The 210351-nt window shown below is 43.4% G+C and overlaps 4 protein-coding genes and 3 pseudogenes across 13 annotated transcripts; 2 read left to right on the top strand and 5 right to left on the bottom strand.

Moving 5' to 3' along the window:
* Positions 1-6264: 6264 nt before the first annotated feature.
* KANTR (KANTR integral membrane protein) lies at positions 6265-24839 on the bottom strand. 2 transcript variants are annotated; one of them, XM_084789476.1, is made up of 4 exons: positions 24699-24839; positions 24491-24570; positions 13403-13512; positions 6265-10618 (listed from the first exon to the last, which is right to left on the bottom strand). In XM_084789476.1, exon 4 carries the CDS (start codon positions 9808-9810, stop codon positions 9580-9582), a length of 231 nt encoding a protein of 76 aa, XP_084645602.1. In that variant the 5' UTR covers positions 9811-10618; positions 13403-13512; positions 24491-24570; positions 24699-24839; the 3' UTR covers positions 6265-9579. The 2 variants fall into 2 exon arrangements, 1 of the variants encoding a protein (XP_084645602.1); XR_014780646.1 differs by having other exon boundaries at positions 9809-10618; positions 24744-24839.
* A 6222-nt stretch (positions 24840-31061) lies between these two features.
* TSPYL2 (TSPY like 2) lies at positions 31062-36580 on the bottom strand. The gene is made up of 7 exons (XM_084790588.1): positions 35651-36580; positions 34440-34517; positions 34223-34334; positions 34005-34138; positions 33808-33884; positions 33013-33701; positions 31062-31776 (listed from the first exon to the last, which is right to left on the bottom strand). Exons 1-7 carry the CDS (start codon positions 36437-36439, stop codon positions 31640-31642), a joined length of 2016 nt encoding a protein of 671 aa, XP_084646714.1. The 5' UTR covers positions 36440-36580; the 3' UTR covers positions 31062-31639.
* A 130-nt stretch (positions 36581-36710) lies between these two features.
* Positions 36711-200452, top strand: CLDN34 (claudin 34). The gene is made up of 12 exons (XM_084790601.1): positions 36711-36845; positions 37339-37469; positions 49454-49523; positions 64007-64183; positions 68352-68505; positions 69701-69821; positions 72976-73061; positions 82718-82932; positions 86157-86293; positions 96820-97018; positions 149934-150272; positions 199670-200452. The coding sequence occupies exons 11-12, from the start codon at positions 150220-150222 to the stop codon at positions 200316-200318; spliced, it is 702 nt and encodes a 233-aa protein (XP_084646727.1). The 5' UTR covers positions 36711-36845; positions 37339-37469; positions 49454-49523; positions 64007-64183; positions 68352-68505; positions 69701-69821; positions 72976-73061; positions 82718-82932; positions 86157-86293; positions 96820-97018; positions 149934-150219; the 3' UTR covers positions 200319-200452.
* Positions 37661-62376, bottom strand: GPR173 (G protein-coupled receptor 173). 6 transcript variants are annotated; one of them, XM_084790590.1, is made up of 5 exons: positions 62239-62376; positions 61464-61553; positions 61179-61326; positions 43791-43875; positions 37661-41780 (listed from the first exon to the last, which is right to left on the bottom strand). In XM_084790590.1, exon 5 carries the CDS (start codon positions 41681-41683, stop codon positions 40562-40564), a length of 1122 nt encoding a protein of 373 aa, XP_084646716.1. In that variant the 5' UTR covers positions 41684-41780; positions 43791-43875; positions 61179-61326; positions 61464-61553; positions 62239-62376; the 3' UTR covers positions 37661-40561. The 6 variants fall into 6 exon arrangements, with proteins under 6 accessions (XP_084646716.1, XP_084646717.1, XP_084646718.1 ...); XM_084790591.1 differs by lacking the exon at positions 43791-43875; XM_084790592.1 differs by lacking the exons at positions 61179-61326; positions 61464-61553 and having other exon boundaries at positions 62239-62374.
* On the bottom strand, positions 154344-155326 carry LOC311601807 (ATP synthase F(0) complex subunit C2, mitochondrial-like; annotated as a pseudogene). The gene has a single exon. The product of its transcript is annotated as an ATP synthase F(0) complex subunit C2, mitochondrial-like (transcript).
* Positions 186495-186736, bottom strand: LOC311601919 (cysteine-rich protein 2-like; annotated as a pseudogene). The gene has a single exon. The product of its transcript is annotated as a cysteine-rich protein 2-like (transcript).
* A 2735-nt stretch (positions 200453-203187) lies between the features above and the next one.
* On the top strand, positions 203188-206108 carry LOC311601255 (ras-related protein Rab-7a-like; annotated as a pseudogene). The gene is made up of 2 exons: positions 203188-203259; positions 205489-206108. The product of its transcript is annotated as a ras-related protein Rab-7a-like (transcript).
* The last annotated feature ends 4243 nt before the right edge of the window (positions 206109-210351 follow it).

Here is a 210351-nt window from a genome sequence, read left to right as displayed (position 1 = left end):
GCAGAGGCAGGCAGGTAGCCTGGTCTACAAAGTGAGTCCAGGACAGCCAAGGCTACAGAGAAAAATCCTGTCTCAAAAACAAAACAAAAAGCTGGAGAGATGAGTTAATGGTTGGGAGCACTTGCTGCCCTTGCACAGGACCTGGGTTCAGTTCCCAATGCCCACGTAGTGGCTCAGCCGTTAAGACTGCTGGCTGTTCTGCCAGAAGATCCATGTTCAATCCTCAATATCCATATAGTGGCTCACAACTGTCTGCAATTCCAGCCCCAAAGAATCAAATACCCTCTTCCAACCTCTGCAGGAAACAGGCATACACATGATGTACAAACATGTTGGCAAAGCACCCATACCAATAAATTTAAATGTTCTAGTTATTCACTTTACATCCTTGTCAAAGCCCACTCCCACCTTTCTTCCCAATCCCACTCTCTTCTCCCTACCTCCCGTTCCCTACTCCTCAGAAAAGGGGAGCCTCCCCCAACCCACCCCTGGCACGTGAAGTCACATCAGGACTGAGCACACCCTCTTCCAGTGAGGCCCAACAAGGCAACCCAGCTAGGAGAAAGTGATCCAAAAGCAGGCAGCAGTCCATGTCAAGGATAGCCCCTGCTCTAATTGCTAGGGGATCCTCATGAAAACCAAACTATACTTCAGTTACATATGAGCAGGGGACCTAGGTCCAGTCCATGCCTGCTCTTTTGTGCTTCAGTCTCTCTGAGTCCCCATGGGCCCAGGTTAATTGACTCTGTTGGTCTTCTTGTGGAGCTTCTGTCCCCCTCTGGATTCTTCTACCCAAGATTCTTTTTCTTCCACAAGACTCCACAAGCTCTGCCTAATATTTGTCTGTGGGTCTCTGCATCCGTTTCCATCCACTCCTGGGTGAAGCCTCTCAGAGCACAGCTATGCTAGCCTCCTGTCTACAAGCAGAGCAGGATATCATTAATAGTGTCAGGGGTTGGCTCTCTCCCATGGGGTAGGTCTCAAGTTGGGCCAGGCATTGGTTGGCCATTTCCTCAATCTCTGCTCCATCTTTGTCCCTGCACACCTTGTTGGCAGGGTACATTTTGGGTCGAAAGATTTTTGGGTGGGTTGGTGCCCCACTTCCTCCACTGGAAGTCCTGTTTGGGTGTAGGATGTGGCCACTTCAGTCTCCGCATCCCTGGCTTCTAGGAATCTTGGCCATATCCTCCCAGGAGCCCAACCTGTCGTGGGTCTCCAGCTTGTCTCAGAGACAGCCCACCATTGGTTTCCCTTTTCTCTCTTCCAGCCCTCTAACCTCCCACCCCTGCTTCCCCCCACCTGATCCCCCCACCTCCAGTCCCCTTCCCACCCCCTCTCCCACCCAGTTCTCTCTCTTCATCCATTTCTGATATCTATTTCCCCTTCTGAGGTAAATCTGTTGTTTTCCTTTTTTCTACAGTTTGGCCTTGTTTTTTCTCGATGTTCGATTCTTTTTCCATCTCAGGAAATGAGCTAAATGACCCTCCAGACCACCTCCAGCACTCCCATTATATTTCTTCGGATCTCTCATTTGGGATTTGAGAAGACCTCTACTAAGGGTTGCATACCTGACTGAAAATTTTGGAAGACTCAGAAGTGGCAAGGACCCTCTGGCACTCCAAGGGCCTCTTCTGAATGAGGGGACCCTCACCTCCTATGATTAGCACAGTAGGAACCCCAGTCAGGGGGCTGGAGAGATGGCTCAGAGGTTAAGAGCACTGGCTGCTCTTCTAAAGGTCCTGAGTTCAATTCCTAGTGACCACATGGTGGCTCACAACCATCTATAGTGAGATCTGGTGCCATCTTCTGGCCTGTAGGTGTTAAATGGAGGTATACATAATAAATAAATAAATCTTTAAAAAAAAAGAACCCTAGTCAGCCCTCACCTTTACTGGGAGAGTAGAGAATCAGGCTGTGATGAACAGGACACTTTGCTATCACATAGCTGGATGAAGCTTTAACCCTCAAGATCCATGGCAGAGACAGGCCACAGCCCTTAAACCAAGAGACACTAGAAGTCAGACCCCAAGAAACCAATTGTCTTCCTGGGAAGGAAGGGTGGGAGAGGGCGGATTCCCCACTGGATGTACCTGGGAAAGACCCATGGGGAAAGTTGCTCCTCTAAGCTTTCTCTCCCCACACTGGTCTCTTGGCCCTTGAACTGTGAAGAGCTAAGTGTAGGCACCTGGGGATAAGCTATCTGGGGGAAGAGAAGACTTGCCTTTCTGTTTCTTAAGATGTTCTAGCATGTAGGCAAAACCCAAAGCAGTACTGAAGTTTTCCAATGTACAGGAAAGAAAGTGATACCAAGCTAGCTTTGAGTTTGAGGTAGAAAGTGCCTGAGATTCAAATGGAGGAGGTTAGAAGTGAGCTAGGAGGGCAAGTTCTGTCTCTTTGTAGGAAAGATTCATTGGATGCTGGCACTTGTGAGGAGCTCTAGCTGTTTGTGCAGAAGCCACATGGCTGCTGCTGGGGTGGCAGGACAAATGCCTCCACCACGCATGTGCTTTATGCTCTGCCATATCCCTGTTGTAGTGCAAAGCTCTCTGCTGGCCTTGCAAATGACACTGGGCTCTGAAGGTCCTAAAGTTGGTGGGTGAGTGGGGAAGAAAACAGCAAGAGTGGCCAGGCAATGGTGACACACACTTTTAATCCCAGTACTTGGGCGGCAGAGGCCCTCCTGGTCTACAGAGTTTCAGGACAGCCAACACTCAAGAAACTCTTGTCTCAAAAAACCAAAAGAAATCAATCAAACAAACAAACACAAAAAACCCTTTACCCATTGAGCCATTTCGCTGGCCTCTAGGTTTTTTTTTTTTGTTGTTGTTTAGTTTTTTTTTGTTTTTCAAGAAAGGGTTTTTCTGTTTAGCCTTGGTTGTTCTGGACTCGCTTTGTAGATCATGCTTTCCTTGAACTCACAGAGATCTGCCTGCCTCTGCCTTCCTGAGTGCTGAGATTAAAGGCGTGCACCACCGTACCCGGCTTACCACAGTTTCTTTTTCTTTCTCTCTTTTTAAAAAGTGATTTATTTACTATTATATATACAGTGCTCTGCCTGCATGTACACCTGCAGGCCAGAGGAGGGCATCAGATCACATTATTGATGGCTGTGAGCCACCATGGGCTTGCTGGGAATTGAACTTATGACCTCTGGAAGTGTTCTTAACCTCTGAGCCATCTCTCCAGGCCACCATAGTGTCTTTATCCACTTATCTACTAAAGAATACTTTTTTGTTTGTGTGTTTGGTTTTGTTGTTGTGGTTGTTGTTTTTCGAGACAGGGTTTCTCTGTGTTATCTTGGCTTTCCTAGACTCACTTTATAGACCAGGCTGGCCTTGAACTCACAGCGATACACTTGCCTCTGCCTCTCAAGTGCTGGGATTAAAGGTGTGCCCCACCATGCCTGGCTTCATATTGGATTTTATATTTTCATTATCAAATATATTTTATGTATCTATATACCACTAAATACAAAAAATTCATAAGGGTTAGAACTAGAAAAAGTTTTATATTCACTTTCATAACTCATATCCATTATCTGAATTCCGTCTTTCCTTATTTCCTAATCTATAGCATTTTTGTTCTCTTTCCTACTTGTTTTTAATATACTTTTAGAAAGATCTTATTTTTATTTATCTGTTTGAAATGGGACTTGCTATGAAGACTAGGCTTGCCTGGAACTCAGAGATCTGCCCGTGTGCCTCCCTAGTACTGGAATTAAAGTATTCCCTGGTGACTTCTAAAAATAATTATGAGTACCTGTACGCATCTGGGTGTGGCTTTGTGAAGGAATGTGCATGTACCTGGAGGCCAGGAGAGGAGGCCAGATCTCCTGGAGCTGGAGTTACAGGCAGTTTCTGAGCCACCTGAGATAAAGTTGCTTATCACCAAACCTGAGGACTGGAATTCAATTCCAGAGACACATGATTTAAAAAAAACAAAAAACTTTACTTATTTAATCACTGTACAGCCTAACCCCAGCCCCCTCCCCCAATCCCCAGTCCCTCCTCTCCTTCTCAGAGAAGGGGAGGCCCCTAAGGGGTACCAACCCACCCTGGCACCTCAAGTCACAGCAGGACTAAGCCCATCTTCTTCCACTTGAGGACAGACAAGGCAGCCCAGCTAGGGGAAAGGGATCCATCCAGTGGCAGGCAGCAGAGTTAGAGATAGCCCCTACTCCCATTGTTAGGGGACTTACATGACCAAGTAGCACATCTGCTACGTATGCATAGGGGGTCTAGGTCTGGCCAGGTTAGTTTACTCTGTAGGTCTTCTTGTGGTGTCCTTGACCCATCTGGCCCACTCTATCTTCAACTCTCACAAAATTCCCAGAGCTCAGCCTGGGAATGGCTATGGGTCTCTGCATCTGTTTTCATCAGCTGCTGGATGAAGCTTCTCAGAAGGCAGTTAAGGCGAGGCACCTTCTGCAAGCATAGCAGATTATCATTAATAGTGTCAGGGATTGGCTCTCTCTCATGGGATGGGTCTCAATTGGGCCAGTCATTGGTTTGCACAATCTCCGCTCCATCTCTATGCCTACACTTCTGTTAGGTAAGAGAAATTTTGAGTCGAAGGTTTTATGGGTGGGTTGGTGTTGCCCTCCCTCTACTTACTTCAGGCTCCATGTTCCCCGCTGTTGGGGAACTCAGCTTGGGTCACCCCAATAGACTTCCAGGGGCCTCCCCTGTCCTGGAGATGTTCCCCCACAGATTTCCTTTCTCTTTCCAGTTCTTCTCCCTTCCACCCCCACACTGCCCACCCACCACCCCAGCCCTTCCCACACCTGATTGCCCCCCCCATTACTCTTCTCACCCCATCTTCCACACAGCTCCCTCTTTCCATCTACTTCAGATGTCTATTTTATTTCCTCTTCTTCATCCTGGTACCTCCCTATACCAGGTCTCTGGCAAATGCCAGAGATGGCCCCCATCTCCAATTTCCATTTTTTAACCTGGCCCTTTCTCTCCAGCTCTCCCTACTCTTAGTGCCCACCTCTGCTCCCCTTCTCATCCCCTCTTCTACTCAGCTCCCTCCCCACCACCAACCCCCAATGTCTATTTTATTATCCCTTCTGAGTGAGAGTCAAGCATCTTCCCTTGGGCCCTCTTTGTAACTTAGTTTCTTTGAGTCTGTGGATCCTGTCCTTTAATGGCTAATATCCATGATCCTTTTTTTTTTTGAAACAGTGTTTTTCTGTGTAGCCCTGGCTGTCCTGGAACTTGCTCTGTAGACCAAGCTGACCTCGAGATTCCCCCTACCTCTGCCTCCTCAGCGCTGGGATTAAAGGCATGCACCACCACTGCCTGGAATTCACATTGTGCAAGTTTTCCTCTGACCTCCATCATGTACACACCCACACACATACACACATGAGATGTACAACTGTAATAATTAAATACCTTAATTATTTTTAAACAGGGTGTGTGGCTGGAGAGATGACTAAGCAATTAAAAGCAGGAGCTTTTCATAGACATTTACTTGCCAAATCTGTGTATTGCTAAATAACATTTTGTTTCTGTCTTGAAAACACAGGGAACATGCACACACCTAGTTGGTTATGGAAGGGCACTGTTGGTGTGATGAAGTGAAGGTTTCCAAGGGAGGAAAGGCAATAAGGCTCTGATTCAAGTTTGTCTCCCTAAAAACATACAAGAGCTACTTCTAGGGAAATTCAGAGTCCAGGGAAATCCATTCATGGCTGAGCCAAGCTGAGATTGGTACTAGTGAGTACCATGGGACAAAGGCCTGTCTACACTTACTCCAGGCAGCTGCAGCACTGGAGGGAGGGGTTGAGCAAGCGCTGCAGCCACACATGGTCAAAACTATGGAATGCCTTGGGAATTCTGACTGCTACTTTGACAACAGGGGGATGGGAATCCTTTCAATCTGAAAATTGCCTTCTGTAGTGTTTACCTGTAGAATGGTACTGACTATGCACTGGACAATGGACACCTTCCTCTCCTCTCTAGGATCACAGATAAAGTCTAATAATAGTGACCTGCTTGAATTGAGAACCAAGAAACAGTTCCTCACCAGGCAAGAAAGGGGAAAACTGGGGCCTTTGTTTGCACAAAGTAACAGGAGGTCATGGCTTTATAAACTTGAGAGCTGGTTAAAAGGGAACGCCTTTAATCCCAGCACTTGAGAGGCAGAGGCAAGCAGATCTTTGTAGTCCAGGGCTCTATTACACAGAGAAACACTGTCCGGAAAAAATTTTTCATATTGAAAAATTAAGTCAGTCAGTCATTTACTTTATTCCACAAATATTTTATTGAATGTTCACTGAATATTATTACACACTGTCCTTGACACTGGGGTTACAGCAGTAAACAACACAGAAATCTCTGCTTTGAGAAGCTTACAGTCTATTTGGTAGAGAAAACACTAACCACAATAAATAAATATATATCAAGTAGTGATCAGTGCTTTGTAGATGACATAACATAAAATAGGATAAGACACAACATGGAAAGGAATGGGGCCATTTTATATATGCTAGTTAGAAAATACTTCCTTAGAGAGTTAACACATTTGAACACAATGGAAATACCTGGGCAAGCCATCAAATTATTTGGGAAGAAGGATATTCCCTGTAGTGAAAACAGCAAGTACAATGGCCCTGAGGGTGGGAGGTCCCTAGCATGCGTGAGGAATAGGAAGAAGGCCAGTATAGCTAGTGAAGAGTGGGACTGCCAGCACTGAGATCACAGAGGTGAAGGGAGCTAGATTTTGTAGGAACATCTGGGCCATGGAGATGATGCTGGCTTTTGTACAGAGAGAACTGGAGGTCATGGATGAATTTTGAGCAGAATAGGGGCATGGTCTGATTTGGATTCCACAAATAATTTCTAAAAAGAATTTTTAATTCTTGTAGAGTTACTAAGAATTCATAACAGGTGCTACAATACTAGGAAAAGAAAACAAATTCCCAGAACACTAAATTTTAGGAAAACAAGAAAGGTACACAATAAAGATGATATAATCCGTGTGCTGTGTAGTTCAGATGTGAATGATATTTACAATGTCACACACAACAAAGCAAGTACTGATTTAACAAAGAATATACTCAAAGGAGTCGTAGGTGTAATCAAAAAGGCAAGCAAGCAACAAAAGACTTAATGCCGGGTGTGGTGGTGCACACTTTTAATCCCAGTACTCAGGAAGCAGAGGCAGGTGGATTAACATGAGTTCGAGGCCAGCTTGGTCTACAAAGTGAGTCCAGGACAGCCAGGACTACACAGAGAAACCCTGTCTCATAAACAAAACAAAACAAAACAAAAAACAAAAGACTTAGGGATAGCTAGAAAGATTAGAATGTAAATGAACCTTTTACAAAGGAAAACACAAAGTAAAAAACTCAATGGAAAAAGTAGAAGGCAGATTAAACATAGCTGAACAGAGAATAAACTAAAACATATACTCAGTGAAATTTCCGCAAATGAAGTACAACAAGATAGAAAATATGAGAGACTTGTTATGAATTATGAAAAACAGAATTAGGAGGTTCAAAATATGAGGAATTGGATTTTGAGAAGAAAAAAAAAACTAGAGAGAATCTAATAGTTGAGAATTCTCCAGATATTATATAAAAAAAAAAACCCATGCATCTACTAAGCCATGAAACACATTTCAAAAGTAGAATAAATAAAACAGAAACAAGTCTAAACATGCAGAATGAAACACAGAACTCCCCGTGCACCCCACTGAAAAACAAATGAAACCAAATTATAGTTAGACTGATGATGCACTCTTTAAAGGCAGTATTTTAAAGATTGAGCGAACTCTTCTAAGGATACAGGTAAAGCCTTTAACACACAACAAAGACTCAGAGAGTTTAATACCAGGAAATCGGAACTAAAAGAACAAACAAACACTATATTCATAATGAGAGAAAATAATGCCATAAGGGGGTTTGAGATGCAAGAATGTTTGTATGTCAGTCTGAACAGATGCTGCTGTATACATTAAACAATACTGATAATATATAGCTGTGAGATTATAAAACAAACAAACAAAAACCAAAAGTCAAGGAATGAATTTACATACTTGAAGATAAAATCAAGTGGTTAGGAGAGGACAACCTAAAATTGAGTTTTAAGCTTCCCACACTGCTCAAGAGATAATGAAAATTTTGTTTAAGCTTTGTAAGTTAAACATACATGGTAGACGTTCAAGGATAACGAAAGAATAGAAAAATAAATCCTAACAAGAAGAAAAAACTTAAAACTAAAAAAGCAGGTAAAAAAAGAAAGAAAATTAAACATACAAGAAATAGTGGAAAACCAAAATAAGAAAGTGTTGGTAGAGACCATCCCAAACATCCTTCAGTGAATGTAAACTAAACTCACAAAATTTTAAAGGCAGAGGTCATTAGGTAAGTTGTTTTGTTTGTTTTTCCCGAGACAGGGTCTCACTGTATAGCCCTGGCTAGCCTGGAACTCATTCTGTACTTAAATGCAGAGATCCACCTGCTTTGGCCTCCCATGTGCTGGGATTAAAGGTGTATGCCACCATGCTTGGCGTAAGATTAGATTTTTATTTATTTATTTTGTTTTTGTTTTTCGAGACGGGGTATCTCTGTGTTGCCTTGGCTGTCCTGGACTCACTTTGTAGACTAGGCTGGCCTCAAACTCACAGTGATCCACTTGTCTCTGCCTCCCGAGTGCTGGGATTAAAGGCATGTGCCACCATGCCTTAGATTTTTAAAAAATGTCCAGCCACGTGCTGTTTTCAAGAAATATAATTAAAACACAAAGGTGTAAAAAAATTCTTAAAAGTAAAAAGATAGAAAATTATATGTCACACAAACCCTAACAAGAAGAAAAGAGTGTGCCATTACATTAATATAGGATAATCTAGCATAATTCCCCTATTATCAGGAATAGAGAAGGATATTACACAGTTACCAGAATATAACAATTCTTAATTTATGTTAAAAAAGGAAACTATAAGAAGAAAACAGATAACTCCAGTGTCAGAGTTAACTTTAAAATTTTTGGTAGATCATAACAAAAGCAATCAGTTTAGATAAATATAATTTGAATAAGATAGTTGCTAGTAGACACATGTAGACCTCTAATATTTAGAGGACATACATTCTTATAGAGCACATAGAAAACACTAATAATTATCAATCATGTACTAAGCAATAGAACAATATCAATACATTTCAGTTATCGCATAGACCACATCATCTGAACATAATAGGATAGATTTCAATAAAAGAACAAATTAAAAATCCCCCAAACATTTGGGAACTTAAATGTTCATGAGTCAAGGAAGCAATGATAATAGATATACTGAAGTGCTTGGAACTGAACAATGAAATTACTACCATATGTGATGATGTAGGAAAGCAGTATCAGCAGGAAATTTACAGCTTTTAAATATGTAAATTAGAAAACAAGTAGGACCGCCTGAGAGCTAGGCTCACTGACTCATGCCTGTACTTGGGAGGCTAAGGGAGAAGATCATCATGAATTTGAAATTAGCCTGGGCTATATAGACATCAAAGCCAAGCAAACAGAAAAAGAAAACAAGAGATTGAAAATGAATGAGCTCAACATACAGTTTAAAAAATTAGAAAAAGAACAACAGGATAAATCCAAAAAACGTGGAAGGAAGGAGGTCAAAAAAGATAAGAGCAGAAATTAAAGAAATCGAGAACAAAGATACAATAGAGAGAAGCAACAAAGCCAAAAGTTGGTTCTTTGTAAAAACTAATAAAATAGACAACCCCCTGGTGAGATTGATTAAGAAAAAAAGGGAGAAGGCACAAATTACCAGTATTAGCAATGAAAAAGGAGACATGGCTACAGCTTGTATGTAACACACAATTTCAAAATGGAACTTTATGCCAGTGAGTTTGAAAACACAGACAAAATGGACCAATTCCTAAGAAACTATATCCAAAATTTACTCAAGAGGACAAGCAAATTCTCACTAGTACTACAACTACTGAAGGGACTGAAGCAGTATTTAAAACTCTTCTCATCAAAAGGATAAAGAAAAAGCAAAACAAAACAAAAATAGCACACGGAATTTTCCAGTTAGGATGTGGGTTAGAGACAGATGAAGAGCCACTGATCTCTGCAGCCCTAGAGCTGTCCAAGTAGGACTCAAGGCAGTGAAAACCCTGTGATGACCACCTCTTTCTAGTGGAGCCTTCTCTGGAGGGATCCCTAGGGGGTGGCCCTAAGTGAAGTGGGCCTGCCAAACCTCTCAGTAGTCCCTGCACCAATGAATAACATTTGGCACTCAGGCACTAGGCGCCTGGTCTGTGGGAAAGGTGCTAAGGAAGGCCAGTGAGGTGCTCTGCCATCTGGACAACCTCTTCAGCAGCCAGCTTCTGTGGTCTTCCGCTCATCGAGGACAAAGGGCCTAGAGAGCAGTCGGAGGAGTCTGTGTTCCAGTTGCCAAGAAACACCATGCACAGGCCAGGTTGTAACTGGTTGGGATGGGGCTGGTTGCCGGGAAGCCAAGCAGCGGCTTCTGGAGGGTGTAGCTCCAGGCAGAAACCCTGAAACTCTGTCTTCATGAATATCAGATACTTCTGATGAGCCCTTTTAATGATGTCCAAGCTAGCTGCAGGGTGATGGTTCTAATAATGGTGGATGTTCTGCAAATGAGAGCTTCATCATTATTTTGAAATAGTAAAAAAGAGATGAAATGGATTTGAAATCTACTCACATTATCATAGAAATTCCAACCAGATATTTGTCAGAGAAACAAAAGAAAAACTTGTATTATTTTAGCTGTTAAACATCTTTGAATATTTTAAGGACTGGTTTTTAGTGTTTTATCACCTACTCATATTACGAAAGTTTTTTGTTGGTGGTGACTGTTAATAATTTGATAGACACGTTGCTAGAAAGTCTTGGTTAGAACTTGTATATACCCATTGCAAATATAAAATGTTACATAAACAAGTATGCTGTGAAAGCACCATTTCAAATTTCTCATTTAAAAAATTGAAAATGAGAACTGGAGACATGGCTTATAGCTGTTAAGAACACTTGCTGCTTTTGCAGAGGACCTGGGTTCTGTTCCCAGTACCTTCATGACAGCTATCATCCATCTGTAACTCCAGTTCCAGTGGATCCAACACCCAATTCTAGCCTCTGTTGCCATTACATGCATATAGTACACACACACACACACACACACACACACACACACACACACACACACACACACACTATTACACATATACATGCATAAACATATATATACATATGTATATATATATATATATATGTATATATGTGGGGTTTTTTTTTTCGAGACAGGATTTCTCTGTGTAGCCTTGGCTGTCCTGGACTCACTCTGTAGACCAGGCTGGCCTCGAACTCACAGAGATCCACCTGCCTCTGCCTCCCGAGTGCTGGGATTAAAGGCATGTGCCACCACTGCCTGGCGAAAACTGTCTTCTTATAGAAAAAAATATACATCAGTATGGGTAAGAAGAATATATGTACTTGTATAGCATATGTTATTAAGCAGAGACTGCACATAAGGGCAAATACATTAAAAGGAAGGCTGGGGGCTGGAGAGATGGCTCAGCAGTTGAGACTGCTGACTGCTCTCACAGAGGATCATAGTTTAATTCCTAGCACCCACAGTGTGGCTCAAAGTATAACTCCAGCTGTGATGCTTCTGATCCCTGTGGGCGCCTGCACAAATGGTACACATACATCTCAGGTACAAATCCATACTCATACAATTAAATACATGTTTTTTTAAAAAAAATTGATACATTATTATAACCTTAGGAAGGAAAATCTAAATCTCAATTTTGGTATTTTGTTTATCGACGTATTACTGACAGGAAGAGTTTTATTTATTTACTCTACTTGTGTCAAATCCATCTGTACTGCCTTTGTATTTGTGTTTGCTTCAATTTCTATGACAATACCTTTGCCTGTTCAATATTTAGACTTTTTTAAAAGGTAAAATGAATTTCTTGATTTAATAGATTTTGGGTTACACAGTTTCTCCTCCTCCTTCTCCTCCTCCTCCTTCTTCTTCCTTCTCCTCCTCCCCCTCACCTCCTTTTGCATTTTCTGAGACAGAGTCTCTCTGTGTAGCCCTGGCTGTCCTGGACTCACTTTGTAGACCAGGCTGGCCTCGAACTCCCAGCGATCCGCCACCACGCCCGGCTGTCTTTCTTCCTCTTTAAGGGATTAAAGGTCCCCATCAGTTTCTCAAAGAACACAAAATATTTGTTTTTCCCTTAAGGAAACTATTGAATAATAAATTAAACTGTGAAACAGAAGGCAACATTTAAAGAAGTTGTATGTTTCAGAGCAAATCTAAGCTGCTGTGGTTGCCTATGTACAGTGAATTAAATATAATTTAGTGCTAGCCTTGAGAATACTTGTTGCTTGAGAGAAAGGTATGACGTTTTAGTTAAATAATCTTCATAGTTTGCATTTTTCCTAGTACTAGCTAAAACTTTTGGTCACTTAAATCTTTTCATTTCTATTGGCTGAAAGTTGACAGTTTAGAAACTTAAGATTTGCTTTGTTTTCCCCATTAGATAGTATACTACCACACCATTGTTCGCTCCAGCAATGTGTATGTGGAAGGTAATTTTAAAATTATTGTCTCTGCATGTGTAAGTCAGAGGACAGTTTTCTTGAGTCATTTTCTCCTTCTACCTTTATGTAGGTTCTAGGAGTCAAACAAACTCAGTCATCTCGGGCAATTGCCTTTACCAACAATTTACCCTTGCTGGGCCTTAATTTTTTTTTTTTAAATAAAAGGTAATTTCAAAGATCTCTATGTGGATGCTTTTGCAGTGCTTCGGAGAGAACCTGGAGCGTATACCTGCCAGGCAAGTGCTCACTAAACTGCATCCTTAGTCTCGAAAGTATCATTAATGCTAGAAACCTCATACTTGAAAGAAGCCTCAATGATCAGTGGCTTAATGATGAAAGTTCAAAGCAAACATGGAAAGCATAGAAATGGATTTGTGTTTGTTTTGTGTGAGTTGTTTGCTGTCAATTATGTTTTCATTTAGTGTGCAGTTCTTTCATAGTTCACTACCAGCTTACACTGTTAAGTGCATTGCTTATATTATCTATTATATTAATTACAGAAATTGTATTTTGTCTTTTAAATTTTTATTTTAAAGTTTTCTTTTAAGTACGTACTATATATTAAGCATATCCAGGAGTAGTAGATCTGGGAGAAGGGGGGAGGGGCGGGGAGCGGGAAGAGTGGAGAGAGGGGAGACTGTGGTCAGGATGGATTATGTGGAAGGATTAAAAAAAAACATATCCCCATCTCTTTTTCATTTTGATTTGTTTAAAAGTTCTTAGGCCTTGGAATAACTCTTGACTAAATGATATTTTTTTTAACAAAATAAAAATGAAAATGAGTCAAAAAGATTAATACTTGCCTTTCCTAGGAAACCATAAGGCCAGAAGATGTATGGATGTTGACAACTTCAAAATCCTAAAAGACAAATACGGTCAACTGGGAATTCTATATCCAGCATTACTCACTGTCCTGTGAAAACGAGAAAGAGTTTAAGATAAACAAAACAATAAAACTTGCTGCTACCAGAGTTGCAAGAAATACTAATTCATGTTGTAAAGTATTAAATATTAATTTGAAGATTACACAGCTTTTTTGAAGGAAGGTGTTCTTGTTTGTGTTTTATTCCGTTTAAAAATAATTGCATAATAAAACCGTTGACAGATTTTGACAGTACTAAAACAGACATGAGAGAGATCACACTTCTGGTGGGAAAAAGTCCCTGTTTCCTTCACCTCCTTCCTTGGCAGCATCTTGCTATGCAGTACAGGCTCTTCTTAGGCTTGCCAACCTCCTGCCTCACCACCTCAGCAAAGTGGGGTTTGTTTGTTTGTTTGGCTTTTCAAGACAGAGTTTCTTTGTGTAGCTCTGCATGTAAGGAGATGATCTTATTTATTGTATGAGTGCTCTGCCTGTGGGTACACCTGCACACCTGAAGAGAGCATTAGATCACATTACAGATGGTTGTCAGCTACCATGTGGTTGCTGGGAATTGAACTCAGGACCTCTGGAAGAGCAGACAGTGCTCTTAACTGCTGAGCCATCTCTCTAGCCCACAGCAAAGTTTTGATACACACTCAAAGTAGTCGGTTCAAGTTGCAATTTTAATTGTTAAAACCTAGAGTAATCGCTGAAAAATTAATTAAAAACATAGTCACAAAGAAATAAAAGGTTATAGGGCACAGGATATATTTAACACAAAAGAGAAACTGGCTGGGCATGGTGGCACACACCTTTAAGCCCAGTGCTCAGGAGGCAGAGGCAGAGGTAGGCATCCTCTGTGTGTTCGAGGCCAGCTAAGTGAGTCCAGGACAGCTAGGATTTCTGCACAGAAAAAAAAAGTCCTATCTCAAAAAATCCAAAAAACAAAAGAAAGAGAGAGAGGGAGGGAAGGAGGAAGGGAGGAAGAGAGGGACAGAGGGAAGGAGAGGGAGAGAGAGGGGGGGGAAGGGCAAAACAAATAGCTTCACTCAAGATGGCACCAGAGGCTGTGAGCCAAAACAAACCCTTCCTTAGGTTACTTTATTGTAGCAAGGAGGAAAGTAACTATCAGACAGTTCAAGGGTATACGGTTCATCCTGGTAGGGAAAGGCATGACAGTGTGGTTGTTTATATAATAGTCACAATTAGGAAGTAGAGAGTAGTGAATGCTTCTGCTAACTTTACAGTCTCTCATCTAGTCCTGGACCCCAGTGCATGGGATGGCACTGCCCATATGCCAGATGGGTCCTCCCACCTCTATTCACCCACTCTAGATGATCCCTCATGGGCATGTGCTTGTCTCCTAGGTGATTCTAGATCCTGTCAGGGTGACAATGAGATTAACCATCACACAATTCTTCATGAATCCTTTGTAAAAAGAAAGGAGGAGGAAACAAATGGAAAAAATACAACATACTACTAGTTAACCAAGTGCAGTGGCATATTAAAAATATCTTTAAAATAAATTTAAAAGTTATACTTATGGGCTGGAGAGATGGCTCAGAGGTTAAGAGCACTTGCCTTAAATAGCTAAAATAAGCTTCCCCCCCCCACCTGACACAGGGCTTTTCTGTGTAGCCTTGGCTGCCCTGGACTCACTTTATAGATCAGGCTGGCCTTGAATTCACTGAGATCTACCCGTCTCTACCTCCCAGAGTGCTGGGATTACAGCAGTGCACCACTGCACCCAGCCAAAATAAGCTTTTTAAAAACAAAATTAGAGGGATCCCACATTTTTTCTTTTGTATTTTTGAGACAGGGTTTCTCTGTGTAGCCTTGGCTGTCTTGGACTCACTTTGTTGACCAGGCAGATCCTCTGCCTCTCTGAGTGCTGGGATCAAAGGTGTGGGTCACTATGCCTGGCTGGACTCCTGCTTTTTTATTTTAAACTATGGTATATGAATATAGTAAGTAATAAAGACAATGCTTTGTATTGTGATAAGACATACAGCTGAACTGAATTTAGAGTCCAGACATTACCCTTTATATTCATGAAGTGTAGTCCATTGACTTGACAAAGTTGTTAAGATAATCTAATTGGGGGGAAATACTAAATACCAAAATACTGAATACTAAAATACTAAATGCTAAAAGGTGCTAAGACAACTAGATATCTATAGCCTAAGAAAGAATATGTACACCACCATTGTCTGAATGTGTCCTCCAGAAGCTCAAGCTAATAGTGTTTGGAAGTGTAAAGTACTCAGAGTGTGATGAGGCTTGACAGTGGGGCCCCATGGCAGATATGTGACTTTTTAAGAAGAGAAAGAGATCTCAGTTTTCATCATGCAATACTGTCTCCTCTGGCAGTAAGAAGGTGCTCACCAGATGTGGTCCCTTGATCTTGGACTTCCTGGCCTCAAGAACTGTGAACAACAAATTTCTTTTCTTTATAAATTACCATCATTTCAGGCATTCTGTTCTAGCAACACAAAATAGATTAAGACAGGGCCCTACTTCACACTGAACAAAAAAATTAAGAAATGGGCTATTAACCTAAATATGAAGAGCAAAAGCTATAGTTCCTAGAAGAAAACACAGAAATCCACCTTTATGATACTGAGTTAGACAATGGTTTCTTGGACAACACCCAAAGCCCACGTGATAAATGGAAAAATAGATTTATTGTACTTCATCAAAATGTAAAAGTTCTGTGCCACAGAGGACACAATGAAGCTGGGAGTGGTGGAGCACGCTTGTAACCCCAGCAGAGGCAGAGGCAGAGGCAGAGGCAGAGGCAGAGGCAGAGGCAGGTGGGTCTCTGTGAGTTCGAGGCCAGCCTGGTCTACAAAGCAAGTTCCAGGACAGCCAGGGCTACACAGAGATACCTATCTTTAAAAAATAAGGACACAATGAAGTAAACAAAAGGACAAACCATGGAATAGGACAAAGTATTTGCAATTCCTATTTTTGACAAGGGTCTTGTATTTGGATAACAAAGCAAACCCAAAAAACAAAACCTCTCACATTTTAAGACCATAGGATGGTAAATAATCCAATAAAAAATGGCTAAGGATTTCAACAGACATTTCTTTAATAATTACATATGAACAGAGAATAAATGCACAAAATGGTATTTTAAAACATTAACTATTAGGAAATGAAAATCAAAACCATAATGAGATATTATTCTGTATTTAATAGGATAGCTATAATAAAAAGCAGCAACAACAACAGCAAGAACAACAAAAAAAGGCAAAAAATGTGCTGGTGAAGATGTGGAGAAACTGGCACCCGTTTCCATTATTGGTGGGAATGCAAAATGGTGGAGCCACTTGTAAAAACAAATTTTCCTCAAAAAATTAAATACAGATGACATAAGACATGTTAATTTTATTCAGGAGAAAAGAAAACATAGTCACACAAACACTTCCATACAGATATTCAAGAAAATCTGCAGAATATAAAAACAATTGAAATGTGTATCAACTGACCAATGGATAAATAAAACACAGAATATCTGTACAGTAGGATATTATTTTGTAATAAAAAGAAATAACACATAGAACACAGATGAACTTGTAAAACATTATTCTTTTTTGTGTATGTACATATGTGTGCATGTGCACATGGAGGCCAAAGATCAGTCTTGTGCGCCATTCCTTAGGTGCTACTCAGCTTGTTTTTGAGATAGGGGTTTTCATTGGTCTCTAGTGACAAGTAAGCTAGGTTGGCGAAGAAGAGACTACTGAGTGTGAAAGATCTTTAGCAGGAGACAAGGATTAAAAAGGTTCAAAAACTGATTATGGTGATGGTTGCATATCATCATGAATATACTACAACCACTGAATACCCTTTAGAAGGGTAAATTTTATGGTATGTAAATTATGTCTCAATAAAATCGGAACAAAAAAAAGTAGGCAAGGTGAAGCTTAGTGGTAAAATGTGTGCTTAGCATGTGAGATGGTTCAATTTCCAGCACCAGAAATATGAGACCTCTTTTCTGAGATGGAAAGTAATAAAAGAACATTTGTGTGTTAATGATAACTTTTTTATTAAATAATTTCTTCAGATATGATAACTTTTATATAGAATAGAAAATCAGCGAAGTGATGTCCTCAGAACAATATGGGGCTTTTTTTTAGCGAGTGGTACACATCTTTAATCACAGCACTTGGGAGGTGGGAGGGAGGAGTCTCTGTGAGTTCCAGAACAGCCAGAGCTGCATAGCAAGACCCTGTTTTGGGAAAAAAAAAAACAGGGAGAGAATATGGGGCTTTTTAAACAATTGAAGTGGAAAGATTAGGTTTTAATGACAGCAAACAAACAAACAAAAAAAGATTAATTAATATTAGTAGAGAAGGCAAGGTCAATGAATTCCCATGCTATGCGGTAAGGTGGTGGGAGTCTGTGGGCCTCCCTTCCCTCTTCTTTGGGGAGAGGATCTTTTGCTAGCCCAGGCTTGCCTGGAATGGATGGTCTTCATGCCTCAACCTCAGTGATGGGCATTTGCTTCTGGGAACCTTTAACGTCTAGGTAAGCGAAAGGTCTGAGCACGAGGGGCAAGGCATGGAGATTTCGGAAGAGAGAAGGGACTAAATTGTCATTCTGCATGAGAGGAGAGTGGGGCACAGAACTGAGACTTGAGAAGCACCGTCTATGAGGATATTAAAACCACTGACAGGCTGGGCGGTGGTGGCGCACATCTTTAATCCCAGCCCTTGGGAGGAAGAGGCAGACGGCTCTCTGTGAGTTCAAGGCCAGCCTGGTCTACAAAGTGAGCCCAGGACAGCCAAGGCTACCCAGAGAAACCCTGTCTTGAAAAATCCAAACAAAACAAAAACAAACAAACAAACCAACAAACCACCTACATGTAGTTAGACTGGAAGGGTATTTTAGAAAGTGTGTGACAGTGACTAGCACCGTACAAGGCCCTGAAATTAGATAACCAGCATCAGGGAGGAAGGGGAAGTGACAGCTCATGTGGTCACAACTCTTCTAGGGATCACGAGTGGCAGGGGCAGCTACTTGTTACATATCTTCCCGACTAGCATAGAGGGGCAGTGAGTGGGTGGTTTAAGATTTGAAACAGAGGGTCTTAATATAAATCACTTATTAATTATACAGAAGAAGCAGCACAGGTTTGGGGCATTACTCATCATTCCTGGATTCCATCCTTAGCAACAAACACAAAAGCAACCACATAGAGCTTGGGGCCAGCAAGAGGCTTGCTGGGTAAATGTGCTTGCTGGCAAGCTTGATAACCTAAGTTTGGTCTCCAGAGCGCACATGGGGTAAGAAGAGAAAAAAAAATGCTGCCTAAAAGTTGTCCTTTGATCTCCACACATGTGCTGTGGTGTGTGAATAACCATACACACAATAAATGAATAGATAAATACATGCAAGACACTAATGTGTTGCCTAACAACAGAGATGCACTCTAAGAAACTCATTATGCAAACCAATGTCTATGATGTCACAGATGGTCAATCTTATGGGACTAGTGCTTTATTTTCAGTTTGTTGTTGAGCAAAGCATTGTGATGCAGTATATGAATGTAACTATGATGAAAACACCTGGCAGACATCACGGTGAACAAGCAGTCTGTTGGGAGCCGTTTTTTGGAGTGCTTAACAGAAGCAGGCCAGAGAACTTACAACCCTGGCTTGCAAACTCTCACACAGCCTTGAGGACTTGGCAGGGTACTTGTGTTGGTTAAGAAAGTTTATTATTAATTCCAGGTCAGGATGAGCAGCTTGATGTAACTCTTTCACCTAAAATGTGAAAGAAGTCTAAGCATATGGATACCTAAAGTAATTGGTAGCTTTTGTTCCTGTTCCAAGAATCCTCTGGTTCACACGTATGTATACTGTAAAAAAAAAGCTCTGAGAGAAATAAACTCAGGGCTACAGTATTTACTGTTAGTCCTCCCGAATACTTGTCTTTTTTTCTTATCTCTTTTGCTATATCTTTTCCTATATCTTTTTATTTTCTTAGACTCTCGTCCCATATCCAGGTACTGGTCAATATTGTCCAGAGTGGGCTCTGTCAGCAGTCAAAGCAAATAATAATAATAATAATAATAATAATAATAATAATAATAATAATAATAATAATAATGGGGCAAAAATGTTATTATATCTCTCCTAATACAACATAATGAACATGTAAAATATCTTCTAGAATTCATGCCCAAAATGCAGAACTTAAAACTAATATAATCATAATCACACTGGGCACTGGTGTTGTGGTGGCACACACCTTTAATCCCAGCACCCAGGGAGGCAGAGGCAGAACTCTGTGAGTTCGAGGCCAGCCTGGTCTACAAAGCGAGTCCAGGACAGCCAAGGCTACACAGAGAGACCCTGTCTCAAAAAACAAAACAAAATAAACAACCTCCCACCCCTCAAAACAAACAAAAAACCAAGCACAACTTAATATAATCACAAGAAAACTTAATTCTATAAAATAACTGGCGAAGATACTTTAAAAAAAAAATCAAAGTCAGCTGAGGGTGGTGGCACACGCCTTTCATCCCAGTACTCAGGAGGCAGAGGCAGGTGGATCTTCGGGAGTTTGAGACCAGCCTGATCTACAAAGTGAGTACAAGACAGCAAAGGCCACACAGAAAAACCCTGCCTTGAAAACCAAAATAAAATAAACAACCCCCACAAACCCTCAAAACAAACTAACACACAAAAAACAACCAACCAAAACTTAACATAATCACAACAAAACTTATACAAACCTGAATTCTATAAAATAACTGGCCAGGATACTTAAAAAAGTATCAAAGTCAGCTGAGAGTGGTGGTGCACGCCTTTAATCCCAGCACCTGGGAGGCAGAGGCAGGTGGATCTCTGTGAGTTTGAGGCCAGCCTGGTCTACAGAGTGAATTCCAGGACAGCCAGGGCTACACAGAGAAACCCTGTCTTGACAAACCAAAAACTAAACCAAAGCAAAACAAAACACAAGTCAGAGTAATGAAATAGAAGAAAGTCTAAAAGAACTGTTCCAGGTAAGGAAACAGGACTAAACGACAAGGTTTTCTCATTTTTGACAGTTAAACTATAGTGATAGAATTTCTCAACGTTTAGGTAATTTGACTGAAGTATATGTTGAAATTCTTTTAAAAAAATGCTTAAAGGTAGTAATCTGAAAGTTTAAAAATTCTAAGAACACAGGTTGGAGAGATGGCTTGGAGGTTAAAAATCACTTGTTGCTCTTTAACTCTAGTTTCAGGGACTACTATGCCATCTTCTGGCCTCTGTGGGCACTGCATGCACTTGCCAGCAAAACACATTAACCAAAAAAAAAAAAAAATCTTTTTTAAAAAATATGAAAATAGCCTGGTGGTGGCGGCGAATACCTGTAATTCTAACACTCAGGGAGGCAGAGGCAGGTGGATTTCTGAGTGAGGTCAGCCTGGTCTACAGAATAAGTTCCAGGACAGCCAATGCTACACAAAGAAACCTTATTTCAGAAAAACAAACAAAAATGAAAAACAGGGCTGAAGAGATGACTCAGAGGTTGAGAGCACTTGCTGCTCTTTCAGAGGACCTAGGTTCAATTTCCAGTACCTATATGGTGACTCACAAACATCCATAATTCCAGATCCAGGGGACCCGATGCTCTCTTGTGACCTCTTTCTGCACCAGGCATGCACATAACGCATGTACATACATAAGAGCAAAACACTCAAGCACATAAGAAAATGAATAGATCTTTAAAAAAAAAACTAAAAAATATCTGAAAATAGGGCTTGGATATAGTTTAGTGGTGGAGTGCTTACCTAGCACTCCTGGGCATTGAAAATAATCAGAAAACAAAAACCAGGGTTAAAGAGGACAGAAGGAACAGTCGTGGACAGGGCGATTAGAATCAAGGATACCTATCCCCACCCCTCCCTACGTAGCGTATAAGGAAGCTGCAAGGGTAGGCAAGAGTATGTAGAGGAAAAGCAGATCACTGTTCAAGTCAAAGACTCTTTGGGGGAGGTGGGTGGCATTTCTGACTGGCATGAGATAACTGGAGAGCATTGGTGACATTCAGTGGGCATCTACCAGAGATGCTGGGCAATCTGCAGTGCACAGGACCACACCACAGAACAAAGAGTTGTACCACATCCATATAACTTTAGACTGACCTACCAAACTATTACTTAGGGTTAAAGAAATCTGTTTATTAATTTACACTTTATACACTTGACCAATATTTATTTAAGTGTTTTAGGTACTACAGACCCATCAGGAAGGGGAAAAAAAACAAAAGTCTTTCCCCTTTTCTAGAGCTTACAATTGAGTGGAGAGTTAGACAATAAACTACAAACACATTAGAAGTAAATACACACACTGTATAATGATGTTTTATTCAGCAATGACCCGGCTAAATAATGTCATCCCATAAAACTGTATTGTTTGATGATGTCACAAAGGTCTTAGATTGAGTAAGCAAGCACCCTATGTTTTGTACAATGACAAAATTACCCAATGATACTTTTCTTGGAATAGAGTCCCATTGTTAAGCCACGCAGAACTGTACTGGGTAAGAAGGTGAATGCAATAGCAACAGTAAAGTTGAGTTAGTGTTTGGACCAGGATGAAATTGTTTTGTGTGGATGTGGAGGGGGGTGGCGGGACAGTTCCTAGAGACGGGGTCTCTCTGTGTAGCCCTGGCTGTCCTGAACTCACTTTGTAGACGAGGCTGGCCTCAAACTCACAGTGATCCACCTGCCTCTGCCTCCTGAGTGCTGGGATTAAAGGTGTGGGCCACCATGCCCAGCTCGGGATGAATTTTTAAGCAGGATCTGCACGGTTGACCTCAAAAAGAGAATGGCAACAAAATAGAAACTGGAAGTGAGGGCATGAGACCTGTGGATATTTGGGGAAGAATATTCTAAAGATAGGGAGAGGCCTAGGACAAAACAGCCAGGCAGAGGTGCATTCGAGTGACACTAGGAAGGGTATAGAGATGAGATGGCGTAAGGGAGCAGAGTGGTGGCAGGTAAGGCCAGAGAGGTGAGGAATCAAGGATAGTTATTTCGATTCACTTTTCTAGAAACCTAACAACCACATGTGAGAGACATTTATACATTCTTCTGTTTAGAACTTAATGAAGAATTACTTATCATTTATGGAAATGGAACAGTAGCCTACCTATGGTTTCTGAGTCACCGCCCAATACACATGTAGCTGTCACATGCATGTATTTATGTGTAAGATTATTACTTCATTATGTCTTCTAGTGAGGTCATATCAAAGCATTTCTGTATTGACATGCAGAGGTCTTTTTATGAAGTTTTCTTCGGCCAGGCATGGTGTGGCACACACTTTTAATCCCAGTACTTAGGAGACAGAGGCAGAGTTCAAGGGCAGCCCAGTTTACAAAGTGAATTCCAGGACAGCCAATGCTGTACTCAGAGAAACCCTGCCCCCAAAGCCAAAATCAAACCAGCCAACAAAAATAAATCTTTCTCCCTTAAATTACAATTCAAGCGTTACGTTAGCTGTGGGAAGACTGTGCTTACAGCTTCTACTTTCTGTGCTCTTCATTTAAACATAGTGAAAGAGGCAAAATACACATTCTAACATAGAGCGCTGGAGCTATGAGTGTCAGAACGATGAAGGTACAGCAAGAATATTCAGAAGCTAGGATGGGAATGGGGATGAAATTTGATGATTACTTGACAGTGACTTTCGAAAGGTCTGATCTAGAAGGACTCCGGATGAGGACAGAAAAGATGCCCAGGCCTACATGGGGGCATAATTAGAAGACCCTTAGACTACTGGTGGTGACCAACACTACATAATGGCTATTAAAGTGTTTTGTGGGCATGGGATGGTGGTGGTGGTGCTGGTGCTGGTGGTGGTGCTGGTGGTGTTGATGGTGGTGGTGGTGCTGATGCTGGTGGTAGTGGTGGTGCTGATGCTGGTGGTGGTGGTGGTGCTGATGCTGGTGGTGTTGATGGTGGTGGTGGTGCTGATGCTGGTGGTGGTGGTGGTGGTGGTGCTGGTGGTGCTGGTGGTGGTGGTGCTGGTGGTGCATGCCCTTAATTCCAGCACTCAGGGAGGCAAAGGCAGGTGAATCTCCGTGAGTTCGAGGTCAGCCTGGTCTACAAAGTGAGTCCAGGACAGCCAAAGTGATTACACTGAGAAACCCTGTCTGGGGGGCGGGGACCCACATTTTGTGTGTGGGAGGGAGTGGGGAGATAGAGATGAAGTTTACACAGTAGCCTAGGTTTACTTTGACCTCACTATGTAACTGAGACTGGCCTTGAATTTGTGGTAATACTCCTGCATGCTGTGAATACAGGCAGCTACCACCCCCAAAGCTGGCTAAAGCATAGTTTTTAAATATAATTTTCTCTTCATCCTTGGTGTCTCTACCTGTTTAATGGAGAAGGCTGAGGAGCAAACAGGGCTCTTCCCCCAATGAGACTTAGAAGCAGCCCAAGGCCAGGCTCCAGTTTTGTACCCTACCTTTGGGCTACTCTTATTATTATACATATTGCACCTCTAACCACATTACGAATAGGAAAGAGGTTCAATGTGGAAAGAGAGAGGGCAGAAGCATTCAAAAAGATCCAGTGGGGAGAGGGCCAGAGACAGACAAGAGTGAAAAAAAAGTCAGACTAAGAGAATCAATATTCTTTTCATTCATGATCATCACTATTTATTGAAAAAATTTCTAGGGGCCAAGCATGTGCATAGGCTCAGGTAGAGACAGAAGCCTCCCCCGCCCCTTTGACAGATGATGAAACTGAGACCCAGATGAATAAAGCGGATAGTTCAAAGTTTCATAGCTGGTTTCAAGTGGTCAGGTAAGGATTAGGCCTCCTGAGTCTGGGATGTCTTAGTACATCTCAGAGAGAGAGAGACAGACAGAAAATGTTGGGTAGAGGCAGATAGGGAGTCAAGACAGAACACAATCACGTGAGCAGCAGACCTGCAAGGAATCTTTTTCCCAGAGACTGGGATGGGGAGGCCCACAGAGGGTGGGCACGGGGGAGTAGGTTCAGTAGGGTACTCACCTGAGTGCTGTCTGGAGGGGATGCCGGAGCATTCGCCTTTCCTTTTTTGTTACGCAAAAGATCCTCCACCACCCACGGACCTAGAGTCGAAAGGCCACCCAGGTAAAAACGCGCCAGGTCCCTCCCCACACGCGCGTCCTGGGCCGTTCTCTCCCCTCCCGCCGCTGTCTTACATCCCACCCCATCTTTACTACTTCTCACGGGATACCTCTAGCCTTCGTAGGATCTACAGCTGTCACAGGAGAATGGATACCTGGCCCTCAGCAAAATCTCGCTGACACAAGGATGCTTCACGCAACGCTCGGCGGAGCGCTGGCAGGGTAGCGGTGCTCCATCACTACCTCGGCCTCCTCAGCTCCCATTGGAGGAGTGCCCTCCTGGCTTTCCTGGGATTGGTTGGAGGAGGAAGCGCTGATGAAAACTCCACCCTCTCGAGGGTGTGATTGGCTTACGATTGGCTTAGGAGCCAAGCCCTTCCGTTAACAATACTGGCCGGGAAAGGATCATTCCTCATGCCTTTTGCGGGTCCATTCGACTCGCCTTCCGGTGGTCGCTTGTGACACGCAGGAAACCCGAAACCAAGTTAAAGCACAAATCACTGAATACAGTTACGACTTTCCTGGCGCCTTCTTTCTTTCTGCAGCCACTTTGTCCATACACTAATTCACCAAGAGATACTACAACTCTGCTTCCAGTTTCCTATAGCTCCACACCCACTTGTAGGAGTGAGCCAGGTTTATTTATCTCTTTCCAGGTAAGCATTGCTCTTAATTCTATCCATAGAGAATAAGGTGGTTCTACTTCGTCGCTCTGGCTGACTCACTGTGTAAATCGTGGAGAGTAAGGTGATCTTACTTTGTAGCCCATGACACGATTTACCATGTAAACCAGGCCTGCTTCTGTCTCCTGAGTGCTGGGATTAAAGGTATGAGCCATTTATACTTGACAGATTTCATTTCACTTTTAATTAGGTGTATAAGTGGTCAATGCTGAAGTAGAAGAAGCTATGGCCTAAAGAGGCAAACTTGATGAGGCATTGGCGGTATAGTGATGAACATACTTGCCTTCCAAAGAGGCAAACTTGTTAGTTGAGGTGGCACACGCCTTTAATCCCAGAACTCAGGAGGCAGAGGCAGGTGGATCTCTGTGAGTTCGAGGCCAGCCTGGTCTACAAAGTGAGTCTAGGACAGCAGGGCTGTTACCCAGAGAAACCTCCTCACAAAAAACCTAGGGGAAAAAAAACACAACACAACAAAACAAAGCAAAAACCAAAGAGGCAAACTTTACTGGTCTGAAATAGTGCTGCAATAACCACCCCCCAAAAGGCAAAAACAAAACCAACCAAACAACCTCCCAGCCCTCTGTTTTCTAAAGGAAAGCTGTTTAAGAAGGAAGGAAAACCAGGAAGGCTCCTTCTATTAGCAAGATTTTTAAAAAAAGATTTATTTATGTATTTATTTATTACGCATACAGTGCTCTGGCTGCATGTACACCTGCATGACAGAAGAAGGCGCCAGATCTCATTATAGATGGTTGTGAGCCACCATATGGTTGTTGGAATTGAACTCAGGACCTCTGGAGGAGCAGTTAGTGCCTTTAACCTCTGAGCCATCTCTCCAGGCCCCATAAGCAAGTTTTAAAATTGGGTAGCAGGAATCCTCCGGGGAAATCTGGGGGTATGGCTTGGGGGTAGGGAGGAATGACTTGTACGAGAATGAATTTACATCTTTGTTTTCCCTCTTCGTTCAGCAACATTTAGCATGTTGTCAATAAAGAATGTAACTCACAGGGCTGGAAAGATGGCACAGGGGTTAAGAACACTACTCTTCCAGAGGTCCTGAATTCAATTCCCAGAACAACATGGTGGCTCTCAGCCATGTATAATGAGATCTGATGCCCTCTTCTGGCCTGCAAGTGTACATGAAGACAGAGCACTCATATACATAAAATAAATAAATTAATTAAAAGAACGTGACTCACCATGACACTAACAGTAAAATTGGTGGCTGTTCCCAGCAGCAATCAGAGATTTGTGCATCACATTATAAAGCTGCAGATCTCTTAAAAAAATCTTGATAATCAAAAGCCAGAGAGATAACTTAGTGGTTAAAAGTGCTCGCTGCTCTTTCAGAGGACCTGAGTTTGGTTGCCAGCATGAAGCTCAGTTGCCTGTAACTTCACTTCCAGGGCACAGGATATCTTATTCTGACCTTCACTGGCACCTGAGCACATGTGCCACATACTTTTGCAAAGCACACATGAGTGCATGTACAGGAGCACACACATACATACATACAGAGAAATAAAAATAAAATAAATATAAAATCATGATAATCATTGTAGTCAGTAAGTCCTAACATCTTATGATTTAATGGATTAATGAGCAATACATACATTACTTTAGCAATTTTCTGTGTTTTAATATTTCAATAGTTGGCTTTCTTTTCTAATTCTAGATTTTTTTCTGATTTTAATAGATATGTGTGTGTGTGTGTGTGTGTGTGTGTGTGTGTGTGTGTGAGAAAAGGCCTACATAGGTCTCAAAAGAGATCAATGATACAAAAGTTGAACTTGATCTCTTAGCTCCAACAGGACAGAGACTTATTTTCATTTTTTTCTTGCTGTATTTCTATTACTCAGTCTAGTATGAGGTACATAGCAGGTATTCAATGAATTTGGATTGAATGAATACTTGATAGAACAAATGCTGGCTTTTTTTTTTTTTTGTCACTCAAGGAGGGACATTCCTCAATCCAGTTTTGTCCCTGCCAATCTGATTCTGTCTACAAAAGTGAATGGCACTCTCGTGACACCAGGAGATCTTGGGAATCTCACACCCAGCAGCAGGACCCTTTGTTGCAGAGGGCTGTAAAACTGTGAAGTCTACAAAAAAAAAAAAAGTAGTTTCAACACGAGAACTGGCCCTGGGGAATCATGGGACCCGTAGTTATTCATTCTCCTTGTTTCTGTTTCCAGACGCACTTAATGATGCTCATGGTTTTCTGCTGCTTGCTGTATGCTACACTTTAGAGCTAGATTTGGCCTTAAAAATACTCTGACCTTCTTTTTGAAGATCCAGACTGAGAACAGAGGGCACTAGGAACAAGATGCCGCTCTGGGTGAAGAACTTCCTCTTGTTTCAAACTTCAGCTCGGGGCATGAACACTCTGGCCAAGCGTATTAGAATACCAGAATGTGTTCCTAAGAATGTCCCAGTAGACCAGGGTCCCTTTTAGATAGAGTGGATAAAGAAGAGCTTCAAATGCCAGAATGAAGAGGGGAGGATTTGATGCCTGGGGGGGGGGGAGGGGGAGGAGACGGAGAACATGATGAGGACTAGACTTTAGAGACTAGCTTCAAAGCTAGACTCTGTCCTGGGATCTTGGACAGGTTGCAAGCCCTGACCTAATTTCCCCAGAATAATTAGGTTACAATAGTAATTGGCAGGACTGAGAGCTGCTAGAGAGGATGGGGGAAATATATCAGTTAAGATAGATTGGGGCAACAGGAACCAGGCTTGCTCCCTGTTCGAGTGACTGGGCTATTTTTTTTTTTTTTTTTTTGCCAGACTGACTTCATTGCTGGTCCACTGCAGGGGCTTCACCCCTGAGATCTCCACTTCCCCCTTTCTCTTCATACACACATGCTCACGGGGACTGGCTTCACATAGTTCAGGGATACATGTCCTCATTCTCCACAAGATGGCCTCAGCTTAAGATGCTGTTCTGTAAACTCTAGTCTTGAGATATTGCATTAACTTGGATAAGACATTCCCCTCTCCTCCTCCTCCTCCTCCTCCTCCTCCTCCTCCTCCTCCTCTTCTTCTTCTTCTTCTTCTTCTTCTTCTTCTTCTTCTTCTTCTTCTTCTTTTTAAATAGCTTGTCTTTCCCTTTGAGGAATATAGAATATATAGAACGTTGCTCAGGCTCGTCTTGCATTCTAGGCTCAAGTTGCTGCCTCGGCCTTCTGAGTACTTACTGGTGAGCAGAACCATGCCTGGCTAAGACATTCCTCTCTTTTAACTCTCTATTTACCTAACTCTAACAAGGTGAGTCAAGATCAGAATCAGAGTCATGAAAATCTCTATCTTCTCTCCAAAACATTTATCAAGAACATGTAAAACAAACAAACAAACAAACAAACAAACAAACCATGAACAGGAGGCTGGAGAGATGACTCAGAGGGTAAGGGTACTAACTGTTCCTCCAGAGGTCCTGAGTTCAATTCCCTGCAACCACTTGGTTGCTCACAACCATCTATACTGGGATCTGATGCCTCCCTCTTCTGGCCTGCAGGGGTACATGCAGATAGAGCACTGTAAACATAATAATAAATAAATAAATCTTTAAAAAAATGAGCAAGCAGAGCCATTTCCAAGACCTAGCATTCAAACTATATCAAAGAAGAAAAGCAGAAAGGGAAGGGGCCATGTCAAGGATCCTACAGCAACCTGGCATCACCTCTACTTTATTCTCTCTCTTCCCATAGGTAAAGGCTATCCGTTCCAGTATCCTAAATGCTATTATGGATCAGGCAGATTTCTTGTGCATTAGAATTCCAATTAATTTATGTAACCACTTTCCTCTCAAGTAAGAGTCCCTTGTAATTCTTCATTTTTAAAGCATGGGCTGAGCCAGGCATGGTGGCGCATGTCTTTAGTCTCAGTACTCGGGAGGCAGAGGCAGGCAGATCTCTGTGAGTTCGAGGCTAGCCTGGTCTACAGAGTGAGTTCCAGAACAGCCAGGGTCTCGAGAAACAAAACAAAACAAGAAAAAGCACGGGCTGCACTTAGCTTCTCTTCAGAGTACAGCATGGAGGGAGAAATAGTAACTTTAGGGTGGAGAAACCTGGTAGAGACTACCTTGGCCAGGTGATCAAAGTTAACGTCTACAATGATGTCATACTGACAGCGTGTACCTTTGTTATGATGCAATGAAAATGGCATGTTATATTAGTGGTCTTCCTCCCTCAAATCCATTACGCCCTTTAATAAGTAGAAAACACCAGATAATTCTCAGTCAGAGGTCATGCTACAACATATTTCTCAAGTGTTGACAACTCTAGGGCATCAAAACTAAGGGAACTCTGAGATAGTGCTCAAATCTAAAACTGTTCTGAAACTTAAAAAAAAAAAAACTTAAAAAAGTTTCCAAGTTCCCAGGCCACTCTCACCTGAGGTATACATTAACCCTGTTCCCACACTGTTCTCCTTCAATGCTCCTGGCAGTCAGCAGAGGGCATTTTTCTACAACGCAGATTTGACCAAGCTGTCCTGCAAAATAAGGCTTTGGATGGAAAGTTTGGGAGCTATGTTGGGGGAAAAAAACCCCACTAGGCTATCTACTTAATCTTTGGGGCTTGAAGGCTGATTCAGTGGTTAAGAGTATGTACTGCTTTTCCAGAGGACCAAAGTTTGGTTCCTAGAGCAGCACTGGTAGGGGGGTGCAGGGGTTCTGATGCCTCTTTACCTTCTTAGACAATTGCACTACCCTATGCACACACACACACACAAACACACAGAATAATTAAAATTGGGGGCTGGAGCAACGCTCGGTGGTTAAAAGCACTTGACTGCTCTTGCAGAAGACCCAAGACCGAAGTTCGGTTTCCAGCATTCAAATAGCAGCTCCCACCCACCTGTAACTTCAATTCTGAGGATCTAGCGTCCTTTGCTGACCTGCAGGGTCACCAGGCACGCAACTGGTACGTATACAGATACATTCATGCAGGCAACATTCCCATACACATAAAAATAAATGTGTCTTAAATAATAAAATATTTAAAATGTAGTCATCACTATGATCGAGTGAATATGGTAAACATTTCTGGTGTCTGTGGGAATAAAGTTAACGTATCCTAAGTTTTGCCCTCGCCAGTCTTTCCAAGGTCTCCCAGATAAAGCTTGTTTTTCAGGTTCCCAGCTCTGAGCCTGCCTATCTCAGCACACAGCTACACAGTAATTTCTCTTCGCTTTCCCCTTATCTTCAATGCTAACTCCTTCACGTAGGCCATCTTTTCTCCTGCCTTTCCCATCGGGCCTAGGCCAGGAAGGAACCCTGCACCCCCTCCCTAAGACAGGAAAGCATTTCGGCGTGACTTGGTTGTGCTGTCTAGACTGTTGTCGTGACTTCTTTTTCTTCTTCTTCTTTTTTTTTTTTTTAAAACTACATGTGACCAAGAAAAATAGCTCCTCCACATTCAGCTCAAACTAGGCCCGAAAAATGGTTTGACGCACTGTAAATGATTAGATGAATCACCAAATAAATTGATGTTCTAAGCCGCAGGATCTCTCTGCGCATGCGCCACAGGCAAAGGCGTGGGAAGCTCTTCTCTACCTTGCTGGGTTGCTTAGGTATCCGAGAGTGGGAGCGGGGACGGCGGAGGGGGGGGGCACCCCCAACCTCGTCCGTTCATTGGCCAGAATGGCCCGCATTGGTCTGACGCAATACTTTTGCAGTCTCGCGGAGCTCTACTCCACCAGTGAAACCGTTCTGTACCACCATTGTAGCAGGGCGTTTCCTGCTGGCTAAGCGACGGCGCAGGGAGGCGGACAAAAGACTCGGGGAGGCACTTTGAATTTGCTCAGTTTTATTAGGCTCAAGGGTCACGGGGAGAGGGGCGGGGCTTCTGGGGAGCTGGACTACCACAAAGGCGAAGCTGCAAAGGCGAAGTTGCAAAGACACTGAGGCGGGCTAGCGGTCAGGGCTGGTGAAGGGAAAAAGGGGTTGGGGTAAAACTCTGGAGAAGGGGGTGGCGGCAGCAGAGTCTCGAGGCCACTGCGCAGTTGTAACGAAGGCCACAGTGGCCCTCCTCACTTAGTGATCAGGATGTCCACACAGCACGAAGAGAGGGGCTTGGGCCTATGCTCACGAGAAGGGGGCTAGAGGGGCCCTGACCAAGGCATCACAATAAATAAGATTAGCAGCACACAGAAGCCTGCGGAGGAGGAGGGCCGGAAAGGGAGGGTAATCCCTCCTCCAAATAAGAACTCTGCAATTACTAAACCATAAAAATAATCTTTAAACCCGTGAAATAAGCCGGTCTCCCCCCAGAAGTGCAATGTGGGGCCGCACAGCCCTAGCTGAAGAGAAGGGCAAATGGGATAGGGTCTACGGGTATAGAGAGAGAGCCCCCCGTGGGGTCAGATGTTTATCCGATTTTCCCTTTCTTTCCCAGGCTGGCCCAAGCTGGGGCCGGCAGCACCTCCTGGATATCAGAATCTTGTGAGTTCACTTCACTTTCTTCCACTTCATAGACTTCATAGCTGTCCTCGCTTAGCTCGCCACCTGTGAAGGGGAGGACATGGAGGAAGGTGGTTGGCTGTTTCTTGAAAAGTGAACAGGACAAATAGCTGTGGCTTTTTGAGGGCCTGGGACCACTTGCCAAGAGCCTGCTTGGGACAGGGAGGGAGAGAGGACAAAAGGGAGGGAGAGGGGAGTCACTGAGTGCCACTGAGGTTGTTTGTGCTCAAACCCAAGGTTAGAGGAGTTGGAGGGAGGCAGGAAGGCAGGAGGGCAGGAACGCAGAGCAGTTATCTTTATCCGGCCAAGTGATACATTCTGCTTTGTTCCCCCTGCTCCCAAGGTCCTCAATGTGCGTCTCTTCCTGAGGGAGCCCTTGGCCTTCTATTCATCAGTTACTTTTTGCCCCTAGTGCGACCCAAACTAACCCGAGCCTGTTTTTTTCATTCCAGTCCCCCACTCCCACTTCTGTGCTAGGCAGTTCTGCCTCGCACACATCCTTGGAGAAAACAGATGCCAACAGATGGGAGGCAAAGAGGACTGACCATTCCCATGGTTCCCCAGCCTACCCAAAAATACGTGTATGTGACTCCTCATTCACTGAACACTTTCACCCTTGGTGCCCTGCCCCTTTAAGATGGCCAGGAACCCTATGACCAAACCTTGAGAGACGGTTGTTTTCCCTTATACCTTCTGCCTTCCCCAGGGGCTGACCTCTCCTCTGTCTGCCCATAAGCAGGCTCAGATGAGCTCTTTCACCAGGCTTCTAGCCAGAACTAAACCTGGGAGTCACTTTAAATATTGCTTTATCCCTCGACTTCCATGTGCAATGTTTCCTAAGCACTTCCCCTAATGTATAAAATGTTGGATAAAGAACATGTTCCTGTGGTCAAGAAGTTTGGGAAATGTGGAGTTCTGCAAAGTGAAATGGGGTTTTTAAAGGCAGGATTCTCAGAACTTGTATTTACACATTATTGGCTTAACGGGTTTGCTCAGCAAACCCTCCCATGAGAAGCAGCTTTCAGAACTGGTGAAGGGGTCTGGAGGTAATCTTGGAAGTCTTGCCAAGCCTTCTAGGTCACTGATATATCCCATGGAGAAGGCTCCACATTGCTTTTTAGCAGAAGTACAACTTCCAATTTAAATGGTACCCTTTCCTAGCTCTCCCATGCCTGGAGGTGTAATCAACTGCTCTGTTCTTTGTTTACCTCATCACCAGCTGCCAAAAGAAGCCTGGGCATTCTGAAAGAGAAAAGGAAGGGGGAGGGGCCTATAGCTCACCTTCATCACTGGCCTCTTCCTCCTCCATAGATTCTTCAGAGATGATTTCTACCTCCTCCTCATAGTCATCCTGGTTGGTGCTGTCATCCAGAGTCTTGTGAAAGATTTCAATGCCATTCTTATAGTATTTAATGTCCCTGTCATCATCATCACTGCCTTCATTGTCACCCTCATTGCCATCATCATCACTACCCTCACTATCACCCTCATTGCCATCATTATCTTCATCATCACTGCCCTCATCTCCGTTGTCACTATCACTGCTGTCTTGGATATCATTACCCTGCTGGTTGTCACCTTCTAGGTTTTCGTTGTCACCATCAGCTTTTTCGTTGTTGGAATCCTCACTGTCATAGGTGTTTTGTTCTTCTGGGTTCTCACTGTTGTCATCTGGACTTATGGCAATGTACTCTGTGTTGTCAATGACCTTATTGCTGGGGCCCTCATTATGGTCAGGATTCTCGCTGTCACATAGGGTCTCATTGATGTCAGTTACCTCGTTATCACTGGTCTCGAAGTAGTCAGTGGTCTCCATGAAGTCAGAGATCTTGATGTCATGAACCATCTCATTGTCAGTGATCTCATCGGTTTCTGAGATTTCACTGAGAATGTCTTCAATGGCATAATGGTCATGAGCATCTCCCATGATCACCATTTCATAGTCATTCCTGGCTCTCCTGTGGGGAAATCTAAAGCCAAGCATAAGGTTAATGGGAGTAACTGCGAAGGCAGTCGGGTACTAGGACTTCTAAGAATGGGGCAAAGTCCCATTGCCACCTTTCCTTTCCTTCTCACCTCTTTCTGTTTGTCCTGTAGCCAGATCCTCTCATGTAGTAGCGCACTGGGTTAACCCACAGGTCATTCTTGATAATCTGTTGTGGGGGAGGGGGGGAAAGAGTCATGAGTATGAGCTCTAGAAGCTACTCACAATCTCAGGCACCCAGGGGCGAGTCCGGCAAGGCTTTTCCTCACAATGCCAGGAGGGGCCTCACCTCAGCAATTCTGTCAGCTTCTGGGAGGCTGTGGTTGGAAAACCAGTTGAAGAAGCTATCATGGTTCCGGCGATAGGCCTGGGGTTCCTGGCCCCGGTGCCAACGAATTGGAGTAGAATGAGACACCAACCGGCCTAGAAGAAGAGGAGGAAGAGATGCAAAGAGACTGGAAATGATTAACATGGAGGCTACAGACTTATTCTGGGACCGCCTCTTACCCGAGCGGTTGCGCTGGAACTCCTTGACGATCACCATGTTTGAAAAGTATGGATTTGTCTGGAAGTACAGCTTCATCTTGTAGCCCATGGAGATATGTCTGAGATCCTGTACCTGCTCAGGGTTGGGGGTAATAGTGGTATCTATCCCTTCTGTGGCCCTCCCCACACCCCCTCACCTCTAAGGACCAGATTCCTTGGCTTTCTTCCTTGGCCTGACCTGAAGATTGGTCAAGTAGCGGAAAATGTCTTCATCGCGTTGGTTGATCAAGATTGAAATTCTGGGGTGGTTGAGGAACTAATGAGTGGAGCAGTTTAGGTCAAGGATTAACTTTTCAATGCCACGGGCAGAGCAAAACAGGCCGAAACATGAAGATTCCTTCTATATTTGAGTGATGTATGTGGAGTAGGTGAGTGCTTATGCAATATTAAACCTCAGTGTTCCCATGGGACATATTTGCTGTGTGTCTAGATGCTAAGGGTCTATGACCATGTCCATGTGATCCTTGTCTCTTGGTGATAGGTGCTTATGTTCACAAAATCCAAAGTCCAAATAATGATGTATCTGGGTACCAAGGGTCTGTATTTACATGATGTTACATGTATAGGTGTTATTGGTTAGTGTCCATCTGATCTATGAATGTCTCTGGAGGTCTGTGTGCTTGGGCCCTGTTGTCTCATGTCTAGATAGAGAAGTTATGCATATGCATATGATACCCTGAGCTTGTTTGTTAAGGGCCTGTGATCATGTGACACTTTGTACCATGGGCCAAATATTTATATCTATATAAATTCTATTAATATGTTAAACATGTATTTCAAATATGTTACATAAACAAATATGTTCCCAGGGGATGAGGTCAGCAGTCAGCAGTTGTGGATTAGAGTCTTCCTGTTCTATCTTTTCCTTCATTTAACCATTTGATCTCCACATCCAAGTGGTCTTTCTCCTGATTCTTCAGGGGGTTCCATCCCATTTCTATCCTCTTCCCTCTAATACAGAGTACTGTAGTCAGATTTCTAGGTATGTAAGCAAAGACCCAGGCTTACAGAACCGTGTGTGGCTTCAGCACCCTTCCTGATGAGTGTATTTGCCCTCCCTCCTTACAGTCAGTTCATCACCTGTACCCCCCCCTTCTCCTTTCACTATCTGTGGTCTTGTTTATGGGTTGTGTGTCTTCTCTGTTACCCCTCCCTCTTTTACTGTCTGTGATCTATTTTTTTTTAATGTTATGGTGATACTTTTCCCCCATCTGTAGTCTAGTTTTTATGCTGTTTTGTCCCCTTGCCACCCCTCTTCCACTCAATCTAGAATCTTCTAATGGGGATTCATTCCCATCTCTGACCCTCCCCCACATCCCTTGTTTCTCTTCTGCACCCCTCCCCTTCAGTCATGGGCTTCTGGCCCATGCATACTGATGAGAAGGATACTGCTTTGACCCAGAAGCCTGGGATATGCTGGATGATGAGGTCTCTGCGCTCCAGAAAGGGCCTTCGCATCTGGATGAATTTGCGCTTGAGACGCAAGAAGGCCTTGCCTGCCTTGATGTTCACCGCCTCCAGGTCCATTTGAATGCTCTCCAGGGCCTGCAGTATGCTTTCCATCCTCTGGGCACTCCTCTCTCGGCTCTCCTTCACCTTCCTCTGCCTCCTCCTCCTCCTCCGACGTCGCCGCTGGCGCCTCCTCACACTTTCCTTTTCATCCTCATCCTCATCTTCCACTATGATGATAGCCTCTTCCTTCCTCTTTGGACCAACTAACACCTGGGTCCCCCACCCTCCTAAGCTACAGGTTTCTAGGACCTTCTCTCCAGCAAGGGTGCTGGGCTCTGCAACCTGAAAGTCAATTTCCAGGCTTCCCCCAGAGGTTTCTAAGGGGAGTGCTTCCATGATCCCTGTGGGAGGGGGCTCCTCGAATCCTGACTCCATTGCAGGATCCCAGCCAGGACTCTCAGTACCCAGGGTAAAATACGCGCGGATCCCTCCCTCCTCGAGAATCACATAGGGTAGTGGTGGGGGCAGCGTGGGGCCCACCCCCCTCATATCAGCCAGCACCTGTGCAGCCTCGGTTTCTTCCTGGGGTCTCGGACGCTGCTGGGGTGGAGGCAGGGGCAGTCGCAGGAGCGGCGGGGGTGGCGGGGGCGGCAGGTCTCGCAGACCGACTTCTGAGCTGTTCAGGCGGGGGGTCTTGGCCGGGGGGCCGTCGTCCGGGCGGTCCATGGTGACCGCACTCTAAGCTCAGGGGATTGCGCTGGCTCTCTGCTCTCGGACGAGGCAGTCGCCACCAGTCACACTTGAAGCGGAGCCACCACACCTCACGCGACCAGCTCTGCTCACCGCCTCGCTCTGACGTCCCCTCCCACAGCGCCTGCCCCACTCCCACAGCGCCGCTCGCCGAGGCCCCGCCCACTCCTTGGCAAGGCGTCTAGTCTGCCCACCATTGGCTGCAGGCCTTGAAGGTGGCGTTAGCTTTCCCTCAACTCCTGCCTTCTCTCACGCAATCGGCTTGCCAACACTACACATCATCATTTTCTAATTGGCTCCCTTCGCACCCACCAATCATCAGGCTGACTGCCCCAGTGATGAGAGGAAACCTTCAGGGCGATTGGCTGTGAGGAAAGCTAGGGTAAGAAACCCCTCACCCTCATTCTTGCAATGTTTTTTATCCAATGGGAAAAGTACCAGTGATTCTGAAGACCAAATGACTGGACCTGGGGAGGGTGGCTGGGAGTGCGCAAGCACCGGGGAGCGCGAGATGTGCTCAAATGAAATCCTCTCGCTATCGTTCTCCCCGCCCCCTCTCCCCTGAACAACTACGCACTTTTAAAATCTGTCCCTTCCCCCCACCAGTTTATGTCCCTGGGGGAGCGCTGTAGCCCCTCAGATGCAGGCTGCCTTGATGTGTTCGTAATTTAAGTAGCTGGGGGTCTTTGGTTTGGTGGTCAGGTTTTGACATGGCTTTTTCCATCGCTGCAAAATGGCTCCACAAACAATCACAGATGCAAAAAGTAACTTCGTCTGCATCATTAAAAAAAAAAAAAGATTGTGATTCGACTAATTTGCTAGATTTTTCTAGAGCTTTAAAACTATCTTTGTCTACACATTATTTCTCCTCCAAGCCTTTCCTAAGTGAATGCTGCTGTTAATGGCACCCTACGATTTTATTATTTTGTTTATGACCAGAGACGGCTGGTCTTTGATGAGGCATGATGATGGAGCTTTGGCTTTGGTTCTACAATTCACGTCGCAGGTGAGTTCCACTGTGACTCTAGTCAAATCACTGCCTCTTTCTGCGCTTTTTTCCTCTATATTAGACGTTCCTAAGGAGAGGAGATAATTATTGCCCATTGCAGCCTTGCTGTAGTAGCAGAGGGAGGGAACTGGGAATCTATCACCAGGAGAAATGGATAAAATGTGATATATGCTTTAGATGGACTACTAGAATGAGTTTGATCTATGTATAGCAACATGGCTGGATCTCTCAAAAACAGAATGTTGAGTGAAAAAAAGAAACAGAACAAGATTTATAGTACAATACTGTTTATGTAAATTAAAACACATCAATACCATATATTTTCCACAGATACACATAAGTAAATAAACACATGAACGGTGGTTTGGAAGGACACACATTAAGTACAGAAGAGTGGTGCTTATGCAGGGTAGGGAAGGATTGGGAATGGGTGATGAAGGGGACAAAACAAAATAATAAAAGGACCTTGCATGGACCAATGATGATACAGTGTGCCAAGAACTGAGGAATACGGTCAGCTCAATTCTGTGCACCTGAAGGAATAAGTAAATAAATAGTAAATTAATTGAGTGCCTAAGGAGTAGGCTACCCAGGTCTCAGGCTTTTTCTTCATGTCATCTTTTCTTCTGAATTTAGTCAAAGCTCAACAAAGTCCCAGCTGTATACAGTTGAACCTTAAGAAGACCTCCCAGTTCAGACTGAGAAGTTCCTCTAAAAGCCATTACACTGTAGGGTGTCATATCTTAACTCTATTGCCTCCATGTTTGACCTGTCCTCCATTCCCAGTTCCTATTTCCATGGTGGTCCAATTTCAGAAATACTTAGTTTGAATTTTGGGGTGGGGACTGAATCTTCAAACATTGGGAAGAGATGAGCTTCTAAAGTACCCTCTCCTCACCTGGTGCTCAGAAGCTGGGCCAAGGGAAGACAACCTTATGAGATGGGAGTTGGCCCTCTTGACACATACACACATACAAACGAAATTTCAGGTTCCATCTCCTAAGCACTCTATTTCCTGCTGCAGGCACATACTAAGTTTTGTCTCCTCTCCTGTGTGTGTGTGTGTGTGTGTGTGTGTGTGTGTGTGTGTGCGCGCGCGTACTCTACTTCCTCACATATGGGTATTTAGTTACGTAAATGTACCAGGCAAGTTTTCCTCAGGGGTTCCTACCCACACAAAGTCACACACACACAGAGACACACACACAGACACATACACACAATATCATTCAATCATGCCTCGCCACATGTGATCACACACAGATAGGACACACAGACGTAGACATGCGCATGTGCACGCACACAAATGCAGAGAGAGAGAGAGAGAGAGAGAGAGAGAGAGAGAGAGAGAGAAAGAAAAAAAAAACCCATCCAATATAACATTGTTCATTTCACTTTTTCCATTTACAAAATCCAATGATGATGAATCCAGGCAGTTAGAAAAAGGAAATGGAGGAAAACCCTCCTGAGTCTACCGAATTTGCCCTCCCACCTTGGTCTTTGCACCCTAGCCCTCAGAAAGGCATTCCTTCCCATCATTGTCACTGAGGGACTAGCCCCACCCCAAACACACATTCCCAGCCAGCTCCTCTGGCTGGCTTTTCCAGGGCCATTCCACAACCAGGGTCATCGATATCTCTTCTGCCTCGACTACCCCCTTCATTGCTTTTGGGCCAAGGCTTCCTCAGTTCAGGGGCTATCTTGGGGTGGAGTTTAGGATGAGGGTTTATAAGGAAGGAAAGGGGATGGAGAGATCACTGCCCCAAACCTAGGCAAAGAGTTGCAATTTGGCTCACCAGTCTACAGAACTGGACTTGAAGTAAGCCCAGAGTGGTCTCTGTCCATGGAAAAGAGGCTTGGGACCTCCACCTGTGAAATTTGGGTGTAGTCTGCCCCACTTTGGGCATAGGTAAAGATGAGGGAGAAAGAAACTTCTGGTAAGGATGCTTGGAAGGGCCAAAAAGAGGTCAAGCAGGAATGAACTCAATTCCATAGTGCCTTGAAGTTTGTATCACTATTGGTTACCAAGGCCCCCAAAGAAATTTCATTTTCAGAGGAGTAGTGTGAACCTAAGAGACAACTGTAGGGTTGAATTTAGCTCTGACTCCAGGGTCTGGACTCCAGCTACTTGGGGGAGTTCAACTATCTCCCTATACTTCCATGGATGACTTCCCCTGCCAGCATATACCTATGGTATCCCTAGTGGGGACTGAAGCAGATGTATAGTCCTAGGAAGAAAGGTTAGGGGAGCCAAGATGAAGCTTAAGTGAATGTAGCCAAGTTTGGTGTACCCTGGTTGAGGAGCACATCTCCCATTCTGTTCTTTATCTAGCCTGGGCACACCACAGAAGCCCTTCTTTGTATGCTCTTGGCTTCTCAAACAGAGCCTCAAGAAGCACCTGCGAAATTTGAGCACGCTTGGGAGGGACTGGAGACCACCAGGCTAGGGTTCAAGGTTTGCCAAAAACAACATTGCACACAACATAGCAATTTAAACATCCTCGCTCCCCAGGAATGCAGCACTCCATTTAGGCCCTCTTGCCTGAAGCCTTAAGTCAATATTTCTAAACATCCAGGTCTTGCTAAAGGATTTGGAAGGGGAGGGTAAATGGGAGCCCAGGGGGCAATAAGATCTCTGGAAATCTATTTTACAGGAGAAAGTTCCCATTTCTTGACAATGTCAAGGGTGGTGGGGGGGAGCACATTTAAGCAAGAAAGCCTGTTTCCTCAGCTGTTATGAAAACCCCTGCATTTTCACTTTGCTTTCTTTTACTGAATCATTATTTCAGGAAGATAGGAGAAGGGAGAGGGAAAGGAAGGTAGGGAGGGCATGGGAATAGGAGATTGTAGAAGTGGAGAAGGAGGCTGTGGGGTAAGCCCCACAGAACTAGAAATGCCTCTTTTTCCAGTTCCTCACCCAGTTTCCAACCCTAGGGAGGTGTTGGCAAAGTGCCTCAGTTATGGATGGTTTGAGAGCCTGGACTGGAGCTCAAAAAAGAAGGCTTCTGTATGGATCCCACCCTTCCCTTGCTGTTGGCCCCAGTATGGTGATCATGACTTTCCCCCTGCCTATCACCTACTGGCTTGCTTCACATGACACAGTAGGGTTCTCTGGGAGCTGGGGCACCTCCTGTGCCCCAGCAAGGGGCATGAGTCCTCAGGCACTTCTTGAGGTCCTTGTTAAGCAGGAAGCAGACGATTGGGTTGACGGCAGCCTGGGCGAAGCTCATCCAAACAGCAGTGGCCAGGTAGCGGTGGGGCACAGCGCAGGCTTTCACAAACACTCGCCAGTAGCAGGCCACGATGTATGGTGACCAGAGGAGCAGGAAGAGCAGTGTGATCGCGTAGAACATTCGGCCCAGCTGCTTTTCACCCTTGACCTCGTCCATGCCCAGTAGCCGCCGGCTAGCTGCGTGCCCATTCTGCCGGATACCCAGCAGAGTTGGTGGCATGGGCCCACGGCCAAAGCCAGCGATCCAGTTGGCAGCAGCCTGGCCGGTAGCCCCAGGGCCATGGAATGTCCAGTTTTGGCTGATGGCTGGCACCATCTGCACTGGCTTCATCTTGCGGTGACGATACTCGAAGAGTAACAGCTTGCCATAGACAGCATGTGTGGCTGCCATGAGCACAGCCAACATAAGCATAAAGCCCAGTGTGTCATTTGCTTTGAAGTAGCGATGCTCAAAGATGCACTGGTCCTCCTCTCGGATAAACTTGTAGGTGCCCACATCAAAGACAGGTGGGAAAGCCATGGCCACAGATAAGGTCCAGGCCATGCAGATGACAGCTGCGCATGTCCAGAGTGTCATGCGCTTGGCATAGAAGCGGTGGTGGGCGATGGCCATGTAGCGGGTGACGCTGATGCAGAACAGCATGAAGGCCGCATGGAAGCAAAAGAGCACAGCCATAAAGGCCACAATCTTACAGCTGAGTGCACTGAAGGTCCATGAGGAGCCATGGCGCACAGAAGCCAGTACAAAGGGGAAGCAGATGGCAGAGCGTATGCCATCAGCTAGGCACAGGTCCAGCAGAAAGTAGTAAGGAGCCTTGTGCAGGGCACGCTCCTTGAGCACCAGCAGGGACAAGATGGCATTGCCTGCCAGGCTTACACACATGATCAGTCCCAGCAGCACCAGCTTCACATAAGCCGATGCTGATGGCAGGGACAGTGCGCCGCTCACCTCCTCGGACTCTCCGGTGGTATTGGCCATACTGAGGGGCAAGGGCTACCCCCAACCCTAGGGGGTCAGCCAGTCCAGTATTTGATGGGCCCTGAGGGACTCCATCAGTTGTCTTGCTGAGCTAAACCTGCAAATGGGGACAATGGAGGGAGATACAGATAGAGAGACAGATGAGGGTGGGAGACAGAAAAAAAATGCAGAGACATAGTGGTAAATAATGAGATTGAAAAACGGCAAAAAGGATGTTAATGGATAGAAAACAACACCGAAATGGAAGGGATGGAACAGTATGAACAGGGAGTGAGAGACAGATGAGAAAGAAACAGAGAGGGCAGGTTAGTGTGTCTATGAACCCTTCCCACATTCCCCAGCTCCTGCTGCTCCTGTCTTTCTTGCCGGGAATAAGTGTTTTGTCTGCTAATGTCCTTAGATTTCTCTTTCTTCCTCCACTGGTGAGTCTGTAGGGTTGTAGATGTTGCTGGAACTCTTACTCCCTTTTACAAATCCTAAGGCTGTTTTCAAGTATTTCTTTTTGTTTTTTACTGCTACCTACAATTCAGCATGCATGCATGCGCGTGCACACACACACCTGCACACACACACACACACACACACACACCACTTCAACTAAAAGTTTTACACATTACTAATCCTAATTGTAATTTACTCATTCATTTCTATTTTATTTCATATTTTTTGTTAAACTATTGGCAGCCACTCATTAGATTTCCTTCTGTCCATTTCTCTCTCCCATTTCCTCTCTCACTCCCTTACTACTTTTCTTTTTTGCTGTACAGGGGATTGAATTTAGGGCCTCAGGCCTGGCAGGCAAGAGCTCTACCAAGAAGCCATATCTCTAAACTGTCTTTGAAATTTACTTTTAAAGCTTTTAATTTTGTAACAGGGTCTTGTGAAGTTGACCAGGCTGGCTATGAACATTTTCCGTAACTCAGGTAGGCCATGAACTTGGGGTCATTGTGCCTCAGACTCATGTGCTAGGATTACAGCTCTATATCTTTATTCATAGCCTGGAATGTACATAGCATGCTCTGTGAGCAGTGAGAAGACTAATGTTGTTAGTGGTGCATTTCAGAGACTCAGTATAGGCACACAGAAGTCCAAATGTTGTAAGGTTATGGATTATGATGAGGCCTCTGGCTTTTATTTTGTGTGAATGTGGTATTATGTATGAATATAAAAATGTAGGTGTGCTTGTTGTATTGGTTCACTGAAAATATTTCTTTAGTTTAGGTCATGTATTGTTTTAGGCACTGAGGATACAGTTGTGAGCCATACAGATAAAAGATTCCTACTCTATACCCTTGGGAGGCAGAGGCGGGGGTGGGGGAGATCCCTGAGTTCGAGGCCAGCCTGGTCTCCAGAGTAAGTTCCAGGACATCCAGGGCTATACAGATAAACCCTGTCTCAAAACAAAAACAAACAAACAAACAAACAAACAAACAACCCCAAAAAACCCAAACCCAAAACCCAAACTACCACCACCACCACCAAAAGATTCATACTGTTGTATAATTGACATTTTGGGTAATAAAAAGAGACATAGGTGAAATTAGGATATTAATTGATGACGCTATTCTAAAATAAAATTGTAAAGTAGGGGAGGAAGATTTAAAGTGCTAGAGGTGAAGAAGGTATTGCAGTCTTCGATGAGGTGGATAAGGAAGGCGGCACAAAGGAGGAGTCATTTAAGCCAACAGGTGAGGATGTAAGTCCTGTGGCTGTTGGGGAGAAGAAAACTCTAGGCAGAAAGAACAGTCAGTAAATAGGCCCCAAGATGGCAAACTGGCAAAGAGCAGGGAAGCCAGTGCAGGTGAAATACTGGACAAGGGGCAAGTGTTAGGAGGTCAGAGCAAGTTGGCAAGGGGGTATCATAGAGGCTATAGTGAGGACTTTGATTCAGAATTACTTGGGAGGTTTTGAACAGAGATAGGATGTGATTCCGGTTCAGGGTTGACTAAAATTCTAATCTAAAGGTAGACATAAAGGTGAGCACCGAGGCTCCATTAGTAACCCAGGCAAGAGGTGCTAGCATCTCCATGCCCCTTTTCCTTCTCATCAGAATCTCTCTTTTCTTTGAGCTGTATCATTTACTTTTCAAATTTAGAGTATTACTTGCCTCATCCTATTAGAACAGAAGCTCCACAAGGGCAGGGTAGGTCCCATCCCCTCTCAAAGATCAGTAACATGCACAAAGTAGGTTCCTGGTGAAAAGATGACAAGTTAGTTGGCTGAAGAACTCAACTGAATGGTGAATGCAGAGGGCTCCATGGAAGTGGTCACCCTGGATCTGGTAAAGGAATAGCCTGGGGAGCAGGAGAGTGCCTGTTGTGTGCAGGCAGGCGATGTGTGGACATGATGAGGCGGCAGCATTTCCTAGAGGGAATGGAGCTGGGCCAAGCCACAGGAAACTGACGCAGGAGCGGCTAAGGATTATAGTTGAGGCTGGGATGGACTTGGGGACAGGCTAGGGAGATGAGTCTTGAGGTGGATGCCTTCTTGCCAGCTCCCTCCCAGTAAAGTTGTCCCCATTTGCATTATTTTCTAGCTCCATACAGTTTGGCCTGTCACCTAGAAGTAGTAATTTTTTTTTTGACAGCACCAATAAATCTCATAGCCAATGGCCTACTTAAAAGAGAGGAGAGAAATGCATGCAGTCAGGTCTCTTTCAGTCCCTCAAGGTCTGATGTTTCTCACTCCTCCCAGACCTGCAGACAGCCCTCCACTGTGTATGTGCAAAGGCACACACACAATATGCCTTAGCCTTAAGGGGTGGCACACACACACAATATGCTTTAGCCTTAAGGGGCAGCAAGGGGTAAAGATTAGGTATAGAGGCAGAGTTATTGTAAGGGATAGTCACATACACAGGGAGTGACAAAGAAAGAGAGACACTTGTGTCACAGGCAGATGATGACAAAGGAAAAGGAAAGTCAGAAAAACAGAAAAAGAACAGGGGAAGACATAGAAATGGAGAAAGAGAAGGGAGGAAGAGTGACTTAAAAGAGACACATAGATAACAGCAAACAACAGCGAACGAGCAAGAGAGGAGACAGAAAGAAAGGGTAGGTAAGGAAAACCGCAGGAAAAGCAAGCAAGCAAGCAAGCAACAAAAACCATCTAGAACAACAGCTTCTTAAACCATGGGTTGTAACTTCCTACGGGGTTGCAGAACTGAATGTGGAGGTTTCTAGAATTTTACAAAATTTGTAGATGCATAGTGACCAAAGTATGATTTAAAAGCAAAAGGTTTGATGAATCCCACATGTTCCTGGCAGTAGTTACTTGTGTTGCGTATGTTGCTGAAGCCGTGGTTCTGAGCATACAGTCTGCACACTATGCACTGCACATGGCACCATACAACCCAATGACAACAAATGCTACCTGAAACACCTCAGCTAAGACTTGACACTACTGTATACTATGAATTGCAGTGTTTCTGATGAATATATACCTTTTCGTTTACTAAATGTAATGGTTTAAGTACAGAAAATAAAGCCTTTAAACACTTTCCTATTGCCATTTCAGGTGGATCTCTGTGAGTTTGAGGTTAGCCTGGTCTATGTAGAAAGTTCCAGGGCTGCCAGAGATTACAGAGAAACCCTGTCTCAAACTACCACCCTCCAAATTAAAAATAAAAAATTTGAATTGTTGATTTGAGTGTCATAAAAAACCCATTAGATGAATTTTGGGTTGGGAATAGGACAGAATTTCCAACAATTTTTGAAATGTCCTAACTATATTTCCACCATTTTGTAGACAGTTATGAAATCAAGACACAAGTCAACTCTTAAAACCATTGAAGATGCCTTATATGTTTCATATCAAATAATCAGAAAAGATTTAATTATTATGTAAAAAAGCACTTCCATCTCAGCATGCAAATGTACTTTTGTCTTTAAGAAATAGAAAAATTAGCCGGGCGAGGTGGCGCACGCCTTTAATCCCAGCACTCAGGAGGCAGAGGCAGGCGGATCGCTGTGAGTTCGAGGCCAGCCTGGTCTACAAAGCGAGTCCAGGACAGCCAAGGCTACACAGGGAAACCCTGTCTCAAAAAACAACCAAAAAATATATGTATGCTGATAATGGTTGCAGATAAACTCGTTAATAGTAAATGTTTTATTTATATACCTATCCCATATAATTATATCTGCATAAAAGAAGCTGCGTAGTTGTGGTGCACGCCTGTAATCCCAGCACTTGGGAGACAGAGGCAGGTGGATCTCTGTGAGTTCGAGGCCAGCCTGGTCTATAGAGTGAGTCTAGAAGAGCCAGGACTGTCACATGGAGAAACACTGTCTCAAAAAACCTAAAAAGAAAAAATTCTTAGGTGAAAGAGATCATAGGCAGAAAAAAAAATTAAGGAACCCTGATGTAGAAGGCTAGAGAGAGATGAGAGGGCAATGAGAAACAGGCGGACACAGAGACAGAGCACGTACAATATGTACAGAGGGGAACACACCAGCCCGAGAGGTAAATAATGTGGAGCTCAAGGTCTCAGCAAAAGCAAACATTAAAGTAAAAAACCAACTCCCCCGCAAAAAAAAAAAAAAATCCAGCAAGCAAACAAAGCCCTGGTGTTGCTTGGAAAGCTTGAAGATGTCGGGTGCTCTTAAGCACAGTCTGGCAACGCTGGCTGAGGCCCAGTTGAAGCAAAGGAAAAGAGTGCATGCTCAGAACGTACTTGTCTGTGTCAGGACAGCCTTGTGCACAGACCTGTACATTCACAGGCTTCTCCAAACACAGCAACAAAACACACACACACACACACACACACACACACACACAATGCAACAGAAAGATGGACGTAGTTTTTGTACACACACACACACACACACACACACACACACACACACACACACACAATGCAACAGAAAGATGGACGTAGTTTTTGTACCCAGGTAGGTTAGTACAGGGCTTTGTCCTTTACAAAGGCATTACTGCCCCCTAGGGGACATTTTGGAAATCTACAGGAACGGTGTGTGTGTGTGGGGGGGCAGTGGGCTGGAAGTGAGGTGGGGGTGTGTAGGCTGCCTCATGTTAAGAATGCAAGATGTCCTAATGTTTAGGGGTGCAAAGAGAGTATGGGGTAGACTGACATTTCTAATACATGTCCTGCAACTCCTAGGATTTTGAGGTAATTAGCTGAGTCTAGAATTTCTTTTATTAAGATAAATAAATTTTTTTCATTCTACTTTTAGCGTACCTGGAATTATCCAGGAATGTGTCTGCCATGTGAATCACAAGGAGACTGTATTTTCCTTTTCAATGCACGTCATTAGTTTGTACAATCTCAATATGAAGCTTCTGCCTATCATTTTCTTGTACTTTGTGAACCTGACTTTTCTTCTAAACTAAGCACTTATGAATCTTCAATTATTTTCTTGAATGCCCCGAAGACTGCCACACCCAAACATTTATATATCTAAATAAAATTATTATAAATTATTTCTTACTTGTATTATAGCTAATACAATATGCATATTGTATAGGTACAGTATGGACTTCTTTTAAAAGGACATGTACAGAAATATATTGTCTGTAAACTCCATTTCCAGATAGCAAAGGACAAATTTTATGTAACAAGTTTGTTACATAAAGGCACATTTAAGCAAGGGCCAAGAATTGGTCATCAATGTATACACACTGACACACTGTCTCACAAACACATAGGTAATGGCTCACAACTGCTTCCCCTTAGAGTTCTTCTAATATACACACCACACACACTCACATGCATGCCACACACATTCAAACACAAAGCAAACCCACTGTCATTTTACACATACACTCCTATATACCCACTGAACTGATATATCTGATTGCTTAAATACTCCCACATATTCAAAATATCACCACAGCATATCTACGTCACCACATATACAAACACTGTTACAAAACTAACATTCAGATTAAATATCACTCACACCATCAAATTCACAAACACTTGAAATGTGCTTACTCAGGTATGTATACACACACATAGAACCCCCTGAAGTACTTACAGATACATTTGCAGGCATGTTTATTAATATCCTCTACCACAAAATAACCAATGTACCTCCTCTCACATAGATTAAGTACACTTAACAATACAGATATGCACATCGTGGCTCATATATGCACCTCTCAATGTATAAATTCTCGCTGATTTATGGAAGTGTAATAGCTCTAACATGCCCATACTCTCACACACTTCAGCAAGTGCAATCAAACACAGAGACAAAAACTCACTTGCTTATGCAGACACTGAAATATAGACACTTGCACATGCACAAATGTGTATAAACATACCAATTTGCTCTCATACATATAACTGATATATACATATATTGTATATATTCAACAACAGGTATAATATAAATCTGCTCATGTGCTGAAACCAGCTAACCTGGCAGGTACTTATTTGCCCCACCAGGAAACTGGAGCAAGAACAGGTACAGGAGGCTATGGCAAGAAGTCTGCTGTGTTTCAATAGCTTCTTATTAAAACCATCCCAGACAGTTTGATTACTACCTTCCACTTATTTATCATAAGTGAGGCTTTTGGTTTGGTCTATATCTACATGTATGATATTTGTTTTTCTTTTTAATTTACTCTTGTAATACTTTTCTTCACCTACAAAACTAGAAAAATTGGGGGCTGGGGTGTGGCTCAGTGGTAGTGCACTTGTGTAGCATACAGAGGAGGGCGAGGGGAGAAGGAGGAAGGGAAGAGGAGGGAGGAGCGTTGCATGGTTATTGGTGTGGACTACAGTTTGCTTATCTCTTATCCAAAAGTGCATAGGACACTGGACTCTTTCAGATTCTCGAGTATTTGTGTAGATACATTGCATCATCTTGCGGAACAAGACCCACATCTAAAACATGCAGTTCATTTTTGTTTTGTTGTTATGTTATACACAACATATGTTATACACAACATAAAGGTAAATTTATGCACTATTTTACTGTGTCTAAATTTTGTCTGTGACCTGTCACAAGATAGTGGGTGGGAAACTTACCACTTGTGGCATCATGTTAGCATTAAAATTTTTTTCAGCTTGTGGAGCATTTCAGATATCAGGTTTGTGTATTGTATTCGGCGTTCCTATAGAGAATATACTCATTTAGTTAGTTTCCTTGACTGTTAGTTCTTTATAAAAAGAACTAACTCTTTATCATAGTGATTTCAAATATAAACAGGCAAGAGGGAACACTACAGTGAAACTGGGTGGACTCAGTGTCAAGCTACACCAATTAGGAACTCAGCCATCAGTTGTTTTCTGCCCACACCTCTACTCCTCCCAACCATCAGTCTTGTACACCACAATTATTATACTATTCCACCCATAAACATTTCACTCTCTGTTTTTAAAAGATGAGGGTTCCTCTTAAAACATAACAAAAACATTTATTATTATTTCTTAGTCTGTTTATTGATTTACTCACTATTGGCATCTGCTATATAAAATCAGCCAAATCTGATTCTTGGTGGTATGTCAGGACTATGGCCTTATAGTTTTAGGTAAAAACATTTGTTGATAAATTAATGAAGCCATACAATAGCTGTGCTGGTTAACTGGACACAGCTAGGGTCATTTGGGAAGAGGGAACCTCAACTGAGAAATTGTTTTCATAGATTGGTCTGTAGGCAAGTCTGTGGGGACATTTTTTTGATACATGGCTGATGTGGGTGGTGTCATCCCTTGGCCGGTGATTCTGGGTTGTATAAGAGAGCGGGCGCTGAACGAGCTATGAGGAGCAAGCCAGTAAGCAGTATTCCTCTGTGTTTCTGTTTCAGTTTCTGTCTGCAGGTTCCTGCCTTGAGTTCCTGCTCTGATATCCCTTCATGATGGACTGTAAGCTGTAAGGTGAAATAAACCCTTTCCTCCTCAAGTTGCTTTTAGCCATGGTCCTTATTACAGCAATAAAAGCAGAACCAAGATAATAGTTTAATTGAATTGATTCATCAAAGGTCAGCCTCGGAGTTTATGATTCTGTCTCAGTGTTCCTTTCTAAAAATTCACAAAGATCTGCTGACCCCTTCAATAAAAATACATAAGGGCTGGGCATGGAGCTTAGTGGTAGGTAGAACGCTGTCGTACCATGTATGAGGCCTGGGAGTCAGTGAGGGAGATAGGAAAGGAGGGGAGGAGGAGGAAAGAGGGGGGGGGGAGAAAGGGAGAGAGGTTTGGATTAAAAAAAAAATAAAGTCTAGGTAGCCGTGGATGAACTCATAATCACCATGCTCACTTCATAGGCCCAGGTGACCTTAAATTCCTAATAACCCTCCTGCCTCAGCATCTCAAGTACTGGGATTATAGGTATGGACCACTACGTCATCTAAGAATCAGATTTTTAAAAAAGCCATTGAGGCTGGAGAGATGGCTCATACTGTTAGCATTAAATGGGCTCTGTGAGTTAAAAAAGAAAAAAAGCACAGAGCTGGGGAGATGGCACAGAGATTATGAACACTTGTTGCTCTTGGAGAGGACCTGAGTTCAGTTTTTAGCACCCACATTATAGTTCACAACTATCTTAACTTCAGTTCCAGGAGATCTGACATTCTATTACCTGTGGGCACCAAATATGCACATAATGCACACACACACACACACACACACACACACACACACACACACACACACCACAAGCAACATAGACACATACAATAAAAAATCTAAAATAAAAAATTTAAAGCACTTGGAAGTACAAATTAAGGAACCAAGATATTTTATGAGGTAATCAAACTATTCATTTTTTGGACTATTCTTACTCAGAGTTCAGTCAGCTAGTGATAGGATTGCAAGGTTAACAGGAAAAGCTACACAAAATCTTACATGCTAGCATTCTGCAGGGAAATTGTCCATAATGTAGTTGGGATGGATGAGGTAAAGGGAATAGACAAAGGGACAGTTTCAATTAGTGCTAATAAGAATACAATGGTGACAGGTCAGAGGTGCCACTAACCTAAAAAACTGTTGAACTGAAAGGAGTTTCATTATATATTGATTTATAGATGTTGTCCATGTATGTTTAGTGTATAGTACTAATCAGACACTAGGAAGAGAAATGCAATTAGTAAAAAATAAGCTAATGTTAATATATTCATGGGGATATTTTTGAAGTATTATGGAAACTGCATAGGTCTAGGGATTGATGCTACTGCCTTCTTGTTTGTTTGTTTTGTTTAGAGACACGGTTCCATTATGTAGCCTTGCCTGGCTTGGAGCTCTATATGTAGACCAGATTAGATGCTACTGTTGTGATGATAAACTGGTTTTGGTAATACCAGTTTCACTTGTAAAACTCTATCAGTCTAATTTCTACAATACATGATGAACTAGCTAACTACCTAAGTGATGAATTTAAACTGTTGATGATGAATGATGAATAAATAGAATTCTTTCCATGTATCTTTTAGTTTTGTGGGAAGAATTGAAATCATACACATTTCATAAACATTTCTGTTTTAAATCTAAGTATGTGGGAATTTTGTAAAACAAAACAAAACAAAAAACATTCTGGGCGTGGTAAGATGGTTTAGAAGGCAAATGAACTTTCTATTAAGCCCAAAGACCTGAGTTTGGTTCCTGGGACTCACATGGTTGAGAGAATGTATTCCTGCAAGTTGTCCTGTGATTTCCCTATGTGCTTAGTGGCATGTGAACCACCCATGCCCCTGCCAAATAAATAAATAAGTAAATAAATAAATGTTAATTTTAAAAAGTATATGGGGCTAGAGAGATGGCTCAGAGGTTAAGTGCACTGGCTGCCCTTTCAAAGGTCCTGAGTTCAATTACCAGAAACCACATGGTGGCTCACAACCACCTATAATGAGATCTGATGCCCTCTTCTGGCCTTCAGGAAGAACACTGTAAACATAAGAAATAAATAATTAAAAAAAAAGTATTATGAGGGGCTGGAGAGATGGCTCAGAGGTTAAGAGCATAAAAACCAATAGCCATCTTTTTTTTCTCCATTTTTCTTTTTTTGTGAATCAGAGTGTTATGTAGCTCAGCTTGGTCTTGAACACTCTCTGTGAATGAGGATAATCTTGAACTTCTGAACCTCCTGTCTCCACTTTCTCAGTGCTGGGCTGTTAGGGATTGAACTTGGGACTTTGTGCATGGTGTGAGCACCCTGCCAGCTCAGCTACGTGCCCAGCATGGCATTGCCAACCCTCAAAATACTACCTATCAAAGCAGGCAGCACTGACATGGCTTATAGATTCAAAGTAAAACTCCAAGGTAGGAAAAGTATGGTTTCTGGAGTGATGTCTACTTGAGGTTACAATCTGAATGATAGAATATGTATAGAGCCAAGTCTGTGTTTACTTAGAAGAAATGTTTCATCATAATTGTGAGATAGTCAAGATGACAATTATTTGTTAGATTCAAAATTCACAAGCCCGTGTTACAAAAATTTTATGTGTGTGTTTGTGGGGGGCTACACATATGGAGGTTAGAGGGCAATCTCACGTGTCAGCCCTTGCTTTCCACTTTGAGACAGGGTCTTTATTGTTTGTTGCTGTCTAAGCCATGCTAGCTGGCCCCAAGACTTCGGTGGAGTTCTCCTGTCTCCACTTCTATCTTGTGTAGGTGCACTGGGATCACACACACACACACACACACACACACACACACACACACACACACACACTGCTGTGTCTAGCTTCAAGTAGGCTCTGGGTATCTGAACTTGGGTCTTCATGCTTGCATGGCAAGTGTTTTTTTTTTTTTTAATTAGGCTTTGCTGACCTGCAGAATCATACAGTTGTGTTTCATACATTCAAATGAATTATGAAGGAAATTAGGGCAAAATGTGCTTGAGCCACCTTCGTGGTTATTTTATACATGGCTTCCAATATTAAGAAGTGTCAGGCTATGATAGAAATTTATATGTGCCCAAACTATATGTTATTATTTGATCCTTTTTTGTTGTCACTGTGTGGAGTTTTCACCAAGAAAGAAAATTGCTGAATTGATTTACCTAATCCAGATAAAAATGAGAGAGAGAGAGAGAGAGACAGACAGAGAGAGAGAGAGAGAGAGAGAGAGAGAGAGAGAGAGAGAGAGGGAAGAATGAAATGATAATATAATAAGCCATAGTTGTCATGATCAAAGGCTCACAAAGAGTGGCCACTGATGCTGACCACTATGGATTCCCATCAGTGAGTTAAAAATGTTAAACTGTGAGCTGAGTATGGTGGCACATGCCTTTAATTGCAGCACTCAGATGGATGAGGCAGGTAGATCTCTATGATTTCGAGGCCAGCCTGGTCTACATAGCTGGCTCTAGGCTGGCCAATGCTAAATAGTTGAGATCCTGTCTCAAAAAAAAAAAATAAAAAAAATAAAAAAAAGCTATACTCTGAGCTGGGCGTGGTGCATGCCTGTAAACACATTTGGGAGGAAGAGACAAGTTTTTGCTTTGTTTTGTTTGTTTTTGAGGCAGGGTCTCACCATGTGGCTCTGGCTATACTGGCACTCACTATGTAAACCAGGCAGAGCTCAAATGCACAGCGATCCACCTGCCTCTACCTCCCAAGCACTGGCATTAAAGGTGTACCCTACCATGCCCTGCTAGGAAGCAGCAAATTTGAAGCCAGCCTGGGCTACATGGTGAGTTCTAGGCCAGCCAGACCCTGTTTCAGAAAAAGAAAGAGAGAAACAAAGAAAGGGAGAGAAGGAGGGAGCAAGAAAAGATGTTATGCTTTGAGACCACTCTAGTGTGTCATGAAAATAATCTACAAAAAGATTTTATTTGAAAGTTGTATACAAATTCAGTTCTTAATAAATCCCCTAAAACTCTTCCGTTTTTCATAATTGTATAATATGAAGAAAATGTAAGGAATTTCTTTTCATCAAGTTCCTGCACCTCTAATAGTCTTTAGTTTACTCTAGTGTGATTTACTTTCTCTGGATGTTGAGTTGTGTGAATGCCCTAAAACACTTACCTCTAGTCACATTGCATGTAAACACTAACACACACAGGTAAATATATGGATATGGGCACATGGACCTTCAAATTTGCACTCATATTCAGAGTTAAATCAGCTGATAAATACTCTCTCTCTCTCTCATACACACACACAGAGAAATGTGATGCAATTTGGTATCCATTTAACAGCAAATCACTCAAGAATATACAACAGACAGAATATACAACATATAGACATAGGCATAAGCGGAGACACGTCCACCATTCAAAAGCATTCAAAGGGCACCTGGAGATGCACATACACATAAGCCTAATTGCATGGACTTTCAGACACAGCCCTGCTTGGGCAGGCATGAGAATTACATTCAAGCCAGGTGTTGTAGTGCATGCCTGTAATCTAAGCACCCAGGAGGCAGAGGCAGGCGGAACGCTGTGCATTCAAGACCAGCCTGGTCTACAAAATGAGTCTAGGACAGCCAAGGCTACACAGAGAAACCTTGTCTTGAAAACAAACAAAACAAAACAAAAAAAGAATTGACATTTAGACAGGGGTCAAGTCTTGCTTATGTCCTACAGAGTTAGACCTTCTCTGACTCACACTGGATCTTACACTAAAACATTGCAGCTACTGCATTTAACTTTTATTTTAAAGAATATTTATTTATGTGTGTTCATATGTACTCCACACACATATGCCGAAGTCAAAAAACAACTTTCAGAGTTCAATCCTTTTTCTACCATGTGGGTACCAGGTATTGAACTCAGGTCATCTGCCTTGATGGCAGGGAGCTTTACCCACTGAGTCATCTCACTGGCCCCAAACCTACTGTTTTATGAAAAGATACTCTCACAAATCTGCCCTGGTACCCACTCATTTACACATAGCATTGACATACTTGCAGGCACATTACTTAGGCTCACAGCTGCACAGAGAGGCAATCAAGCAGATGAAACAATGCAGATGCATGCATTCCCAAACCCACATCACCACCAAGGCTTAGAAACATATAAACACAAATTTTCAGATGCACACACATTGATTCATACATACACATTCCACCCTCATTGAACAACACAGATGTACACATTCTAACACATGCCCACATGTATTAGACACAAACCCATGCTACACAAATGCTTCCACTGCATTGATCACATATAAATGAATATTAGCCTTGTGAAATTTACAGAGAGAATAGAGACTCACGTGCATACATGTACATACTGTCAACTATAAACCTAGTTGCATTGTCAGATAAAAATACACTGGCAGGGCTGGAGAGATGGCTCAGAGGTTAAGAGCATTGATTGCTCTTCCAGAGGTCTTGAGTTCAATTCCCAGGAACCACATGGTGGTTCACAACCGTCTACAAAGTGATCTGTTGCCTGCTTCTAGCCTGCAGACGTACACACAGGCATACCACTGAATAATAAATAAATAAATAAATAAATAAATCTTTTAAAAAAATACACTGGCATGTGTGTACACAGAATCATGTTCACATATATATATACCTGCATTCTCACAGATACATTATCACACATATAGGTGTGAGTGTACATATAGAGAAGTGTATACTAGCAAATATACACAAAGAACTCAATGTCCTTCCACTTACCTTGAGCACATTCTTTCTCACACATCTGTGTTTCTATAGGAACACTGAGATACTTTATAAACTGATTTTCACGCACAAACACATTCTTACATAGAAAGAGGCTAGGCTCATTTTCTTGGACATACACATGGGCACATATAATGAGGCAAATATGCATGTAGAAACCTGCTTGGCAGTTACAGATGAAGGCATACTGTTAGCCTTTAGGACAGGGATAATTGTAGCAGGTATATACAGATGATATAGACAAGTAATATACTATTGTTACCTGTAGTAAGTAATTCCTCACAGGAGGTCTAGGCACGGTTCCAAGCACTCTTAGTGGATTAACTCATCCTATCCTAACATTACAAGATAGGTAGTTTTATTTCTTCCATTTTATAGATGAGAGACTGGGGCTTTATTGAGGTTATGTGATTTACTCAAAACCACACAGCTAATACACAGTAAACCCAAAGGCTGTCTCTAGAGACCCAATTTATTCACATTTAGGAGTATATTTACCTTAAACATAAATTTAATATATATTGTTAATATATTTCAAGCACTTGCATATATGTGTATGTATATATGTATATATATTACACACACACACACACACACACACACACACACACACACACACACACACTTCAAGCATGTGTATACACGAGCCAGTTCATATTTACTAACACACTTAGGTAGAAATGGTCATTCATACTGAGTTATGGACAAGTTCACGTTACAGACATTTTTAGCAGACATATATATGCCCAAGAAAAAATATTCACATGTGGTCACAATCACAAACTTAACTCCTAAATAATCACACTATTGAATGCATAAAACATCAAGACACCGCACCTATAAATTAGCCATATAAATCCATGTTAGCTGTCTTCCAAACTGAAATACACAGAAACACACACTACCCAGATATACCTGCACACATGCTAGATTCACTCATCTCACATAAGCGTAACATTTTCTTTCTCCCACACCACACTTAGATTCTCTTCTCCCCATCCATCCAGAGAACTGTACATATCCTAGTTAGATATACCCACATTTTCACAAGCCCCAAACCCAGATATATACACATTCATTCTCCTCCTCACACACACCACTCAGATACACCCACTTTCACAATATACCCAACACCAATACACCCACACGTTCACACACATCCCATTTACATAATCCATTCTCATATATATGCACCTCAAATATACTTACACTTACAGTCACTCTATCCAATTAAAGTCACACTTACACAATCTCCAACTCAGCATGCCCACACTCTTACATACAGTACTTAGATACACTTAAACTTATCCCCACCCCACCTTGGAGCCCTCATACCTGTCTCATATGTACCGACAATCTATTACAAATGCATACTATCAAAACACACCCAAAGGGACACATGTACCCTCCAAAACCACTGCACTTAGACACACCATCTAGATATAGTCACAGTTTCCAAAGCCAAATATGTGCCCACAGAGACACAGGCAATCGTATATCACCCAGCCTCTAACCTAACACGATCCATAGAACTCACACTCAAACGCAAATTTTGTCCAGATGTACATTCATACTTACTGTTTGTTTCTTTGTCTTGACTCTGTCTGTCTGTCTGTCTGTCTTACACACATAATTTGCCATGTAAGTAATCCATGCTTTGACCTGCTCACTATTCAAACATGTCTACGTTCAAATCCATTCTATTCCAAACACACTCATGCGTGTTCTCTCTCTCTCTCTCTCTCTCTCTCTCTCTCTCTCTTTCTCTCTCTCTCTCTCTCTCTGTCTCTCTGTCTCTCATACACACACACACACACACACACACACACACACACACACACACACACACACCCTGGATGTACCTGGATGTGCCCATACACTTTCTATCGTATACCAGCAGGGTACCTCTACATCCCATAAACATGTATCATCCCAATACACAGACTCTCATGCTCACGAAGTCTACTGATGTAAACGGGATGGTGTGTATGGAGGAAGTGTTTAAGGCACATTTGTGTGGGAAGTACTGTGCAGAGTGTGGGTTAGGTGCGTCCATATGGTGTGGAGGAGATGAAAGCATGGGTGGATTTGGGGAGTGGATTTGTGTAGAGGTCTACACAGATTGTTTGTGTGACAGTTGAAAATATTTGGGTGGATGTGTATGTGTATCTTTGAGTTTAAAAGAATCCTTCCCTCTCTAATATACACAATTATCTCACAGGCACACACTATCCAGAAACACATATGATCTCTTACATCTACATATTCCACATACCTACTACATTTCTAAGTATACTTTTATTTATACATATTTATTAGCATCTAGATTTCTGCCTGGTGGCATAATTTGAGTTCTCTCTGTGAAATGTCCAAATGTACATTCACACTTTCTCAAATTATGTCTCTTTCTCGCTCACTTACACACACACACACACACACACACACACACACACACACACACACACACACTCCAACCAAAGCTCTTACTAACTCTAGCCACTATTATGATGCCATCCATAACTTTGATAGTGGTGAGAAAGGAAGGGAGATTTTTATGTTTCAAAGTTTGATCACCGCCCCCAGTGGTCATTAGTGAGCATGTGGAGAATACAGTGCAGAGTGTGGGTGCATCCATATGGTGTGGAGGAGATGAAAGCATGGGTGGATTTGGGTAGGAAGTTTGTGTAGAGATCAGTCTGCACAAGACCAAGGCCAAATCTCATATCAGACAGACAGATGCACAAATAAATACCTTTATTTATCCACACACAGGCACATTTCCATTGGACTTAGGCGCAAGTACATCCATTTACTCTTTAAAATAGGCTAAATTCACATGATTTACTCATGAATGACATGCATTCACTCACAAACACAAGTGTGGATACAGGTATGTAAAAGTATTTTACATATCTACAGAGATATGTAAAAATATATGTATCATATCTAAAGACATGATAAGGAAACAGGGGCAAAGAAGAGGGAGTTCCCAAACATGTGCATATACCCTCAAACATAACCACAGATGTATATTCACATACATAATACACACACATACATACATAATATCTGTATAGGTGTACTCACACGTATCCATACCCAGATATGTAAATGCCTATAAAATGAGATGCATACATATGCAGATATTCTAACATAGACTTGTATGCACAACTGGCCATGTACACACATAGCATATTCACACACTTATAAATTATATATATATTAATTCATATATATAGTTAAATATGGATACTCACAAAAGCACACTATCACAGTCAGATACACACACACACACACACACACTGTTATGTCCACATACTCATTCTAAAAAGCTACATAAATGAAAGAAGAGTAACTTACATGTACATTGGAATAGAACACAAGGTCATATTTCAACACATGCACATATAGAAGTACACTCATGTATTCTTGCACATGCACGTGTTGACCTGCATAAGAAAATTTGATCCACTTATCACATACATACCTGTGAAGATAGCTTAAGTAAAGCATAGGCACACACACAAATGCACTTTTGAACTGAGTGGCATGCATACAGTTTGATATACATCATTCTATAATGTATGCTTTAGACCAAAGATAAATACACACATGAAAATGCAAAAGAACTGTGCAAACTCGTACTTCACACGTTTGTGTCTTCAGATGGGCATACACACAGGCTTATTCAAAAATACACCCTTAATTGTGTTTGACAACATATGTACAGATATGTTCACTTGAATATATGCACGGTCAAATATTAAAAAATACTAGCATATATATGCAGTCACTCAAGGCATACTCAAATACAGTCATACTCAAAAATTCAAATAAAACACATATTGAGACACATGCACCCAAGTATTATGAAATGTGGTTACTCATGCATACCTTAATCAGATATGCACTTGCACCAAATTAGACATCATACAAATGTACCTATTCACCTATGCACACAGTCTTGTGGGTAAATTTAACACACACCACTGTAAACCCCAGTCATATTTAAAAAATGTAGTCCAATGTGCACACATAAAATATTTTTCACTCATATACTCTTCCCTTATCCCAGTGTGCCTATTCGTACTTACATTTCTTTAAATAGGTATGAACACACAGGCTTGTTTATGTGCACTCAAACATGCACATGCAGACATAGACATAATGAAAAATGTTAAAGAATCTAGGTGGCACTCAGAGGAAGGATAGCAGGCTACCAAGTGGAGACTTGATACCCTATGAGCATACAGGGGGAGGAGGTCCCCCTCAGTCACAGTCATAAGGGAGGGGAATAAGGGGAAAATGGGAGGGAGGGAGGAATGGGAGGATACAAGGGATGGGATAACTATTGAGATGTAATATGCATAAATTGATAAAATATATTTAAAAATAAATAAAAACAGAGATGAATTTCCCCCCAAAAAAGAATCTATACAAACTTTAACAGATAGGCCTATTCACACAAATATATAAGACACATCCATAACACATATAAGCATGTTCATACACACATTCTTTCTTATATTCATGGAATGCATGTTTCTGCTTTTATGTTCATACACATCATTTAGATGAGCCTACACTGAAAGGTATATGTGGGAAAATAAGAATATACATAATCAGATCCAACTAGGCATTCATTTAATTGGACATGTAGACTTAGACGCTTATATACATATAACCAGACATATGTGTTCAATGTCAAATTGATACTATACACACCTACGCCCACGCGCACGCGCGCGCGCGCGCACACACACACACACACACACACACACACACACACACACACACATTCAACAGGCCTAATATAGGCTCAGAGAAATACACTAATACTTGGGTCAGAATCAAACATGACCATTGCTCACCCAGACAGATATGCAAAACCATGCCTTCCAGGACAGACACAAACATCTCCAGACACCCACATAATCACATATGCCATCACATAGCCTGTTTACATACACACACACACAAACTCATAAATACCTACAGTGCAGTGATGAGACACGTACACACAAACTATACATGCAGTCATTTGTTTTCATGTATATGCTTAGTTTCAGGTCCAGATGCCCCTGGGCAACAACAAGCTAGGCCCTCTCCTTTCCACATCAACTGCTTCTTCAGGAAAGTCTATTCGTGTCTAAAGGTCCCATCCCTCCTTGTCCCTCAGAGGAAATCTGTTTTTAGTCTCTCCTCTCTGTTAGTTCCTCTGCTGACTTCCATCTCTTTGGTATTCTCCCACATTTCCATGCCTAGAAACCAGCTAGGAAACCCTACTCTCCCCAATCCAGGGTCTAGAGGGGGCAAACTCCACTACAGGTCTGACTACTGCATGGACCACACCCCAGCTCTACTCAAAGCCCTATAATCTCAAAAAGCTTCAGCCTTGTCTCCAGTCCCTGCCAACCACGGACCATAAGCCAAACTCTTGCTAATTTCCCCTCAACAGAGGGACACATACCAGGGCCAGGAATTCTGCAGGCTGTAAGCCAGGCCTCTGCTGGCTCACAGTCTGGTGTGTGTGTGTGTGTGTGTGTGTGTGTGTGTGTGTGTGTGTGTACAAACAGGAACAATTGCAGAGAAGGGACCCTGAGTATTAGTATGGGTGGCTACTCACAATTATCATTCTTTTAAAATGAGAAAGAAGAGCATAAAGCTGCTCTACTTCCTTCCACTTGCCGCCCTCCATCTTCCCATCTGCTGGCTTCCCTAGATCTCTGCTGAGACCCTGGAGAAAAGGTGCTAATCCTTCCCCCCTAATCAGTAGCAATACTAATCATGAACACCCAGCAGTAATATTGACCCTGACACTGCTCAGCGCCACCCTAGAAATGCACTTAATTATTTGCATGCACCAATTTATTAATCCCTGCACACATCCATGAAGAAAGGGTTACCAGTCTCTTTGACAAATGGGAAAACCAAGGTTCAACAAGTGACGTGACATGCCTCCACTAAAGTTGCGAGCTAGGAGTTAGGAGCCGTGTCCCTAGTAGAATCCATGTCCTCCATATACCAGGTTTTCCTGCACCTTCAGATACAGGGACCTCTGGCTACTGTGTCATAGATCTGGAGGTCCCAAACACAATATGGGTATCTGAAACAGAAACAGAGAGCCATGTGATAGAAGCCGGGGCCCACAGTGTGGGGACCACTATATTGTTCCTGTCCCCTGTATATTGTCAAGCTCTCTCAGAGCCCAGGGCCTGAATGTGCTCCCTACCCCCACCTTACCTTCCTCTATTCCTATAGCAGCTTCCTCCCACTAGCTGGGACACATCTTCCAGGGTGAGTGAGCAAAAGTATGTTTCCTGTAGGTAGAGACTGGGAAAAGAATAAAGGAAGGAATGAGGGGCGGTCTGCACTAGGAGCCGCCTCCTCACCTTATCTACCCATCTGCTTGCTGCCCGGGGTCCTCTGTCTCTTATCTCTTTTGCACACACACTGACACACACACACTGTACACACACACTGTACACACACACACACACACACACACACACACACGCATGCACGCAGAGAAGACAGAGAGACAGAGGCAGAGAGACAGACAGAGACAGAGAGAGAGAAAGAGCATAATTCTGCAAACAAGCCAAGGAACCTGGAGAAGGGTGAAGGAAGGAGGAGAGGAAGCTGCAGGCATTGTGAGAACAAGGCTCAATGTGCTCCCAGGTACCCCGTCCACAGCTAGCACACAAGGAATGGTCTTGTGTCTAAACGTGACCACAATCGTAGAAAACAGACCCTGTGAGGGGTTGAGGGTGGGGAAACAGGTGGTGGTTCCCTTTCTTATGGGACATTCGGGATTAAGGGAGCTGCGGGGTGCGGTGGGGAGGAGAAGTCTTGGGGTTTGTGTTTGCTCATCATAGTCAGGGATGAAGTAGAGAGACTAACACAGAGACGGGAAGCATGACAGTGATAGAGACTGAAATATGTGGGGAGACAGAAGAGAAGTCCCAGCTCCCCCTCCTCCCCCCGGCTCCTTCATGGAAGGATGCTGACTACTTACCTGGGTTCTCTTAGCAGAACTGTCTTGGAATTCAGGAAGGGGGCTCACTCTGTCTCATCCAGGATCGACCACAGCCCAGGCCACATTGTGGGACCCTCAGTGATCTGGCAGCCAGTGACACTCCTGCTTCTGTTGCCGTGGATACAGCCTGGTTGGTCTAAATCGCTGGCAGCAAGGGAAGCAGGTGCCAGAGGGGTGCACTTGGTAGAGCTGAAGATGTTGGGGAACACCAGGTGGGCAGCACACAGCTTTGGGGTGCCCAAGTAGTGGGCAGGTGGGGGTCCTGGTAGGTGCTTCTCCCACTACACACTCCCACCCCCATCTTCATGCCACCGCCAGTCTGGGAGGGGGCCACCGCTGGCTCCTCTACTGGTCTGCCTGCCTAACTGCCGCTTCCCCCACCCCCACCCCCCACCCAGTCTGCCTGCTGGCCGCAGCCTTTTGTCCTCAGAAGACACGGTCCCAGCGGGGCCTCTGCCAAGCTTCCAGCAGATGCTCAGGGGCCTGGACTCCTCCCCGGGAGCACACGAGCCATGGCCTGGGAGGGCCCCAGGTTAGGGGCACACTCTCATCCAGGCTAACTCCACTCTCCGGGCCTGGCGAGGATGGAGAAGAGGTGCAGGTCCACAGCCAGAGGCAGCAGCAGAGGTGGTGTTGGGGAGGGGATGGACGCCAGAAAGAGGGGGAGGGGTGGAGGGAGAGAGAGGCTGGCCTGATAGCCGTGTCCCAGGTTTTAGATCCGGGTTGAGAAGGGTGGCTCAGAGCATCCAAGGGGGGTCCTGATGCGAGACGAAGGTACGGTAAATCTGCTGGAAGGAGCTTCAGGGCCCAGGAATCACCCGGCTTCACACAAATCCAGGTTCCATGATGCGGGGAACACCTAACTTGGATAGGGTCTCAGTGAGGAGTCCTGGCCCCTTAGCTGGACCCTGTGTAGCCTGTTAGTCCTCCCCTCTCCTCCATTTGCACAGTCCCTGCCCGAGGGGCGGGTGGAGGAGGGAGGGAAGCAGGGAGAGCAAGGGAGGGAAGAAGGGAGGCTGAGCAGCCGGGAGACTCCCAGCCACCAGCAAGGTCCTCCCTGGGGCGGGGCGGCCGGGGTTGGGGGAGGGGGCTGGCGAGACCGGGAGAACTTGGCTGGCTGGCTGACTGAATGGGGATGCTTGGTGTGGTGGCTGTTCTTGCCAGGACAATAGGTGGCTGACAAAAATCAGGCTCAGGCCTTTCTGACTTGAGAGAGGCCTGTGTTGTGGAGGTGAGGAGAAGTAGCCAAGAGGTTGCTGAGAAAGGAACTTGCCTAGGCTACTCGTGCGGAGAGGGCAGGGCTGGGGGGTCTGGTTTTGGACAAAGGTTCGGTGGAAGTGTCTCAGGTTAGGCGTGGAAGGCTTGGAGGATAAAGGATAAGCTTATTTAGGGTGGGGTTTTATGGCTTGGTTCTGGAGCTGGCTTGGAGAGAGGGGGAGGAGTAAAACAGACACCCAGCTCAGACCCCCTGGCAGGACCTCTCCAATGCTACTTCTACTTTCTCTGGGCCAGGAGGCAGGCATGAACCGGTACTTCAGGCTGTGTTCCAGGACAGCAGAAAGCGAATGTCTGTTTACAGAAACGTGAAGACCAGGGAATACGTTTCTGGTTTGAATCCATTTAAACTGGGACTAAGTGATGTGGTCGTGGTTCCTCTCATTTACAGCCTTCAATAATTCCAATGGTCTTGATATAAAAATGTATCTTTTGTTTTCTTCCCTCATTTGTTGGTTCATTCGTTAAACAGCTCTATGGAGGTCCAGTGCTGGGCTCAGATGACTTGGGTAAATCAGACTTGCTGCCCTTAGGACACCCATGATCTGCTACCGACCTGTGGGCCTGCAGGTCATGCACCTACGTCTGGATCCCTTTGGGACCTGTGAAATGTACATCCCCAGGCCTGCTCTCTGGAAATATAAATCTGGTAGGTGGGAGAGGTGTGAAACATTTTTAGAAAAACTTTAGGTGGTTATTTTTATATCTCTAAATTTGCGCACTGTGCTTTGGAAAAGGGTACAATTCTATGGCCTGAACATAAGTTTACAGTGGAAATTAGACAATACTTTGGGCTGATCTAGAATGAAAATCTTCACCTGAAGTCTTCTGAGATGCTTCTGAGTCTGTGTGGAGGGAACATTATGTAGCTTTAAATATATGTATATATATATGTTAAAGGAAGAGGTGGGTCTTAAGTTAGAAAAAGATAATAAATTAGGCTTAAAGAAAGGAGGGACATGATAGAATTGATAGTACAGAGCAATGGAACAGAAAATCAAGCTAGAGAAGATCCACAAAGCTAAAGGTTCTTTGACAAATCCTTGAGACATCATGATTGAGAAAACAAGAAAGCATGTAAAAAGTATCAGGGGCAAAGGGGGCACTACACTACATCACATTCAGTTAGAGTCAGGGGCTCTTAGAGTTATAATTTTATGCTTGCAATTTTGAATTTTTTGATACAATGGAATAATTCTTGGAAGCTAAAATTTACCAAAAGTCACGGAGAATATAGATTATCTGGGCAATCTTGTAACTCTTAAACAGACTCAATTTGTAATTTGAAAACTTTATGCAGAGAGATCTCCAGGAGGCTAGGGAGATGGCGTCAGTGGATCATAACACTTGCACTGCAAGCACGAAACCCTGAGTTCAAATCTGTAGCAACCATGGAAAAGCATGGCCTGGCTGTGCCTGTGTATAACAACACCATTGGTGGGCAGAGGCAAGTGGAGCCAGAGAACTTGCTGGCCACCCATCCTAGCCAAACACAGTGAGCTTCCAGTTCAGTGAGAGACCCTTTCTCAACACATTTACATGGAGAGCAATAGAGGAAAACACCTGACGTTCTGCTCTGGCCTCTGTGTGCATGCATACTCATACACTCTTTCTCTCCAGAGACTGTCCAATAGTAAATTTTGCAAAATAGTCAGATAACCCAACCCCCCCACTAATTTTCTAATTTTACATAAATTCTTCAGGGGATTGAAGAAAACTTATGATTGTTCAACAGGTGCAAAAGCAAAGTACCCAAACAACCAACCAACTCATAGGGAACTTAAATTTTCTAAGAATTTGAAGAAACTTATTAAAATACCATAGTTTCAAACATCATACCTTAATGGGGAAACATCGGATGCTTGTTGTGCTGGTTACCTCTTGTCAATTTGAGAGACACCTAGAAAGAGAGAACTTCAATTAAGGAATCACCTCTAGCACATTGGCCCATGTGCACATCTGTTGGGGGCATTTTCTTGATTACTGATTGAATTGGGAGGGCCCAGACCACTGTGAGCAGTGCCATCCCTGGGCAGGTGGTGCCAGTTTGTGTTAGAAAGCCAGCTGAGCAAATCATGGGAAGCAGGCTAGTAAGTGGCATTCCTCTGTGGTGTCTGCTTCAGCTCCTGCTTCTCTGTTCCTATCCGGATATCCCTCAGTGATGGACCCGGAAGTGTAAGACAAAAAGAAACCGGTTCCTTTTCAAGTTGCTCTCAGCCACAGTTTATTACAGCAACAGCAAAGCAGACTAGGAGACTTTCTAAGATTGGGAACAAGACTAGGTTGCCCACTATAATAATTTTTTTTTCAATTATACCGAAGGTTTTGGCCAGTGCAAGAAAAGAAAAAAAGGCTCAAGATAGGGGCTGGAGAAACAGCGTAGTGGTTAAGAATGCTGACTGTTCTTCCAGACGACCTGGGTTTAATTTCCAACACCCACATGGCAGCTCACAAATGTCTGTGACTTCAGTTCCAGGGGACCCAACCCTTCACACAGACATACATGCAGGCAAAACACCAATGCACATAAAATAAAAGTTTAACAAATATTTTAAAAGGTTCATGATAAAAATTTCAGTATAGGGCATGGAATACCTCTCTATGAGCTTTTGGTCAAAAAAGCTCCAGGTGTCTCCTTGGCTACCCACCAAAACTATACAGTAAAGCTCTACCACACATTTTGATTGCAGGGCATAGAGAATTCAATTTCAAACTGAAAAGGACACTTCTTCCTCCTTTCTGGCTAGCTTTCATAGTGCCAGAAGGTGCTTGGCAGGTGCCTGAGGGAGAAAAACTATCAATGGTCTTACCAAGTGTGGCCCTTGCATGCTACAATTATGACCTGCCAGGCAAGAAGTATCCATTGGCGCAATAGTGGCACAACTGTTATGGGGTAACTAAGCACTTTCTGATTGGACCCGAGGCCTGCTCAATAGAAGAAATTTTCATTCCATGTGCTATAATTCTGGTCAGAAGCCCATGGCTGGGAAGATCATAGACCCTAGGGTAGAACTTGCTATTGTTATTTTGCTAAAGGGTCATGCTGCCAAATTACTTTCTAAATATGATTGTTTTCTATTGCACATGTATATAGAATTCTCCAAAGTAAAAAAATAAAATTAAAAATCAGTTATATACATAAACATATTTTTTTGGTATTTCGGTTATACAAAAATAAAGGTGTCTGATAAAGAAACAGAAAAAAGACATGAGAAAAGTAAGCATGCAAATATTTACAAATTTGACTGTGTATAGAAAATTAAAATGCATTTAAGGTTATTAGAATTAGAAAAATTATCAGGGTTACGAGACAGGGTTAATAGCAAATCTAGGCCTTCCTCCTCTCTAAATGCTCCCAATGATGAGTGAGGGAAATGAAGAAGACATTATTAAAAGTTCTTCTCTTCTTTGAGAATTTAATGTATACAATGAGATATGATCCTATTTCATATCCTTCTCACCTTTCCCCTCCGATTCTCCCTGCATCCCACCCAACACCTCTCCCTCATAAATTCATGTTGTAGTAGTCTAAATGAGAAGTGTTCCAAATAGGCTCAGGTATTTGAATATTGGGGTTCCCTGTTGGTGGTGCTGTTTGGGGAGATTTAGGTGGTGCAACCTTGCTGGAGAAAGTACATCACTCTAGGTGGACATTGAGACTAAAAGTCTCATGCCATTTTCTGCTCGTTATCTCTGCTTCATGCTTAGGATTCAAGGTGTGAGCCCTCAGCTTCCTGCCTTCTGCCACCCTGGCTGCTACTTGATGCCATACCTCTACCTCATCATTATGGACTCTTGTCCCTCTGGAACCAGAAGTGAAAATAAATTCTCTCTTCTTTAAGGTGCTTTGGTCACCGGGGTTTTATCACAATAATAGAAAAGTTGTGCACGTGCACACACACACACACACACACACACACACACACACACACACACACACACTACTGGTGTGCATGGGTGTGGAATAATCCACTGAAGCATGTTGAACATACTAATGGCCACAACTTCAAAGAAAGATTTCTGTCCCCCCCCCCCTGCTCCCCAAGGAACTAGGAAATACTAGTATCTTCCCAGTAAAGGCCTGGGGACTGGAGATATTCCCTCCTATGTATCCAGGAGTTTGGGCTGGCTTGATCTTGTGTTGATCTTGTGTAGTTGATCACAGCTGGTGTGAGTTCATGAATGCAATGGCCGTGTCATGTCCAGAAGACAGGGTTTTATAGCATTCTTCCTTCTTCTAGCTCTTACATTCTTTCTGTCTCCTCTTCTGTGGTGTTTCCCAGCAGGTATAGACTACAAATAGTTATGGGTGGGATTTTGTGTTCACTTCCCCTTCTCAGTGCTCAAATTTTGTTTAGTTTGAACTTGTATAGGTCTTGTGCATGCTGACACAGTCTCTGTGAGTTTATTTGTGTATCAGTTCTGTTGTGACTGTTTCCTAGGAATCATCATCTACCATACTTGACTCTCATAATATTTCCTTCTTTTCTTCCTTATAGATCACTGGTCCTTGAGAGGAGGGGTTTGATAAACATATCCCATTTACAGCCAAGTGCTCTAAAGCCTCTCTCTGCACATTGCCCCATTGTAGATCTCTTTGTTAATTACCATCTACTGCAAGAAGATTCTCCTATGGGGTTTGAGTGTGGTGGTTTGAATAGGTTTAGCTCCCATAGACTCATATGTTAGAATGCTTGGCCTATAAGGTGTGGCACTTTTAGGAGGTGTGGCCTTGTTGAAGTGGGTGTGGCCTTGTGGGAGGAAGTGTGTCATTGTGGGGTGGGCTTTGAGATTTCCTATATTCATGTTCCATCTAGTGTGGAATGAGAGCCTCTTCCTGGCTGCCTGCAGAAGCTAGTCTCCTGACTACCTTTGGATCAAGATGTAGAATTCTCAGCTCCTCCAGGACCATGTCTGCCCTGATGCTGCCATGCTTCCCACAATGAAGACAATGGACTAAACCTCTGAACTGTAAGCCAGCCCCAACTAAATGTTTTCATTTATAAGGGTTGCTTTTGTCATGGTGTCTCTTCACAGCAATGGAAACCCTAACTAAGACTAAGTTGAGTAATACTGTGCCCCATGACTATAGAAATACGTCAGTAAGGAGTCATTTGATTGCTATGTTCCTTTAGCAGAATGATAGTAGTAGGCTTTCTTCTATGCCTATGACCTATGTAGTCTCAAGTTGTTGGCTACTTCATCAGCGTCAAATAGGAGTTCCATCACGTGGAACCAATTTCTTATTTATTTATTTATAATTTATTTATTCAGTTTACATTCTGATCATAGCCCCCTGTCTCTTCCCCTCCTGGCCCTGTCCTCCCTCCCTCATCCTCCATCCCCCTTCGCTTATTCCTCAGAAAACGAGAGCACTCCCTACCAACCCACCCCGGCTTATCAAGTCGCATCAGGACTGAGCATGTAATCTTCCCCTGTGGCCTGGCAAGGCAACCCTGCCAGGGGTAAGTAGTCATAAAACATGCAACAGGGTCCATATCAGAGACAGCTCTTGATCCCCTAACTAGAGGGCCCACATGAAGCCTGAGCTGCCCATTGGCTAAATCTATGTAGAGGAACCTAGGTGCAGTTCATGCATGGTCTTTGGTAGGTCTTCAGACTCCACAAGCCCCTCTGGGCCCAGGTTAGTTGGCTCTGTTGGTCTTCTTGTGAGGCTCCTGTCACCTCCAAGTCCTTCTATCCTTTCCCCACTTTTCCACAAGACTCCCTATGTTTCACCCCATGTTTGGCTGTGGGTCAGACATGTGTCTCAGCTTCGGTTTCAATCAATTGCTGAGTGGAGCCTTTCAGAGGACAGCTACGCTAGGCTCCTGTCTGCGAGTGTGGCAGAGTATTGTTAATAGTGTCAGGGGTTGGTTTTCTTCCATGGGGTGAGTCTCAGGTTGGGCCAGGCATTGGTTGGATATTCTTGCAATTTCTGTTTTATCTTCATCCCTGCATTTTTGGGTCTAAGTTTTGGTGGGTGGGTTGGAGCTCCCCTCCCTCTGCTAGGAGTCCTGTCTAGTTAGAAGGTGTTCTTGTCAGTCTCTATGACTCTTGCTACTAGGAGTCTCAGCTAGAGTCAACCCCATATTCCTCAGAAGCCTACCCCACTAGCCTGTCACAGAGATGCCCTTCTTGCCTATGGTTTCTCTTCTCTCTGCAGGCCCTCTGTCTTCCAGCCCCTGCTCTCCCTTGGCCTCATCTCATGTAATTTGCAGGCAAATGGATGGAACTAGAAAAGATCATCCTGAGTGAAGTAACCCAGACCCAGAAAGACACACATGGTATGTACTCACTTATAAGTGGATGTTAGCCATAAAGTACAGGATAAACATACTACAATTCACAGACTCAAAGAAGATAAGTAACAATGAGGACCCAAGGGGGGATGCTTAAATCTCACTCAGAATCGGAAATAGAATAGACAGTGAAAGTGATTGAAGAGTGGGAACAAGGTAGGAGAGGGAATGCAGAGAGAAATGAGTGTGGAGACATGGAACCAATTGCAAAAAGTGGTTGGTTATTCTTATAACTTTTGTGCTACTATTGCACCAGTGTGTCTTGGGGCCAGGTCTCAGTTGTAGGTCATAGGGTTTTTGTTTTTTGTTTTTTTGTTTTTTGAGACAGGGGTTCTCTATGTTATCTTGGCCATCCTAGACTCAATTTGTAGACCAGGCTGTCCTCAAACTCACAGCAATCTGCCTGCCTCTGCCTCCTGAGTGCTGGGATAAAGGGCAGGTACCACCATGCCCGGCTCGGTCGTAGGGTTGATTATTTTTCTCTTCCAGTTGTACTTGAAGTACCTTCTAGCACTATGAATGCTAATCAGTAGAGGTGAAGCTTCTAGTTGGGCAGCAGCTCAATTTCTCCACATTAGATGGCATAGGTGTTGTTTTCAGCAATAAGGACTTTCCATCGGATTACGGAGGGTAACAAATAACCTTGGCAATAGACTGTGGTAATTGGGCAGGTGGTGCTGTCTATGGGACCCATTTGGCCAATGACTTAAGATGTAACTAGTTCTTGGCACTGGAGGTTTTATTTGGTGGCATAAGACATCTAGTTGGGGCATTGCTTCCTTCATTATATGGTGACTCCATTTAAATTCCTCCCATATATGTATATATTTTAGGACGTTTCTTCAGTAGTAGGTTTCCATATGGTTTTTCAAGTGGCCTCTAGTGTTAGTCAATTTTCATACTTCTTCCTTCACCCTGCACTCATCACCCTCTCCATTTAATCCTTCTATTCTACTTTCCCTTGTATCTCTTTATAACACTATGCTCTATTTTACATTTCCCTGGCAGATCCCTTACTTCCCTCCCGCCATGGTCACTTACTAGGAGCCTAACCTTTGTGGTTATTTGGACAGAAGCATACATACAGAAAGCTTAAAAATCTAACATTCACATGTAAGAGAAAATTTACAATAATTGTTTTGCTTGTTTGTTTTTGTTTTTGGTCTGGGTTAACTCAGTCAGGATGATTGTTTCTATCTCTATCCATTTACCTGCAAATTTCATAATTTCATTTTTCTTAATAGATGAATAGTATTCTGCTGTGTAAATGTACCACATTTTCATTTTCCATTCATCAGTTGATGTGTGTCTAGGTTGTTTCCAATTTCTGGCCATTATGAATAGAGTGGCAATGAACATGCATGAGCAATTATCTCTGTAGTAGGATGTAGAGTCCTTTGGGTATATGCCCAAGAGTGCTATAGCTGAGCTTGTGATAGATTGATTTTCAGCTTTTTGAGAAACCTTCACACTCATTTCCATAGTGGCTGTACCAGTTTGCACTCTCACCAGTAATGGATAAGTGCTCCCTTTTTCCTGTATTCAAACTAGCATGTGCTGTCATTTGTTTTATTGATCTTGGCCATTCTGACTAGGGTAAGATAAAATCTCAAAGTAGTTTTAATTTGCATTCCTCTGACAGCAAAGGATGTTGAACATTTCTTTAAGTGTTTCTCAGCCATTTGGGTTTCATCTTTTCGGAACTCTGTATTTAGTTCTTTATCCTATTTTTAAATTGGGTTATTTGTTTGCTTGTTCGGGTTTTATTTATATATTTATTTTAGCCCCTTGTTTACTTGAGATATTAACCTTATCCCAGATGTATAATTAGTAAAGATCTTTTCCTATTCTGTAGGCTGCCACGTTGGTGGAATGATAGTGTCCTTTGCTGTACAGAAGCTTTTTAGCTTCATGAGGTCTCATTTGTTAATTGTTGGGCTTAATGCCCGTGCTATCAATATCCTGTTCAGAAAGTCCTTTCCTGTGCCATTGAGTTCAAGCCTATTCCCTGTTCTCTTTTCTATCAGGTTCAGGGGATCTGATGTTGAGGTCCTTGGTCCATTTGGGGTTGAGTTTTATACAGAGTGATAAGTATGAATCTATTTGGATTCTTCTACATGTAGCCATCCAGCTTAACTAGCACTGTTTGTTGAAGATGCTGTCTTTTCTCCAGTGTATATTTTTGGCTTCTTTGTAAATAATCAAGTGTCTGTAGGTGTGTGGAATTATGTCTGGGTTTTCAATTTTATTCAGCTTATCAATGTGTCTTTTTTATGACATTAAAATGCTGTTTTTATTATTATAGCTCTATAGTTTGGAATCTGGGATGATGATACCTCCAGTATTTCTTTTATTATTCAGGACTATTTTATTTATTTAATTTTTTTTGCATTTCTGTAAGAAGTTGAAGATTGTTTTTTTCAATTTCTGTTAAGAAATATATTGAAATATTGAATCTATAGATTGGTTTTGGTTGGATGACCATTTACTCCTATTGCTCCATGAGCATAAGAGTATTTTGGTGTCGTCTTCAATTTCTTTCTTCAATGTCTTAAATTTTTTATTATATAAGTCTTTCATTTGCTTGATTAGAGTTACCCCAAGATATATTATTTTTTGAGGCTATTGTGTAAGGCAGTCTTTCTCTGATTTCTTTCTCAGTATGTGTTTAATTTGCATATAGAGAGGCTACTGGTTTTTATGTATTAATTTTGTATCCTGCTACTTTTCTGAAAGTGTTTATCAGCCAAAGAAGTTTCCTGGTGGGGTCTTTTGGGTTCATTATGTGTAAAATTATATCATCTGTGAATAGGAATACTTTAACTTCTTCTTTTCCAGTTTGTATCCCCTTGATTTCCTTCAGCTGTTCAATTGTTCTAGCTAGGGCTTCAACTACTATATCTAACAGGTATGGAGAGAGTGGACATCCTTGTTTTGTATATGATTTTGGCAGAAATGCCTTGAGCTCTCCATTTAGGATAATGCTGGCTGTATAGGCTTGTTGTAAATTGCCTTTACTGTGTTGAGGTATGTGCCTTGTATCCTTAGTCTCCACAAGATTTATCATAAAGGGATGTTAAATTTTGTCAAAGGTCTTTTCTCCATCCAATGAGATGATCATGTGGTTTTTGTCTTTCAGTCTGTTTGTGTGGTGAGTTACACTGATTGCTTTACGCATGTTGAGCCATTCTTGCATCTTTGGAATGAAGCCAACTTGAGATGGTGGTGGGTAATCTTTTTTTTCCTTTTATTGAAAATGGATTTTTTTCCACATAATATAAGCCAATTAAGATTTTTCCCTTCCCTCTACTCTTCCCAGTTCCTCCCTACCTTTGCGCCCATCTGGATCCACTCCCCTTTTATCTCTAATTAGCAAACAAACATGTTTCTAAGGTATAGTAATAATATAAAATAAAACAAAAAATAGCACATTGGAATTGAACAAAACATAGAAACAGAAGGAAAAGAGCCCTGGAGAAAGCACAAGATTCAGGGACCCACTCATTTGCACAATCAGGAATTTCATGAAAACACACAGAGGATCTGATACAGTCTTGTGTGCATGCTGTGTGTGCTGCCTCAGTCTTTGTGAGTTCACATGAGCTTTGACTATGTTGATTTAGAGGGCCTTGTTTTCTCGGTGTCCTCCATCCCCTCTGGCTTTTACACTCTTTCTGCCTCCTCTTCCACAGGGTTCTCTGAAGGGAGGAATTTGATGGTGACATCCCATTTAGGTCTGAGTGTTCCGAGGTCTCTCACTCTCTGCATTATGTCTGCCTGTGAGTCTTTGTGTTTGTTCTCATCTGCTGCAGGAGGAAGCTTCTCTGATGACAGCTGAGCAAGGCATTGATCTATGAGTATAGCAGAATGTCATTAGGAGTCATTTTATTGCTACTTTCCCTTAGTAGAACAGTAGCAGCTGATTATAATAACCCAGGTCCTTAGGCTATCTAGTCTTAGGTTCTTGATCACATAAGCAGTGTTGGGTATGGATTCTGTCTTGTGTAGTGAGCCTTAAGTCAAATCAGATTTGGTTGGTTATTCCCGCAAGCTTTGTGCCCATTACATTAGTATATATTGCAAGCATGATACCATTGTAGATCAAAGGGTTTGTGGCTGCAATGGCATTTTTGTTGCTCCTTTGGTAGTGTATAGAGTACTTTCCTATACACAAGACCCTAGAATGTAGGAGTGAAAGCTCTATATAGGCACCAGCTCAACTTTTCCATGTTCAATGAGTTGTGTGGGTGTTGTCTTTAGCAATGGGGCCTCGCTCTCAGTTTGTGGAGAGCAAACTACAGTCTTAGCATCAGCCTGGGTTGTTTAGGGATTCCCATAGGACCCCTTTGGCCAACAACTCAATTAGATATTACCTGATCCTGTCTTTGGAAGCTTCATTTGGTGACAAAAGATGGTCAGTTGGGGCCCTGTATATTCCTTTATCTGGTGATTTTACTTAGATCACTGTCATATATACATATTAGGAAGCTTCTACTGTATTAGGTTTCCATACTACCTCTCAAATGGCCCTTAATTTTAGCTGTCTCTCTTTTTCCTTCTTCATCCCACTCTCTCTTGCCCCTGACAACTTGATCCTCCCATTTCAACCCTCTCCATCCATCTATACATATCTATTCTGTTTCCATGTTATAGGGAGATCTATCTGCCCCCTCCCAGTCCCTGACTCTATCTGTATCTCAACTCTGTGAAATTAATGATGGATGAATAATATTCCGTTGTGTAAATGTACCATGTTTTCTTTATCTATTCATCTAGGTTGTTTCCAGTTATGAACAGAACATCAATGAACATGGTTTGAGCAAGTGTTTCTGTGGTAGGATGAAACATCCTTTGGGTATATGCCCAAGAGTGGTATAGTTGGATCTTAAAGTAGATAGATTCCTATCTTCCTAAGGAACTGCTGCACTGATCTCCATAGTGGCTGTACAAGTTTGCACTCCTACCGGCAATGGATGAGGATGGTAATGGTGTTCTGCTCAGAAAGTTTTCTCCTGTACCAAGGAGTTCAAGGATGTTCTCCTCTTCATCTTCTATCAGCTTCATCCTATTTGGCTTTATGTTGGGGTCTTTGACCCATTTGGAGTTGAATTTTGTGCAGAGTGTGAATCAATTTTGGATTTTTCTTCATGTAGCTATCTAGTTGGACCACCACCATTTATTGAAGATGCTGTCTTTTCTCCAGTGTGTATTTTGGCTTCATTGAATTCTAGGAAGTCTTTAATTTCTTTATTTCTGTCTTGACCCAGTAGTCATTCAACAGAGAGTTGTTCAGTTTCCATTAGTTCATAGGCTTTCTGCTGTTTTTGTTGTTGATGAAATCTAGCTTTAGTCCATGGTGGTCTGATAGGATACAGGGGTTATTTCAGCTTTCTTGTATGTGTTGAGACTTGCTTTGTGACTATGTGGTCAGTTTTGGAGAAAGTTCTGTGAAGTGCTGAGAAGAAGGTATATTCTTTTGTGTTTGGGCAAAATGTTCTATAAATATCTGTTAGGTCCATTTGAGTCATAACATCTGTTAGCTCCATTATTTAGTTGTTTAGTTTCTCAATGACTTGTCCATTGGTGAGAGTGGGGTGTTGAAGCCTCCCACTATTAGTGTGTAGGATCCCATGTGTGATTTAAGCTTTAGTAGTGTTTCTTTTAAGAATGTGTGTGTACTTGCATTTGGGACACAGATGGTAAGAATTGAGACATCATCTTGGTGGATTTTTCCTTTGATGAGTATGAAGTGTTCTTTCTCATCTCTTTTAATTAATTTTGGTTGAAACTCTATTTTGTTAGATAGTTGAACAGCCATAGCAGCTTGATGTAAATTTAATATTTTTCTTTGACTGATGTATCTATTTTATCTATTGTATCTTCAACTGCTGAGATTATTTCTTCCATCTCTTATATTCTGTTGGTGATGCATCAAAGGAAATGTTCAACCTAACAAATTTCTGACAAAACATTCAGGAAGCTGGTGCAGTGGTGCATGCCTGTCATCCCAGCACTTGAGGAAGCAGAGACTGGTGGATCTCTGTGAGTTTGAGGCCAGTCTGGTGTACGAACTGAGTCTAGTACAGTCAAGGCTACACAGAGAAATCTTGTCTTGAAAAAAACATCCAGGAAATATGGGACACTATGAAAAGACCAAACCTAAGAATAATAGGACTAGAGGAAGGAGAAGAAGCCCAGCTCAAAGGCCTAGAAAGTATTTTCAACAAAATCATCAAAGAAGATTTTCCTAAGTTAAAGGAGATGCCTATAAAGGTACAAGTTGTGTCTGAGGTTCCTGTTCACTTACTTAAAATTTTCATTTCAGAATTCCCTCAGTTTGTGTTTTCTTTATTGCTTCTATTTCCATTTTTAGGTCTTGAACAGATTTGTTTCCTTCAACTGTTTGTTTTTTCTTCACTTTCTTTTTTCTTTTTCTTTTTAATTTTCGAGACGGGGTTTCTCTGTATAGCCTTGGCTGTCCTGGACTCTGTAGACCAGGCTGGCCTCTAACTCACAGCAATCTGCCTGCCTCTGCCTCCCGAGTGCTGGGATTAAAAACGTGTACCACCATACCTGGCTGCTTTCTTCACTTTCTTTAAGGGATTTATTCATTTCCTTTTAAGGACATCAATTATCTTTATAAAGTTGGTTAGTTTTTTTTGTTTGGTTTTTTGAGACAGGGTTTCTCTGTGTAGCCTTGGTTGTCCTAGACTTGCTTTGTAGACCAGGCTGACCTTGAACTCACAGTGATCCTCCTGACTCTGCCTCCCAATTGCTGGGATTAAATGCGTGCGTCACCACTGCCCGCATAAAGTTGGTTTCAAGGTCTTTTTTATTGTGCTTCCGTTGTGTTGGAATATCGAGGGGTTGCTATAGTAGTTGCTGGGTTCCAGTGATGACGTATGGCCTTGGCTTTGGCTGTTGTTGATTATGTTCTTATACTGCCCTCTAGTCATCTGGGCTTGGGATGTTTTGTTTCTTGTTTTCTGCTTCCTCTCTGGTTTTCTGGTCTGTGTGGCCTGGGCTTCTCACAGTCTGTGTGATCTCTGGTAGATTCTCTGACCCAGTTGGAGGCGGGGGCAAGGCAACTAGGAGGGCACAGGACTGGGGATAAATTTGGGGGATGTCAAGATAGTGAGAGTGTGGGAGTTTGTCAGGAGGCCAGCCTACCTGGATTTCTGCCTGCCCCCCCCTTTTAGATTTAACACTTTTCCTGTCTTACCTATCCTTTTTGTCTACCTTGTCTTTAAGACATAAAATTCTCCCTTCTGTCTCTTGTAATCTGCTGCTGGGGCTTACCTTTGAAGTATTTGTTTGACGTCCTAAATTTATCATTTCAAGTTTTATTTCAGTTTGGGTTTCCTTTAGTGTTTTATGTATTTGTTAAATTCTACTTTGATATCTTGATATGTTTTTGTTACTTCATCCCACTGTTTTTGTTTTCCCTGTCTTCATTCAGGCATTTATTCACATTTTCTTCAAAGCCCTAGAACATATTCAAAATAGCTATTTTGAAGTCTTGGTCTTGTGTTTCAGCTAAATTACTGCTCTTAGGGCCTATTGTAATAGTGTTGTTGGCTTCTGAAGTAGGCGTATTGTCTTGGCTGTTTGTTTCTCTTTCGTACTGGATCTAGGTATCTGGAATTTATGATGCTTGAGAGTTCCTTAGTTAAATATTTAGTCTTGTCTTTGTCGGGAGGGTGTTCTGTTCTTTGTTGCTGTTGTCTACTTTGGAGCCTAGTATAGTAGCCGTGGGTTCCTGGTGGAGAATGTTTCTGTGGGTTGTCAGGTGACATAAAGAAATGAAGATAGGCTAGGAGGAATTGATGAGTAGGAGAGTGGGAAAGAGCTAGGGAGACCCCGGGTCCACACCAAGAGGCAGAGTCCCTAGATAATAAAGGTGAGTGAGTCCATGGTAGAATGTTTTCTGTGGGTTGGTAGGTGACCCAAAAGAATGGAGTTGAGCTAGAAGGGAAGGCTGAGAGGGTGGCAGGAAATAGCTAGGGAGACCCTAGGTTTGCACCAAGAGGTGGAGTCCCCAGGAATGGTGGTGAGGTAGTAAGAGTAAATCAGGAGAGACTAGAAGGAAAGAGCTCATCTTATTTTTTAAAAATGAAAACATTACTACATCATTTTCCCTTCCCTTTCCTCATTCCAGTCCCTTGTATGTCCCTTCTCCTTGCTTCTTTTAAAATTTATTACCTCTTTTTATTTAATACACACACACACACACACACACACACACACACACACACACACACTGCTGAGTAGTCTATTTAGTGTTACTTGTATGTAGTTTCAGGGCTGAGCACTTGGTATTGGATAACCAATTAGGGTGCTTATCCCTTGGGAAATCTAATTCTTCCTCTTTCAGAAGTCCTTAGTTGACTGGGTTTCTTTGTCTGGGGATGAGGCCCCCTTGAGATGTTCCCTTTCCATGTTAGCATGCCCATCAGTATTGCACTTTTTATGTTTTATTTATGCAGCCACATTGTTGAAGGTGGCACTTCCCTGTTATTTCTAGGACACAGTCTTTTAGCTGAGCTCCCAGTTCTCTGGCTCTTAACAACCTTTCCTCTCTCTCTTCCTCAATGTTCTCTTCATTTTAGATGTGAGAGTTGTGTTATAGATGTATCAACTAGGGCTGGGCCCCCTATGATCAGCTGTTCTCTGATCTTTTGACCAGCTGTGGCTTTCTGTAGTGCAAACAGAAGCTTCTTGGATGAGGGGTGGGGAGCAATACTTTCTGTGAGTATAAGAATAAATATTTAGAGTTCAGTTAAGAGTTGTGCTGGACAGTATACAGAATGAACAAGTTATATTTAAGAATATATATGTATATACATATATGCATGCAATAATAATTAGTGAAAAAGATGCCATGACATTGAGGGATAGTGAGGAGGGGTATATGGGAAGGTTTGGGTACAGGAAAGAAAAGGGAGAAATGTAAATAAATTATAATCTTAAAAAAATTATACTGGATTAGTAAAGTGGTGACAGAAGTTGTTTCTTCTTTCCCTTCCCCCCCCCCTCCTCCTCCTCCTCCTCCTCCTCCTCCTCTTCTTCTTCTTCTTCTTCTTCTTCTTCTTCTTCTTCTTTGTTTTTCAAGACAGGGTTTCCCTATGTAGCCTTGGCTGTCCTGGACTCACTTTGTAGACCAGGCTGGCCTTGAACTCACAGCAATCCACTTGCTTCTGTTCCCTCAGTGCTGGGTTTAAAGTCATGTACCACATGTACCACCACACTCGGCTAGAAGTTTATTTTTTAAGATTCATGGCCACGCTAGAGTCAGATAGTTGACCAGGTTTTTCAAACCAGGCATGATTTCCCTCCTGTTTAGCAGGCCTTAAGTCCAATTAGACAACTTTTGGTTACCGCTAAGGTATATGTGCCATTATTACACGTTTAAAGATATATTGTCATGATGGTCATTGTGGTTTATTGACATAACTGCTGGCTAGGACTGTTAATTTTTTTTCTCCTTTGGAAGTTTGCATATCCCCTTCTGGTCCTATGAAAGCTAGTTCTCAGTGAGGAGACTTTCAGATTAGGTCTTGCTTCAATCCTCTAAGTCCTGTGTTCAAAGTACACAGTGTTTTTGACAGTATGAACTTACCTTCAACTTCTGGGAGACAACCAAGGGCAATAACAATAGCTATATTGTTTGGGGAGTCTTTTGGACTCCCCTTGTTTGTTCTTCTACTCTTGCTCTCTCTTCTTTTGAGTTCACAAAATGATTAGGCTGTTCTACTTTTCTTTTTTCCACATACAGTTTATAAAACAAATCATTTGGTCATTTGCTACCAAATGATGAAAAGGCCACAGTGATCTTAATTTGGATTGCACTGAATCTAGAGGACAATGCTGTGTATCTCTACATTCATTTACAATTGCTTCACAGCCAGGCACAGTGGCACACGCATTTAATCCCAGCACTTGAGGAGACAGAAGCAGGTGGATCTCTATGAGTTTGAGGCCAGTCTTGAGATACCAGAAGAACTGAAATTAGATTTCAGGGTAACTGGGGCAAAGGTTAAAAAATAGGCCTACAGGAGATAATATGACCAGCTTCAAAGAGCAGCCCCACTAGAGATAGCATTGCCTAGTGACTAACCCGAAGGGTCCCACCGGAGATAGAGTTGGTAAGAGACCCAATTTAATGGCCATGTTCCTTCCTGCCCACTGGAGATAAGGTTAATAAGAAACCAGACACTTCCCTGGACAAGGTAGTGAACAAAGAGAACAAAAAAAGCTAAGCCACAGGCGGTCTTGGAGCCTTTTTCTGTAGCTTGTCACCTTTCTAGACATTAGAACTCTTTATGTTACTCAACCAATATAGATGCTTGCCAGGTTGGAACTCCCCTGCTTTGGGACACTGAGAAGGATAGGAACCTATAAATTTACCCTCCGGGCTTTTTCTGGGTACCACTGTGTTGGTGACCAGTCAGAGCCCGCCCGGAGTCAATTAAAGTATATTACATCGGTACCAAGTCCTGGTGGTCTTATTTGAGGGTCTCGTGATCTGGGTACAGCATTCTGGTCTACAAAGCAAGTCAGGATAGCCATGTCTGGGGGGGGGGTGCGCGGGGCAGAAGGAAAGAAAAGACAAAAGGTTGCTTCATACTGCCCCTAGAGGGATTGCAGTGTGGCTGCTGTGTCACATGTGCATCAGTAGATGGCAGAGAGGAGAGAGGCTGTATCTGCACTCAGTGTTCTGACCTGTGAACATCTGAATGATGAGTAGCCTAACACCATCTGAAACAAGCGAGCCTGAGAGGACCACTAGTCTGGCGTCGTGCAGGCTCTCAGGGCAGGGAGCAAGCTGGAGACTAGAAGAACCCCCATTTGTAACCATAAGTCCCAGGTGGGAGTAAGCCTGAGACTGATGATCTTGTCATGGGGCCACCGTAAGGAGTGAACTTGAGACAATCACCAGACCAGTGCCATGGAGTGCAGACAGAGAGCTAGCCTGAGATGACCACCAGTCTGCTTGGCACAGGCTGGGGTTTGGGGGGTGGCACAGACCATGCCTGATTTGACCCTTGCCTGGTGCCATAATGTCTGATTGGGGCATAGTTCTTCTGAGACAAACCCAGACACTCAAGAGACCTCAGGAACCACTAAGAGGAGCAAGTAAGTGGTGGGAAAATGGAAGAGAAAGGAAAACAGAAAGATGAGGGTACAGTGAATAGAGGTGGAACTGGAGACTCAAGGACAGTGAGGAACAGCCTGATGTGAGTAACCTGAGATGCCATGACGGGGTCCTGGCCTGTGCTGCCACTGGGGGACACATCTGGGTCTGTGGCCCTGCAGCAACAGGGATCTATTACTACTAGATATCTTTGGTCTGGGCTGCCTCCTGAGACCATGTTAATGCCTGAGGGCTGTGCAGAAGTAGCCCCACTCCTCACCTGGAAAGTGTCGGGGAGCCGGCCCTAGGGGTATGAGATCAGGAGAGCTGACACCATTCCTAGACAACTGCAGTACCCAAGAGAGCGGCACCACACATTGTGGGAGTTGCAGGTAGCCTGTCTGAGGGTATGAGCATGGGAAAGCTGGCCCTGCTACTTGTCTCCTGTTTGGTGGCACGGACAAGGGCGAGATACTGTCCTCTTCCTTTGCCCTTTGTCACTGGTGGCAGGTGGAAGACCTGGTCCTGGGGTCATGAGAGCAGGAGAGCTGTCCCTGCCCCTCACCAGCTGTAGAGCACAGGAGAGCTGGCCCTAAGGGCATGAGCATGGGAGAGCTGGCCCCACCACTTGTCTGCCATGCCTTGGCATGGTAAGGGAGATGCCTCCCCCCTCTCACTCCTTACTACCTATAGTGTGCATGCAAGAGAGCTGGCCCCGAGGTCATGAGAGAGAGAGAGAGAGAGAGAGAGAGAGAGAGAGAGAGAGAGAGAGAGAGAGAGAGAGAGAGAGAGAGAGAGAGTGCTGTTCCTGACCCTCACTAGCTGCAGCACTAAGGAGAGCAAGCCCTGCACCTCACCTGAGGAGCATAGCACAGCTTGCCCTGTGGATTTGTGGGTAACCTGGCCCAAGGATGTGAGTGCAAGAGAGCTGGCTCTCCCTCTTGCCTTCTGTGAGGTGGCGCTGATGAGGGAGAGATGCCCTCCTGCCCTCCCTCATCCCCCACTTACCTATAGCAGGTGGGAGAGCTGACCCTGGGATCATGAGAGGGGGAGAATTGGCCCTGTCTCTCACAGGCTGCAACACTTGGGAGAGCAGGCCCTGCACCTTGCTTGGATAGCAAGGAAGAGCTGGCCCTTGTTGCAGATGAGCCAGCCCAGAGAGTGGGAGAGCGGGAGATCCAGAGGGCAGACCAGCTTAGATACCTCTCAGATCCAAATCCAGGGCTTTGAATTGGCCCATCTCAATATCTATCCCATTTATGAACTGCTGTAGCATGCAAAGGAACTAGTCCTACAGATCTAAAACTACAAGATCTCCATGACACAGGGCAACAGAGAGTAGCAGAAGCCAGAGCCCTTGTACCAGACCAAGGAGTCATTGCAAATGTTGCAATGACTTGCAGGACACATTTGTAAGTAAGAAATGTAGACCAAAGGGTGTACTGCGGGACACATTGTGACACACTATAGCTTCCACAATGAGAAGCTTCTGTTTTTTCTCTGTTTCTCAGTTGGAAGGGTGGAGGGCAGGCACAAGGGGAGGGAGAAATGACTGGGATTGAGGTACGTGCTGCAAAAGTGACAAAGAACCAATAAAAAGTTGAAAGAAAAAGTACTTCAATTTCCTTTATCTAAGGTTTTCAAGAAATGAGTGTTATATATCTTTTTAAAGCTAAATTAGATGTCACTATATATTACATGGCTTTGACAGAATATGGCATTTAAAGATGTTTTTATTATTTTAAAGAATCTTTGAAAATAAGACAGGTTAACTCCTGGCAACATCCATTCTACCTTAAAGAAGACAATGAACATCAAAGAACCTCCTTATGAGATGGTTTCAAATGTAGTAAACAAGCCACTGGGAAAAATATCCTTGTTTGTACCACAGACAGAGTTCTGCTTAAAAATGGGCAAGCTTGGATGCAGGCAGAGTCGACAGCCAAACTCCGCCAAGACAGGGTAAGCAAATCCTCGATAGTTCCCACCTCACAAATATGTCTATCAGATATATTGGGCCAGAAGGCTGAAGAAGATGCTTCAACATTATAGAGAGTTTTGGGTGACTGTTCAGGCAGCAAACTGTCTCTGTCATCTTCTTATTTGGGAAGCTACTAACCTGCACTACCTGTATATTCAAGTAATCAACTTTATTCTTCTCAAGTCTCTGATGGGGTTGGAGATCAGATAGTTTAGTTTTACAATTAAGCTTAGTTGTTTAGGGGTTAAAATGTTTTTAGGTCTAGATAAATGTTTTAAGTTGATAATGATAAGATATGATAGATATTGATTTACATGCAGAATTTTAGACTCACCAAGTTAGGGAAGATATTTCCTTCAAGGCTGCCAAATACAAATAGCCAAAACAGTATGACTCTAACATATATATATATGTGTATATATGTATATATACACATACATATATAATTCCTGATTGTTTTGTTGTTCTTCTTGCTTATGTAGTTTATTATATTTTATTATATTATGTGTGTAATAATATAAATATATATATAAAAAGAAAAATAATTAAAAAGAAAATATTAATTTTATTTAAATTTTGTCTATGGCTGGGATAGAGAAATAGAACTGACTTTTCCCATATCACATACTGTATTAGTTATCAGCTCATTTAGTTTTCTATATTTTTTACAGAAACACATCTTCTTTGTAAATGAAAGCAGTTTCACTTTTTTTTTTTGCGAGAAGCCTATAAAATATTGAATAGAAGTGGCAAAAGCACACATCCTCACCTTGTCCTCAATCTGAAAATGCAAAGTATTTACTCTCATTTTTCATTAGTTTTTAAAAATCAGCATATGAAGTAGTGGGCTTTGATATGGCACTTTCATACATATTTTCCCCACTCCCTCTCCCCATCTATCTGTCCACATCATGCTGATTCCCTTACTACCCCATTAGCCCCTCTCTGCATTTATATCACACATGTTCTCTTACTCTCCTCCCCCCAACTCTCCTTTAAGACCTCTTTCCCCGGTTTCATGGTTCTTTTTCTAGTTTCATGACCTAATACTCATTTTTGCAAACTATGCTTCAGACAGGCAGTTGATATCTAGAATATATTAAAGAACTGGAAACATTAACCACCCCGAAACTCAAATAGTCTAGCCAATAAATGAGCTATTAATGAAACTGTTTTCAAAAGAAGAAACGCAAATGACTAACAAATATTAAAAAAAAAAAGTATTCACCATCTTCAGCCATCAGGGAAATGAAAATTAAAATTACTTTGAGATTTCATCTCAACCTAGTCAGAATGGCTAGCACTCAGTCTTTTTTTCTCCTTTTTTTTAATTGAAAAATAAAATCATTCATATTACATCTCAATTGCTATCTCATCCCGGGCATCCTCCCATTCCTCCCTCCCTCCCTCCTGCTTTCCCCCTACTCCCCTCCCCTATGACTGTGACTGAGGGGAACTTCCTCCCCCTGTATATGCTCATAGGGTATCAAGTCTCTTCTTGGTAGACTGCTATCCTTCCTCTGAGTGCCACCAGGCCTCCCCCTCCAGGGGATGTGGTCACACAGGAAGTAGAAGGAGGGACATTTAATTTGAAGTTTTTGCCTTTCCTTTCCTTTCCTTTCCTTTTCTTTCTTTCTTTAAAAAATTTATTTTATTTCTTGCATATGAGTGCTTTTTATCTGCAGAAAAGGGCATCAGATCACATTATAGATGGCTGTGAGCCACCATTTGGTTGCTGGAAATTGAACTCAGGACCTCTGGAAGAGCAGGCAGCGCTCTTAACCACTGAGCCATCTCTTCAGTCCCTCTTTCTTTCTTTTCTTGAGACAGCCTGGGGAAGGAGACCTCTTTTGTGGTGACATGACCTGAGTAAGAAGGTCAGCTGGGTACTTTGTCTGCCTCTCTGAGCTAGCAATCTTTTGTTCCAGCATTTTGCTCCTGAGTCTTCATTAATAATATTGAACATTTGAGATTTTGTTTAAAAAAAAACAGCATTAGATATTTTATAGATTACAATTATCAGCATAAAAATGTTCTTCTCTATTCCCAGTTTGTTGGCAATTTATACCATGTTGAATTTTATAATTTTTTTATTTTTATTTTTCTTGTGGCAGAGTTTCTCTGTATAGCCTTGGCTACCCTGGAACTTGCTTTGTAGGCCAGGCTGGCCTTAAACATACATCTATTAAAGGTATTGATTAAGATGCTCATTTTTTTTAAGTCTGAGAAGCATAGAGATTAATTTCAAAATGTTCAGTTCACATTCAAACTATGATATAAACCCCATGAGGCTATATAAATTTTACCTTTTTATTATCTATCTATCTACTATCTACTATCTATCTATCTATCTATCTATCTATCTATCTATCTATCTATCTATCTATCTACTTATCTATGTGTCAGGGTTTCTGTATGCAGCCATTGTTTGACTGAAATTCAGTAGATGGACTAAGCTGGCCTTGAACTCACAGAAGTCCACCTGCTTTTACCTCATGAGTATTGGGATTAAAGGCACCACTGCCTAGCCTTACTTTTTTATTTTGATTTTACCTTTTTGCTGCTAACAAACTACTAACATCTTATTTTGGATTATTATGTCAGTGTTCATAAATTGTATTGGTCTATAATTTTATTTTCTTAAAGTGTTATATATTGGGTGTGATAAGGTGATATTGATTCTCTGGGATACTTTGGGAAGGTTCATATACAGTTGGGATTATTTCTTTCATACATGTTCAGTAGTTTTTAAACAACTTGAATTCAGTCTCTTCAGTAAATATAGACAATTGATGTCTATTTCTTCCTGATTGAAGTTTATAAGTTATTACTTTTCAAGGATTCTTCCCATTTTCTCTAAGTATCATTTTCTGGATAATATTTTATATAATATCTTCTTATGATTAATAGCTGAAGAATCTATACTTTTGTGATTACTGATATTGCCTATTTGTTACACACACACACACACACACACACACACACACACACACACACACACCCCAGTTCTTTTTGAAAAACCTGACTCTGTTAAATTAACTGATCTTTTGAAAAGAACTTACTTTTGATTTTATTGATTTATTCCATCAATTTTTTTCATTTCTATTTAGATGATGTCTGAAAAAATACTTATTTTTTGTCCTTTTGCTTTTCTTGGGTTTACTCTGATTTTTCTCTATATTTAAAATTTTGGTTTTTTTGGCAGGCTGGAGAGATGGCTCTGAGGTTAAGAGCATTGTCTGTTCTTCCAGAGGTCCTGAGTTCAATTCCCAGCAACCACATGGTGGCTCACAACCATCTATAATGAGATCTGATGCCGTCTTCTGGCGTGCAGGTGTACATGTAGGTAAAACACTGTATACCTAAATAAATAAATCTTTGCAAAGATTTGTTTTCTTTATGGAATCTGCTATGTAGCCTAGGCTGGCTTAGAATTCACTATGTAGCCCAGGATAGACTCAAAGTCATAGTCCTCTTCCTTCAGCTTTCCAAGTGCTACGGTTATAGGTGCATTCCATTGTTTTCTAGTATCTTAAGGTAGAAACTTAGCTAATTGTTTTGAGGCCATTGTTTTATAATCGTTATAAGTATTTAATGATGTAAATTTCCCTCTCTATACTGATTTTGTTTCACTTCAGAAATTCTCATACATTGCTTTTTATTTTCTAACAAACACTTTTTAAATTCCTCTTTGACCCTAGCATTATTTTTAAAACAACATTTAATATAAACATATTTTGGGATTTTTTTTCAGTGTCTTGCTTTGACTATTTTCTGTTTTAATTGTTTGTGGTCAAAGAACATATAATTCTAGTCCCTTTGAAGTTGTTGAGACTGGCTTTATGGCTTAGCACATGGTCTATATTAGTGAACACTTTCTTTTCATAATAGGAGAATTGCATTAATTTGTTATTAATATACAAATAATAGTTACTTCAAAATACTCCAGTGCTAAGTCATATATACATATGTGTGTGACATATATAATAATTTATATATGTATACTTTTGTATTGATTCTTTGTGAATTTTTGATTCTTTGTGAATTTCACATCGTGCACCCCAATCCCACTCATCTCCCCATTCCTCCATCTCCACCCTTTACCCTTGCAACCTCCGCTCAAAAGAAAACAAACAAACCAGATCTCTCTCTGTGGAAGCTGCAGTGTGTCCCACAGTGCACCCTTTGCCCACACAGCTTTTCTTGCAAATGTTTACTGCAGTGAGTCATTGTCTGGTTCGAGGTCTCTGACTTCTGCTAGACCATCAATACTGGATCTTCACCGGGTCTCCTCTTGGATATCCTGTTGTCCTGTGTCATAGAGATCTTGCAGCTTTGGTTCTGTAGAACCAGTCCCTTCATGTGTCCAGCAGTTCAAAGATGGGGTACATGTTGGGGTGGGTCAACTCAAAGCTCTGGATCTGGACCTGGGTGACAGTTCTCCCATGCTCATGACATCTGGGCCTGTGATGAGGAGTGGTGCCATTTCTACCTTGCTCATGTTCTTGGGGCACCTCCCCCCAACCAGGGCCAGCTCTACTGTGCTTCCTGGGTGAGGTGCAGGGCAGCCGGCGAGGGTCAGGGCCAGCTCTCCACACCGTACAGACATCAATGTAGACCCAGGTGTCAGCCAAGACCAGGGACATTCGCATGGACTTTGGTGATAAATAGGCTATGATCATTGTGACCCAGACTTCAACTCCTTCAGGGCCATAGACCCAGACATGGTCTGCAGCAGTTGCATGGGCCAGGACTTCACCATGGCCTCAGGTGGCTTCACTGGCTACTTACATCAAGCTATTTCTCTCCACCCTCACATGCCCAGTTTTACCTCTCTTCATTGTGTTCACATTGTTCCGTTTCTCTTTCTCTTCCAATCCCTCCACCACTTGCTTGCTCATCTTAGTGGTGTCCTGGGCCTCTGGGTGTCTTCCATATGGCAACTGGCAGCGGTTGTCCTTGGTGCGCGCCACACTACCCGCTCTATAAGGCACCTAGAGGGGCAAGTCTTTTTATATGTTTCCTGACTTGTTTTACTTGTCATGGAAGAATGTTGATGTTTCCAAATATATAACTGTGGAATTGTTTATCCCTCCCTTCTGGTCTATCAGTTTTTAGCTCGTGTATTTGGAAGATGCACATATAGTGATTCTTTTTCATTTCATTTAATTTTTTTTCATTCAAATTAACTCATTTTAAAAGTATCTATACAGGTATATATTATATATTGTATGTTGATCAAATGCCTCCCCTATTCTCCCTTTTTTCATGCCTCCTCACTGCCTGATCATCTTCTTTGTCTCCCTAGACAGTTTCACTTTTACTTTCATGTCATAAGTGTATATATGATTTTACGTATCTACATAAAAACTATGAACCATACAAAGAGAGAAAGAACACAATATTTATCTTTCTGAGACTGGTGTAAGTCACTTAACACAACTATATCCAGTTGGATCCATTTTTTAAAAAAAAATAATATAACTTTTGTTTTATTTAGTTTTGTTTAAGACAGGATCTCACTATGTAGCCCTGGCTGTCTTGGAACTCACTCTGTAGACCAGGCTGGCATCAAACTCAGAGATCCGCCTGCCTCTGCCTCTTGAGTGCTGGCAGTAAAGGTGTGCACCACCATGCAGACATAAGAATGCAACTTTGCTCTTGATGAATGGATCATCATTACCGCTTATATTATTATTCTGAAGTCTATTTTGTTAGTAATTTAGTCCGGTGAGGTGGTTTGAATGACACTGGCCTCCATAGGCTCATGTGTCCAAATGCTTGGGCCCTCATTTGGTGGAAATGTTTGCGAAGATTTAGGATGTATGTAGCCTTGATAGAGGAAGTGTGTCATTGGGGGAGAGCTTTGAGATTTCAAAAGCCCATGCCATTCCAGTTACTTTTCTCTCCACCTCGTGTCTGTGGCTCAGATGTAAACTTTCGGTGATTGCTCCAGCACCATACCAGTCTGCTTGCCACTGTGTTGATCATGGACTAAGCCTCCAAAACTCTAAACCAGCCCCCAGTTAAGTGCTTTATTTTATAAGGTATTCACTTACATATTGTGTGTATTTTGTGGGTATGTAGATATGCACCGGTGGATGTCCCAAGACAACTTTTGGGAGAACAAGAAGTTATTCAAGTGTCTGCTGAGTCCTGAGGTTGAGCCTAGCTCAGTGGAGTCAGCAGATTTCCAGCATGTTCTCTCTAATTCTCATTCTCCTCTTCCTCTGCCTCTGTCTCTGTCTCATTTAGTCTTGCTCTATAGCCTACTCAGGAGACCGATACTATCTCACTGTGACTCTCCACCTGGCGGATACCTCACTTTGTGTGTGTCTTTAAGGAATCATGTTTGACTTCTTTCATAGTCTGTGTAAGGCATCTTGGACACATTTGAAGATCCTTGCTGCAGGTTGCTAAAGACTTGAGGGATCTGGGCCCTGGGACTCAGATGTGAGGTTTTTGAGGAAAGGAGGACTTGTGTCCAGAGTGAGAGAGTTATGGGGTGTTTAAGAGTTTCTGTTTCAATAGAGAAAATATCTGATCTGTATTATGTACTTTATGTAGAAGTGCATGCAGTTTCACACTGTTGTGATTATGTACTTCAAGAATTAGCATTTGAGTAACTTTGAGGGGTTTGTGCACAATACAACACCATTAAATCCATGAGGTTATAGGTAACTGATGCTTGAGGGATTCTGTATCCTATATGTGACTTGTATGATCTGTTTATAAATATGAGGTATCTTATGCTGTAAACTTTGGTCTTTGCCAGGCAGTAGTGGTGCATAATTATAATCTCAGAAGGCAGAGGCAGGTGGATCTCTGTGAGTTCAAGGCCAGCCTGGTCTACAGAGAGAGTTTTAGGACAGCCAGGGTTACACAGAGAAATATTGGCTTGAATGTGTCCCCCACCCCCAGCTACCCCAAACCCAAAAACTTTGGCCTTTAAAGGAACTTGTACATCATACCCTGAAGTCTTTGAGATATTTGTTGCAGGGGAAATCCTTGTCCCTGGGACCTGTTGTTTTTGTATATCTCTGTATGAGCTTCCTGATGTTATGGGCATCTGTGACAAGGGCATGAGATCTTTGAGCTATGTGAGTATCTGAATCCCAAGTTAGGACATACAAATACATGTATTTGCAAAAAATACATGTAAACTGGCAATTTGGAATTTGATGTCCCTAGGTTTTTTTCCAGTTCTGTGAGCCATTCAGTATTGCATATACAAAGTTTGGAGGCCAGGCTGCAGAGATAGCTCAACTAGTAAAAGTACTTACTGCATAAATATTATGATCTAGATTCAATCCCCAGAACCCACTAAAGGTAAAAAAAAAAAAAAGAAAAGAAAAGAAAAAAGAAAACTGACTTTACAAAATAGACTTGTTTACGCACCCTGTAGCATGTGTGTGCCCATGTATAACACACACACACACACCACACCACACACACACACATACACACACACACAAATAATGCATACTGTTATTTTGGAGGCCTCTGAGTTATACTTTTCTGTGTTGGTATTTGGTTGCTATATGCTATTGGGATGAATGGGGGTTTGTGACCAATAGTGGGTGGTCCCTGGGGTATATTCAAGACTCTCAGTTTATAAATATAACCTTTATGAGCTGATGAGAGATCACCATCCCAGAGTGAAGTCTGGCCTTCTTTGGATGTATATCTTACATCTTTAAAGGCTTGAGCTGTTTGGTGATCATATCATCAAGACCAGACATGAGGCATCTGTTATCCTCTCTAGATGTTCTGGTCTGACAACTGTCCAGAAACACAGAACGCCTTCCACATTGGCCCAACTATGTGCATTACATCATTCTCCTAAGGCTTTCATAAACCACCACAATTTGTTCGCAATTTAGCACATAGAGAAGTAGCTTGAGGGCCCAGAATAAATCCAAAACACCAAAATAAATTTACATTTCTTGAAAGTAAGTGCCTGTGGTTGGAAACAAAGCCAGGTGGCTTCAACAGGTTCCCAGAAGCTGTCATTGCTACAGGCTACGGCAGCAGCAGACAGATGGACTGAGGCAGCACCACATAAGGGAAAAAAGACTGTTACCAGGGTCTTAGTCTCATTGGGACACAGGCAGGGACATCCCTTTGAGCCACATAGACTTATCCCATGCCTTCTCTGAGAAAGACATTTCTCTAGGTGTTGGGTCACATTAGTAAGCAGACGGAAATGCCTGAGCTAGAGACCTGCCCAGGTTCAAGCTACCCAGAGTCCCAGTGCTGAGCAGGGAAAGGGGATATGAGACCCCATTGCTAACCGAGAAGCTATGACCAATTGACATCCACCTGCAAAGGAGAAATTAATTTTCTCCAATAGAGTCTCACTGGGTGTATTAGCCACCTTTAATGGTGGGCTCTATGTCCAGCAGTAGATGACCAACACAAAATGAACTCAATGATATTTTGTAGAGTTTTTGCCTCACATCACTTTATTTGGGCATTAAAAAAGATCTTACTGATCTTTCGCTTGTACATTATGATTTCCAACTTTGTGTTTTGATGGGTGTGTGTGTTTCTTGTTCTTTCTCTGTTCCTTTTTTGTTTGCTTTTGTTGTCTTCTTGTTTGTTTTCTAAAGAGAGAGAAAAAGAAGTCTTCGAGTTGGGTGGGTGGGGGAGGAACTGGGAGGAGTTGGGGGAGAGGAAATCATGATCAGAATATATTGTATGAACATCGTTTTCAGTTCAAAAATAAAGTAAAAATTATCCTTATAACAAACAAAAAAGAAAATATTTCAGGAAAGCCTTTACTGGGCCCTTAGAAAGAGACATGTCTATGTTTTTGTTAAAATATTATTACTTGTTAAAAATATCTGCCTGTTGCTATCTAGATGCAGTCTGAGAGTTTAAAAATGCCATCAATGTGCCGAGTGAAAGAAAACAAGCTCAGGCTTTAAAATATGTGAAAATTTCAGCAGGCTAATTCAAATGGTAATAAAAAAGAAAGCCGAGGAAAAAGAAATCCCCATGCGTCCAGTCCCCAAATGGGAAGTGGAAGGTGGCAGATGACGAACTTTCAGCATAATGGTCTGGCAAGCTACACATGTGGTTGAGAGTGAGGGATGCTGGAACTAAAGCCGGAAAAAGGGCCAGCAAGATGGCTCAGCCAAGCCTGATGACCTGAGTTTGATGCCCAAGACCCAAATGGTGGAAGGAGAGACTCGGCTATAGAAAGCTGTCTTCGAGGCTCCATGAGCATCGCATGGCAAGTGTGTGAGCTTCCACTTGAATACACACACACACACACACACACACACACACACACACACACACACTCAAAATAAGTTTTAAAATGTAACTTAAAGAGGATGAAGGAAGAAAAAAGAAAATACCAATTGTGGTAACAGGGTGGAAAGCTTGGGCAGGGAGTAAGGGAGCTGCAGATTGGAATAGGAAGCAGAGTGACCAGAATAAGCAACATGGAGAAAATGATTTTCTGACATCATGGGAAGGAGGAGCCAGCCAAGCAGGTATCTGGGGATGGGGCTTTCCAGACAAAGGGAACATCTGAGAAGGAGAGGGTGAAGCAGAGCCCACCAGCATGTGGAGGACACCATGGCAGCAGTAAAGAAGAAAGCTAAAGGGAAGGTGGGAGGTTCCCAGGGTGCTCTCTGGTGGAGATGCTTCTTGGTCATCCTGACAGAAAAGGACAACCAGGGTCACAGATGCTGCCAGCAAATCTGTTCAGGGATGCAACGGCCAGGCAAAGGAGGGACATATGGAAAGAGTAGACAGCATATTGGAAGGCTTAGGCAATGAGCTAGTACCCCAATCAAGTGAGGATGTGTGTTCCTGCCCTTGTCTCAACAGGCATCTGTACTGTAGCCACAGAATCACAGGCTTGATTAGCCAGACTGAATTCACCAGCCTTCCAATTAAACCTATGTTTGAGGGGCTGACTATGTGCACTGTCCCCTGGGCACATGGACAATTTGATGACAAATGGATGCAGTTCTTCTGTGAGGCCAGATCTAAGCCTGACAGCCTAGAGGAGACTTGTACTACAGAAATTTGTGACCTCTTCTGAATATTTTTTATTTTATGAATATGCCTGCTCTTCTTGCATGTCTAATGTATGTATGTACACCACATACATGTAGTGTCCACAGAGGCCCAAAGAGGACACAAGATTCCCTAGAACTGGAGGCACAGATGGATGTAAGTCACTAAGTGGGTGCTGGGAACTGAACATGGTTCCTCTGCAAGAGCAGCAAGTGCTCTTAACCTCTGAGCCATCACTTCAGCCCCCACAGCTTCTGTTAGTGAGGGCACTAGGATTAGGGATGGGATGAAAGATGCAATTCTCCTCTCAGTCCAACTGAAAGAATCTGACTACAGAGATTGGAATCCTCTTGTCTGTTCTACCTTCCTGTACCATTTCTACTAGAGAGGTAATTGCAACAATTAACAGCTACCCACTATTACCACTGGCCAAGTATCTTGAATGGCCTTTGAATCATTGAATAAGCAAGCAGGTTTGAGGCTCCAGGCAAGCAGCACATCTTAGGTACAAGACCTGGTGAGGAATTTGAAATGATTTAGACTGTATCCTTGCAGGAAGATGTTCCCACTTGGGTGAGGTGTGGTGCAAGAAGAGTGACACTAGAGTTTAAGTAGCAGTACCCTGGAAATAGAAGATGGCTCCTAACCCTCCTCAACTGAGGAGAGGGTGGGACAGTTGGCACAGGACAGACATGTGGGATGGAAGGTTTATGAAGTGGATAAGCATATTAGACATGCCACAGAGTCAAGGCAGGTGAAGAAAGTGATCTATATAGGCATTGTGAGGCTTTCATCTTTGGCCTGGTGAATCCTATGCCACCTCTGGGGTCTGCATAACTCTGCAGATGTGCTGTTGCCAATAGAAAGACCCCTTCTGGTTCTGTTGGTCCTCTATTTTCGTATCTTTCAGGTAGATATTGAAATGTGACACATGACTTGGGCTTGGAGGGGGAGGGTACCTCTGAATGGCAGTGCCTCCACAAGGAAAAGAAGATAAAGTCTGTCTCTGCAGTTATCTCTGAGGCCAGCTTCACCCACGAAAGGACTCCACGGCTGACATTGTAGTGTCCTAAAAGCTTTCAGGGTGGCTTTGCCAGAATGGACACCTGCTTTTCACATGTGGACATGGTGATGTAACAAGAATGTTCTATTGGTGTGCAATGTCACCATCTGACCAAGTGGAATGTAAACAAAGGGTGTCAACATGACTGGAAACACAGCCTAGCATGTCTTTCTTGAGCAAACCCTTATATACACCCCATAGATGAGGAGGGTACAGTGCTCTCCTTGGTGACCCTCTTGGGCTACAGGCAGGCAGGCCTGGCATGTGACTTTTCAATTAGCCCTTTTCTGAATGAGATAACAAACGGCTCCCACTTTGTTTCTTTTCTTTGTGGCTAGCCCCAAATGTTCAGCAATCTTTGTGCCCATCTCTCAAATGTTACCATTACAGGCATCTCCCACCTAGCCCAGCTTTTTTTTTTTTTCTTCATGTTTTATTTTCTTGGGGTTTGAATACTTACTTCTTTGCAGTTTTGGTTTTCTTTTTTGTCTATTTTGCTTGTTTACTTGCTCGTTTTTGCACGAGTGAAAATCGAACTCAAGGTCTTATATATGCTAAGCAAATCTATATTCCCACACTCTGGACCTTTGCACACTAAAAACTATACATATACTTAATAGTTGGGCTCCAGGAAGAGTCATCCTGATGTGTCTTATGTGCTCTTCCCACTGGGCCATGTAAGAGTAATATGTTAATATGGAAGGCATGATGCAGGGGTCCCTGGGAAGCTAGCCAACCCTTGAGCCACACTTGAGTTTGCAGTGGCGGTGGTAACACTCCTAGCTTTTCTTTTTGTTTACTTGTTCAAAATACTTTGGTTGTGGTGTTTTGTTTTTATAGCCTATTTGTTTCTCAGTGATGTCTAGAAGTTCTTCTTGGAGGGCCAAAGGAATATATGTAGAACACATTCTGACATTTTCTAAGAATAAGCTTAACTTTTACAGAGAAAAGTGTGTGCTTGCATATGCACATGGACATATGTGGGCATGTGTGTGGAGACCAGAGGTCAATGTCAGGTTTCTTTCTGAGTCACTCCCCGCTTTACTTTTCGAGATAGGATCTCTCTCTAAACCACTCACTGATTTGACTAGGTGAGGCTGGCTGGCCGTTGCTTCAGGAATCTGCCTGTCTCTGCCTCCCAACTCTGGGATTGCAGACATGTGCCCCTGTGCCCAGATTTTTTTTGTATGTATCCAGATTTTAGGTGACGGGGATTAAAGTCAAGTCCTTACTGACTAAGCCCACTCTGTAGTTTCCAGGGAACAGACTACATCCATCTCATATTTAGGCATGCTGTGCTAAGAGGAGTTAGAATGTGCTACAGTGGATGGCGCTCCATCTCACAGGGATCTCAGTTAATGCTTTCTGTTGTTGTTGTTTTTTTTTTTTTTTTGGTTTTTCGAGACAGGGTCTCTCTGTGTTAGCCTTGGCTGTCCTGGACTCACTTTGTAGACCAGGCTGGCCTCGAACTCACAGCGATCCGCCCGCCTCTGCCTCCCGAGTGCTGGGATTAAAGGCGTGCGCCACCACGCCCGGCCCCCCGCTTTCTGTTGTTGTAATGAAACACTATAACCAAAAGCAGCCTGGGGGAGGAAAGAGTTTGTTTAATGTTACAATTTGTAGCCCACCATCCAGGAAAGTCAACACAGGAACACAAGGCAGGAAATTGGAGGCAGGATACAGAGGCCACGGAGGAGTGCTGCTTACTGGCTTGCATAGCTTTCTCAGCCTTTCTTGTACCACCCAGGGTGACTGGCCTAGGGGTGGCATAGCCCACAATGAGTGTAGCACTCCTTCATCAATCATGAATGGACAAAACATACCGCAAGCTTTCCGCCAGACAAGCTGGTAGAGAAATTTTCTCAACAGAGGCATCCACTTTACAAATAACTCCAGCTTGAGTTGAGTTGACATAAAACTAGCTAGCCCAGCTGGCCCTTTGTGAATTTGGCACACAAATATATCACTATAAAAACATGACCTTTCAGCAGGGCGTGGTGGCACACACCTGTAATCTCAGCACTCAGGGAGGCAGAGGCAGGTGGATCTCTGTGAGTTCAAGGCCAGCCTGTCTATAAAGTGAGTCCAGGACACAGAGAAACCCTGTTTAAAAAAAAAAGAAAGAAAAGAAAAGAAAGAAAAAAATAAAAAGAAAACCAAAGCAAACCAAGCCAACCAATCAAAAAAACCATGACCTTGCTCTGTTGTTGTCCACAAGATGTCATGTTAATATTATAATATAAAACATAAATTTTCTTCTGAGACAGAGCCTCTCTGTTTTGTAGTCACGGCTGTCCTAGAAGTCAAACACAACTAAGTTTAAAATTCCATAGTCCTTAAAAATCCAAACATTCAAACTTCAGCTCCTTTAAAATATCCAGTGTCTAAAATTTCAGTTTCCTTAAAATATCCATGGTCTGTCTCACAACTGTAGGCACCTGTACACTCCAGAAACAAATGCTTTCTAGTTGCTAGCTCTGCTTCTTGGGTCTGCAATCTGCAGTACATACATGCTGTCTTTTTGTTCAGGCCAGATCTGCCCCATGGTTGCTGCTGCCCTTGCCACTCATTCCACGGTACTGGTATCTCGAAGATGCTGGGTCTTCTATTGCATTTTCACTTCACTTTTCCAGTAGTTTCTTCTGGGCTCTCTTTGGGGTCTCCAACCCTGGCGCTTGCTGTTAAGCCTCAGTTACTCTGCATGGCCTCTTCAGTTCTACTACAACTGAGGCTGCATCGTCACCAATGGTTTCTCCTTGCCTCTCTGCAGGGACTCCAGCCCTGCCACACAGTACCAAGTCTCAGCTGCTCTCCATGACCCCTCCACGCCTTCAAAACCATCACCAACTGGATGAACCTTACGCTACCAGGTTTGGCTGCTGGCATGAAGTACTTACTACTTTGTCTGCTTGGAACAGAGCTTTTGCTTGCTGACCCTAATAAAATACTCCCAGAAGATTTCATGTAGAGTGAGAATTTCGGAGTTTTGGATTTTTTTTAAAAACACAAATATTATAAGAATATAGTTTTGTTTTATCCCCAGGTACGGGGATGACTATGCAGCATCTGACTGTGATTTGCCTCCTGCTTTAACAGAGGTGTGGTTTTTCCAGCTGCAGATAGGTTCTGCAATTGTGTATTGTTTAGAATTTGGGGGACTTTTCAGAGGGTTTATAAATGCTAGGGCCCTGAGAGGCGGGTGGATTGTTGGTGGATGGTTGGTTGGTTGTTGTTGGTTGCTGTTGGTCATGGCTTGTTAAGTAGTTAATGTGCAAAGAAAAAAAAAAGTAAAAAATCAGATAACCTGCTAGCAAAGATCAAACTTGCTCCAAGCAGTTTGATGCCCCTAATCAGCAGGAAGTAGTCTAATGATAACTACACTTCATTTCTGACCCCTGACTTTATTCAGATATCTCTTTCCTTTTCTCTCTATCCTTTTTCCTCTCATATGTAGTGGTAGGGAGTTAGAAAGGTAGAAAATAACCCACAAAGTAGCTAAATCCAGCCACATCCATCCATGCTGCTCCTTTCTTCTTGTTCTTCTCGTTCTCCTCCTTCTCCTCCACCTTCTCTTCTTCTTCTTTAGCTTTTTTAGTTTTTTGAGACAGGGTTTCTCAGTGTAGCCTTGCCTGTTCTGGAATTCTCTTTGCAGACCAGGCTGGCCTCGAACTCACAGAGATCCTCCTCCCAAGCGCTGGGATTAAAGGCATGCCCCATCACTGCCTGGCTGCTGCTTTCTTCTTAATCACTGATAATTTCTCACCTCCACTTGAACAGTATTTACTTTACTTTAGTGGTTCTTACTTCAAAATATCACATCAGTGGCCTTGTTAGAGTCTTTACTTCCCTCGAGAAGTTTTTAAGGTAGGCCTCCACCATCTGCACTACTCTCAGTGTTATGTTCTACATTCTTACAACAGCTCATTAAGTTCCAAGCACATGACAGCTTTTCCAGGCCAGAGTTCCAAAGTCCTTCCTCAATATTCCCCCAAACACATGGTTCAGCTCTGTCACAGCAGTACACTAGTTCTGATACCAATTTCTGCCTTAGTTTAAGGGCTCCTATTGTGATGAACACTGTGCTCAAAAGCAAGTTGGGGAGGAAAGGGTTTATTTCATCTTAGAGCTTGTAGTCCATCATCCAGAGAAGTTAGGGCAGGAACTGATGAGGCCATGGAGTTCTTTTTCCCTATTGGCTTGATCAGCTTGCTTTCTTATACCACCCAGGACCACCAGGCCTGGGGTAGCACCACAGGGAGCTAGAGACTTCTATATCAATCGTCAGTGAAGAAAATGCACCACAGGCTTTCACAGGCCAACGTGGTGGAGGTATTTTTTCATTTCATTTCATTATCTCTTACAAATGACTCCTGTCTGTGTCAAGTTGACATAAAAAAGCCAGCATAATATGGTATAAAGTAGCATCAGATCACTTGAAAGCAGGTAGAACCAGCTTTGGGCTTGATCTTTCCTCAGGATATGTAGGAACTAGCCTAGTGCCCTCTCACTGTCTGTGGCAAGTATTGAGGGCAACTGAGGAGGTGCACTAAAACAACAACAACAAACAAACAAACAAACAAACAACAACAAAACACTGAAGAGTCCCTTCCGGGCTCCCTGACTGAGAACGTTGTTGACCTTGATGCCCCCTGAAGATCCACATGGCTAGTCCCTGGGCAAATAGATTGCAAGCCAGTACAATTTGTCAGTGTCACTAATCTTGTAGTGAAGAAGTATTTCACCAACACTCAGCAATGAGGACCACTCCTGTTTATCCCTTGGTTCAAGGAAGCCATGAGATGATACGTTCTATCCACATTTGTGCTGCTCCCTCTTCTGTGTGAGATATGCCCACAGCATAGATCACACAATAATAATAATAATAATAATAATAATAATAATAATAATAATAATAATAATAATAATAATAATAATACACCAGGGCCATAATTCTAACTTCAAATTCAAATGTAATAGCAGGTCCATAAGAATGAAATGAAGGGGAGATCTATGCTATATGTATCCTGCTCCTTCTCTGAAAGTACTTTAAACACATGGCTTTATTTTCTTTAAGTGTAATTATTTTGATATTTATTGTATACTGTAAAATACATAAAATGATCTTTTCAAGATACAGAGTGAAATGATGGCTCAGTTCAGGAAAATTAGTCTTTCACCTTTCACAGTTACCTCTGTGTCTTCTAACTTCCTTTAAGCAGTACGCAGAAAACCTTGCTCTCAGATTCTACTATAATTGGTCACTTCGTTTGGGGATCTTAAAAAACAAGTCTCCATCAGTTTCCCATCAGTCAAAATATGAAAACTTTTGAGTTTGCCATTTTATCCAGCCACACCCTACATAAGATGGAAATTGGTTTACTTGGCCAAGATAAGGAGAGCTGGGAGGTTAATTAGGACTCAGGCAGGAGCAGGGAAGAGGTACATGAAAAACAAAGGAAAAGGCATCTGTGAGGCTGTAGAAATCAGAGTGAGAAATACAGGGCCAGTATGGACCATATAAAAGATTAAAAAAAGAAACCGTGTACATTGATTAGAATTTGGACTAGGATGCAGCAACAGGAGGGGCATGCTCCAGATAAGGCATTTAGGGTTAGGCAGGACCAGATGTTGCTTGTCAAGGAGGTGGGACACTATTCTAAGTGTAGGAGGCAGCTCTCCCAGAATCTGGAAGGGGTGACATGACCTTATTAGTAGGAAGGGAGGCCCCTCATGTCACTGGATTAGAGAACGAGCAGCAAGGTGCCAATAATGCTGGCAGGAGCAGTAGCTATAAATTGATGGTGGTTGTGGTTTGAATAAAAATGGCCCCCAGAGACTCATATATTTGAATGTTTAGTCACTAGGGAGTGGCACTACTTGAAAAGACTAGGAGGGATGGCCCTGTTGGAGGAAGTGTGTTACAGGAAATAAGTGTTGATATATCTAAAGCCCATGCCAGGCCCTGTCTCTCTCCTTCCCCCTCCCTCCATTCTCCCCTCTCCCTCCCTTTCTTTCTCCATCTCTCAATATCTCTCTCTCTCTCTCTCTCTCTCTCTCTCTCTCTCTCTCTGTGTGTGTGTGTGTGGGGGGGGGGCGGGAATTCTCTGCAAATGTCATGACCATCACAGTGTCAATCCAATTAAGACAAGAAGGAAGTCTGGTTCAACATTACTCAGTAGCCACTGCTGGTTCTAACTTTATTTTAGGCATAGTTAAATACAGTGCAATTTGGTGAAAAGCACCTTGGTGTAACACATTCCTGTATCCACTGTGAAGCTCAGGGCATAATTAACTGAAACTCTTTTCAAAGTCCAAGTCACTTCTTCCACAAAGATTAGATCTTTAGAGACTGCATGTGTTAACTTAAGGGCCTGGGGAGGATCCAGCATGGTTGTGGTCATACATATAGCAGAGGGGTCACCTAGGCTGTTAACCAGTTCCAGTGCTATTTGTAAGAGTCTGGGTGAGCCAGATGTGGCCTGGCCCCACGGATAGAACAAAGGCCACCAGGCTACTAACCACACCCATTCCTAGGCCTCTGGGCAGAAAACAGGTTATAAATCTCTTGCTTTGAAGAGACAACCCTGCATGCTTAACATTCCTGGTTTGCCTGGTGCTTCTCTGTGAGCACAAGCACCTCTATGCCCCCAACAGGAAACAGGGAACACAGCTGGCTTCTTCTTAACTCTTGGTTATGGAGAATAGGAGGTGGAGGGCGTGGGTTGATTTCTTCAGGGTGTGAGGTCTGGCCAGCTTACAGTGACCAGCATCTTATGGGGGGCAGGCCCATCGCCTACCAGCATACAGATAGTTTTGCCATCTATTAAAGATGAAAGCAAATTCACATAACAATAAAATGGAAGTGCTTGTTTATTTTTTTACATACAGAATTTATTCTTGATCTGCAGGACTTAGAACATTTTCAACATTTCTCAGAGTTGACTGACATTTTGATTTCATAATCAATGCTGAGAATTCAGGCTTATGTAAATACGTAGTATAAAATGGCCCAATAGAAGTACGCTTCAGACCCATTTCAGAAATTGCTGAAAACTGTCCTAATCCCAAGTCAAAATGCATTATCCATTTAAAAAGTTTTACCCACGTTAGCAATTGAGTCATTTTTTTTAAACCAAGCACTTTAACACAATATAATCCAAAGACATTTGGTACTTTAATGCTGAGTAATGATGGTAGGAGAAGGGAATGCCTTTGTTTCATATATATTTCATTGTATTTCCAACTCATAATGGAAAGTAACACACTGTAGTTGGTAGCATAACAACATGTGCTAGTGATGAGTACTGCAGAGGTGCTTCACATATTTCCGATGGTGCATCGCAGCACGGATCGATGGCGTGTACAAAATTACAGACTCCATGTTCAGAACCAAGGCTGCAGTGATGTCTCATGGTACAACTGGGGCAATGGCTACCAGAAATACCTTGGATATGTTCCACATTTGACTTTGAATTAGGTTTTGTTGTTGAATGGTCAAATTTTTCTTTTGTTGCCAAATTTTCTGCATCCCCCACACTACGTAAATGTGGACTAGGGATCTAACTGCAGTGATGGGTAGAGAGACTTGTAAAGGTCTCCCATAGAGAGATGGAGTGGGAGGGACTGGCTGGGCTTGGGGCGGGTGGGGCGGGTGGGGCTGGTGGGGCGGGTGGGGCGGGTGGGGCGGGTGGAGAGAAGCAGCTATGAAGGATGCCTCCACACCTCTAGCCTAAGCAACAAGAAGGAAGCTGGTGCCTCGAAGGCAGCACTGGGGGAGGGGGAGTCGTGCAGAAGGTGTGGGCTGACAGTTGTGTTTGGGTTAAACATATGGGGCTTGAACCATTACTCCCTTAAAAAAGTTCTTTTCCTTATTCATTGAGGCTTTGACACACATATAAAGTGCATTGTCATCATAGCCACTCCAACATAAACCCTCCATCCCCTAGACACACCCTGATATATCTTCTCCCCAAATTTACTCCTCTTATTCTTTCTTTTAAAATCCATCATTGTTTCTAATTAGTGATGTCCATCTGCACATGGTATGCGTTAGGCTGTGCACCGGAGCACGAACAACACCCCTAAAGAACACTGACTCCTCTCCAGTCACCATCACCAACAGGTCCTCAGCTAGGGGTAAGGTCTAGTGAGGCCCTCCTCTACACATGCTGGAATTTCTACTGGCTTCATCCTGTGCAGGTCGCCACAGCTCCTGTGAGTTCACGAGTGCAAGAGTCACATCGTGACTGAAGATGGCATTTCGTGCATGAATCGCCATCCTCCAGTTCTTACCTTTGTCCACCTGCACAGCCCCTCCACGTGGTTCCTTGATGTCTACCTGTTATTATGTGATGATGATGACAGGCCTAATGGGTTTCATTTGATTGGAGAAAGTTCTCTGCTTCTATCTGGTTGTGGTGACCCTTATGAGCTGTATTCATCGGGTAGAAAGGTCTGTCTTTACTCACCTGTATCCCTGCATACGATCTTCTTTGGACATTTTCACCAATATACACCAATCATGACAGTGTGAAAAGAGAAGTAAAGAGGGAAGGGCACTGAGGGAAGACAGTCTCCAATTGGAGCCAGCCTGAGCTATACGATGACAGAACCTTTTCTGAAATAATAACAGCAAAGTAATAAACTTAAGAGAGTCAGGGTGTCCGATCAACGTGCAGAGCATTAAAACCCATCAGGCTGTGTCTGAGAAACACTGACCTCATCTGGAGGCTTCTAAACTCCTTTCTGTAGCTGGTCCTCCCCTTCAGGAGGTAGGGGAGGGCTTTCGTGACCCCAGCTTCTATCACTGGGTCCCCTCAGAAGTCATGTCCACTGCCCTGGTGCTTCCCGAATGCAACACAGTTTGAGGGTGGTCAGTTGGCTCAAAAAGTCTGGAGCTTAGGAGAGGACTGACTGGATGGGAAGAGCTGGAGTGCAGCAACATGTGGCTGCCACAGGGAGGCACCAAGCTCAGACCCCTGGCTCTGAGTCAAGGACGCATCACTTATTCCTTGTGTGACTCTAGTCACTAGTATCATTGAACACCAGGAGGGTGGACATGACCGAGGTCACACTGACAGAGCACGTACGTGGCTGCTTGATCTCCCTAGGGCTCAGTCACCACATTTCCCTTTCCTTTCCTTTGAACAAGGGCAGTGCTGTCCATCAAACTGGGGTCTCACTGCTAACCAGGACTTCCACCACACAGTTATTTCCCAAAAATGGGTCCATTACCTTGTGTGAATCTGTGTTAAAGCTACCTGGGTGGCAGAGTGCCTGCCTAGCTTGTGTGACATCCGGGGATCCATTACGAGGACAGAAGTTACATTGTTTGTAAGAATGGGGATGAGAAAGATATCCCAGGATAATACTCAGTTTTGCTGTTTTTATTCAGGCAAGGAAAACACCAGTTTTTCAGAAGTATGAGTATTTATTTATGAGTAAGTTCCTCCCGAGAGAAATCAAGAAGACTTGGGCTGTGGACACAGCTCAGTTGGTAGAGTCCTCCCTACTCTGAAGCAGGCTCTGGTTCCTTCCTCAGCCATAGCAAGCCCAGTGTGCTGATGTGTACCTGTAATCCAGAGAGTGGACACTGGAAGCAGGAGGTCATCCTTGATTACGTAGCAAGTTTGAGGCCAGCCTGAGGTGTGTAAGACCATGTAACAAAACACAGCCAGAACACAGGTCCCTGTGCCTGCTTGCGCAGTTATGAAGCATGCCCCGCGTGTTTGTTCAGTGTCATCAAGAAGGTTGCCTCACACCTGCCTCCCTGCACTGAGGCCTGGTGAGGAACAGGTCACACTGGTCCTTTCAGGTAACTGTCTGGCGTAATGGATCGCCCTTCATCATTGTAGCTGGAATTGAGGCTTGTGTGAATAAGAATTCCTGGAAAGAAGCTGTGTCCACTGAAGCTGGCTGACCCAGTAAAGCTTCAGGAACTGGAGAGTTTGGACTATAGTAAGGTCAGTTCCTAATGAAAACCATCCTTGCGCTATGTTTAGTCCCCTGAAGAGACATTCTTGTCCACCTCTCTGTTGGACCTAGGATCTTCATAAACCTTTGGAATGTATTAAGAGTATCGTCTTCTTCTCTACAAAGGGGCTGAGAACACACACAAAGAAGCTGAGGTCTGTGCCTGCTGTTCCCCCACACTTAACATGCCCCTCTGATATTTTCATTGACGTTTTAAAAATTAATTTATTCCTATTACATCTAAATGGTTAGCCCTTCCCTTGTACCCTCCTATTCCTCTCTCCCTCCCACTTCCCCCCTTCTCCCCTCCCCTATGTCTGTGATTGAGGGAGACCTCCTCCCCCTATATATGCTCTTAGATTATCGAGTCTCTTCTTGGTAACTTGCTACCATTCCTTTGAGTGCTGCCAGGCCTCCCCATCCAGGGGATGTGGTCAGAAAAGGGGGCACCAATTGAAGAATTTCAGAAAAATATAAATAACCAGATGAAGGAAATCATTAAAATAGTTCAAGATCTGAATTCATTGACATTTTAACTTGCATTCCTGCTGAACTTTCTTTGTTCTGTCACTATAACAATTTCATGAAACTGCTTCCACATGGGCTATGGAGCACCCCAACTCCTGGACCGCAGTCTCTTCTGTTTGGCTGCAGAACAAACACTCATGCTCCCTCTGAGGTGAGAGCTGTGATTTAGAGTTGATGCTTGAGCCGGATGTGCACACACTCTCCTGTCATGATTCGCAGTACTCCTGGATGACAGGCCTTCCACATCCTATGCTTTCCTCTCATGGACGATCCACTCAGGTGGGAAGTTTGTACCCCTAAACTATCTGGGCACAGGGATAAATGTTCCCTGCTCAGTGGCTGAGAGGTCCCCTGATTCCATGCTCACCCCATATGCCACTATAGCTGGATCTCTCATATGAAACTAAAAGGCAAGCAGCAAATTCACCCAGACACTGGAGCCCCACATCTGGAGGCCTTAGTATGACTCCCTTACCTCTTTGGTTTTCATTTCCCTGTGGACTCTGGGGCCCACACAAAGATAACCAGGAAACCCAAAGAGCACAGATTCCTCTTCACCTGCTCTCGGTGGACCCCAACTGACCTGCAGCCTCCTGAGACCTGTCCTAGGTGCTCAAGATCCCCCTTGTGATGTCATCCCTGCAGCCCTTACGTTCACCCCAGGAAAATGGTCACTGATGATGGCTGCTGCATGCTGTCTGGATTCCATAGAGACTGCCCTCTCTGAGCTGGACAGGGAGGGCTGTGACCCCCTATACCACCATTCCTGAGGAGAAAACCACTGCAGCCTCCCTGAGATTAAGGCTACCGCACAGGCATCTCCCTTTTCTCTGAAGCGTTTCTTCCCAGGGAGACACTGGCCTGGCCTGCAGACCCAGACAGCTGTGATGAGGGTTCTCTAGCCTCCAGAGGGCAGCTTGCTCCTCTTTTTTTTATTTTAGCATTTTTAAAATTAATTTATTCTTGTTACATCTCAATGGTTATCCCATCCCTTGTATCCTCCCATTCTTCCCTCCCTCCCATTTCCCCCTTATTCCCCTCCCCTATGACTGTTCCCGAGGGGGACCTCCTCCCCCTGTATATGCTCATAGGGTATCAAGTCTCTTCTTGGTAGCCTGCTATCCTTCCTCTGAGTGCCACCAGGTCTCCCCATCCAGGGGACGTGGTCAAATATGGGGCACCAGAGTTTGTGTGAAAGTCAGGTCATTGAAACAGAAACTAAGCCGAGAAATAACGACATTAACTAATGTCATGAAACAAATGGATCTAACATATCTACAGAACTTTTCACCCAAACACAAAGGATTATACCTTCTTCTCAGAACCCCATGGAACCTTCTCCAAAATTGATCACATAATAGGTCACAAAGCAAGCCTCAACAGATTCAAGAAGATTGAAATAATACCATGTGTCAGATCACCATGGTCTAAGGCTGGACTTCAACAACAACAGAAATAACAAAAAGGCCACACACATATGGAAACTAAATAACTCTCTACTTAATGACACCTGGGTCAGGGAAGAAATAAAGAAGAAAAAGAAGACTTACTGCAATTCAATGAAAATGAAGGAACAGCATACTTAAATTTGTGGAAGCCATTGAAGGCAGTGCTAAGAGGAAAATTCATAGCACTAAGTGCCTTTAAGAAGAAAGTGGAACCATCCCACACAAGCAACTTAACGACACAGCTGGAAGCCCTAGGGAAAAAAAAAGAAGCAGACCCTTGCTCCTCTTATGTCTGATAGCCAAGCTGCCTTTCCAGGGTTGAGCAAAGGAAGGGTCCTCTGACAGTCAGACTGCAGGGCCTGTTTCATTGGCAAAACACCTGTGAGATACCCAGCGCGACCCAGAGGGAGAATGGGAGAGCAAAGGGTTCGAGAGAGCTTCAGAAGGAGAGCAGGAAGGGCTTGAGAAGAAGGAAGGCGGGAGGGAGCTGGGAGGGATGTCAGACGGAGCAACATGGGAAAGAGTGCTGAGGGGAGAAGAGGAGGGAGCCTCCCTAGCTAGGGCGGGTGAAGGAAAAGAGATGGGAAACAGAGAGAAGTTCTTAGCACAGGCCTGGTGAGCATTAGGGTCTGGACCAGGATCCCTCCTTGGCCACCCTGAATGGCGCTTTCTGAGAGAAATGCTTGTTTTAAACCAGGAGGTCCATCCCTTCAGTGTCCAAGTCACGGTTGGACCATCTCTGTGTGACATTTCTCTTTAATTCCCTGGGGATCGCAATTGACTTGGAGAAGGGGTAATAAAGTTTCTTGTAGGTACTATTAGCCACCCATGATGTCACTGGTCTCAAATGTGTGTTCAAGCTCGCAGGTGACTTGTTTCCTTGGCATTGTCAGCCAGGCAGCCCATCTGCCATTCTGCAGTGTGAGACAGCACCACTGAGGAGTTACTGTTTGCAGTGAAGATAACATTTCCCAATAGAACAGTCAGAGAAAGTCTTTTGGGATTCCTGACAAAGAATCAGGATATGACTTAGACACACACACACACACACACACACACACACACACACACACACACACAGAGAGAGAGAGAGAGAGAGAGAGAGAGAGAGAGAGAGAGAGAGAGAGAGAGAAACAGAAACACACAGAGGCCTATGATTTCTGTGTCAGCATGCAAGTATTAGACTGCTTTCCTCAAGTGCAAGCCACAGCAGGAGATGCTAGAGAGAGAAGGCATACAGGGCTGCCCTGTTTGCTGGAGGACAGCTGGTCCTGGGCGGTAGACCTCTGTGGAATGGGAAATTGTGAATGAGCATTAGTTTCCACCCGCCTTTCCAATATGGTTTCTCTATATTGACCCAGGCTGTCCGCGCTGTGCTGGTGTGTGTGTGTGTGCTGACCTCTGTGGGGCTGTTTTGTTGGCTTTGTCCAGAAAGGACAAGTAGGGGCCTGTGTATGGCTGAGCCTCTCAGGGTACAGACAGCAAAAAGGGTTCCTGTGTTTTAAGGAGAACAATTTTGGCACCTCTCTGTCCAAATGGCAGTGTCTCTTACCTGGATGATCTTGGCATCTAAGGAAACATCTTAGCAATAATTTTTTTGTTTGTTTTTTTTGTTTGTTTGTTTTTTGTTTTGGTTTATTTTACAGAACCACTGGCTTCATTGAGTTACTGTGAAAATTGTACACTGGCGTGAACTAGATCGTCAAGACAATGGCAGCGGTCCATAATCTTTACCCAGCATTTGAGACCCAAGATATCTGTTCAGGTCTAGGGTGGGGATCCCATTGTGTATTGTGAGGAATAGCTGCCTTCTCAAGTGACAGTCCTTTGCCAAAACAGAGTCTGTGTCCAACATTACCAGATGGTGAGAAATTGTAGCTGGGGAGATGGCTGCTAAGTGTAAAATGGTGTGTGCTCCTGGGCATATACCCAAAAGACGCCCCACCGTACAACAAGGACATTTGCTCAACTATGTTCAACCAGCTTTATTTGTAATAGCCAGAATCTGGAAACAACCTAGATGTCCTTCAACCAAAGGATGAATAAAGAAACTGTGGTACATTCATACAATGGAATACTACTCATATATTAAAGACAAGGACAGCTTGAAATTTGCAGGCAAATGGATGGAAGTAGAAAAAATCCTCGATGAGATAACCCAGACCAGGGGCATATACTCACTTATAAGTGGATATTAATCCAACATAGATGTCCTTTGAGAGACTCCACCCAGTGGTGGTTAGGAACAGATCCTGGGACTCACACAGGACACTGGGCAGAGCACTGAGAGTTGTATGGAAGAGTGAACATGTTTCATGGGGGATACCTGGTGGGGGTCAGGAGCTTCACAGGGAGACCATCAAGGCTGGGGGATGTGGACTTGGGGACCCTGCACAATCTGATGCACCAAGTATAATGCATGCAGAGCACCTAGACTCTCTGTTCAGAATTAGCAGATGGACAGCTCATTCTCCATGTGTGTGGCGGGGGAGCGGGGACTACATCTCATGAACTCTGGTGCTTGAGATTTGATCACTGGCGGCCTTGAGGGCACACAAAGGAAGGTGATGCAGGCTATCCTGATGACACCTGATAGACTGTGTCAGACAGTGGGGGGAAGAGCCTCCACATCACCGGTCTAGGGGAGGAGAAGAGGGCAGAAGTAGGAGGAGGGTAGGAATGGGAAGATAAGAGCTACCAGATAACAATCGGATGTAATGTTAATAAATTATAATTTTTAAAATGAAAAAAAAGATGGTGTATGCAAATTAAAGCCAGTAGGTGGCAGTGATGAGAGGACTTATTGTTGTGGCTGATAGCACACAGTTTGAAAAGAAGTGGTCAGGTAGTCCAGATGAGACTTGATAGGCTGAGGTCAGGTGATAGGGGAGGAGGGCTCCCCCTTTCTGAGGACTAGGGAGGGTAAAGGGGGGATGATGGAGATAGGGTGGGAACAGGAGGGAGGGGGCTACAAACGGGAGGTAAAATGAGCAAATTAAATTTTTTTTAAAAAGTGTTCACCATCAACAACTAGCTGTGTGACCTGCAGTGAGTGCCTGAGCCTCTGTGATGTCCAGCTACCTCCTTGGCAGGGAGGATAGCAACACTGCTGAACACATCTCACTGGAGGCTGCCAAATCCCCAAATTCCAGATCCTGAAGCTTCCCCAGCACCAGTGTGGAACCACGGACAGAAGATTCCACAGCGAGCCTCCTCCTGGCAGCATGTTGCAATGGAGGCCAGGGTGAGAGTGTATTTCAGTGGTGGAGGGTGAGCTTTGTATGGCTGGGGCCCTGTGTTCAATACACACAGACAGACAGAAAGACACACATATACACTGCACTGAACTTCACTTAGGATGCATAACTTTATCAGTATAAACTTGTATAAATCACCTATAGCTTATTTGTATAGTGTGTATATGAAAAATAAAAGAATTTTGTGTTTCATATCCCCAAGATATCTCTCTCTCTCTCTCTCTCTCTCTCTCTCTCTCTCTCTCTCTCCTACACACACACACACACACACACACACATACACAGGCACATGTTGTCTCATGGAAAAAATCTGCAAGATGTCAAATATGGTCACTGCAACCCGTACAACAGAATCCCACCTCACCCAGGCATAAGCCTTTCTTGATTCAAGTAACTAGGAGCCTCCTTGCTGGTCCATTCCTCTCTGCCTCACACTGTCACTCGTTTTGTTGTCATTTTCACATCAGGTCCCTGCCCTGAAGATTTGGAGTCCTCTGAGCAGTATTACCCTGCAGGATGTACACATGAATATAGGAAGCCAAGGCTGCTTTTCTGTTCACCCGGAGAGTGCCTGAGCCTTTCCCCCCTGCAGGGCCCAGAGTCTAGATGCACGTGATATCACTGCAGTAGCCAAACAGCCCTTTGTCTTCTGTGACTGCTGTTTCTCAGCTGGACACCATCTGCTCTGAGTGGCCATAGCAGATCTGATTCTGGAGTTCCTGTTCACTCAGGGCAATGGTCAGCATTGTGTCTTCGCTCCCCACTCTGTTTTCAAGGACCTGGCAGTGATGCACACCCAAATTTCCCCCTTGATTGTTTGTTTCACAGAGCTGTGCTTCGTCAGACTGGCTTCACTGCTTCGGATTGGTTCCATTGACTATGGGGTTGATGGAACCACGGTGTCCTCGGGGAAGACAAGTGAGGTGAATGCACACTGGCCACTCTGATGCTGTTGTTTTGTAGGTGAGACGTGTAGGTCTCACACAGGCCACGGGTGTTGGGATCTATGATGCAAACGCAGGGATTAGGGACTGGTGAGCAGAGCATGGCACTGGGGAGAAGTGACCATGTCTTCCTCCTGCTGCTTTGCCCCTCTCCTTTGCTTTTCCCTGCACCTTTCCTTATCAGCTACCAGTGTAGTTCCATATCTCATGTCCGTGTCCCTTTTGGTTTTTGTTTTGTTTTACTTCAAGGTAGGGTGTCTCTGTGTAGCCCTGGTTGTTGTGGAACTCACTCTGTAGACCATGCTGGCCTCCAACTCAGATATCCTCCTGCTTCTGCTCCTGACTCCTGGTATTGACAACAGGAGCCACCAGCATCCAGCAAATGCGCGTCTTCTGGTTGCACGTGCATGACCTCCCAAAGGTAATGACTACTTTTTGTTGTGGCACTTTCTTGCACACTAATGTTAGGCTTACTGGCCATTTATTGACTTGAGATTCTTTTCTAGAGACACTTCTTAGAAGCACATCTGGCGTATTCTAGGCCTGGTGTGACAGAGTCTATCCTTGTAGGAACCATTCGTGGGGAAGGCCTGTGAGGCAGGGTCAGGACAGACTTGCCTGTCCATGTGCTGCCCTGAGCCCTAACCCTAATGCTAACTCTAAGCCATTAATTACCTGCTGGGCAACCACACTTCAGCACACATTGCCTTTTACAGATGGGAGATTTTGTCATTCTTGGCGAAGTGACCTAATATTATTTAACCAAAATGGTTAGATGAATTCTGTTCCTTTTCAGATGATATAAATTTATTTCCTGAACACACGCAGAAAGGAATGATAGGGAAGATAACATTTACCATATTGGTTTTCAAAATGAACACAAACCTACTTGTAGTTTTCATCATCTCAATTTCTGGAGCATTTGCTTGTTTAGCTACTTATTTTCCTCCTCATCCACACTGGGGTGCTGTTCAAGGGGAGAAGGACCTGGCTGTGTTTGTTTGGGCTGCATGGACAGGCCAGGTTAATTTGGCAGCACACCAGGCACTGAGAGCACAGATGGCCTTGAGGGAAGGATGGAAAATGTTTGCCACATGAGTTACAGGATCTGCTTGGGCTTAGCCTCTAGGCCTTTCTTGCCTGACCACTCAGCCTCAAGATTACTTAGTACCTCAGGCTTCTGAGGAGGCAGAGAATGTGAAATGGTCTTGCCTCACCAGCAAAGGCGCGGGCATCTGGAGTCAGTCTGACTCAGGCTGGAATTCTATTTCTTTTGGTTGTGTAATCTCAGGCTCTGAGTGTTGGGGCCTTCCTCCATTGCAGTGTGGGAGAATGTGGATTATTGCCTTAGGGTTTCATTGCTGTGAAGAGATAGCACAACCAAGGCAACTCTTATGAAGGAAAATATTTCATTGAGGCTGGGTTACAGTTTCATACAGAGGTTTACTCCATTGTCATCATGGCAGGAAGCATGGCAGCATCCAGGCACACATGGTGCTGGAGAAGGAGCTGAGAGTTCTACATCTTGATCTGCAGCCAGCAAGAGGAGGACTGTGTTCTACACTGGGCAGAGCTTGAGTATAGGAGACCCCAAAGCCCACCCCTACAGTGTCACACTTCCTCCAACTAGGCCACACCTCCTAATACTGTGACTCCCTCTGAGACAAGCATTCCAACACATGAGTCTACAGGGGCCATCCCTGTGCAAGCCACCCCAATTCTGTAAGGCTGAAAAAATGACATGTTTATAAAAGGGTCTGGAGTTCTCCATACTTATGCTAGTCCGGAAAGGGTGAACCAAAGAAACTAGCTGTCCACTCACATGAATCCTAGGCCAGTGAGTTAGACCTACAGATAACCATACCTTGACAGCTGAATGGCCTTAGGGTGGGGTAGATGGAAATACAGGATGCTGTGGGATCCTTTGGAAGGACCCCAGTCTAGACGGTGTGAAGGAGACCAGAGATGGCCTTGGGGAAGGCATCCTGTCTCAGCTGAGTCCTGAGGGTAGGTAGGAGGTGAAAGTCTTACTTAGAGCCAGCCATGCCAAACCTTTCAAGGAAGACTGCTGCCACCATCTATTCTACTGGCTCCCAATAGGCAAAGGAATAGGGGAGAGGCCAGAGTTGAGCAACCTGAATGGAAAAGAGTATCTGCTGGGGGCTCTGGGGATATCTGCTCTCAGGAAGATACAGGAGTGCCTTGCTACATTTGGCTCATGTCATCTGTGAATGCCAGAAAAAGTGGGCTGGTCCTTGATGGCATCAGGAGATCAGAGATTACACCTGACCTCCTCTACCCCCCTCCATAATTTCTCCAGACTGAATGTGAAATGAAGAATTGATGTTCTCCATAGTCTTTAGTCAGGAAGGTGTCTCTTTACTCCTGGCCATGGGCAGACTTGCTTTCCTCGTGAGCTCTTTGTGTGATTGCATGCACCTTTTTGAGAGGGCAGTATATATGGTAGTTCAGGACACTATCTCTGGTTCTAGACATGCATCCTCATAGCCCAGATCTGCCTGCCATGTGCCTTCATGTCATCCAGTAAAAGTACTGCATCCCCTGTGAAATTGGCTTGTTATGAGGAAGCACAGTATTGGTAGATACGGTGGCTCACATCTGTAGTCAAACACGCACAAGGATGAGGCAGGAGGATTGACTTGAGCTCTGGGCTGTGGACTAAGACCCCACCCAGCAAACTTATAAAAGGGGGAGGAAGAGAGAGAGAGAGAGAGAGAGAGAGAGAGAGAGAGAGAGAGAGAGAGAGAGAGAGAGAGAGGAATTCTGGGCCGAAGAAAGGATTGCCAGGAGGAGAGAGACCTGAAGTGAAGAGAGGAAGGCCACCATGGGTTAGCTGGAGGAGACGCACATGGCTGGCAGGGTGGATGGAGAATCCAGATGAAGAACACTAGCAAGTATTTGGGATTATGGATGAGAGGTAGGTTGATAGAAGTTGTCAAAAGCAGATGGCATGGGATTGAGGCAGGGATCCCATGCCTGCCCCACTATGGGAGGTAGTTTAGAGGATTGATATCTGCCCTGTCCCAGGTTAACTAAGGCTATTTTAAAATATTTTTAAAAAAAACAAAGGGGGAGGAAGAGACTCACAGTAGCCACGTAGAGGGTCCTCTTGGCAGATGGTAAGTGAGGAAGGAAGAGCGTAGAAAGGAATGGGGCTCAGTTCCTGTCATTGCTTCCTCTGCCGCTGCTGAGGGATGGTTGGGAGCTGGGCTTCCCAGGATACTTCATGGCCTTCAACAAAGAATGCAGGAGTTCCTCCAGATTTCTCAGGTGGGCCCCAGAGCCTTTGTTTCTCTGCCCTTTACTCAGCCTTTTCTGGACGATCCTCCATCAGAATGCAGGCTGTCCTTCTGTGTGTCCCTCATGTAGTAACCACACACTTCCATCTTACACTGTGTGCTGCACGGATCTAGGTCAGTTTTAGTCCTGTCCCTGGGTCACTTGGGGCTGCTTCCTGCTTTGGTGGATAGACGACAGAGGGCATGATTTGCTCGGATCTACCATGTCATTGGAAGCTGTGGCCCGGCTCCTCTGCCCAATGCAATACCCATGTGCTTCATATTGAACAGGATCAGTCACACCAGACAGTTCAGGCCAGCCACCGGTCTTCCTCCTCTTACATTTCAAATTCTGTACTTGTGAGGGGAACTTTCTGGCTACCTGGGGCTCCTCTGAGGAGATCCTGGTGAAGTGAAGAAGGTCGGACACCTCGCACACATCTCGTGTTATGTGGGAGACACTACATGGATGGGACCTCTCTCTGTCCCATCTGTTGTAATCCATATCACTTGGCACACGGCAGCACAGTAGCTCTGCAGATGTTGTCTGCCTGGACTGTAGGAAAGTGGGCTGTACTGTGGCTGTTGTCTGAAAAGGCTTTCCAGAGAAACCAAACCGGGAAGAAATCTACGATGTGTCTATGCACTCATGAATATCTCTGTGTATCTACTGCTAGGTGCATTACTGTGAAGGGACTGGATCCACTAGATTTTGATCCCTGGCAAGGGCAAATGCTGTAGGTTCAAGACTTGCTGATAACCGTTCTTTGGTTCTACAGGTGACATGGTCCCGCGTCTTCTGAAAAGCGTTATTGCTATACCTTTGCTCTTTCTTGATCCCTGCACATCTTGTAGGCAGGGTAAGTGTTTGTGGGTGGGTTGTGGCAGGTGTCCTGTCTGATTAGAAGGTGGCCTCTTTAGTCTCCATGCCCGCCGCTAGGAAGGGTCTCAGCTACAGTTAACTCCATATCTTCCCAGCAGCCTACCTTGTCCCAGGTCTGCAGCTGGTCCCACAGGCGCACCAGGCCATGGTTCCTCTTCTCTCCGTAAGCCCTGTGTCCTCCTGCCCATCCCTCCTCCCCCACATCTCATGCCCACTCTCGTTTCCCTCAGCACTCCCTCTCCTGTCCTGTTCCTCCTCTTCATGCAATTCCTCTGTCTCTTCTAGTTCCCTTCTCAGTGACATTCAAGCATCCTCTCTTGGGCCTTCCTTGTTACTTATCTTCTGTGGGTCTGTCGATTGTAGCATGGCTATCCTGTACTCCATGGCTAACGTCCACTTATAAGTGACTATGTACCATGTATGTCTTTCTGGGTCTGGGCTACCTCACTCGGGATTATCCTTTGAATCCATTTGCCTGACAATGGCATGCTTTCCTTGTTTTCCACTGTGTATTCCACTGTGTAGGTGTACCTCAATTTCTTTATCCATTATTTGGTTGGGGGACATCTAGGTTGCTTCCAGATTCTGGCTATTACAAATAAGGCCGCTTTGACCATAGTGGAGCAAATGTCCTTTTTGTGTAGTGGAGCATCTTTTGGTATGTGCCCAGATGTGGTATAGCTGGGTCTTGAGGTAGAGCTATCCCCAGTTTTCTGAGAAAGTATCAATGTGGTTGTACAAGTTTACACTCTCACCAGCAATGTTTCTATCTCCCCTTTTTGTTTGCTCTTTGTTTGTGTGTTTGTTTGTTTGTTTGTTTGTTTGTTTGAACCTGGCACCTGAGTGAGTATTGCCCAGGAGGATCTCTTATTTGTGTCCACTTGCCTCAGGTGTGTGATACTGTTCCTGGCTGGTCCTTGTCTCTTTCATCCATTCCTAAACTCTGTCATTAGTGTGGGAATTTGAACAGAGGTGTAATTTCCATCTGGGAAGATGCAAGGCACAAGGTGAAATACACTTAGCAACCATGGACTCTTCTTTCTTCTCTTGTCACCTTTCCTTACAGTCTGGCTTCTGGCTGCGCACATTCCTCCTCCTCCACCCACTGCTTATCATAAAGTCATCCACCTTCCACTTCCTGTTTAGGTCCCAGGCCTGCCATGGCCTCCAGCGCAGACTAGGCTCCCATGGATCCCACCCAAAAATGGGGTGTAGCATTGATTTGTGGGTCTGCTCAGTGACCAGTGTGGAGACCTCCCAGGAGAGCCCTGCAGCTACTTGTCTCCTCAGAACAGCTGAGGGTAGGCCTCAGTGGCCTGACCCCCACTCTTGGCTGCTCCAGCACCCTTATCCCTTTGGCAGAGGGGCAGCTTCAGCAGCAAGGCATGGAGCAGAACAACTTGGGAGAGGAAAGCTGCGGAAGGCTAGGGAAGAAGGCATTCCTGGGGCACCCGGTCAGCAGGCATTTAGGGGCATACTTCTCATTTCAAGAGGTCTGAATATTTAAATCAACCACTGTCCCAGAAGGAAAGCTGTGATGTTTACCCAGCAAGAGACCAGGCTATTCCTGTGAGCTGAAAACAAACCATGCTTTGTGTCAGTCTGCGCTTGTATGGGAGAACCCAGAGCTGCACTGCTGCAAACATCTACATGTCCGCTGTCAAGAGAAACAGCCTGGGCATGGACGACTTTCCTAACCTTGGAGCTTGCTGGTGTCTCCTCTGGGGGCAAGAGTTTAGCCTGAGCGAGCCAGCATTATCTCGGAACTCCTGGGGAGAGTTAACAAAAAACGAGGGCTTTTCTTTGCTGAAGTACATAGGGCTAATTTTAGAATGGTGAGTCAGGGTGTTTAGAACATGGCAGTGCACACTGGCTGTTCAGTCAGTAGGTGTCAGAGGATACCCTGTGTATTCTTCTGTGCTCCCTCTTTTTGGCCTTCTCATGAACCCATCATTTTAACAGTGTTGGTTTGAATCACTCGTGTTGGTTCCTTGTTATGGACCTAGGCAAAGGCACACAGAGCACAAGTGTGGAAAGTGACAAGCAAGTGTGTGCAGACTGCATTCTAGCTGGTGCTCTTCCTTAGCCTGTTTGCCCTCTGTGATGGCTACGGTGAAGGACAGAGACCTCTGGACACCCCATGCTTTAAAGACTAAGTCTTAGGAAGGTACACTGTTAGTGGTCAGCAGGATGCATTGGGCAGGCTTAAGTATTCCAGTCTCACAGAAAGTCCACCGGGGTGGTAAACGGTGGCCACAGATACAAGCCTGTGTCTGACTCCCACACCAAAATACTGTACTTGAAGGCACTGTAGGTCTGTCTCTGACCACACCAGGCTCTCTGAGTTACTAACAATTACTGAAGCAACTTCCCGGTGTTTAGTTGTCCCAGTTTTCCCCTTCCCTAGTCTTTGCTGTGCTGAGTGCTGTGGTGAGGAAAGGAGAGGCAGTTGTGAAGGTGTTCCTTGTCCTCACTTGGGGAAAGACCTGACACTTGGTCCATGTTGTCCTGCTAGAGCAAAACACCCTAGACTGCGTAAGTAACGAGAGCAGAAAGTGGCTTAGTGACAAGACCAGTGTTCATGCAGCCTGTCACCCCAAAACCCAAGCAGCAGAGTCATAGTTGAGCCTTTCAGATTGGGCTTTTTTTCAGAGAGCTGAGAAGGCACCCTGGCCCGTGCTCCCAAATGAGCAACAGAAGCCCCAAGACTGACTTAGCTCTCATCTCTTGACAGTAACCATTATGGAGGGTGAGGTGAGGGACAGCAAGATCGGGCAACCATTCTTGAGCTCAGCCTTGGCCCTCCAGTAGTTGATTTCTGAGACCTGCGGTGTCTCTGCTTCTCCCGCTGCCATCCTTCTCCTGCTGCCCTCAGTCTCTGGATGTCCCACCTCAGATGTCTGCCTTTGAATTGCTGAGTCTAGTCAGTTGCTGCCTGTGTCCAGCTCTACTCCTCCACGAGGTTGGGGCTGTGAAGGTGGTGGGGTTAAACTCAGAAGAAACAATCCATTAACCATGTATACATATACAGCTTTAAGCCACATCAGGACTATGAGCACCCTCTTCCTCTGATACCAGACAAGGCAGCCCAGCTAGGGGAAAATGATCCAAAAGCAGGCACCAGAGTCCATGTCAGGGACAGCCTCTGTTCTAATTGCTAGGGGACCCCCGTGAAGACCAAGCTGCCCATCCGCTCCATATGCATCGGGGACCCAGGTCCGTTCCATGCATGCTCTTTGGTTGGTGGCTCACTCTCTGTGACTCGCATGGTCCTCAGTTAGCTGACTCTATTGGTCGTCTTGTGGAGCTCTTGTCCCTTCTAGGTCGGGGAGGGCATTCTTATTCCAACCACTTCAGAATACACTGGCCAGGACTTCCTTTGCTGAATTCCCTCAATTCAGCACAAAGTGGTATGAAGAGGCTGGTAATCAATCCACCCAATATTGAAATGCTAACCTTTCTATGGTGGTCACCAGTGAACAACTTATGGGGTGGATGAGCCGCATGGAAAAGGCCTGAGGGCAAATGCATTATGATGATCAGGCAGTAAGTCAATGAGACTTTGTCCTATTTGAGATTGCAAAACTATTTCAATGCCTGAATAGAAAGAACTGCAACCTTAAAAAAAAAATCACACGAGTGTTTACTGATCCTTACATAGGCTTCATTATTAGGTGAAAGAACAATTTGAAAGAGCTTTTCTGGATCAGAGAGATGTTATTTAAAACGTTAGCCTTTGGCAAGGCTATTGGAGAGTGTTGCAAGACTTACACAGCATTAACGCGACAAAACAACCTATGGGTCTCTCTTCTCTGTGGACTTGCTTTTCCTATTATGATTCCAAACGTCTGCCAATTGTAAGTGTGGATCTACAAGATTATCCTGGGACTCATTCTGTAGACCAGGCTGGCCTCAAACTCACAGAGATCCTCCTGCCTCTGCCTCCCGAGTGCCGGGATTAAAGGAGTGTACTCCCACACCAGGCTCATGTGGTTGACTTGGGTTCCACACTGTAGCCCCAAGTGGAGAAAGGGTCACTCCTGTTGTTGCACGTTTACTAAATATACTTACTATTTTAGCTGTCCACTGTAATATTAAGGCTGATAACTGCTGCCATGGCTGCCTTCCTGCTTCTAGGCCTGATAGCACACCTTCGACAGGAAGTCTTCCAACTGGCTTGTGTTTTCAGCAACACTACAATGTCTCAGCTACTGTCTTAGGAGAATGACGAAGAGACAGGAAGGAACTTGAAACAGCAGTTCTGCAGAATGAGCTGCCAGTGATTATTTACTGCCAGAATGCCTTATGGGCTGTGAGCAGGTTCCTGGTGTGTATTGCCTCACTAGTACAGATAACTCTCACCTGGTCCAACATCACTTGTCCCAGCTGCTCAGGAGGAACAGCAAATCACAGCCTCCTCCAGGTGGGGCTGGCCTAGCTGGTTCTCTTGGTTTCCTCCCTATGTGGGACCACTGGCAGCTCTTCTGACTGTGATGGGTTTTTCCCTCTTCACTTTTCTGTGCCTCATGAACTCCATATATCGTCTTCCTCAATGACACGAACTTTCTGTTGCTCTAGGGACTTCACAGTAAGAAGAGGGCATGTGGCTTACAGGAAACAAACTTTCCCACACCATCCTGCTCTTTGCACTCTGTCCACAGAACTTTGCTTCCTCCCCAGGGAGGACCTCCACCTGCCCAAGGCCTGACTTTCAGAAGGGGTGTCCTCTCCACTCCTTAGCAGAGCAGCTTAGAGCTTTCAAGGACATTATGCAAGCAGCCTTCAGTCTCCAGAACAACCTGCTGGTGCTGATGAGAAATACCTGGTATGCTTTTCTCTGTTTCTCTGCCCCTGTTTTGAACTCTGAGCTCTCCAAATAAAAGCTCTATCCACAGAAGGACTGTGAAGACACTTTTGAGCAGCATGGCCTTGAATGCCTAGTTTTGTTGAAAATCAGATTTGACTTCAGTTCGTCTGAACCTGATCGGGTTATTTGCCTTCATGCATTTATCTCATTTTATTTGCTTGGGAGGAAATATTTTGTTTTTATTTTTCCTGCCTTCAAAATATATTTTGGAACCTTTTGTTCTCTTTTCCTTTCCTTGCTACCTTCATCTCTACCTCTGTTCACTCTTTTCTTTTTTCCTTAACCTCAATGCTCCTCCATTTTCCTCCTTCTATTTCCTAGGCTACTTCTTTGCTGGTATTCATTATTCCACATTTAGCATAGATATTTTATAAGCTCCTCATCATATTATTTTTTTTTCATTTCCTGGTAGTGGATATGTGAGCCATATTTGATTTTAAGCAAATTTCTGTATCTTGTATAGATTTTTGTTTCTTGGTTTGTGTGTGTGAGGGGCTTGTTTGTTTGTTTGTTTGTTGGTTGGTTGGTTTGGACAGGGTTCCTCTATGTGGCTCCTGCTGTCCTGGAATCCACTCTCTAGGTCAGGCTGGCCTCAACTTCTCAGAGATCCACCTGCTTCTGCCTCCCAAGTGCTGGGATTAAAAGTGTGCGACGCCGTAGCTGGGCTCATCTTGCATGTTTTTATGTTAAGTTAGAAGTTTGTTTTCCAGAGACAGAGACCCACAACCAAAGCTCAGGCAGAGCTTGGGGGATCCTGTGCAAGAGGGAACAAGACTGATTGTGGGGGCCAGAGGGGTCAAAGACACCACAAGAAAACCCACAGAATCAAACAACCTGGGCACACAGGGCCTCACAGAGACTGAACCCACAACCAGGCAGCCTGCATGGGCCTGACTTAGGCCCCTCTGTCCATATGTTACAGTTGTGTAGCTTGGTCTTCTTGTGAGACTTCTAACAGTGGGGGCAGTGGCTGTCTCTGACTCTTCCCTGCTTTTGGTACCCCCTTTTCCTCCAACTGAGTGGCCTTGTCCAGCCTCAATGTGAGGGGAGGTGCCTAGACTTAGTACAACTTGATATGGCATGCTTGGTTGATATGCATGGGAGGCCTGCCCTTCTCTGAAGAGAAGTGAAGGGGGAGTGTATGGGAGGGGGAAGGGGAGACATTGGGGAGGGAGTGGGAGGAGAGGAAGGAGGGAAAACTGCAGCCAGGATGTTAAAAATGTTGTACACATGCACACACACACACACACACACACACACACACACACACACACACACACACCCCTGAGCTAGGCTTGCTCACAGCCTCAAGTGGGAGGAAGCAAACTGCCATGACAAGGAGTGAGGATACAGGGGGCCCGGCTGAGTTCTGGAACAGAGCCAGGCACCTAGAAGGCGTGTGGTCCCACAGAGTCCATTATGGCAGAGAATCTGAGACAGTAGAAGCTTTAGCAGCTGCTCACAGTGTGTCCAGTTAGGAGAAGAGAGAAATGAAAGAGGACACTCAGATTTCTCCTCTCCACGCAGTCAGGAACCCAAGCCTCGGCAATAGTGCCATTCACTCTAGGATGCTTCTTCCCACTTCAATGAACAGAACCAACATAACCCTTCAGAAGCATGCCCACAGTCTATATAATCACTCAGAGATGTCCCCACAGCCTTGTCACCTCGGGGACTGCGGAGCCTGTCATGTTGACAATGGACACTGTTCACAGTAGGGGGGCCCTTAGGACCAAATGATACCCTGAGACTCCAGATCCTTCCTTTTCCTCTGTGATCCTGGTGTCATGCTTGAGGTGAATTTGCTCTGTCACGTGCCCCAACTGCATTGAGTGGCACCTTTCAAAGTCTTTTATTCAAAGGAGATATTCTATGCTGAGGAAAAGAAGAAGTTTGTCTTCATCTCATGAGGGAATTGGGCCTTTAAGGTGCTGTGGTGGTCTGAATGAGGGGTGATCCCACAGTCTCAGGCGCGGGAACACTTGGTTCCCAGTCGGGGGCACTGTTCAGGGAAGTTTAGGTGCTGTGGCGCTGCTGGAGTAATTATGGCACTGAGGGGGCGTTGGGGTGAAAAGCCTCCCCGTTTCCAGTTGTCAGCTCTCTGCCTGCTGATGTGCTTCAGGATCTGAGCGCTGGCTTCCTGTTCCTGCCTCCGTGCGATTACTTGATGCCATGTCTCCACTCTGCTTCCTGTTCCTGCCTCCGTGCGATTACTTGATGCCATGTCTCCACTCTGCTTCCTGTTCCTGCCTCCGTGCGATTACTTGATGCCATGTCTCCACTCTGCTTCCTGTTCCTGCCTCCGTGCGATTACTTGATGCCATGTCTCCACTCTGCTTCCTGTTCCTGCCTCCGTGCGATTACTTGATGCCATGTCTCCACTCTGCTTCCTGTTCCTGCCTCCGTGCGATTACTTGATGCCATGTCTCCACTCTGCTTCCTGGCTCTTGACGCTCCGGAGCCTTAAGCCAAACAAAACCTGTCTTCTGTAAGCTGCCTTTGCTCGCAGGGTTTATTACAGCAACAGAAATGTAACATAAGTTGGCTTCTCAATAAGAAGATTCCCTCTGTGGTGGAAAAGGTTGATTGTCACCTCCACAGGGTCCAGAACCACCAAAGAGACCTCTAAGCTAGAGAAGGACAGGTCTAGCTTAAGTAACTTGATGGGTTAAGACCCAGCGTACACATGGTTAGCACCAGCCCATGGGCCTGGGTCTTGACTACACGAAGAGTGGGAAGCAAGCTGAGTGCAAATACTCACCCCCATCTGTTTCCAACACCACGTGAACAGCCGTGTGCCGCTCTTGCCGTCATGACTTCCTTCCCTTGAATTGTGAGCCATCTACACACCCCTCCATGTTTCAGTGGGTGGCATCACTCTCTAGCCAGGGGAGGTAGGATGGTATAGGGAGGAGAAAGGGCGCCAAGCATCAGCATGCACGTGCGCATCGTTTCATGGCTCGCTGCTCTTGACTGTGGTCAGAATGTGACAGCTGCTTCAAGTCACCTGGGCAGTGATGGCCCCTGTAAGCCAGGCAACCTGTGCTCCCTTCTGTTGATCTTCTTAGAGTTCTTCAGCACAGCATCTGGAAACAAACAAACAAAGAGACCAACAACGTCATCAATGGGAGAAAGCTGAAAGCACTTCCTGTAACACCAGGTAGGAGGTCAGGGTGGCCACTCCCCTCTCTCACTGCTCCTATTCCATATTGTGCGAAAAGTCTTACCGAATCTAACAGAAAATTCTTAGATGTGGCAAATGCCTTTATCGAGGTAGCCAAGGAAGCAATCAGCATTCGATACCCAGCAGCCTTTCTATATGCCATAGCAAACCTGCCAAGAAAGAAGCCAGGAAAAGGATACCACTTACAAAAGCCTCGAGAAAAATCAAATGGCTAGTTATGAACCCAAAGGAGGAAGTAAAATGCCTCTGCAATGAGAACATAAGGCCAAGGAAGAAAGAAAGGGAAAGAGACACCGACTGTCCTCCCACGTCCATGGATCGGCAGAATCAATACTGTGCAAATGTCTGTTGTACTAAAAGTGACCTACATCTACAGCACACCCTTCATCCAAATTCCAGGGACATTTCCTCGCAGCCGTCGTTCAAAGCAATCCTAAAATCCATAAGGAAACATCAAAGCCCTGGCTTAGCCAAAGCACTCCTGGGAAGACAGAGCAATGGTGACATCTGATCCCAAACGGTATTACAGAGCCATGGTGGCCAAAAGCGGGTTGCTTCCGATGCAAAACCACACATGGTGATTGGTGGAGTAGGCCAGGGGACCCGGAAACAAACCCGTATAACATACCACTCCCAACTTTCACTAAATCTGTAGGGTGCTGAGAAAACTGGATTTCTGCCTATAGAATAAGGAAACTCAATCCCTGTCTCTCTCCCTGTGCAAAATAAATTCAAAAGGGATCGAGGATTTCTACATAAGTTAGGAAAACCTGAAACTGCCAGAGAAAACTATAAACACTTCAAGACACAGACACGAGGCACAGCTTTCTTAAGGATGCCCAGTGGCACAAGACGCAACACCAAAAATTGACCATTGCTATTGATTATATGAATACAGATGCTTCTGCACAGCAGTGGGAAGGCCCACCACAGCAAACAGACAAACTGCTTAACAGGAGAGGGAAACAGGCGCCTTTGCCATCTATGCCTAGATAGGGGATTACTATCTTGACTATATGAATAAGCATAGGAATTAAACACCAACCATTTCCTTAAGTCAGCCATTCAATATTTGGGCCAATGACCAGGACAGACAGTTCTCAAAATAAGAAACAGAAATGTCCAGTACACCTTTAAAAAAGTGTTGGTCTTATCAGACCACCAAGGATTAAAGCTAGATTTCAACAAGAGAAAACCTACAAACTCATGGAAACTGAACAACTTTCTACTCAATGACCACTGGGTCAGGAAGTGATAAAGAAATTAAAGATTTGCAACAATAAAGTTGTAACATACCCAAACTTATGGCACACAATGAAATCAGTGCTAGGGGTAAAGTAAAGTTCATAGCACTAAGTGTCTTCATAAAGAACTTAGAGAGTTACCATTCTAGCAATTTAAATTTGTTTTTGTTTTTGTTTTTCAAAACAAGGTTTCCCTGTGTAGCCCTGGATGTCCTGGACTCATGATGTAGACCAGTCTAGGCTCAAACTCACAGAGATCTGCCTGCCTAGCACTCCTGAGTGCTAGGATTAAAGGCATGCACTAAGGCACCCTCATACTAGCAATTTAAAAGTACACCTAAAAGCTCTAGAACAGAAAGGAGCAAAGATACCCAACAGGAATAGACAGACTCAGGAATAATCAAACTCAGGAATGAAATTAATAATTTAGAAACAAAGAGAAAAACACAAAGAGTCAAAGAAACCAAGACCTGGTTCTTTGATAAAATCAACAAGATAGACAAACCTTTAGCCAAACTAACTAATAAGTAGAGAAAGAATATCCAAATATTAAAAAATCAAAAATGAAAAAGGAGACATAACAACAGACTCTGAGGAAATCCAAAGATCATTAGGTCATACTTCAAAAGCCTTTATTCCACAAAAATTGAAAAATCTAAAGGAAATGGATGATTTTCTTGATAGATTTCACATACCAAAGTTAAGATCAGGCAAACACTTTAAACAGTCCTATAACCCTTAGAAAAATAGAAGCCGTCATCAAAAGTCTCCCCCCCCCCCCCCGCACAAAAAAAGGCCAGGGCCAGAAAGTTTTAGTGAACAATTCTACCAGATTATCAAAGAATAGCTAATGCCAATACTCCTCAAGCTAGTCCACAAAAGAGAAACAGAAGGGGCACTGACAAATTCATTTTATGAAGCCACAGTCACCCTGATACCTAAACTACACAAAGACCCCAAAAGAAAGAGAATTTCAGACCAATTTCCCTTATGAACATTGACTGAAAAATACACAATAAAATGCTTGCAAACTAAATCCATGAACACATCGTAGACCATGATCAAGTAGGCTTCAACCCAGGGATGCAGTGATGGGTCAATATACAAAAGTCCATCAATATAATCCACCATATTATCAAGCTGAAAGCAAAAAAACCCCACATGATCTGATGCTGAAAAACATTTGACCAAACCCAGCATCCCTTCATGATAAAAATCTTGGAAAGATCAGGGATACAGGGCCCCTACCTAAGTATAATAAAGGCAATATACAGCAAGCTGGTAGCCAACATCAAATTAAATGGAGAGAAACTCAAAACAATTCCACTAAAATCAGGGACAAGACAAGGCTGGCCACTCTCTCCATATCTCTTCAGTATAGTACTTGAAGTTCTAAGTAGAGCAATAAGACAACTAAAAGACATCAAGGGGATGGAGATGATATGATAGTATACTTAAGTAACCCCAAAATTCTACCAGAGAACTCCTATAGCTGTTAAACACCTTCAGCAAAGAGATTGGATACAAATTAACTAAAAAAAAAATCAGTACCTCTGTATACAAATGACAAAGGGGCTGAGAAAAATTAGGGAAACAAGGCCCTTCACAATAGCCATAAATACTATAAAATATCTTGGTGTAACTCTAATCAAGCAAGTCAAAGACCTGTGTGACAAGAACTTCAAGCCTCTGCACAAAAAAACTGAAGATGATATCAGAAGATGGAAAGGTATCTCATGCTCATGGATTGGTAAGATTAACATATTAAAATGGCCATCTTACCAAAAGCAATCTATAGATTCAATGCAATCCTGATCAAAATACCAACACAATTCTTTACAGACCTTGAAAGAAAAATTCTCAACTTCATATGAAAAAAAAAACCCAGAATAGCCAAAACAATCCTATACAATAAAAGAACTTCTGGCGGTATCTCCATCCCTGATCTCAAGCTTTACTACAGAGCAATAGTAATAAAAACTGCATTGTACTGTCATAGAAACAGTTTGGATGATCAATGTAGAAGACTCCAGAAATAAACTCACATAACCTTTCGACACTTGATGTTTAACAAAGAAGCCAAAACCATACAATGAAAAAAGAAAGCATCTCAACAAATGGTGTTGATCTAACTGGATGTCTACATGTAGAAAAGCAAATAGATGCATATTTATCACCCTGCACAAAACTCAAGTCTAAATGGATCAAAGACCTTAACATAAAACCAGATAGATGAAATGTTTTAGAAGAGAAAGTGGAGATCAGCCTTGAACTCATTGGCAGAGGAGACAACTTCCTGAACAGAACACCAACAGCTCAGTCTCTAATCAACAAATAATAAATGGGAAACTGAAAAGTTTCTGTAAGGCAAAGGACACTGTCATCAGAACAAAATTGCAGCCTTCATATTGGGAAAGATATTCACCAATCCTACATTTGACAAAGGGCTAATATCCAAAATATATAAAGAACCCAAGAAATTACCAACAAATCACCAACAAATGAAATAATCCCAATTTAAATGGGGTACAGAGCTAAATAGAGAATTCTCAACAGAGGAATATTGAGTGGCCAAGAAGCATTTAAAGAAATGCTCAGCATCCTTAGTCATAAGAGAAACGTAAATCAAAATCATGCTGAGATTCCATTTCACAATGGCTAAGATCAAAAACTCAAGTGACAGCACATTCTGGAGAGGAGGTGGAAAAATTAGAATACTCCCTCATTGCTGGTGAGAGTGCAAACTTGTACAACCACTTTGGAAATCAGTCTGATGCTTTTTCAGAAAATTGGCAATAGTGCTACCTCAAGACCCAGCTATACCACTCTTTGGCATATACCCGAAAGTTGCCCCATCACACAACAAGGACCTTTGCTCAACAATGTTCATAGATAGCAGCTTTATTTGTAATCGTCAGAAACTGGAAACAACCCAGATGTTTCTCAACTGAAGAGCAGATAAAAAATGTGGTGCATTTACACAGTGGAATACTACTCAGCTATTAAAAACAGGGAAATCATGCAATCATCCTGAGTATGGTAACCCAGACCCAGAAAGACACACATGGTATATACTCACTTATAAGTGGATATTAGCCATGTAATACAGGATAACAGTATGCTACAGTTCACATACCCAAAGAAACTAAGTAACAAAAGGGGCTCAAGGGAGGATGTTTGAATCTCATTCAAAACAGGAAATAGAATAGACAGCAGAAGTGGTTGAAGAGAGGAAACAGGATAGGAGAAGTGCTGAAGGAAATGAGGGTGGGGATCAGATGTGGGGAGAATGGGGTGGGAGGACAGAGGGCTTGCAGATAGAAGAGAAGCCAGGGACTGGGGCATCACTGAGCAAGCTGGAGACCTAAACCAGGGTAGGCTCCTGGGGGGATATAAGGGTGCCTCTGGCTGAGACCCCTAGTAGCAGGGTCATAGAGATTGAAGAGATCACACTCTAACCAAACAGGACTTCTAGTGGAGGAAGGTGAACACCAACCCACCCACAAAAACCTTGACCCAAAATTTATCCTGACTACAAGATGTGTAGGCATCAAGATAGAGCAGTTTGAGGGAATGTCCGACCAATGCCTGGACCAACCTGAGGCCCGCATGGAGAGAGAGAGAGAGCGCCAACCCCTGACACTATTAGCAATACTCTGCTAAGCTTGCAGACAGAAGCCTACCATAGCTGTCCTCTGAGAGGCTACACCCAGCAATGGATCGGAAAAAGAAGCTGAAACTCTCAGAAAAACATTGGACGGAATGCAGGGAGCCTTATGGAAGAGCAGTGGCAGGATAGAAGGACCTGGAGGTGCCAGGAGCGTCACAAGAAGACTAATAGAGCCAACTAACCATGGCTCAGGGGAGCTTGTATGGACTGGACCTAGGCTCTCTGTACATATGTACCTGATGCACAGCTTGGTCTTCATGTGGACCCCTTAGTAAGCAGGAGTGGGTGTTGACTCTGACACAGACTCTGTTGCCTGCTTTGAGATCACTTCCCCCTGGCGGGGCTGCCTTGCCATGCCACCAAGGAAGAAGATGTGCTCAGTCCTGATGTGACTTGATGTGTTGGGGGTGGGTTGGCGGGGGGCAGCTCCCCTTTTCTGAGAGGTAGAAAAGGGGTCATGGGGTAAGAGGGAGGGAGGGTGAGATCGGGAGGGGCTAGAATTGGGATGTAAATTGAATAAATAAATACATTTTAAAATCCTTGTAGCCAGGCACAGTGACACATGCCTGTCATCTCAGCATTTGGGGAGGCAAAGGCAGGTGGATCTCTGTGAGTTATAGGCTAGCCTGGTCTACAAAGTGAGTCCAGGACAGCCAAGGCTACACAGAGAAACCCTGTCTCAAAAAAACAAAACAAAACAAAACACAACACCCCCCAAAACAAAACAACAACAAAAACAAACAAACAAAAAATTCTTGTTATGCTTTTAACTTGAAGTGTTTTGTCTATGTTTTTCTTTAGTAATTCTAAAGTTTTGGCTATTGTATTAAGGTCTCTGATCCACTTTAAATGATTTTGGGCAGCCTGAGATATATGGATTTCATTTTTTCTACACGTGGAGACCAAATTTTCTCAGCATTATTTGTTGGAAAAGCTGTCTGCTCATCATTGAATGTTTTTGACAGATTTGACAAAAAATTAAGTAGCTATTACTGTTCCAGTTTATTTTGGGCCCTTCTATGTTCATTTTTGTGTCAGTACCATGCTGTTTGTTTTGTTTTGTTTTTTTACTATGTCTCTGTAATCTAATTTGCAATTAGGTATCATGATATCACAAGTACCTTTTTTCCTTCCTGCTTTGTATTGCTTTAGATACTCCAGATCTCTTGTGATTCCATATTAATTTGAGATTTTTTTTCTACATTTGTGAAGAATGTCATTGGGCCTCTGGTGGGATCAGAGTTAATTTAAAGTCTACTTTTGGCAATGTAATGATTTTTCACACTGTTAATTCTCCTGACTCGTGAGCATGGGAGTACTTCTTGCCTTCTGGTGTCTTCTTGAATGTCTCTTTAGTGTCTTAAAGTTTCCATTGTAGGGGTGCTTGCTACCATGGGCCCTGTGAAATCACACATGGCACAGCACTCTCCTTTGCTGCCCTCCCCACACCCAGCCACCTTCTCTCAACCTATCTAAAATGATAGTCTACCTAGGTGGTAGCTACAGGGTTCCTGGTAGCAAAAATATCATAGGTATCATTTGAAGCTATGGTGAATGGGGTTATTTCAGTGAGAAGAGAGTGGGCAACTTTGTCCCTTCCCAGATTTCAAAGTAAATGGAGGAAATGTTTTCACCATTTAATATAATGTTAGCTTTAATGCTTGTTTGTGTAGCCATTAATAATTGTGGTATGTTCCTGATTTCCTCAGGACTTGAAGGGATATTGAACTTTGTCAAGGCCTTTTCTACACTGCCTAAGATCATCACACAGTTTCTACCCCTACACCTGTTTATGTGTTGAATTGCACATATGCTCTTGTGTATGTTGAACCAACTTTGCATCCCTGGAATAAAACTAACTTAGTAATGATGTGCAACCTCCTTAATATGTTCTTGAATTTGATTTGCAAGAATTTTATTGAGAATATTTGCATGCATGTTCATCAAAGAAATTGGCAGATGGTTTTCATTTTTTGTTGCATCCTTAAGCTGTAATGTTGGCACCAGAGAATGAATTTTGGTAGTGTCTATCCCCTTTCTCATTTATGGAGTAGTTTGAGGAGCATTGGTACCAGCTCTTCTTCCAAATATTGGTAGAATTTGGCTGTGAACTGAACTGGTTCTGGGCTTTTCTTTGTTAGGAATCATTTTCTTACTGTTTCATCCATGTAGTTACGGATCTGTTCAAGTTACCTTCATCTCCTTGATTTAATTTACTCATTTCTTCTATATTGTTTTGGTATTTTTTAAATATAAGTTTTCAAAGTACTCTAATAATTCTCTGAATTTTATTGCAGTAAACTCCCCATTTTCATGTCTAGTTTTACTAATTTGGGTGTGCTTTCTTTCTTTTGGTTACTTGGCTGTTTTTTTCAAAAATCCAACTCCTTGATTCTTTAAAAAAATTAGATTTTTTGTTTTATGTGTATGTTTTCCCTGGATGGATTATATGTGCACCATGTGTATGTCTGTTGCCTTTGGAGGTCAGAAGAGGGTGTTGAATCCCCTGCATCTGGAGTTACAAGTGGTTGTAAGCCACTATGTGGGTCCTAGGTCCTGAACCTGGGTCTTTTGCAAGAGCAGCAAATGTTCTTAGCCACTTAGCCATCTCTCCAGCGCCACCCCATGCTAACTCTTGAATTCTATGTTTTTTTTTTAAAGTTTCTATTTTATTTGTTTCTGATCTGAACTTTATTTCTTACCACTCAGAGTTTTGAGTTATTTTGATATTTATCAGGTTGCAGATCTAATTTCCTTTTTTAAAAATACATTTATTTTATTACACAGGTATAAAACAAACTACATACAGCAGGAAGAACATGTGACAATCATGAGTTCTATAAATGTTATATTCATAGTGGCTTGGCTATTTGTATTTGTCCAGCTTAAAGTAACAGATCTAATTTCTTAATGTAAGCACTTGTAGCTATAAACTTCCCTCTTAGAATTTCCTTTGCTATATCTAACTGGATCTGGTAAGTTGTGCTCTTATTTTCATTGATTCGAGGAACATTTCAATCTCTTCCCTGATATCTTCAACAGAAGTGGTCTTTCAGGAGTGTACTGGTCAGAGTCTTTCTAGTCGTGTGATTTCAGTAGTTTTTCTTGCAATCAATATCTAGTTTTATTGTATTAAAATCTGATAAGATATAAGATATAATTGTGTTTATTTTGTATTTGTTCAGATTTGATTTGTGCCTTATAATGTAGCCTATTTTGAGGAGGTTCCATGAGCTCAGTCAGAAGACAGTGCACCCTCTTTCTGTACATATTCTGTATGTATCTTTTAAGCCAGTTTGATCTATGGTATAAGTTTACTCTTGAATTTCTTCATTGAATTTTAGCTTAGATGATTTATTGTGAGCCGAGAGTGGCACACTAAACTTTCACATGATTACTGTATCAGGGACCACCTGATAGTTCATGTCTTTTAGTTGCTTATTTTATAAAATTCAAAACTATAGCTTTTGATGCATACATATTTACAATTATTTTATCTTTTTGATAAATGATTCCCTTTACTAACAGGAAGTGGCCTTATTTAGTTCTAACTTTTCTTGGAAATATACTTCAGCATCAAAATAACTGTATCAGCTTTTTCTGTGTTTCTGTTTGAATGATAAATTTCTTAAATTATAATTTAGATTACATCCTGATTGTTTTTTTAATTATTTAATTAATTTATTCAGATTGCAACTCAATTGTTTTTTTTCCTCCTTTATTAATTTATTCTTGTTACATCTCAATGGTTATCCCATCCCTTGTATCCTCCCATTCTTCCCTCCCTCCCAATTTCCCCTTATTCCCCTCCCCTATGACTGTTCCTGAGGTGGATTTCCTCCCCCTGTATATGCTCATAGGGTATCAAGTCTCTTCTTGGTAACCTGCTGTCCTTCCTCTGAGTGCCACCAGGTCTCCCCCTCCGGGGGACATGGTCAAAGGTGAGGCACCAGAGTATTGCAACTCAATTGTTATCCCATCACTTGTATCCTCCCGTTCCTCTCTCCCTCCCACTTTCACCCTATTCCCCTCCTCTAGGTAATGATAGATTGTTATCCATTCTTTAATTCTTAGTCTGTGGATGCCTTAGCTAATATACTGTGGTTTTTGGAGACAATCAATATTGTATATAGTTTTTCAATTCATCCACACAGTCTATATCTCCTTATTGGTAATCTGAGCCCATTTAAATTTAAGTTTGGGGGGCTGGAGGGATGGCTCAGCAGTTAAGACCACTTGCTCTTGCAGAGGACCAGATTTCAGTTCTCAGCACCTACAAGTGGCTCAAGAGTTCCTGCAAACCCATTTTCGGGGCATCGGAAGTCCTCATCCAGCTTCTAAGAGCACTAGGCACAGACATGGTGCATATGTATCCATCCTCACAAGCACTTACACATAAAACCCCAGAATCACAAATTTAAAGAAAAGAAACAAGAATTTGCATGTGTGTGTGTGTGTGTGTATTAGTGCATGTGTGTAGGATAACCATGTGTGCTCATACATGTGCATGTACAGATATATATGGGTATCATTTCTCAAGTACCAGTCACCCTTTTAAAATATTCATTTTATTTTTCATTTACTGGTTGATGTATATATTGTCATTCGTGTGTGTGTGTGTGTGTGTGTGTGTGTGTGTGTGTGTGTGTGTGTGCAGGTGCCCATGGAAAAGGGCATCAGACATACAGGAACTAAAGTTCCAGGCAGTTGTGAGCATCCCAACATAGATGCTGGGAATAGAACTCAAGAGATCCACCTATCTCTGCCTCTTTAGTGATGAGATTACAAGTGCACATCTTTTTTTAATTAATTAATTTTATTTTATGGATATTTTACCTGCATATATGCATGTGCACCACATGTAATGAACATGTAGACCATAAAAGAGTATTGGATCTCCTGGAACTGGAGTTACAGGCAGTTGTTAATTGCCATGTGGGTGGTAGCAATTGAGCTTGGGTCTTTTGAAAGAGCAGCAAGTGCTGTTAACTACTGAGCCATTTCTGCAGTCCCATCCTGTTGTTAGTTTTACCTGGGTTTCTAGTATCACACAGGCCCCAGCCCACGCCTTCTGGTATATAATCCAAAGATCAAACAAAGAATCCATAGGATGGGAAAAACTAAAGCATAGAAAATCAATTCAGTGAAATTATAGCAGAAAATTCCCCCAAATCTTGAGAAACAAATAGGCATTCAAACATAAGAGGCATTTAGAACACCAACTAGGGTTGGCATTTAGAACCTCTCCATGGATATTACTGAGAAATGTTTAATGATTTTTAAAAATCTGTCAGTTGAATTATTGTTCTTCTTTACTTTCTGCCCTGTTAGTATCCAGGCTTGTTCACACACTGTGTTGGACATGACAGATTTCTTCATGGCTCTCCTTTGTTTAGCTATTCCTTTCATGAAATATATCCTTTTCTGCTCTTTTGTAATTCAGACTGTCTTTCTTCCTACTATGTGTACAGTATAAGTATTTTAAAGTATTTTTTTCTGTGCTAGTTTGGTGGTCATGAACTGACTGAGTTTGTGCTGGCCTTGAAATGTCCTTATTTCTCTGTCAAGTTTAAAAATAGCATTGCTAGATATATAACAATCTTGTTTGACAGTTATTTGCTTTTAGGGATTGAAATATATTGTTCCATGGTGTCCTGGCTTTGAGTGCTGCTGATGAGAGATCTGACATTATTGTGACATTTCTGACTTTGAAAGCTAGTTGGCAATTTTGCCTTATAACTTCTAATTTTCTTTTCTTTGTATTTTTAACATTTTTACTATAATATGTCATTTATTGGTATTTATGTATCACCAATGACCATAAAATGAACTGACAAAACTGGCACAAAATGTGCTATGAAGGTAAAAATTATTTAGGGTCATAATTATCTGTCAGAGAAGATGCTATATGTTAAGAGAAAGCACAGTGTTCATGACAGTATCCAGGCAACTGCGAGCTGGTTCAATAGACTAGACCTGAGACAGATTCATTATTTACACGTGCACTTCTATTGGGGACTCTGGGATGAACTGGTGGGAAGATGTACACTTCAAAGTCCCACCAAACAATGGGAAGAGCTAACTTTTAAAGCATCATTTGTTTAAGACATTATTGACTCAGGGAGTAAGCACTCTAGGATAAACATATAGCTTAGATATGTGGAATATATATGGATTGCAGGCATTAGGTTGATCATAACTCAAGTTCATGCACTACAGAGATAGGGAGAAATGGTTTTTTGTTTTGTTTTGTTTTGTTTTGTTTGTTTTGTTTTCACTGTTCTGCCATCTCTGCAGTCAAGGACCTCACAAGAGAGGTGTGGCTAAAGTTCCAACATATGCGACCACTTTTAAAGTCTTGGCTTATCATGCCACATGTGGCTAGGATCTTATCCTGGGTCTAATGGAAATGAGGCTGAGTAATCTGGAAGGCAGGGTTCTGACCTGGCCTGCCGGGGTTCGACTAACACTTGAGAGGAGAATTTTCCTGTATAGGGACAGAACACAAGACACAAAGAAATGGGGGCAAGTCTGGATTCTGATCAAACCCTATTTATTGAAAAATTTCACAGAGTTTTTATAGGCACAGAGGCATGGGTATTTTCGTAAGCAAGGGTTGCTATCGATACTTAACTCTGGAATGCTCCAGCAGGTGTCTACCTTTACAGCTGCTATAATTGCAGAAGAGAGAGAAATTCCAGGGAAGTTGTGAAAGATCTGGTTAGTCAGGAGAAAGTTCCCGGAACTGCTGCTCGCAGGCAGCTGGCTTTAATCTGATCTTACCAGTAGTCTTAGCTTACGAGTAGCTCGTGGGGGGGGGGTCTTAGAATGATCATCCCTCACAATAAACCACAACAGGTGTCTAACTGTCGAACCATGGTAAAGTCAGCTGGTTTCTGGTAAATGACAGACTGCTGGAGAAATAGGAACCTAGCCTCTGACAAGATGGAAGAACATTGGCCATATAGCCCATCCCCTACAAGGTTCCAGGAGAGAGAAATGATTACTAGAGCCATTAAGGAAAAATTCCTGGATCATTATGACAAAATTATTTATGGTAAGTGGGAGGATAGAAAATGAATGGGATAAAGGAAGGAAGGGAGTAAAGGAGAGAAATAGAGGAGAAGCAAAGTTAAATACATGAAAGAAGAAAGAAGAAAGCAAAAGATGGAGAATGTTATACAAGAGAAAAGATCATGGTCTCCAAATGGTTTCTGGTGACGGCTCAGATCACAAACATAGCTCTTGGCTGCAGAGAGACTAAGGGCCTAGACAAGACCCTCAGAGTCAGCCTAGACCATGGATATCAACATGGTCTCAGGCTGCAACTCCAGCCATTCACATCGTATCCAGCAGCAGCACAGCCCACAGACTTAACAGGCTACAGTCCAACTGATCTGACCATGGCTGGCTATGAACTGAAAATCCAAAAGTCACCCAGGCCGCAAGGCTGGAAGTCTCAGCTGGTCTTCAGTAGATGCTGGAATCCCAAAGAAGTAGACTCTAGTGCCGGTGAAGGAATAGATGTCCAAGCAAGGCGAGAGCAAGCAGACAAAGAGCAAAAGCTTCCGTCTTCCATGTCCTTATTCAGGCTTCTAGCAGAAGGTGTGGCCAACATTAAAAATGTGTTCCCCCCAGCCCCCATTCAAGATCAGAATTAAAGATATATGTCTTCCCATTTCACGTTCCAGACTAGAAGTGGATTCGTTCTATGCTGCTCTAATACAGATGTTAGAGATGTTAAGCTGATTTGAAATTTTTCTAAGGTTTTTGAGAGCTAGTGAGACAGAGAGGTTAATTGCTGTAGAAAGGGCTTCAGGCCAGCTGTTTTAGTTCAAAGTTCAGAAAATAATGCCCAGAGTGGCAAAAGGAGGGCTGAGTTGGATGGAGTTGGATAGTCCCCTTCAGAGGGTACCTGAAGTGCTTTGAGGGGTTTGGGGCATGCACGTTTCTTCCAGCTGACAAAGGGGGCAATGTAGAGAGGGCAGCAGTTAGAGTGCCTCGAAAGAGGTCCATCCACGGGACCACAATAAAACTTAACAGATGGCAAAAATCTAGAACAAAAGTCAGGAGGTAATAACCACACAACCTGTGTGAAGCATTAAGAAATAACAGTAATGTAAGTTTTGTTTAGTAAGGTTAGACCATGTAAAACTCTTTAGAAGGTTGAAGTAACTAATTATCTGTTTGCTACATCAGACTCCTACCTAAGGAACAAGCACCCAGAAGCTTTGTAAAAGAACTCAGTGAAAGTCAGCATCTAATTAGCAATTTAAAAAAGAAAGAGAATTTTACTGAGTCATTTCTATAGGAATGTCTAGGAAAGCTTCCAAACACATTCCTTGGATAGTCTGAATAATTACCCAAAACTGTGAGTTTGATGGCAGCATCTGGAAGCCTCCTTTAATCACAGAACCTAGGTGGTTATGGTATGGAGCCTGGAATTAGCTTTTGTTAAGAATAAATACTGAGAGCCAGAGTAGAGGGCCAAATGAAAACCCATGCAGGTCCCATTCCAGTTATGTGGTCGGCTTAGGTACAAGGTTTCCCTGTACACAGTGTCCTCAATATGTCAGTTCAGAGGGCAGAGTAATTGTTAATTGTAATTTCTCTCTGTTGTTTAGACATTTAGGATGCGGTGTAGACTCTAAGATCCTCAACTGGGCAGGAGAATCCATCCCCCTGTTATGAGATGTGAGGTGTAATTCATCTTCCATATAAATAAGAAAAAGGGCTGTTTGTTTGTTTTTCAATTTGGCCACGTAGTCAGGGCTGATAAGGCCCACACAGGCAGAGACAAAAGCAGCAGACATTTGACAGGTCTTATTTCCCATGCATCATTATCCTGTAATTAGGCTAGCATGTAATTTATTCTAGTGAGGCCATGTCCCATCCAAGGGAAAGGGTACTACTTGAGCCTAGGACTGTCCTGCCATGCAAGTGCATTGTAAATCTAATGCACTTTATTCAAGCATTTAGGTTTTTTTTTTAATTGTGTAAATTTTTTTATTCATTTGACAGCCTCATTGCAGCCCCCCCCCCCGCCCCCCGCCGCCTCTCCTCCCAGTTCCATGGGCTCACAACCAAAAATATAAGCATTTATATTATATATATATATATATATATATATATATATATATATATATATATATTGTTTTTCAAGGCAGGGTTTCTCTGTGTACCTCTGGCCTATATATCTTATTTTAAATATTATTTTACATCAAACAAACTTTAAGCTTACTTTAAACTTGTTTTGAGGTACTTTCTTTAGGTTTAACTTTGATAATATATACTGAAGACCTCATAACGGGAGATACAAATTGGTTTAAAAACACAAATTTGAGTACATTAAAGAATTTGGTCATTATAAGGTGACTGACCATTAACTTTTAAATTATCTTTCACAGTTTATGCCAGGTGTGATGGCACACACCTTTAATCTCTCCACTTGGGAGGCAGAGGCAGGAGGATCTCTGTGAGTTCAAGGCCAGCCAGGGCTACACAGAGAAACACTGTCTCAAAAAGCAAGCAAGCAAGCAAACAAACAAACAAACAAAGTTTACAATGAGTAATTTGCATAAAATTATGATTTTATAATTTTATTTTTGTTAAGATTTTGAGCCTTGCCAAGGTCCATGACTGTCCCAGGTCCTGCTGCAGCTGGAGTCTGTGTTGTTGCCCATGGCCCATATTGCCACCAAAGGCCATGATCCATGATCTGTACTGCTACCTTAATCTGTGCTGCTCCTGAGTGGTCTGTACATCTGAGGGCATGATGATGATCCATTCCATGCTGTCTCTGAGGGCTGTAACACTATTGTTTTTATATTACCAGTTTGCCCAGCTAGCAATCAATCAAGACACTGACACTTGTTTTATATTAAAATAGCCTTAGTTAACCTGGGGCAGGGCAGAAATTAATCCTCTAAACTACTTCCCATAGTGGGGCAGGCATCCCATACCTGCCTCAATCCCAGGCCATCTGCTTCTAATAACTTCTATCAAGCTACCTCCCATCCATAATCCTAAATACTTGCTAATGTTCTTCATCTGGGCCAAATCTCCATCCACGCTGGCCATGTGCTTCTCTTCCATCTAACCTGTGGTGGCCTTCTTTTCCTCCTCTCTCTTTGGGACCCTGTCCTCAGGTCTCTTTTCTTCTTCCCAGGATTCTCTCTGTTTCTCTAAGCCCGAGGACCTTAGCCAAACCTATCTCCTTTGCCCTGCCCAGGTGTGTGGCCTTTTATGGGTCACAGAGACAACAAGCAGTAATTAGTATCAAAATACATCAGACCATCCCCCAACACAGCACTCTTTCTGTTAAACTCTTATTTGGGGTGTTTAGGCCTCAACCTCCCTTCCAAACTCCCAACCCTACATAGGAGAGATGAGGTTATTAAGCCCCTTTACTTCTCCCGGATATTTAGTGTTAATTGGGTTCTTTTCAGTTCTACCACTCTCTGTCAACAGCAGACACAGCTAGCAGTCCCCTCTAGGCCACTGAGCCCCAATGTGTTTCTCTCCATCTGTCTACTCCAAACCACCACACTGTCTCTGGTCTCTTCAAACTGCTATGGGCCACATGGCCAACACATCACACTCTCTCTGAGTCTTGTTTATATCCTTAGAGCCCTAGACCTCGCCCCTCTCCGTGCTGCACGAGGAAGGCCATTACCAGCTGGCAAAACCACGCCTCTCATGAGACAATTAACAGGTGTGGATAAGCTAAAGCTCAAACTAAAATCCCATATTTGGGATTAGGACAAAAACATTTACATAACACAACTGAGTTTACAAAGAACCAAAATTTCCCTTTTATAGGGCCATATTAGGGGTCTATGGTCCTACTGCAGTTGGGGTAGGTTGATGTGCTGATGTCCGTGGCCTGGGGATGTCTGTAGTCTATGCTGTAGCCTGAGTTGATTTCTAAGAGCTGTGCTCATGCCAAGGGCCATGTGGATGTGAGTGGCCTGCTCTGTCACCTGAGACCATGTTGATGTCCGTGGTACAAGTTGTCGAGTATGTGGTCCTACTGCAGCTGGGGATTGTGTTCATGGTCAGTGCTGTCACCAAAAACCATAAGGAAGTTCATGATCCATGCTCCCTCTGATGATAAAGAACAAGGAAACCACTTTGGCAGTGGTATCGATGACTGCAGATGAACAGTTGAAAAAGAGGGATATGGAAGGCTTCTGTGACAACTCGTACTCGCACCAGAACCCCCCCAAAAGTAAGAGCTTAAACAGAAAGCCATTGAAAGAATTCTTAAAATTAATGATAAGAATGTTCAAGTGTAGCTCTCCAAAATCGATGACTCTGGCCTGGGGCGCGGGAAGGGAAGGACTTAGTTCTATTGAAGGGGCAGGCCACTGAGAGTTTGACCATGTTCCAGTGAGTATATAGAGAACACAAATTGGACTTGTTGTTGTTGTTGTTTTGGAGAAGGGAGTCACAAGGGGGTACAGACGTGGAAGGACTGGGAAGTGTAATGGAGTATATGATATGAAATTCTCAAAGAATCAATAAAAATATTATGTTGAATTAAAAATAAATAAATGATAAAATTATATAAAATAAGTAAATAAATATACTCCATAAAAAGATTTTGAGTCTTAAAAATTATAATTTTGAATTGAGCTTTTTTACTATCAAAGATAAATATTGTCCACAGAGACTCTGGGAATCTCATTTTTCTGATCCTTTCATAGTGTGCTTTTACAAAATATCACAATTTTCCTTTTTATATAACTCAATTTCTCCAAATAGCTAAATCTTAACAAAGTTAGCAAAGACATAGTGATTAGACATATATCTTTAAGACAGGCTTTAAGACAGTCCTGGGTTGTTCTCTTGTTCTCTGCCTCTCTAACACAGAGTCAGGGGGCCAGCCTGACACAGGACTGAAGCTGTGGAGGAACCTTTGAAATAAATACATTTGGGCATGAAGCAGGCAGGCCAAATCCTATCTCCAGAGCTGCATTTTCAGCGAAGTAAAACAGCCTATGACATTTTTTTCAATATACATCCCCAGACCTGTGTGTGTGTGTGTGTGTGTGTGTGTGTGTGTGTGTGTGTGTGTGTGTGTGTGTAGACAGCCTGGAAAGACCAACAAGTAACTTAAAAGTAGAAATAAAAACAAGAGTATCCAAGGTTGTGGGGCAGAAACAAAGGCATAAGGCAAAGAAGTCCCTGCAACTCTCAGCACTCCACCCTGAGTCCAGCTTTGAGTCCCAGTATCTGTCCTGATTCCCCGCTGGGTGGAGTCTCTCAGAGGAGATCTATGTTGGGCTAATATTCATTTATAAGTGAATATATACCATGTATGTCTTTCTGGGTCTGGGTTACCTCACTCAGAATGATCATTTCTAGTTCCATCCACTTGCCTGCAAATTTCAAGATTTCCTTGTTTTTAATAGCTGAGTAGTATTCCATTGTGTAAATATACCCCAGTTGTTTTGTTTTGTTTTTTTTTTTACCCATCCTTTGGTTGAGGGACATCTAGGTTGTTTCCAGATTCTGGCTGTTGTGAATAATGCTGCTATGAAGAGTGGGGGGATGGAAGGTCCAGGAGGGAGCAGGAGTTCCACTGGGAGACCATCAATGCCTGCAGATCTGGATACAGTGGGGCCTGCACAGACTGATGCACCAACCAAGGAGAATACATTCAGAGAACAAAGACCCCCTATTCAGATGTAACTGATGGACAGCTGATTCTCCACGGCGTGGGTGGGGGACTTCTGCTGAACCCCTGACATGCACTCTGGTGTCCACGATTTAGTCACTGTCCCTTGGTAAGATGGCCTTGTGGACACACAGAGGAAGTGGATGTATGCTATCCTGACGAGACCTAATAGGCCATAGCCACACAGTGGGGAGGAACCCTCCCCCCTCCCCCCAAACCTCTACTCTGTCGGAGGTCTAGGGGAGGGGAATAGGGCAGAAGAGGGAGGGAGCATGGGAACTGGAAGATAAGAGCAAATGGATAACAATTGGCATGTAATGTGAATAAATTATGATAAATAAAATATACATTTAAAAAGCCCCAAGAACAAAACAACCATCCTATCTCAATTAGGGGAAGCAGCCTTGGAGACTCAGTAGAAACAACAGGAATTAGGATCCAATGTAGATTTTATTTCAAGTTTCCTTCCAAGCTGTATTAATTTTCGACTCTGGATGTGGTTGTAAGTAAGAAGCTGAGTGGCAGGAATGAGAAGGGTTAAAATGAACTGGGGGTGGGGTGCTACAGGGGAGAGGCTCAGGCCCTTTGCCATTTAGTTTGAGAAAATTGTCTAGGTACATAAGAATGTCAAAAGTGCAAGTTTCTAGTTGGGACCAAGAATGGCCTTCATTGAAAGGATACTGTGGCCAGATTTGAGTAGATAACTCAATGAGTTTGGTAGGCTGAAGCTCTCTCTAAGCTGGAGCTTTTACAGCCCATTGAAAAATTTGGTTTGAATTTCAAATGACAGGCAGAACTGGTGGAGAGTCTTATCCTACTGCCTAAGGCATCCATAGGTTTAGGGAAAAGATGAAAATGAGCTGGAGTGTTAGGGGGTATCCCCACACTTGTAACACTGAGGGGGGGTCTCAAAATTAGATAACTGTGGGAGACTGCTAGAACCTCCAAGACTTTGTGATCCAGAAAAGGAATGGGAAATTCTCAGAGCTTCTTGGGTCTGGCCAGTGCACCTCTGAGTCAGACCCCAATGCCTAGCTTGTCTTGCAGAATTTGTGTATGTGTGGACAGTGATCAAATGGGGAAAGGTCTCTCAGCCTGGATGTTAGAGAATGTTGGAGGAAAATGGAAAGGAGGGTTCAGAGGAGAGAAGAGGATCGGGGGCAAGATGGATTTTTACACAGAGCACCAACAAAGTCCTATGAAATGAAGTTTCATCCACAGGACTTGCACTACTCACGAAGGCAGAGGCCACCAAGACCAGAAGTCTCAGAATCAGATCTGACTGGTGGCCATTCAGCCTAGATACTGAATGTCACAGTCACTGTTAGATTGCTGTGAAGAGACACCATGACCAAGGAAACTCTTTTTTTATTAATTTATTCAGATTACAACTCAATTGTTATCCCATCACTTGTATCCTCCCATTCCTCCCTCCCTCCCACTTTCACCCTATTCTCTTCCCCTAGGCCTATGACCAAGGGGGATCTTCCCCCCCCCACTATATGATCATAGGCTATCAAGTCTCATCTTGGTAGCCTGCTTATTCTTTCTCTGAGTGCTACCAGGCCTCCCCACCAAGGGGGAGGTGGACAAATACAGGGCACCAGAGTTCATGTCAGAGTCAGTCCCCACTCTCCACATAACTGTGGAGAATGTCCTGTCTATTGGCTAGATCAGAGTAGGGATTCGATGTTTACTACTTGTATTGTCATTGGTTAGTGCAATAGTTTGAGGAGATCCCCCTGGGCCCCGATCCACCCGTCACGATGTTCTTCTTGTAGGTTTCTAGGAGCCTCTTGGTCCTTCTATTTCCCAATCTCCTGTATTTGTTTTACCTAGAGTCCCAGTGGGATGTCCTTTTATAAAGGAAAGCATTTAATTGGGACTGGCTTACAGTTCAGGGGATTAGTCCAATATCATCATGGTGGAAAGCATGGCAGCACACAGGCAGACATGGTGCTGGAGAAATAGCTGAAAGAGAGACCCTGATCCATTTGGCCAAGAGAGGGACTCTGGGTTTGGCATAGACTTTTGAAATTTCAAAGCCCAGATCCCAGTAACACACTTCTCCCAATAAGGTCACACCTCCTAATCCTTTCAAATAGTGCCACTCCCTGATGACCAAGCATTCAAATGGGCCTATGAGGGTCATTCTTATTCAACCTACCACAGTGAGAGTATAGGGTGTTTGTGCTCCTGAAGGAATGAGCCCTAGGAGGGAGCAAGGAGAAATTTCTGTCCAGAGGACCTCCAAAGGATCCTAGATTTCCACACCAGATGTAAGAAAAACGAGGCAAAGAAGTAGACAGACTCTATCTCAACCAGCTGAGACTACTTTATTGAAACAAAAAGAGGTCCCAAGCTTTCTGCAGGATGAAGACTGAGCTCATTTAGAGAGCCTGGGGGACACACACACACACACATACACACACACACACACACACACACACACACACACACACACGTATATATATATATTTATATATATATATATATCTCAGGAAGATATAGCTATTCTTTCATGGTTTGGTTGAAAGTGGCGTGGCTTCTTTTTTATACCCAGGTATATTGTTTCTACAAGAGGATCAGAACAGTCAGTCTATGGCCAAGCAATTCTTTATGGCTAGGGATTGTTGCCCAGTACAGCCTGACTCAATTCCTTATAACCTGGAGATATTACCAAACACAATCAAGTCAAAATATTTGTAGAAAATATAAGGAGCAAAAAAGAATATAAAAAATGTTGTTTCCCTTCCACACTGCGGAAAAGGTGCATGCTCTAGCTTCATGTTGCTGTGTCTACTGTCATGTTGCTGTGATAAAATACTGCCCCAAAACAACTTGGGGTGGAGGAGGCTTTATTTCAGCTTACAATTTCAAGTCTCAGTCCATCATTGACGGAAGTCAGGGTAGGAACCGAAGCAGAAACTATGGAGAGACACTGCTTATTGGCTTGTTTGCTCACTTACTCAACTGGCTTTATTATATACCCAGGCCCACCTACCTAGGGATGGTGCCACCAACAGTGGGCTGGGCCCTGCCACTTCAATAACCAATCCAGACTGTGTCTTGATGATGTGGCCCCAGGCCAATCTAATCTTGGCAATCCCTCAATCTAAATTGAAGCTAACCAGGACATTGTATAAGCAAATGGAAAAAGCATAAACTATGTGAAGGGAAATAACAAATGAAAATATGAAAAACATAAAAATGCAGTAAGGTAAAAGGCTTGCTAAATATCTAAGGAGGAAAAAAAAAAGAAAAATGAGGTGAGAAGCTCTTTTCTGTGTCTTTGAACATTGGATCCTGCCAGTTATCATGGGACCTGGGGAGAGTCAGTTAAACTTGTGTAGTCTTGTCTTTCCTGTGTGGGGAGTGTGCATTGAATGAGTGTCTGATGTCCACTGGCTTCCTCTTTAGTTGTTTTTCTTCCTTACATAGTAGGGTAATCTGCTCTGTTAAACACACTTAGCTTTTCACTGTGCAGACTAGGAGGATCCTCCCACCCCTGAGACTCCTCCAGACTGCTCTCTGGTGGAATGGCTAGTGTTTCAGCTGGAGGATGTCTCCCAAGTGCATTTGAAGTGTGGGAAGCAACCAAAGCCCTGAGATGGGCACGGGCAGATGACCTGCCCTTGTACTTTCCAGATCTTTTGAGTATTAAATTACTCTGCTGAGATGAGGGATGCAGCTGTGGATATCATGTACATCCCTGGAACTTCGGTGTTTTCTGGCCGTACAGAAATGAAGGGCACATAGGTGGCTCCAAATTTTGATCCACCCTATGGCCTCAGGATCAGAGCTACCAAGTTCCAGAATTCATTGCAGTTGATGAGATCTGCTTCTCAGCTACCAGGGGTGGGGCTGTCTCTCCTCACACACTTCCCAGCTTGAGGCAGCACCCTTTGGTTTGTGGGTATTCAGCCCTTCTATTCGTCACAATGGCCTCTCTGAGGTTTCCCTCACCCAGGGTCTATGCCAGGCCAACTTGTGGCTCCCTCACATTTGGATGTTCCCTCACCTCAGCCACCACCACCCTACATCCCTACCCCCGAGGTAGCTCACTTTTGAACAATAGATGGCTCCCGGCTGCTGCAAGTCTAATGGCATCAAATTTGTGTTTCTTTCCCCCACTCAACCAACTGCCAGATGACCCACTCTTTACAAAACCTGCTAGTATATTTGAGGCTTGTGAGGGTTGAAGGCTTGTCCTGAAGGCAGGATTGTCTGGATTCTGTCTGTCTTTTGTAAGTGCCTGTTCCTTTCCCCTTTCCCTACCAGCCTACTTCCCTGGATCATAATACCTTTTTTCAGCTCTTTTCTGGCATCCTTTTACTTCCTTTGTGGATTTCCAAAGCTCTTCCTCTATTTCTTTCTGATAAAAGGTGGATTTATTCTTATCTAGCTCTCCCCTTTACAAGCTCACAAAGAGGCAGTCTCCAGCCTGCCATTGTACCTAGAATGTGCTTTATTTGTCATTTATCATGTTGTTTCCCTGGAATGCTCTGGCAAAGGCCATCCATGAACTCCATGTTGGCATAGATGCAGAAAGGTCTCCTGTGAGGCTATTATTCTCATCTGAGACTCTCTGACTACATCTTGAGCAGATGTATGGGTAGTCCCCAGCATGGTGTCCACACCAAAGCCCTAGGGCCTGTAATAGTACACCTGAGTGGTTGGAATTCCAAGTTTCAGTAAGAATTTAACAGATAGAGCTGTGGCTGGGGCTCAGTGGTAAAGCTTATAGAAGGTCTTGGGCTTAATGCCTGGTACCACTTTCTTTTTTTTAAACCAAAGTTGTTTTATTTGTTTATTTATTTATTTTTATTTTTATGTGCATTGTATGTCTACGGGTGTCAGATTTTGGAGTTACAGACAATTGTGAGCTGTCATGTGGGTGCTGGGAATTGAACCTGGGTCCTCTGGAAGAACAGTCACTGCTCTCAACCTCTGAGCCATCTCTCCAGCCCTTGGTACCACTTTTAAAACTCTGGACAGGTGATATCTAACAAGATACAGCACAACACAAGAGCATAAAGGCAGCTATTTGGAAATACAGAGATGGCCATTCAGAAGAGAAAATCTGGGGAGGTCCATCTCCATGGGTATGCATGAAAAAAAGAATTTCAGCATTTGATTTTTCATTACAAAATTTCTAGTACTATTTGGCCTTTTATCAAAGCACATTAATTTGGCAACATAATATCATAGGGTCAAAATATAAATCAACATACATATTAAGTATGCCTAACAGCTGAGCCCTACACAGCAGCTGATACAAATTTGAGCCCTCTTCAGTTTTCAAAGAATTATTCTTCTGTCTCATGAAGGTATCTGATCACTATTTTACTAACTTTTGGAATTCTGCTTTAAAAAAGGGCAAGCTTGGATATAGGCAGAGTTGATGGCCAAACTCTGGCAAGGCAGGGTAAGCAAATCCTCAATAGTTCCTGCCTCACAAATATGTCTGTCAGTTTTGGGTGACTCTTCAGGTAGAAAACTGTCTCTGTCATTTTTTCATTTGGAAAGGTACTAACCCGCACTCCCAGCATACTCAGATAATCAAATTTACTCCTTCTCAAGTCTCTGATGGAGTTGAAGACCAGGTAGCTTAGTTTTACAATGCAGCTTAGCTGTTTAAGTGGTAAGATGTTTTTAGGTCTAGATAGGTGTTCTAAGTTGATAATGACAATATGTAATGGAGAGTGATTTACACTCAGAATTTTAAATGCGCCAAGATAGGAAAGATGTTTTCTTCAAGGCTGTCAAATACAAATAGCCAAAATACTAAGAATGTAACATTTATATAATTTCTGATTGGGTCATGGTTCTTTTTGCTATAGATAGTTTATTGTATATATGTGTAATAATATAAATATATATGTAAAAAATAAAAAAATCAAAGAAAAAAGTATAAGAAGGAGTTGTACCAATAAATACCAAGTCAAATGTTTTATTCACAAATGCAACCCTTCCTTTTTAAAGAAGAGCTTTACATGTCTGATTTGTATTTTCTGCCTATAAACACAAATCAATATCTACAGCTGCAGCCTAAGCTTTCCTATGTGGAATGTGAAGTAATATTCATTCTGTAGTCCTATTCCAGACTGACTAAATTGGGGTCTCTATGGATAGGATTCCTAAAAATGGTTTATGGGAGATCTGTGGCTATACACAAGTAAGGTTGAGAACATAAGCATATACTCCATTTTATCTGTCTTGTTTTTAAGTGCAATCTTGGACTTTGTATTAGTTTGCTGTGCTAGATTACTTTGACTAGCTTGTATCTATTGCTTAAATAGAATACTCTGACCAAAAGCAACTTGGGAGGAAGGGGTTTATTTGGTTACATGCCCCAAGCACAATCCATCATTGAGGGTTACCACAACAAGAACACAAGCAAGGAAGGAGCCTGGAGGAAGGAGCTGAAGCAGAGACCATGGAGGAACGATGTTTAATGGCTTGTTACTCGTGGCTTTTTAAGGCTTACTTTCTTATAGAACTTAGGGCCACCTACTCAGAGGTGGCACCACCCACAGTGGACTGGGTCCTCCCACATCAGTCATAGTCAAAAAAAAAAATGCCTCACAGACATGTCACAGGACAGGGGTTCTCAATCTGTGGATTGTGACCCCTTTGGGGTTATATATCAGATAATTACATTAAGATTCATAACTTTAAAATTACAGCTATGAAGTAGCAACAAAAATAATTCTATGGCTGGGGGGTCACAATAACATGAGGAACTGTATTAAAGGGCCACAGCATTAGGAAAGTTGAGAACCACTGCCGTAGGACAATATGATGGAGGCAATTCCTTGATGAGAGTTCTTCTTCCCAGTTAAATTTAAGTTTGTGTCAAGCTGACAAAAACTAGCCAACACAGCCTCCCTAGCCTTATTGTTGTCAGGTTTTTTTCTCTTTTTAATGATAATTGCTTTCTCTCTGTGGAGCTATGTTTGAGATATTTACTCTACAGCCATATTTAAAGCAATCTGCAGGATTCAGTGTGTTCGTTCTACAGTGTCCCTCTTCCCACTTGCTAGCTAGGCAGGCAGAGAGAAAGGACCTTACAGGTGGGAAGGCATTTGAATACTGTTGTCTTGGAAACCACTCTGATTCTCAACCCCAAAGGGTCACTAGCTCAGTTTGAATAACCTAGTATGAGACAATAGCCCTTCCCACTCTGATTTCTTCCTGGAAAAAGAGATTGAAGTTGAGAGCTGGGTCGGTTTCCAGGGAGATCAAAGCCAGGTATATGAGATTCATGAATAGAAAATTACAGACATGAAATTTAGTGTACAGGGTGGATTATAAGAACCTACCTATAGGTATTGGAACTGCAAGTTGATAGTTACATTCCCATAGAAAGTACCTGTTCTTGATTCTTGACATGTGTGCATATGCAAACACACACACACACACACACATGCACGTGTGCGCACGCACACACACACACACACACACACACACATACTGCATAAACTCACTAGCATGCTTTCTACTCATAAGTGCACTTTGATTCTGTCTGACTAGAGCACCAAGTGCCTGTGAATACGGGAGACAATGAGGCAAAATTAGCAGGCAGAACTCATAACAAGAGAAAGAAATGTTTCTTACAGTTGGGGCATGGTGACAAAGAATAATTTCATGCCTTTTCTTCCATGACTTTCACGTGTGCATTATATTTTAAAACAGCTTTAGAGAGGCTCATTTGACAAAATAATCTGTGCAACTTTGGGCGCAGCACTTGTAATTATTGACACAGTTGTTCAACCATTATCACAATCCTATTTTATAACACTTCTACCACTCCCCGCCCAAAAAAGCCCTCACTATTCATATGGTAAGCATTTCTATGATTATCTCCAGGCCCAGGCAATCTATAATCTATGTTCTATCTCTGTATAATACACCTTCTGATAATTTTCTTTAAAGTGACTCACATGGTAAGTTGTCATTTGACACTTAGCATGGAAGCTTTAGGCTCAGTAGATAAGGCCCTTGCCACTAAGCTTGATGGCCTGAGTTAGTGCCCAGTGCCCTTAGAGTGGAAGGAGAGAACCAACTCTTGCAAATTGTCCTCTAATATCAACATACATGCTTGGGCATACACAACACTCCCATACCATAAAACGTAATTGAAATGTTAAGTTTTTGAGGTTCATGCCTGAAACAGTATCAGCATCAGAAACTTCAGGTACATGTATTTCCCTTCAAATATCATGATTCCATTTTCCTTGGCAGCAAAATAAAATTCCATGGTGCATGTTTAGCACATCCCTTTATCTGTTCATCTGCTGACACACATCTTTGTTAGTTCCTTGACTTGGTGATAGTGAACACAGCACCAGTGACCACAAATGAGCACGGATCTCTGCACTATGCCAATTTTAAGCATTCCATGTTTATATCTAAGACTCTCCAAGCTGGGTCATGCGTTGGTTCTACCTTTATTTTCTTGAGGAACCTCCACACTGACTTCCATACTGGCTTCAGCTGCTTCCCTCCCAACAGCAGCAGTAAGGGCTCCTCTTTCCCCACATCCTTGCCAGCACTTGCTGTCATTTGTTTTCATGATGACAGCTCTTTAGACTGGGTTGAGGTGAACCCTCCAATCAGTTTCTATTTGCTTTCTCCAGGAAGCCAATGATGATGACCAACACTTTTTCAAAGGTGTACTGGACATTTCTGTTTCTTATTTTGAGAACTGTCTGTCCTGGTCATTGGCCCAATTATTGAATGGCTGACTTAAGGAAATGATTGGTGTTTAATTCCTATGCTTATTCATATAGTCAAGATAGTAATCCCCTATCTGAGGCATAGATGGCAAAGGCGCCTGTTTCCCTCTCCTGTTAAGCAGTTTGTCTGTTTGCTGTGGTGGGCCTTCCCACTGCTGTGCAGAAGCATCTGTATTCATATAATAAATAGCAATAGTCAATTTTTGGTGTTGCGTCTTGTGCCACTGGACATCCTTAAGAAAGCCGTGCCTCGTGTCTGTGTCTTGAAGTGTTTATAGTTTTCTCTGGCAGTTTCAGGTTTTCCTAACTTATGTAGAAATCCTCGATCCCTTTTGAATTTATTTTGCACAGGGAGAGAGACAGGGATTGAGTTTCCTTATTCTATAGGCAGAAATCCAGTTTTCTCAGCACCCTACAGATTTAGTGAAAGTTAGGAGTGGTATGTTATACGGGTTTGTTTCCGGGTCGCCTGGCCTACTCCACCAATCACCATGTGTGGTTTTGCATCGGAAGCAACCCGCTTTTGGCCACCATGGCTCTGTAATACCGTTTGGGATCAGATGTCATGATTGCTCTGTCTTCCCAGGAGTGCTTTGGCTAAGCCAGGGCTTTGATGTTTCCATATGGATTTTAGGATTGCTTTGAACGACGGCTGCGAGGAAATGTCCCTGGAATTTGGATGAAGGGTGTGCTGTAGATGTAGGTCACTTTTAGTACAACAGACATTTGCACAGTATTGATTCTGCCGATCCATGGACGTGGGAGGACAGTCGGTGTCTCTTTCCCTTTCTTTCTTCCTTGGCCTTATATTCTCATTGCAGAGGCATTTTACTTCCTCCTTTGGGTTCATAACTAGCCATTTGATTTTTCTCGAGGCTTTTGTAAGTGGTATCCTTTTCCTGGCTTCTTTCTTGGCAGGTTTGCTATGGCATATAGAAAGGCTGCTGGGTATCGAATGCTGATTGCTTCCTTGCCTACCTCGATAAAGGCATTTGCCACATCTAAGAATTTTCTGTTAGATTCGGTAAGACTTTTCGCACAATATGGAATAGGAGCAGTGAGAGAGGGGAGTGGCCACCCTGACCTCCTACCTGGTGTTACAGGAAGTGCTTTCAGCTTTCTCCCATTGATGACGTTGTTGGTCTCCTTGTTTGCTTGTTTCCAGATGCTGTGCTAAAGAACTCTAAGAAGATCAACAGAAGGGAGCACAGGTTGCCTGGCTTACAGGGGTCATCACTGCATGAAGGCCCAGGTGGCAGTTACTTGAAGCAGCTGTCACATTCTGACCACAGTCAAGAGCAGCGAGCCATGAAACGATGCGCACGTGCATGCTGCTGCTTGGCGCCCTTTCTCCTCCCTATACCATCCTACCTCCCCTGGCTAGAGAGTGATGCCACCCACTGAAACATGGAGGGGTGTGTAGATGGCTCACAATTCAAGGGAAGGAAGTCATGACGGCAAGAGCGGCACACGGCTGTTCACGTGGTGTTGGAAACAGATGGGGGTGAGTATTTGCACTGAGCTTGCTTCCCACTCTTCGTGTAGTCAAGACCCAGGCCATGGGCTGGTGCTAACCATGTGTACGCTGGGTCTTAACCCATCAAGTAACTTAAGCTAGACCTGTCCTTCTCAAGCTTAGAGGTCTCTTTGGTGGTTCTGGACCCTGTGGAGGTGACAATCAACCTTTTCCACCACAGAGGGAATCTTCTTATTGAGAAGCCAACTTATGTTACATGTCTGTTGCTGTAATAAACCCTGCGAGCAAAGGCAGCTTACAGAAGACAGGTTTTGTTTGGCTTAAGGCTCCAGAGCGTCAAGAGCCAGGAAGCAGAGTGGAGGCACGGCATCAAGTAATAGCACGGAGGCAGGAACAGGAAGCCAGCGCTCAGATCCTGAAGCACATCAGCAGGCAGAGAGCTGACAACTGGAAACGGGGAGGCTTTTCACCCCAACGCCCCCTCAGTGCTATAATTACTCCAGCAGCGCCACAGCACCTAAACTTCCCTGAACAGTGCCCCCAACTGGTAACCAAGTGTTCCCCTACCTGAGACTGTGGGATCACCCCTCATTCAGACCACCACAGCACCTTAAAGGCCCAATTCCCTCATGAGGTGAAGACAAACTTCTTCTCTTCCTCAGCATAGAATATCTCCTTTGAATAAAAGACTTTGAAAGGTGCCACTATTGCAAATTAGGCAATTGTCCTTTTTCTTACGTAAATATATGCCTCTTGTATCTAACCTAATATTCAGATGATTATATGTTTTCATAATTAAGCTTATAACTTCATTCACTGAGACAAGAACAAAAATGGAACAAGAAAGAGCCTTGGGAAAGATCCAAGCCTTGATCATGACTCAGGCTTTTCTCTCTCTCTCTCTCTCTCTCTCTCTCTCTCTCTCTCTCTCTCTCTCTCTCTCTCTCTCACATATTGGCCTTTATGTTGGCTGGTAAATTTGGAAGACATGATAGGGTGTCCCCACTGCTTTGGGTGTGTGGTGAAGCATCTCGATGCAGTTGGGGCACGTGACAGGGCAAATTCACCTCAATCATGACACCAGGATCACAGAGGAAAAGGAAGGATCTGGAGTCTCAGGGTATCATTTGGTCCTAAGGGCCCCTCCTGTGAACAGTGTCCATTGTTAACATGGCAGGCTCCGCAGTCCCCGAGGTGACAAGGCTGTGGGGACATCTCTGAGTGATTATATAGACTGTGGGCATGCTTCTGAAGGGTTCTGTTGGTTCTGTTAATTGAAATGGGAAGAAGCATCCTAGAGTGAATGGCACTATTGCCGAGGCTTGGGTTCCTGACTGCGTGGAGAGGAGAAATCTGAGTGTCCTCTTTCATTTCTCTCTTCTCCTAACTGGACACACTGTGAGCAGCTGCTAAAGCTTCTACTGTCTCAGATTCTCTGCCACAATGGACTCTGTGGGACCACACGCCTTCTAGGTGCCTGGCTCTGTTCCAGAACTCAGCCCGGGCCCCCTGTATCCTCACTCCTTGTCATGGCAGTTTGCTTCCTCCCACTTGAGGCTGTGAGCAAGCCTAGCTCAGGGGTGTGTGTGTGTGTGTGTGTGTGTGTGTGTGTGTGTGTGTGTACATGCATGTGCATGTGTACAACATTTTTAACATCCTGACTGCAGTTTTCCCTCCTTCCTCTCCTCCCACTCCCTCCCCAATGTCTCCCCTTCCCCCTCCCATACACTCCCCCTTCATTTCTCTTCAGAGAAGGGCAGGCCTCCCATGCATATCAACCAAGCATGCCATATCAAGTTGTACTAAGTCTAGGCACCTCCCCTCACATTGAGGCTGGACAAGGCCACTCAGTCGGAGGAAAAGGGGGTACCAAAAGCAGGGAAGAGTCAGAGACAGCCACTGCCCCCACTGTTAGAAGTCTCACAAGAAGACCAAGCTACACAACTGTAACATATGGACAGAGGGGCCTAAGTCAGGCCCATGCAGGCTGCCTGGTTGTGGGTTCAGTCTCTGTGAGGCCCTGTGTGCCCAGGTTGTTTGATTCTGTGGGTTTTCTTGTGGTGTCTTTGACCCCTCTGGCCCCCACAATCAGTCTTGTTCCCTCTTGCACAGGATCCCCCAAGCTCTGCTTGAGCTTTGGTTGTGGGTCTCTGTCTCTGGAAAACAAACTTCTAACTTAACATAAAAACATGCAAGATGAGCCCAGCTACGGCGTCGCACACTTTTAATCCCAGCACTTGGGAGGCAGAAGCAGGTGGATCTCTGAGAAGTTGAGGCCAGCCTGACCTAGAGAGTGGGTTCCAGGACAGCAGGAACCACACAGAGGAATCCTGTCCAAACAAATAAACAAACAACACACACACACACACACACACACACACACACACACACACACACACACACACACAAACCAAGAAACAAAAATCTATACAAGATACAGAAACTTGATTAAAATCAAATATGGCTCACATATCCACTACCACAAAATGAAAAAAAAATATGATGAGGAGCTTATAAAATATCTATGCTAAATGTGGAATAATGAATACCAGCAAAGAAGTAGCCTAGGAAATAGAAGGAGGAAAATGGAGGAGCATTGAGGTTAAGGAAAAAAGAAAAGAGTGAACAGAGGTAGAGAAGAAGGTAGCAAGGAAAGGGAAAGAGAACAAAAGGTTCCAAAATATATTTTGAAGGCAGGAAAAATAAAAACAAAATATTTCCTCCCAAGCAAACAAAATGAGATAAATGCGTGAAGGCAAATAACCCGATCAGGTTCAGACGAACTGAAGTCGAATCTGATTTTCAACAAAACCAGGCATTCAAGGCCATGCTGCTCAAAAGTGTCTTCACAGTCCTTCTGTGGACGGAGCTTTTATTTGGAGAGCTCAGAGTTCAAAGCAGGGGCAGAGAAACAGAGAAAAGCATACCAGGTATTTCTCATCAGCACCAGCAGGTTGTTCTGGAGACTGAAGGCTGCTTGCATAATGTCCTTGAAAGCTCTAAGCTGCTCTGCTAAGGAGAATGAGAGGACATCCCTTCTGAGAGTCAGGCCTTGGGCAGGTGGAGGTCCTCCCTGGGGAGGAAGCAAAGTTCTGTGGACAGAGTGCAAAGAGCAGGATGGTGTGGGAAAGTTTATTTCCTGTAAGCCACATGCCCTCTTCTTACTGTGAACTCCCTAGAGCAACAGAAAGTTCGTGTCATTGAGGAAGACGATATATGGAGTTCATGAGGCACAGAAAAGTGAAGAGGGAAAAACCCATCACAGTCAGAAGAGCTGCCAGTGGTCCCACATAGGGAGGAAACCAAGAGAACCAGCTAGGCCAGCCCCACCTGGAGGAGGCTGTGATTTGCTGTTCCTCCTGAGCAGCTGAGACAAGTGATGTTGGACCAGGTGAGAGTTATCTGTACTAGTGAGGCAATACACACCAGGAACTTGCTCACAGCCCATAAGGCGCTCTGGCAGTAACTAATCGCTGGCAGCTCATTCTGCAGAACTGCTGTTTCAAGTTCCTTCCTGTCTCTTTGTAATTCTCCTAAGACAGTAGCTGAGGCATTGTAGTGTTGCTGAAAACACAAGCCAGTTGGTGAGGTGATGAAGACAGAAGATGGTACTAGGGAGCTGGGTATTGCTGTGAATGGCCTAACCATGCTCCTTCATCTTGATGGAATGTGAACTTTGAATCTCTGAAAATCTGAATTTGGGAAGCAGCTGGAGGGTGTGCTTTAAGTGGGCTTAGTGGACCATACTAGTAGCGATGTGGAAGACAGTGGTACTCAGAGCAATATAGACTGGGAAGGCCCAGATGAAGAGGTTTCAGAGGAGAAGAATATTAGTAAGTGGCCTAGAGACTGTTCTTGTGATATTTTGGGGGGAAATGTGGCCAATTTTTGCCCTTGTCAAAAAATAAAAATGAAAACAAAACCAAAAGAAAACCCTGCCTGAGGCTAAAATGAAGAGTTTTACATTACTAGCATTGGCAGAGGATATTTCAAATGGCTTAGTGTTGACTGTGATGTGTGGATATTAGTGGAAACTCCTTTTGGGTGGGGTGGTTGAAAAAGTCAGCAGACACCTTTTTGTTTCTGGGGTGTGGAGCTCAGGGGCTGTAAGTGGGGCGGGTCCACTTCCTCTTCACCAGCACAGGACTCTGTTTTGGTGGGATGGTAAAACATCCTGTGGGATGGCTGCCATTCACAGATCAGGGTGGTACTCTTTCTTTCAGGTCACGTGCCTGATTCTGCTGAGGGTGGTCTGAGCATTCTCCTTTTTTTTTCCTTACTAATACAGTATTTATTTGTCTTCTCTCTGTCAAACCCTGAACCAAGCACTTCCCCCAGACTTCCTCGGGAGGGTCAGGAAAAAGAGCATAGAGGGCAGACTGCACACAAAAGAACCGTGGGAGGTGGGAGCGGAGACAGTGGAGACAGCTGCTTCACATGGCGAAGAGCATGAGAAAGGCCACCATTAGGCAAAAAGAGCCCATGGCCTCTGAGAGGACAAAGACCAGAATCTCAAAGGATTCTGTTGCTTCAGGGAAGGGTTCCTGGCATAGCCAATATGAGGCTCCCCACAAACAGCCCCAATCCCAGGCCCAGAGCCAGCCACCCCAACTGCAGCAGCTCCAGCCCCCCAATGAACTTGGCGGCTGTGTCAATGTCCCTTGAAATGGTGCTGGTCTGGAAGCTGTGGCTAGAGATGAGCGAGGTCAGAGATGAGCGAAGTAGGAGGCCGTTGCACTGCCCTCATCTGTTGGCACATGTGCTTGCTTCAATTCCACTGCAGAGAGCGGACTACTCAGCAGCTGAGAGGTACTCCTGACCAAGGAGCAGGTAGAGACGAACTTGGAGCAGGCAGACATTTTCAGGGGTGAGGGGCCAAGGCAGGAGAGCTGCTCCCGGGGTAGAGAAGACTGGACAGAACATTCTCCTTGATGGCGGTTCTCATGAAAGAAGTGGCGCGTTTTCACTGATGGGATCTGCAGTTCATGCTCTCCCTGACCCTAAACCTCTGCACCCTAGGCCAGCCCCAATTAAATGTACCTGTTTATGAGAGTTGCCATGGTCATGGTGTCTCTTCACAGCAATAGAAAACCCTAAGTAAGACAACTGCTATGGTTTGACCATGTTGGACCATTCTAACCTTCGTTGAGGCCTCATGTGCTGGTGTACGTCTTTGATCCCAGCACTCCAGAGGTAGAGGTAGATGCCCTTTTGAGCAATCAAAACCAGCTTGAGAACACAGAGTCCCAGAGCAGCCAGAGCTACATAACAGAGAGAGATTGTCTCAAGACCAAACCAAACCAAAACCTCACATTAAAAAACCACAATGCACCAGTGTGGGAACATGAAGCTGAATGGGAGGAGAGATTTAGGTTATGAGGGTTCTGTCCCAGGGAATGGATAAATAGAGCCATAGGAAAGGTGGGCATGAAGCTGAGGGGAGCAAGGGGCAGGGGTGGTGAGTGGATAAAGTGCTCGCCATGCAAGTGTGAAGACCACAGTTAAGATCCAGCAACCACAGAAAACCCAGGTGGGTGTGGTAGTCCTCCTGTAATCCCTGCTCTCTGGAGGAAGAGACAGGGGATCCCAGGGGGACAGGGCTGGACACCCCGTGTTCAATGAGAGAATGTGACTCAGTAAATAAAGACACACAGTGCCAACCTCTGGCCATGCACTAGTAACACACACACACACACACACACACACACACACACACACACAGAGAGAGAGAGAGAGAGAGAGAGAGAGAGAGAGAGAGAGAGAGAGAGAGAGAGAGAGAAAGCAAAACAAAACCACAAGCAGTTTGTGAGTATGTTTGGCTCTGAGGCCAAGTGAGGACACAGTTCATCTAGACTTGCCTTCCTTCCTGAGTTCTGCCATTTGAGGGCATGCCAGCAAGTCCCTCACTGGACACAAGAAGGCAGCTCCTTGATGTGGACCATCCTGGGCTCCACAACTGTGAGAAGCTGACAGGGCTCAGGGGGGATGCAAAGGGACACCTTTGGTTTCTGCATTATACAGATGCTTTTGGACTCCATATTTTAGAAAGAAGTCTGCAGGCTGGTGTAGGCTCAGTTTTCTTCACAAATATATTTTATTACGAACTTATTAACCGAGCGTATGTGCCTTATAACCCGGCTAACCTAAACAATAGGAAAAGAGGATTAAAGAATAACAAAACCGTAAGGAGATCAGGTCTGAGGAATGATTCTCCTAGCGTTGCCAGCAGGAGCCCTAATTCTGCTTCCCTCCAGTGGTTCTCTCTTGGAGCCTCTCAGAGTGGAGAACAATCAGCCAAAACTATCCCAAGCCTCCAAAAGCCCCACCTCCAGTTTTGGGCTCATTTTTATATTTCCTCCCAGAGTCTGTTCTCGGGATCTTTTCAGCTGGCAACCATCACGCTCCCGCACCAGGTGGTTTGTCTTCTAGTAGATAAACCTCACCTGTTCTTACAAGACCTTTCCGATCCAACACTTGGGATCATAACAAAAACAAGTTTATCTCTCCTTCAGGCAGGCGCTGCTGAAAGCTGGGTATGCATACATGGTTAATGCACTGTACCTTCTGAATTTAACCCCACCACCTTCACAGCCCCAACATCGTGGAGGAGTAGAGCTGGACACAGGCAGCAACTGACTAGACTCAGCAATTCAAAGGCAGACATCTGAGGTGGGACATCCAGAGACTGAGGGCAGCAGGAGAAGGATGGCAGCGGGAGAAGCAGAGACAGCGCAGGTCTCATAAATCAACTACTGGAGGGCCAAGGCTGAGCTCAAGAATGGTTGCCCGATCTTGCTGTCCCTCACCTCACCCTCTATAATGGTTACTGTCAAGAGATGAGAGCTAAGTCAGTCTTGGGGCTTCTGTTGCTCGTTTGGGAGCATGGGCCATGGTGCCTTCTCAGCTCTCTGAAGAAAAGCCCAATCTGAAAGGCTCAACTGTGACTCTGCTGCTTAAGTTTTGGGGTGACAGGCTGCATGAACACTGGTCTTGTCACAAAGCCACTTTCCGCTCTCGTTACTTACGCAGTCTAGGGTGTTTTGCTCTAGCAGGACAACATGGACCAAGTGTCAGGTCTTTCCCCAAGTGAGGACAAGGAACACCTTCACAGCTGCCTCTCCTTTCCTCACCACAGCACTCAGCACAGCAAAGACTAGGGAAGAGGAAAACTGGGACAACTAAACACCGGGAAGTTGCTTCAGTAATTGTTAGTAACTCAGAGAGCCTGGTGTGGTCAGAGACAGACCTACAGTGCCTTCAAGTACAGTATTTTGGTGTGGGAGTCAGACACAGGCTTGTATCTGTGGCCACCGTTTACCACCCCGGTGGACTTTCTGTGAGACTGGAATACTTAAGCCTGCCCAATGCATCCTGCTGCCCACTAACAGTGTGCCTTCCTAAGACTTGGTCTTTTAAAGCATGGGGTGTCCAGAGGTCTCTGTCCTTCACCGTAGCCATCACAGAGGGCAAACAGGCTAAGGAAGAGCACCAGCTAGAATGTAGTCTGCACACACTTGCTTGTCACTTTCCACACTTGTGCTCTGTGTGCCTTTGCCTAGGTCCATAACAAGGAACCAACACCAGTGATTCAAACCAACACTGCTGTTAAAATGATGGGTTCATGAGAAGGCCAAAAAGAGGGAGCAGGGAAGAATACACAGGGTATCCTCTGACACCTACTGACTGAACAGCCAGCGTGCACTGCCATGTTCTAAACACCCTGACTCACCATTCTAAAATTAGCCCTATGTACTTCAACAAAGAAAAGCCCTCGTTTTTTGTTAACTCTTCCCAGGTGTTCCGAGATAATGCTGGCACGCTCAGGCTAAACTCTTGCCCCCAGAGGAGACACCAGCAAGCTCCAAGGTTAGGAAAGTCGTCCATGCCCAGGCTGCTTCTCTTGACAGCGGACATGTAGATGTTTGCAGCAGTGCAGCTCTGGGTTCTCCCATACAAGCGCAGACTGACACAAAGCATGGTTTGTTTTCAGCTCACAGGAATAGCCTGGTCTCTTGCTGGGTAAACATCACAGCTTTCCTTCTGGGACAGTGGTTGATTTAAATATTCAGACCTCTTGAAATGAGAAGTATGCCCCTAAATGCCTGCTGACCGGGTGCCCCAGGAATGCCTTCTTCCCTAGTCTTCCGCAGCTTTCCTCTCCCAAGTTGTTCTGCTTCATGCCTTGCTGCTGAAGCTGCCCCTCTGCCAAAGGGATAGGGGTGCTGGAGCAGCCAAGAGTGGGGGTCAGGCCACTGAGGCCTACCCTCAGCTGTTCTGAGGAGCCAAGTAGCTGCAGGGCTCTCCTGGGAGGTCTCCACACTGGTCACTGAGCAGACCCACAAATCAATGCTACACCCCATTTTTGGATGGGATCCATGGGAGCCTAGTCTGCGCTGGAGGCCATGGCAGGCCTGGGACCTAAACAGGAAGTGGAAGGTGGATGACTTTATGATAAGCAGTGGGTGGAGGAAGAGGAATGTGCGCAGCCAGAAGCCAGACTGTAAGGAAAGGTGACAAGAGAAGAAAGAAGAGTCCATGGTTGCTGAGTGTATTTCACCTTGTGCCTTGCATCTTCCCAGATGGAAATTACACCTCTGTTCAAATTCCCACACTAATGACAGAGTTTAGGAATGGATGAAAGAGACAAGGACAAGCCAGGAATAGTATCACACACCTGAGGCAAGTGGACACAAATAAGAGATCCTCCTGGGCAATACTCACTCAGGTGCCAGGTTCAAACAAACAAACAAACGCACAAACAAAGAGCAAACAAAAAGGGGAGATAGAAACATTGCTGGTGAGAGTGTAAACTTGTACAACCACATTGATACTTTCTCAGAGAACTGGGGATAGCTCTACCTCAAGATCCAGCTATACCACTTCTGGGCACATACCAAAAGATGCTCCACTACACAAAAAGGACATTTGCTCCACTATGTTCAAAGCGGCCTTATTTGTAATAGCCAGAATCTGGAAGCAACCTAGATGTCCCCTAACCAAATAATGGATAAAGAAATTGAGGTACACCTACACAGTGGAATACACAGTGGAAAACAAGGAAAGCATGCCATTGTCAGGCAAATGGATTCAAAGGATAATCCCGAGTGAGGTAGCCCAGATCCAGAAAGACATACATGGTACATAGTCACTTATAAGTGGACGTTAGCCATGGAGTACAGGATAGCCATGCTGCAATCGGCAGACCCACAGAAGATAAGTAACAAGGAAGGCCCAAGAGAGGATGCTTGAATGTCACTGAGAAGGGAACTAGAAGAGACGGAGGAACAGGACTGGAGAGGGAGTGCTGAGGGAAACGAGAGTGGGCATGAGATGTGGGGGAGGAGGGATGGGCAGGAGGACAGAGGGCTTACGGAGAGAAGAGGAACCATGGCCTGGTGCGCCTGTGGGACCAGCTGCAGACCTGGGACAAGGTAGGCTGCTGGAGGATATGGAGTTAACTGTAGCTGAGACCCTTCCTAGCGGCGGGCATGGAGACTAAAGAGGCCACCTTCTAATCAGACAGGACACCTGCCACAACCCACCCACAAACACTGACCCTGCCTACAAGATGTGCAGGGATCAAGAAAGAGCAAAGGTACAGCAATAACGCTTTTCAGAAGACGCGGGACCATGTCACCTGTAGAACCAAAGAACGGTTATCAGCAAGTCTTGAACCAAAGGCGCGATGCACCGTTCCACCTGCAGACAGATGTGCATTCACATAATTAAACATTACTCTGGACTTCAAAAGGAAAAGGTCAATCTTACTGTATTCTAACTGAAAACTCCAAATGGTAGCAGTTTAAAGGGCACTTGTTAGTCTCTCTGTAAACCTGTACTTGGTGGACCTAAGACACAAACTCCTCCTCTCCTTTACTCTCAACCTCTCTCCACGCCTGTGTGTGTGTGTGTGTGTGTGTGTGTGTGTGTGTGTGTGTGTGTGCGTGCATATCTGTCTATCTCTTTCTCTCTCTCTGTCTCTCATTTTCACACACACACACACACACACACACACACACACACACACACACACACATCATCTCTCCAGCTCCCTCTCTCACTGCTTGACTGCCTTGCTCTCACTCTTTAAATGCTAAATTGAATTGTAAGAGTCTTTTCTCAGAAAAAAAAAAGAAGAATTTTATCTCAGGTCTTGTCAATTTAGCAAACTTGAGAACCAAGAAAAATGCGCAGTTTTTTTAAAAAAAACACATACCAAACACTTAGAACTTGTTATAAACTAAACTTTGGGGTAGAAAACACAAAACAATATTAGAAAGATCTCAAGTCATGTGACTTGGCTGTTTACACATAGAAACAAAAGCAAGTGTCCTAGGATGGGAGACTCTTAACAGTTTCCTAATGGAAAGCTGCTGGCTCAGGCCTGTGCAGTGACTTCCTGAGGGCCCACCCCAGCCCACACAAACACTTAGGTGTGCAGCATACAGAACATAAGCTTAAGGCAACTGAGAATCACAGAACTGATCAGTTTTCACATGTCACAGAGATACCGCAGGATATTCCTTTATTTAGAAATCCAGACTCACAGGAAGACTATACCCCTCACAAATACCTTTTAATCAAGAAATGCCTGGAATTTTGGCCTGATGGTGGTGGTGTGCACCTTTAATCTCAACCCTCCTGAGGCAGAGGCAGCCAGATCTCTGAGTTGTAAGTCAGCCTAGTCCACAGAGAGAGTTCTAGGACAGACAAGGCTACACAGAGAAACACTGTCTAGAAAAGATATAAACAGAAACACACAAAAAGAAAGAAATGTGTACAAATTACAAACATCACCTGACAACTACCTAGGATTTGAACCACAATTTGGTCCCCTCCCTTCCAGTTTCTGTGAACGACTTCCTGCCTTGCCTCTATCCATACCACAAGAGGAGTGTGAAGTTACTCAGGAACCTCTGTAGAGGTATTAGGGAACAACAGGCTTACACACATCCCCTGTTACGGTGTGTGGAGAAGCCAGAGCAATAGTGATGACTTCCCAACCTTCACCTTGCTTCATCCGCTGTCTCCTGCTCTAGAGGGCTACAGCTCCTGTATCAAACTTCTTCTTAAATCAAGGTGAACTTCTGCTTCCTCCTCTTCCTCCATCATCATCATCATCATCATCATCATCATCATCATCATCACCACCCACCACCATCATCATACCACATGAAAAGTGGGAAGACTGCTGGCCATGAACATCCCAGAAAGGTTATTGGTCAAAGCATCTGTTTTGGAATGTACTGTTCCCCCACCATGCTGATCAATGTTATGTGTCACTGTGGGTGTGCTGTGGTACCTGGCTGACCAAACACTAGTCTAAATGCGTCTGTGAAGCTATCTTACAGTGACAAACTTTTAGTACCATTAGCCTTTTAAGTGACACAGGCTATCTTACAACCGTGAATGGGCTTCAATGAGTCAGGCAAAGGCTGAGGTAAGTCAGTCTCTTGACCCCAACACTGAGACTCTGCCTGTGGTTACAGCATTCCAGGCTGCCTGCTGATTCAGATGCAAAACCATGATACCAATTCTAACACGAAAACTATCCAGCCATGCCATCTGCCCTACAGCATTTGCACTTGCCAGGGATCACAATCTAGTGGATCCAGTTCCTTCACATTAATGCACCTAGCAGTAGATACACAGAGATATGCATGAGTGCATAGACACATCGTAGATTTCTTCCCGGTTTGGTTGCTCTGGAAAGCCTTTTCAGACAACAGCCACAATACAGCCCACTTTCCTACAGTCCAGGCAGACAACATTTGCCGAGCTACTGTGCTGCCGTGTGCCAAGTGATATGGATTACAACAGATGGGACAGAGAGAGGTCCCATCCATGTAGTGTCTCCCACATAACACGAGATGTGTGCGAGGTGTCCGACCTTCTTCACTTCACCAGGATCTCCTCAGAGGAGCCCCAGGTAGCCAGAAAGTTCCCCTCACAAGTACAGAATTTGAAATGTAAGAGGAGGAAGACCGGTGGCTGGCCTGAACTGTCTGGTGTGACTGATCCTGTTCAATATGAAGCACATGGGTATTGCATTGGGCAGAGGAGCCGGGCCACAGCTTCCAATGACATGGTAGATCCGAGCAAATCATGCCCTCTGTCGTCTATCCACCAAAGCAGGAAGCAGCCCCAAGTGACCCAGGGACGGGACTAAAACTGACCTAGAACCGTGCAGCACACAGTGTAAGGTGGAAGTGTGTGGTTACTACATGAGGGACACACAGAAGGACAGCCTGCATTCTGATGGAGGATCGTCCAGAAAAGGCTGAGTAAAGGGCAGAGAAACAAAGGTTCTGGGGCCCACCTGAGAAATCTGGATGAACTCCTGCATTCTTTGTTGAAGGCCATGAAGTATCCTGGGAAGCCCAGCTCCCAAGCATCCCTCAGCAGCGGCAGAGGAAGCAATGACAGGAACTGAGCCCCATTCCTTTCTACGCTCTTTCTTCCTTACTTACCATCTGCCAAGAGGACCCGCTACGTGGCTACTGTGAGTCTCTTCCTCCCCCTTTGTTTTTTTTTAATATTTTAAAATAGCCTTAGTTAACCTGGGGCAGGGCAGATATCAATCCTCTAAACTACCTCCCATAGTGGGGCAGGCATGGGATCCCTGCCTCAATCCCATGCCATCTGCTTTTAACAACTTCTATCAACCTACCTCTCATCCATAATCCCAAATACTTGCTAGTGTTCTTCATCTGGATTTTCCATCCACCCTGCCAGCCATGTGCGTCTCCTCCAGCTAACCCATGGCGGCCTTCCTCTCTTCACTTCAGGTCTCTCTCCTCCTGGCAATCCTTTCTTCATCCCAGAATTCCTCTCTCTCTCTCTCTCTCTCTCTCTCTCTCTCTCTCTCTCTCTCTCTCTCTCTCTCTCTCTCTCTCCCTCCCCCTTTGTTAAAGTTTGCTGGGTGGGGTCTTAGTCCACAGCCCAGAGCTCAAGTCAATCCTCCTGCCTCATCCTTGTGCGTGTTTGACTACAGATGTGAGCCACCGTATCTACCAATACTGTGCTTCCTCATAACAAGCCAATTTCACAGGGGAAAGCAGTACTTTTACTGGATGACATGAAGGCACATGGCAGGCAGATCTGGGCCATGAGGACGTTTTTCTAGAACCAGAGATAGTGTCCTGAGCTACCATATATGCTTCCCTCTCAAAAAGGTGCACGCAATCACACACAGAGCTCACGAGGAAAGCAAGTCTGCCCATGGCCAGGAGTAAAGAGACACCTTCCTCACTAAAGACTATGGAGAACATCAATTCTTCATTTCACATTCAGTCTGGAGAAATTATGCAGCGGGTAGAGGAGGTCAGGTGTAATCTCTGATCTCCTGATGCCATCAAGGACCAGCCCACTTTTTCTGGCATCCACAGTTGACATGAGCCAAATGTAGCAAGGCACTCCTGTATCTTCCTGAGAGCAGATATCCCCAGAGCCCCCAGCAGATACTCTTTTCCATTCATGTTGCTCAACTCTGGCCACTCCCCTATTCCTCTGCCTATTGGGAGCCAGTAGAATAGATGGTGGCAGCAGTCTTCCTTGAAAGGTTTGGCATGGCTGGCTCTAAGTAAGACTTTCACCTCCTACCTACCCTCAGGACTCAGCTGAGACAGGATGCCTTCCCCAAGGCCATCTCTGGTTTCCTTCACACCGTCTAGACTGGGGTTCTTCCAAAGGATCCCACAGCATCCTGTATTTCCATCTACCCCACCCTAAGGCCATTCAGCTGTCAAGGTATGGTTATCTGTAGGTCTAACTCACTGGCCTAGGATTCATGTGAGTGGACAGCTAGTTTCTTTGGTTCACCCTTTCCAGACTAGCATAAGTATGGAGAACTCCAGACCCTTTTATAAACATGTCATTTTTTTTTCAGCCTTACAGAATTGGGGTGGCTTGAACAGGTATGGCCCCTGTAGACTCATGTGTTGGAATGCTTGTCTCAGAGGGAGTCACAGTATTAGGAGGTGTGGCCTAGTTGGAGGAAGTGTGACACTGTAGGGGTGGGCTTTGGGGTCTCCTATACTCAAGCTCTGCCCAGTGGAGAACACAGTCCTCCTCTGGCTGGCTGCAGATCAAGATGTAGAACTCTCAGCTCCTTCTCCAGCACCATGTGTGCCTGGATGCTGCCATGCTTCCTGCCATGATGACAATGGAGTAAACCTCTGTATGAAACTGTAACCCAGCCTCAATGAAATATTTTCCTTCATAAGAGTTGCCTTGGTTGTGCTATCTCTTCACAGCAATGAAACCCTAAGGCAATAATCCACATTCTCCCACACTGCAATGGAGGAAGGCCCCAACACTCAGAGCCTGAGATTACACAACGAAAAGAAATAGAATTCCAGCCCGAGTCAGACTGACTCCAGATGCCTGCGCCTTTGCTGGTGAGGCAAGACCATTTCACATTCTCTGCCTCCTCAGAAGTCTGAGGTACTAAGTAATCTTGAGGCTGAGAGGTCAGGCAAGAAAGGCCTAGAGGCTAAGCCCAAGCAGATCCTGTAACTCATGTGGCAAACATTTTCCATCCTTCCCTCAGGCCATCTGTGCTCTCAGTGCCTGGTGTGCTGCCAAATTAACCTGGCCTGTCCATGCAGCCCAAACAAACACAGCCAGGTCCTTCTCCCCTTGAACAGCACCCCAGTGTGGATGAGGAGAAAATAAGTAGCTAAGCAAGCAAATGCTCCACATATTGAGATGATGAAAACTGCAAGTATATTTGTGTTCAATTTGAAAACCAAGATGGTAAATGTTATCTTCCCTATCATTCCTTTCTGCGTGTGTTCAGGAAATAAATTTATATCATCTGAAAAGGAACAGAATTCATCTAACCATTTTGGTTAAATAATATTAGCTCACTTCGCCAAGAATGACAAAATCTCCCATCTGTAAAAGGCAATGTGTGCTGAAGTGTGGTTGCCCAGCAGGTAATTAATGGCTTAGAGTTAGCATTAGGGTTAGGGCTCAGGGCAGCACATGGACAGGCAAGTCTGTCCTGACCCTGCCTCACAGGCCTTCCCCACGAATGGTTCCTACAAGGATAGACTCTGTCATACCAGGCCTAGAATACGCCAGATGTGCTTCTAAGAAGTGTCTCTAGAAAAGAACCTCAAGTCAATAAATGGCCAGTAAGCCTAACATTAGTGTGCAAGAAAATGCGACAACGAAACGTAGTCATTACCTTTGGGAGGTCATGCACGTGCAACCAGAAGACGCGCATTTGCTGGATGCTGGTGGCTCCTGTTGTCAATACCAGGAGTCAGGAGCAGAAGCAGGAGGATATCTGAGTTGGAGGCCAGCATGGTCTACAGCGTGAGTTCCACAACAACCAGGGCTACACGGAGACACCCTACCTTGAAGTAAAACAAAACAAAAACCAAAAGGGACACAGACATGAGATATGGAACTACACTGGTAGCTGATAAGGAAAGGTGCAGGGAAAAGCAAAGGAGAGGGGCAAAGCAGCAGGAGGAAGACATGGTCACTTCTCCCCAGTGCCATGCTCTGCTCACCAGTCCCTAATCTCTGCGTTTGCATCATAGATCCCAACACCCGTGGCCTGTGTGAGACCTACACGTCTCACCTACAAAACAACAGCATCAGAGTGGCCAGTGTGCATTCACCTCACTTGTCTTCCCTGAGGACACAGTGGTTCCATCAACCCCATAGTCAATGGAACCAATCCGAAGCAGTGAAGCCAGTCTGACGAAGCACAGCTCTGTGAAACAAACAATCAAGGAGGAAATTTGGGTGTGCATCGCTTCCAGTCCCTTGAAAACAGAGTGGGGAGGGAAGACACAATGCTGACCATTGCCCTGAGTGAACAGGAACTCCAGAATCAGATCTGCTATGGCCACTCAGAGCAGATGGTGTCCAGCTGAGAAACAGCAGTCACAGAAGACAAAGGGCTGTTTGGCTACTGCAGTGATGTCACGTGCATCTAGACTCTGGGCCCTGCAGGGGGGAAAGGCACAGGCACTCTCCGGGTGAACAGAAAAGCAGCCTTGGCTTCCTATATTCATGTGTATATCCTGCAGGGTGATACTGCTCAGAGGACTCCAAATCTTCAGGGCAGGGACCTGATGTGAAAATGACAACAAAACGAGTGACAGTGTGAGGCAGAGAGGAATGGATCAGCAAGGAGGCTCCTAGTTACTTGAATCAAGAAAGGCTTATGCCTGGGTGAGGTGGGATTCTGTTGTACGGGTTGCAGTGACCATATTTGACATCTTGCAGATTTTTTCCATGAGACAACATGTGCCTGTGTGTGTGTGTGTGTGTGTGTGTGTGTGTGTGTGTGTGTGTGTAGGGGAGAGAGAGAGAGAGAGAGAGAGAGAGAGAGAGAGAGAGAGAGAGAGAGAGAGAGATATCTTGGGGATATGAAACACAAAATTCTTTTATTTTTCATATACACACTATACAAATAAGCTATAGGTAATTTATACAAGTTTATACTGATAAAGTTATGCATCCTAAGTGAAGTTCAGTGCAGTGTATATGTGTGTCTTTCTGTCTGTCTGTGTGTATTGAACACAGGGCCCCAGCCATACAAAGCTCACCCTCCACCACTGAAATACACTCTCACCCTGGCCTCCATTGCAACATGCTGCCAGGAGGAGGCTCGCTGTGGAATCTTCTGTCCGTGGTTCCACACTGGTGCTGGGGAAGCTTCAGGATCTGGAATTTGGGGATTTGGCAGCCTCCAGTGAGATGTGTTCAGCAGTGTTGCTATCCTCCCTGCCAAGGAGGTAACTGGACATCACAGAGGCTCAGGCACTCACTGCAGGTCACACAGCTAGTTGTTGATGGTGAACACTTTTTAAAAAAATTTAATTTGCTCATTTTACCTCCCGTTTGTAGCCCCCTCCCTCCTGTTCCCACCCTCTCTCCATCATCCCCCCTTTACCCTCCCTAGTCCTCAGAAAGGGGGAGCCCTCCTCCCCTATCACCTGACCTCAGCCTATCAAGTCTCATCTGGACTACCTGACCACTTCTTTTCAAACTGTGTGTGCTATCAGCCACAACAATAAGTCCTCTCATCACTGCCACCTACTGGCTTTAATTTGCATACACCATCTTTTTTTTTTCATTTTAAAAATTATAATTTATTAACATTACATCCGATTGTTATCTGGTAGCTCTTATCTTCCCATTCCTACCCTCTGCTCTCTTCTCCTCCCCTAGACCGGTGATGTGGAGGCTCTTCCCCCCACTGTCTGACACAATCTATCAGGTCTCATCAGGATAGCCTGCATCACCTTCCTTTGTGTGCCCTCAAGGCCGCCAGTGATCAAATCTCAAGCACCAGAGTTCATGAGAGGTAGTCCCCGCTCCCCCGCCACACACATGGAGAATGAGCTGTCCATCTGCTAATTCTGAACAGAGAGTCTAGGTGCTCTGCATGCATTATACTTGGTGCATCAGATTGTGCAGGGTCCCCAAGTCCACATCCCCCAGCCTTGATGGTCTCCCTGTGAAGCTCCTGACCCCCACCAGGTATCCCCCATGAAACATGTTCACTCTTCCATACAACTCTCAGTGCTCTGCCCAGTGTCCTGTGTGAGTCCCAGGATCTGTTCCTAACCACCACTGGGTGGAGTCTCTCAAAGGACATCTATGTTGGATTAATATCCACTTATAAGTGAGTATATGCCCCTGGTCTGGGTTATCTCATCGAGGATTTTTTCTACTTCCATCCATTTGCCTGCAAATTTCAAGCTGTCCTTGTCTTTAATATATGAGTAGTATTCCATTGTATGAATGTACCACAGTTTCTTTATTCATCCTTTGGTTGAAGGACATCTAGGTTGTTTCCAGATTCTGGCTATTACAAATAAAGCTGGTTGAACATAGTTGAGCAAATGTCCTTGTTGTATGGTGGGGCGTCTTTTGGGTGTATGCCCAGGAGCACACACCATTTTACACTTAGCAGCCATCTCTCCAGCTACAATTTCTCACCATCTGGTAATGTTGGACACAGACTCTGTTTTGGCAAAGGACTGTCACTTGAGAAGGCAGCTATTCCTCGCAATACACAATGGGATCCCCACCCTAGACCTGAACAAATATCTTGGGTCTCAAATGCTGGGTAAAGATTATGGACCGCTGCCATTGTCTTGACGATCTAGTTCACTCCAGTGTACAATTTTCACAGTAACTCAATGAAGCCAGTGGTTCTGTAAAATAAACCAAAACAAAAAACAAACAAAAAAAATTATTGCTAAGATGTTTCCTTAGATGCCAAGATCATCCAGGTAAGAGACACTGCCATTTGGACAAAGAGCTGCCGAAATTGTTCTCCTTAAAACACAGGAACCCTTTTTGCTGTCTGTACCCTGAGAGGCTCAGCCATACGCAAGCCCCTACTTGTCCTTTCTGGACAAAGCCAGCAAAACAGCCCCACAGAGGTCAGCGCACACACACACACACCAGCACAGCACGGACAGCCTGGGTCAATATAGAGAAACCATATTGGAAAGGTGGGTGGAAACTAATGCTCATTCACAATTTCCCATTCCACAGAGGTCTACCGCCCAGGACCAGCTGTCCTCCAGCAAACAGGGCAGCCCTGTATGCCTTCTCTCTCTAGCATCTCCTGCTGTGGCTTGCACTTGAGGAAAGCAGTCTAATACTTGCATGCTGACACAGAAATCATAGGCCTTTGTGTGTTTCTGTTCTCTCTCTCTCTCTCTCTCTCTCTCTCTCTCTCTCTCTCTCTCTCTCTCTGTCTCTCTCTCTCTCTCTCTCTGTGTGTGTGTGTGTGTGTGTGTGTGTGTGTGTCTAAGTCATATCCTGATTCTTTGTCAGGAATCCCAAAAGAGTTTCTCTGACTGTTCTATTGGGAAATGTTGTCTTCACTGCAAACAGTAACTCCTCAGTGGTGCTGTCTCACACTGCAGAATGGCATCTGGGCTGCCTGGCTGACAATGCCAAGGAAACAAGTCACCTGCGAGCTTGAACACACATTTGAGACCAGTGACATCATGGGTGGCTAATAGTACCTACTAGAAACTTTATTGCCCCTTCTCCAAGTCAATTGCGATCCCCAGGAAGTTAAAGAGAAATGTCACACAGAGATGGTCCAACAGTGACTTGGACACTGAAGGGATGGACCTCCTGGTTTAAAACAAGCATTTCTCTCAGAAAGCGCCATTCAGGGTGGCCAAGGAGGGATCCTGGTCCAGACCCTAATGCTCACCAGGCCTGTGCTAAGAGCTTCTCTCTGTTTCCCATCTCTTTTCCTTCACCTGCCCTAGCTAGGGAGGCTCCCTCCTCTTCTCCCCTCAGCACTCTTTCCCACGTGGCTCCATCTGACATCCCTCCCAGCTCCCTCCCGCCTTCCTTCTTCTCCAGCCCCTCCTGCTCTCCTTCTGATGCTCTCTCGAACCCTTTGCTCTCCCATTCTCCCTCTGGGTCGCTCTGGGTATCTCACAGGTGTTTTGCCAATGAACCAGGCCCTGCAGTCTGACTGTCAGAGGACCCTTCCTTTGCTCAACCCTGGAAAGGCAGCTTGGCTATCAGACATCAAGAGGAGCAAGGGTCTGCTTCTTTTTTTTTTCTAGGGCTTCCAGCTGTGTCGTTAAGTTGCTTGTGTGGGATGGTTCCACTTTCTTCTTAAAGGCACTTAGGGCTATGAATTTTCCTCTTAGCACTGCCTTCAATGGCTTCCACAAATTTAAGTATGCTGTTCCTTCATTTTCATTGAATTGCAGGAAGTCTTCTTTTTCTTCTTTATTTCTTCCCTGACCCAGGTGTCATTAAGTAGAGAGTTATTTAGTTTCCATATGTGTGTGGCCTTTTTGTTATTTCTGTTGTTGTTGAAGTCCAGCCTTAGACCATGGTGATCTGACACATGGTATTATTTCAATCTTCTTGAATCTGTTGAGGCTTGCTTTGTGACCTACTATGTGATCAATTTTGGAGAAGGTTCTATGGCGTGCTGAGAAGAAGGTATAATCCTTTGTGTTTGGGTGAAAAGTTCTGTAGATATCTGTTAGATCCATTTGTTTCATGACATTAGTTAATGTCGTTATTTCTCGGCTTAGTTTCTCTTTCAATGACCTGACTTTCACACAAACTCTGGTGCCCCGTATTTGACCATGTCCCCTGGATGGGGAGACCTGGTGGCACTCAGAGGAAGGATAGCAGGCTACCAAGAAGAGACTTGATACCCTATGAGCATATACAGGGGGAGGAGGTCCCCCTCAGGAACAGTCATAGGGGAGGAGAATAAGGGGGAAATGGGAGGGAGAGAAGAATGGGAGGATACAAGGGATGGGATAACCATTGAGATGTAACAAGAATAAATTAATTTTAAAAATGCTAAAATAAAAAAAAGAGGAGCAAGCTGCCCTCTGGAGGCTAGAGATCCCTCATCACAGCTGTCTGGGTCTGCAGGCCAGGCCATTGTCTCCCTGGGAAGGAGGGCTTCAGAGAAAAGGGAGATGCCTGTGCTGCAGCCTTAATCTCAGGGAGGCTGCAGTGGTTTTCTCCTCAGGAGTGGTAGCATAGGGGGTCACAGCCCTCACTGTCCAGCTCAGAGAAGGCAAATTTCTATGGAATCCAGACAGCATGCAGCAGCCATCATCAGTGACCATTTTCCTGGGGCGAACGTAAGGGCCTCAGGGATGACATCACAAGGGGGATCCTGAGCACCTAGGACAGGTCTCAGGAGGCTGCAGGTCAGTTGGGGTCCACAGAGAGCAGGTGAAGAGGAATCTGTGCTCTTTGGGTTTCCTAGTTATCTTTGTGTGGGCCCCAGAGTTCACAGGGAAATGAAAACCAAAGAGGTATAGGAGTCACACTAAGGCCTCCAGATGTGGGGATCCAGTGTCTGGGTAAATTTGCTGTTTGCCTTTTAGTTTCATATGACAGAAGTCAGCTGTAGTGGCATATAGGATGGGCATGGAATCAGGGGACCTCTCAGCCCAGATAGTTTAGGGGTACAAACTTCCCACCTGAGTGGATCATCCATGAGAGGAAAGGACAGGATGTGGAAGGCCTGTCATCCAGGAGTACTGTGAATCATGACAGGAGAGTGCGTGCACATCCAGCTCAAGCATCAACTTTAAATCACAGCTCTCACCTCAGAGGGAGCATGAGTGTTTGTTCTGCAGCCAAACAGAAGAGACTGCGGTCCAGGAGTTGGGTTGCTCGAAGGTCCACGTGGAAGTGGTTTCATGAAATTGTTACAGTGACAGAACAAAGAAAGTTGAGCAGAAACGCAAGTTAGAATATGTCAATGGTACTCTCGCCTAAAGTCTCAATAGGATGTCCTCTCCTCTGACCCACTTTCTTGGTAAGTAAGGTTTTTCATGGGATGTATCCCTTGGACTAGTGTTTTGATATAAGTGAGTATATACCGTTTGTCTCTTTTTGCTTCTGGGTGAACTCACTCATTATGATAATTTCTAGGTCAATCCATTTGTCCACAAATTTCGGGAATTCCTCGTTTTTAATAGCTGAGGAAATAACAGGACCCACAGGGTCCTGGAAACCTACAAGAAGAACTTTATGACAGGCAGATCTGGGTCCTGGGGTCCTCCTCAAACTAAGGCACCAGCCAAGGAGAAATAGGCAGTAAACTTCGAACCCCTACCAAGACCTAGCCGACGAACACGATATTCTCCACTGTTGAGTGGAGAGTGAGATCTGATTCTCACGTGAACTCTGGTGCCCCTTTTCTGACCATGTCCCCTGGATGGGGAGGCCTGGTGGCACTCAGAAGAAGGATAGCAAGTTACCAAGAAGAGACTCAATAATCTTAGAGCATACATAGGGGGAAGAAGTCTCCCTCAATCACAGACATAGGGGAGGGGAGAAGGGGGGAAGTGGGAGGGAGGGAGGAATGGGAGGAAACAGGGGAAGGGCTAACAATCAAGATGTAATATGAATAAATTAATTAAAAAAAAAAAAAAGAATATGTCAATGGAAACATCAGAGAGGCATGTTACATGTGGAGGAACAGCAGGCACAGACCTCAGCTTTTATGTGTTGTGTTCTCAGCCCCTTTGTAGAGAGGAAGACGATACTATTAATACATTCCAAAGGTTTATGGGGATCCTAGGTCCAACAGAGAGGTGGACAAGAATGTCTCTTCAGGGGACTAAACATAGCGCAAGGATGGTTTTCATTAGGAACTGACCTTACTATAGTCCAAACTCTCCAGTTCCTGAAGCTTTACTGGGTCAGCCAGCTTCAGTGGACACAGCTTCTCTCCAGGAATTCCTATTCACACAAGCCTCAATTCCAGCTACAATGATGAAGGGCGATCCATTATGCCAGACAGTTACCTGAAAGGACCAGTGTGACCTGTTCCTCACTAGGCCTCAGTGCAGGGAAGCAGGTGTGAGGCAACCTTCTTGATGACACTGAACAAACACGCGGGGCATGCTTCATAACTGCGCAAGCAGGCACAGGGACCTGTGTTCTGGCTGTGTTTTGTTACATGGTCTTACACACCTCAGGCTGGCCTCAAACTTGCTACGTAATCAAGGATGACCTCCTGCTTCCAGTGTCCACTCTCTGGATTACAGGTACACATCAGCACACTGGGCTTGCTATGGCTGGGGAAGGAACCAGAGCCTGCTTCAGAGTAGGGAGGACTCTACCAACTGAGCTGTGTCCACAGCCCAAGTCTTCTTGATTTCTCTCGGGAGGAACTTACTCATAAATAAATCCTCATACTTCTGAAAAACTGGTGTTTTCCTTGCCTGAATAAAAACAGCAAAACTGAGTATTATCCTGGGATATCTTTCTCATCTCCATTCTTACAAACAATGTAACTTCTGTCCTCGTAATGGATCCCCGGATGTCACACAAGCTAGACAGGCACTCTGCCACCCAGGTAGCTTTAACACAGATTCACACAAGGTAATGGACCCATTGCTGGGAAGTAACTGTGTGGTGGAAGTCCTGGTTAGCAGTGAGACCCCAGTTTGATGGACAGTACTGCCCTTGTTCAAAGGAAAGGAAAGGGAAATGTGGTGACTGAGCCCTAGGGAGATCAAGCAGCCACGTACGTGCTCTGTCAGTGTGACCTCAGTCATGTCCACCCTCCTGGTGTTCAATGATACTAGTGACTAGAGTCACACAAGGAATAAGTGATGCGTCCTTGACTCAGAGCCAGGGGTCTGTGCTTGGTGCCTCCCTGTGGCAGCCACATGTTGCTGCACTCCAGGTCTTCCCGTCCAGTCAGTCCTCTCCTAAGCTCCAGACTTTTTGAGCCAACTGACCACCCTCAAACTGTGTTGCATTCGGGAAGCACCAGGACAGTGGACATGACTTCTGAGGGGACCCAGTGATAGAAGCTGGGGTCACGAAAACCCTCCCCTACCTCCTGAAGGGGAGGGCTAGCTACAGAAAGGAGTTTAGAAGCCTCCAGATGAGGTTAGTGTTTCTCAGACATAGCCTGATGGGTTTTAATGCTCTGCACGTTGATCGTACACCCTGACTCTCTTCAGTTTATTACTTTGCTGTTATTATTTCAGAAAAGGTTCTGTCGTCGTGTAGCTCAGGCTGGCTCCAATTTGAGACTGTCTTCCCTCAGTGCCCTTCCCTCTTTACTTCTCTTTTCACACTGTCAATATTGGTGTATATTGGTGAAAATGTCCAAAGAAGATCGTATGCAGGGATACAGGTGAGTAAAGACAGACCTTTTTACCCGATGAATACCAGCTCATAAGGGTCACCTCAACCAGATAGAAGCAGAGAACTTTCTCCAATCAAATGAAACCCGTTAGACCTTCTAACTATTGTCATCATCATCACATAATAACAGGTAGACATCAAGGAACCACGTGGTGGGGCTGTGCAGGTGGACAAAGGTAAGAACTGGAGGATGGCGATTCATGCACGAAATGCCATCTTCAGTCACGATGTGACTCTTGCACTCGTGAACTCACGGGAGCTGTGGTGACCTGCACAGGACGAAGCCAGTAGAAATTCCAGCATGTGTAGAGGAGGGCCTCACTAGACCTTACCCCTAGCTGAGGACCTGTTGGTGATGGTGACTGGAGAGGAGTCAGTGTTCTTTAGGGGTGTTGTTCGTGCTCCGGTGCACAGCCTAACGCATACCATGTGCAGATGGACATCACTAATTAGAAACAATGATGGATTTTAAAAGAAAGAATAAGAGGAGTAAATTTGGGGAGAAGATATATCAGGGTGTTTCTAGGGGAATGGAGGGTTTATGTTGGAGTGGCTATGATGACAATGCACTTTATATGTGTGTCAAAGCCTCAATGAATAAGGAAAAGAACTTTTTTTAAGGGAGTAATGGTTTGAGCCCCATATGTTTAACCCAAACACAATCGTCAGCCCACACCTTCTGCACGACTCCCCCTCCCCCAGTGCTGCCTTCGAGGCACCAGCTTCCTTCTTGTTGCTTAGGCTAGAGGTGTGGAGGCATCCTTCATAGCTGCTTCTCTCCACCAGCCCCACCCGCCCCAAGCCCAGCCAGTTCCTCCCACTCCATCTCTCTATGGGAGACCTTTACAAGTCTCTCTACCCATCACTGCAATTACATCCCTAGTCCACATTTACCTAGTGTGGGGGATGCGGAAAATTTGGCAACAAAAGAAAAATTTGACCATTCAACAACAAAACCTAATTTAAAGTCAAATGTGGAACATATCCAAAGTATTTCTGGTAGCCATTGCCCCAGTTGTACCATGAGACATCACTGCAGCCTTGGTTCTGAACATGGAGTCTGTAATTTTGTACACGCCATCGATCCGTGCTGCGATGCACCATCAGAAATATGTGAAGCACCTCTGCAGTACTCATCACTAGCACATGTTGTTATGCTACCAACTACAGTGTGTTACTTTCCATTACAGTGCGTTACTAATCATTGCTCAGCATTAAAGTACCAAATGTCTTTGGATTATATTGTGTTAAAGTGCTTGTTTTTTTTTTTTTTAAATGACTCAATTGCTGACGTGGGTAAAACTTTTTAAATGGATAATGCATTTTGACTTGGGATTAGGACAGTTTTCAGCAATTTCTGAAATGGGTCTGAAGCGTACTTCTATTGGGCCATTTTATACTACATATTTACATAAACCTGAATCCTCAGCATTGATTATGAAATCAAAATGTCAGTCAACTCTGAGAAATGTTGAAAATGTTCTAAGTCCTGCAGATCAAGAATAAATTCTGTATGTAAAAAAATAAACAAGCACTTCCATTTCATTGTTGTTAGACAATGGGCCTGCCCCCCATTAGATGCTGGTCACTGTAAGCTGGCCAGACCTCACACCCTGAAGAAATCAACCCACGCCCTCCACCTCCTATTCTCCATAACCCTAAGAGTTAAGAAGAAGCCAGCTGTGTTCCCTGTTTCCTGTTGGGGGGATAGAGGTGATTGTGCTCACAGAGAAGCACCAGGCAAACCAGGAATGTTAAGCATGCAGGGTTGTCTCTTCAAAGCAAGAGATTTATAACCTGTTTTCTGCCCAGAGGCCTAGGAATGGGTGTGGTTAGTAGCCTGGTGCCCTTTGTTCTATCCGTGGGGCCAGGCCACATCTGGCTCACCCAGACTCTTACAAATAGCACTGGAACTGGTTAACAGCCTAGATGACTCCTCTGCTATGTGTATGACCACAGCCATGCTGGATCCTCCCCAGGCCCTTAAGTTAACACATGCAGTCTCTAAAGATCTAATCTTTGTGGAAGAAGTGACTTGGACTTTGAAAAGAGTTTCAGTTAATTATGCCCTGAGCTTCACAGTGGATACAGGAATGTGTTACACCAAGGTGCTTTTCACCAAATTGCACTGTACTTAACTATGCCTAAAATAAACTCAAAATTTAGAACCAGCAGTGGCTACTGAGTAATGTTGAACCAAACTTCCTTTTTGTCTCAATTGGATTGACACTCTGATGGTCATGGCATTTGCAGAGAACCCCCCCTACACACACACACACACACACACACACACACACACACACGCACGCACGCACGCACGCACGCACGCACAGAGAGAGAGAGAGAGAGAGAGAGAGAGAGAGAGAGAGAGAGAGAGAGAGGGAGGGAGGGAGGGAGGGAGGGAGGGAGGGAGGGAGGGAGAGAGAGAGAGAGAGAGAGAGAGAGAGAGAGAGAGAGAGAGAGAGAGAGACTTTTACAGCTCCTAATTTATGCTCCTACTCGGTCTTAGCATGCTCCTTGCCACATGGGTGATACCATATTGAACTAAAGTGTGGTACAGACCCCCCTGCTAAGCTTTGAATGGGTATAACAGTCAGACAGTTTCCCTTGTTGAGGAGATTTCTCTGAAGCACCACCACCACCCTGTTATTTACCCATGATGGCTTCCTTTATGTTTACTTTAAGCTGTCCCTTGTAAGGAGTCTTCTTTCCAGGCTTTGAAGGGAAGCCTCTCTTTCCTTTAGGGGCCCATTCACGGTGGCTCTGATATAAGGTAACATCCTTTTTAAATGCTCGCCCACTTGAAGACAAAGTCATGATCTTATGGCTTTTCCTGGTAAGGCTCACTCCTTATAAGGCTTTTCCTCATTCTTGTTTCAACTCCTTTCTGTAGCCAGCACATCCATAGCCCTGTTCTCTAGCATATACCAAAAGCTGTTTCCTAATAAATTTCTTTATGATTTTACCATCAGTAAAAGTTAGACTTATGTACCTTTATGCCCAGAGTCACATAAAAGTTTCAGGCCAATGGTGGTCGGTAGTAGGCAAAAGTTAGAGTCCATGTCTCTACCCCCTTGTCCGCTCACCCTCAGGTTTGTCCTTGACAAACATCACTGTCCTAATCAGTATTCTATTGCTGTGAAGAGACACCAGGGCCATGCTTCTGAAGGAAAGCATTTAATTGGGAGCTTGCTTACAGTTTCAGAGGTTTAGGCCAGTACATTGTGGTGAGGAGCATGGTGGCATGCAGGAAGGCATGGCCCTGGAGCTGAGAGATGAGAGCTTTATGTACTGATCCACAGGGGGAGAGAGAGAGAGAGAGAGAGAGAGAGAGAGAGAGAGAGAGAGAGAGAGAGAGAGAGAGAGAGAGAGAGAGAGACAGAGAGAGAGACAGAGAGAGAGACAGAGAGGGAGGGAGAGAGGGAGAGGGAGAGACAGAAGGAATGGGGGGAGGAGGGAGATGGGGGAGGGAGAGAGAGGGCCTGGCATGGACTTTAGATATACCAGTGCTTATCCCCTGTAACACATTTCCTTCAGTAGAGCCATCCTTCCTAATCCTTTCAAATAGTGCCACCTCCAGATGACTAAGCATTCAAATATATGAGTCTTTGGGGGGCATTCTTATTCAAACTACAACAACCATCAATTTATAGCTACTGCTCCTGCCAGCATTATTGGCACCTTGCCACTCATTCTCTAATCCAGTGACATGAGGGGCCTCCTTTCCTACTAATAAGGTCATGTCACCCCTTCCAGATTCTGGGAGAGCTGCCTCCTATACTTAGAATAGTGTCCCACCTCCTTGACAAGGCACATCTGGCCCTGCCTAATCCTAAATTGCTCATCTGCCGCATACTCCTGAAACTAGTTCAATTTTTTAGCCATATTTAAGCATAGCACAATTTTGGCAAGAAGCTTTTTGATAACAATTCAGTCCTGAGAGTACCGCAAAGCTTAAGGACATGTTTGTATTGAAACTCTGTTCAAAGTACATGTGGCTTCTTCCATAAAGATGGATTCTGTTGACTTACAAACAATGTTCAAGATAAGGGTCTAGGGAGAACGACTGAGTTAAACATACTTGCTGTTGGTGGCAGGATTTGGCCTGATCATAACACAGAAGTCACTTAGGCTATTGTAAAGTACAAATGACATCTTTTACACAGATGAGTTTATGGCCTAGAAGCAATGTTGAAGGTTTTAGAGGCATAAAAATTCTAGGATAGACAAGCACAATATTCTGGGGGGATACCGGAAGAGCACGGCTCAACGTGTAGCAAAGGATTACCAGGTTGTAAACTATATTTTCTCCTGTAATTTTGGGAGGACTGTTAAATATTTTCTTCCTTTGGAGAGACAAGCTAAGTATTTAACTTTTTCTGGCTTCTTCAATGCTTATCTGTGTTCACAGTGACCTTTCCCCCATCACAGTTCTTTACTCTCTACATACCTACTAGATATGATACTTGAAGTTTTAGCTAGAGAAATGAGGCAACTGAAGGAGATCAAGGGAATACAAATTTGGAAGTCAAAGAATCATTATTTTCAGATGATATGATGAAGGTATATATGTGTCCATAAAAATTCCACCAGAGAACTGCTATAGCTGATGAACACTTTCAGCAAAATACCTGGATACAAGATTAACTCAAAAGAATTCGTAGCCCTTCTATATACATATGACAAATAAACAGGAAAAAAAACCAGGGAAACAATACCTTTTACAATAGCCTCAAATAAAATAAAATACCTTTGTGGTAACTCTAACCAAGCAAATGAAAGAGTTGTATGATAAAAATTTTGTATGATTAAAAAAAAAAAGACTTTGATGAAGGAAATCGGAGAAGATATCAGAGAATGGAAAGATCTCCCATCTTCATGGATTAGTAGGATTAACATAGTAAAAATGGCCATTTTACCAAAAGTGATCTACAGATTCAATGCAACCCCCATCAAAACTCCAACACATTTTTTTAAAGATCTTGAAAGAACAATTCTCAACTACATATGCAAAAAAGAACCCAGGCTAGCTAAAACAGTCATGAATAATAAGAGAACTTCTGGATGTCTCATTATCCCTGATTTCAAGTTGTACTACAGAGCTATAGTAATAAAAACAGCATAGAACTGGCACAAAAACAGACATGTCAGTAAATGGAATAGAACTGAAGACCCTGACATAAATTCACACATCTATCAATACATTTTTTTAAAATAAAGAATCCAGAAACACACATTGGTAAAATACATCTTCAACAAATGGTTCTGGTCCAATTGCATGGCTATATGTAGAAGAATCCAAATATGTCAATACTTATCTCCCTGTATCAAACTCGACTCCAAATGAATCAAAGACTGAACAAAGAAAACAACAATAACAACAACAACAATAAAAAAGACTTCAACATACACTTAACCTAACAGGAGAGAAAGCGGGGCATTGACACAGAAGACAACTTCCTGAAAAAAAAAAACACTATTAGCACAGGCATTAAAATCAACAATTAGTAAATTGGACCTGATGAAATAAAAGCTTTTATTATTTTTTACCAACTCCACATCTGATAGAGGATTAATATCCAAAATGTATAAATAACCAAGAAAGTAGATGTCAAAATCCCCCCAAATAATCCAATTAAAAATGGGGTAAAAATCTAAACAGGGAATTCTCAAAAGAGGAAACTCAAATGGGTGAGAAGCACTTAAAGAAATGATCAACATCCTTAGCCATCAGGGAAATGCAAGTCAAAACTACTTTGAGACTCTATTTTACACCTGTTAGAATGGCCAAGATCAATAGAGAAAATGATAGCACATGCTTTTCAGAATGCAGGAAAGGGGAGCACTTATCTATTACTGGTGAGGGTCAAGTTGGTATGGCCACTATGGAAGTAAGTTTGGAGGTATTCCAAAAAGCTGAAAATCAATCTACCACAAGCTGAGCTATAGCACTCTTGGGCATATAACCAAAGGGTGATAAATGACACAAGTGACACCTCATGCTGGCAAGAATGTGGAATAAGGGGAGCACTCATTCATTGCTGGTGGGCATGCAAACTTGTACAGCTACTATGGAAATAAATGTGATGGTTTCTTAGAAAAATGGGAATTGGGCTGGAGAGATGGCTCAGAGGTTCAGAGCACTGGATGTTCTTCCAGAGGTCCTCAGTTCTAATCCTGTCCACAACATGGTGGTTCACAACCATGATTTTTGCTTCCTCTTGTCATGTACTTTCTGTTTCAACATTTGTGAAGTAGGGTGCATTTGCTAGTGTAGTGCTAAAGTCCATGGTCAAGACCCAGGCCACTGATTCAGAACTATCAGTTATTGATTTCTTTGTTACCCCATTTATCTTTCTGGATCTGGGTCTGGGTTACCTCACTCAGGATGATCATTTCTAGTTCCATCCATTTCCTGAACCAATCTATAATGAGACCTGGTTCTCTCTTCTGTCATACATGAAGGCAGAACACTGTATACATAATAAACAAATACATCATAAAAAAAGAAAAATGGGAATTGATCTACCTTAAGATTCAGCTATACCATCTTAGGTAATTACCCAAAGGGTGCTCCACCCTACCACAAGGTTGCTTGCTCAACAATGTTCATAGCAGCCTTGTTTGTAATAGCCAGAATCTGGAAATAACCTAGATGTCCTTCAACAAAAGAATGGATAAGGAAACTGTGGTACATTTACACTATGGAATACAAGGACATCATGACGTTTTCAGGAAATGGATGGAACTAGAAATGATCATCCTGAGTGAGGTAACCCAGACCCAGATCCAGAAAGATAAATGGGGTAACAAAGAAATCAATAACTGATAGTTCTGAATCAGTGGCCTGGGTCTTGACCATGGACTTTAGCACTACACTAGCAAATGCACCCTACTTCACAAATGTTGAAACAGAAAGTACATGACAAGAGGAAGCAAAAATCATCAGTCCCCAAATGATGTCATGGTTCTCATACATTAATGGGTGAGAGCTTGGTAGGTGAGGTCAGGAATGGGTAGTTTGATGACACAATAGAATTCTCAGAACTGCAAAACAGACCAGTATTGTGTTAAGAGCTCACAGGTGCCTGTGAAGGCAGCAACAAGCTGTAAAGAACATGTAAGGAGATACATATCAAAATTTACCACTGACATTTCTAAGTGTCCATAGCTATCTTACATTCACAATGATGTGAAACCATTATCACTGTCCATTTTCACCAACTGAAATGCTGTCCTCATTGAATGCCCTTCTCCTCTTCCTGTTCTAGCCCCTAGTAACCACCATTCTGCTGTCTCTTTTGAGTTGATGACACCAGAGAACGTTTTAGTGGAATGGTGTTCTAGTTTTGAGTGTGACTGCTCCATGCAGACAGCTTATGTGCTAAATTCCAAGATGCCTGTGCTATTATGGTCAGATTTGGACTCTTAAGATGCTATGTAGCAGCAGGAAATAGACACCAGAGGGTGTGCCTTCAAAATTTTACCTCATCCCTGCCCCCCTCTATGTATTGTATCCATTATAAAAATCAGTAGCATCTGCCATCGGTTTTCAACCCAAACCAACACAGCCAAGTAATATGAACTCAAATCTCTGATACTGAGAAAACTAAATAATTCCTTCTTTTAATCTTTTTTTCAGTAATTTTGGTCACAGATATGGGATGGTAAGCAAAACAGAGGCTTTGGAGTTATGGCCACTCCAATTAAACCAAGATCTCTCTCTCTCTCTCCCTCTCTCCTCTCTCTCTCTCTCTCTCTCTCTCTCTCTCTCTCTCTCTCTCTCTCTCTCTCTTCACTCCTTTCTTTTTCATGATGCTGCCAGTGGCACCACTCTGTGCCTTTCTAAGTTATTAATGCCTCATTTTATCTGTTTCTGTGTCTTTTCCCTCTAATTCTTTAATGAATGGGTTTCTGTTGCTGTGATAAAACATCATGACCAAAAGCAACTTGGGAAGGAAAGGATTTATTTCATCATACAGCTTGTAGTCTATCATACAGGAAAGTCAGAGCTGGGATTCCAGGCAGGAGGTGATGCAGAGGCCATGGAGGAGTGCTGTTTACTGCCTTGGTTTGCTCAGTGTGCTTTTTTATAGCAACCAGGAACATCTATCTGATCAGGCCTAGTACTGACCCCAGTGACCTGGGCTTTCTGACACCAATACTTAATCAAGAAAATGCCCCACAGACTTTCCTACCCACATATGTTACGGGGGCATTTTCTCAACTGAGAGTTCTTCTTCTAAAATGACTCTACTGTGTGTTAAATTGACATACAAATAACAAAGTCAACCAGGACAGTAAGGAAATACTACCCAAAGCCTGGCTATCTCATTGAAAGTTTTCCTCCATGACACTTTCTGCCTTCATAAAGAGCTCCAGGTTCCTGTCCTCTTGCTTTATCTGGACATATTCACAAGCATAGAAAGTTGTCTGTGCATAAAATCTGTATTAAGCAGAACACAACATGCTCCCTGGTTTGTAATATTGACACCCTCTACTGGCTCTGCCCTTCTCATTGTCAGCCAATGTGTGACAACTGTGTATATGTTTATGTGTATAGGCCTTTCACTCTCTTTTTCTCTGTGTGTGTCTTTCTGTCTGTCTTTCTATATAAGTGTGCTATGCTGTGTGTGTGTGTGTGTGTGTGTGTGTGTGTGTGTGTATCTTTAGCTCACAACCCATGGCTGTTTTTCACTATTGGATTTCCCCACTCCTGGATTACACTATTTTTTAATGTTATGATCCTTTATACTCCCATATTTATTTGTTTATTTCTCATTTATTAATATTGGTATACTTGTTTTTGGAGACAGGGTCTCACCATAGTGTCCTGAATGGCATGGGATTCACTAGGTAGATAATGTTGATCTTGAGGATCACCAGTATTAAAAAATGGTGCTATGAGCATCATCTATGGTTAAATGTTTGTTTTAAACTTCATCATGTGTCTACAGCAACATGCAGAATTGTAACTGTTAGAAGGTGTGTTCATCATCAAATTGTCAGTAAATATTGCTACAGGAGTCTTCAAGGTTGCATAGATCATACTGCCAGAAGCAGACCTTCAGGGAAAAGGTCCAGTTTTTCAAACACAGCCAGTTCTTTCCTGTAGGTATTGATTTTGCAGAGTGCATTCTCCAGACATTGTATCTCGTATTTCTTTGCAGTTGCCCAGTGTTCACTGTCACCATGGTCTCACTCAACAAATCTGCCAATATCCAAGTAGGGGGGTTTGCTCTGGCCACCATAGCATGGATCTTTTGAAATACCTCCATGAGTCTTCCACAGTGGCAGGTGTGCTACTTTAATGATGCCATTACCTTCTAGCCTAGCATGGCCTTTGTGGGAACATGGAGAGCCTGCCTTTGTCACCATGGCAACAACTCCATCAATGTAAGAGTTTGTCACAGATATAGCTACCAGAATACTTTCATCCCTTTGGATATTTATGCAGTTCAACACTTTGCTACTGGTTTCCACCATTCTTGAGACGAATGGGATTCGTTTTCACCATTTTTGCTGCTCAGAATTTTACACAGGGAGACTACAAAAGAATGTCACCTACAAACTATTTGTCATTTCAGCAGTTCTGAACATCATTGCCAGCAGCTTTGTGTTCTTTGCTGTCTTGTGAAATTGCTTCTCCACCTTACACAAGGAAGGGATTGCCTTCCCATAATCTTTTCATATACCTTTATACCCACCTACTCAGAAGTTGGGATTGCCAATGTAGTGGAAATAAGTGACAGGGTACATTAACCTGTCACATCATCTTCTGAAACTAGGGGCAAAACAAAACAAATCTATTTACAATATCATGATAAGAGCAACTCCATGATATTCTCCAAAATTTCTTAAAGTTGACAATACTGGTGGTTAGAAATTTCCCTATATATTACAAGCACTTAACATTCCCATATTTCCTCCACCTTCCTCCCTCCCTCCCTGCCTCCTTTTCTCCTTTCCCCTTCACTCTTTGAGACAAAATTTTATTTTGTAGACTTGACCTCTAACTCATAGAGATCCAACTGTCTTTTCTGGGATTAAAGGAGTGCACCATTAAGCTTGGCTATAGTAGTTTCTTTAAAAACAAAAAATACTTGTTTTCATATTAGGGAAACTATTTCATAACTAAACAATGATGTAGACGATTTTTTAGTGTGGTCCTATGTTCTCAAAGTAAACACATAGCTCTGTATGTGCAGCTACTTAAATATAATTAAATGTTCATCTTCAGAGTTCTTGTAGCTTCAGAAATGAAGGAAATATAGTTAAATAAATTTATCGCCCCTCCCAGATTTTCTCTTACTCTAACTTTTGTTTGTATTGGTTATATTGACATAAAATAGAAATTGGATTACAGATTTCTTTGTGCCATCAGCACATTAAATCACTATTCATTATATATCAACAGATTTGCTGGTAGGCAGGCACTGTCAGGTGTGAGGATACACATTAAAGAATGAAGATAATTTTAACAACAACACATAGATACACACACAGTATGTTTATGTGTGTGTGTGCTGGGGTGGAGGATGGAACTCACTCAGCTTTAAAAATGCTAGGCAAGTGCTCTACCACTGAGCTATCTCCTTTCACCATGTGGGTTCTGGAATTGAACTAAGATTGGCAGATTTGACAACACTTTTATCCACTGACAACCACTAAGCCATGTCATCAGCTCTTAGAGTTCACTAATGGATACTCTTTTCCGTTGAGATAACTTATTATATAGACTGTAACTGTATTTTAGTTGGGCAAGTAGTTTTGGTTTGACCAGAGATTCTCATATATCAAAGAGATGAATTTGTCCTTGTTAGAATTTCTTAGGTGCATTTCAAAGATTAAGGCTAATGAATTTAGAATTATAGAATTCTAAAATTGTCCCTAGATGGCTCAAAAAGTGTTCTTTTCAACCAAGAAGGTTATTAAAGGATAATCAGGAACAAATTATTTTTAAAAACTGGTCTTTAAATTGACAGATGACTGGAGGAGTATAGTATTGTATTTGGGGTGTTCTTTCTTCCCTCACTATATATTAGAAGGAAAGAGCACCAGAAAAAGAGGTAAGGACTGTGTAAGTAGATCTAGGTAACATCTATGAGCAGATGACTTCTCTTACCTGCTACATCTAGGATAGCCCATGATTCTTCAGCACATTAAATCCCTAGATAGTGGTCCTATTGTTGCAAGTTCTGGACACTTAAGGAGATGGTATGCTGCTGGAGGAAGTGCACAGTAGGATGGGTTTGCCTTTGAAAATTTCACCTCACGCCTACCTTCTGTCCACCACAAGATGGGTAACATCTGCCTCCTACACTCGCCACAGTCATATTTTACCTCACCACATACTAGAGCCAATGACTATGGACTCAGCTATCTATATCTGAACCAACCTGAGTTATTCAAACTCCTCTTACGTTGTTCTCAAGATATGTTGGTCATAGCTATGGACTATTAACCCAGAAGAATACTTTGAATTGTGATGGTTCAATGTAAAGCCTTTCAGTAATGTGGTGAGATGAACAATGGAACACATGTGTAGATATAGCAGCATATATGCCTTTTGTATAAGTCAATGTGTCTGTCTTCATCTTTTATCAGGTGATTAAAGCAGTCCCCATAGCTGTTTCCCACTTCCACTGCTGTCCTCTATATGTGATACTCTGCCCTGAATCTGGGCTACCTATCCTATGCAGGCCATACTTGGGGAATCCAAATCTATCAGCATAGACCTCAGCCCATAAAGGATAGTTCTAAACACAATAAAAGTCCCCAAAGAAGCCAGATGTGATGGCGCATGCCTTTAATCCCAGTGCTCTGGGAGGCAAAAGCAAGCTACACAAAGAAACTCTGTCTTGAAAAACAAACAAGTCACCGAAGATTTCACTAATGTTATGTGACAACATCAATAATGCAACAATGCTTTGAGAAGAATTCCTGGTTTTCTGGTGCTTCTCACATGGAGGGGGAGTCCCTTCTATAATCTGTTTTCACTCCTCTTTTCTCTTACCTATAGTTCCTGCCATGTTTGATCCTCCTCCTCCTCCTCCTCCTTTTGTTGCCATCCTCAAACCAAACCATTTATTGACCTTGAATGTCTCCGTAGCTGTGAACCATGGGAAGAGTAGGTAGGGAGTGGTGTGGGAACTAGCAGAGGGGTCCTCACAGGGGTGCCTTCACCCTGGGAATGCTGTGAGTTCATGGTCATCACCAGCAAGTAGAGCATAAATAGTACTGGTGGGCAGGTGTGGGCAACAGGGATATCACAGGACAACCATCCTGGAGAGCTATCAGGAACATGGGGACACAGGGACAGAGAGAATGCTGGGCACAGGGACACAAGACACGTAGGGCTATGGAGACACAAAGATACAAAGTGGGTAGTAGGCAACATAGGACATGCCAAAGTGACACAAAGAAATGGGGATGAAATTCTGGGCTGCTCTGGAGACTAGCTAGGCTTCCTCCTCCATCACTTAGGAACTAGATTCACAGGCAGGACACAGAGGCAGATTAGGCAATAAATCACTTTCCCTCAGGCTCAAATAGGGGACCCTGAGGACAGCATCTGCAGATCTAAGGCTAAACTGTGCCTTCCGGGTCCCTGTCATAGATATAGCTGCCCACAGCACCAGTGTTCATTCCCTTGGGTCCAAAGAGTATCTCGTAGCAAGGCTTGTGGCAGTAGAGCTGGCCATAGTGCTCAGCATGCCCACCTGGGGTCAGGGTCGGTGTCTTGGAGCAGCACTCACAGGGCAGGCTGTCCTTGCCAGGGAGGTCACCTTCTCAGCAAAGTACACTCTCTTGTTGCATCGAGGACACATATTGGGTTCCCCCAGTGAATGTAGTGACACTAGAGGCTTTGCCAGGACCCGGGCGGCGCGGGTGTCCACTGGCCTCCGCTCCTCACTTTGCACCACAGGGACCTCAGTGGGGCCAATGACCTGAGGAGCCTCATAGATGTATGAACCAGCGCTCCCTATATGCGCGCCTTTGGGCTCAAACAGTGTAGCGTAACAGGGTTTGTGGCAGAAGAGCAGCATGGCAACAAGACACTGACACCGGCAGCCATGCTGAGCATGATGAGAAGCCCACATTTGATTCTTTAGGAAAATTTAGCAAGAAATTAGCTTGGAACGCACAGCTGGTTTGTTGACTCTGCTAATGTTATTTGCACACAAAATTGCTTCTACGCTTGGAGCTTTTACCCTAGGGATTGAGACTGTATAATCTCACCTGAACAACTCCAGGGACCTCAGAGTCAGCCCAAGAATTTAAACAAGTGTTTTAAGTGTTTTTTCCAAACCACTGTTCTTATGAATGCATCATAGACACAAGTTTTGGGCAGGTAAAGGCATAATGAGTATCATTTCAAGATAGTCAGTGAGTTTGAGGGTAGCATGGACTGTGTTAAGAGGGCTAGTCCCTGAAACAACCAAGAAATGAAGAAAAGAAACAAAAAGAATGGCTTTCTGAAGCCAGGTATGGTGACACATGCCTGTAATCCCAGTACTGAGAAGGCAGAAACAGGCAGATCACTGTGAGTTCAAGGCCAGCCTGGTCTACGAAGCAAGTCCAGGACAGTCAAGGCTACCCAGAGAAGCCCTGTCTCAAAGCAAACAAACAAACAAACTCAAACTCAAACTTATCCTGGGTACCTTAGCCTCACCCTGTCTCAAAAAAATATGCTAAAATGGCCATGGATATTAGATGTTAGAGAGCTCCTTTAACATGCCCATTGCCGGGGCTTTACTATTCCAATATTAGAAGAAAAGCATTTCAAATTTACCAGCCAAAGAGAATGATAGTTATCAAAATGGTCATTGTTAGGGTGTTTTTTGTTTGTTTGTTTGTCCTTTATTACAGGAATCATCCTGTGACATTCCCTCACTAGATACCCCTGTCCAGGGTACTCTTACTGGCAGCTCCAGACCCCTCCATGTTCTCCATAAACTGGCATCAATGCCTTCTCCTACCTCAACCTTCATTCACTGGGAGCCACACATCCCATTCAGCAGCCCCCAAAGACTGTTCATTTTGACCTTTCTGCTCAAGCACATAGTTGGTATTCTCTGTCTCCGTTTTTAACAGTTTGACTTATCTGTTTAGTTGATTTAAGGGAAATATCTTACACTAAGGAAGGAACATCTTACACCATCACTCCTACCCACCACATGGCTTCCTCTATCCATCTTTCTGCTCTTTTAACAAGTGCTGACACAGCTTCCCACATTAGCTCCTGCAAAGACATTCTTTAGTAGCTGACACATAGGAGTCATGTAAGAAATGCAATCTATGGAACAAATAAAGATTATTAAAAGGTAAAACCACGTTGTGCATCAATGCTGCTTCTTTGAGCAATGAAAGTGGAGATGCCTTCAGAGCTCTGCTTCAAGACGTTATGTTTTATTCATTTGGTAGATAGTTGGCTTCAGAGAATTGAATTCCCTTGTGGCCCATCCTGCAGTTATTTTTGGAATTTCTTCTGGGCACCATGAAGAATACATGCTTAGAAAGTACCTGAAAATAAAGCCCATGGAAACATTCTTTGAGAACTCTTGGGATAGATAAGTGGTAGAGCATTTTTCTAGCACACTCAAGTCTCTGTGTTCTAATCACACTTCAAACAACAGCAAATGAGTAATATAAAACCTCCACAAAGCCATGCATGGTGGTACATGCCTATAATCCCACCATTTAGGAAACTGAATCAGGTAAATTTAAGAAACTGAGGAAGGTAAATTTCTTTGAGTATAATATCACCAAGGGCTGAACAGAAATATCAAGAGAAATATTTTTAAGGAAAATCCTTTATACACAGAAAGATCTTTTCCCAAGCAAACAGACAAACAAAACACAAAACATGAGTGGAATTTTGCTCTGAGAGAGAGAGAGAGAGAGAGAGAGAGAGAGAGAGAGAGAGAGAGAGAGAGAGAGGGAATAAAATATCAAGTGTCCATAGGTATGTGGTTTATTTCTGGGTCTTTGATTTGATTCCATTGATCAGCCAGTCTGTTTCAATGCCAGTACCATACAGTTTTTATTATTATTGCTCTTTAGTATAGCATGAAATCAGGGCTGGAGATACCTCCAGAAGTTCTTTTATTGTATAGGATTGTTTTAGCTATTCTGGTTTTTTTGTTTTTCCTTATGAAGTTTAGAGTTGTTCTTTCAGGATTTGTAAAGAGTTGTGTTGGTAATTTGATGGCAACTGCATTGAATCTATAGATTGCTTTTGGTAAGACGGCCATGTTTACTTTGTTATTCCTACCAATCCATGAACATGGAACATCTTTCAATCTTCTGATATCTTCTTCAATTTCTTTCTTCAGAGACTTGACTTTTTTTTTTAATCCGGGTCTTTCTCTTGCTTGGTTAGATTTACACTGATACTTTGTTTTTTGTGGCTATTGTGAAGGGTTAAACACAAAATTTTATGTATGCTTTTTTTCATCTTTAGGACATGATATTTATGGGCAAACATCATTGTGTATCTCAACCAACAAAGCAAATTGTTCTTTTTGCTTAGGATTGTTTTGTCTATCTAAGGTCTTTTGTGTTTCCATATAAGTTTTAAGATAGATTTTTCTATTTCATGTAGAATTAAATAGGACTTTTTATTGAGATTGCATTGAATCTGTAAATTACTTTTGGTAAAATGATCATTTTCATACTATTAATTCTACCAACCCATGAGCATGAAATGTCTTTTGATTTTCCAGTGTCTTTCTCTCTTTCTTCAGAAGTTTAAAGTTTTTATTGTAGAAGATCTTTGTAGAAGATCATTGTTGGTATGGTGTTTTGAATGAGAATGCCTCCTATAAGCTCATACATTTGAAAGCATAGTCATAAGGGAGTGGAATTCTTTAATAGGAGTAAAAGGATTAGGAGGTGTGGCTTTGTTGGAGGAAAGTTGTCACTGGAGTGGGCTTTGAGTTTTCAAAAGTTCATGTCAAGTCAATTCTCTCCCCATTCTCTCTCTCTCTCTCTCTCTCTCTCTCTCTCTCTCTCTCTCTCTCTCTCTCTGTCAATCTCCACCCCCCCCTCTCTCTGGATCAGGATGAAGTGTTATGGGGAGCTCTCCAGAGGTGAACACTCAGACAAGCTGTGTATATAATTAACAGTCTTTATTCCAGCTGCCTGGGACCACACTCAAGTGTTCAGGGACCCAGGTGTAGCCCTGAGTGCCCAGAACAAAAGGTTTTTAAAGACAGAACCTACAATCTGGCATCTCATTTGGCAGCCGTGTGTGGGACTTTGAAGAAGTAAGCAGTTTGAAGCAAGTCATTTTAACAGAAGCTTAGATAAGTGGTTATTGGGGAAGGGGGTTCCATACAAACAAGCAGTTTTAACTAGGGCATCCTGACCTTTGGTTTTTAGAATAGAGTTGGGTAGATTTCCATGGTATTATGCAACAAGGCAATGGCATTTAAGGTAAATTTGAAATGCCGTTAGCAAGAATATAAGATGAAGGAATCCCTGCATGGTCTTGCCCATCACATTAGCTCTCAATTACTTCATCACCATGTCTGCCTGCCTTCTGCAGAGATTCCATGCATAATGATAATGGACTGGACCTCTGAAACTGTAAGCCAGCACCAATTAAATACTTTCTTTTGTAAGAGTTGCCTTGTTCATGGTGTCTCTTCAAAGCAATAGAGTCCAAGAGAGAGCTCATTTGTTAATTTCCTAGAGAGACACCCTCTCAAGTCACTAGAAAGTACTAGAAGATTAATAGCATCCAATCAGTGCATGGTGGTTTAACTTTGTGTTTCTGTTGGATTGCTCAGCAGAGTTTCCTATCACACAGGATATGAGCTCTGGGCTTTGCTCAATAGCAAGATCCCCGGGATGCATGAAGGATGGAGCAACAGTACACCACGTGAGCAGTCCTTTGCAGAGGCAGGATTGTCATTCTTCCTATGAGTAGATACACAACACATAGGAAGTACAGGAGAGAAGAGACCCTTGTGTTCAGCCAGGCATGGGCTGTTTTGTCCTTGTTTGTTCAACAGTGGGAACATTCATTGTGTCTAACAAATTGTTCTCTGACCAAGCAAAAATCAATGATGATAACATATTAGTGTGTGAGAAGCATGAATAATTTCCTAGTGGTTAAAAATCAGCTGTGAAATGAACAACCAACGTGCTAAGTGTATTTAGTATAAGATGAAAATAGTTAAATAGCTTGTGTGCATGTTTCAAAACACACCCAAAATAAAGGGTTTTTTTCCTTTGTCACAAAATTTTCCAGTCAAGTAACACACTTGGTTAAAAGGGTGTCCAGTGCCAGTTCTGGTAATCCCAGTACTCTGGAGACTGATGCAGGATCTCTACAGCTTTGTCTGAGACCCTTTCTCAAAATAGAACAAAAGAAAAAAAAGTGTGCTCAGTAATAGTGTTCTTGCTAGTTCTTGATTTCTTGAATCAAATGGAATGTTTTGAAGTTACCTTCCTTGAAACAGTATTTTGTGCATGTGATCTTTTATCATAGTTGGTAGCATTTACCTCTTTGCTATTACCATAATACACAAGTGCATCCAAGATCACCATCCTGTATGTATTGGTTATTTTTCTATTGCTGTGATAAAACACCACAACCAAAAGCAACTTGAGGGTGGTCATTTTATCTTACAACTTGTAGTCCATCATGTAGGGAAGTTAGGGCAGGAACTCAAGGAAGGACCCTGGAGGCAGGAACTAATGCAGCACCCATGGAGGAATGCTGCTTTCCAACTTGCTCCTCCTCATGCTTGCTCAGCCTGTTTTCTTATGCAACTCAGGGTTACCAGCCCAGAGACAGCACACACACACACATACACACACACACACACACACACACACACACACACACACACACACACACACCTCCATGGATTGGACCCTTCCACATCAATCATCAACCAATAAAATGCCCTACAGGCCTTACCTATAAGCCAACTAATGGAGGCATTTTCTGAATTGAGGTTTCCTCTTCTCAGATGACCCTAGTTTATGTCACGTTGATTTTGTGGACTGACTAGCATCTATGTTTGAAACAGAGTTTCAAACTTCTGTGCCTTTCTAATCAACTGAAATGGAAGATGCTAGAGATTTACCCATTAGGAAACCACTATAATCCTATTAATTTCCAGTTGACAAAACAGAAACTTGGAGAAAACCCTTGAAACCCATGCATTTGATTTGTTTACTGGTTTCAATAAAGGTCTCTTGTACCCTAGTCACACATCAATCTTCCTGTGTAGCTAAGGACAGTCTTGATCTTCTTGCCTCCATCTCCTGAGTGCTGGGATCACAGCCATGCACTAGCACACTTTCCTCATGGCTGCATGTATACGATAAAGGCTTTGTTTCTTGGATATATAAAGAACCCCCAAACTCAAGTAGGAAAACAAACAGCTCAGTTTAAAAAGTTGGCAAAAGATTTTATGAGATACTTTGCCAAACAGGATATGTTCATGGAAGCACATGAAAAATGTCCAATGGCTTGGTTACCGGCTACTTTTAAATGTGTATAGACATGTGTAATTCCTCAAAAAGATGTTTGTGTAACCAAATACATGGAGAACAGTGAGGAAGTTCCTAGAACACTTGAAGTTTATATATCACTAGCATATTTGTTCTACGAAGAGATCATTTACTTCTCATTTTCTCCTGATAGTGAAGCTACAGAGAGTTTCCTTTTATCTTCAGTAACCACAGCCTTCTCAAAAAAATCCACGCACACTTACATTCATGTATAGGTACATGGGCTCATGTTGTCTTAAAGTGCTAAAATTCATGTCTCTTGAGCCAGAGGAGTCAACATTGGAGCCAGAGGCTCTGGTGAGGATGATAGTACCCTCAAAACAGTTGAGTCTAAGCTGGCAAGCTTCAGGATTGAAGAACACAGATGGCTTTGTTGACAGCCTATCAACATTGGTTGAATGAAAGCCTTTGAGAAAGTGTTGATTCCTGTTAAATGAAACTACTTTCACCTTGCAAAGTCCTTTCTCTGCCACCACAGCCTCTTTTTCCTCCCATGTGGTCAGTTCTTCCTAGGAACATAGGTCATAATAGAAAAGTTAAAGCTGGGGCTGGAGAAATGGCTTAATGGTTAAGAGCACTGGCTGCTCTGCCAGAGGACTCAGGTTCAATTCCCAGCACCCACATGGCAGCTCACACCTGTCTGTAATTCCAGTTCCAGGACTTCTGACACTGTCACATGGATATACATACAGGTAAAACACCAATGAATATAAATCATTTAAGATAAGCTATATATATATATATTTTTTTTAAGTTTAAACAAAGAGAAAAATAAGAAGAGGTGAAGCTGATTGTCCAAAAACCTGCTGAGGAAAAATTTCATTTTTCCTTTAAACCAAGCTATTTACTATTGTGGAAAGATATTAGACTCTAGATGTCTTTTCTACTTCAGCTAGTTCCCAAATAATCAAGACAGAGAACCTTTAGATTTATAAAAAACGTTTGAGTCACAGTAACTGGGCAGATAGCAACCCTCTAAGCTATCCTGCTATTTCCCAGCTACACACCCCAAGTTACTTGCCATAAGTGTTCCTACCTAGCTGCTTCTATTCCATCAGGCCAGCCCTCATGGCCACCTGTTTGTGGTATATACTGCCCCATGGTTACTTCCTTCTCTCTGGCTTCCTTTCCTGCTTCTCCTGTCTCCTCATGGTCCCCATCTGACCCCAAGCCCGAGAACCTAAGCTCTGCCTACTTCTCTTCTGCCCTGCTATAGGCTGCCAACAACTTTATTTAAGCAGTCAAAAATTATTGGCAAGCAAAGTTTACACAACATCACTTGGTGTATGTGAGAATGTGAGCATCTGGGATTGTAACCAGATCTTGGGGACCAGTATTTAACAACTGAATGTATAGCACCAGACCAACCCCCAACAATTTACCTACTAATCTTTTTTACCAAAAGAATAACCTAAACCAGGCATGTTAACACACTCCTGAAGTATTAGAAGATCATCAATGAGAGTTCAGAACCAGCCTGGGGTATACAATAAGATGCAGTGTGGAAAGAGGTGAAGGGGTAGAAGGTAAAAAGAGGGGGATAAGGAGAGGAGGAGAAAGGGGACAAAGGAAAGAAAGTGGAGGAGGAGGAAGAGCCTCACTATAAGGGAGAGTCTTAAAATTATAAGAGCAATCTCTGCTACTGATCATATATTTATAATTTGCACTCCGACAATGGGAGGGGCACATATTATATTGGGTAACTGCCTAAATATGTGATGTATAACAATTTAAATTCTCAGCAATGCACAGTATAATGTATTTACTTCACTCATGAGTTTGTATGTCCAACAGCTGGTACAGGCTCCACTCTGTACTATCTGACTCTTATCTTGATGCTGGAAGCAACTGTGTGAATCAAGCATGTCCTTAGCAGGTAAGACAGAGCAAAACCAGTCATAAAAATACTTGTCATAGATTTGCTCATTTAATACCTGGCAACTTTCTATTGGCTGAAGCAAATCACATGATCAAATGCAAAAGCATTCAAACCCTGAGAAACTAGCCTGGCGCAAAGTACTGTTCACTTCACAGTTGATGGCTTAGCCCTGCTGACCTACCATACACATCCTCACAACTGGAGATGCTCTGTTTTGATATGAGTGAACATGCTAATGTGCTTGGAACCTAGGCCATATGAAGACATTGTGTCTAAGTTCCACATAGAGTTGCCCTTATTTTCAGGGGAATCTGTCCAAAGTATCTGAAGCTGTCTGAATCTTCACATAATGGTCTCCATAACAGAGGAAAATTCTCTCTGATGAATTAACCAGGATCTTTATTAGTGTGTTGATGCCACCTCTGCTAGCACCTGCACCTAAATATAGCAATGACTCTTCTAAATTGTCCCTGCCTTCAATGACAGGGGTAAGAAACTGTGCTTCAAAGCGAAGGAATAAATAAAGGGATGTCAGATAGGTATGGATCACTCAGATGAGTCATGCCCATGAGCAGGAAGGTTCACTAGTTTACACAGCCCACCCTGTGAAGAGAGGAGGGAAAGTATGTGACAAAAGAAAGCAAAGGCAATGCTACAATGTATCCTCAAATGGTATCATGATATTTACACATTAATGGCTGAAAACAGGTGGGAGGGTTCCATAAGGGTTGGAATTTGATGACATGGTAGAATTCTCAGAACAATGAAACAGTCCAGTAGTGCTGCCAGCAAAAAAACATCAAAGTACATATTAGGAGAGCTGTGTCCTCATCATTCCTGCTGGCCCAGATAGCTATTTGTTTTGGCACAGAGCTGGTCACTGATTCCCTTGAAGACAACATTGCTGGTTAGTAGAAGTTCCATCCATCTTTGTTGTATACTCTAAGTGTTGTGCCTAAATATACATATCACAGTTCATCACTGACCTGTGTAAGTATACAGATCTGTGGGTATAAATACATGAACAGTGCCATGGAGCAGTCACCACTGTTCACCTTCCACAACAGAAATGTTGTCCTCATTGAAAGATATCTCCCATTTTTGACTTCTCCAGCTCCTAGGAACCACCGTTCTATTTTTTGCCTCCATGGATTGACCACGACAGGGATTTCCTTAGTGCAAACACACAGTGTTTGAGCTTCTGAGATGATGTTATAGTTTTTGCTGTGATCTGTCTCCCCAAAGGCTCATGTGTTAAAGTTCTCTAGCTGGTGACACTGTTGTGTGAAGTTCTTGAAACTTAAGTAGTTAGGACATAGCTACCAGTAGGTACCAGCATATGTGCCTTTCAAAAATTTACCTTGTCCCTGGTCCCTTCTGTCTCTGATCCTTGTTCTTTATGAGGTGAATACCCTGTTTCACTACAGAGATAACCCTGCTTCAACACTCATGGGATCCACAAAGCCAAGGACCATAGACTTAAATCTCTGAAATCTGACCCAAACTAAGTAATTCTGAAGTTTTGAGTTATGATAGCTCAACTTGATTTATTTCTCAACATCACAATAAATGTGAAAGCCATAACAAGCTCTACAGAAGCCATGCTTTGAATTTTGAGTATGGATTTTCATCTGGGCTAGTGATAGGTAGTACAGTCTACTCTCTGTCATGATGCCACGTATTAGTGCCGTTCTCTGTCTCTCTTGTTTCTGTCTCTGTATGTCTCTCTTTCTGTGACATTCCTGCCTCATTCTGTTGCTGCATTCTCTGTTTTATGTTCTCTATCTGAATTGTAGCAAATGGTCAGGAAATGTAGCCCAAAGTGCAACTGTCTCATCCCTGATTCCTATTCCATCCACAGAGCCTGCCTTTATGAAAGGCTGCAGGTGCCAGACCTTTTGATTTATGCACGCATATTCACAAGTCTGGAAAGATACATGTGTTCTCAATGAAAATCAGGAGGGACATCATATAGCATGATTTTGTAATAGTGACACCTTGTAGAGGATCTACACTCCTCGTTGTTAGCCCATGTGCCTATGTACCTATGTCTATGTTTAAGTATATTAATATGTGAAAGTGTGTCTATCTGCATCTCTGTATGTGTGCATATGTGTGACTTTCTGTGCCTCATTTCTCTCTTTCTCAGTCTCTGTCTCTTTGTCACTGTCTTTCTGTCTCTCTGTCTGTCTCTGTCTCTGTCTCTCTCTCTCTCTGTGTGTGTGTGTGTGTGTGTGTGTGTGCGCGCGCGCGCACGCGCACGAGCGCTCTTGTGTGTTGTATTTAGCTCTCATTGTGATGGCTGAATCAGTCCCATGGCTACTTTCCTTCACCCTACTACTGCCTTCTAGAGGTGATTCTCTGCTGCACAATTAAGATACCTGTGCACCTTGGGCATCCTCATCATTTGGAAAAGACCTCTTTCCATAAAAGGTCTTTTTAAATACATTAAAAAGCTACCCAGGATTACTCTTTTTCGTGATTTCATACTTCATGCTACCATGTTCTGAGCAGCTCTCCTGGTTCTTTTACTAACACACACACACACACACACACACACACACACACACACACGTGCAGGGTGCAAAGTTGTATCTCTTATTCTGCTTCTATGGTCTGCCTGAACTCCATCATTTCTTTTTCCCACTTAAGTAGGCATTTCATCCCTTAAACTTTTGATTCTTTTAGACTTTTGGCAGTAGAGATGAGCCTAGAACAAAGAACAAATTTGCTGAATCTGTTGATGTCAATTGGGCACAAAAGGTTTCTATGGTAGGCGCTTTTACACTAGGGATAGAGTGTGCACACCTTCATTTCACTCATCCCTCAACACCAAAGGCATCTCAGAAATTTAATTCAAACATTCGTGTTCATTGTCTTGCAAATATTATTCTCATAAATGCAACGTGGTACCCGGGTGCAGGCCAAAGCATGAGGAACACCTCTTCAAATCCAGTCTGTCTCCACACCGATTTTTGAGGCCCGTCAAACCAGTTTAGGTACATTCTGGGCTACCTAGTGAGTTTGAATTCCCCATGGCCTACACAATAAAGTCATAACTCATATCAAACAAACCATATCAAAGAGAATATCTTCCTTAAGCTGAGGGTAGTGGCATTTGCCTTTAATCCCAGCACTTGGGTGGCAGAGGCAGACAGATGTCTGTGAGTTCAAGTCAAGGTTGCTCTATATAGAGAGTTGCAGGTCAGCTAGAGCTACATAGGGAGACCCTTTCTCAAAAAAAATATCTTTTAGGACTACTTTGGACATATTACAATACTCTGTCTCAAATGTAAATTTTTACATGGCTAGCAATATAGTTCAGTATAGAGTGCTTGCTTAGTATGTGTGATAATGTAGCTCCAATCTCCATTGCCAAAAAATAATTTATTCAGGGCTATCCATTCAAAGATAATGATAATTATTAATATGGTCCCTGTCAGGATTGTTTTGGACACTATATATGACTTCAGGAATCAGCCTGTCAACATTCTCTCACTTGTGCCCCTGCCTAGGATACTACCATTAGAACTTCCAGAACCCTGTCATCTTCAGAGATTAAATCTCTTCTCCCACCTGCCCCTCATTCACCCGAACCCATACCTGTCACTCATCAGCCTCTAATGCTAGACTGCATTTTGACCTCACCATCCAGGCCAGGTCTCAGACACATGGTGGCATCCCCTTTCACTATTTCTCACATTTGGACTCCTCCTTTTGGTTGAGTTATGAAAAGTATCCTTCTAGAATATTTTTCATCATCACCCCACCATTATGTGGCTTTATCTCTCCACCGTATGTTCCACTGAAACATGCATTGATACATCTTTCCACACTGGCTGAAGCTGAGACTGACTTTAGTAGCTGACACATACAAGTCATGCAAGAAATGCAAACTATGGACAAAACAATGAGTAAGTGTCAACTCTAAATGCTGCTTTTAAAATAGTTTAAGATTTATTTTAAGTGTGTGTGTGTGTGTGTGTGTGTGTGTGTGTGTGTGTGTGTGTGTGTCCCCAGGAGCATGAGGAGGTCAGAAGAGGTAAGCATCAGATCCCCCTGGAACTGGAGTGACAGACAATTATGAACTACCAGGTGGGTGCTGGGTGCAAGAGTAGTGACTGCTCTTAACCACTGAGGCATTTCTCCAGCCCCTAAGTGCTGCTTCTTAGGCAATGAAAATGGAGACACCTTCAGGTCTTTTTTTTTCTAGGAGTTACATTCTAGTTATGTAGAAGATATTTGGCTTCAGGAAATGGTTTTCTCTTGGATCTCATCTAGCAGTGCGTTTCTCATATTTTCTTTTTGTGGCACCCAGGACATGAGTATAGATAGTACCTGAAAATAAGGCCCTTGAAAACACACTTTTGGGCATGGTGGTGCAAATCTAGCCCATGCAAGTCTCTGAGTTCTAACAACATCTCTTCAAAACAACAACAACACAAAAGAAAAAAACCCCCACAACCACCAGCAACAGCCACGAAACAATAACATAAAACCTGACACAAGCCATGCATAGTGGCACATACCTATAATCCAAGTACTCAGGAATCTGACACATCTGAGTTTTCTTGAGTATGAGACCAACTTGAGCCACACAGTGAGTTGGAGAAAATCCTTGTATATGTACTAGTGTGGCTATGTCTCAAAAATAGACTAAAACAAAAAATTAAGAAAAGAAAAAGGGAAGAAAAGAAAGAAAAACAACTAAATATTTAAATAAAAATTCAAAAATAGAATAATGCAAAATACAAAAATATGTTTATTGGTTTCTATGCATTGTAGTTTTGCTTCCTGGTGAACATTTTCTTAAGTTCCTTAATTCTCCTCTCTTTCGACATGTGATAAATATTCTAGTGAGTTGGTTTGCCTCAAAGTAATGTACACTGAGCAGTAAACTGTATGTGTTTACCAGAATAAACATCTTTGAATATTTTTCATTAATTAATTAATTCACCGCTTATTAATTTTGCTATATTAGGGTTTTTTGATACAGGATCTCACTATGAAGCCCTGGCTGGCCCACAACTTGAAACATAGGTTATGCTGGTTTTGATACTTCCCAATATTAATCATCTTTGTGGCTAAATATCTGTATTCAAACCTCATTGTCTATCCGAACCAACAGTCAGAAATGGAACTGTCAGAATTCATTGTCAGTCCGTAGTAAATATTCCCACAGGGCTCTTCTCTTAATTTGCTCAGACCATAGTCTCAATAGCAATTTCCAGAACAAAGGTCCTTTTTCTCAAACACAAACAGTTATTCCCTCCTGTTACTAGTCACCCAAAAGACAGTGTCCCAGGCTTGAGGGGCCTGTACTTAAGTTGTCTTGTATTTTTTTTTGCAGTTGTCCAGTGTTCGTGATGCTGTTCAACAGAGGTTCCAATCTCCAGATAGCAGGTTTTGCTTTGTCTACCATAGCATGGATTCTTTGCATCACCTCCATGGGCCTCCCACAGTGGCGAGTATGGTACTTGAAGGAACCCAAGATCTCTTACCCTAGTGTGGCCTTTGTAGGAGTGTGGAAAGTCTGCATCTACCACCATGATGACCTCAACAATGTTAGAATGTGTCACCTATACAGCTACAGCGACGCATTCATCCCTTTGGAAATTCGTGTTTCTCAACACCTGATGCTAATCACCAGCATTTTCTGGCTGGTTGGAAAAGTTGCCACTGTTGTTGCTCTTAGAGATGTGTACATTGGAAGAAAAGAGCAGAATGTCACCTACAATACTTTTGGCCTAGCAGCGATTCTGAACATCATTGCTAGTAGTTTTGTCTTCCTTTCTGTCACATGCAATTATTTCTCCATCGTAAACAAGGAAGGGATCACCTTTCCAACAAATTTCCATATGCCCTTTTACCCACATACACAGAAAGTTGGCATAGCCATGGTAGTGGCACTCATAGCAGCCATCCTGTTTTTGTGCAGTGGTTTGATTTTCATTTCTTATTCATTTCCTTTAAGCACTCAAGTCTTTCCTATGTTCTAAAAATAAATTTACTCTACCTCAAAAAAATGCCAAATTCCCTGTGGTTATAATGAGGACTTTTGAAGTGTCTATCTAAAGTTTCCAAAGACTTAAAACACAGCCCAAGTAGCCTGTGACAGAAAATGGCCAAATGCCTCCTCCTTAATCTTTTCTGTCTTGTTTGTTTCATTGCTTCATTGATTGGATTATAGACTTTAATTAAAATACACTTCCCCACTTGTCACCTCATCTTATGAAATCTGGGTTTTAATTGGTATCAGTGAAGGAAAATAATCAATAAACCTAGTATAGATGAAAATGAGTGTCAGAGCACATTGGTCTTTCACATCGCTCCCTGGTTTCAAGGCTAAAAACAAAAGCTGACCTATTTCCCATGTCACAATAATAGCATCTCTACCATATGAAATTTCTCAAATGTATTCAAGTTGACAGATCAGTGGGAGAAATCTCTCCTGTATATTACAAGACTCGATAGTCTGAAGTGTCTATATTTCCTTTAATAAGCAATAATTTCCACCTGTGTCTGACCTAATAGCCCTTGAGACTATTATACAAAAAGTTTGAGTCATGTTAACAGGCCACTAGGTACCACTGACTCAAAAACTAAGAATGTCATCAGATAACATTTGAAATCTATAGCAGAGATTTCCCCACTTTGATGTGACTCAGCCACCTATTGTTCACAGAGTACATTGAAAGATGCCTTGGGTTACAACTTGATTTTGTTCCTTAACCATGAAAGCTTCATGAGTGTCTATAAAAAACTTTATATATATATATATTATAAACAAATATCCTTTCACTCATTTATTTCTGGTTCTACATAGCTGCTCCATTCCTCTCCTAGATAGGGATATCACGTCTAAAGTTCAGGCCTATTTAAGTCTATTTGATAATCCAGTGATTCTTTTAACATTCTTGTCCTTCAGTGCTCTGTCTAGAGTCTAGAGTCTATGATTTAGAGTGTATGGTCTAGAGTAAACTGTAGCCTCAGAAAACACCATTCCACAGTCTCTGTCCAGACTCTTACATCCAAAAAAAAAATTGCTCCTAAATTCCAGGATACTTCAATTTCTGAGCACTCATTAACAGCCATGTTTGTCACAATTACTCTTAACGACCTTAATCAGTTTTCTTAAAGCCCCCAATGTTATGATTAATAAAAAGAAAATAATATGATACGATAATAAGATGCCAGGCAACAGATATTATATGAGGTTTATTAAGTGAGCATGGGGGAGAAGGAAAGGGGGGAGGGGTACCCGAGAGAGAGAGAGAGAGAGAGAGAGAGAGAGAGAGAGAGAGAGAGAGAGAGAGAGAGAGAGAGAGAGAGAGAGAGAGAGAGAGAGAGAGAGAGAGAGAGAAGAAGAAGAAGAAGAAGAAGAAGAAGAAGAAGAAGAAGAAGAAGAAGAGGGAGAGAGAGAAAGTAAGAGGGTAGAGCAAGTAGAGGAGGGGGAGAGAGAGAGCACGGAGAGGCTCTGTCTTTTATATAGCCTTGGGCAGGGTCATAGCCCTGTGGCAGGTAAGCGATGACATCACAGGTAGGTGGATTGAAGCAGAATCCTAACATTTCTACCTTTTCCTGTAATTAAAAAATGAGGAACGCTGGATTGTTTTTATATAAAGTAAGTTAAAGTATATAAATGTAGGTTCATTAGAAGCAGCTTTTGGCTGCTATGTAAGGGGAAAAGAGAGAGGGAAAAAAGCAATAGCAACAAATGTCCAAATTATATGGTGAAAGGGAAGGAAAAGCTCTGCCCTGAAAGTTCAAGGTGGAGGACAGGCTATGTCAGCCATATCCTGCAGCAGATAGGGATTGAGGAATGCTGGGGGAACCTGGAGCTGTTTGATCCGAGCTTGGAGCACACCATTTCAGCCTTTTGCAAATGGATAAGGGGGCAAAGTAATCATCTTAACTACTTCCTGCTGACAGTAGGGTGGCGATAGGGGGTTAAAGGCTGGAATGTTGGCCAGGTTTCAGAAAACAGGCCGTTGCATTTGCTGTCCAGGATCTGAGAACATCTGTAGCTGGGAAGGCATTGTAGGTCCAGCTAGGAGGAACAATGCAGGTCCAGCTGGTACAATTTCCAAGGTTGGACGGCAGCACTCGTGGATAGCTGCTTTGACGATATCCCAGATGTAGGAAGTCTGGCAGGATACTGGAATATATGTGTAGGCAGAAGACAAAGTTAGTAGGTTAGGGAGAAAATTCCCTTTAGATGTGCATTTGAAACTCTTGAAAGAGCAAAGAGAAAATGCTTGAGACAATGCTGACCATTCATGAAAATTTTGGGAGATCAAAGAAAATGTCTGGGGGTTGGAGAGATCACTCAAAGGTTAAGAACACTGTTCTTCCAAAGGTCCTGAGTTCAATTCCCAGAAACCACATGGTGGCTCACAACCATCTAAAATGAGATCTGTTGATCTATTCTGGCATGCAGGCAAACACAAGGGCAGAATACTGTACAAATTATAAATAAATCTTTTTTTTTAAAGAAAATGTCTGGATATAGGGAGCTTCTTTCCATTTTACCAGATTGCTGTCAATAATTAAAACAGTTTAGTTTTGGATCTGTCCAAGTTTGGTTACAGAGGCATGTAAGCTTAGAAGTCCTTAATGTGGGCATAGGGATTTGAAATTCTCAGAAGGCATCCCAGAGGAGCTTGGAGAAGCGGCAAGTGGATTGGTCCTCATTGGGATAGTAGAAATCAGTGACCTGTCAGGGTGTCCCCTGAGCAAGGTTTAACTTGATGAGATTGGTACAATTTTTCCAGCAGTTCGTCAGCGCTGGACAGAGACCAAGAGCATGGCCCAAGAGCAGACACGCTTACCTAGCACTAGAGTTTTTAACGAGGGGGGCAGGGGGAGATGAACCATGCTGATAGAGGGAGATCCCACCCGAGGGAGAAAGTCCTAGATGAAGGGTTTGGATGTAGGTTGGTAAGAATGACAAAAAGCATTTATATCTACCAGAAGAGGAGACTCAGCAATCAGTAGGTATTGGGTGTAAGAATGTAGCAATAGTTAGGGGAGTCCCAGCACCAGAGAAAGGGAGACGAACCCCACACTTAGAGATAGGAGCTAGGTGAGAAACTTAGGCTTTGGATTACAGTACTTATCTGGACTCCATTTGATGTGAGAAATAGATTTTTTTGTAGCTTACAAGAATCCTTGTTAGTTCATAAAGGGAGATAAATTTTAGACACGTTAGCATCATGCTTGTTTGAAATCTGCAGTGAAATACACATTATTAGACATGAACGCATTTTAGGGAAAGGCAGGAGACATGGAGCACAGCAGCGGATTGGGAAAAGAACTTTGTGTTAAAAGCACAAACACTCTGAGATGAGCTTAGGGAAGGCAGATGCCTTTTGGCCTCTGTGGAACAGTAACACGGGGCGAACAGAAATCTCCTGTAGAGCAGAAGGTGAAAATTTACTTTAGCATCAGTACACATCATATATGAGGGACTTTCCAGAAGACTGGATGTATATAATTTTAGTACAATGAGAGACATTTTAAGAAAAAGAAAAACAAAGGAAACTTAAAGTCTTGGAACTATGATAGGATCATATAGTGGAATGTTTTTTATAGTTAGATTAATAAGCTAGAGCTCCATTGATCAGTGGACTGATTACTCTGAACAGTTAATACAATAATAGCATAGCAACAGGATGAATAAAATATCTTTTAGACATGTTGATCTTCATAACTTGTATTTACAACTTAAAACATGACAGGTGAAATTGTTTTAAGTAGTCACTGTCCTTTAGATAAAAGAATGGGGAAAAAGTAGACTGTATCTAGACCTGACAGTTATAAGTTTGGTCTCCTCACGTCCCCTGGATGGGGAGGCCTGGTGGCACTCAGAGGAAGGATAGCAAGTTACCAAGAAGAGACTCGATATTCTTAGAGCATATATAGGGGGAGGAGGTCTCCCTCAATCACAGACATAGGGGAGGGGAGAAGGGGGGTAGTGGGAGGGAGGGAAGAATGGGAGGAAACAGGGGAAGGGCTAACAATCAAGATGTAATATGAACAAATTAATAAAAAATATTTAAAAAATAAAATAAAATAAAATAATATTAACTCATAAAAAAAAAGTTTGGTCTCCTGCCTATGAAGAGGGCTGGGAAGGTACCTGAAGTCTCCATGATAGAAGCTGGCCATGTGACTATGTAACCTGAGTATGAGTTTGAAACAGATCTGTAGCATTACCCTGTTTGGTGAGGCTGCTGAATTTAAGAGCCATCTGTACTCCACCAGGTCAAGTAGCTTGAAGGTTGGACATGTGCACAGCTCTTGTGCTGGTTGAACCTCCAGTGACCAGGCACAGAGAATAAGCCTGCATGTGAACAGTGACATCCATAGGCCAAATTTGCCAACAGACTAGGCTGAGGGACCGGCTTCTCATTCCGACTGTAGCAGCTGTGAGACCATGTCTCCTTTTGGCTGCATTTGAAACAGCCCTCTGGCAGAGCTGGCTCAGGCTTGACCCTGGTGGGAAGGGTCATAGAGACCTTTGTTCTTCCTCAGGGGTGGTGGCTAAGGCCTGGAGTATTGTTTGCTGTAACTGGGCCTGCTGTAACTAAGGCTCCCTCAGGTTTTAAATATTTACCAGTCCTTATGTGAGGCTTAGGACACATACTTAGCCTTTTAATTAAAATGGCAATGAGACAAGTCTATCTATCTTAAGAATATTTAAATAGACAACTTTGTTCACAGTTTATCTTAATACTTAAAGACTAAGACTTTAGGTTTAATCTCTGTTAAGTTGGAATGTTAAAAGCACAAGTACAGTCCAAAATCACAGTCCATAAAAGAGAACAGAATAGATTTTGTATGACCAATAATATCACATTTAGAATTTTCGGCTAAACATGGTTTAAGGCAATGATTTAAAATTTAATATTGTAAACATGAATGTTAATACAGTAGAACATTATAGAATAACTTTCAAAACTGTATCAAACCCATTAGCAGGAAGCCTGTAATTGAATCCAGGTTAGTTGATGACAGGAAAAACAGCATTTATTTACTTGTCTCAGTGGCAGTCTTGAAAGCTGGTCAGGAAAGCTTCTCCACAGGTGTCAGAAGAGTACTTCTGGAGTCTGCTGGAGCTGGAGTTAGACCTCTCTCTCATGACCTTGCATTGTGTCTCCACCTCAGTGGACCCCACACTTAAAGGATGACCTAAGGAACAAATCATTACTGAAGGTCATCATCCTGGGAGATTCCAGTGCTGGAAAGACATCTGTCATGAACCAGAGTGTGACTAAGAAGTCCAGTAGCTGGTATGAAGCCGCAGTAGGAGCAGTCTTCCTGACCAAGGGGGTGATGGTGGAGGACAGACTTGTTACTATGCAGATCTGGGACACAGTGAGTGCACTCTCTTGATGTGGCCTTTTACAGAGATTGTTGCATTCCGGTGTTTGGTGTGACTGCCCCCAACACATTCAGACCCCTTGACACCTGGAGAAATTCCTCATTCAGGCCAGCCCCTGGGATCCCAAGAACTTCCCTTTTGTTGTGTTGGGAAACAAGAGTGACCTGGAAAATAAGTGGCCACAAAGAGAGCCCAGGCTTGGTGCTACAGCAAAAACAACATTCCCTACTTCGAGACCAATGCCAAGGAGGTCATCAGTGTGGAGCAGCAGGCCTTCCAGACAATTGCTTGGAATGCTCTCAAGTGGGAAACAGAAGTGGAGCTATACAATGAATTTCCTGAGCCCATCAAACTGAACAAGAATGACCAGGCCAAGGCCTCTGCATGGAGCTGCACTGGTTGAATACGACAATAAGTGTAGAGCACAAAGTCCTTCGCACACCAAGAGCACACACGCAGTTCTACAGCACCATTAATGATATCGCCTCAGCATTTCTTTTTTTATTATTTATTCATATTACATCTCAATGGTTATCCCATCCCTTGTATCCTCCCATTCCTCCCTCCCTTCCATTTTCCCCTTACTCCCCTCCCCTATGACTGTTCCTGAGGGGGATTTCCTCCCCTTGTATATGCTCATAGGGTATCAAGTCTCTTCTTGGTAACCTGCTGTCCTTCCTCTGAGTACCACCAGGCCTCCCTCCTAGAAGCCTCAGCATTTCTTAGTGCTGAAGATGAAAGAAGACAAGAGGAGAAGGAAAGACAAACGGAAGAAACGGCATCTGTCATTAATTTAGAAGAATACAATGGCCCTCTTTCAGCAGTTGACATGTGTCCTACCTATCCTGGATAATCTTCCTAAGGCCAGTGTAATTACGAAACAGGAACATAATATTATCAGACAGAAAACACAGATACCCTAAAAAGCAAGAGATCTGATTGACACTTTTTTTTTGGTCAAGGGAAAATGCTGCAGCCAACATCTTCAAACACTGTCTGAAGGAAATTGATTTCACATGATATGAAAGCTTATTTGTGGAAAAGAATATGAAGTATATTCCAACAGGGGCTGCTTTGGCTCATTGTAGGAAGAACAGTTGTGGAGACTGCAGGAAGAACAAACTGCAAAGTGTGTATGGACGGAGAGGTCGCTGTCATATTCATCTCCTGTGGTTATCTGGTAGTCTGCCAGGAATGTGCCCCTTCCCTGAGAAAGTGTCCCATCTGAAAGGGGACAATCAAGGGGACTATGCATACATTTCTCTCATAAATGAAGAATGGCCTTAACGAATTGCTGGACACCAGAAGCCTTCTGAACAGAGAGTGAACTACTGATTCAGGTAGTTAAGGTCTGCTCTTCTCCACAATTAATAATCTTGCTTCGTTAAAGGTAGGATAGTATATTTAATATTTAATCTTAATCTGTTGCGAGGGCCGGTCTCCGCTGATGAGCTAAGAGAGTGTGTATGTCCTGGAGTGGGAGTGTTGTTGTTGTGTGTCCTTCAGGAGGCACTGGATTTGGAGTTTGGGAAAGCTTTGGATTCAGGTGACATGGTACGCAGAAATCGTGGAAACCAGTGGCCCTGGCACTCAGTAAGTAGGGTGCCTGGTGCTTTGTGGTCTTTTTGCTTCATGAAAATAAGGATTTTACTGTTACTGGTAAATATTTCCCATTTGTGAGAAACATTAATAAAGTGTTTTTAAGGGGGAAAAAAAAGAACCTTCAATATGTGTCCCTCCTTCTCTAAACTGAACAGAATGTGATCTCTCACATCCAGCTGCCAAAAGAAACTCCACCAAATACAGTTATCCAACACACACACACACACACACACACACACACACACACACACACAGAGAGAGAGAGAGACAGAGAGACAGAGAGACAGAGAGACAGAAGACAGAAGACAGAGAGACAGAGAGAGACAGACAGACACAGACACAGACACAGAGAGACACAGAGAGTGGGGGCTGCCCACCATGAGCCCTATATATGGCATATGGCAGAGACTCTGGGTGCTCTGGGGGGTACAGTGGGCATGGAAAACTTACTCTTTCTGTCCACTGGAGAATGGAAGAACTGTTCACAGTTCATCTGTATCTAATTATGTGATTTTAAAAATGGTCTTGTGGTCTTTTACCCCTACCCCTCCTTGAAGGTCCTGTGGGAAGGCTGGTGCCCATGCTTCATTGTGAAAGGCTGGTTTGTATGTTAATGCTTGTTACTTTTAACTAATCAGATCTTTTTACAGTATCCATCTATTATGTAATGCTTCTTAGGAAAGAATCTTATAGTACATGTTAATGTATGCAACCAATTAAAATGTATACATTAGTGTAAGGAATTCCTCGATTGTGTGTTTAAGTCTTCTAATGCAGGCATGCAAGATAGAGGGTTGAACTCTGTGTCGATTACACAGTGTTAGAGACTCAGATCTGGAAATCCAGCTATCAGCAGTATTTTGTACAGTAGACACAGCATTATGTACTCCTTTTATTAAAGACGTAAGAGCCAAAGCCTTTTCATCTCTCCAGAGGGAAAACTGAATTAGGCAGTTCCCTTCTATGTCTAAATTTCCCAAAAGGTTGATTTGCATTATATAATAGTGTGTACAATGGATAAATTGCTGTTACTTCAGGAATTTAAATTCTCATTTTCCTCTAATTAAAAAAAAAAGGCTTACTGATGCTTATTGATTAGTAGATGACTATTGAGCTACTATGTCCCTGTAGATCTTCATACAACCCCTGCCGTAACAGTAAAAAAGAGGAAGGGGCATACAGATCCTACAGAAGAGCTCAGGATCTAAGGGCCATAAGTAAGGCACTGGCTCAACTCCACCTTGTTTTTTAATCCTTGCACCTTCTTGGCATAGATAGCCTCCAATACCTCCTTGTTCAAAGTATTAGACCTGAGTGACCTCTCCTTTTATATTCCTATCTACTCAGATTCTCAATTCTTATTTGCCCCCATCCACTTTATTCAACAGCTTTCTTGGACCATAGAGGTTTTGGAATAGGCTCCACCTCTTTGAATAGGCCTAGGCAAATACTTGTTTTCTTAGTTCACTTTAAGTGTCAATTTGACACAACTTGAAGTCATCAGAGAGGAAGGCCTCCATTAAGGAACTGCCTAGATCAGATTTCCCTGTGGGCATGTCTGGGGGGGATTGTCTTATTAATTGATGCTGGAGGAGAAAAATGATGCAAGAGGTCTCAGACTTCTGTGGGTGGCACCATCCCTAAGCAAGCAGATGTGAGCTGTATTAAAAAAAAAGCTAGCAGAGTGAGCCAGCAAAACAGCATTCCACATTTCTCTGTGGCTCTTGCCTCAACATTTCAAACTTGACTCTTTGCCCTAAATTCACTTGATGATAGATTGTGACTTAGAAGTTTAAGCCAACATTTTCTTTCCTCTCTAACTTGCTTTTGGTCAGGTTTGATCTCAGCAACAAAATGAAACTAGAGCATCTACTCCTTGGACAATGTCTTCCTGAGGGAGACAGTACATGGGTGGTGTATCTATCTGCAGGCTGAGCGAATTGATTTTAGAACAAAATACTGTTCCAGCTGTTCAAGGGAGATCTGAACCCTTGAAAAGTCACCACAATCAATTGGGAAGGCAGTGCCAGGTGTTTGGCCACAAAGAGCCGAGGGTGGTATCTATAGCTAATTCAAGTAACAACTCCAGTTAAAACAGCTCTTCCCTGGAGGCCTTCACTGGACAACAAAAACCGTTGATACAAAACATAGTACTCACCTCTAAGGAAATGAGAGAGAGTTTATTTTGGATACAAATATGAGGTACATTTCTTATAGGTTGCATGGAGACAATACTTAATTTTGAGAGTGACACTCATTCCCAGAGTGATACTGCAAATGAGAGCAAGGCCATTATCAGATTGAAGAGATGAGGGGACATTACCACAGTGAGCTGAGCAGTAGTGTATTCTGTGAAGACAATTGCTGCCTCTGCTGCCCTTTCTGTATCAGTGGAGAATGCTTCCATCTATAACTCCTAGAACTAGCAGATATTTGAGTCCCTTACATAGGGACACAGGAACAAAATCTATTTGTCAGTCTTTTCCTGTTATAGTGTTCCTATGCTGGACAGGCTGTGAAAAGGTATGTGTGATGGGGTGGGAGGAAAAGAGCCAAGAAATGGGTCTGGAATAACCAGAAAATAACCACACAATCCAGCATATCTTGGAAAGTCAAAAGTTCTACTTCTGCAGATGGTCATGCTAAGGCAAGCCAGCCAGTCTATCCAGCATGGGTCCCAACAGCTTTTTAGTCTCTGGGTTGTCAGGGCTCAGCATCATGTTCTTATGCGATTAACATAAGAACAGTGCAGCTTCCAGGATGAAATGAAACAAGCATATATTTTGATTTCATAAAATGCTGACCCTGAAGGAATTCAAATATTTGCCATTTATAATTTTTAGTGGAATTTGTTTTATTCAACACTTTAATAGAAAAAGTACATTTTTTGCTTACATTTCTCACATGTATTCATAACTTCTAGGATGGATATCATTATCCCTTTCTACTTGCAAATTGTCATTGCATAAGATTAGAAAAAGGATCGTTTGTTCCTGAATAAATAAAATAAAATGAGCTGAGTTGTTGGAGAAGTAGTTAGTTCC

This window comes from Acomys minous (assembly GCF_964271855.1).
Source record: "Acomys minous genome assembly, chromosome: 7".
NCBI lineage: Eukaryota > Metazoa > Chordata > Mammalia > Rodentia > Muridae > Acomys > Acomys minous.
This window is presented reverse-complemented; position numbering and strand designations above follow the sequence as displayed.

Bases quoted from the DNA above. Each gene is read 5' to 3' on its own strand.
- KANTR (XM_084789476.1), bottom strand. From the start codon at position 9,810: ATGTCTCCTTTTTCATTGCTAATACTGGTAATTTGTGCCTTCTCCCTT.
- TSPYL2 (XM_084790588.1), bottom strand. From the start codon at position 36,439: ATGGACCGCCCGGACGACGGCCCCCCGGCCAAGACCCCCCGCCTGAAC. The intron at 33,885-34,004 runs GTGAGGCCCCTC...CCCCCACAACAG, and splicing joins AAGCTGACAGAATTGCTGAG to ATTATCAAGAATGACCTGTG. The intron at 33,702-33,807 runs GTGAGAAGGAAA...GCTTGGCTTTAG, and splicing joins TACAGGACAAACAGAAAGAG to ATTTCCCCACAGGAGAGCCA.
- GPR173 (XM_084790590.1), bottom strand. From the start codon at position 41,683: ATGGCCAATACCACCGGAGAGTCCGAGGAGGTGAGCGGCGCACTGTCC.
- CLDN34 (XM_084790601.1), top strand. From the start codon at position 150,220: ATGACGGCAAGAGCGGCACACGGCTGTTCACGTGGTGTTGGAAACAGA. The intron at 150,273-199,669 runs GTGAGTATTTGC...TTTTTTTTGCAG, and splicing joins GGTGTTGGAAACAGATGGGG to TTGTCCAGTGTTCGTGATGC.